Source organism: Equus quagga, unplaced genomic scaffold (assembly GCF_021613505.1).
Source record: "Equus quagga isolate Etosha38 unplaced genomic scaffold, UCLA_HA_Equagga_1.0 HiC_scaffold_32_RagTag, whole genome shotgun sequence".
Taxonomy (NCBI): Eukaryota; Metazoa; Chordata; class Mammalia; order Perissodactyla; family Equidae; genus Equus; species Equus quagga.
In genome coordinates, this window is record NW_025793551.1 from 567,483 (window position 1) to 808,696 (window position 241,214).

At 35.6% G+C, this 241,214-nt stretch overlaps 1 protein-coding gene and 1 pseudogene across 5 annotated transcripts; one reads left to right on the forward strand and one right to left on the reverse strand.

The window, feature by feature from the left end:
- Window positions 1–17,230: 17,230 nt before the first annotated feature.
- On the reverse strand, window positions 17,231–159,410 carry LOC124232198 (probable ubiquitin carboxyl-terminal hydrolase FAF-X). 5 transcript variants are annotated; one of them, XM_046649167.1, is made up of 45 exons: window positions 159,052–159,410; window positions 146,247–146,495; window positions 138,348–138,493; window positions 136,092–136,171; window positions 134,018–134,130; window positions 132,137–132,355; window positions 126,071–126,186; window positions 125,614–125,865; window positions 125,404–125,542; window positions 123,558–123,710; window positions 122,590–122,694; window positions 112,203–112,409; window positions 109,360–109,496; window positions 107,304–107,437; window positions 95,123–95,210; window positions 92,403–92,745; window positions 90,773–90,868; window positions 90,079–90,290; window positions 89,002–89,242; window positions 88,524–88,673; window positions 87,294–87,414; window positions 79,837–79,967; window positions 79,383–79,661; window positions 76,449–76,574; window positions 75,088–75,213; window positions 73,878–74,047; window positions 49,093–49,201; window positions 48,597–48,743; window positions 47,625–47,771; window positions 46,295–46,517; window positions 43,937–44,157; window positions 41,781–41,971; window positions 34,293–34,466; window positions 32,011–32,152; window positions 30,064–30,811; window positions 29,517–29,640; window positions 28,638–28,863; window positions 27,970–28,099; window positions 24,233–24,418; window positions 23,584–23,804; window positions 23,405–23,493; window positions 20,708–20,864; window positions 20,343–20,555; window positions 19,855–19,950; window positions 17,231–18,722 (listed from the first exon to the last, which is right to left on the reverse strand). In XM_046649167.1, exons 2-45 carry the CDS (start codon window positions 146,340–146,342, stop codon window positions 18,585–18,587), a joined length of 7,662 nt encoding a protein of 2,553 aa, XP_046505123.1. In that variant the 5' UTR covers window positions 146,343–146,495; window positions 159,052–159,410; the 3' UTR covers window positions 17,231–18,584. The 5 variants fall into 5 exon arrangements, with proteins under 5 accessions (XP_046505123.1, XP_046505121.1, XP_046505122.1 ...); XM_046649165.1 differs by having other exon boundaries at window positions 20,295–20,555; XM_046649166.1 differs by having other exon boundaries at window positions 107,304–107,452.
- Window positions 159,411–234,036: 74,626 nt separating this feature from the next.
- LOC124232189 (AP-1 complex subunit sigma-2-like) lies at window positions 234,037–238,803 on the forward strand (annotated as a pseudogene).
- Window positions 238,804–241,214: the final 2,411 nt, after the last annotated feature.

Genomic DNA, 241,214 nt, shown 5'->3' on the forward strand with positions numbered 1-241,214 from the left:
TGGCCCAGGGTTTCACCAGTTCGAATCCTGGGCACAGACATGGCACTGCTCATTAGGCCATGCTGAGGTGGCGTCCCACATGCCACAACTAGAAGGACCCACAACTAAACATACTCAACTGTGTACTGGGGCGCTTTGGGGAGAAAAAGGAAAAATACACTCTTAAAAAAAAAAAAAGAGTAAATCTTTACCGTGGACTCAAGAGGCATCGTGAAAACAGGTAGAGAAGGTGCAGCCCCTGTGATCGAGAAGTCACTCCCAAAGATAGCTTAAGAAAGCAAAGACCCTCATTTGTCACCAGCATTAAGAATACTGTTTATGAAAACTTATCTCTGGTCTCCCACCAAAGTGAAACACCATCAGTCACAGGCCAGACAGGCACTACAAGAGAATGCTTCTCTTGTGCATTTTCTGTTTTGGTTCCTAACATGGTGGCTAGTCACCTGACAAGCCACACAACCCCCGCCCCTGACTGGTAGAAACCCGACGATTACAAAGACAAGCTCTAAGGACATAAAATGAGACGTAAGAAGAATCTCATCTGTTTTTTATTTTTATTGGTGATACACGGCAAACTTTGTTGAAACAGACTGGCCCAATGACAACTACAAAGTCACTGATTTGTAAGGCCAAACAACAGGCTTGTTGAATACAGTACAGACTATGCCTGTATTCTACCCTATGATTCTCCTCCTTATGATGAACAATACAAAAGAGAGACAAAGGAAAACAATGTTTATCTCTGGGAGGGCAGGGATCAATTGAAAGCAGAGTATGCAAAATAATAATCAAAAGGGTCACTATACCTGAACAACTAGTGCACACAAACATTTTCTCCTGCTAATCTAAATTTAAGAGAAATAAAGAGAAAGGAAGTGACCAGGAAAAAATCTTATCCCGCTCTTTTGATGGACTTTACAGACAGAATTTCAGAAGGTTAACTTTGATAAGAAATCTTACCTTTACTAAACTTTGTCAATTGTTCCAGGATCTTAACTCCTTCAAAGCAAGAGTGGCAGAGGGGATGTCCCAGGCTTTTATAGTCCCTTTATAGTCTCACAAATCAAAGGCACCTAGAGCTACATGTGTAAATTACAGTTTCCTGGTCCTTATGCAAACTTTATAGACTCAGTCTCCAGGAGTGCCAGAAGCTGGGTATCTTTAAGTACTCCCCAGGTATTCCTCCTTTACATTGTTCAAAACCAACTCTTCAGCCAGCCTTCAAGCATCACAGCCTTACAAAACAGTCATCCTATGTGTGTTTAAAACTTACCTTATATAGTTCCACATAAGACTTTCTGCTTATAAATCTAATTTTTAATATTTAACTTTCTCCAATTATGTCAGTCAAAATTATTTTTATAGTTTATGAAGACAATTCATATTTTTGGTAAGGCTTATGTATATAATTCAAAAGCCCACTAGGCATATTGATATTTATATGAACACTTTTTAAAAGTTTTGAGGTCATAATAATTTATAATATTGTGAAATTTCAGTTGTACTATCCTTTGTCAGTCACCATATAAACGTGCCCCTTCACTGCTTATGTACCTCCCTAACCTACTTACCCCTGGTAACCACTACTCTGTTCTCTTTGTCCATATGTTTATTTATATTCCACATATGTATGAAATCATGTGGTGTTTGTCTTGCTCAGTCTGGCTTATTTTGTTTAACCTAAGTCCCTCCAGGTCCATCCATATTGTTGCAAAAGGGATGATTTTGTCTTTTTTTTTTATAGCTGAGTACTATTCCATTGTATATACATACCAAACCTTCTTTATCCATTCATTGATAGATGGGCACTTGGGTTGCTTCCACATCTTGGCTATTGTGAGTAATGCTGAAGTGAACATGGGCGTGCATAAATATCTTTGATATGTTAATTTCAAGTTCTTTGGATAAATACCCAGTAGTGGGATAGCTGGGTTGTATGATATTGCTATTTTTAATCTTTTTAGAAAATTTCACACTGTTTTTTGTAGTGGCTTCACCAGTTTGCATTGCTACCACCAGTGTATGAAGGTTCCCTTTTCTCCACATTCTCTCCCACATTTGTTGTTTTTTGTCTTGGTAATTAAAGCCATTCTAACAGGTGTAAGGTGATATTTCATTGTGGTTTTGATTTGCATTTCCCTAATGATTAGTGATGTTGAACATCTTTTCATGTGCTGTTAGCCATCTGTACACCTTTTCTACCCTTTTTAATTTTTATTAGGAAGATTGGCCCTGAGCTAACATTTGCTGCCAAACTTCCTGTGTTTTATATGGGATGTCACCACAGTGTGGCTTGACAAGCTGAGCTAGGTCCACACCTGGGATCTGAATCTGCAAACCCCAGGATGCAGAAGTGGAACATGCAATCTTAATCACTACACCACTGGGCCAACCATCTCTTCTGCCTCTTTTTTCATCAAGTTGCTTGTCTTTGAGTTGTTGAGTTCTTCATAGATTTTGGAGATTAACCCTTTGACAGAGATATGATGGGCAAATATCTTTTCCTAATTAGTGGGTTGTCTTTTTATTTTGTTCATGGTTTCGTTTGTCTTACAGAAGCTCTTTAGTCTGATGAAGTCTCACTTGTTTATTTTTTCTTTTGTTTCCCTTGCCCAAGAAGACGTGATATTCAAAAAGATCCTTGGAAGACCTGTGTCAAAGAGTTACTGCCTATATTTTCTTCCAGAAGTTTTATGGTTTCAGGTCTTATCTTCAAGTCTTTGATCCATTTTGAGTCTATTTTTGTGTATGGAGAAAGACAATGATCTTCTTTCATTCTTTTGCATGTGGCCATCCAGTTTTCCCAATACCATTTATTGAAGAAGCTTTCCTTTATCCATTGTGTGTTCTGGGCTCCTTTGTTGAAGATTAGCTGTCTTACATGGATGATTTTTATTTCTGGGCTCTCAGTTCTGTTCCATTGATCTGTTTGTTTGTTCTTGTACCAGTACCATGCTGTTTTGATTACTATAGCCTTGTAGTATATTTTGAAGTCAGGGATTGTGATGCCTCCTGCTTTGCTTTTTTTTCAGGATTAGTTTAGTTATTCAGGGGCTTCTATTGCCCTATATGAATTTTAGGATCCTTCGTTCTATTTCTGTGAAGAATGTCATCCAGATTCTAATTGGGATTGCATTGAATCTGTAGATTGCTTCAAGTAGTATTGACATTTTAACTATATTTATTCTTCCAATACATGTGCATGGAGTATCTTTCCATTTCTTTATACCATTCTCGATTTCTTTCAGTCATGTCTTATTGTTTTTGTTATACAGGTCTATCACCTCCTTGGTTAAATTTATTCCTAGATATTTTATTCTTTTTGTTGCAGTTGTGAATGGGATTGTATTCTTGAGTTCTTGTTCTGTTAGTTTGTTACTAGAGCATAGAAACTGATGAAACTGATCTTTGTAAGTTGACTTTGTATCCTGCAACTTTGCTGTAGTTGTTGATTATTTCTAATAGTTTTCCAGTGGATTCTTTAGGGTTTTCTATATATAAAATCATGTAATCTGCAAACAGCGAGAGTTCCACTTCTTCAGTGCCTATGTGGATTCCTTTTATTTCTTTTTCCTGCCTAAGTGCTCTGGCCAACACCTCCAGTACTACAGTGAATAAGAGGGGTGAGAGTGGGTTCTCCCTGCCTTGTTCCTGTTCTCAGCAGGAGGGCTTTCATTTTTTCCCCAATGAGTATAATGTTGGCAGTGGATTTGTCATATATGGCCTTCATTATGTTGAGGTATTTTCCTTCTATATCCATTTTTATTGAGAGTTTTTATCATGAACGGGTGTTGGATCTTGTCAAAAGTTTTCTCTGCATCCATGGAGATGATCACGTGGTTTTTGTTCTTTTTGTTGGTATGGTGTATCACACTGATTGATTTGCAGATGTGGAACCATTCCTGTGTCCCTGGCATGAATCTCACTTGATCATTGGTTCATGATCTTTTTGATGTATTTCTATATTTGGTTAGCCAATACTTTATGGAGGATTTTTGCATATCTGTTCATCAGTGATATTGGCCTGTAATTTTCCTTCTTTATCTTGTCTTTGTCTGGCATTGGGATCTAGGTGATGTTGGCCTCATAGAATGTGTTAGGAATACTTCTGTCTGCCTCAATTTTTTGAAATAGTTTGAGAAGAGGTAGCAAATTGTCTTTGACTGTTTGGTAGAATTCTCCAGAGAAGCTGTCTGGTCCTGGACTTTTATTTTGGGGAAGGTTTTTTATTAATTTCAGTATCTTTACTTGTGATTCATCTATTCAGATTCTCTATTTCTTCTTCATTCAGTTTTGGGAGGTTGTAAGAGTCTCTGAATTTATCCATTTCTTCTAGACTGTCCAATCTTTTGGTGTATAGTTTTTCATAATATTCTCTTATAATCTTTTGTATTTCTGTGGTATCTGTTGTAATTTCCCCTCTTTCATTTCTAATTTTATTTATTTGAGCCTCCTCTCTTTTTTTCTTAGTGAGTTTGGATGTGAGTTTGGCTAACATTTTGTCAATTTTATCCTCTTAAAGAATCAGCTCCTTGTTTCATTGATCCTTTTTACAGTCTTTTTTGTTTCAATTTCATTTATTTCTGCTCTAATTTTTATTATTTCCCTCCTTCTGCTGAGCTTGGGCTTTGTTTGTTGTTTTTTTCTAATTTTATTAGGTGTAGTTTAAGATTGTTTATTTGAGCTTTTTCTTGCTTGTTCATGTGGCCTGGTATTGCTATTAATTTCCCTCCTAGGACTACTTTTGCTGCATCCTGTAAGAGTTGGTATGGTGTGTTTTTGTTCTTGTCTCTAAATATCTTTTGATTTCTCCCTGTATTTCTTTGATGACCCATTGGTTGTCCAGTAGCATGTTGTTTAGTCTCCACGTATTTGTGACTTTCCCAGCTTTTTTCTTGTAGTTGACACCTAGTGACACAGCATTATGGTTGGAAAATAGAATATGTATGATTTCCTTCTTATTATTATTTATTTATTTATTTTTTGAGGAGGATTAGCCTTGAGTTAACATCTGCTTCCAATCCCCCTCCTTTTGCTGAGGAAGACTGGCTCTAAGCTAACATCCATGCCCATCTTCCTCTACTTTATATGTGGGACACCTGCCACAGCATGGCTTGTCAAGTGGTGCCATGTCCACACCCAGGATCCAAACCAGCGAACCCGGGTCTGCCGAAGCGGAATGTGCGAACTTAACTGCTGTGCCACTGGTCCAGTCCCTCTCTCTGTATATTACGTTCATCTCATCTAGTTTTTTATTTAAGTCTGCTATCTTCTTATTGACTTTTTGTCTAGATGATCTATCCATTGATGTAAGTGGAGTGTTGAGTCCTCTATTCCTGTGTTGTCGTTGATAACTCATTTTATTTGCTTTATGTACTTTGGTGCTCCTGTGTTGAGTGCATACGTGTTTATAAGAGTTATGTCTTCTTGTTGGAGTCCCTTTTATCATTATACATAGTGATATGTCTCTATGTCTATATCTCTCTTTACCAGTTTTATCTTGAAGTCTACTTTGTCTGGATGGAAGTATGATAGCACCTGCTTTCTTTGCTTGCCATTAGCTCTTGTGTCAACTACTATCCCTTCACTCAGAGCCTGTGTTTGTCTTTAGAGCTGACGTGTTTCTTGGCAGTAGCATATTGTTGGGTCTTGTTTTTTAAGGCCCACAAGCCACCCTGTATCTTTTGCTTGGAGAATTCAATCCATTTACACATAGAGGGATTATTGCTATATGAGAGCTTAAGGCTGTCATTTTATCACTTGTTTTCCAGTTGTTCTGTATTTGCCTTGTTTCAGTCCTGTGTCCTTCAGACTAACAATTCAGTTTGGTGGTTCTCCATGATGGTCTTCTTAGTTTTCTCTTTATCATTTGTATCTCTATCCTGATTTTCTTTTGGTGATTACTGTGAAGTTTGTATAAAAGATCTTGTAGATGAGATAGTCCATTTTCTGACAGCTTCTTATTTCCTTAGTTTAAGCAGGTTCCATCCCATTTTCTCCCCCATCTAAGTTATTGTTGTTACCACTTATTCCATTTTGTGTTATGAGTTTGTACTTAAAATGAAGTGATTATAGTTATTCTTGATTTTTCTCCTTCTCTTTATATTTAATTTTATAATTGTTTTCTAACTTTTTCTAATAGAGAGCTACAATTTTCTGATTTTGTCTACCTATTTGTCTCCTTGCTCATGGCTTTGTAAACTCTCTATTTTTACTTTTCAGATAGAAGGGCCTTCTTGATCATATCTTGGTGGGGAAACGTCTTGTGGCAATGAGCTCTCTCAGCTTTGGTTTACCTGTGAAGTTTTATTTCTCTATCATATCTGAGGGATATTTTCACTGGATCAAGTGTTCTTGGCTGAAGGGTTTTGTGTTTCAGAATTTTGAATATGTCGTTCCACTCTCTCCTAGCCTGTAAGGTTTCTGCTGAGAAATGTGCTGAAAGCCTGATAGGGGTCCCTTTATAACTTTTCTTCTGCCTTTCTGCCCTTAATATTTTTTCTTTGTCATTGACTTTTGCCAGTTTTACTATTATATGCCCTGGAGAAGGTCTTTTTACATTAATACAATTAGGAGTTTTACTAGCTTCTTTTATTTGTAATTCCAGCTAGATCTCCAGGTTTTGGAAGTCGTGTTATTATTTCTTTGAACAAGCTCTCTGCTCCTTTCTTCCTCTCCTCTTTCTTGAATACCTATAACCCTTATGTTGCATTTCTTATTTGAGTCAGATATTTCCTGGAGAATTTCTACATTTTTTTTAAGCCTTAGTTCTCTCTCCTCATCCATCTGAAGCATTTCTGTTTCTCCCCTCTAATTCTGTCCTGGATTTTAGCTTTGTTAATTCAAGGACTCCAAATTTTTCTTTATCTCATTCATTGTGTTTTTCATCTTCAACATTTCTGATTGGTTTTTCTGTATAGTTTCAATCTGTTTTGTGAAGAATTTGCTCTGTTCATTAATTTTATTCCTGATCTCACTGGACTGTATTTCTGAGTTTTCTTGTAACTTGAAGTTTTTTTTATGATAGCTATTTTGAATCCTTTCCATTAAGATTATAAATGTCTGTGCTTTCAGGATTGATATCTGAGCTCTTGCCTTTTCCTTCTGGTCTGGAGTATTAATACACCTCTTCATTCTACTTGATGGTGTGGATTTGTGCCTTTGCATGGTATTAGTACCTGGTCACAGATTCCACCTGCTGCCACTGGGGGTGGGGGGCAGAAGCTGTATATTCTGAGCCTTCCATGATCCCTGTCAGCTGTGCCCGTCCAAGCTTGGGCTACTCCTTGGGCCCACAGTGGCACTGTGGGCTCTCCCACTGGATGGGAAAGGGATTATGTAGGGGTTCAAGGCTGCTGCTGGCTGCTTTTGCAGTCCTGTCAGATGTGCTCCCACTTTCTGGGCTGTAGCAGTACCCTGGGCCTTTCTGGTAGCCAGGAAATTTTTCACCTGGGCATGCAGATTTGCCACTGCCTCTTCCTTGGTTGCACCAGCCTTTGTGCTTCGTGGACAGGGGCTCCCCATGGGATCGGAGCATGGACTACTCCTTGAGGCCACGGCTGTACTGTAGGCTCTCCCAGTGGACAGGAAAGCAATCACACAGGAGCTTAGGGCTGCTATCACCATTCCTACAGTCATGTTGTGTTGCTCTCCCACCCTCAGGGCTTCAGCAATACTATGGACACTCCAGCCAGGAGAGCAGTCACACTTGTGCACAGGATTGCCAGGGTGCTGAAGAGTGCTCACCTATCTCCACCACCACCCCAGGGGTAGTCCACCCGCCCTCAGATGAGTAGCTGTGTGGGTCTCTCAGGTTTACTGTTTTGCTGTGTGGATATCCTCCATTGATCAATGAATGCCCATTTAATTGTAGTTCAAAGTGGGAGAGATAAAGGGAACATGATAAAGTAAGCTCACTCCACCATGTTGCTGACATCACTAGTATATGAACACTTCTACACACAGTACCTAGGGACTTTGTTTGACATTACCCCATCTTAGAGCACATAGTGACTAGTCAAAGAAGTGAAACAAAAGATGGTCTCTTTATTATTTTAAATTATTAAAAACTGAAAAATTTAAGAACATCTTTGGCTTTCTTTTAGGCATATTTTATCACCTATTCTCATCATGACAGCTAAGAATAAACTGTATTTACTCTTTCTCTTTAAAAGTAAATATAACTTCTGCACAATGGGCTAGTCTTACAAAGTTATATTCCAAACGAGTATGCCAATGGGATTTGCCACCTTGGGCAGATTTTGTACCAAGCTCAGTGGTACTCATCAGGTATTCCCGTGGTATTTGTAATATCTCAGTGTCATACACATATCAAATAACTAAAATTAAAAAGATTCCTCACTCCATAATATTAAATCTTTTATCCTAGGACCAGTTGAGAATTTCTTTAGTATTGAAAACCTTAGTATAAAAGCAGAGACTTAGACTAGTGATGTGCTCAGTTTATCACTTAAAACTTTGTAGTTTTAAAATTTTTCAGTACTTTCAAGGTCTCCATTTTTGACCAAGACATTTTTTTCCCTCCCCAAAGCCCCAGGGCATGGTTGTATATCCTAGTTTTTCTTCTAGTCCTTCCATGTAAGCTGCCACCACAGCACGGCAACTGACAATAGGTGGTGTAGTTCTGCAACCGGAATAAAAACCAGGGCTGCTAAAGCAGTGACAGCTCTAACTTTTAACCACTAGACCATCAGGACTGGCTCAAGGCAGATTTCTTTCTTCTTTTTTTTTTTTTAAGATTGGCACCTGAAGTAACATCTATTGCTAACTTTTTCTTTCTTCTTCTTCTTCCCAAAGCTCCCCAGTACATAGTTGCATATTCTAGATGTAGGACCTACTGATTATGCTATGTGGGATGATACTTCAGCATGGCCTGATGAGTGCTGCCATGTCTTTGCCCAGGATCTGATTCGGCAAAACCCTGGGCTGCCTAAGCAAAGTGTGTGAACTTAACCACTCAGCCACAGGGCTGGCCCCGCAAGACAGATTTCTTAAGGAAGATATATTCAACACTATCATTGGGAGTCTGCATAAGGCTCATTTAGCTACAAAGCATCCTTATTGTTTAGGATAAAATTCTGAAGATAAGCTGAAAGACCTGTTGTATCTAAAGCACTAGACTTAAGATCCAACCAGACGATGTTTTCTTTTGAATTCCAAATTAAGCCTCCTAATAATCTGATGGATGTGGAGGAACTAGAGGATGACATGATATTAAAGTTAGGCAAATAATTTAAGCAGCACAGCAACTTCTCAAGAATAAAATATTATTCTATTTCTCATGCAAGTCTATGACTTCAAAGTACTCTGAGAGAAATCTTTTCCATGTCAAAAGTACCCATGATAAATAACTTTGACACCTACACTCTTGAAAAGAAATAGGAAAATGAAGTTTTCAAGATTTTCCTGAATGATGCACATCCTCTGTCATAGTTGCTATGCTTTCATTCTACAGAGAAAATGACCTTACAGCCAAAAATGGAGTCTGGGGCAGTTGAACAATTCTAAGTGTAAAGTCTAACACTAACCCAGTAGAAATTGCTTGGTGTTTTAATTACAATGTATATGGTTTTTTTGTTTTATTGGGCTTTTTTCTTGGTGATCATGAGGAAGATGTGCCCTGAGCTAACATCTGTGCCAATCTTCCTCTATTTTCTATATGGAATGCCGTAATATGGCTTGATGAGCAGTGTAGGTCCACACATGGGATCCAAACCCGTGAATCTGGGGCCACTGAAGCAGATGTGCAAACTTAACCACTATGCCACCGAGCTGGCTCCTTAATTAAAATGTTATGAAAAGAAAACTGGGGGCTGGCCTGGTGACGCAGCAGTTAAGTTCACATGTTCCATGTCAACTGCCTGGGGTTTGCCAGTTTGGATCCCGGGTGCGGACCTATGCCCCACTTGTCAAGCCATGCTGTGGTAGATGTCCCACATGTAAAATGAAGGAAGATGGGCATAGATGTTAGCTCAGGGCCAGTCTTTCTCAGGGAAAAAAAGAGGAGGATTGGCGGATGTTAGTTCAGGGCTAATCTACCCCCCCCACCCCCCACCCCCCAAAAAAAAGAAAAGAAAAGAGAAAACTGGATGTCTTGACATAAACATTTCAAGAGTACTTAAATGAAAAACTTCATTGATAATTTGGTAACTCCTTTAACTTTCATATATGTGCTTGAAAACCTCTAAAATGGACAACTTTTAGTTAACAATTAAGTAAAAGCAATGTGTTTTCTATATTTGGCTAAGCTAGGGGAAAGAGAAGCATGATGAAAAAACACAAAGCTTTTAATTTCAAATGTAAAAAGATGACGTGTCAGAACATGAATATTGCTAAAAGGGGGTTTATATTGAGAAAATTTCATGTTTTGAAAGGACTAAAAATTAACCCCTTAAATTTAATATTCCTGAAAGAAAGATGGGTCTTATAATTGGTTGTATATTCTTTAGTAGAAAAAGTTTGTTTTTAGTGGTGTGTCTTGTTCTGATGAAATGGACTATTTTATTTAAAAACAAGGGAGCAGAGTTGGTACACTCTTTTATCAGATGTTGGCTAAAACTATCCATTTTTCATGAGTTTTCTGCATTTAAGGAATGCCGTGACAATTATTGTTTTATGAAGAAAAGTTTCTTAGTGGTTTATTTCCCATTGAAACTTTATACCACTAGACCAAGTTATTAAAATGTAGTATCGTCAAACTAGAGAACAAAATTGGAGAAAGAATTAACCTTATCCAAAGAGAGGCCTGGCTCCCTAGAGATAATTTCTAAATCTTTAATGTACATCTTATCAGGGTCTTTGTTTACCTAGGGACCTTGGGTTAGGCCCTATAGCCTGTGGTAAGAATGCGACTTATGGTGGGATTATACGCCCCATATGACTTATGGGGCAATGTGGTATCAGCTTGATCTCTGGAGAAGCTGGAAATAAAGCTGGCCATGCAAACAGTCAACCATATCTGTATGTTTGAGTCCCAGTAAAAACTCTGGCCAACGAGGTTCAAATGAGCTTCCACGATTATGCAATTCTGTGCGTGTGTACACATTATTTCTGGGAGAAGAGAGTGCTGTCCACAAACCAATCAGAGACAACTGGGAGCTTTCTAACTGTAACTCTCCCAGACTCTGCCTCACATGCTTCTTCCTTTGGCCAATATTAATCCTTATCTTTTAGCTGTAATATACTTTGAGTGTGTAACAGCTTTCAGTGAGTTCTGAGAGCCTTTCTAGGAAATTATTGACTCCTAGGGTTGATCTGGGGACCACTGAACTTTACAGTTGTGGGCAGAAGTGAGATTAGCCAGAACGTCCCTGACTCACTGAAACATATGGTTTGGAAAGAACGATGAGAAGACAGGAGTTGAGGAATCTTTAATTCCTCGGTGACTAGAGAGCCACCCATGGATAGGACTGCTGCTGCCCTGAAATCACTTATGAAAGTAAAAGCGCAATTTAGAAATGGTAGCCCTGAGCTCCAACAACTTGGTTACTTGGTTCACTGGATACTTAAGGAAATGCAAGATAAGAAGCTAAATAGACAATCCCTTGGGAATTTTTTTCTCTAATAGCTAAAATAGGGTGTTTGGGCAGATTCTAGTGCTGGGCCACACAGATTTCAGCCAGTTTGAACTACAGCTAATAGCTAAGGACTGCTGTTGCACAGGTAGGGGTAGGAGGGATCATGCTGGGATAACAGATTAACACTTCTATGACTACTCGTCACCAAGAAGGTAATCCTGACAGCTAGGGCAGAACCAAAAAATTACTCAAGTTACTGGGTATAGGGTGCAAGAGTTGTATAATTTGTGCACTGGTATCGTTAGATTCCTTAAGAACCTTTACTTGGGGCCAGCCCCATGGTTAAGTTTGCACACTCTGCTTCAGGGGCCCAGGGTTTCGCTGGTTTGGATCCTGGGAGCACACATGGCACCGCTTGTCAGGCCATGCTGAGGCGGCGTCCCACGTGCCACAACTAGAAGGACTCAACAACTAGAAGATACAACTATGTACTGCGGGGTGGGGAGGGGGCGTGGTTTGGGGAGAAAAAAGCAGGGGGAAAAAAAAAGCTTGGCAACAGTTGTTGGCTCAGGTGTCAATCTTTAAAAAAAAAAAAGAACCTTTACTAAATAGAGTCATGCGCAGCATAATGTTTTAGTCAATGCCAGACCACATATACAACACTGGTCCCATAAGATTAGAACCATATAGCCTAGCTATGTAGTAGGCCATACTAAGTACATTCTATGATGTTTGCATGATGAAATCACCTAATAAAGCACTTCTCAGAATTTCTATCATTAAGTGACACATGACCATAGGAGCGACACAGGATCATAGCTCACAACTGAAGAATCACAGATGGCCGGATATGATTGAGACACAAGCAGTTATTCCCAAGGTGACAGATAGCTTGGTGGACTGGACAAAAGGCACTGTAAAGTTTCTGTACCCCGAGAAGGGGAAACTGTCCTTCTCCTATAAATCCCAAGTGAAACTCCCCAGATGGAGCACAGCTAATATGCCTGTATATAAGCCAAGGCGCACTGGCTTCATGACTATCTGGATTTCATCCATTGAATAGGTCCCTTATCCAGCCCACAGTAAATGCTATGATTAAAAGGGTCCCTTTTGCATCAGGATCCCCAGCTAGCCTTACTGCTGGCAAAACTGAGCACCAGTCCCGGAAGCCACATTAGATTTGTTGCCTACATTTTCTTTTGGGTTGTGTACTCTAAAAAAATTTAAGTGATTTATAAAAGGGAGGAAGACAAAAGAGAGGGGCACTCATTCCAAAAGGACGGACAATTTTACAGGATTATTAAGAAATGAGATGAATAAAGCAGATATTAACGGGATTAAAAATATCTTAGTGTAGGATTACTGGAGACTGGCTGAATGAATGGGAGCCCCTACTGGCTCTACAACACTAAAGGAGCCTAAACTAACCTACTCTATTTATGCCTATTTGGAGGAACTAAAAAGTCACAAAGAAAAGATGACAGTGAGAATCTTTATACTGAATTGCCTAGGGAGATACCCTGGCAGATGAATCAAGATAAAAGATTGACAGAGAAGGCAAGGTCTTCTGATTTGACCCCTATTGGGGAACAAAGAACTAAGGCCATATAGGTAAGAGTGGGTAAATCGGGCAGGGGATGGAGAAGAGACTTTTCTGGGAATCCTTGACATGGAAGCCCAAGGCACTATGATTCCAAGACCTGTTCACAAAATTTAATGGGGGCTACAGTTGGGAGAGTATGGGGATGCAACAGTTGATGGGATTAAGGGGAAAGTTTGGATGAAAATTGGGGTGGGGAACACTTTTCTAACTAATAAAAAGGAATCACTAGAACTCCTGAGTCCACAAATGTTGTCAATTTGAAACATTATAGGAGAATGTATATAGTAGCACACAGTGTAAACCAGTGTCAGTGCAAACCTGTGAATTAAGACAAGGTAAGGGCTTTGGAACCCAAAGATAACTCAAATCATGGTCAATTGTAATGCCTATCCATAATATTATCTAACATATAGGCAAGAGTTGATTGGGGAAGTCATACCAAATATACCTTTGCAATCCTTACTGATTTGATCTGTAACTGAACTGTACCTTTACTTACACTACAATACTGGTATTGTTGGTAAGACAACTGCTTTATGTGATTACGTCTTATGATAATACTAATGGTGATCAAACGTACTGGGAGATTGAATTCAAGCCTCTTTAGGATGCAAGACCCAGAAAAAATGACTGGGTTGAAGAAGAAATGTATTTAACTCACCATCACCCCACCTTCTATGCTAAATAGTTCTGTACAAGTTTATCATAAGATATAATTAGCAGTAGATCAAGGGAAGAAAAGAGTAATCAAAACAGGACAAAAAAATGAAAATATATGTAATGGCTTTATGGGATACACTGTTTCTCTAAATCCATTCTTATCCTTACTGACTGCTCCCGATGTTGGGCATACCATACCGAACCTGTATTGGTGTAACTGTCATATAAACAAAAGACTAAATGTAGATGCTCAGTCAAATATCATTGTGATGTAAGAAAGGCCAGAAAGTGAGCTCTGTAGTAAACCATTTACTTCACCCAAAGTGAGGTTAACCTCTAAACCTCAGAATGTCCTGCCTGGTAAGATTGTTTTTGTTTATCTGTTGGCCATGGGTCTCAGCAGATAGTTTATTACAACAATGTGATTTACAGTAAGGGCTTTGGGGCCTTGTAGTATGAGTTAGTCATGTCCATGAAACTGAGCCAATAAAAACTCTGGGCATCAAGGCTTGTGTGACATTCCCTGACTGGCAATATACCATGTACAATGTCAACATCACTGGAAAAGTCAGCACAGTCTACAACTTCAGTGGGAGAGGACAACTGAAAGTTTTGCACACTTTTAACTTCTCCCAACTCTTGCCTCTTCGCTGGTTGATTTGAATCTATATCCTTTCCACTATAATAAACCGCAACCAGGCAATCAAAGTTTAACAGCTTTAAGTTCTGGGAGTCTTTCAAATTGAATCATCAAACCAATGAGTAGTCTTGGGGACCCGAATGTTACAAATAGCAAAAACGAAAAGGACAGTTTCTGCTTCAGTTAAAATTCTAAATGCACACAAAATTCAAAATAAAGTAATTCATAAGAGACCATAGTAGGAAAAATACTAATAAATATTAGGAAAAACTATTCTGAATTAGTTATCTGAATCCCTACAGATGGTCGTTTTCATTAAGGATGGCAACTCAAACTGAAATGGCTCTTAATCTGTATTTTTTTAACAAACAATACTACAATTAAATACTATGGTTCTTCTATTTCACTAATAAAAGTTAACCCTGAAGAAACACAAAGCATTTCAGCAATTCCAATTTTTTTAAGTGCTAAAAAGAACATGACTGAAAAATTTATTTATTTATTTTTTAAAGATTGGCATCTGAGCTAACATCTGTTACCAATCTTCTTTTTTTCTTCTTCTCCTTCTTCTTCTCCCCAAAGTCCTCTGGGACATACTTGTATATTTTAGTTGCTAGTGCCTCCAACTGTGCTATGTGGGATGCCACCTCAGCGTTGCTTGAGTGGTGCCATGTATGTGCCCGGGGTCTGAACTAGAGAAACCCTGGGCCACGAAAGCAGAGCGCGTGAACTCAACCACTCGGCCATGGGGGTCAGCACCCTGAAAAATTTAATTCTGATTGAGAAATAAATCAGTAAAAGACAAAACCTTCAAACAATAATTATTAGGTTATAACCTTATACTTTCTGTCTTAAACATGCTGTTCAGGAAAATTTGGTTGCTGGAGAAGTTAAAAAAGAGAAGCAATGTGATTTTTATTGAGACTTGCAATGAAAAAATTAGATCCCACAGGGCAAAACTCTTGTTTAAAGAGACTTTACAACTGAAATATATTCAATATTTACATTACTAGTATCCCACAAGGCAGAATTTCTATAAAGTAATCTTGCCATTTAGAATTCTGGAATATTTCTTTTAATGGAAGATTGCTGATATCTCAATAATAACTTACAGTAGCATATATAGTGCTCAAGAAATCTGGTGAAGAATAATTAAATAATCTTCAGGTAATTTAAAGACTTGAAATTACAATGTGCCATGTGTGTTAGAAAAAGACCTCAAAAATTCCTAGTATGCTGTCCTACATTAAGCATACCTCTAAAAATTCCAACTTGCACATTAACGACTAATAGTTAAATACAGAAAATGATTTGCACGAAAAAAATAATCTTTCAATTAAATTTCTTTCATTGAGATCACGTTCCTCAAATTGAAAGAAAAACTGAGCCTTATCTGGCACAAGGAGGTTCACTAACTTCAAAGCAACCCAGGTTAGAACCTTCGTTTAAGTAGGAAAAAAAGCAAGTTTTTAAAAGTGAAGGATGTCATTAAACTTTTCATAAGGCACAAGAAATACCAAAATCACTTACCAGTTGATGTGTTTAATAACAGTAAATAAGTTCTAATAAAATAAGCTATATATTAGCTTATTGTTTTGGAAGACTGTAATTTTCAATTAAAAATACCAATCTGACTCTCACACTATACAGAATGTTTTTCTCAGGTGAACAAATGCAGATATAATATAATTAGAAGTTAAAAATAGAATCTCTCTGTTTTTAACATTCCTAATGTTACAGAAAACCCAGAGGAGCAGATCGATTTATATAGAGTAGTGGAAATAAGTACCCTCCCTTTAAATCACAATTATATCTCTGCTTTTTTCTGTTCTAATTATAGGCTTTCTGTCAAAAAATTTCCTATCAATTCAATGAAAATACCACCAAACTCATGCTCATTAATTCATACAAATAGTCAACTCTCTTTATTGACAGATTCTGTAGTTACTAATTTCCTTGCTCAGTAAAATTTACTGGTAACATCAAAATCAATACTCACGTGTCCATTCACTGACATGCAGACAGCCCCAAAAATTTTTAGTTGCCTGACACGAATGATCCCAGAGAAGGCTCAATGAGGTGAAAATTTGCTTTTTTATTTCAGCTCTCATACTGTTAAAAAAGGGGTCTTTTTTCAGTCTACTGAGTGCCACATTCCACTTATTTTTTCTGCTTTTTGGTGATAATTTTGCTGTTTAAAATGGACTCAAGCAAAGTGCTTAAGTGCTGTCTAGTGTACTTAAGCATAAGAAGGCTGTGCCATGCCTTTAGAAGAAATTATGTTTTAGATAAGCATCCTTTCTGGGCATGCGTTATAGGGCTATTGGCCTTGAGTTTAACATTAATCAACAATATTTATTAAATAAGATGTCTTTAAACAGAAACACATATAAAACAAGGTTATGTATTGAGAGGTTGATGAAAATGTGATCAGAGTTTTGCAGGATGCTAATCCACGATTTCCCCTAGGAGCAATGGTTCAATATGTTAACTCAGCATTCACAGTGACTTTATATAACTTTTGCAAACAAGAAGAACTGACTATAAAAATGTGGCAGAAGAAGACTGACTAAATTAGGAAAATTAAGTGCAAATACTTAACTGTTTTTCTTTTCTCTAAATCCTTAAGAGCAAAAGGCAAAACAATTTAAATACAAACACTCAATGTGTCTGCAATGCTGACTTCAGTGTCATGCCAGGAATGCTATGTAAAGAATTAATTTTAATGTGTAGTCCTTAAGAACGAAAGATTAACACGAAGCAAAAAACACCACAGGACAAAATTCTTCTTAAATCAAATTCTATTTGTGAATTCAGCAAAATAATTTCTATAAAACAAAACAGCAAAATATTTAAATAGTGTAGAATGGGCTGTATCTGTTTGCAGGGACATTTGGTTTTTAGATAGATTCCAAAATATTACAGACATTCAAAAGTTAACCAATTCTTTTTAAAATATACTATTAACTCATGGGTTTCTTGGAATCCTGAAACAAATGTTTATCCTAAAACATCACTTCAAAATTATTTATTAACTAACCAGAAGTTTACTCTTTTAATCAAACCCCACAACAATAAGAGTTTTGGAATGGAAAGGAAACTGGAACAATTCTTGTTTTCAAGTAAAACTGCAACTGAGAGAAAATCAGCCAAACATCTTGGTACAATGGTACTTCGAAGTACTGTGGGATTCTGATGATGTCCACTTCACTGGGCTCCAGTACAAACAAAATTTTAGAAGCTTCACCAAATAAACTCTATCAAAAAACAAAACAAGTACACCAAATACAGTCTTCTATTTAAGAACCACACATTCTCCCATACCAAATTTTGCATATTTAAAATTTTAAAATTATCAAAACTTGCACATTCTTTATCCCATCAAGAACTGAACTAACAGCAAATATGAAGAATATATGTGTAACTAAAAACTGCCTGTTTGTCACCTTTCTCCTGCTGTTTTACCTTTATTCTAGGTATAAGAAATAAAAGCTCTGGGCAATACAGCTGTCACTTTGGGGAAACTGCTGTCATTCAGGTAATTTTGTCCACAATGGCTACACAAACTTAGTGTGACACCATGCTAAATGTTATAGCATAACTATAGCTTTAAAGTGATTAACCTATTACCAGAATAAAAAGGTAATGAAAAATATCCAGAAACAATGTTACATAACCAATTTTTCCACATCATCCATTTAATTCAAAGGTTACCTACCAGCCTTACATGGCTCCAGTAACTAAGAATCAACAAGAAACTTGTAATTGTTATGGTTGGGCTCCTTATGTGACCTTTGGGGTTTTTTTTGGTAAAGAATTTAACCCAACTGCCATGAAGCAGATAATACTGGTTGTAGAATGTAGCAGTCATAAAAGAAAATAGTTTTTTGTAGATCTTTGACTTTTCATCAAAAAAATTTTCTTGCTTATAATTAACAAACATTAATATACTATATACACCTTTGCCATTTACATATTAGTTATCAGCCATTTATTACAAAACACTATACACTTTCCCCTGCAATTGGCTTATATATTGACAGCAACAGTTTCTCTAGTTTTAAATACTAGCGAGACGCAGAAAAAGTATGGACTGTAAGGCCTGAGTGCATGGTCTTAAAGAAACCAGTTACTTATGGGCATATCACTGATCCTTCATGTGAGATGAGGATACTTCTTCATTGCCTTCATAATTTTCTTGTGCTCGTTGGCCAGTTTTCTGATGACTGTTCAAGTGCTGTGCTGCTGGCCCTGTGTATGCTTGTCCATGCAGATGATTATTCTGAGAGGGTAAAAGAGATCTGTGTATCAAACTTTTCATATATTACAATTAAAAGTCATAGGATAAAGTTTGTCTAAAAGTAGACATGTCTCTTATTTCTAAGAACTTATCTTTTAAAAACACGCATACAGTATTTGTAAAATAATTACAAGTTGATTTCCATATTGTAAGGAAAATAATTACCATATGATAAGCACTTTTTATAGAAAATGCACACACAAATGTGTGAGGTTTTGAAAACATTTGATTTTACCTTCAGAAAGAAAGTGTTTTAAGAGTGTTCAATACTAACTGCTCTGTTAACAGAACTGGGTCTCCAAGTGTTGTCCCTAGGTCAGCACCATCACAATGCCTTGGAAACTTACTAGAAATGCAATAGGTTACCATGGGCAAAAAATACGATAAGCTTGCACACACCCCCACTGCCCCCGACCTCCCCTTTAGTGAATCAAAAATCTTGGGGGTGGCACTCACCAACCTCTGTTGTTTTTTAAAATTATTTTATTGAGGTCATACTGGCTTACAACATTGTTTTTATCAAGTGCCTTTAGGTGATTCTGAGGTACATAAAATTTAAGAACTACTGCCTTAAAAGAAATGAGTCAGTCACGTTTGTGGTTTAAACTCAGGACAATCTTCCCAAAAACTTTCCCCAGAAATTCTTGCTTTTGAATGAAAGTTTCTTCATCTAGATTTTTCATCAGTTATCATTTTTTCCCAGTGAACCATCTATTGAAATCAAATTGTTGATTTTAAAGAACATTTTTACTGCAACTGAATATTGGGGCAAGAGTAACCAAGACACTTTGTTCCTAACAATCCTTCAATAGTTATTAATTTTATGTAAAGGTGAAACATGACACATTTTTACTAACTACAGCTATTAGCATAAGAGGGTTGCCTAGTTGAAAAGGAAAATACCATAAGGGTAGGTCAAAACTTGCTGCCACATGACCCCCTCCATCCACTCCTCTTCTGATCATCTTGACAAAATAATTCTACGTAATCCCTTTATTTACAGTCACAGCTGATGCTATAAAATATTTTTTAAAATACTTAAATACTGTTAAATAAGGCACTAAAATTGGTGTAGGGGGATGAAAATGAAAACCAAACAGAAACTCCCATTTACCTGTTGATATTGAGATCCAGATGAATGAGGATATAACGGGGCATCTTCTGGTGGAGATGACTCATGCTCGTCTGGGGCATCTTGGTCATCTGGCTCCTAATTTTAAATATTTAAAAGGATGATTAGAATTTGATTAAGAAAGTAACTTTAAATTTTTAATCTTTTTTGTGAGAGAAATTTTTTTTAAATGCACAAAGCTGACATCTCATTTTTTCATTTGCAGCACATGAAATAATTTACAAATAGAGGAAAAAAACATAGATTCTCCTAGATAAATGATTTTTAGACAATTTCACAGAAATGTCTCCAAAATAACTAACAAAAGAGTTATAAGCACCTTCGTCTTTAGAACAAACCAATCAACACTAAACATTAAAGCCAACAAAACTACAACACAATTTTTTACACAAGAAACACTGGCCTAGAAAATAAAAAATTACTTTTCTTTCTTCCATTTCTATCTGCTGCCCAGTGGTGTCTTTTTTTACCTCCTCTGGACAGAGTTCACATGCTTTTGCAAGTGTCATCCTAGCACTATGTGATCTTTCCAAGAAATAACCATTGGATGTTTCATTGCTTTGCACAGGAGGAGACCAATTATTATAAGAGTATTGAGGATTGCCAGTGTATGATCTTCTTTCAAGTTCATCTCCAAGCCATTCCACTGCCCAGGTCCACTTTCTTTTAAGATCTCCATTTCCCTTCAAAAGAAAATAAAATTATGTAAAAGAATTTGGAATAATTTCCAATATTAACTTAAAATGCCAACTCTAAATTTTCATGATTCTTCTCATTTAAAGCAGTCCTTAATTATGATTGAGATTATGACAAAATTATAAGAAAAACTTCTCACCTGTAATATTTGGTAAGCAACAGGACAACTGCTAAAGAGAGCTACCATACATTTTATACACTGGTATGCCCTTTTTTGATAGTGATTCTTAGAGCGCTGGATTGTATCAAACAATCCATCTCGATCATCCGGGATTCCTTTAAGCGCATTATGAATTCTAAAAAAAAACCAACCAGATATAAAAAATTGTAAAATCTAATCGCTAACATTTGAAAGCATATTGCACCATTCAATACGTTTTGATGTAATCATCTAATCCACTTAACTCTAGAGTTAATTACCTAAATAGGTAGTGTTAGTTAGCAAATCCAGTTAATAGATGAGAAAACAAGTTCAGAAGTTAAACAAGTGCCTTATGTCATATAGCTAGCAACTATGGGAGCTGGCTAGCCGTCCACATCAAGAAATCTTACCAAATTATCAATCCAAAATGATTTTGCTATACTGTAACTTAAATGCATTACCAAAAGCAAATAAGGATTCCAATACATTATTTTTATTAAACTACAACTCTATCTTTTCTTCATGACTGCTTCAGTTGAGAATAATTTACTTCGAGTCAGATCACTTTTTAAGATTGCATTTCAGAGTGTAAAATAAGGGTCCAGTGACAATGAAAGTGAGATAATTTAACAGTACAAAATTAACTTAAATTCTAATCATTAGAATATACACATGGTGGGTTAAGCAATTTTCACTTGCAAGACTATAACTTGGCTGATTTGCTACTGATCAATGATTTAATTTCAGCTCTAGCCAAATCTCAGCATATTTTGTATAGCCAATTGTTTTCCTCTTCTCCTCAAGAGCCAATTTAATAATTATTCATGGGAAAAAACATGCCTCTTTCTTTTGAATCAATAACTGAACAGAAGGTATCTAGAAAAAATTCTTCTTAACACCATTTATTTACTTAATAGAATATTACTACATTCCAAATCAAAAGCAAGTTTTACTTTGTTTTTCTGTCTTCGTTTTGCAGTATACACATTCGTAACCTAAGTCTTGTTTGGAAACATAATTTCAGTAATTTTTCAAAATCTAATCATTTCAGACAAAAAAAGAATGTGCAGGCACTGTTTATCTTGAAACACTCGTAGTATTGTAGAATACATTCTATTTTTATTCTTCAGTTTTAAATGATCAGGAAGTGATAATATTTCTGCCACATCACTGTTAGTTTCAACTATTTTTAATGCCACTATAATCAATACTGTCTTTGCCTATCTTGTCTGTTGCCTGTAAGAGTGGCTGGGATATAGCAGATACATTGTAAATATCTCAAATACTGTTCATTGAATAAACTAATTGTTCATTATACGAAACATTTCAAGCTTAGGGTCATAATAACAATACCTTACTAATCTGTTCACAAAAGCCTATTATTTTCCACATCAATCCAACATTTAGACCTGTACTATTATCACTTCCTTGGTGAATCAAGAAGGCTACAATGTGATTGATGAATTTGCAAAGTCACATAGTAAACAACACACGCTTAAAAGTTTACTTTTTAAAAAGAGAAAAAAGTAAACATTAGATCCCATTAAAAAACTCCTCAAAAATACAAAATTTTCTCATGATACTGAAACAGATACTGAATAATAAATGACTATAGGTTGGAACTTTTAATTTTCTTTCATGGCAATTAGTTTTTGGTTAGCGCTATTTTGACAACATTAATTGATTTGTTTGAAATCTGTGATGGTGAATTAAGTTACAATTTGGAAACACTAACTCAAGAAGTCTAACATTTCCAGGTCCCCTGACATTCAAGACTGTAATGATTTATCTTAAAGCACTGTGTTTTATAAATTTAATAAAAATTAATTTTATTTTCACGTTTTTCTTTTGCTTATTATAATGACTAATGTGTCACAATACGTGTATATATTTGTTTCCTAAAATAAACTATGATAAAATAATCCCTGTGGGGAGAAAAGCGAGGGTCACCTCACAGAGTTGGGCAACTAATTCGTTATCATCATTCTTAGGCTAAGTGTTATTGCAAAGAATACAAAGGGGAAGTTTGAAGTCCTTTTAGTAGGATAAACTTAGTTCTCAAAAGTCATCATTCTTGACTTCTCATGTACTAATAAAAACATTAACAAGCCAGGGATTATTTTTAGACAACTAAATGTTACTTAATGTAACTAACTGTAAGTATACTAAAAAACAACTATAATGTAATCTTAAAATGCTATTCATGGAACTTAAATACTTATCAAAAGCCTATGCTAGTTTTCTTAACAAAAATAAATAAGGTCAGGGCTGGCCTTGTGGTGTAGTGGTTGGGTTCAGTAGCCTGGGTTCCCAGGTTCAGATCTTGGGCATTGACCTACACCACTTGTCAGCCAATGCTGTGGCAGCAACCCACATGTAAAGTGGAGGAACACTGGCACAGACATTAGCTCAGGGCTAATCTTCCTCAGTGAAAAATAAATAAATAAATAAAATAAGCTGAAAAACATTAAATGAAGGAAAACTTCTAATATTAAGTATGACACTGGACCTTTAAAAGAATAAAAATGAAATAAAATTATGATTGGCGGGAATTTTCATTCATTTTTGTTATTTATTATACTTAAGACATTTACTAGAGCTTCAAGAAGTAAAAATGTACTTGGCTAAGGGCAATTTCAGTTATCTCTAGAACCTACAAAAATGTAATTATTTTGTAGCAAAAAGTATATGCACCTGTGAGTCTGCCAGGAATCTTCAATCAGTAAAATCTGCAAAAGTAGATCCAAATATGGCCGAAGTTCATAGGTGTATGAATAGGCAACCTAAAAATAAGTAAAAGACATGGTTGAATTACTTATTTAAAGGAATAATGAATCAAATTATATAAATATGAATGTTTATTTTCTTTTAACCTGCCAGAGAAGTTCACTGAGGACAGTAGAGGAGAAGTGAGGATTCTCCCAGCAGCAAAACCGAAGCAATTTGATCGTTTCCTCTGAGTTACTGCAGTCTTCGATAATTTTCTTCACATAACTTGTTCTCACAAATAAAATGTCTGCCACATTCTGCTGAATTGGCATTATAGGCTGTGATAAATTTGGGTCACCAAAAGGATTGGGAAGGGGTGGATTACCTAGAACAGATGTGTCATCAATGAAAAGTCAAGAGATTTCTCTGCAAAATTCTAACATTAAATTTTTTATTTCAAAAACTGATAATAAATTGTTTATTAAGTAAGTAAAACATTCTTTAAAATGATCAAATATACCAAGATGGTAAGATGCAAAAACATAAATGCTGACACTGAAGACAAAAACATTTAAAGTGAAAAATTTTAAACTCACCATTTCACAAATAAGGGATTTATTATAATAGGCAGTAAATTAAAAAAAAAGTCTCTTTTAAACATGTAAAGAAGCTAACAGTTTAAAAATATTATATACCAAAAGCATGGACTTTCAGACTCACTTCATTTTTATAAGTCTTCAGAATTCTAATTAAGTCTTATAGAAGGCTAACATTATTTTTAAACTACTGTAAAGAATAAACATTCTACTGTACCATTGATGGAAGACTGCATTCTTGATGCGACATTGCAACATCGGATCAGCTGAGACACTACAGAGTATAACTTGCCTAATTCAGCATACTGATATTTGATTGGAGGACCTGGTCCCTCATCTAAAGACACAAGCATAAAGGTAGCAGGTACATTCAATTTCAGCAGCTGTGACTTTTCTGCCATACCTATAAAAAAAACAGAAAAGAATAATAATACATAGGAAAAACAAATGAAGAAACAATTAGAACAAGTGGTACATTCATACAAAAGTAATTATCTAATAATAGAGCTGCCAAGTGTCTTTATAATTAAAGCTCATCCCCTTTGTTTAGACTGCAGAAAGAGGGAAGGCAAACACAACAGAAATACATTGATTTAGTTAAATTATCATTATAACTGTGAAGTAATGATCACAACTCTGGCATTCTAGGGGCTGGCCCAGTGGCACAGCGGTTAAGTGCACATGTTCCGCTTCGGCAGCCGGGGCTTTGCCGGTTCGGATCCCGGGTGCGGACATGGCACCACTTGGGATGCGATGCTGTGGTAGGCCTCCCACATACAGAGCAGAGGAAGATGGGCATGGATGTTAGCTCAGGGCCAGTCTGCCTCAGCAAAAAGAGGAGGATTGGCAGCAGTTAGCTCAGGGCTAATCTTCCTCAAAAAAACAAAAACCCAACTCTGGCATTCCAATTACACTGAACCCTAAGAGAAATGTACACTTTCTAGGGCCTACAGAAACTAAGGGGAGCCTAGATAGCAACTTTCATCAATTAAGATGACAAAGACAGAAACTAAATTAAGTAAGAAATAAAATTTCTTTTGTAAACTGTCATTCTATTTGCCTCCCTACTGAAACTTTTTAGGGGAAAAAAGTCTGTTTCTACTTTTTGTATTTTCCTGTTACTCATGCCCATTTAGTTTTCATCCCAACCTTCTTGATATGAAGCTAAAAGAAAGTTCTCAAACTTAATACTTTCACATTCTCAAACACTTTTACTTTGGACTCCCCCTCTCTTATTTTCTTTCTACCTCCTTTTTCTGACTACTACTTACTCTTATTTGTGGATTCCTTTTTCTAACTCTTAGAAGCTCGTATATTCCCAAAGTTCCATTGCAGGTTATCTCCTAACACTAAGTCTACAGTAATGGACATATTCATGCAGACGATTCTGAATTTTGGACATGGGTATTTTACTGTTTATTGCATTTTTTCACTTAGGTGTGCAATATACTTTAAAATTTTCATCTGCCCAAAGAGATTCCTCCTCCTAGGTATCCTCTCAGTAAATGGCACCACTATTCTCTCAGTTTCTCAAGTCACACCTTTGACTTAAGTCTTAACATCTCTTCTCTTCTCTGCTCCATTTGCTCAAATTTCCAATCACCCAGTTCTGCTGATTCTATCTTACAAAAAACTCCTTAATTTGTCCATGGATATTATCTTCCTTACTGCCAGCTTCCTAGTATAGCACTATGATCTTTGTCAACAGATCAATAGTTTACAATTTCTAGTCTTGCTCCATTGCAATTCACTCTACACTGTGGCAGCGAGTATGACCTTCCTAATGTAAATTTTATTAATAGTGCTATACTGCCCCTCATGATAAAGTGCAGACTCTCTCACAAGACTTGCCAAAACAGCAGAATTAAGAGCTAATCCCTTCTGCTATCTCATATCTTTCACCAATTCAAGTCACAGAAAGTTTGTATGAACTTTCACAGAAAGTTATTCCATTTAATGAATAACTTTCATATTGTTCAATGAGCCAAGGTATGTTATCCAAAGTCTTTGCATCTACCATTCACTCTGTTTACCAACCAATTCCCATATCACTTTCTCCAGCAAGCCCTTTCTTTTTTTTTTTTTTTTGAGGAAGATTAGCTCTGAGCTAACACCTGCTGCCAATCCTCCTCGTTTTGCTGAGGAAGCATGGCCCTGACCTAACATCCATGCCCATCTTCCTCTACTTTATATGTGGGACGCCTACCACAGCATGGCATGCCAAGTGGTGCCATGTCCGCACCTGGGATCTGAACCTGTGAACCCCGGGCGGCCGAGAAGCGGAACATGTGAACCTGGCCTGAATCAACATTAGATTAAGTTTTCATTTATCTACTACCCACTGCCCCTGGAGTGAATACTCACTATTCATCACAGAAATATTCATGTTTGACTACAGTGCTATTGTATATCTTACTGGGAATGTCAAATAACATGTCACAAATGCACTGATTCACCTTCCTAAAAACCTAAAACTTCTGAAACCTCAAACATATCTATCTGGCTGTAAGGATTTAATATTAAGATTTATCAATTTATACTTACTCATGGCAATAAAATTACTATTGCTACATTATGAATCAAGGGTGAATGAGTTATAAACAAGCAATATCAAAAATGAAAACTGTACAGAACAGGATTTTTATGAGTGCTTAAATTTGGAAATGTTGCATTAAAAAATAGGAATAAAAAAAGGATTTCATTTATTCTTGTGTATGTGATATCCTCTTCCTTCTCAACTACAAGTATCCCAGATCTCAGTTAAAGATAGGCAAGTGAAAGGAAAATAAACTACCAAGACAGTAAGATAAAGGAGAATAAAAGGTAGAATTTTCTTTCTACTAAAAGAATCACGGATTAATAGTTGATTAATAAGTTCATACACATAAACTTTTAAAGAAGAGAAATGCTAGGGTATATAACAATTTTGGATACAAGATACTTGTGATTTTAAAAAACTTATTCAAAACTATTTGATAATTCTCTCAATCAATCCCTAATAAAAATCTAACCAAATATATATTAATAATACAAATCTTTTAACTAGACTACATCACAAAAACTAGTAATTTTGAGCTGTTAGTAGACCAATCCCTGAATCACGGACATTCAGATTTTTTAATTGCAACTGTAACAATTTGCTGTTTTTCTCCTTAATAATAAACAATGACCTAAAACACCGCTGAAAGTACTAGTAAATTTCTTATGTTATTCTTGGCTATCCATCCATTCTTTCAACAAATAGTAACTGAATGCTACTCTGCAAAGGTCTAATTACAAGAATCTGTAGCCTAGCTGGGGAGCAAGACAAAAACCTTAGAAACAATGGGATAAGCATAACAAAATTATTACAGCATAGCTTTTTAGGTAAGCATCCTTGAACCTCTAAGAAGAAATGAATAGTGGCTATGAGAAAAAACAACTATCTTAAAAAGGATATCTTGAAAATGATAGTTGTTAATTGATAGTGATTTCCAAAGCATTTAAGAGAATAATTTAAATACACTATAACTGATTTCAATATATTTTAACAAAAACATATGAAAAGGCCAACTTCTTTGACAAGTGATTTCTAAACCTAACGTACAACCACCTGGAATCCTTTAGAAAATACTGATTTCTTTTCCTATCTCTAGGAATTCTGATTCAGACAGCGTAGGATGTGACCTAAGAATCAATAATTTTTTCAAAACCAGCTATAAGAAATAACATGAGTTGGACACAGTTTCTGGCTGTAACAACTGTCAAGGAAATAAGGGAAAATGCATAAATTACCTTAGAGTACAAGATGAAGTACATTCAGAAGTTATACATAAAATCTGTAAAGGGTTGCAAGAATATAAATATGGAATACTGCTATTTTACAATAGATTAGATCTTATCATTGCATTAAAATGCTCTCCTCATTTAATATGTAAATATGAAATACATTAAAGAGAATTATGAAGTTCTTACCTAAATTGGCATACATTACAAACAGATTAAAATACTGCTGTAAATGACGGCCATGCTCTGAAACTTCCCTTCTCAGGAGATTTAATACTGCTCTTAGTAAGTGATCACTCAAGCTTAAGTTATCACATGCCTGTGAAGGATAAAATACTATTTTATCAGCAATAAGATATAGAACATATACTTTTATTTGCATAAAACAGGTATATATTTATATATCCAGTTGCATTAGGAAGAAATATCAGGAAGGAAATTATTAAATATAATTGCTATCTGAGAGAGGGAGCGAAGTGCTAAGGTAGATTTCATTGTAGATGCTTTGTACCATTGTAACTATAAAAAAAATTCCACATCTACAGTTTTACACTAAAAAGGCTACTCAAGAAAAGATTTAAATTTAGCCATTATAAAAGTAAACCTTAAGTGAGCAAACAGAATTTTAAGACTTACTACACAACTGCAAGAAACTCAGTAAACAAAAGAAACTTTCCTTATTTTTTAAAGTGCCCAATAACCATTATTCATTATTGTGCAATAATTTTAATGAACTCAATCATGTTTGCATACATTCATATATTGTAAAGGGTATGTTAAACACATGCTTACTGATTTGACCTTGCAGGAAATAGAATTTACTCATATTTCATTATTAGAGAAAAGCTTTCAATTACCTGACTAGGAGGTCCTGGAGACGTAAAAGATGACGGACAAGGCCCATCTTGCAAAGAAAAATGTGCAATAAATACTATAAGTTTTGCAAATGCACCCCTCACTTCTGCACTGGGGCACTCCAGCAGGTACTCAGAGAAGCGATTTGAAACATTAAAAAGGACATTATGAGCAAACCAAAAACGTACATTCTTGCTGTGACGGAGAAGAATGCACAGTGCATCATACCTAAAACAGAAAAATATATGAATACCAATTTTTAATCATGTGCTTCTATTTTGATTACTAGAATGAACCAACCGGTTTCTATGAACCAAATAAAGAGGAACGATTTTCTCTAAAATTAATGGTCATGGTCGACTCTTGTACAAATATCAGGTCTGTGACATGATCTAGTCCCATGGTCACAAAATGAATTAAATAAGAAGTTGTGCTGGTGGATGGAAATTTATTATCAAAATATTCCTGATCCAGTGATATCTCCTTAACATCTTCTAATCTGAAAGATGCTGAAAATATTTGTTAGTTTAAGGTACTATAATGTCCTCCATACTTATACAATTGGAAACTTAAAACCATAACCACTTAGAAATTACCTACATTTTTAAACTTTAACTAGAATTCCATGTAGTAAAGATTACGCTTAATTCTTTCATAATGAAACAAAGATTTGAGTTAACAGAAAAAGAGAGTCCATTTTAGAATAATAAAAGACACTTTTAAGTTTAAGCAATCTTAATACGATTTCTCTCACCATTACCACCAAGATTTTTATCCTGATCTGATATTTGAAAGGAAATTCCCATTGTTAGAGAAAAATAAAGCCATATAATAATGAATCAAACCAACTATTAATACGAATAAAATCCAAAGCAATGTACCAGTCACTGGCAGGGCCACGGACTATTTTCTTGGTGTGAAATCCAGTGGTAAAGAGGAACCTAGCTGCAAGTTGAATACTAATCATAGTGATTTCTTCTGCTTCAGGCAACAAGTGATCTTGTCCTTAAATAAAAAGCACATATACAATCAAACACAGTTTTGTTCAAACCTGTTTAAACGAATACTTCACGCTTAAAACAATCCTAGCTAAAAGTAATATTCAAGTGCTTATCTGAGCACTTTACTAAATCATTTTTCAAACTAAAAAATGCTTGGAGTCAAAAAATTGTTGTAAATAAAAGCTCTGCTATGTTTCTAGATATTGACTGTCACTATCCAAATGTACAGGCATCTTAAATATTTGACTTTAAAACAACTAGAACTAAAAATATTGACATATTTAAAATGAAAGGAGGCTAATAATTTTATGGGGGAAAAAAGAAAACTAAAGAAAAATATTAAACACATATTGATGCCCAAAAAGAAATACTATGAATGAAATAAAAATGACTCTTTTTAGTAAGACGCTAACTTCCAGAAACTTACCTGGAGCAGGGTTTAAGTAAATACTGTTACATGTAAGCAGTTTTTTCACAAACTGAAAATATTCTAAACTGTACTGCATCCGGTTATGCATGAACTGCACATTTTGTTTCCGTACACTTCTCTCAATGGCTGGTGACATAATCTGATGGGGTCTTGTGATAGTTAGCTCTGATATACATCTTATCATCTCATCATCTTGGTCTATTACATCCGTTCGTTCATAAAAAAGTATATAAGCATTCCACCATCTTTTCTGCCGCCTATATGACATGCGCTTCATCATATGGTCAAATACTTCTCCCATGTACTCTCCACCAAAACACTGATTTTTCATTTCTTCATCATCATCCATTTTACACTCTGTTACATCTCCATCATCAAATTTATACCAGCGGTTTCTCTCACCATCTTTACCATTCCTTTGAATGATGTAAGAATAATAATGTCCACCACTTGCTTGACCACTGTGTACAAGCACACCCACAAGTCTGTATTTTGTGCTTCCTGCTGTCTCACTTTCAGACTGCTCATTCTGTTGTATCAACTGACTGTCTGGGTTTACATTATCTCCTTCCAGCTTTGCAACACCTCGTACTGTGTAAGGTTCCATATCCAACTCTCGTGGAAATTCAAAATAATCATTGAATTTAATTGCACATTCTCTTTCCCAATCATAGTCAAATCGTTTCAATTGGATAGCAAGAACAGGAGGCAATTTTTTAATTAGCAAGCGCTTTACTGTGTCAACCTACAATAAACAGTAAATATAAATGTATGTCCTTTTGTAATGCAAATAAAACATTTTAATAATATAATTGAAACTTTATGATCTATTTACAAATACATGAATAAATGATAAGGATCATAATTAAAACCATTCTGTCACTACTTTTTCAAAACGTTTCTACCAAGCCTAAAAATAAGTAAATAGTTCCTCAGTTGTTGCAAATTGCAAAAATTAGAGACCTGAAACTGATGGTTACTTGATTTTGTACTGCTACCTGCTGTCTGATCATGTTACTTTTCTGATGTTTACTTTTAACTCTATGAATAGAATCTGCTATAAGCCAACTAAAGAAATTCTATAAGCAACAACAGAAGCTAGTATCAGTAGCACTTAGATGCCAAATAATACGCTAACTGCTATACACACATTAATGCATTTAACCCTCATTACCTTCCAAAAAAGGTACTACACTAAGGTCCTTAAAAGTAAGTGAATTAAGAGAGGCAACACATGTAAGAAGGAACTGCCCCAGAAGAAACTGTCTCAGAGTTGTGGATAGCAGGCAGTATGACTGTAGAGGCCACAATCCAAATGGTGTTTAAAGTCAAAAGAAGGCAGACAATGTGGAGACGAGAGGGTATGGTGTGCCCCTGAAATATTTACTATTTATCATCAAAGACTTGTTATGACTCCATCCCACAAACTGTTTAAGTGGCTAGAGAGAAAATTAGCTGACTGAGTCTAACAATAAGATCTGGTGTTTAAAACTGCAAGTGGTTGTGAAACTCTGATGCAACCAAATAAAATCAGCACACAGTTCTGTTAAAGTTGAAGAGTAACCTGGAGTATAAAAGGGGAAAACTGTTTTCTATTATCAACTTTTCAGGTCTGAGAAGTTCAATGGCTATTTTTAGTATAGAGTTGGAAAGTAACTGTGCAACTTTTAAATAACAAGAAAAAGTGATATTTGAGGTACTGTGACTTCTAAAAGTAATCCCCTAATTGACATGGTTTTTCCTAGTCAACTGGCATTAATTTCTCTCAATATTGTTTCCCTGGCAAATCTTTAAATCAGTAATCATCTGTATTACCTCTCTGATGCTATTATAACAAAGCAGAGAGCAAGCAGAGGTAAATTTTGAGGTTGACTATAATGCTACAACACTTCTACGTCTGTTAAACGTAATAATATTTATTTTTAAATACTGGATAATACATACCTTTTTATCACATTTTTCACAACGATATGCATTTGCTCCTTCCAATAAATCTCCTTTGATATATTGTTCCAAAGAATCAAGAAGGTTTTGGTGATTTCTAATATCTACATTCAGAGTTGTAAAAGATTCTTCACACTCATATCTGAAGACAGCATTTAAGAAATTATCAAATAGATTTATTTATTCCTTTGCTTTCAAAACATTATCTTTAATTTTAAATTTGATGAAAAATACATTTGCATTCTTTATTTTATCATGTCAACTGCATTAGTCTTGTAGTCACACATTATTGCTTATCTTCAACTTCATAAAAAACCTGCTATATATACATATCCATCCCTGTTTCAGAGATAATGAAACTGAGGCAAGGGCAAGAGATGGAGGTGTCAAAGAGATTAATTTAGTCTAGTCAAATAGGCAGAGCAGTGATTTGATGCCAGGATTCCCTGGGCTCACTGCTCAGGTTTTTTTAATTCTCTCATACTGAGACCTGTGTTATATGTTTAAGTAGTAATTCAGGCAAGGTAAAAGTAAGGATTCATTACGTTTAGAAAAAATGCTATTCGTGAACTGAATATTCAAATGTTACTCTGTTTTATAATAGATAATAACAGCTATTATTTATGGCACTTAGATGCCAGGTTCTAACCTAATGCACAAGTTCAAACATCCAACATGCTGTATGCCTCTAGCGTTCTGATCTACTCTGTTCTAGAGTTCTAACAATTAGCAGAAAATATGTTAGTTGAAGTCAGCATCCCAGATTGTGCTAATTTTCTACAAAAGGGACTCAGAAATTTCTCATGACACATAACTAATAAACTCAGAAAATGGGAGGTAGAGAATACATTCTCAACTATTAAATCCATTCAACCAACAAATATATCAAGAGTGCCTATCATGTAAAACACAAGCAGATATTACATTTTAGACAGAGTATTTTCCACTTTGCAACTTGTAATTAAGAGAGAAAACAAAACAGCACACACAAAGACGTATTTCTGAATGGTCTATTAAGACTGTTGCCACTTTTTCGAAATCAGTTCAAAGAGGAGAAAAAAGAAGTCTTCAAGGATAAATGGGAATGACAGTTTCTCCTAAAAAAATAGAACGCTCTAAAAAAAACAATGCTCTGTAATATTAAAAAGACTTGTAAGTCTCACATAATCCTACAATACCTAATTAGTTTAATTGGAATGTGTACTTCATTTGCACTTGAAATATTTTGACTTAGCAGAGTAAAGCAGTAATTTACAAGTAATTTTGACAACTGAGTAAAAAACTGAGGATTAGAGAACAGGTGACAGAGCTTGGGTACTTTTTGTTGTCTACCTCATGTGAAATGTCTTTCACAAGGATCAAAAGTTAGCAAAGCTATAAGTAAATAAATGTCTCCTTCCACCTTTCAGATGAATGGCACTATAACATGATGAAAATTTCTCATTTATATAATATTGCCTTTACCCAAATCATTTCCCTATCTTCAAAAACACCTGCTTTAGCCACTCATCCCCAATTAAGGATTGTAGAATAACAGACTATCTTAAAGACCACATTATCTTATTGTGATTATTTTGGTGAGAAAGGATTTCAAACCAACATTATGTGAACATAATAAGAAGTTGTCCTAAAGTAAAAATTTTCACACAAATGTGTGTCTACTGATGAGCTTTTAGCTTTTAAAACTATTAATACTAAGAATTACTTAATTATTTTCATTAGGGACACAATAAATCAATTTCTCCTCTAATTAACTCCAAAACACACAAGAATAAATCTTGTCAACTTTTGTTAAATGGTTTGATGTGCAAACATACCCAATAACCCAAGAATGACAAGAATCGATGGTAATTTAAAAGTGAGCTTTTACATTTCTACAGGAAATACTGCTCCACACCTACCTAAACTTACTGTAGTTATCTTCTAAACTCACTGTACTTCAGATATTTCAATTATAACATGACAGACAAATATCTTTATACGTAATAACTGCAGATTTATGGAAAACGCCATTTTATGTCCCAGAATATGACAAAACATATAAGAATGTAAGAGAAAGCCGTAACTTATTTAGTAGAATAAAAAGAACCACATAATACTGAAAAAGGTAAAACACACAAATACTGAGGGGTATGATATAGGGATGTAATTCATTCACAGTCCTATGCATTTAGTAATAATTCATATACTCTTTCAAACATAAGTACTAGTGAAAATTTTATTTATACTGTTAAAAAAAGATCAATACAAAGTACATATTAAAAACATTAATTAGCACTTACCTATGTGGGCAGCCTTGGCAAATCTTCTGATCAGCAAAGGAGCCTCCTAGGACTTGACTTAGCATAGCTGGATGTCCTAAAGCTTTTAATGCTTCATCTAAACTATCCACCAAAGAATTAAAAAACTCTAAGGCATCATGTTGTTCGCGAAGATTAACAGGTTCACCCCAAAGCCTAAGAAAAAAATGTTAAGAATAAAGCAAGTACTATTCGACATCCCCAGAACATCCGTATTTTATTTTTCATAACAATGAAATGACATCAGAAACATCAGCTGAGACGACTTTATCCTTCATATAGGAAGCAGAAATAAACCAATATACACCATGTACTGGGTGGCAAAGGTAATGAAAGTGAAGCTCACAGTAAAAATGCTACTCCAGTGGCAAAGAATTAATATCAAACTACTGGTGTGGCTAAGACAGGTAGCAGGTACTAAGAATGGTGTTCTGTTTTATGAACAGCATATTCACGCATTTTGAATTCAAGTAAAGAGACCATTAACATGAGAGGGAAACTCACTCTTACTTGGATATTATAATTATAGTACTGCACTGCATAATGATGTTTCAGTCAACAATGATAGGATGGTGGTCCCATAAGATTAGTATCACATAGCTTAGGTGTGTAGTAGGCTATACCATCTAGATTTGTGTTACTACACCCTCTGATGTTCCCTCAGAACACATCCCTGTCATTAAGCATCACATGAATTGTACTACTTAAATATTTGATTCTGCTTAAATTTTGGTGCCATAGGACAAAGTTCACAGCCATTTATTCCTAACTAAAGTGATTTTTCCAAATAAAAGATAAAGTTTGCCCTGTTCTACAGCTAATGTATTTTCAATAATCTGAATAGATTTAAAACTCAGGCCAACCAATCCTGAGAAAATAAAATACCAACTGTGTGTACATGAAATCAAAAACGTTGCTGCTAAAACCCAGGAAAGTATTAATAACATCTAATTTAAAAATTATAGAATAATATACATAAGGGGATAGAAATATATTAATTTTTAACAAAAGACGTCAAAATTTTGCTAAGGAGGTTGTCTTTTTTGGTGTGGCATGCTTTGATAATTTTAAAAATTGGCTCCTAATTTAAAAAAATTAATCTTAAAGCCTTCTGTACTCAAATCCTTGAAACAAACTTAAAAAAAATTTTTCATTAATTTAATTAATTTTTTTGAGGAAGTTAGCCCTGAACTAACATCCACCATCAAACCTCTTTTTGCTGAGGAACATCGGCCCTGAGCTAACATCTGTGCCCATCTTCCTCTACCTCATATGTGGAATGCCTGCCTCAGCAAGGCCTGATAAACGGTGCATAGGTCTGTGATGGGGATCCAAACCGGCGAACCCCGAACTGCTGAAACAGAGCATGCAAACTTAATCTCTATGTTGCTAGGCTGGCCCTGAAACAAACTTTTTTAAGCTTTACAATGTCCTGTCAAAATATTTTTTTCAAAAATTACTTGAATCTGTTCTCAATTTTCCTTGTACTAGTGATTGCACATTTTAACTTTTTCCCTCATTTGATTTTTCTAAAAAGTTAATTTTACTTTGAGATAATTGTAGAACCACACAGAATTTTAAGAAATACCACAAAGATATCCTGTGTACCTTTTACACAATTTCCCCCAATGGTAATATCTTATAAAACTATAGTACAATATTGTAATTAAGATACTGATACTGGTACAAGCTCCAGTCTTACTCAGATGTCTCCAGGCTTACTTCTACTTAAATCTATGTATATAATTGTATGCAGTTTTATCACTTGCGTATGTCTGTGTATCTATCACTGTGGTCACGATACTCAGTTACATCATGAGGATCTCTCAAATAGTCCTTTTATAGCCACAGCTCATCTATTTGTCACCCCACACCCAACCTCTGGCAAGCACTAATCTGTCTTGCATTTCTAGAACTCTGCCATTTCAAATACGTTATATGAAGAGAATTATACTGTATGTAACCTCTTGGGGTTGGCTTTTTCATTCAGCTTAATGCCGAGGTTCACTTAAGCTGTTGCATGCACCAACAGTTCATTCTTTTTTATCATCTAACACAGGTCTACCAGTTTAACTAGTGACTTGAGGAAGAACATCTTGGTTGTTTCCAGTTGGGGGCTATTATGAATTGAGCTACTATGAATACTTGCGTAAATGTTTTGCTCTTAAAGAAAACCTAAATTTTCTTTGCTCTGGCATTAATGTTCATGGTTGCACTTGCTGACCAAGGGGTAACTGCATGCTCAGTTTTCTAAGAAATTGCCAAACTGCTTTCCAGAGTGGCTGTATTATTTTACACTCAGAACAGCAATAAGTGACCCAGAGTTTCTCTGCCTCGTAGCCAGCATTTGGCATTGTCACTATTTTTTTATTTTAACCAATCTGATACATGTGTAGCGATACTTCATTGTGTGCTTTCATCCTTTAAGCTACAGCACTAAATCTATATTGGGTTTCTTGTAGACTACATATAACTGAGTTCTGTTTTTTATCTGATCTGGCAGTCTGTGTCTTAACTGAACTAATTTACACTGTAATTCACTACTGACATAACTGAATTTAGGTATATCATACTATTATTTTATTGTTTGTAAACCAGGAGTTACTTTCTTTTCTGACCTTTTCTGGATTATTTAAATATTTTAAGTATTATATTTCAACACATCTACTGTCTTTTTGCCTATATACATCTTCGTGATATTTTTTAATGGCTGCTCTATGAATTATTATATATATTCATAACAATACAAAGAGTTTCAAAAATCAAATTTCAAGTTTATCAAGTTATACACAGAGCCTCACAGCCATATAATGGCCTTTACTTTTTCCCTTTATAATTGTCAAATGCAGTACATTAATACATACAGAATGAGCTCTTTACTTGGTGTTATTTTTATTTGCAATATTTATACAAATTTAAAGAAATCAGAGAAAAAAGTGTCATAAATATCCAGTATTTCACATTTCTGTTGCTCTTTATTCTTGAAATTCCAAGTTTGCCCTGGTAAATTTTTCCCTTCCTCCAGAACCTTCTTTGGAATTCCTTTTAGAGCAGGTTTGATTATAATGAAATTCTCTGCAAATTTCCCTTTACTTGAAAATATATTTATTTCTCCTTCACTACTGAAGAAAATTTTCACTGGATATAGAATGCTGGATTCTTTATCTGTTTTTCTGTTGTTTCCTGTGCTTTAGTATCATGCTGAGAAATCACTAGCAAATCCAATGTCATAAAGCTCTCCCCTTTTGTATTTTCCAAGTTTTATTGGTTTTATCTCCCATGTTTAGATGTTTGATCCATTTTGGATAATATTAATAAACAAAGTGTAAAGGTCTAAGGATCAAAGACCGAAATGTTTCCTCCTCTAAGATGAGGAACAAGCCAACGATACCTGCTTTCTTCACTTTTTTTTTTTTTTTAACTTTCCTTACTCTGAGGCAAACCAGCTTTCTTTTTCTTCTAATTTTTTTTTCCTTGTTTATTTGGTGAGGAAGATTGGCCCTGAGCTAACATCTGTTGCCAATTTTCTTTTTGCTCGAGGAAGATTGTTGCTGATCTAACATCTGTGCCAATCTTTCTTTATTTTCTAAGTGGGACACTGCCATTGCGTGGTTCAATGAGTGGCATGTAGGTCCACGCCTAGAATCTGAACCTGGGAACCCCAGGCTGCCAAAGCAGAGCTGGCAAACTTAACCACTATGCAACCAGGCCAGCCCTCCTCACTTCTGTCAACACAGAAATCACTTCTATCAACACAGAAGTTCTGGCCAATGAATCGGGGCAAGGTAAAGACATAAAGACATCCAAACTGGAAATCCTGAAGATTCCACAAAAAGCTATCAGAATTCAGCAACAAATTCAGCAAAGTTGCAGGATACAAAAACAACATGTAAAAATCAGTATGAGGTGTTATTATTAATGTTTATAGAGTTTCAGTTTAGGAAAATGAAAAAAGTTCTGGAGATAGATGGTCGTGCAAAAAATGTGAATATACTTAACGCCACTAACCTGTACACCTAAACATACCTAAAATTGTAAATTTTTATGTTACCTACATTTTATCAAAATTTAAAAAACTAGTGAATTAGAAGAGAAACCTGAAAAATAAAAAATAGGTAAAAAGGACTTCACCACAATTTAAAAATTTTGTGCATCAAAAGACACCACCAAGGCAGTAAAAAGGGAGTCCAGAGAATGGGAGAAAATATCTATAAATCATTTATCTGTAAGGGCTTAGTATGATGAATATACAAACAACCCTTACAACAACAAAAAGACAATGGGAAAGATACTTTAAAAATTATTGAACCAGTAACTGCATGCCTACGTATATGCGAACAGAAAGGAAAATATAAGTCCACATAAGAACTTATACAACATAATGTTCATAGAAGCACTATTCACAGATGAAAACCATCCTAATGTCCATCAACTGATAACTGATCAATAATTAATGAAAATGTGGCATACTCATACAATGGAATATCATTGAGCCATGAAATGAGGTTCTGATGAATGCTATAAAACATGGATGCACCTTGAAAACATTAAGCTTAGTGAAAGAAGCTATACCCAGAAAATCACATATTGTGTGATTAAATTTATATGAAATATTCAAAATAGGCAAATCAATATACAGAAAACACTAATTCTTGTTGCCAGTGTTGGAAGAAGGGGAGACTGGGGAACAACTCTTTAACAGGCATGGATGGGGATTTCCTTTTTGGCTCATGAAAATATTGTGGAAATAACAGTGGTGGTGATAGCACAAACATTTTGAATGTACTAAGTACCAGCGAACTGTAAACTTTTATGTTACAATGGTTACAAAGGAGAATTTTATGATATGTGAACTTTAACAAAATAAAAAACACATTAGGAGCATATTATGTGCCTAGAATGAAGGTAATACAAAAGTGCTAAACAGATTCTGAGTGCCACCATTATATGCAGGGAATAACACTGAAGACAGAAACCATACATATTTTATATTTAAGTACAAACACATTATAATTTAGGATATTTAAATACAAACACATTATAATTCAGGAGCAAAACTATAAATATCTAGGGGATAGCCCCATGGCCTAGTGGTTAAGTTTGATGTGCTCCCCTTTAGCGGCCTGGGTTCATAGGTTCAGATCCCAGGTGTGGACCTGCACCACTCATCAGCTATGCTGTGGTCACAACCCATATATAAAATAGAGGAGGACTGACACAAATGTTAGCTCAGGGTTAGTCTTCCCAAGGAAAAAAAGAGGAAGACTAGCAATTGATGTTAGCTCAGGGCTAATCCTCCTCAGAAAAAAAAAGAAACCCAACAAACGATAGATATCTATATATCGGGCTACATCTATATGAAGATATATAAAGAGATACAGATAGATACATGTATGTATAGTTTTGATAATTATAATTACACATACATGCACACATACAAATAACTGAGTGAAAGATTTTAAGGTAAAAGCTCAAAGTACAGTGTAGTAATTTGGAAGAAGAGGGACAGAAATGTGGACCAGAATACTAAAAAAAGCCTTGAGTCAGAGATAGGATAAGCTAGGGAAAAAAAATAAACAGTCATGAGCTGCATAATGGTGTTTCAGCCAAGGATGGTCGACATATACAACAGTGGTTCCGTAAGATCAGTACCATACGGCCTAGGTGTGTAGTATCATCTAGGTTTTGTGTAAGTATACTGTAGGACGTGTGCACGACAACAAAATCACCTAAGGATGCGTTTCTCAGAATGTGTTCTTGTCATTAAGTGACACATGACCATACTAAAACAGGCAGACAGGACAAAAGGTGTGTGCCAGGTGATGGGACTGAAAGAGGAAGGTATACCTCTAGAAGGAAGCATTATATATGCAAATCACTTCAACGACAGGCTGATACAGTCCAACTTGTGGAATACAAAAACTTATACTGAAAGATAATGGGAGTCACTGTACTATAAGTATGTGATTTTGAAAAGAAATCTAAGTGATATGCTAACACATATATAAGCAGCTCAACCCTGACTGAAACAGAGTGTGTGACAGAAGTCAGATGATCCTTTTGCTCACCCACCTCCAACCTATTTAGGAGGTACTTCGCTGAAAGAATTTTAAATTCCTATGAAGAACTGTAGCTTTTTCTACACCCAAGAGCTGGTGTAGTTGTAGCTGTAGTTGGACATGACATAAAGTAGGCCTTGATAAAATTAATGAAAGAAAAGAAACCAGATGAAGATCTAACTGCATGTTTTAAAACGTAAAGACAGATCAAATTTTCCTGGTCTAGGAAACTGCATGCTAGGAAACTACATGATTACTTTACAACTTACAAAAATAGAGGAAAATAAAACAATTTCTATACTATTTTTCTAACAGATTTGTATTTTTAAGGTTCACTAACCAACTGATGAAAGTGAGCTTCTTTTTACAGACTCAATTTAGTTAATGAATTAACAATCAATGATAACATTTGAATACAGTCATCTTGTAACCATAATGAATTATTAGTCAATGCCACTACATGACTCTCAGTATCACACACAAGACATTTTGTATATCCTCAAGGAAGTAAAATCACCACCAATGTAGTCGTCTTGCCATTGCAAATAGAGAATAAAAGCATACTTGAATCTGATTAAGCCTCTCGATCATAGCTAAGTAAGCTACAGCCCATGGGCCAAATCTGGCCTATTGCCTATGTATCATCTGAAAGGAATAGTTTATATATATTTAAGTGGTTGGAAAAAAATCAAAACAACAGTATTTCATGACAAGTGAAAATAATATGAAATTAAAACTTCAGTGTCCATGAACAAAAGTTTTATTGACACAGTCACACCACATTCATTTACAAATTTTATGGGTGCTTTCTGTGACAAGAACAGAGTTGACTAGTTGTGGCTGACCAGATGACCTGCAAACCTAAAGAATCCAGAGGAAAATAGGAAATATTAAAAAAAGTCACAGGAATGCAATTAGGAACATCTAGACTGTGGGAAACTTTCCAGGGCAAACTACCTGGTTTCTTCACTGATAACTGCAAACAAACCAACACCCGAAATCCCAACTACCAAGTGACCAAAAAAAAAGGGAAAAAGAAGAAAATAAGGAGAAACTTTAAAATAGCCATATAGATAAAAATAATACATCTGTTATTTGTTTTAGATGAGAAGTGCTGAATCCAAGAGATAACTACATTTTAGTATTTTGTTTCTCTATGACTCATAAGTTTTCCATAATTCAAAGTTAATTACATCTTAAGAAACTAAAGAAGACTGTCTCTCTTTACTGTGATAATTTTTACCTCCAACTGGGACAATGATAAAAGAAAAAACTGACTAGGAAGGATAATTAGAAAATTACTATTATTTAAATATTAAATAATTACATATTCTCACATGTATTTTAGAAGTATAAAGTTAGTATAGTGAGATTTTTATAAAGCCAAAATTATCATCCATCCATAATTTACCTGAACTGTTTCCAAAATCCTCTGGGCACATAGTATTGTAGTCGAGAAGCAGCTAAGTGACCAAAGATGACCTGAAGGTGTCTCAGAACACCAATATTATAGTCTTTCCTATCTTCTGTCTTACTCAATGCTGGCTTGTCTTCAAATTGATGAGGATATCCAAATACATCATCTCGGGGATCAACATTACTCTAGAGACCAAAAAAATAAATAAATAACTGATGAGCTAATTTAACTTTAAAAGTATAGTGAAATAACTTCAGCCAAATATAATGAATGAATGGTTTACATTATTTTATATTCCATATATCTAAAGCATACAACTTTCAATTTATAATATGAGTGCTTATCCTCATGATTTCACAGATAAGTTATCATACATAGGTAACTTTGGGGAATTAAGTTACTTTAGCCTTTCTAGAATTCAATTTCTTCTTGTAGAGATAATATATTCTTCATATACTATATGAGATAATTTATGTGACATCATCAGAATTATTAACACAATAAACAAAGCAACTGCAAGTACTTTTGGTAGAAAGAGTAGCATAGATAGAAACTCTAAAGGTCTTAATCACTCTACAAAACAGAATTTAGTTGTTTTACAGAGAAGTAAACATCCTTGTATATTCTTTGCTTGTCTCAGACTTATGATACAGAAGTAAACAATGTCCAGTTCCTGTCCTTGAGAGGATCATAGTCTAGGAAAAGAAACTAATATACAGGCAGACAAACCATACTCTAGTGCTGAGACAACATAAAGCACAGGGTATCAAGCACCAAAGGTGGAACGACTAATTTGAAATTTTTTCTTTTGTCTGCTTTATTTTCTTCTTGTCAATATGAATAGCCATCTCTATCTAACTCTGCACCCTAGCACTAACATGGCCTACAAAACTAACTAGGATTTCAATTTCAATTTTATTTGAAACAGTGGTTCTTAACTAGGTGTTGACATGGGTACCCTAAATGGAGATTCTAAAAAAAGTAAATGTATCCAGACCTTAAGGCTTGGATGCTGTGATTTATCAGATCTGAGAAGAGTGAAGGAAGATGTATGTTTTAGAATCTTCGTAAGTGATGAACCACTACTGGAGAGCCAAACCAGGTTTGGCCACTTAAGGAAAGAAATGCAAGAATGAGGGGAAGAACAATTTACTACAATTAGAATATTCTACCTTCCCTATTAACTCCTATAAATGTGTATAAAGAAAAACGTGGAAGATTTAAAAAAAAAAAAGCAGTTTTGATATACACCTAAAACTAAACCCTCCAAATTTATGTATGTAAGAACCACATCTTAGTTACACATCCTCTGATCTGTCATTAACACCTAAATTTCCTATTGCCTTCTTCTAAGTTGAATACTTTTGGTAAGTAGCATGATTATCTACCATCATTAACTCATGCTGTTAACAAGAATGTGCAGCATTGTTTAAAGTAGTAAACAAGATTGCCTCCTTACCAGAAAAAACGCTATTGAGAAAAACATTGAGTATCCTAAGAACAAGCACAGATTATGAAACTGATAAATAAAAGGCAGAATAAGTTAAACGGAATAACATACTTTAAAAAATTAAAGAAGGGGACCAGCTTCATAGCCTAGTAGTTAAGTTGGCATGTTCTGCTTTAGCAGCCTGGCTTCAGATCTCGGGTGCAGACCTAGCACCACTCATTAACCCACACTGTGGCAGCAACCCACACAAAAAACAGAGTAAGATTAGCACAGATGTTAGTTCAGCGACAGTCTTCCTCAAGCAAAAAGAAGATGACTGGCAAGAGATGTTAGCTCAGGGCCAACATGCTCAGAAAAAAGTTAAAGAATGAAAATATAATTTAGTTATTTAAAAATGAAGATATTTATCACTTTACAAACACCAAATTACACTTACCAACTGGTACAGAACATGGTTACATTAACTGTTGCTTTTAAAAAAACAAACAGAAAAGCTGTAATAAAGATTATTAACTGCAGTTAAAGTCTACTAGATAATGAGCACTATGACATGCCAGAGGTAGTAGCTCAGAGACTCTTGTCCTATAGTTAAATGCAGTTCAAAAAAACCCTATGAGAAATACAACTCTAAGAGAAAAAGAATATTTAGCATCAAGATTATTAATACAAAAAAAATAATTTAATTATTATTAAAATTTACCTCGCTGTCCTGCTTCTCCTCGCCAAACATATCATCATCTGTATCACTATCTGTGCCTTCAATTGCAAGAATACTATTCCTGATGGAGGGAATCATATATAACTGCTGGATCACAGAGTTCATGTAACAAGTAGCACCAGCATTTTTGAGTCCCACAAATCCTTTTGGTGGGCGGGGTCCAACAGGTGGTAGATACTCCCACTCAGTAAGTGCTTCACAAGCTGAGAGAAGAAGAAAAAGAGATTCTCATAGTATGAAAATAATGAATCTGTCCACTGGCAACTCTGTTATGCTGAAAATTACTAGCAGCAGTAATTCCATCAACACTGCAGCCACCTTGAAAGAGTACTCTAAATTTTTATTTCAGCAATGTGCGCCACTACACAGATCTTTACTACAGAACTACTGAGTCCATATTTTTATTGATATTTCTTCTATGACAATCTTCTTAGAAAGTTATATAAGATGGTATAACATTAAATTTAAATATGTTTAAATAAATCAAAGCATTACAGTTTTCTTAGTTTTAATTTTGTATATTTATATACTTATTAAAGTGATTTGAAGTAACTTAGGCTGAAGCCATGGTTCCAGATTACAAAACTGTAACCTTTAAGTGTGCATCGGTTTTCCTTCCTTATAAAATGGTTTAAGAGGAGAAATTACTTTGCCTATATGGACAATTTAACGTTGAGGAGTCACTAAGATAGGGTATTTGAAACGTCCAGAAGAACTATAACTCACTTTACACCCCCCTCTACCTAGCATAAAAACAAAACCAACCTAAACAGAAATCACTAGCTTCGAGGTGGCTTACATAAATTAGAGAATTGCAAATTACATAGCCAATAAACATAATTAGATAGCCTTTTATGCTGACAGATACATTACTAAGTGTAAAACTAAAGTGAAGAACACTGTGCTAATTCTCATTTGTGTTAAAAAGAAAAAACTAAACAAAGAAATATACGTCTGTACAACTTGCATATAGAGACAATGGCTGAACCAGGCATATGTTACGGGTAAGAAGTTAATACTTTTAGTAAAAGTATATCTTTTTTTGAGGAAGATTAGCTCTGAGCTAAGATCTGCTGCCCATCCTCCTCTTTTTGCTGAGGAAGACTGGCCCTGAGCTAACATCCGTGCCCATCTTCCTCTACTTTATATGTGGGACACCTGCAACAGCATGGCTTGATGAGCAGTGCGTAGGTTCATGCCAGGGATCCAAATCAGCAAACTCCAGGGCCACTGAAGCAGAGTATGTGAACTTCACTGCTGTGCCCCTGGGCTAGCCCCTAGGATATATCATTTATACGTGAAAATATAACCATGAAATTCATAAGCTAAGTAAATTAATTTTATGTAATAAACAAAACTCAGTTTTTAAGAATCTCCTTTCTATATATAGATTCCACAGTACAAACAAACAGCGTTAGCTAGAAGCATCTAAAATAAGACTGCAAACTTTTTTATACTCTAAAAGACTGCATAAGAGATAATTTCAGATTTTCTTAAGATTAATATCGAATATTGTACACATTATATTCTCAAGCCTTAATTTTCTCTTAAATTAAACATTTTATTCTTCTTTTCTGTTATTCTATTTACACTCGCCTCCCTTTTGAGTTTCAGTTCTTACAGAAAACTGTCTAAAGACTGAGGGAAAGGGGATAAGGGGAGGTGAAAAGAGGCAAAGGGGCACCTATGTATGCTGACAGATAAAAATTAGACTATTGGTGATGAACACAATGCAGTCTATACAGAAGCTGACATATAATAATATACATCTAAAATTATACAATATTATAAGCCAGTATGACCTCAATAAAATAATTTTTAAAAAAGATCTGAAGACATCCTCCTACTTCATGGGACTGATGTGGGGCATTAACGGGAATATAATAAAATGCACTCAACTGTTACCTTCTTACATTCTAATCTTCACAATTATAACTTTCTTAAAACTCAGATTAAAATAACATTAAGAAACCTCTAAGTGAGGGCTTGGAAATCTTTCCAATGCATAAATTTTAAATTTTAAGTATGAAATCTGTAGCATCAAATCTGTCTTATTACTAGAGTTTGGATTTTATTTCACATAAGAAAGAATACATTTTGCCAGGTTACCTGAACCACTTACAGGAAGGCATTTAAAATACCCATTTGAAAATTTTCCTGCGGAAAAGTTCTGTATTTATAATGGTCTTAATTATATATCTGATTATTAAAATTATTAAACCAGTTATTAGTTGCTAAAGACAAATACAAGTTAAACCTTTTCTAAAAGAAAAAAACCCGAATTTTAAATATGCAAATATTATCAATCAACAAGAACAGCTTTATAAGTAAAATACTTACTGGTTATTGCTGTGCCTATGTAATACATTTCAGTTAAACAGTCTACTATCTGTTTGAGATTCCTTACACAGCCAACAGCTAATGCTACAAGTAGTTCAAAACCAGCATTGATGGTAGCTGGTGAACTACAGACCGGGATAGCCTGCTCAGGGGGCAGGTCTCCATTTCTCATACATTGCAGGTAAACTTTGGAGGCAGGAAAGATGAAATCATCAATTAATTCCTAAAGAGTTGAAAAACAGATCATATTGTTAGCAATAACATATATTTTAGGAAAAAAGTCCCTTGCAAGGAAATATTTTTATCATTTTTGATAGAATTAAACATCTTATTATATCTTGAAAATAATTCTGGATTTTCAAAAAGTAAATAATATTTTACTTTAAGATACTACTTCCGTAATTAATAAACATACTCAATTGTCCAGATATTGTAAGGTATTTAAAAAAAGCTGACGATAACGTAAGACAGAATACATTCTAAATAATACTTCTTAATCAATAAATAAAACTTCTTTAATCAACTATCAACTGAATTAAATTTATTTTAAACAGAAATCAAGTGCATTATGGGGCTGGCCCAGAGGCATAGTGGTTAAGTTTACATTTTCCACTTTGGTGGCCTGAGGGTTCACTGGTTTGGATACTGGGTGAAGATCTACACACCACTCATCAAGCCATGCTGTGGTGGTGTCCCATGTGCAAAATAGAGGAAGACGGGCACAGATGTTAGCTCAGCAACAGTCTTCCTCAAGCAAAAACAGGATGACTGGCCAAAGATGTTTGCTCAGGGCCAATCTTCCTCACCACAAAAACATTAAGTGGATTAAAATGATACCCTCTTCTTTGAATTACAAGACACACTGGAAGAAATTCATCAAACAAATATGATATAAAAAAAGATGATAAAAGAAGTTTTCAGGACCTGCAACTAAGATATACAACTAGGTACCGGGGGGATTTCGGGAGATAAAGCAGGAGGGGAAAAAAAAAGTTTTCCTCATTTAAAATCTGATCAAATAAAAATTTATACTTACTAAACAGTAAGATGAAATAATGCTGCTTATTAACTTTCTAAAACATTTTATCTGAATTTTGATTAACAATTAATTTAAAAATCTCTTCAGTAAAGGGAAGCACACATTTACTTAAAAAACTACTGTCATCTTCATGGAGATAAATGATTTATAAGATAAATAATAAAGAAGAAAGGCTAAGATGATAGCTCAATGACAAAATGTTATAGAACTCAATAATATAGAGCTAATAGATTTGCCAACAAACATTTAAAAGTCACGACAACTAGTTTAGTAACAAAATTGAGAACTCACTTTAATGAGATTAGCACCTCCTTTTTCACAACCAATGTGATACTTCTTCTCAGGGGTCTGAAAGGCCAATAACTCTTTTGTTACCCCAAGGTGGCCTTCCAAGTTTGGCTCTTCAACACCTGTTTCACCTGTGTTTTTAACATTATCCTAACAATATCCAAAGGAAAAATATTATAGGCCTAACTTATAGGAAAGGAGGACCAAAAAAAAAAAATAATCAGAACAGGAGAAAGATAGAAAGGAGTGATACCCCAGATATACTTTCCCACACCTTTCCATTCAAGTAGTTTCTTATTCCTTCTACAGAACTCTCTCAAACAGTAAATGTGACCAATTTTGCCCCAAGATGCCACTGGCAATGTCTGAAGATAACTTACGTTTTCATAACTGAGTAGAAAGGGAAGTTACTAAGCCATCAGTTAGTTAATTAACTTTTAGAGGTCAGGGTGCAGGTCCACATACTACAACAAATAGCACAGCTCCTCAAATCAAGAAGTAATTTAGTCCAAAATGTCAATGGTGCCTAGGCTGAGAAATCCTACGTTCTAGAAGGAGGCTTTAAAAAACCACTAGGAGAATGTTAATCTGAAGGTCCACTGCTACACATTTCAGAAATATATTCTCACAGAACTCTGTATAAGTAAAAGGTAGTTAAATGTAAAGGCTAATCTATCAGATTCGATTTAAACATTTTTCAAGAATCTTCATTAAATATAATTAAAAAAAAAAGGTTAAAATACGAAAAAGGAGGAAGCTGATCAGCACTCCAAGTCTCCAACTAAAATAAAAGAGCTACATAAAACTAATTGTACTTTCTATGAATTATGATTTAATACTTCACCTATGAAAATAACATTTTATTCACTTTTCTTATTCCCAGTTTTTTAATTTAGTATAATACTCAAAACTATAACCTCTCTTTTAATAAGCCAGTTAACAGTGAAGTAATAAGCTGAACATTATAAAACTTACCCTAATCCTTTTGAGCCAATCAATTTCATTGTTGAGAAGAATTTCAGCATTGGGTACATTAATATTGCTGCTATAAGCATAATTAAGAAGGTGCCGCAGAAGAGTGAAATAGTCACCTGAATGTTTACCTCTCTCTCTTGCTGTGTTCTGAAATATAACAATAGAAACAACATGAACTCACAAGTTCATGCTCAGAATTCATATTGTTTTTTTAAAAACCCAGAGAATTGGTAAATGAAGGAGCAAATATCTTATATGAATGACACTAAACAATAAGAGGCTTGATTTCTATTTTTCCAACTTCATGTATTTTTTCTTACGTATTCATAAATAGCAAATAAAAACCAGTCTACAAATAGTATAGAAAATAGTGAAAAATATTATTTTATTTATTAAACACAACTGACCTAATTTTAATCAAAGCTAAATTCTAAGTTTTTGAATGTTCCTCATTTTAAGAATGTCATATTACTAAGTCCATTAAAAAGTGTCTCACCCCCAAAATGGTGAAGAGCAGAGTAATGAAGAAAAGCAGAGGCCTGTGTCCCATGCAACATCTGGTGCACATTAGAAAAAACTGCTCCTGTGCCAACTGACGAACAGTTCTAAAATAAAAACATTAATAAATTATTGAAATACTGGTTTAACATGGAGATAAATTAATAGTAAAAATACAAGGTAGTCCCTCATTAGCACTTAGCAACATAGAAAAGATAAACTTAAGCTGTTTTTCAGGGAGTTAACCTCAAACTGCAACCAACTAAGTTGGGAATTACTGGTTTACAGTTTCCTAATATTTGATTTCTCGAGGTCTTTAATATGCGAGGTCTTTAATATGTGAATCAGGGGTGGGTCTAGATCATGTAATTAGTAAGGATAAACGAATAACATCTAAGTCTTTATCTGCAGGGTATCATTTAAAACCTCTACTGGAACAATCTGGAAATACCCCTACAAAGAGGATACAAGGTGCCATGTAATAAGTTCTACAGATCTTTTTTGGCCTCCCAGACAATTATTTTCAATGAGTTGTGCTTTGAAGCAAACAACTCATGGAAATTCAATATAGATGGCTATCCCTAATATGATATATCAGTGGTTCTCAAAACATGGTTGTCAGACCAGCAGCATCAACATTACCAGGGAACTTGGGAACTTCTGTGAAATATAAATTCTCAGGCTCATTCCATACTCACTGGCTCAGAAACTCAAGGAGAGAGGCTTAACAATATACATTTTAATAAGCGATCACAATGATTCTGATGCACACCAAAGTCTCAGGACCCTTCAAAGATTAGTATAAACTGTTTGAGAACCTTTGGAAAAATCTGTTTCTTATCTCAATTTATCTCTATCTTTTAAAAATGTGGCATTACGGGGGCTGGCCTGGTGGTGTAGCGGTTAAGTTCACATGCTCTGCTTTGGCGGCCCAGGGTCGCAGGCTTGGATGCTAGGCATGGACCTAGGCACCGCTTATCAAGTCATGCTGTGGCAGGCATCCCTTATACAAAACAGAGGAAGATGGGCACAGATGTTAGCTCAGGGCCAATCTTCCTCAGCAGAAACAGGAGGACTGGTGGTGGATGTTAGCTCAGGGCTAATCTTCCTCCCAAAAAAAGCTGTATAATGTATTGATCTCTCTAGATAGATACCTATTTAGTCTGTTGCCATGACTCTGTAGCCTACAACGTAAGAGGAGCTCAACAGTTACCAAGTTGGTAAACATTAGTTGTTTACAAGTTAGAGGACTCTTATCTCCCATTAAAAATGAGAACTTTCAATTTCTCATAAATTTAGGAAAAGACAGCCTTCTGTAGTCATGCTAAAACAAAGCCATCAAAATCAGTTTGAAATCTATTTAATCAATAAAGTAAACCTGCTTCAGTGAAAAAGCTTTTTCAAACATCCCAAACAGCAGAATCCAATAAATACACAAGTCTAGCAACAACCAGTGTCACCTGAATAACCTGGACCTACAAATACAATCACGTGCCACAGAATCGTGTTTCAGTTAACGATGGATCACATATACCATAGTGATTATACCCTAAGATTATAATGGAGCCAATAGTTTCTGAAGAGTGACATATGCTCTAGAAGAGCCTCAGGCAAGTCCTTCAGGAGATATTCCAGAGGAAAGCACTGTTATCATAGGAGACGACAGCTCCATGCAAGTTATTGCCCCTGAGGGCCTTCCAGTGGGACAAAATATGGAGGTAGAAGATGGTAATATTGATGATCCTGACCCTGGGTAGGCCTAGGCTAATGTATGTGTTTGTGTCTTAGTCTTTAAGAAATAAGTTTAAAAAGTAAGAAGAATAAATTTTATTTAAAAATAGAAAAAATTATAGAATAAGGATATAAAGAAAATATTTTTGTACAACTGTACAATGTATTTATGTTTTAAGCTAAGTATTATTATAGAAGACTTAAAAAGTTAAAAAAGTTTAAAAGTTTATAAAGTTAGACTCAGCTAAGGTTAATTTACTATTAAGAAAGAAAAATATATTTTTATAAATTTAGTGTAGCCTAAGTGTACAGTGTTTATAAAGTCTACAGTATTGCACAGTAATGTCCTGGGTCTCTACATTCATTTACCACTCACTCACTGACTTGCCCTAAGCAACTTCCAGTCCTGAAAATTCCATTCATGCTAAGTGCCCTGAACACTTGTACCATTTATCTTTTATATTGTATTTTTACTTTATCTTTTCTATGTTTAGGTACGTTCAGGTACACAAATACCAATATGTAGTAAGTAACATGCTGTAAGGTTTGTAGCCTAGGAGCAATAAGCTGTTTCACATAGCTTAGATGTGTAGTAAGCTATACCACCTGCGTTTCTATAAGGCTACTCTATACTGTTTGCACAACACTGAAACTGCGTAACAACTCATTTCTCAGAACATGTCCACATCACTAAGCATTGCATGGCTCTAATGTCAACTAAATGACACCCGTATAAGTTGGCTGATGCCTCAAACAAAGTGGCTAAAGGGCAGAGCTGTCTCTTACTACTCTAAGTGACAAATTCAATTCTATTTCTTTCAGTGTTGATTAGTGATCTCATTAATCTTTGACAAAATCAAGCTCTTTTAGGCTTTGTTGATGAGAGTGCCTAGCACCAAGAACAAAGCCTCAGACAAGTTATATGCTAAGTGAGCATTATAAATTACATTTTTGTGGATAAACACCAGGTTTCTGTCTTCTTGCTAGCTGCTTAAGCTCTGAAAGAAATTTGTGGTTCAAATGCAAAGGATTTTAGGTTCTGTGTATTAAGCTCCCTCTTAGCTTGATCTTAACTTTTCTACCTTTAATTTTACTCCAAAATTCTCACTCATTTATTTTCATTTTCTTATTGTCCTATATTTATTTTCTTATGCAGCTATTTTTTATCCTTTTGGAACAAGACAGAGCATATGCAAAATAGTGGCCATTTTATAACTTTCTTTTAAATATTTTCTCAAATGGTACAAGTTACTTGACTACTCAGCCTCTTCAAAAATTTAAGAGAAAAAATTCTGCTGACTAGAACCATAACCCTCAAGAAACAGTTTTTCTTTAGGTTGCCTGTTGGAAAATCCTTAGCAACTCTTCTGTACTGGGAGAATTTTCACCTTAGGAGAAACAAATTAAAGTTAAAAGCATGGAAGATGTGGTGTGTGAATGGTGATGTACACTTTCCATTTATAATCCAGATTAATTGTCCAATCACCAAGGATCCAGTTCTCCTGCTCCTCTCCCTTCACTATCCTAGAAATGGAAGCTGTATGAGGTTTCATTCATCTACAACGTTTCACTAAGTATCAATAAGTAACAAAGGAGCAAGGGGAAGAGAAAAAGAAATGGTAGATGGTTCAATGATAGTAAACCCTAGAGAACTGATCAGATGTCAATTTACACAGATTTCCCCAAACATAATCCAGAGGTTTAAAAGTTCCTCTGTTATTTAAAAGCATGGACGGGGTTCTGAAAACCTCCAAAATAGTGTCTAAATTGTTTCACATGTATGCATTTCTTCACAGTTTTCAGCAGAAATGTTCTAATACTCTCACAGATTCTTAAATGTGTTTCAGAGTGCCACACTCAAGTGCATTAGAAAAATGAGTACGCAACTCAAAATTTCTGATACCTGTTGTTTTCTGATAAAGCAGTCTAATAAAATAACTTGAAACATTAAGTCAAGCATATTCCACCTCTACTCAAAACCTGCAATGTTAAGTCAGGGCATAAGAAAAGAGCTCTGTGAATTGTAGATATTTAGCAGCATTCTGGGCCTCAAACCACTGGAGGCCAGTAACAACCTCCCCAATCCCAGCTCCAGTTGTGAACCACTGGCTTAAATGTAAAATCTAAAGTCCTGACAAACCCTACATAATCCGACACGTTGCTAGTTACCTCCCTTACTGCATCTCTAGAACTGTCTCCTTTATTCATTCAGCTCTAGTAACAATAATCTCCTTGCTCGTCCCCTAAGAAGTCAAGAAGTCTTGTGCCTGGAACTTTTACATCTACTGACCATTCTATATTCCATTGTGGTCATTCCCCTTTACACTTCCTTTCAGGTATTTTTTTAAAGGTCACCTATTTACAGTGAGTTATTTCTGTTATACTATACAAAGCCAAATAGTACTGAATTTTATATGGAATGGATAGCATCACTTAACAATAAAACAAACAAGAAACCCACAACACCAACGCCGCCACCAATGCCACCACCACCACGCACAAAAAACCAAACACCTAACATCTGGGAAGCTGTTAGGAGGCTAAGGTCCTATTCAAAATTTTAACCCATATTTTTTTTAATGCTGAAACATAAAATTCTTAAATGAAAACAAATTTTGAAATTAGAAAACAAGTAGCGCTCAAAAACTAATCATTCAGCCAGCTCCAAGCTCTTGTCCTTCCACAGAAACATCAAAAACCAACCAATACTGTCATAATCCTGGAAAACAAGGTTTACATAAACTAAGCAAATAATGAATCAAGAAAATGGCAACTTAAAAAATGACAGTAAACACTTTTGGTGTTGCCCCATTAACTTCCCTGTGTGGTAGAGATCTTGAAGATGACAGGCCACATTCCCAATGTGAGACACTCATCCCTGTTTCTGGATGGAGCAAGGTAGAGCTTATCTGGAAACTACTGTGTTTGTTCTAGTCTATCTCAGGCTTCTATAAGAACTGAGGTACAGAGAGAACACTTAACTCTCTTTCCTCAGAACTCACTCACAGTATAAAATTACAGGCAAGAAATACCCATAGCTGTTAGAAGGAAAGATTACAGTTAAGACATATAATAGACAAAGGAAGGTCAAGAAGCAAAAACTGGACAGTTTTTTTTAGGGTCAGGAAGTGAGGATATTGAAAAGCAGCCAAAAACACTGAAGAATTTAGAAAAATTACATGCTTGCTCTACATAGGACACATGCTAAAAAGTACATAATATGACACTAAGTTTTCACCTCAAACTAATATGTAGGCTCAATACAATCAGGAAGTGAATGCTGAAGTAGAATTTCAAATGTTTGGGCAAAGTGTTACAGGTATGTGCTAACACAGAACCAAAGCAAAACTGAGATCTGTTCTGTATTCAGTCACAACAGTGGTGGAATACAGGGGCTGGCCCAGTGCCGTAGTGGTTGAGTTTGCACACTCCACTTTGGCAGCCCAGGGTTCACAGGTTCAGATCCAGGGTACAGACCTACCACCGCTAGGCAAGCCACGTAGTATGCCACATAAAATAAAGGAAGACTGACACAGATGTAAGCTCAGCAACAATCTTCCTCAAGCAAAAAGAGGAGGATTGGCAACAAACGTTAACTCAGGACCAATCTTCCTCACCCAAAAAAACCACCCAAAAACCTAAAAAACATGGCAGATGACAATCCAACCCTTCAATAATCAAGAGGAAACCCTGAAGACGGGGATGGGACTGATTTCCAGAGTTACCACGTTATAATATTCAAATATATAGTTTGCAACAGGGAAAAAAAAAAGGAAAAACCAGAGGCTGACTCAGTGGCGTTGTGGTTGAGTTTGCGTACGCCAGTTCAGTGGCCCAGGGATCACGGCTTCAGATCCCAGGTGTGGACCTACACACCCTATCAACCCATGCTGTGGTGGAACCCCACATACAAAACAGAGGAAGATGGGCACAGATGTTAGCTCAGCAATACTCTTCTTGACATACAAAAATCACAAAGCATCCCCAGAAACAGGGAAGTATGACCAATTCAAATGGAAAAGAGAGACAAATACTGTCCCTTAGGAAGCCAGACATTAGACTATCTAGATGAAGATTTTTAAACACTCTTATCTGATTGAAGAGCTACAGGACAACAGAAAAACAGTGTGTGAACAAACCGGTAATATTAAAAAAGAGACAAATTATACAAAGACCCAAATAGAGATTCTGAATAGGAGACTAAGTAACTGAAATAAAAAACTCCGTAGAGGCTTTCCACAGCAGATGTAAACAAGCAGAGAAAAATGCAGTACACTTGCAGATACAACAGTTGAAATAACCAAGTATAAAGAGCAAAAAGAAAACTGAAAAAAGCCTAAGTGATGTGTGACACACTATTAAGTGGATCAATATATGTAATATGAAAGTCCAAAGACAAGTAGACAGAAAGAGATAGAAAGAATCTTTGAAGAAATAATGGCCCAGCATTTCCCAAACTTGATGAAAGACAGGACAACGCAGATCCAAAAAGATGTGCAACAAATTCCAACATGGAAAACCTCAGAGAGAACACATCTGACACATATTATAGTCAAACTGTCAAGGGCCAAAGACAAAATTATAAAAGAAGAAAGGAGGAAGCAATTTGTCATAGAAGTTATCTTCAATAAGATTTTAGACGATTTCTCACCAGGGACTGTGAATTAAGAAAGGAGTAGAGTAAGAGCTATAAAGTGACAAAAGAAAAAGATTATCAACTGAGAGTCTATGTAAGGTGCACAAGAAGAATGAAGAAAAATTTCCTAGATAATGAAAAGCTAAGGGAATTTTGTCATTAGACTTGCTCTACAAGGACTGCTAAAAGGGCATCCTTCAAGCTATCAAAGAATATTAGCCAGTAATTTGAAGCTAAATGAAGAAGCAAACAACACTGGTAAAGGTAACAATATAGAAAAATGTAAAAGTTAGTATCACTGTATTTCTGGTGTGAGGTTCCTCTTTTCTTACCATATGATTTAAAAGGGAAATACACAAAAGAGCAAGATCACATATCATTTAGAGATGTAATCTGTAACAATAAAAATGTAAAGGGGAAGAATCCAAATCCACAAAAGAATGGTATTTGTGTATTATTGAAATTAAGTTGATATTATTTAATTAAGTTATTACTCAAACTGCATTTTTTCAGTTTAGGGTATTACTGAAATTCTAAGGGCAATGACTAACAGCCTATAAAAAATATATGCAGAAAAAAGGAGGAAAGGAATCAAAATGGTACACTTTAAAAAATTCCACAAAATTTTTTTAAAAAGCAGTACTAGAGGAACTGAGGAACACCAGTATTTAGGACATACAGAAAATAAATAGCAAAGTATCAGAGTAAGTAATTCCTTACTTTAAATGTAAACGGATTAAGCTCTCCCCTTAAAAAGGAAAGATTGCCAAAATGACTATTAAAAAAAAAAGATTCATCTATATGATGTGTACATGAGACTCACTTTAACTACAAAGACACACAGAGGTTAAAAAGGAAGGGTTATTCTAGAAAGACAGCTGACTAGAGAGTAGCAAGAATCCATCTCTAGGAAAAATTGTCTGATGTAACAACAAGCAAATTTGTTCCAGGAGTAATATTCATCAGCCAGGGAGGTAAGTAAGGACTCCATCCTCCAAATGTCAAGAGATCTGTGTTTCAATCACTGATTGGTGCTTCTGATCATGCAGGTGTAGATACAGAGATCGAAAATCATTGTTCCACTCCCACTCCCATTTGGAAAACAATTCCCCTCTAGCTAAGCAAGTTCCAAGGCATTAATGAGGGCAGGTGATTTTCTCCCCTTCATTTTCCTCAATTTCTCCTTGTAGGTAGCATACGTTTAAGGAGTAAGACATTCAACAGCAAATATATATATGAAGGAATTTAGAAAAGTCACCACATGTGCCTAAAGAAGGGAGTAGGTTCACAAAATACCTGAAAAGATCTTCAGTTTACACCCCAGGTTGATTCCCATAAAAGAGACAACGTAAAATGATAACACTAAAAACAAGCCAAAAAAAGGCCTCAAAAAAATTGTGACAAAGGGGAAAAAAAAAAATCTCATTTTCAGAATTACCACATTATACATTTCAAATGCTCAGTTTTCAACATAGAACATAAAAAGCATAAAAAAGAACTAGAAAATTATGGCTCATTGACAAGAAAAAAAGAGGTCAACAGAAGATGTCTCTGAGAACAACCAGATGAGAGACTTTCCAGACACAGATTTATTTATTTATTTATTTTTGACGAACATTAGCCCTGAGCTAACATCTGCCACCAATCTTCCTCATTTTTGCTGAGGAACACGAGCCCTGAGCTAACATCCATGCCCATCTTCTCTACATTATATGTGGGACACCTGCCACTGCATGGTTTGACAAGTGGTGCATAGGTCTGTGCCTGACACCTGAACCAGCAAACCCCGGGCCGCCGAAGTGGAATGTGCAAACTTAACCACTGCGCCACCAGGCTGGCCTCTCTAGCCAAACATTTTAAAACAACTGTCTTAAAGATGCTTATTGAATGAAAAGAAAATGAGAACATCAGGAAAAAAGATATGAACAAAATAAAAATAGCCATAAAGACACACAACATAGAAAAGAAGCCATAAAAAAATTCTGGAGCAAAAGTACAGTAACTTAAAATAAAAAATTCACTAGAGGAGTTCAGAAGTAAATTTGAGTGGACAGATTAGACAAAGTCAGCAAATATAAAGAAAGGACAACTGTAATGATCATGTGAGGAAGAGAAAAAACAATGTATGAAGTGAACAGAGCCTAAGCAAGCTGTGGGAATCCAACAAGCGGACCTACAAATGTTCAATCATAGTCCCAGAGGAGAGAGAGAGAAAGCAGCAGAGAGATTATTTAAAGAAATAAAGGTAGGAAACTCCCCAAATTTGAGGAATAAAATGGACATACATATCAAAAACTTAAATTAACTCAAATAGATCCACATGAGACAAACTGTATTTAAACTATCAAAAACTAAAGAGAAGAATCTTAAAAGCAGCAACAGAAACAACTCATCAGTACATAGGATTCTCAGTAAGATAATCAAGGGTTTTCTTATCAAGAAGGCAGTGGACTAATAAATGCAAAAGTGTTAAAAGGAAAAAACTATCAACCAGACATCTCACGTCTGACAAAACTATATTTCAAATGTGAGGAAGAAATTAAAGACACTCCCAACTCTCAGATAAACAAAAGGTGAAAGTTTGCAATCTAATCCTGGAAACACAGAACACTTCTGTACCCCAGTTCAATAGGATTCCTGTGTGATAACACGGAATTCAATTGAAAGAACAAAACTTCTTAGATCTCACTTAAGAAGATATCTCTAGAGAAATCTAAAACAACACAGAAAGAAAAACAAGGACACTGAAGGAAATTTTAGCCTCTGACACCAACATCTGCAGCACACACCCAAACTCTTACCCACATAAACATAAAATCTCACATTAAAGGCCCATTTACCTCAGATCCTTTACCTAACACATGAGATTCAGCTTTCAATGAACATTAAGACACATCAAAAAAAAGGAAAACAACAACAACAAAGAGTTGGAAGAGAAAGAGTAAACAACAGGAGCAGACACAGGTATAGCAGAGATGTGAGTTACCAGGTCAAGAATTTAAAATATGTGCAATTTATATATCAATGGCTCTATTGGATAAAATAGTACATAAGAAAAAAGAGGCAATGTAAACAGAGTAATAGAACTTCTAAGAAAGAACCAAGTAAATGCTAGAGATCAAAACAGAAAGGAAGAATGCCTGTGATGGGCTCATCAAAAAACTAGAAAAACGAGGGGCCAGCCTGGCTGTACAGTGGTTAAGTTCATGCTCTGCTTCAGCAGTGTGGTGTTCACTGGTTCAGATCCCAGGCACAGACCTATACACTGCTTACCAAGCCATGCTGTGGCAGGTGACACATTTAAAGAGTGGAAGATGGGCAGAGATGTTAGCTCAGGGCCAATCTTCCTCAGCAAAAAAGAGGAGAATTGGTGGCAGATGGTGGCTCAGGGCTAATCATCCTCAAATAAACCCTGGACATACCTGAAAAAATAACCAACACGCCTGAAGAAACGTCAAGGTAAATTTTGAAAACTGAAACGCAAAGGAAAAAAAAGATGGAACAGAATACCAAGAATTGTAAGACAAAACATGAAAAATATACCTAATGGGAACACCAGAAGGAAAAGAAACAAAGAAACAGTTCAAGCAGTATCAATGGAGAATTGCCCAAAAATAATGACAGACTCCAAATCACAAGACCAAGGAAACTGAGAGAACACCAAGAAGGATAGTTACCAAAAAATACCAAAACGTTCATATTCAAACTGCAGAAAAAACAAAGAAAAAGAGAAAATATTTAAAATATGTGAAAGGTAAAACACCTTACCTATAAAAGGAGCTATAAAAATTACCTTGGCCATCTCTTCAGTAATCACGAAAGCAAGAACAGCATGGAGTGAAATGTGTTGAAAGAAAAAACCCAGTGACTCAGAATTCTACACATGGCAAAACTATCCTTAAAAAGTGAAGGAGAAAAAACACTTTCCCAGGCAAATAAAAACGAAGGAACTAAGCTGCCAGGAGACTTGTCTAGCAAAATATATTAAAAGAAATACTTCAGAAAGAAGGAAGATGACATAAGTCATAAAGAAAGGAAGCACATTAGAACATTATAAATTGAGGAAGAAAATTATTTTTATTTTTAATTGATTAACAGATAATAGTGTGTCCAAAATAATAATAGTACTAGGAACACTGAGTACAGCTTATGGGTAAGTGAAATGAATGATGGCAATGTTAGAAAGAAAAGATGAGGAACTGGGAATTCTAGGTTATAAGGAATTTGCCTTTGAACTGGTGTAGTGTTCTCTGAAAGAGGACTAGGAATAGTTGCATATGTATATTGCAAATTCAAGGACAACTACATTTAAAAATTAATTAAGGAAGTATAACTGATATATCAAGAGGGGAGAAGCAATGGAATCAGATAGAATATTCAATTAAAACCAGAGAAGTGTGGCCCCATCAGTCAGATTTTGGCTAAGAGGTCTCCATGCTTCTCCCTCCAACAAAAACAAGAAAAAAAAAGAAAAACAACTACATATCAAGGAAAATAGCTCTGGGAAATCTCCAAAGGGAACTAAGGAGGCTGCAGCATAAAAATCGTGTGGAGCACAAAACTAAGAATGGCCATATAGAAAAAAGTAGGAATTACTTCCTATACTGTAACATCCCCAAATCAAGCACAGCTCTGTATCAAGAGAGATCCCTTCAGTTGCAGTCTCTCGTCATGAGGGAAAAAGAAAATAAGAGGAACTCAGCAGGCCTTGACACTGCTTTGGACAACTGCAACTTTTGTCACTGAGGACTCTTGCAGTCTTTACCAAGGCCAAGCCCAGCTGAAGAAGCTGCCTGGAATCCACATTGCACTTCTCCTGGAGAGGGAGCCACAGCACCTGTGGAATTCAGAAAGAAGGTGCTGCTGGCACTCCCACTGGTGAAGGAGATGTTGTCACCCACCAGTCTCAGCCAGGCTGAAGCCAGAGCTGCTGCCCCAACAGAGAGAGAAAGAGCTGCTGCCATGATACATGGTTGCCCAGAGTCTTTCCTTCCTTGCTCCTAATACTCAATACCTGCAGCTTTGTCTACTAAGGAACTAAGTTTTCCCCAGTGCTGACCTCAATTCCCAGAAGTCTACACTGCTGCATTCTTCAGGTGGAGCAGGAGCCACCAAATCCCATTAACCCAGCACCCTTGTATGCACCTGTAGGTAAAGATCTTTCCAATTTGTACAGTCTAGAAGAGGTGATTGCTCCCTCAAATGCACACACATTGACACAAGGCCACTGGAAACATGAAAAATCAAGGAAGCCTGACACAATTAAATTAATAAAATAATCTCCTAGTAACTGACCCCACAGAAATGGAGATCTATGAGTTGCCTGACAAAGAACTCAAATTAATTGTTTCAAGAAAGATCAATGAGCTCCAAGACAAGAGAGAGAGACAACTGAATGAACTCAGGAACACAATACATGAACAAAATGAGAAGATTTGAAAAGAGACAGACATATTTAAAAAGAACCAAACAAATTCTGCAGGTGAAGAATACAATCAATGAAACGAAAAATGCAATTAGAGAGTTTTAACAGCAGACTAGATCAAATAGAATAAAGAATATGTGAACTCAAAGAGAGGTTATTTGAAATTGTCCAGTTAGAGGAAGAAAAATAATAAATTGAAAAATATTGAACAATGTTGGGCGTCCCAGAAAAGAAACAAAGGGGCAGAAGCTTATTTAAAGTAATAATGGCTAAAAACCTTGCAAATATTGAGAGGGATACAGATACTAGATTCATGAACACAAAAAAATCACCAAACAGGCAAACATACAAAGACTACATCAAGACATATTAAAATCACAATTATCAAAGACAAACAGGCAATTTTAATAGTAGCAAGAGAAAAGTGAAATCACATAAAGGAACTCCCCTCAACAAAAAAAGATGAGCCAGCAGAACCTAGAAGACCAGAAGAAAACCAGAAGATATATTCAAAGCACCAGAAAGAAAAAACTGTTAACCAAGCATATTATATATATTATATATTATGTTCAGCAAAGGTGTCCTTCAGAAATCAAGAAAATACAAAGACATCCCAAACAAACAAAAGTTGAAAGAGTTCATTGCCACAAGACCTGTCTTACAAGAAATGCTAAAGGTAGTTCTTCATGTTGAATCAAAAAAATGCTAATTAGTAACATAAAAACATATGAAAGTATAAAACTCACTGTTAAAAATATAGAGTCAAATTCAATAAATTCTGATATTCTTATGGTTGTGCATAAATCACTCTTAACTGCAGTATAAAAGTTAAAAAGCAGAAGTTTAAAAAAAAACTATAGCTACAGTGGCTAGCACCATGGCCCACTGGTTAAGTTTAACGCATTCTATTTTAGTGGCCCAGGTTTGGTTTGCAGGAATGGCCCTGTGTACACCTCTTATTGGTGGTGGCCACGCTGTGGCAGCAACCCACACACAAAACAGAGGAAGACAGGCACAGATGTTAGCTCCAGGTGAATCTTTCTCAGCAAAAAAAATTTAAAGAAAAAAGAAAATATACATATATAGTTACAATAATTTGTTAATGGATCTATAATATAAAAAGATGTAAACTGTGACATCAATAACATAAAATGTGTGGGGAGGGAAGAGTAAAAGTGTTCAAAAAACATGAATAGACATGTACACAAAGAAGATGTATGACCTGCCAATCAGCACATGAAAACATGCTCAACATCAGCAGTCATTAGGGAAATGCAAAGGAAAACTACAAGAACATACCACATCACATCAATTACGATGAGTACTATGAAAAAAATCAGAAAACAAAAAGCAATGGCAAAAATGTGGAGAAACTGGAATAAAAAGAGAAGTTTGTATATATGACTGAAGTTAAGATATCAGCTTAAAATATACAGACACAGCTTCTTTTGTTACACTTAGCTTTATTATGCTTTGCAGATAGTGCATTTTCTATAAACCGAAGGTTTGTGGCAACCCTGCATCAAGATGCAAGTCTACTGAACTATTTTTCTAACACCATTTCCTCAGTTCGTGTCTCTCTGTCACATTTTAGTAGTTTTCCAACATTTCAAACTCTTTTATTGTTATCATGTTTGTTATGGTTATCTGTGATCAGTGATCTTTGATGTTACTATTATAATTGTTTTGGGACGCCATGAACTGTGCCCATACAAGACAGCAAACTTCACTGATGAACCTTGGGTGTGTTCTGACAAATCCACTGACCAACTCTTCCCTTTCTCTCCTCCTCTCCTTAGGCTTCTGTATTGCTTGACACAATAATACTGAAATTAGGCCAATTAATAGCATACAATGGCTTCTAAGTGTTCAAGTGAAAATAAGAGTCTCTCACTTTACTCAAAAGCTAGAAATAATTAAGCTTAGTGAAGAAGGTACATCAAAAGCCAAGACAGGCCAAAAGCCAGGCCTCTAGCATGAAATCATCAGCCAAGCTGTGAATGCAAAGGAAAAATTCTTGAAGGAAATTAAATGGGCTCCTCCAGTGAACACAAGAATGATAATAAAGTGAAATAGCATTATTGCTGATGTGGAGAAAGTTTCAGTGGTCTGCACAGAAGATCAAACCAGCCCAGAAGATCAAACCAGCCACCACATTCTCTTAAGCCAAAGTCCAATACAGACCAAGGCCCTAACTCTCTTCATTTTTATGAAGGCTGAGAGAGGAAGGAAGCTGAATAAAAAAACCTTCAAGGTAGCAGACATCAGCTTATGAGGTTTAAATAAAGAAGCCATTTCCATAACAAAAGTGCAAGGTAAAGCAGCAAGTGCTGATGTAGAACCTGTAGCAAGGCAGTTATCCAGAAGATGTACCTAAGATAATTAATGAAGGTGGCTACATTAAACAACAGATTTTTCAACTTAGACAGCCCTTTATTGGAAAAATACGTCATCCAGGATTTTCACAGCCATCAAGGAGAAGTAAATGCCTGGCTTCAAAGCTTCAAAAGATAGGCTGATTCTATTCTTAGGGGCTAATGCAGCTGATTACTTTAAGCTGAAGACAAAGATCATTCACTAACCCAAAAAATCCCACAGCCCTTAATAATTATGTTAAATCTACTCTACCTGTGCTCTCTGTAAATGGAGCAAAGAAGACTGGATGACAGCATGGTTACAACATGGTTTACAGTTTATATTTTAAGGCCACTGTTGAGACCTACTACTGAGAAAAAATAATTCCTTTCAAAATAGTACTACTCATGACAATGCACCAGGAACTCTGATGGAGATGTACAATGAGATTAATGTTGTCTTCATGCCTGCTAACACAACATCCATTCTGCAGGCCATGAGGGAGCAAGCAGTAATTTTGACTTTTAAGTCTTATTATTTAAGAAACACATTTCATAAGTCTATACTATCTATATAATTTCATAAATAGTTATTCTTCGAATGGATTTGGGCAAAGTAAACTGAGAATCTTCTGGAAAGGATGAAAACCATTTGTGATTTATGGGATGAGGTCAAACATCAATATTAACAGAAGTTTGGAAGAAGCTGATTCCAACCCTCATGGATGACTTTGAGAGGTTCAAAACTTTAGTGGAGGAAGTAACTGCAGATGTGGTGGAAATGCCAAGAGAACCAGAGTTAGAAGTGGGGCCTGAAGATAATTGTGGTTGAATTGCTGCAACCTCTTGATAAAACTTAAATGGATGAGGAGTTGCTTGTTATGGATGAGCGAAGAGAGTGGTTTCTTGAGATGTAATCTAATGTCGGTGAAGATGCTATGAAGACTGCCAAAATGATAATAAGGCATTTAGAAAATTACATAAACTTAGTCGGTAAAAGCAGTGGCAGGGTTTGAGAGGACTGACTTCAATCTTGAAAGAAGTTCCACTGTGGGTAAAATGCTATCAAAATGCATCGCATGCTAGGAGAAACTGTTTGTGAAAGGGAGAGTCAATCAATGTAGCAAACTTCACTGTCGTTTTAAGAAATGGCCACAGCGATGCCAACCTGAGGCAACCACAACCCTGATGAGTCAGCAGCCATCAACATCGAGGCAAGACCCTCTACCAACAAAAAGATGGCGACTCACTGAAGGCTGAGATGATGGTTAACATTTTTAAGCAATAAAGCATTTTTAAATTAAGATATGTACATTGTTTTTCTAGAGATATTGTCATTGTATACTTAATAGACTAAAATATAATGCCAAGATAACTTTTACATGCACCAGGAAACAAAAAAAGTTTGTTGGACTTGCTTTATTGCAATATTCACTTTACTGTGGTGGTCTGGAGCTGAACCCACAATAACTCTGAACTATGCCGGTTCTACTATAAGATATTTTACATAAGCTTTATGGTAACGTCAAAGAAAATACGTCTATTAGATACGCAAAAGATAAAGAGAAATGAACCAATGCATACCACTAAAAAAAATCATCAAATTACAAAGGAAGACAGCAAAGAGGAATGAAATAAGGAAGTACAAAACACTGAAATCAATAAAATGGCAAGAGTAAGTGCTTATCTATCAATAATTACTTTAAACGTAAATGGTTAAATGTGCTGCTTATCAAAAGACCGAGTCCCTGAATGGATAAAAAAACAAGATCCCACAATATGCTACCTACAAGAGACTGACTTTAGCTGACAGCAAAGGGAAGAACAGAGGTATTCACACAAATGGTATCCAAAAGAGAGCAGTGCTGGCTCTACTCATTTCAGACAAAATAGCTTGAAGTCAAAACCTGTCCCAAGAAACAAACAGGGCATTATATAAATGATACAAAGGTCCACTAAACAGGAAGATGTAACAATTATAAATATATAACTACTCAAGATCAAAGTAACTAGATAAATATAACTACCATTGACAGATCTGACGGAACAAATAGAAAGCAATAAAATAATAGCAGGAGACTTCAATGCTCTACTCTCTATAATGGATAGATAGATAATCAGACAGAAAAGTGATTAAGAGAACACAAATGAACAACACTATAGACTAAATAGACCTAACAGGCATAAACAGAACTTTCCACTCAGTAGCAAAATAGACATTCTTCTCAAGCGTATAAGGAACATTATCCAGGACAAATCATGTTAGAAACAACTCTTCACAAATTCAAGACACTGAAAATCATTCCAAGTATCTTTTCTGACCACAATGTAATAAAGGTAGAAAGCAAGAAAACTCACAAATACACAAAAATGAAACAACACACCCTTGAGTAACCACTAGGTAAAAGAGAAAATCAAAAGAAAATTTAAAGAAATCTTGAAAAAGTGAAAAAACAATATAACAAAACTTGTGAGATGTAGCAAAAGCAATAATAAGAGGGAAGTTTATATATATAAACACCTAGGGTCCAGCCCCTTGGCCAAGTGGCTAAGTTCATGTGCTCTGCTTCAGTGGCTCAGAGTTTTGCTGGTTTGGATCCTCGCCGTGGACCTACCACTGCTCATCAATCCATGCTGAGGTGGTGTCCCACACAGCAGAGCCAGAAGGACCTACAACTAGAAGATACAACTATGTACTGGGGGCTTTGGGGAGAAGAAGAAAAAAGAAAAGGAAGATTGGCAACAGATGTTAGCTCAGGTGCCAATCTTTAAAAACAAAAAAACCCACCTATATTATTAAAAAACAACCCCTCAAATAAACAACCTAACTTTACACCTTAAGGAACAAGGAAAAAACAAAAAAGGGAAATAATACAGCTTACAAGTAATATAAAACAAAATAATAATGATTAGAGAAGAAATAAATCAAACAGAATAGAAAAAAAAAAATCAACAAGAGCTGGGTTTTTTGGAACAATAAACAAAACTGAGAAATCCCTAGCTAGACTAAGAAAAAGAAGAGTCAAATAAAGAAAATCAGAAATGAAAAAGGAGACATTACATTAGATGCCTCAGGGGTAAAAAGGATGATAAAGAATTATCAACAATTGTTGCAGTATTATAATGTAATCATACCAACAAAAGTGGAGAAGAAATAGACAATTTCCTAGAAACATACAATATACCAAATCTGAATCAATACAGAGAAATTATGAACAGACCAATAACAATTATGGGGAATGACTTAGTAATAAAAAAAAATTCCCAACAAATATGAGGTCAGGATAGATGGCCTCTAAAGAGATAGATACCATCTAAAGAGAGTTAATATCTACCATTTTCAAACTCTTCCAAAAAATAGAATTAAGTGGGTTTATTTCCAAACTCATTTTATGAAGGTAGCATCACCCTGATAACAAAGCCAGACAAAAACACCACAAGAAAAGGAAACTGCAGGCATATCCCCGATGAACACAGATACTAACAAAACAAATTCGACAGCACATTAAAAGCATTATACATCGTGACCAGTGGGAGATATCTTTGGAAAGCAAGCATAATACAGCATAGGCAAATCAGTCAACATGATACATCACATTAACAAAATAAAACAACATGATCATCTTAACAGAAGTTAGAAAAAGCACTGACAAATGCTTTAGTACCCATTCACGATTAAAATGCTAAAAAAAAAAAAAGAAGGAACCTACCTCAACACATTTAAGGCCACATATGCTGAAGCCCACAGTTAACATCGAAGTCAATGGTAAAAAACTGAAAGCTTTCCCTTTAATATTCAGTAAAAGGCAAGAATGCCCACTCTCCCCATTTCCATTCAACACAGCAGAAGTTCTCTCCAAAGCTATTAGACAGCAAATAAAATACATCCAAATAGAAAGGAGGAAGTAAAACTGTTTGGAGATGACATGATCATATACATGTAGAAATCCCTAAAGACTAAACAAAAAAATCTATAAGAAGTAAAGTTTCAGATTCAAAATCTATATACAAAAAACAGTTGCTTTTCTATAGACAAACGACAAACTATCTAAAAATGGTATTAAGAAAAGAATGCCATTAATAGTAAGAAAAAGAATAAAACACTTTGGATAAACTTAAAGAAGAGAAAGGCTTGTATGCTGAAAATTAAAAACAGTGATAAAGGAAATCACAGCTGTGTTCACAGATTAATATGGCTCAAATGTCCATACACCCAAAGTAATCTACTTCAATGCAATCCTTAATAAAATTCCAATGGCATTCTTAAACAAAAATAATCCCAAGTTCATACAGAACCACAAACGACCCAGAATAGCCAAAACAAAACAATTCTGATTAATAACAACTGTGGAGACATCATACTTCTTGACTTCAAACTATCTTTTAAAGCTACAGTAATCAAAATAGTATAGTACTTGCATAAAAAGAGACATTTATGTCAATGGAACTAGAACAAAGAGCTCAGAAGTAAAACCATGTACTTACGGGCTATTGATTTTTGAAAGTGTGCCATAAATACACAATGGGGAAAGAATTTTGTCTTCAATAAATGATGTTGAAGAAATTGGGAATCCACATGCATAACAATGAGAAGGATCTTATCCCACATCATACACTAAAGTCAATTCAAAATGAATTAACGTCTTAAACCTAAGACTTAAAATCATAAAACCATTGAAAGAAATGAGAAAAAGCTTTTTGCTATTGTTCTGGTGAACCAGGTTTTTGGATATGATGACAAAAGCAGAGGGAATCAATAAAATGGATAAATGAGATTGCATCAGACTAAACGGCTTCTGCACAGCAAAGGAAACAACAGAGTGAAAAGGTAACTCACATAATGAGGGGATATATTTGCAAACCATACATCCGATAAGAAGTTTATATTCAAAACATAAGAAACTCATAAACTGAATAGCAATAAACCAAATAACACCCCCTGCCCCCAACTGGGCAAGGGACCCAAATATACATTTTTCCAAGAAGACATATGAATGGCTAATAAGTATATGAAAAGATGAACAACATGACTAATCATCAGGTAAATACAAATCCAAACCAAAATGAGATATCTGTTAGGATGGCTATTTTAAAAAAGTCAAGAGATAACTGTTAGCGAGCTTGTGGATAAAAGAGAAGCTTTGTGCACTATCAGTGGGAATGTAAATTTGTACATCTATTATGGAAAACACTACGTATGTTCCTTAAAAAGACTAAAAATAGAACTAACATATATCCAGCAATCTCACTTCCTGGTATATACACAATGGAATGAAATCAATATCTTGAAGAGATATTGACATTCCCATGATCATTACAGCATTATTCACAACAGCCATGACATGGAAACAATCTAAATGTCTGTCACTGCAGGGGTTGATGGATAAAAGAAATATGATATACATATACAATAGAGTATTAATCAGTAGTAAAAAAAAAAAAAGAGTCCTGCCATTTGTGATATCATGGACAATTCTGGAGGAAATTATGCTAAGTGAAATAAGCGAGACTCAGAAAGACAATTACTGCATAATTTCACTTATATGTGGAATCTAAAGAAGTCATAGTCATAAAAATAGAGGGTAGAAAGGTGGTGGCCAGGGAATGAGGGATGGGGAAATGAGGAGATGTTTGTCAAATGGTACAAAGTTCCTATTAGGCAGAAAATGTATTTTTGTACTTGAAATTTGCTAAGAGAATTGATCTCAGGTTTTCTCACCTCACATACAAAAAAAATCGTAACTGTGAGGTGAGGGATCTATTAATTAGCTTGATTTTAGTAATCATTTCAAAACATATACATATATCAAAAAATCATATTACAGGGGCCAGCCCTGTGGTGGAGTGGTTAAGTTCACATGCTCTACTTTAGTGGCCCAGGGTTTCACCAGTTAAATGGACCTAGGGCATGGACATGGCACCACTCATCAAGCCATGCTGTGGTAGTGTCCTACAGAGCACAACCAGAAAGACCTACAACTAGAATATACAACAGTGTACTGGGGAGCTTTGGGGAGAAGAAAGGAAGGAAAAAAAGAAAAAGTCGGCAACAGATCTTAGCTCAGGTGCCAATCTTCAGGGGAAAAAATCATATTTGTACACCTTAAATATATCCACCTTTTATTTGCCAAGTATACCTCAACAAAGCAAGGGGGAGATAAATGAAAATAAAATAGATCAAATATAATACTAAAGATTCTGTATTTGCTTTCTCAAAAAGAATTTTGTTACAAAATACAACGCACCAAAGAAGCTTAGTCCAAGATGCTTTCAACAGTGATAATTTTAGCTCTTCTGACCCATTTGCAAACTCTGGAAAAAAATCACTGGTATAGGTAAGCTGCATATGAGAAATCTAATAATAAATTACATGGTTATATATATTTAAGAGAAAAAGAAAAGGTAAAGAAAGAATTAAGGAAAAAGAATCAATAACATAGAAAATGAATAGAAAGCAGTAACAAATATGGTAGGCATTAATCCAAAGATGTCAATAATCACTTTAAAACTCAAAGGTCTAAATACAGCAAACAAAAGATAGAGATTGTCAGTGTTTAAAAAATACTACTCAACTAAATATTGCTATAAGAAACCCATTTTAAAGACACATTAAAATTAAAATGCTAGTCAAAAGAAAGCTGGAACAGTCAAATTTCACACAAAATAACTTCAGACAGCATGAACTACAGAGCAAGGAAAGTTATCAGGAATGAAGAGGTGCACTGAATAATGATACATAACAATCTTCATTGTTTATGCACCTAAGAACAGTGTCAAACTTACATGATGCAAAAACTAATAAGAATTCAAGGAGACACAGATGAATTTAATTTACTATCACAGGGGGACACTTTCAACACCTTTTATCAGTAATTGATAGATCCAGCAGGCAGAAAGTGAATAAGGACACAGTTCAACCGAAGAGCACGATCAATCAATGTGATACAATCTACCAAGAGACTATTTTGTCTAATGACAGCAGAATATACATTCTTCTTAGGTTGACATTGAACATAAAGTAAAACCAATTTCTGGCACATAAAACACACTTTAACAAATTTAAAAGAATAGAAATCACATAAAGTATGTTCTCAGATCTCAGTGGAATAAAACTAAAAATCACTAACAGAGCGATGGCTGACAAACCCCAAAATACACTTAAGGGAGAGATTAAACTACATAATTCTAAATAACACCTAGGTCAAAGAAGTCTCAAAAAATTTAAAAATCTTGCCAAGAAAATGAAATTGAAAATATACCTTATCAAATTGTAGGGTACAGCAAAAGCAGTACTGAGAAATTTATAATACCAAACACATAAATACGAAGAAAGATCTACAATGATTAATCTAAGCTTTCACCTGAGAAAAGTAGTAAAAGAACAGAAAATTAAATTCAAGGTAAGCAGGAGATATTTTAAAAATTAGATCAGAAACCAACGAATAGATGTGTAACAAGGAGATTGAATCAGTCCTCAGAAACATTCCCCAACAAAGAAAAGCCTAAGAGTGGAAAAGGTTCACTGATAAATTCTACCAAACAAGGAAGAATTAAAAAAAATCATTTATTTTTTGTAAAAAATTTACAGGAAGGGAATACTTATTCTATAATGACATCATCCCAATGATAAAGCCAGACAAAGAGACCATGAAACAGATGGATACCCCTTAAAAATATAAATTCATATATCCTCCAAAAGCTCAACAACCATGTAAAAGGAGCTCAACATCAGTAACCCGAGAGAAACGCAAATCAAAACCACACAGATATCACTTCAGAAACCTATGAGCATTACCACTATCAAAATAATAGACATAATCAAAGACGTGGAGAAATCAGACCCTCTGTACACTTGGTGAGAAGCACAGTCACTACAGAAAGCAGTACGGAGGTTCCCCAAAAAGTTAAAACTAAAACTACCCTATGATTCAGCAATCCCATTTCAGGGTATATATCCAAAAGAATTCAAAGCAGGCTCTGGCTCTTAAAGAGATATCTGCACACCTATATTCATTGCAGAATTATTCACAATAGTCAAGAGAGAAGCCAGCCCAAAAGTCTATCACCCAATGAATGGATAAAGAACATGTGGTATATACATACAATGGAATGTTATGCAGCTTAAAAAAGAGGGAAATCCTGTCACACGCTACAAAATGGAAATACCTTGAGCACATTTTGCTAAGCAAAATAACCCAGTCAGAAGGACAAATACTACATGATTCCAATAATATGAACTATCTAAAGTAGTCAAAATCTTACAAACTAAAAGTAGAAAGGTATCTGTCAAGGGGGAGGTAGTAGGGGAGTAGTGATAGTGAGGTGGGTGGGAGAATTAGTGTACAGTAGGTATAGAGCTTCAGTTGTGCAGGATGAAAATTTTCTAGAGCTCTATTGCACACTCATGTAAATTTATTTAATATTACTTGCTGTAGACTTTAAAATGGTAAATCTAACATTCTGCATTTTTACCATAATAAAATAAATTTACAATTCTCAACAAAATATTAGCAACCGAATTTAGAATATATTAAAGATATTATATACTATGACTAAGTAAGACACCGCAAGAATGCAAGAGTGGTTCCACAGATAAATCAATATTTTTAATACATCACATAAATACAGCAAGGGAAAAAAACCACAACCATCTCAACTGACTTAGAAAGAACACCCGAACAAATTCCCAACTTTCATGATATAAACACTTAATAAAGTAGGAAAAGATAGGAATTTTCGCAACAGGATAAAGGCTATATATGGAAAAACTTAGAGCTAACATCATACTCAATGATGAAAGATTCAAAGCTTTCCCTCTACATCAAGGAAAGAAATGAAGATGTCTGATATCACTTCTATTCAACAGAGCAGATCAGTTAAGCAAAGAAAAGGCAAATGAAACACAGCCAACTTGGAAAGGCAGAAGTAAAATTACTTGTATTTGCAAATGGCATCATCTGATACTGAGAAAACCCTAAGGAATCCAAAAAGAAACCTAATTCAGCAAAACTGTAAAATATGAAATCAATACACAAAAATCACTTGTATTTCTATGCATTACAAATGCATAACGCAAAAAGGAAATTAAGAAAATTTCACGTACAACAGCAGCAAAAAAATAAAATATTTAAGAATAAATAATACTTAAGAATAAATAAACCTAAGAAGCAGCAACAGTGTTGAAGGAAATGAAAGAAGACCTAAATAAATGAAAACACAACCTGTGTTCATGTATTGAAAAACTTAATACTGTTAACATGTCAATACTACCCAAGTGATCTATAGATTTAATGCAATCTCTGAAAATTCCAATGGTGTTTATTGCTGAAACGGAGAAACCTATCCTACTTTTTTTTGAGGAAGATTAGCCCTGAGCTAACATCTGCTGCCAATCTTTCTCGTTTTGCTGAGGAAGACTGGCCCTGCGCTAACATCCGTGCTCATCTTCCTCTACTTTATATGTGAGATGCCTGCCACAGCATGGCTTGACAAGCAGTGCCATGTGTACACCCGGGATCTGAACCAGTGAACCCTGGGCTGCCAAAGGGGAATGTGTGAACTTAACAGCTGCACCACTGGGCCAGCCCCTATCCTAAAACCCATATAAACAACCTATTTAAAAATGGGTTTGAACAGACATTTCTCTACAGAAGACAGACACAAGCACATGAAAAAATGCTCAATATCATGAACGATTTAGGAAATAAAAATCAAACTACCATGAGATATCACCTCACACGCATTAGGATGGCAATGATTTAAAAAAAAATGAGAAAACAACAGATATGGGAAAGGATATGGAGAAACTGGAACCCTTGTCCATTGTTGATGGGAGTATAAAATGGTGAAGCCACTTGTGTAACTCAGTTTGGTGGATCTTCAAAAAATTAAAAACACAGAATTACCATGTGACCGAGTGCACCCACTCCAAGGATCATACTCAAAAGAACTGAAAACGATGACTCAAACAGATATCTCTGTTCATAGCAATGATCATAGCAAAACTACTCACAACAGCCAAAAGTGGAAACAATCCAAGTGTTCATCAACAGATACACGTATAAACAAAAATGTGATATATACATATAATGGAGTATAACTCAGCCTTAAAAATGAAGGAAAATTCTGAAACATGAGACAACATGGATGAACCTTGAAAACATTACTCTAAGCGAAACAATCCAAACACAAAAGGATAATATTGTGTGATTCCATTTATGTGAGTTACTAACAATAAGCAAATTCAGAGACAGAATGAAGTTAGAGGTAACCAGGGGCTGGAAAGTTTGGGAAATGGGAATTATTGCTTAACATTGTAAACATTCTTAAAGCTACTGAACTGTCCACTTAAAAGCTGTTACCATGTCAAATTTTTTATTACAAATCGTTATATATTTTACCACAAGAAAACACTACTAAAAGGGAAAAAAAAAATCAACATTGGCATTCTGCCAAAATGAAAACAAATTTAGGTTAAGTGAAACAGGTTAAATAAAAGTTTCATAAACATTAAAGTGCTATGTAGACCAAAAAAAGGTTTCCTTAATTGACTTCTCAGATAGATTTTTATCAAAATGGATTCATTTCTGCTTAAAGAAAAAGGTTAGCCTTCTTCGAAATTTAAAAAAGTCACTTACTTGCTGGGACAGTGCAATAACAAGTCAATGATAAATGTCTGCCAGGTTTTTTCTTTACTAAGTGTATCTAAGGCTGTTGGAATTAGAGCAAAACACAATGTCATCACTTCCAATGCTTCACAGCAAACCTGTTCATCTTCCACATCTGGCTCACTGCTTGCACCGGAGCTCTGTAAAATTATAATTAGGAGTAAATCATCCAGGGACACATTTAAGAAAAAATTCACAAACCTTCTAGTTAGCATTTAAAATTTATCTACTCATTAAAGACCTTCGTCTTCAGTCTCTTCACCTGCAGCTTCTGAGACCCTTTGAACTATATCCCAAAGGGGATTAAAGGAGCATGCTCACTAAAAGCTAAGTATCATTTCCTTGTTCTTTTAGGTGTGAAGGTGTATTTCTTCATCAACTATGATTCTTTTCTAAAGAATCACATTTGCACTGTAGTTTGGGTCTTTGATTAGTTTTAGCTTATCTAAAATGTCATTTTATTAAAAAAGCAATTGTCTTAGACAAATGTTCAGAAAGGCTATGGAAAACTTCTGCAACCTAAAGTACACTCAAGTAAGTAGTTAATATCTGCCTTTACTCATCATAAAATCAGTATAGTATATGTATGGACCACAACACTCATTCAAGTATTCCAAAGAGAAGCTGTACAATGCTATTACCCACTTTCCTTTTTTCACTGTACAGAAGTGATTATCTAGGACAAGTAAACATGAAAGGATATCAAAGAGCTAAACAAGGCCTCATTTCTGCAAACAATTCACTTAATCCAAGCAAGGCTAGGGATAATACCTAAATGGTGAAGATCTTTCCTGCTTTTGAGTGCTCTCAAAGAACCAACTAAAATGCTTAAATGTCATGTTTCCACAACAGTTACTAAGATTTACACAGGACAAAAGTTGAAGGAAAAAAAATAAAGGGAATTAAGAAAATCTAATTCTTTATGGCACGACTATTTTCACTGCAATGAGAAGTTAAAAAAGAAAGGTGTTAGGAAAAAACTACATTAGAGAGAAATCCTGAAGTGTCTTATTTTCAACCTAAAATCGTGTATGTTCTCATCTTAACTATAGCTGTAAGTTTATTTTAAACCATTATATACAAGTGAAAGGGTCTTTAAGATGGCAGACATGATAAAACTTTAGTCACAGGCACACTTAACATTTACATAAAAGCAACATATTTCTGTCATAATTCTTACCACGGCATAAACTTTAGTGATTTCTTCATTTGGGCTAAATACTAGCTCTAATGACCCACATCCTGATGCCCAGATGATTTTTTGTAAAGCTCTAATTACACAAGTATCAGGCATATATCTTGAAGCCTGAAAGAAAAAGTAATTAAAAGTGCTGACATAAAGTGAAATAATCAGGAAAAAAAAAGTTTCTCTTTGTGAAAGTAGCAGTAGAAATGGCTGTAAATAAAATGAATACGCTTTACATTGCGCCTTTAAGGTTCAAAGAAGCCTTGGTCGCATTTTTTTATATCTTTACAATATATGTGGATGAAGCAAAAACGTATTTATCAGCCACAGCCAAAGTATGCGTCAGGTTAAGATCTAATTTGGCTCAATAATATTTTTCATAGAGTTTTCAAGACAGGAAAACCAAATTATCCAACCATCTCACTCCTGTCTGTTTGCCCAGAGTTAAGAAAACATCTGCTGACAGAAGAACCACTTGTGCCTTGTTGATAACTTTTCAAAACAGCTGTACTCCAAAATGTCAAAAACTAGGAATAATCCAAATGTCCACCAAGAGAAAATGTAGGATGATTATGAAATGTAATATTGTTCAACTATAAATTTCAAAATCAAGATGACTGAAATAACTCAGACAGGGGCTGGTCCTGTGGCCAAGTGGTTAAGTTTGCATGCTCTCCTTCAGTGGCCCAGGATTCTGCTGGTTCGGATCCTGGGTACGGACATGGCACCACTCATCAGGCCACGTTGAGGTGGTGTCCCACATGTCACAACCAGAAGGACGCACAACTAAAATATACAACTATGTATTGGAGGGGGGATATGGGGAGAAAAAGCACAAAGAAAAAAAAAAGAAGATTGGCAACAGTTGTTAGCCCAGGTGCCAATCTTTAAAAAAAAAAAAGAAAGAACCCAGACACAAATATGATTCCATCACTGTAAAATTTAAGAAAATAAAAAGTACTCTACAGTGAAAAGCAGCAGAGCAGAGTTGGCCTGCAGCCAAGGACACAAAACTTTCAGGGCTTGTGGAAATGTTCTGTTTCTTGAGTATAGTGTTAGCTTAAACATCTGTCAAAACCCTCTGTATGCTTTTTTGATCGAGTTTATGCAATATAAATTATACCACAAAAATCTATTTAAAAGTTTTTAAAGTACTTTCTAAAGTACCAATATTAACAGATAACATTAAATACTATAATTATATGAAAAAGTAGCTGAAATAAGAGACTAAAAAGTGATACAGTCTCAGAATATTTAACTTCAAATTGTGATAATCTTTATTAGTTATAAGTAGAGATTGTATCAAGAGTAATAAAACATCCAAGTTTCCAAAGCTTTCAAACTTTAATACCAACCTCATCAGATATTTGCTGAGCAAGACGTATCGATACATTTCTAAGCATGCACTCGGATGACGGATTAGGAATGCTCTGAAGGGCATTTTGTAGCACTACTGCTTGATCGTGAGTAACTTGGTTAATCTGAAAAAAGTTAACCTTTTTACTTGGAGTAAAAACTTGTATATAACTAAATTTCAAAAGTTCGAACACAACAAAAACCTAACCATTTTCTCCTCATCCATCACCACTTTCTTAAGATGTCATCCTTCTCCAGACCCACTGCAGAACTTTGGGGGATCTGCATGAAAAGCATTTTAGATTGCGAACCTGGCAGACTTCTTCTCTTAGTGGCCTTTTGGAGTGACAATACTCCTCCACAAGCTGCAATTTCAGATCAATCAACATCATATGTACAACTCGGTTCACTTTCACTTGTGTGAGATAAATAACACAGCTTTGAACAACCTTTTTGTCTCTAGGTAAATCCTTTTCCCAGCCCTTCTTTTCAGATAACTACACCTGCTATGATAGGACTGAGAAAACTGAGGATACCAGATGAAGACTTTCATTTCTTATCCTCTCATCTTCAAATTTATACCACTCATTTCCTTCCTTTTCAGCCTTTAAGATGTTCCTTTCTTTGTTCAAAGGTACTTTTGCTATCTGTGCTCTAAGGTTCATCCTAAAAATATGCTTAAGTCTCCACAGCTTAACCCCGTCATCATCTATAATTACCTTTCCTTCACAGTCAAGTTTTGTTAAGAAAGTCTTTTTACAAACAAGGTATTTTAAGAAACTGAAGAGTTGGCGGAGGTGTTCCTGCAGCTACCAAGTGGGCAAAGTAGAAGACCTGACTAGGTATAACGATTTCAGCTCTTCTCTCTAACCTCTAATAAAAGAAGTGTATATTTTATTCTATTTATTATCTATTGTTATATACATATTAATTATTTTGATCCTTCAACAAATATTTGAGAGTCTCTTTGCCTGGTACTACTACATAAGATTCCAAAGAAAGAGCTAATGTAGGAAAAGTGGTAAAAATATAGTATCAGAGTCAGCCTGCTTCTTCACTGAAGAACTCTCAGGTCATTTTTATTACTTGGGTCAAGAATTTTCATCTCCTTCAATCTTAATCTTCATGTTGAATAGGAAGTAATGAGTGACCAATTAAATACAGCTAATAACAATAATTAAATGAGATAAAGTACAGAGATTAGCATAGAATAGCTCAATATATTTTGACCATTATTATTTTCTAGTAAATAAACTTGCACACAGGAATCATGCAGGCTTTTGTTAACACTTCATCTCTAATATGTGTCACATAACAGATGCACAATAGATTGTTTGTTGAATGACTAAAAAGTTACATTTTTAAAACTGCTAATTCATTTTACTAATTAGGGTTTATTTTTTAAATCAGCAAACTCTTGGGGCACTTTTCTTAAACTGAAACTGTCCTTATTAAGGTCTCACCATTGAATATTAATTTCCAATTCAACTCCAATAAACTGAGAGGAAGATTAGGTACACTCTACAGGGTAAAAATAACTCTCTCTCTTCAATATGGTACTGGCAGAACTGAATACTTTCTATTCAAGAAAACAAGACCTCAAACTCTTTATAAAAAAAAGTATAAAGTTGAAGAAATGTGCAAAAGGGATCACAAAATTTTATTTAGTATAAATTCTTAAATCCATGAAGAAAAATACCTAGGATTAATTTTATTCAATAGTTACTCTATTTCTCCCTGTTCTATATATTGCAGACAGTTCTATAATAAACATTTTTAAATACTAATTTTGCATTTAGCTCCCTTTTACAAAGTGCACAACTTGAAATTAGACACTATTATGTACCTTGTATTCTTAATGGCACATTTCCTAAATAATAAATATTAGGGACAAGGTATAAAGAGGTACGTAAAATTGCCTTCCATGTACTTTACTAAGCTTTTATGGGAAGCATCATGACAAGAACTTACCTGTTTTTATGTAAATATGCACAGATCCCACAACATAAAGTAATAAAACTTAAGAGTGAAGACAGAGCATTGTAAATTTCTTTTCTAAACTTGTGTGTATAAAAACCACTATTTTTCTTTTCACCTTTTTTAAACGGAAAGTTTCAAAATTGTAGAAAAGTAGAGAAAAGAAGAGAAATAACCCTTGAGTACTCATCATCCAGTTTCAACAATTATCAACAAAAGACCAAAATTGTTTCACTGAAACTCCCACTAACTTCCTCACATCAACGCTGAATTATTCTGGAGAAACTCCAAGACATGTATCTTACTTGAAATGCCTTACAAAATCACAATCTAACCTAAAATAAATGATAATTCTAAATTATCAAATATCTAGTCATTATACAAATTTTCCTGATTAAGAACTAACCCATTTCTAAAGGAAAAAAAATCTGTATCCCTAAATCATTTTATCTTCAGCCAATAATTTAACAAAACCATCACTTATAATGTATAAAAATGAACCCAATTTTAGTGAGAGATGAAAGCCACATTCAACCTTTCTATCAGATCTCAACATATCTTGAGAATATTTGGTGATGTGCATCAAGGATGATAAGACGGGAAAGAGAGAGTGTATGTGAGTCTTGGTGGCAATGTTGTTCATGGTGGGAGAAGACTAGGGGAACACGTCAATTGAATCTCGTCTTTTCTAACCACCTGTCTTTATATAACTTTCAGGTATGAATTAACGAAAGACTCCAGTGAAATTTTTATGAAACAAACAATTACAACTCAAAAGGGACACTAAAAGGGGAATGAGGGAGCCTCTGATATTACTGTAATTAGCACAGAATACTTACATTTCAATACAGGTGAAATGAACTTGCATTCTCTACTTAAGAGTCACTGAGAAGGTTAACTCTAAAATTTAACGCTAACCACAAAACTTATTTTAAAGATTTTAAAAAATTTATTACCGGTGTTATGGGATCTGCACCATCTACAACCGGCTGACAAGCTTCTGCTACAGCCCGAACATGGCCATAGCCTACGGCAGTTAATAACAGTTTGGCTATTTTAAGACCATTGAAGTAAGCACCCCTTCGAGTTTCTGTATCTGTATTTGGCAGGAAGTTATTTCTTGTTAGCATACGAAGTACAAGGGGTAAGCCACCACTTTTCAAGAAGTGAAATTGAAAGTCAGAGGAATCATCCGCCAAAGGTGCACCGGCAGGCATTAACAAGGCATAAACTACCTGAAAAAAAAGAGGGAAAACTATATTAAAAAGTGTTAAAAAAAATTTGTAACTTTCATTTCCCTTACCATCATTAAGAAATTCTTAACTAATTCAAAAGATTACCATGTTATACATGTTCTTCATGTTACCATAAGATGTAAAAATTATAGTTTTGAAAAGGAAAAAAAGCAACCTCTGTTAGGTATAGCACTCGGGAGGCAGAAGGACCAAAGAAGAGTGCATCAAGAGATGGTCCAAGGTTATTTTCTCCAAGTTTTCCATGGTCCAAACAAATAGCTCTTAATTTTTCTATTGTTGTGCTATCTGCAAAGAAAACAGACACAGCCTAAAGTAACATATAATTCATATGTTAATATTTCACATGCGACATACTAAAAAGTATAAATTCTTAAATATGAAACATCATCAATAAAGATCAATTAAGCTGAACTACAAGATCAAATGATACAAGACATAACCAGACCTGGACTGGTTAATGATCAACCAAGGCTCTTTAATCATCAAATCAAAATATGAAGGGAACAGTTCCCTATCCAGAGATCTCAAATCAACAAGTCCTCCTCCATCCACTGGAGACAAGCAGAAAAATACACAACATGGATACAGAATTCATTCTTTTTGAAGCACAAACAACACCTTCCACCAAGTTCTCAATTATTTGCCTCACATGACATTACACAAGAACTGTTCTTGCTTGATTGAAAGAAAACTGAGTTTCAAGAGATGATACACCTTAAAAAGAAAAGACCAAAAGAAACAGCTATTTCCAAATGCCTATCTAAAAGTAAGAAACGCTCTGCATTTTCCTTTTGTCATATTATAAAGACACAAGGCTTAAAAAAAAAAAAAAAAAAAAAAACGAAACACTAAAAAGATGATCCCCTCTTAGAAGAAAACATAACAGTAAATCTTGATGATCTTCGATTAGGCAATGATTTCTTACATATGATGCCAAAAGCACAAGTGACAAGGAAAAATGGATAAATTGGACTGCATCAAAATTAAAATTAAAATCTTGTGTGCGTCAAAAGACACTATTTAGAGAGTGAAAAGAGAACTCACAGAATGGGAGGAAATATTTGTAAGTTACATATTTGAAACCTGTACCTGAATAAATCAAGAAGATTTATAATTCAATAATAAAAAGACAACCCAATTAAATAATAAACAAACCCTGTGAAGAAACATTTCTCCAATGATATACAAATGTCTGATAAGCACATGATAAGCGTAAGCACATCAGCCATCAGGGAAGAGCAAATCAAAACCACACTGAGATACCACTCAACACAACTAGAATGAGATAATCAAATCAAAAAACAATAACAGATGTTGGTGAAAATGTGCAGGAACTGGAACCCTCATACCTTCCTTGTGGGAAGAGAAAATGGTGCACCCACTTTGGAAGATAGTTTGGCAGTTCAAGAGAAACTGAAGGTAGAATGGTGGTTGCCAGGGCCTGGGGTGATAAATGGTGAGTTGTTTAATGGGTAGAGAGTTTCAGTTTTGCAAGATGGAAAAGTTACAGAGATTGGTTGTGCAACAATATAAGTACACTTAACACCATTTAACACATTAAGATGGTGTATTTTACATATTTTACCACAATTTTTTAAAAAGTGAAGTAAGTGATTATAATGAGAATGCATACAAAGCCAAATTTGAGGGATAGTGTACAAAAACCTGGTCTGTACATTCCAAAAACGTCAAGCATCAAAGATCTTAGTTTGCTGATTTGAATACAACTTTCTGTGGTTATGTAATAGAATGGTCTTACTCTTAGGAAACATATATTGAGATGTTTCCATAAAAAGGTATAGGTGTCCATAACTTTCTTTCAGAAACTTAGAAAAATTATATAAAGAATGATACAGCAAATGTGCTAAAATGTTAACAATTACCGAATATGGCAAGGACTTTTGGAAGTTCTCTGTATTATTCTATGTAACTTTAAAATTACAACAACATAGAAGGTTGGTTTTGTAACAATAGGGAAAAAAGTTTCAGTGGATACAAGCAACAGGGTAGGAAACAGAAAAAAACAAGCAAAAAGCCCCACGAATAACAGAGTAAGAAAGATAAGTATAGCCTGTCCCACAATGTTTCTGTAACACCAATTAGCTCGTATTTAATTGGCAAATAGGGGAATAATGGCAGTATAATACGGAAGCTAATCTGCTTCACAAAGGATCTCCCCTAGACTAGGGGAGCCAAAACAGCGGAACAGACGCATAACATTCAAGAGAAAGAAAGCACGCCGTTAGCTTCACAGCTGCACGTGTAGAAGCTCTTTCAGTTCTCCCATGAGAAAATTAAAAGTGAACACCTATTCCCAGCCTTAAAATGCTCTTGGCCCACAACAAGCTCCACTTCCTCAAAAGTATGTCTACTTTTTTGTGGTCCCCATTGTTTCAGAGCTCTACTGTCATCCAACTGCCTTATCTCAAAGCTATGAAGGGATTAATTCTTCCTTTTTGTTTCTTGAATATTTACTATATATCAGTACATATACCATACAGATATACAGCCATGTATTGCTTAATGATAGGGATACATTCTGAGAAATGTGTTTGCATGAGATTTTGTTGTTGTGCAAACATCACCAACTGCACTTACGTGAAGCTAGATGGTACACATCTGGGCTATATGGTACTAATCTCATGGACCACCACTATATACGCAGTCCATCATTGAGTGAAATGTCACTACATCATTAAGACTGTAGCAGGATCTAGTACACTAAGATACCAGAAAGAGCTGTCCAGGTTATCTCTAAAGATATCAATTATTGTTTTTGAGAGTGCTCCGCATAAATTTTATATGGAAGGGGAGAGTGGCCTCAGGAACTTGACCCTAGGATAAGTGAAAGCAAAGAATATGAAAAAGGTTGGCAGTGAAGACCAGGGACTGGTTAGTTACAGCACTGATCAAATAAGTAAAAATATGAAAAGATAATGTGGAGAAAGGTTTGTCATTGTCTAAAAAAGTATGTTTCAAATAAGAGAAGACAGAAAACAAAGGCAGCTTGTAGAACTGGACTGGAGTTGGCTATTTATACACTACCCCTCAAATTGTAACTGTTGTGACCTCATGATTTTTGTGTAGATATACAGATTTCTACAGATATAATAGGGAAGGAAATAAATATATATATTTACACAAAACAATACATGTATATAAAGTACACAGGCCTAAAATTTCTATGTATATTTATGAATAATAAAAATATGTGTAAATACATACAATTTCTGCTTCTGTTTACTAAAGGAGCACTTGGCGCCCATATTTTGGCTTCTAAGTACCATTTTACAATAAAAAGAATCAAGGCTCAGGGAAACAACTGAATCCAGAGCCAGAGCAGGGAAACTGATTCATTTGTTTACTAAGAAAAGCTATTTAACTCTGGTGAGGGTTAATAAATCATGCTTGATAGCAGCAGCTGAAGAAAAGCATCCAGAGAAAATAAATTTCTTTAAGACTGCTAGCATTTTGGCAAGAAAAACTCCTTGAGAGTTTAGAGTTTTCCAATAAACATGACAGTCAACTGAAAAAACAGGGAATTGGAAATCACAGTGATAGTAACAGAATAGTACAACACTGTGCCTGTAATTAATGCTGCTAATTTATACACTTAGAAATGGCTATAATGGCAAATACTACATTACATATATTTTACCACAATAAGAAAGCAAAAACAAAAGGAAGGCAAAAGATTTTGAGTGACTTTTCTTGGCCCACGATGAGTTGATAGATATTAATAATGCTGCTCAGTAGCTGTTTAGGCCGAGTCAATGTCAAGTTTTCAGTGACTAAAGAACTGCCCTCTAACATATACAAGGAAAACTATAGATGAAAATATTCTCAAAGAAGGTAAGAAAACACAAATTTAGGACAACCTGAGTAGAATCTACTAAAGTGTGCTACAACTGATCATGATAATGGTATGTGTGGAGCAGAAAAAGATGTAGGAAGAAATATTTACAAAGCTTATCAAAATCTAAGGTAAGGTTTAATGTTACGGTCATTCATTTATTGCATTATTCACTAGGAAATACTCTGTGGAAAACATCTCAATCTATCAATTGAAACATATCAATCTATCATTGAACAAGCAGTGTCAATGGTGAATTTTGGTCACTTTCATGAACTTAATCCTCATTTTTTTTTTCTTGAGGAAGACTAGCCCTGAGCTGACATTTGTTGCCAATCTTCCTGTTTTTATTCTGTTTTGCTTGTGGAAGATGAGTCATGAGCTAACATCTGTGCCAATCTTCCTCCACTTTTTTTATATATATATATAGGTCGCTGCTACAGCATGGCTGACAAGTGGTGTAGTTCTGCATTCAAGATCTGAACCCTCAAACTCAGGCCACTGAAGTGGAGTGCGCAGAACTTAATCACTACACTACAGGGTTGGCCCCAATTATCTTTTGTTTCATAAATTACTGTTGTAAATGTAACCTGGGTATTTTGACTTGCCCTACTACAGAGTAGTTCAACAGGTTAGCAGCAGTAAAAGTTTGTGAATTTTTAAGCATAAGGTAGAGAGTGAAATATTTTTTGAACCAGAAGAAAGGTTCTCAACCACTGCTACCAAACACTGAATGGCTTAGAAATTAGCCTTGCTGCAGATTTAATGTTTCCTAATAAATTCAACATATAATCACAAGGCCAAACAGAGCTTTACGTGAAAACTGTTGCAGTAAGGTCATTCAGATGCCAACTAATGCTGTATGATTCACAAGTAACATCAAGCTATATACATTTCCAATTGCTGTCAAAGGTAAACAAAATGTGAGATATCCATTTGTCTCAAACTTGTCAAAGTTAAAACACATTTATAGCAGATCTATTTCCCAAACTCAAAATAGTTTCTGCATCATTTTTCCAATCTTGACATAAGTGCAAAGGAAATCTCCATATTTCAAAAGGCATCTAACTGTGCAAGTGAGGAACTTCCACCCAGCCTAAAATTCAATATGATTAATCTGCAATGTAACAACACACTAAAGTCCAAGAGTGAGAGAAGAACCAAGATAACTCTAGAAATGCCTTTCATGCAGTGCTCATGGCACAATAACCACCTGTTCCTATAAAATCATGTCAAAGATGAAACACAAAATTTTTATTCTAGAGATCAGCAAATGAATATTTGCAACTGATTTATGATAGGGAACAAAAACTTTGAACTCCAAACAAAATAAAACATCTCCCTACTAAACAAAAATTCATAACTCTCATTAATAGACCCATATTACAAAAAATTGTGCTCTATTACCATTTTTATAGTTCAAATGTAGCTAATAATATATTGGAGGAAATTTTTCTCTCTCGTTATGTAAGTACCTATGTAATATCCTTGCTTTGGACTCATGGCCCAGAGAGCCTAAAATATTTACTGTCCTCTGCCGCAGAAAAAGTTTTCCAATCTCTATGCTAAAGAACATTACCAGAGTAACTGGTGAAATCTGAATATGGGTGAAACTTGAATGGGGTCAGTCAATTAGATGAAAGAATTATGTCAATGTTAGTTTTCTGATTTAGATGTTTAAATTGTTACACAAGGAGAACGTCCTTGTTTGAAGGAAATGCATATTACCATTTTGGAGATGACAGGACATCAAATCAACAAACCACTCTCACATAATTTAAGGAAGAAAAAAAGTTCTTTGGATTGTACTTACTACTTTTCCGTAATTTTGTGATCTCCACTAACAATAATACATGCATGGTTTCGCAGAACATGAACTTTAGGGGAACACAAATATGGATACCATAAAATGTTCATAAAATAAAAACAGAACTATATGAAGAAGTAACAAAAAAGAGATCATGAAAATGTTACATTAAGAAAACTAAAAAGTCAACTGGAGAGTGATAACATAATCTTAAAGAAAAACTAGAATAGAATGAATAAGAGAGGCAAAGTGGTAAGCAAAATGGATTTAGTGAATCCAACAGCACATTCTAAAGCACAAAAAATGTGCAAAGGCACAAATAAAGCAATGATAAAAATATGAGCAAAACACTTCCCAGAAATGTCTCACGTCTGAAACAATTATCTTTTGATTGACAAGGTCCATTGTCACCCCACACCAAAAAAACGCTCCAAAAATCCACTCCAAGCTACGTTATTAGAAGATTTCAGAACTCAGTGTTTAAAAAAAAAAAAACCAAACTTTGGGCAGAAAGAAAGTTAACACAGAAACAGCTTGTCTTTCTACCAGCCAACACTGCTATGGAACTATAATGGAACAAGTTTTCAATCTTCAACTATATGTTCAAATCACTGCAAGTAAACAAAAAAACATATGACACAAGTGAGAGTGCAGTTGCATTGATAAGTTACCTTTAAAAAACAAGTCTGCTTTCTAGGTACACTTTTATGGGACGTCGTGCTTAAGCAAAACAAGGACCAACGCAAGGAAGACCCAAAACCAAGGATCACCAGAGGATCCAACACATGAAAGTTGTATAAAGAAGTTCCTGAACGATAACAGTATCATAGAACAACAGACTGGAGCAAAAGGAGGAACCACGCAAGAAAACATGATATAACACATCTAACCATGTGGAAAAATGTTTTAAGAAATTATTGGAGGGAATGTGGGAAATTTAGTAATAAACACTATAAAAAACTAAGCAAATGGGGGAGTATTTTAAAATCTAGTATAAACAGGTGTGAGTAAGCTCTAAGATTAAAATATTTTCACATACACTCTTTGTTTAATGTTAATAACATATTTTATTAAGTACATCTCCATAATACTTACATAGTATCAAAAATATGAATAATCAATATAGAGTTAAGCAAAACTTGTGAGATGACCAGAAAAGGATGCTTGTGTAAGAAATGTAATTTCATCTACACTAACATAAGACAGTATTTAATATCTAAACTTGGCATACAAAGTAACAGAGTAAACATATTATTTAGAGATTAATTGGGATATGTAATCATAAAAGGTAAAAGTTGAAAATTAATGCTTCTTTGAAACAGAAATGGAGGATGAGGATGCATGAGGTAGCAGATTATTTCTCTTCAGTATAGCCTTTAAAGAACCTTGACTTTCTGAATTGTGTGCATTAGCATATATACTTTTTGGAATTTTTTTTTTAGTATATACAAATATATATAGTATAAATAATATATATGATATACAATATGAATGTAATATAAATACATATATATATTATATGGTGAGGAAGATGGGCCCTGACTGAACGTCTGTTGCCACGCTTCCTTTTGCTTGACAGAGATTCGTCCTGAGCTAACAACTGTGCCAGTCTTCCTCTATTTTCTATGTGGGATACCACTGCAGTATGGCCTGAGGAGCGATGTGTACGTCTGCATCTTTGACAGGAACCTGCAAACCCCATGCTGCCAAAGCAGAACATGTGAACTTAACCACTATGCCACTGGCCGGCCCCTAAAAATATTTTTTAAACTATATGCTCCTAAAGCTTCTGTAACCACTGATGAAAATTTCTCAATAGCAGTGGTATGGATGACACATGACCCGTATTATAGACTGCACCATAAAGTATACCTCATGGGAAAGAGAATACATCCGTCATGTACCCATCAACATTTGGGAGGAAGGAGGGTAAGCAAGGCAATTTTCTCACCTGGTGGCATAAGTTTCATAAGTACTCTTGCTCCATCTCTAAGAGATGGCATATTCAGACTACTACCTAAGTCTGCAACTTGCCAAAGGAAAGAGATGTATCTAGGATGCAGTGACATTATCTGGAATAGAGAACACAAAAAATATTTATGTACAAATCACGTCAAAAAATGGTTTTTGTTATTCAAAATTAATCTATTCACTATATCCAAATAAGTTTCTGCTTGTCAATCACATCTTTTGCATATGCTACCCTTTACTAACAAATTATCTGCCTTTTCCATCTTTTTGCTTATACAAATCCATTGATCATTCATGATACAAACAAGCATTTATCAAGTTTCCTAAGCTATGTTGAATGACTTCATTATGACAGGTGTTCTACTGTTTTGTAAACTATGGATTTCATATAGCACTCAGATGCTGTTTGTACAAAAGGTACTACTTCATTCCCTCAAGGGGAGCTCTTGCCAACTAAATTCCTATTCCAATTGTTGCAAGGACCCCAATCCCCCTGATATCAGAAGGGCTGTTGTTATTGGAGCTATAACAATTCTGAAGACCAAGAAGGGAGAAGAAAGAGTAAGAAAAGGGAGGAGCTGTTGTTTCTTGAGATATGAGAAATATTATTAAGAATCTGAGAAAGATAGCAGATCATATGTTTCTTTAAAAACAATTCCAAAGACAAGACTGGTAATATACTATTATTTTCTTTCCTCCTTTTTTTTTGAGGAAGATTAGGCCTGAGCTAACTGCCACCAATCCTCCTCTTTTTTGCTGAGGAAGACCAGCCCTCAGCTAACATCCATGCCCATCTTCCTCTACTTTATATGTGAGACGCCTACCACAGCATGGCGTGCCAAGCGGTGCCATGTCCGCACCAGGGATCTGAACGGGCGAAACCCGGGCCACCAAAGTGGAATGTGTGCACGTAACTGCTGTGCCACTGGGCCAGCCCCAGTATTATTTTCTAAAAGTATATATGTAGTAGTATTATAGTTCAACAGTAACAAATTAACTTGATGCAAACATAATACTATATTTATGGGGAAACTTTATTTTAAATTCTAACAATTTACACATCCATCCAGAAGTTAATAGTTATCTGTACATTTATTTGACATTTGCCCCATGTACAAAATTTGTAAACTCCTCAGAAAAAGAATCATTCTACACATTTCTTCGTATTCTCAAAGAAGAGGGTAATCCCTTCCACACAGTAGCTACTCACCACTCCAGGCAAACAACTTTCCACTTCTGGATTGGGACCATCACTATAGTGATTACAATGGTTTCCAGGAGATCCAGTTGAGGAATCAGAAGAACTATCAGGGCTTGAAGGTGTATTGGAACTTATTTGTGTAAGTTTGGCTGTAATTACCTGAAAATGACAGTATATATTACTAGCAAACACAAGAGAAAATACTTCCACAAAATACAGAAACTAGGTGTACTGAAAGGCTAAAAATTATTTCGTTTTAATTTTAGAAATGCACATAAAAAGTACTGTCCAACATACCCATTTAATAGTTTATTTCCTCCACTATACTAGTGTCAGATGTATCTATCTTACTCAGGGTTAGAACCCAAACAACTAACACAGAAGACTGCACGGAACAGTTAAACACTCAATAAACTTTTACTGAATAAATGAAAGACACCCTTAAAGTTTAGTATTTTGGGAATACCTGAAAATTATATTTACTTACCGATCTGTCTTTTAAGTTTAATTGTCCAATTAGCTTTCTGTCATCTTCAGAATCTATTAGCTCACCACCCACAAAGAGTTCAATTTTTGTATGGTTTACATTTGCTTTAACACGATTGAGGATACATCGTCGTACTGAACCAACTGTATCATTTGTATGAGACCATATGTCTAAGTCATCAACCTGTCTGCCATGGTTTGGAAATCGAACTATAAGAGAGAGGTGTTTGCCGCGGAATGCTCTGAAAGAAATGTGGAATTGATCAGCTTCAGCTTAAAAGTATAATAAAATGTTAAAAACACGTTTCTACTGAAAACCCATAAAAATTCTTAAAAACAAAACTCACCCCAAACATATTTATCTTGGTATATTCTCTTCTCACAGCTAAGTTACACAATAAAAATCATATTCAAGAAGCAATTTTACATTTAAAAAATGATCACAATTTTTAAAAATCTGATGGTACTGATTCTATAAACTTTTCCAAAAACTGGAAATGCCATTTAAACTATTATTAAATAATTTAGTTTGTTCTTTACTTAATTTATGATTATATGTTTATATCACATAATATAGATTTAATATAATTTATGTTTATAACTAAAATAGGATGTAGTAAATTATTTATTGTAGTTTCCGAATTTAAAGAATTTTAGCAAAGATCATTTGAAAATATCCTTTGTAATATCTGCTGAACAAGCAGCATTTAAGAATTTTAATATTAACAGTGTAAATGAATACCATCAAAATAAAAACGCATTAACCGCAAATTATCAATGCCACATGAAATGGGTGATAATAGGTTTTAACAATAAAAGAAAAATTACTTAATGAGCAAGAATGCCTCATCCAACTATAAGCCCAAACTTCACTTTGGGAAAAAAGTTATCTGTAAGATGCAAACAATGTTTTTAAAAGGGAGGAATTTGAAATCCAGTAGTAAAACATTTCTTTATTGTATTTTTAACCTATAAGTAATTACTTAACATGCCATTACTTAAATCAGCCGTTAATTAACTGGCTAAGAAAATAATAAATAACTGCAAATTAACATTAGTAGATCAATTTCTTACAAACCTCGACATTGGTAAAATTGTTCTCTCCTCATGATAATCACTGTCACATTCATTGATGTATTCCCTTAAAACAGTTAATACTCGAACCATTCGAACAGCTTCCTGTATTGCACAATTCATACTGTCTTTGTCACCATCCAAAACACACAATGTATCATATGAGGCTTTCAAACGATCAAAGCAAGATTGAATGAAGTCTTCATGGATAACCACCTAGAAATGGGCCAAATAAAAACAGCTCAAGTTGCTTTGAGATTTAAAAATCAAATATGACATTAATCCAATTAAAGACACAGAGATTTCAACTTACAGGTAACTCTCAATCATTCCAAATTTAACCAATAATAAAATACAAAGAAAACTGGTAATAGGAAAACAAGCAAGTATAAACCAATCACTTAAAAACAAACAAAAGCCTTCTGGACTGAATGTCAAATTAAGTCAAATTTCTGGCTGTCTCAATATACAATGATAAACAATTATATTCAAAATAATCCTAACCACTTAAAGATAATTATCAAAGCAACATACATTGAGTTAACATTTTGTAAGAGACAAATGTGAATTAAATATTTAAAATTCTTTGACAAGTTAAAAAAACTTATTTTAAAATTAATTCTAAGTTTAAAAATATTAAACATAAGATTACTTTCAATCTAATTGCAGTGGAAGTTTTTATGCACTTCAATCCTCACCTGATTGACCCGTAATCTGGGACCAAGGTTTGTGTATATCTCTTTAAGGAGATCTATAGCTCTGCTGGCAATATCATCATTACTTTGAATTACAACCTAGATCCAAAAATTATAGTTTAGTAATATTCAAGATATATTTTAATTTGGCATTTAAATTCAAATCATATCTTCAATTATTTTTAATATAATATTCAGTATTTACAGCTAAATTGATTTTGATATTCAAATTAAGTAAAATTAAGCAACAAAAAATTGAGTAAACCCGAAATTTAAAGCTTCATATATGTAAAACACAAGTTTTCTCAACAGAGCAATTTGCTTAGGATCAAATGTACTTTAATCAGTATTATTTAATGCTGCAATGTGGTAGCCAGCTGTCAAGTTTTCAAATAGTAATTCAAATAAGCTAAAAAATTTATATGAAAAACCATGTAACACAAACAGGAATCCTGTCAACTCGAGCAATTGCTGCACAGCTTTATCAATTATCTACTTAAATCAGTAGTTTTGAAACCATGTTTAGAATCCTAGAGGTTTGAGATGGTTTCAGGGTCGACCCACTCTAAGATGTCTGGGGAGGGAAAAGAAAGGGAATAAGAGAAAACTGAGCAGGAAAAAGCAGGCTTTCATTTTTTACATCAACAAGCATTACACAATTTTTTAAAGTGTAGGGGTTACTGCGGTTTAAAAATGTGTGAAAACTACTGACTCGTGTGCTTGTGTGTGTATGTGTGAGCAAGACTGTCCTTGAGTTAACATCTGTCACCAATCTTCCTCTTTGTGCTTGAGGAAGATTTTTGCTGAGTAAACATCTGTGTCAATTTTCCTCCATTTTATATGTGGGACACTGTCAGAGCATGACTTAATAAGCGGTGGGTAGGTCTGTGCCTAGGATATAAACCTGCAAATCCTGGGCCACTGAAGTGGAGTGCATGAACTTATCCACTATGCCTCCTGGCTGGCCTGTGAAAACCACTGATTTTAATTAAAGACCATAGCAAACATGTTAGTCTACTACAGTTTGCAGACAAAACAAAAACCCATATCCAAAAGACAATATAATAAGATGAAATATAACAAAATAATCAGTTAGATTTTTAAAGATGGAAACATAATTTACTTACACTATAAAAATGGAAACGTTAGTCTTAAATATAAAATAGCACTTCCCTCTCCAGGTACTTAAATATACACAAATTAAACAGTGTCAATAAAGGTATTAATTCATAACTCCTTCCAAATAAAAGTCCTCTCTTCTATCATTCATTCTGGCAGGAAATGTAAAATAAATCCCAAGATCTAATTTATAAGTAGGGGAAGCCATAACTTTCATGAAGGGACAGTGAAAGGAATGTAGGTAGACAATGCTAAGAGTGCTTGTATAAATCTGAAAAGATTCTAAGTACAACAGGAATAACAGTGGCAGATGGTAAAAGAAAAAAGTTAGGAAAAGTACCAAAGCCACTGGCAAATAGAAGTGACACAACAAGAAGTGAAGATGAACAATTACTACCCCCAGACACATAGGACAAGCAGGATAAATACACAAAACTTACAAAATTATGATTTCCTAACTATTTTTTATAAAACCAGTTCAGTTTGCAAACAAGACTTCCTGCTTCTCACTTACCCTCCAAAGGTAGTCTAATCCTATTAGTTCCAAATCATCCATCATATAGGCTCTTCTTTTTGCTACTAGTTTCCCTTCTCGACAATTAACAGCTTTGAAGAATCGTTCAAAACATTTCATTCCATTTTCAGTTAACAAGGAAGGATCAAGCTGAAGCACATTACTTTCAAAGAAGTCCTTATTAATATCAGGATCTAAGTCTGGTTCATCCCCCATTAACTTGGAATACCACTTAAAACAGGCTTCACGATCACAAAGGTAAACTGCATTCTCTGCTAAGCATTTCCATATTTGTTTTGCCTGAGGAGCACAGAGCCACAGTTGGCCATCCTTCAATAAAAATCTTGGAAAAATTTAAGAAATCAATAATTAGGTGTGTATAATTTTATCCTCAAACACAATTTATTTTGAGATGCCTGAAATAATACGTTTATCACAATGACATCTTAATCCCAGCTAAAAAGGTACTCCGAAATAACATTTCTTAACCATATTTCTGGCAGCAAAAACAATTCTACATATTAATTCAGTTATTTAACAAGCATATATTTATGGGGCAAGTGCAAAGCGCCAGCAATTCCACTAAGGGATCTGACCTAAACATTAAAGCTTTTCCTTGCTTTCAAGAAGCTCAGCATTTGAAACCAGATACTGATTTAGCTCCTTGTGTGGACAATGAAGTTTTACACTAAGTTACTTTCAGAAATAATTAAATGCTGTCATAAAATAAAACTGCTTAAAATTTATAAATTTCTGAAGATATTACATTCAATGCCTGGCTACAATGAACAAAATAACCTAGCATAATTTAAGCTTATTTCTATGTCAACAAACATTAGTATACTTCAATATTCAATGAAGTCCTCTAGGGCTTTTGAATTGGGTGACTATTTTTGTTCATTAAAATAAGACTATAATGCAGTCAATGATTCTGCTTCAAGTAGTGTCTTCCCTCAGTTAGATTCTAGTTTCATCTAGCACTTGTCTACCTACTCTGTCTGCTGTTTCTATGAATGACAGTGAAAGAAAACAAAAGCTAATTTTAGCCTGAATAATAATTTTGCATTAATTCTTACTTAGTAAAATGATGGCAGCTTCATGAACAATAGAGTATGATGTATTTATTTAACTTTAGTGAGTTTCTTCTTTTGGGACTTAATTGTAAATCACCAATATCTCCATAATTCTAAGTCTGAGCAGGAAAGGGCCTTCTAGCTTTCCAACTTACCTAATCCCTCCCACCCTCATTTATAAATGAGCAAAATGAGGATCAGAACAAAATGCAACAGCTTTCAAATAAGGCTCAAAGATAAATTCAAAAAATTACTGGTGTCATAGAGCAGAGATTTTAAAGTGAAACACACTACATGAGTAGTTCAGTTCATTTCATGTTGGTTTGTGATTTCAAATAAGTTACTTTCCCCAAATTAAATCTTACTTTTCTTATTTCAAATTGGAATAACAGTTGCCTCATAGGGTTGCTATGAAGATTAAAGCAATTAGCACAAAGCCAAATACTACAGCAAGCATTAACTCTTGGTTCCTTTTCCTTTCAATAAATTGCACTGCTGGTTATATAGAGAGGACAAACAATAAAAGGTTTTCTGATTCTAAACTTAATAGAGGAGATAAGTTCTAAAACATTTTTCTATTCCAGTAAACCTAAGGGATACTGTGCACACCCAACAATGACAACTGCTCACTATGGGAGAGAATCTCAAGATGGAGAGAAAAGTCCTTTTCGCAGGTGGTTAAAAATAAGAGTCCTTTTAAATAAATGCCTTAAAACTTAATGACTAGAATTTTTCTCAAATTGAAATGATATAAAACACTTGTATCTGAAGAAACCAGATCAACCTGGCAGATTATAAAATTCTTAAACGCAGCTAAGAATTGACTTAGAAGACAGGCTATATGTCAATCTGAATGTTTTTCCATAAATTATTACACGGCTCAGTATCAGAAATACAGTATACACACACTCTAAAGAGAAAATTCCCAAGAAATATATATAAAAATAATAAATGCAATAGATTTTATGAAAAACTGATGGTCTTGGCATTTTTTCTTAGCATAATGCTTCAAATATGCATCTTTTGATAAGATATAGTTAATTGAATTCCTAACACACTTCTCATTATTTAAGCTACGTATCATATCTATATACACATATATGTCATTAAAAGTTAAACATTACTGATTAAATTCAGCTTATGACTTTATTTATCTTCGGCTTAAAAGAAAGGTAAATTTTCTTTATCCCCATTTGAAGTAACAGTATGTGTTAAATACTGCTTTAAATCACCTTTCTCAACCACTGTTAGAATAAACAAAGCACCAAAGCATAGTGTTTGGTATGCTTACTGCTCCTCACTGTCCAGGGCAGAATTAACGAAAAATGTAGTTTACGTCCTACAATTCCAAGTACGAAAATGTGTAATCAATAAATTTCTATTTCTAACATAAACTCCATTCTGAAATTAACACTGTATTTTATTCAAAGTTCAAAAAAAAGAAGAAAGTTAAAGATTAGCCAATATTTAAGAAGTATTTAATAATGAATACATAGGAAATGTTAAAATTTACTTTTGGCTGTGGCTCTTATGTGGGAAAATACGCCGCAGGGTGAAATGGCCACCTATCAAAGACTCAGCTTAAAGAATATTAACACTGCATTCCTTATGTGTGCCTTAAAGAAAACAGTACTCTGTAAAACCAACCTAAGGAAGTTAAGCCGTTCTTGAACTTCTTGAACATGACTATATCTACTTCCACGCCTCACAGTTTGTGGGTCATAGTCTTCGTGGTCTGCAAATTAACAAAAATTATGCATTATACACTTGTATATCCACATTACTTCTGACTTCAACCAAAAGAAATTTAGAAGTGAATAATCATTTATCATTAATAAGCAAACTGTAACAGGGGTATTTACACATATCCAGTTTTCCCTAAAAAAAATTCACTTACTTTTATATAATCAGAAGGAAAATATCTGCTGAATGTGCTATCAAAAATAATTTTTCAGCTTAAACCCCTCCTCATTCCTCAAATAAACTGAAGCAACTTGTGCAGTCTGATATTTTCCCCCATTATTTTTCCCTCTGTTATACTAAAAGTTATTACTGTAGGGAAAAATATTTTAACAAATACTAACATAAAGAGCATTCACAGAAAGTATTTTAGTAAAAAAGAACAGGGCCATTCATAAGAAAATTAGGGTGACAGAAGATGCTATTGAATTTGAGAAATGCATATAATATCAACCACCATACTATGTCTATAACAGTCTCAAATATAAAATTAGTAAGTACTTTAAACTAACTTTATTAACATCATATGATGAGTGAAAAATTCTCAATGTCTATCCACGAGAATGCAAAGGAAAAAATTAAAAGAATATTTTGTCCTAAAAATACTATGCATATGTTTTATGTGAGATGCTTCATTTAAAAAGGTGAAATTCAACTAAAAGAGGGATTAACAACATGAAAGACTTGTCTTAAAAAATTTCTCATAAGGTTATCTCAATATCAACAAAAATGAAAGTCATAAAAGAATTAGAAGGATTAGACAAACCCTTCTGCCTGGAAATGACCAAATGGCCTTTGGGTGAAACAGAAGATAATGGAAACAAATGCCTCCAACAAGTGCTGTCAACCCCTCAGGAATTTCAAAATTTCTAAACAAGTAATGGAGGATGTATAATTTTACAATTCCTCTTCAGCAATAAACACTGATATCCCAGTTATACATCTCTTGAAACTTGTATTATGTCAGTAATGACGTCAAAGAATTCTAATTGTATGAGCTTCTTTTGGAATGGGTAAAGGCAACCCCAGAGTTGAAAATGGCAAGACTTTTTCGTATCAGAAAAACTTCAATTTGAAGTAAAATCCTTGCTGACTGAGGTGGAAGAGGCAGAAATTCTTTTCTGGAGAGAAAAAAGCCACCTTCTAGCCATGGTGCTTCACAGCCAGGCTAGAGCAATTTTAAGACAGAAAGCTTTTCCTACAGGAAAGAGGGATCTGAGAGGGAGAGCTTTAGCACAATACGCAGCTTTTGGACTCAGCACAACTAGGACAAGTATCTTAGTAACTGGCTTTGCCGGTTATTAACAACAACAGGAAATACCCCCGGAAAAGTTATCAAATCTAAGGGGGAAAAAAGCCTGCTCTTCAAGGGCCCATGCACAAATCCACCTGTTTTGGAAATCAACCTAAAATCACCAAAAAGAAAGGTGCACAGTCCTCTGCTGAAAAGAGACTCACTTGATAGGCTCTAGGTACATATCAGAGACAAGGGAGACCCCCACAGGCTGGGACCACCCACCAGAAAATGAGACACTGGCAGCAGCCATTATTGCTGACAAGTACAGGTGTGCTGACACAGACACTGCAGATGCCAGTGGAGTTCTTCCACTGGCTTGTTAGCCCAGGGTATGCCCCACCCACTAGAGCCAGCTCAGACAGGGAAGGCAGCCTGCCCTAGGGACTGGCCCCACCTAAAAGAAAACCTCAGGCACTTGTGGGCCCACATAGGCAGCGTACATGAGACTTCTGCAAGGGAGTGAGTGGGTCCTGCTCTGTGGGGCAGAGCATGTGCAAGAGTATGTATATGCCTGCACTGGTAGAGTGGGTGTGGCCTCTGCAGCTGGGCCAGTGGGTCTGCTTCAGTGGGTCAGGGCACATGTACAAGGCAGGACTGTGCTAATGGGCTGTGTGGGCCTTTGGGTGGTGGGGCTTGTCAGCTGAGCAGGTTTGTACTTCTCAAATAGCCACATAGGAGGCCTGAAACAAGTGTGTGCTCCCAAGACCGGAGGCAGCTCCAACCAGCTACACTATTGAGAGCTAACAACAGCCTCACAGGCCAGAGACCTACAGCAATTGTAAGACCCTGAGTCTAGCAACCAGCTATCCTGGGGCCCTACTCACTTTACTGACAAATTACAAGAGGAACGTGCTATTAGACCTTGCAGCCAACTGTGCTGGGGCTCACTATGCCCGATACAGTGACTAAAAGGTCCACAGAAGCCACACACAGCTGAGCATTACAACCAGGCAGCAAGGGGGACACCCTATTCTCCCTGGGCAACTGCAGCAAGAGCAACCCTGTCACAACAGAAGGACACATGTAGCCCTCAGAGGTAACACTCCTGGAACATTTGGAACTGGTGATGAGAGGGAAGCACACTGCTGGGCCTCATTAGGCATCTTGTAAATAAGAGCTCCTCTCCAAGATTGGAGACATAGCTGATCCACCCAGTACCTAGACATAAGCACAGAGAAAGAGGCAAAATGAGGAGGCAAAGGAATACACTCCCAATAAGGGAACAGGACAAATCCTCAGAAAAAGAACTAAAGGAAACAAAGATAAACAATCTACCAGAAGAAGAGTACAAACTAATAGTCAGAAGGATGCTCACTGATCTTGTGAGAAGAATGGATGGAGTCAATGAGAACGTCAACAAAGAACTGGAAAATATAAAAAAGAACGAAGCAGAAATGAAGAATACAATAATGGAAATGAAAAATTCTCTAGAGGGACTCAGTAGCAGACTACATGATAGCGAAGAACAGATCAGTGGGCTCGATGAAAAGGTAGAGGAAATCACCCACTGAACAGATAAAATAAAAAAGAATTTAAAAGAATGAGGACAGTCCAAGGGAACTCTGGGACAACATCTAGTGCACAAACATCCATATCATAGGTGTCCCAGAAGGCGAAGAGAGAGACAAAGGGGTAGAAAACTTCTTTGAAAAAAATAATAGATGAAAACTTTCCTAACCTAAGGAAGAAAACAGACACTCAGGTACAGGAAGCCCAGAGAGCAGCAAACAAAAAGAACCCAAAGAAGCACGCACCAAGGCATATCACAACTGAAACGTCAACAATTAAAGAAAAAGAATCCTAAATGCTTCAAGAGAAAAGCAACAAGTTACACAAAAGTAAACCCCAAAAGGCTATCAGCTGACTTCTCAGAAGAAACCTTATGCGCTGGAAGGAGAGTGGCAAGATATATATAAAGTGCTGAAAGGATAAAACTACAGCCAAGAATACTCTACCTTGCAAGGTTATCATTCAGAATGGAAGAATAGATAAAGAGTTTCCCAGACATGCAAAAATTAAAGGAGCTTATCACTAAAACAAACAGCATTTTTAAGTGGAAAAGAAGAGACCACAAATAGGAATAAGAAAGTTATCAACAACAAAAAAGAAACAAACAAAAAAATCACTGGTAAAAGTAAATACACAGTAAAGGTAGTAGATCAACCACTTATGAAGCTAATACAAATGTGAAAAGACAAGAGCCCTAAAATTGTCTATTTTTATGATAAGAGGGTAATGGATATACACACACAAAAAAGAGGTTAGATATGATATCAAAAACATAAAATATGTGAGAAGTGGAGTAAAAGAGTAGAGCCTTTAGCAAGAGGTCAAACTTAAGAGACTACCAACTTAATACAGATTGCTATATATGTAGATTATTATATATGAAACTCATGGTAATCACAAACCAGAAACCTATAATAAATACATAAATAATTAACAGAAAGGAACCCAAACATAATAGTAAAGAGAGACATCAAACCACAAGAGCAGAGAGCAAGAGAATAAGAAAGGAAAAGAGGACTACTAAAATACCCAGAAAAAAAGTAACAAAATGGCAATGAGTACATTCTTATCAATAGCTACTATAAATGTCAATGGACTAAACGCGCCAATCAAAAGGCATAGGGTGCCTGACCGGATAAAAAAACAAGACCTAAATATACGCTACATACAAGACACACACTTCAGACCTAAAGACATTCACAAACTGAAAGTAAAAGGATGGAAAAGGATACTTCATGCAAAGGGAAAAGAAAAGAAAGATGGGGTAGCAAGACTTATATCAGACAAAATAGACTTCAATACAAAAACTGTAACGAGAGACAAAGGGCACTACATAATGATAAAGAGAACAATCCAACAAGAGGATGTAACACTTGTAAGTATCTACGCACCCGACATGTGAGCACCAAAATATACAAAGTAATTATTAACAGACATAAAAGGAGAACTAGACAGTGACACAATAATAGTAGGGGATTTTAACAATCCACTTACACCAATGGATAGGTCATCCAAACAGAAGATCAATAAGGAAATATTGGCCTTAAACAAAACATCAGACTAAATGGACTCAATAGATGTATATATAGAACATTACATCCAAAACCAAAGAATACACTTTCTTTTCGAATGCATGGAATATTATCCAGGATAGATTATCTATTAGGCCACAAAACAAGTCTCAATAAATTTAAGAAGACTGAAATGATGCAAAGCATCTTTTATGAGCACAAAGGTATGAAACTAGAAAGCCAACTACATGAAGAAAACTGGAAAGCCACAAATATGTGGAGACTAAACAAAATGCTAGTGAACAGCCACCAGTCAATAAATAAATCAAAGGAGAAATAAAAAATACCTGGAGATAAATGAAAATATGACATGCCAAAATTTATGGGATACAGCAAAAGCGGTTTTAAGACGGAAGTTTATCGTAATAGAGGTCCACATCAACCAATAATAAAAATCTCAAATAATCTTACAGTACACCTAAACAAAGCGGAAAAAGAACAAAGCCCAAAATCATTAGAAGAGAGGAAATAATAAAAATCAGAGAAGAAATAACTGAAATAGGGACTTAAAAGAAACAGAAAAAAATCAACGAAACCAAGAGCTGGTTCTATGAAAAGAGAGACAAAACTGACAAACCTTTACCTAGACTCACCAAGAAAAAAAAAATAAAGCGGCTTAAATCAATTAAATCAGAAATCAAAGAGGAGGAATTACAACAGACATACACAAGATTATAAGAGAATACTATGAAGAGCTATATGCCAAAAAACTGGATAAACTAGAAGAAATGGATAAATTCTTATAATCCGAAAACCTTCCAAAACTGAATCAAGAAGAAACAGAGAATGTGAATAAACCAATCACCAATAAGGAAATCAAAACAGTAATCAAAAACCTCAAAAAAAAATAAAAGTCCAGGACTAGACAGCTTCCCTGGTGAATTCTACCAAACATTCAAAGAAGACTTAATACCTACCCTTCTGAAACTCTTCCAAAAAACTGAAGAGGAGGAGAAACTTCCTAACTCATTGTACGAAGCCAACGTTACCCTGATATCAAAACCACACAAGGACAACACAAAAAAAGAAAATTACCAGCCAATATCACCAACGAACATCGATGCAAAGACCCTCCACAAAACACTAACAAATTGAATACAACAATACCCTAAAATGATCATACACCATGATCAAGTGGGATTTATTCCACAGATGCAGGGAGGGTTCAACATCTGCAAATCAATCAATATGATACATTACATTAACAAAATGAAGAATAAAAATCACATGATCATCTCACCAGATGCAGAGAGAGCATTTGATGAAACAGAGCATCCACTTATGATAAAAACTCTGAACAAAATACAGAAGGAAAGTACCTGAACATAATAAAGACCATATATGACAAACCAAGAGCCAACATCATATTCAACCGGGAAAAACTGAAAGCTATCCCTCTAAGCACAGGAATTACATTAACACACCCACTTTCGCCACTCTTAACAGGGTACTGGAAGTCCTAGCCACAGCAACTAGAAGAAAAATAAAAGGGATCCAAATTGGAATGAAAGAAGTGAAACTCTATTTGCAGAGGACATGATTTCATATGTAAAAAACCCTAAAGCATCCACCTAAAAAGCATTCTAAGATGCTTTTAGAAGTAATAAATGAATACAGTAAAGTTGCACGACACAAAAATCAGTTATGTTTCTATATAACAACCACCAAGCAACAGAAAGAGAAATTAAGGATACAATCCCATTCACAACTGGAACAAAAATAATAAAATACCTAGGAATAAATTTAACCAAAGGGGTGAAAAACCTCTACAATGAAAACTATAGAACACTGCTGAAAGAAATTAAAGACGACACAAAGAAATGGAAAGATATTCCGTGCTCTTGGATTGGAAGAATCAACACAGCTAAAACGTCTATATGTCCTAAAGCAATCTACAGATTCAATGCAATCCCTATCAAAGTTCCAATGACATTTTTCACAGAAATAGAAGATAGAACCCTAAAATTTATATGGAACAACAAAAGACCATGAACTGCCAAAGCAATCCTGAGAAAAAAGAACAAGGCTGGAGGCATCACACTTCCTGATTTCAAAATATACTATAAAGCCATAGTAATCCAAACATGGTACTAGCAGAAAAAATGACACACAGCTCAATTCAAAAGACTTGAGAGCCCAGAAATAAACCTACACATCTATGGACAGCTAATTTTTGACTAAGGAACCAAGAACATACAACGGAGAGAGGAAAGTCTCTTCAATAAATGGTGTTGGGAAAACTGGATAGCCACATGCAAAGTAGACCACTATCTTAACCATACACAAAAATTAATTCAAAGTGGATTAAGGACTTGGCTGTAAGACCTGAAAAGATAAAACTTCTAGAAGAAAATATAGGCAACACAGTCTACGACACCACTGTCCACAGCATATTTTCAAGTAACATTGTCTGACCTGGCAAGGGAAACAATTAAAAAATAAACAGGACTACATCAAACTAAAAAGCTTCTGCATAGCAAAGGAGACCATCCACAAAAAGACAACCTAACAACTGGGAGAAGATATTGGCAAACCATGTATCTGATAAGGGGTTAACATCCATAATATATAAATAACTCATACATCCTAACAACAAAAAACAAACAACCCAATTAAAAAATGGGCAAAAGAGCTCAACAAACATTTTTCCAAAGAAGATACACAGGTGGTCAACAGGCACATGAAAAGATGTTCAACATCAATAACTATGAGGGAATTGCATATTAAAACTACAATAAGATATCACCTCATGCCCACCCAAATGGCTATAACTAACAAGGGGAGAAATCACAAGTTTTGGAGAAGATATGGAGAAAAGGCGACTCTCATACACTGCTAGCAGGAGAGCAAACTGGTGCAGCCACTATCGACAACAGTATGGAGATTCTCAAAAAATTAAGTATAAAACTACCAAACTATCCAGCTATTCCATTGGTGGGTATCCATCTTAAAAACATGAAACAAGAATGCATAAAGACATATGCACTCCTATCTTCACTGACGCATTACCGACATCAGCTAAGCCTTGGAAGCAACCTAGGTGCCCATCAAGGGATGAATGGATAAAAAAGACGTGGTATATATACACAATAGACTACTACTCAGCCATTAACAAAAGGTGAAATCTTACCATTTGTGACAACATGGATGGACTTTATATTATGCTAAGCAAAATATATCACAGAAGAAAGTCAAATACCATATGATCTCACTAATTAATGGAAGATAAAAACAACAATAAACAAACACAAAGAGACACAGATTGGACTAATGGTTACCATAGGGGGAAGAAGCAAGGCGGGACGGCGAACACTTAGGCACATGTGTCCAGTGATGGATCACAACTAGTCTTTGGGTGGTAAGGATGATATAATCTACACAGAAATTAAATTATAATGATGTATATCTGAAATTTATATATTATAAACCAATGCTATCTCAATCAAAAAAAGAAAAGCACTAACCATAAAAAGACAAAACTGATAGATTTAAGAACTACTATTGGTCAAAAGAATTGTTTAAAAAAAAAAATCCTGACTTGCTACAAACAGAATACAGAGAATGTTTAGCTATGTGGGGGTTTGGATTTGGTAAAGAAAGGAGGTCCCACATATGACACCTTCTTACTTTCACATGTGGGAGAATCTGCCAGCAGTCCTACAATCTTATTACTTACTTCCTTGAGTCTTCAACTGCACCAAAGCTCAGGCCTCTAAATTGTAGGAAATTATTTTCCACTACATACAAATTTTCTAGTTTTTCAGAGTACTGATCTTGAAGGATCTGACTAATCTTTGGACTGCCACTTTAGCTGCTTTTTAATCCCTTAAAGTCTTGTCTAATAACCTGTGTGTGTGTGCTTACTTAGCAGGATTTTTCTTTTTTGCTAGAGAGTCGGGGGGTAGCACAGTCTAACTTTCAGCTTGATATAATTTCAAAGTTATACATAAAGTGCAAAAATAATACAAGAAATTACCCTTTACCAGATACACCAATTGTTTCAGTTCTGCCCATCTGTTTTATAAGTATCTCCATTAATACACATTTATATAATTTTTGTGACGCATTTGAAGGTAAACTGGGTTCATGTCACTTTACTCCTTAAAACTAGGTTTATTTCCTAATAACGAAAACACAACCATAGTATATTTACCTGATTTTAAGATTAAAAGACTATTATTTGATCTTGTATTCAAGTTTCACTAAATGTCCCAAATAATGTCCTTTATGCTTTCCTTTTTCCCAGTCCAGAATCAAATTCTAGGATCACAAACATGGCACGTAGTTGTTTTCTTTAACACAGTCCTTAGTTCTTTTCTGTGTTTCTTACCTAGACCATTTTAAAGACTAAAGCTACTTGTCTAATCCAACTCAATTTGGGTTTGCTTCCTGTTTTCTCTAATTAGATTCAGGTTATGCATTTTTGGCAAGACATACCACAAAATACTGCTATACGCTTCCCATACACTGTTACCAGAAACCATGATGCCAGTTTGTTCCAATATTAATAATGTTAACTTAGACCATTTAGTTACAGTGTTTCCACTAAAAGTGTCTCCAGTAAAGAGTTACTATTTTTCTCTTTTTAGTTCATATTTTGTGGGAGTATACTTCAATACTATGACAGTATTCTCTGGTCCTCATCAAACTTTCAATTACTGGGTTTGTCATCATTTTTTCATATATTTTTAGTTGGCATTTTCCTTCACTTATTTATTATTCTCAAGCAGCCACATACTCAAAAGGTTATGATCCATAGTGGCATTCTTTTGATGCTCAAACTGTCACAAAACTTGGGTAGTGAGAGCTGACATATATTTTTTTGATATGCCAATGCTTCTCTAAAAACACTTTCTTAAACTTCCAGATACAATAATGTTTGAGCCTCATCCTGTACTTTCCTGCTATAGGCCTATAAAGTTATTTCTCCCAAGAGCTATTTGTTTAATGAAATGAATAATACCAGTTAAAATTATCTTTTAGGGGCCAGCCCCATGGCATAATGCACTTTGTTAGCTCAGGTTCATAGGTTCAAATCCCAAGCATGGACCTACAGCACTTGTCAGCCATGCTGTGGTGGCAACCCACATATAAAGCGGAGGAAGATTTGCAGTGATGTTAGCTCAGGACTTATCTTCCTTATAAAAAACTATATCTCTATATATATATCTTTAATTACAGGAATCCACAAATATTTAACAGTACTTCATGGTTGACACGTGGAAATGAAGTAGAACTACTAAATGAACCAACCTCAGGATGCGCATTCTAACTTAGAACTGTTATTTAATGTATACTCGTAAAGAGACCTTATTTTGTTGGTACATGGTCCTGAAATAGTCAAGTGTCAAAATGAAACCAAGGAGAACAAGAAGAGGTAATGCAAAGTGGTAATGCTTAGAAAACATAGGTTTAAATGGATTGAAATGCGTCCTATAATTAGTGTAAGTCCTAGAGATTTTAACCAGAAATCAAAGAAAATGTCACACAGAACTCTCGTTAAATGCATATCAGTGCCAATGGTCTTTTGCACTAATAAACTAAACTGAAGTGTCTTTTACTTTGATGATACTACCAAAAAGAGTTTAAAAAACGTGATTCCAGATGTACTGATGCATAAATTCACTAAGAAGGAGTCAATAGAACTCATTTTTACTATGGGAAAAGATGGATTTTAATAAGTTACTGTGTTATCCAAGATAATAAGAAAGCAAAGGCAGGATTAGCTGACTATGACCTTGAGGAAATAATTTTTCCAAAACCAAAGATGCCGAGGAGAAATGGTATACAGTCATGGCAAAGGCATAATACTGATGATATGAAATTGAGGAAACATCAGTGAACTGCAAAAACCTCTGTTATCTTGTTGCATATTCTGCCATATGCTTGACGAGATCCATGCAATCAATATGCTTCTTATAAAGATGCAATCATAGTTTGTGTTTGTATTAGTTCTATAGCACAAAAGTAATTTAATGTGAAAAGTTTTAGTAGAAAAATTTATTTTATCATTATATTTAAAATCAATTGATTTAGCAGCATTAGTCAGAAATGAAAAATACTGTACTAAGGAGGAAAAGGTTACCTAAGGGAAACAGATGGTATGAAACCAGTGAATTCAAAGCAACTCATTAATACAAGAAAAACGCAAGTGCAGCTATGTGCCAGGCATCATTCTAACAAGTATTAGGTCCCTCCTAACAAGTATTAACTCACCTATGAAGTAGATACACACTACTATTATCCTCATTTTAGAGATCTAGTAAATCTCAACCATAGAGGCTTAAGTAATTTGCAAGTTATACAGCTATTAAGTACTGGAGCCTGGCTTTAAATCTAGGCAGTTTAACTATAGAGCCTCCACTTATATCTATAACTTTTCAGAGAAGCAATATAAAGATGATAATGAAGAATGCTGACATTCTTGTAATCATGAAAGTGAGATACATCAAGAACACAAGTACAATTTTACTAACAGAAACAGAGGATCCTAGTGAGGCTGAAATGTACATGTAGCTCACCTGTTTTGACAATTAGGTCTTGAGTTATTGACAGACATTAAGATAACAGATGAAATCACACAAAAGTAAAGTCAATAAAAATTGTCATCAGAGTTAAATATCTAGCTGAGCCTACTTTGGGGAAACATCTTAATTGGCACATAGGAGAGCCCTGTAGCCATGAAGAAAATCTGAGATCATAAAAAACCTTGAGGGAACAGCAAACATCCAGTTTCTCACACTGATTTTAGCTGTTTTGTCTAGAAAAAATAATCACTAAGTTTCACGCCGATAGCACCTTACCATTTTGCTAAGAAGAAACCGTGGAACCTAATCAACAGAATTGTAATGACACCAACTATAGCACCTGACTAGAGTAGACAGAATGGGTAAAATATGAGAGGAACAGAAAGTCAGTGCACTCATTAGGGGTATCTGAAGAGTCACTTCATCTTCCCATTATGTTTAGGTAACTTTTATATGAGTGAGTATCTATCAACAGAACTTAGGGATTGTTACAAGCACCTCATTACTTTTACAAGCACCTTATTACCAATACACCACAACCATTAAAGATGCAAGCACATGCACAGAGTCTACTATTCTAGTCAAGTAAAGAGTATTACAAATATCCACATTTTAAACACATATGACTGCATTCTACATATCTTAATATACTATGTCAACTGAGCAATATTTTCAGTTCAACATTATGCTCAATTCTGTTTTCAACACTGACCATACAAACTGTTTATTCTCCATATTCAAATATATAAAACTGGGCCTACAGGGTGGCTGGGTTTTTTGTTTGTCCTATGAATTTGGTGTAATAAAAAGGCATACAAACGACACCTTGTGCTCCAGCATACACAGATCCTGATAAAACTGTCAAAGGATAAATAACATTGGAACTGATCCTTGAAGCACTAACATGAAAGTCCCACATACGGCAAATATTAAAAAGGTGCTGTGGAAACTTTATGCCAATATGTTCAAGCAATCTCATATTCCAAGAACACGGTCATCACTAATCTATTAAATTTTTAAGAAGTTCTTTGAATACTGGATAAAATTAATTCAGGGTTATTAAAAACAACTGTAATATATGCAAGAACAGACAGGTAAAATTAACAACAAAGGAATTATTAATCAAGTTTTTTTGAAAAGTAATTAAAAGTTAAAAATAGTAAATTTTAGCTTTTAATACATACCTCTAGCATACGGTCGCATGCTATTCATGTAAGCTGCAAGGTTTTCTGCTACCAAAGTAACTAAGGCGTGATTGTGCTGAAGCTGATTGATTAAATCATGACGATAAAAAACATGGGGACTTCGCTGAGTTTGACTAAAACGAGAAGAACTTAAAAGAGTATAATCAGGCAAATGAACACTTCTGTAACTAAGAGTTTTACAGAAACTAAATTCTTTAAAGGTTTAAAATGTTTTACATTCTTAATAAAATTTGGTCACTATCTTCCTTTTAATAATAAAATATCAAGTACTTTGAAAAGAATAAACAATGCCACAAAACATAAATATTTATTTCAATATTCTTATTTTACAGTACACCTATCAGTATTCTCCACCTTCACACATGATTCTAATCTTACACAATACTAGTATCAAACTATATGTGCATGTTTACATGATCAAGGATATTAGCCATTAAAGGTTCATTCTGGAACACTGAGTTTGCAACCAGTTTTGCCCATGGATGTGACCAGAAAGATACCTAGTTCACTTTCTATTTTGCCATTTTCAGTGAAACCAAGCAACTCCCACACCATTATTAATCTACTAGTGATCAAGTCACCGGCCTTGGAACAGTATATTTGTATGTAAAGCAGCCAAAAAATGGATATCTTTCATAGGAGACAAAAGGCATGTATCGTGGTTCAAACATAATTCAAAATATGTCCCTCAAAGGCCCAGCCTGGTGGCACAGTGGTTAAGTTCCCATGCTCTACTTAGGGGCCCGGGGTTTGCTGGTTCAGATCCCAGGGACAGACTTATACATCTCTTATCAAGCAATTGTGTGGCAGGCATCCACATATAAAATAAAGGAAACGGGAACACATTAGTTCAAGGCCAGTCTTCCTCAGCAAGAAGAGGAGGATTGGCAGCAGATGTTAAACGCAGAGCTAATCTTCCTCAAAAAAAAGTCTTTCAAAATAAACACTAACAAACTATTTCAGCATTTCCTCCAGAAATCTTCTCCACAAAATTTCCAACTTTCAAGTAATTTTCCAGCATTAGAAAAAAAGAATCAAAATTCAACTTGAAAAATAGAGAAACAAAAGTGGCATAATATAATTTTAAACAGGAATGCTGTTTACACTCAGAATTATATAATCCAAAGCAGTAAAGGATCTAGGCAATTGTGTAATTGTCTTATAAGAAGAGTGTTTCTAAAGTGGTAGAGAAGCATTCTAAGACTATATCTAGTTAGACAAAACTGGTGGTCACTATCAGGAATCCTAACTGCATTGTGAATATCCTGGCCATTGAACTAGCTTTCTCCATGTTATTTTTTCTCTTCACATTATTAATTCCAAATATATCACAAGAAATAAAAGGATAAATTATTCCAATAACAATTTAACATTAAGACCAAACACATAAAATTAACTAAGAGAAACCTGGCTAAAATAAATTAAGAGTAAAAAATATTTTTAACTAGTCTTGTCATCTTTCATAATTTAAATTGCTTGTAGTCTTATCTTTGAAAATTAACTTTTAAATCCAAGAAAAGGTAACCCTCCTCCCTTGGAAAGTACTATTCCCGAGTATAAAATTTAAAGTGAACAAAAAATATTGAGAATACATTAGAGCAGACCAGTCTAGAAAATACTAAGGACTGTATGAAACACTATCAAATGGGACTAAGAACAAATATTGGGCCAAGGAGAGAAAACTGGTAGAAAGGTTAAAACAAAATGAGAAGTGAGATTAATACAACCCATGCCAATAACTTCTGGTATAGCTGCTAGAGGTTTGGGACGATTCTGAACGAAGAGCCTCTGGCAATATCTTGACTCATACTTACTGTTATGTAACATTGGATAAATAACTTCTTGGTCAGAAAATATAAAGAAGATTAATACAATCAAGGATTCTTATGTTGTTCCAAACCCTTTATTCAGCTTCCTGTTTTCCCAGTCTATTTTTCTTTCTTTAAAATTTACTTTTACTGATGTGCTGTCTGATATATGTTTTCAACATAATATATAAATCAAAATGAGAACATATCCTATATTAAAAGCTTACCTCAAATTTTGAGGTGCTTCCCCAAACAAACTACAAATTTCTCTTATTTGTTTCAGTGCAGGAATGACCCACTTCTCATTTGTGCGAAGTTCTTCTATAAAGCGATCTATCCACTGGACCTTTTGTGTGTCTCGATCCTTATACACACATACAAAAAAAGTGATGGTTATATGGATCAGTATTCAATGTAATTCTGCCTTCAAAATAATTTGAGAATTATAAACTAAGCATCACAAAACTGAAGATGTAATTATAGTAGTTTAATCAAATAAAATGCTTTAACTATGCTCTTATTTTGAAATTACAACCAAAACTCCACAATATAAAGCACTATTATATATACAGAGGGTTCCATGAGTTAGATATACCTGAACCATGATATAAATTCCAAGTTTAGGTGCATTCACAGGAAATTTGATTTTACAACATATGCTTAGACGTGGGTAATGCATCTTACTCTGTGTTTTATAAGGTTCTCTGTACTATAAAACTTGGCAAAAACATACAATCCCAAGTATTAACATGTATGGATGTGATGTCACCATATTTTTCTAAAAAGAGCAAGAAACACTGAAAGAATACCTTATTAAGAAAATAACAGTATGATAATTCCATGAGTAAAAAATAGTCATTAAAATAAAAATAATAAATTAATATACAAATAGAGAATGTTACAGAAAACAAGTATAAGCATTCACCTAAAGGGAAATTAAGAATGTTCTAAGGATAAGTTTATTTCCAATATTGTGCCAGGATTTAATTGCTTCAGTCCTTTTATCTAAGAGCACAGGTAATCAGAAGTTCAGGTTTGAGTACCTAACAAATTTTTAATTGGAATGATTCTATTTCTGTGTATATATGAAGAAGAAAAGCGATTCTGTATATTTGTTTGGCATCTCATTTAGGTGGATATTTTTACAAGCAAACACACATCTAAGAAACAAAACAGGATCCATACTTTAAGTGTCTTCATTAAACACTATGGACATCTATCCAAGGCAACAGTCATTTTAATAGCTGCATAATATACTACAGAGTGTAGTCATGAATTTAAGCTGTTTCCATTTTTCACTGTATAAACAATAAAGAACATCTTAGTCTGTAAATATCACACTGTTTTCACATCATTTCCTAGGAAAAATTTTCTAGAAGTGAAATTACTGGACTAAACTCTGTGCACATCTTTAAGAATTTACAAATATTCGCACATAAATGTTAAATATCATGGCTCTTAAAATCACTATGAGTTAGAGGGCAAAGAAAGTGATCTTATTTACTAGTTTTCCATAACTATAACATACGAAGGTTGAACTTGAAAAAGGCAACACGTTTACTAAATTGCATAAGATCCAATCCCTATTTATGTGACAATGTATAAGACACCGTGCTAGGCAATCATATGAATAAATAAAGGAGGAAGTAACAGTTGAGCTAGTAAGTGTACTGCTTTGATTCTCTATTACACTTCTCTACTTAAGAAACTATAATTTAAAATCTAGGCTCTCACAAACATTTTCTTTCTTTTCTCTTTTTTTTTGGATGAGGAAGACTGTTGCTGAGCTAACATGAGGTAAGATGGTGCCCGTGTTACCCTATTTTGTATGTGGGACACTGCCAGAGCATGGCTAGATGAGTGGTGTGTAGGTCTGTGCCCAGGATCAGAACCTGTGAATCCCGGGGCACCAAAGAGGAGTACACAAACTTAACCACTAGGCCTCTGGGCTGGTCTCCTAACAACCATTTGAGATGCTGAACAAACAATTAAAAGCCAGAATGCAGTACAGGTTAACAATCTGATCAAATAACAGAGCTGAGTCTTTTTTGCCTTTGATAAATCTAAAGCCCTAAATACATTATTGCAAATCCAATATATTACTGACCAAGGCAATTATAAAAAGCTCCCCATTTTTAATCTATTTGTAAAGCACATTAGAATAAATTTTAATTTATATTTCCTTCCAAATTGAAAAAAACTCAGGTTTATACAGAAAGTTAGGACTAACTAATCCACAGACTATGAAAGACATCTTCACTTAAGTATCCCAGGTAAAGAATGTTCTCCTCTGAATTTTATTGCCCTAGCTATACGTGTGTGTGTGTGTGTGTGTGTGTGTATGTATATGTGACAATACTTGTTTTAATTAAGGTAATCAGTTCAGCAAATGAACCTTCACAACTGTATAGTTTTCAAAATACAAGAGGATCACCTTGACCATGCTTAACCTGCTTAAATTCAAGCTCAACAGAAAGGAGAGAATACATGCCCTCAAGTAACTAAGAACACTGCCCAGTCCTCCTTTTTAAGGCAATACACTATCTTTGTTAAATTCTTTAACCAAACCAACAGAAGGATGGCAAACTACTGCTGACAAAATCCAGAAACACATCCAAGAATATAAGTAAAATTAGTACAAAAATGCATACTTAAAATGAGTGGGCATAAACGACATTTGCTCATAAGGAACTCTATTTAGAAAATTCTGCTAATTTTACTAACGTTTTTTGAACACAAATACCTAACCTTGCCTGCAAAGTAACTATCACTTTTAATAATTTACATCTATTTCATCACCATACATTTAACTACGGTATTGCCATAAGAAATTGTTTTAGATTTACAAATCTTTCTCACAAGGAGGTTAAATAACTAGTGAATGATACGAAAATTTGTCAAGAAAACAGGAGGAAGCCAGGCTTATATGACAAATGTAAGCCAATTCTTCAAAATTACTTTACAAACAAAAATAATGGCATTATCCTATAACTACACTGTAAGCCATCCTAACAGTGAAAGAAAAAAGTAAAAAAGAAAAAAAAAAAAGAGCAAAGAAGCAGTCCCCTACCTGGGAACAACTATAATCTAGTATTTTTATGTGGGCACTGAGAGCTAGGTCCATGATGTCTACAGGCACATCATCACTATGGGCAAGATTCCAAAGGAGGTTCAACACTTTGTGTGCCATCACACCATCTTTATCATCTTCTGCAAGACGACGTATCAGTTCAAGTAGCTTTTCACGTTGCTTTTTACTTGCATTTGTCCAACTTGCCTAGAAAAAACATTTAAATTACATAAATATTACAATTTATACATGTATTTTATACTAGGTCATCCTTGCTTTACATTACATGGTTTGGGATAAACTACATTTAACTCATCACACCCACAGAATTACTCGGCACTTCATTACCCAAGTCTCATTCAAGAATATTCATGGGACAGAGTAATCAAAATTTCAGAAAAATCATCTGTTTTTACAACTTAGACTCTATCATACTGACTATAAAATTACATAACAAAAGATCATAAAGAATACCTGATACAAAATATGTTAAGAAGTCCTAAAACTCAACAACTGAAAACACAAAAAAAAATCCAAAAATGGGCAACGGATTTGAACAGACACTTCAAATCAAAGCTACAATGAGATACTCTCTCACACACATCAGCATAACAACTATCAAAAAAACAGAAAATAATTGTTGGCAAGGATGTAAAAAAAACAAACTTCTGTGCATTTGCACCATCAGCAGAAATGTAAAATGGTACAGCTGCTACAGAAAATAGTATCGTGGCTCCTCAGAAAATTAAAAATAGAAAGCCCCATATGATCCAGCAAGTTCACTTGTGGATATATAACCAAAAGAATTGAAAGCAGGGACAAAAACAGACATCTGTACACCTACATTCACAGCATCATTTTTAGCCACAATAGCTAAAATGTGGAAGGAATCCAAGTGTCAATCAATGGAAGAATGGATTACGCAAAATGTGCCATATTCATACAACGTAACATTATTCACTTTTAAAAAAAAGGAATTCTATCATATCTACAACATGGATGAACCTTCAAGACATTAGGTCAAGTGAATAAGCCAGTCACTAAAAGACAAATACTGTATGATTCCATTTATATGACGTACTTAGAGCAGTCAAAATCATAGTGACAGAAAGTGGAATGGTGATTGCCAGGGGCTGGAGAAAGTGGGAATGGAGTGTTACTGTTTAATGGATATAGAATATCAGTTTTACAAGATGAAGAAAGCTATGGAGATGTACGGTGGTAATGACTGCACAATATCATGGAACGTATTTAATACTAAACTTGAAAATGGTAAAGACAATAAATTTTACATCACATGTATTTTACAACACTAAAAAACACTGCCAAAAAAAGTCATGAGAGAATACAGCTGACCATAAAATAATGGACATCTTTTTAAGAAAGCAAAAATACACAAAGAAGAAAGTTTGACAAATTCTAAATTATCAACTACGAAAAATTTTTCAAAATCTCCACTTACAAACTTAGAATGAGATGACAGACTCATTTAAAAATAAAAACTAATACAGGTGATGCCAGCAACATGGCAGAGTGAGTTGTTCCCTTTGTCTCTCCTCCTTTCAACTACAACTAAATGAACATTCATTGATCAGCGAAGGATACCCACACAGCACATCAGGACGCATAAGAAACCCACACAGCTGTACATCTGAAGGAGCATGGACCACCCACAAGGAGGTAGTGGACAGGTGAGCAGTCTCTGGCCCCCAGGCAGCAACTGCTCTCCCAGCTAACTGCTCATAGCACTGCTGGGCCCCGAATGGTGGGCATGCACGTTGGTGAGACAGTGGAAACAAGTGATGGCAGTCCTGAGGCCCTGCATGATCACATCCCTGTCCAATGGGAGAGTCCAAAAGGCAGCACATGGCACAGCGAGCGGCTCAGGCTTGGACCCAGTGGGGAGGCCAGCCCCAGCAAGCACAAAGGTAGCTGCAACCTTGGAGCAAACATCAGCACAGCCAGAAGCCTGGGCAAACAAGGCGCTGGCTACCTTGAACAGAATATCTGACTCAATTAGGAAAAACAACATAAGGATTATAGGTATTCCAAAGGGAGAAGAGAAGAATGCAGCAGAAATCTTGTTCAAAGAACTAACAGCTGAGAACTTCCAACACCTGGTAAGAAGCAGAAAATATATGTGACACAAACTAATAGCTCTCCAAACTATATCAGTGTAAAAAGACCTTCTCCAAGGAATATAGTAGTAAAGCTGGCAAATGTCAATGACACAGAAAAAATAATAAGGTCAGCAAGCCAGAAGCAAACAACTTATAAATGAACCCTGATCAGGCTTTCCAGTGACTTTCTCACCAGAACCTTACAGGTTAGGAGAGAGTAGAATGATATACTCAAAATTCTGAAAGAAAAAACTTTCAGCCAAAAATACTCTATCCAGCAAAAACTCTCCTGGATAAACAAAAGCTAAGGGAATTCATTGCCACAAGACCCAGCCAACCCAGCCCACAAGAAATCCTCAAGAAGGGCTTGAGACCCAGGGGGGAAAAGAAAAAGAAGAAAGGGGTTACAAAACCCTGAGGAGGGGAGACAGACAGACAGACAAAATCAGAAAACTGCAGCCCTATAGAATAGGTTAGCAAACAATTATAACATTAAAGATAAAGGGAAGGAAAACACCAAAAGTAAATATAATATTGTCGTTTTAACAACAAACTCACAACACAAGTTGGAATGAGATGTAACAATAACAACTTAGACAGGACAGAGGCAGCAGATGCAATCAGCCTAGTCTAAGGAAATACAAGACTGTGAGAAAATGGGTTATCTCACCTACAAGATTTTATACATAAACTTCAGGGTAATCAACAAACAAACCATTAGAACACAGACATGAATGATAAATAAGGAGAAAACTAAGAGAAGCAGCATAAAAAACTAGGTAACTGAACTGGTAGTCTACTATACATGGCATGAGAAACAAAAGAAATGCAGAACCAGAAAGTGAGCCATAAAAGGGCAGAATTCAGCCCTCAGATATCAATAATCACTCTAAATGCAAATGGATTGAATTCTCCAATCAAAACACATGGAGCGGTGGGATGAATTAAAAAAGAAGACCCAACAATATACTTCTGCCAGGAAACACAGCTCAGCTCCAAAGACAAACACAAACTCAGAGTGAAGGGATGGAAGATGACACTCCAAGCTAACAGCAAACAAAAGAAAGCAGGTGTCACCATACTTATATCAGACAAAGTAGACTTTAAGATAAGACAGGTAAACAGAGACAAACAGGGGCAGGATATAATGATCAAACAAAGAAGACATAACACTTATAAATGTTTATGCACCCAACACAGGAGCACCAAAGTACATAAAGTGAGTATTAACAAATCTAAAAGGAAATATTAACACCACCACAAAAAGTAGGGGAACTCAACATCCCACTTAGACCAATAAATAGATCATCCAAACAGAAAGTCAACAAAGCAATTGTGAAATTAAAAAAGGAGACCAGATGGACTTAATAGATATATGTAAAACACTGCAACAAAAAAAAAAAGATTACACATTCTTCTCAAGTGCACAGGGAACATTCTCAATGATGGACCACATGCTCGGAAACTAGGCAAGACAATAAATTTACGAAGACTGAAATTATGTTAAGCATCTTTTCTGACCATAATGCTATGAAACTAGAAATCAACTACAAGAAAAAAGCTGGGAAAGGAACAAGATGTGGAGACTTAACCAACATGTTACTGAACAGCTAATCTATCACTGAGGAAATTAAAGGAGAAATCAAAAAATATCTGGAAACAAAAACACACTATACCAATTCATATGGGATGCAGCAAAAGTGGTGCCAAGAGAGAAATTCATTGCAATACAGTCTCACCTTAATAAACAAGAAAAGTCTCTAATAAGAAATCTTTTTTTTCCTCCCCAAAGCCCCCCAGTACATTGTTGTATAGTTTAGCTGTGGGTCCTTCTGTTTTTGGTATGTGGGACACAGCATCAACATTGCCTGATGAGTAGTGCCATGTCCGCACCCAGGATCCTAAACAGTGAAACCCTGGACTGCCAAAGTGGAGCACACAAACTTAAGCACTCCACCACAGGGTGGACCCCTCTAATAAGCAATCTTAAACTACATCTAACAGAATTAGAGAAAGAAGAAGAAAGAAAGTCCAAAATGAGCAGGAGGATGGAAATAATAAAAATTAGGGCAAAAATAGATGAAATTGAAACACAAAGGACAGTAGAAAAGATCAATGAAACTAAGAGCTGGTTCTTGAGAAGGTAAGCAAAATTGACAAATCCTTAGCTAAACTCACTAGGAAAAAAAGAGAGAAGGTTCAAAGGTTCGAATAAATAAAGTTAGAAATTAAAGAGAAATTACAAGACATACCGTGAAAATACAAAACATTATGAGAGAATACTACAAAAAACTATATCCCAATATATTGGACAATCTAGAAGAAATGAATAAATTCTGAGATTCTTACAACCTCCGAAAACTGAATCAGGAAAAATAGAGAATCTGAACAGACAAGTCACAACTAAAAACATTGAAACAGTAATCAAAAATCTTTGAAAAAATAAAAGACCAGGACCAGATCACTACACTGGAGAATTCTCCCAAAAAATCAAAGATTTATTATCTATCCTTCTCAAACTTACCAAAAATTGAGTAAGACAGGAGACTTTCTAACACATTCTATGTGGCTAGCATTACCCTGATATCAAAGCCAGACAAGACCACCACAAAGAAAGAAAATTACAGGCCAATATCTCTGATAAAAATAAATGCAAAAATCCTCAATGAAATATTGGCAAACCAAAACCAACAATACATTCAAAGGATCTTACACCATGATCACATGAGATTTATTACCAGGGACACAGGGATGGTTCACCATCCACAAATCAATCAATGTGATACACCACATTAGGAAAATGATGAACAAAAACCACATGATCACCTCAACAGACCAAAAAAAACCATGTGACAAGCTCTAACATCCATTTATGATAAAAAGTCTCAATCAAATGTGTATAGAAGGGAAGTACCTCAACATAATGAAGCCCATAAATGACAAACCCACAACCAACATCTTTCTCAAAGGGGAAAAACTGACAGCCATCCCTCTGAGAACAGGAACAAAACAAAGATGTCCACTCTCGCCACTCTTATTCAACATAGTACTGGAGGTTTGGGCCAGAGCAATTAAGCAAGAAAAAGAAATAAAAAGAATTCAAAGAGGGAATGAAGAAGTAAAACTCTCGTTGTCTGTAGACAACATGATTTTATATACAGAAATCCCTAAAGAATCCATGGGAAAACTAGGAGAAATGATCAACAATTACAGAAAGCTGCAGGGCACAAAATCAAGCTACAAAACTCAGGTGCATTTACATACTTGAATAACGAACTAAGAGAAACAGAACTCAGGTACAGGATCCCATTTACAATCACAACAAAAAGAATAAAATAAATATCTTGGAATAAATTTAACCAGGGAGGTGAAAGATCTATATACTGAAAACTATAAGACAGTATTGAAAGAAACTGATGATGACATAAAGAAATGGAAAGTCACCCCACGCACATGGATTGGAAGAATAAACATAGCTAAAATGTCCGTACTACCTAAAGCAATCTACAGATTCAATGCAAGCCCAATCAGAATCACAAGGATATAGAGAAAACAATCCTAAAATTCATATGGGGCAAAAAAAACCCCAAATAGCTAAAGCAATCCTGAGAAAAAAAGAACAAAGCTGCGGGCATCACAATCCTTGACTTCAAAATATACTACAAAGCTATAGTAATCAAAACAGCATGGTATTAATACACAACAGACACAAAGCTCAACAGAAGAGAACTGAAAGCTCAGAAATAAAATCACATTTACGGACAGCTAATCAACAAAGGAACTAAAGGGCAGTCTCTTCAATAAACGGTGTTGGGAAAACTGGACAACCACATGCAAAAGAATCAAAGTAGACCATTATCTTTCACCATACACAAAAATAAACTCAAAATGAATCAAAGACTTGAAGGTAAGACCTTAAACCATAAAACTTCATGAAGAAAATTAGGCAGTATACTCTGTGATACTAGTCTTAAAAGGATCTTTTCAAATGACATGTATACTCAGACAAGAGAAACAAAAGAAAAAGTAAGGAAGTGGGACTTTATCAGGACAAAAAAAAGAAGATTGACAATAGATGTTAGCTCAGGTGCCAATCTTTAAAAGAAAAAAAAAACAGGCACTGGCTTGGTGGCACAGCATATAAGTTCACATGCACTGCTTCGGTGGCCCAGGGTTTGCCTGTTTGGATCACAGGTGGGGACCTACTCACCACTCGTCAAATCATGCTGCGGCAGGTGTCCCACATATAAACTACAGGAAGATGGGCACAATGTTACCTCAGGGTCATTCTTTTCAGCACCAAAAAACCCCAAACAAAAACAAAAGTCCAGGACCAGATCGCTTCTCTGGTGGGTTCACCAAATATTCAAACAAGGTTTAACACTTGTTCTTCTCAAGCTCTTCCTTAAAATTGAAGAGGACAAGATACTTCCTAACTCATTTTAGCGTTGTACCAAAACGAGACAAGGGCAACACAAACAAAAGAAAATTACATGCCAATTACCACTGATGAATGCAGATGCAAAAATCCTCAACAAAATATTAACAAATCCTCAACAGGGATGCAAGGTTGGTTCAAGACAACAAATCAATGTGATACATCACATTACCAAAATGAAGAATAAAAGCCACATGATGATCTCAAGAGTTGCAGAGAAAGCATCTGACAAGATTCAACATCCATTTATAATAAAAACACCAAACAAAAAGAGTATGGAAGGAAAATATCTCAACATAATAAAGGACATATATGACAAACCCTCAGTCAATATCATACTCTATGGTGGGAACCTGGAAGCTAGTCCTCTAAGAATAGAAACAAGACAAGAATGACCACTGTTACCTCTCTTATTCAAACAGTATGGGAAGTCCTAGCCAAGCAACTAAGCAAGAGAAAGAAATAAAAGGGATCCATATTGGAAAGGAAGAAGTAAAAGTGTCACTATTTGCCGATGACATGATTTTATATATAGAAAATACAAACAAATCCACTAAAAAACTAACAGAAATAATTAAATGCAGGAAAGTTGCAGGGTCCAAAATCAACATACAAAATCTATTGTGCTATTACACACTAATAATGAACTAGCAAAAAGAGTAATTAAGAACACAATCCTGGGGCCAGCCCCGTGGCTGAGTGGTTAAGTCGGTGCACTCCACTGCGGCCGCCCAGGGTTTCATTGGTTCAGATCCTGGACACTGACATGGCACTGCTTATCAGGTCACGTTGAGGTGGCGTCCCAGACGCCACAACTAGAAGGACCTGCAACTGAGATATACATTTGGGAAGACAAAGCAGGAAAAAAAAGAAAAAAAAAAAAGAAGAGATTGGCCACAGTTGTTGGTTCAGGTGCCAATCTTTAGAAAAAAAGAAGAATATAATCCTATTTACAATCTCAATGAAAATAATAAAATACCCAGGAACAAATTTAGCCAAGGAGGTGAAAGACCTGTACACTGAAAACTACACACTATTGGAAGAAATGGCAGACATAAAGGAATGAAAAGATACAGAATGCTCATGGATGGGAAGAATTAACATAGCTAAAGAATGTCAATATTACTTAAAGCAAGCTATAGATTCAATGCAATCCCTATTAGAATCCCAATTACGCTTTTTATTAATTAAAGTTTTGTATTTTGAGATAATTGCAGATTCACAGGTAGAAGACATGCCATGTACTGTTCTCCCAGGTTTCCCTAGTGCTAACATTTTGCAAAACTAAGAGTACAATAACACAAGCAGGATACTGACATTGATAAAATACACTAAACTTACTTAGACTTTCCTTGTACCCAATGACATTTTTCACAGAAATAGAACAAAGAATCCTAAAATTCATATGGAACAACAACAGACCCCAAATAACCAAAGCAATCCTAACAAAAAACTATAAACCCGTAGGTAGCATATTCCCTGATTTCAAACTATACTAAAAAGCTACAGCAACCAAAACACCATGGTACTGGCACAAAAACAGACACACAGATCAATGGAACAGATTCGAGAGCCCAGAAATAAACCTACACGTATATGGACAGCTCATTTTTGACATGGGAACCAAGAACAGACAACGGAGAAAGGAAAGACTCTTCAACAAACAGTGTTGGCAAAACTGGATAGCCAAATGCAAAAGAATCAAAGGAGACCATTATTCTCACACAATACACAAAAATTAACTCAAAATGGATTAAAGACTTGAATATAAGACCTGGAACCACTAAACTTCTAGAAGAACACCTAAGCAGTATGCTCTTCGACATGGGTCTTAGCAGCATATTTTCAAGTACCACGTCTGATGGGGCAAGGGAAACAGAAAAAATAAACAAGTGGGACTATATCAAACTAAAAAGCTTCTGCAAAGCAAGGTAAACCAGCAACAAGATGAAAAGACAACCTATAAATTGGGAGAAGATATTTGCAAACCATCTATCTGATAAGAAGTTAACATCCAAAATATACAAAGAACTCGTACATCTTAACAACAAAAAAAACTAACAATCCAATTAAAACATGGGCAGAAGACTTAAAAGACATTTCTCCAAGGAAGGTATACAGATGGCCAACAGGCACATGAAAAGATGTTCAACATCATTAACTATCAGGGAAATGGAAATCGAAACTACAATGAGGTATCACCTCACTCCCATCAGAATGGCTATAATTAACACCACAGGAAACAAGAGGTGTTAGAGAAGATGTGGAGAAAAGGGAGCCTTCATACACTCCTAGTGGGAGTGCAAACTGGGGAAGCTACTATGGAGAACAGTGGGGACATTCCTCAAAAAATTAAGAATACCATACGATCTAGCTATTCCACTGCTGAGTATTTATCCAAAGAGCCTGAAAACACAAATGCACAAACATACATGCACCCCTATGTTCACTGCAGCATTATTCACAATAGCCAAGACTTGGAACCTACCTAGCTGCCCATCAAGGGACAAACGGATAAAGATGATGTGGTATATATACACAACAGAATACTACTCAGTGATAAGAAATTATGAAATCCAGCCATTTGTGACAATACGACAGACCTAGAAGGTATGCTATGTGAAATGTCAGAGGGAGAAAGTAAAATATCACATGATCTCACCACAAGTAGAAGATAAAAACGGTGACAAACACACACAAACAGAGATTGGATTGGTGGTCACGAGAAGGGAAGCAGGGAGGGAGGATGGTGAAAGGGGTGATTAGGAATGTGTGTGGTGATGCCTGGAATGAGTCTTTGGATGGTGAACATGATGTAATCTACACAGATATCGAAATATATAATGATGTACGCCTGAAATTTATGTTACAAGCCAATGTTACCACAATTAAAAAAAAAAAGAGGGCCAGCCCCGTGGCCAAGTGGTTAAGTTCGTATGCTCTGCTTCGACGGCCCAGGGTTTCGCAGGTTCAGATCCCGGGCGCAGACGTGGCACCACTTGTCAGGCTACGTTGAGGCGGCGTCCCACATGACACTACTAGGAGGACCCACAACTGAAAAAATAAACAACTATGTGCTGGAGGGATTTGGGGAGAAAAAAGCAGGAAAAAAAAAAAGAAAGAAGTACAACAGTTGGCTTACAAAACACAAGAAACTGTATATTAAGAGAGAACGCCAAACTGTTTTCTCATGTATCAACAAAAGTTGCCACCAGCAATGCAATAGTTATTTTCAACAAGAAATCTTGAGATTCTACTGCTTCTGGTCACTGGAATATTTGTTCATGAACAAAGACATATTATTTTATGTTTTTGAAATTCTCCAAACGACCTTAACACCTAAAAGACTTTTAAAAATAACTGCCTAATTTTATCAACGCAGGTACAATATTAAAGACCCTCGGACTTCCTTCTGAATCTCATTTGTATATGCCTGTGTACATGACTCCAGATAACCCCTTGTGTTTTAGTGGTTTTTTGTCTCCTGTATTTGTTACCATGTCACACATTCCATTATAACAAATAACATTTCCCTTCATTTCTACAGTTTATTTTGACCTAAAGCCAAAGCAAACACTTGCCAGAGGAAACTAAATAACCTGAAATAACCTAAATGAAAAATAGCATGATTCTTTATTCGTGATGGAAATTATTACTAGAATGAAACTAATGTTAAGTTCTGATTGGAACACATATCAACCACCAATTCTTCTTCAGGAGCGATTCTTTGATAAAATTTGTTAGTAATTATATTGGCTAGACACAAAGGTATCTAACTAATTCTACTCAAAATGAAATGGTACTACTTTACTATTTCAACTAATACCACCTTAAAGCAATCAAAAAGATGATCAAGTTGTTCAGGAGAAAAATCCCACGCCAACTTTGCCAGCAGATCATGTACATTCTTCACAATAGCTTCATGTTTCCCTGCCTATTGAAAAAACAAAAATGACATAAAAGCAAACAAGAGAATCATAGCATGTTTAAATTTGAATAAAGATAGGAACTAAGTAGATCTACTGTATCATCCTCCATTAACTAATAAAATATTGCCACCTGCTTCATCTGAGGTTATAACAGAGTTCCTAGTATTTTAAATGTTTTAGAGTTTTCATTTATACTTAGGTTATACTCAATTCTTGGTATAAATGGTAACGCAGTTAGGAATTCATATGAAAGTTTATTACATAATATTTTTTTATACAACCAAGAGATAAAAGGCAAATAATGAACTCTTTCAAAACTGAAAATCTAAGTGCGCAGTGACAGCAAGACCGAATATTTTGTTGGTTTCCCCAAAAGAAAAAAAATCTTTGTAATCTAGAACTTATTATTTCTCAACTGATTCATAAAAAGAATCTGCCCTTAAGATAACTAAAGAAATTAGGCATTAATACTTCTGAAACCAAAAAGGTTATTAACCCTTATGAAAAGTTAAAATCTTTCATAATAATCTTAAGTTTCCACAAGTAACAATGTAATGTTACTGTTTTGACATTTGTTTCTTCATGTAATTCACAGTAAAAACCACCTAATTTATAACTGCTATTCATCTACATATAATTGTTATATAACATCATTTACACCCTGTAGTTTTGGATGTCACAATGCGGGAAATGTTATTTAATTTTAAAAATATTCTTGGCAGGATTTCTCTATATATTAAGTGTTTAAACTTTACTCAAAGTCAAGTAATACAAACTCACATGCCATTACATAATAACTACCAGAAGATACTTAAGTTTTAGCATGTTTCTTATAAAAATAAAATAACCATCATCTTAAATTCCTTACCTGTGCTGCCCAGATATTATCAAGATCCTGTAATGTAAGAGCTTTCTCTTTAATCACAAAACGAAGAATCTTCTCTAGCTTTTCTACATACTGAGGCTGATGAAGACTATCTCGCAAGACTATTGATAAGATATTATTCTGCTGTATCCATTCCTAAATGTAATAAAAAATTTATTTCAAAGCAGAAACTAAAGAGAAGGTTTTTTAAAAAAATTAAGTGTAGAGATTGGACAAAAGTGGTCAAAATGTACAACTTCCCAGTTGTGACATAAATAACTAACGTACAACATGGGATGTAATGTACAACAGGATAACTATATTAAAAATTGCTGTACGTTATATCTGAAAGTTGTTAAGACAGTAGATCCTAAGAGTTCTCAAACACAAGGCAAAAAACGTACTGTTGCTTTTGTATCTATATGACATGATGGATGTTAACCAAACTTATTGCGGTAATTTTTAATCATTTCATAAGTCAAGTCATTATGCTGAACACCATAAACTTATAAAGTGGTGCATGCAATTATATCTCAATAAAGCTAGAAAAATAAAAAATAAAAACATGGTTCAGACTTCTCCTAAACAACATTAACGAGAATTCAAAACCCCAAATCATGTTTATGTTCACAAATTATAACACACTAGTATGTTTTTATGTGTTGTTTTAATGCAAAATTATCAATAGTACAATTACACAGAATCCAATTTTGCACACAAAATGATCCCACAGATATGCTAAATTTACAAATTTATAACCCCCTAATGTAATATGCTTATTGTTCTTAATGTAAAATCATTACACATAACAATGAATAGTTGCACACAGTTTAATTTTCATATACAGCAATGTTTTCAGTAATATGCCACTATAGTACCTTCTTAAACTATCTGTGGAAAATAAGCAATGTTATAGCCCCAATCTGTCTGAGACACACTCTTTTGTAAAAAAACAATAAAAATGCCACAGCAATGACAAACTGCTTCAAGTTTCTGAAGACTCTCATTTTCTTTATCTATCAAAGACTGGTAACAATTCAAGGACTAGTGGACAACATTCTGACTAGTTCTGTAACATTCCATAAAGCAGAGAAACTGCATACATGAAACCTGATGCCCAACACTGAAGAAGCCTGAATTTGGTTACATACCATTTTCTCAACATCAACCCAGTGTGCTCAAATATCTTTTACCACACTTTGATCATTTCTACTATTAAACTGAAGACTTCTTTAAAGTAGACATTCTTCTTCACAGATATATTCCCAGCACTGGCATACAACAGACACTCAAAAAATATTACCGAATAACTTATGTGGCCTACTGTACGCTATTCATTTCAATTTATGTATATATATATGTCTATATTATCATAAACAGTTTTCTTTGAAAGTCAAAATGTATAGATATAAGCAACTTAAAAATTAAGTTTGTAAAATCATGATGGAACAACTCATGGAGATTTTATTTCTTGAATTACAATCCTGGTTTTAAAACTTCTAAACTGAATTGGCAAACCATCTCCATGTCAATTCATTCACTAGATTCTAGATCTACCCATTCCCTCTAAAGATCACCATTACTTGATTTCATCAAAACCACCAAACCATAACTGCGTCATGAACACCTATATTCAAATAATGATAAATTCACCAAACCACAATGGTACCCCTATTAGTTTCAAACAAATTATTTGTTATTATTATAAAGAATGTTTCAAGATTTAATAGTCATGAATCAATCTCCCAATTTCACAGTTAGTTTTTGTTATGGTTGCTTCTAATATAAACTGGTGTTCATTTTCCTTAAGCAGATTCTCATTCATAAAAGAAGAATCAAAGGGGCTTACTGCCATTCTCTCAGCTGTCAGCCAGTCTTCCTCTTCAGGATTACCATGCCGATGAGTATAATACGATACACTAGATATCACCTTGTTAATTTCATTCAGTGCATTCATCTTTCCATTAAAAGAAGAAATTTGCAATAATCTGTAAGAGAAATTTGGATTAAGTATCATGGTAGGAAGTGAAGCAAAAAATTAAAGAGGGAAATATCTTACCTGAGTATCATTTTCAACCTAAAAATTTCTAAATTTTTTACAGTTTCTTCTTGTCCAGGAATCCTTGAAGCTAAATTCTTCAGAGATTTAATAATCATTGAAAGGGCATCATTTTTAGTTTCATTCTTTGCTTCTTTTTTCAGTTCTTCATCGGTTAAATTTTCTAAAAACCGTGGAACTATTTCTATAACTGGAATGAAGTATTTTTTCACTGTATGTTGACTGAGAAACTCATAGCATTGTCCAAAAGGTCTGAAATAAGAAAAATAAAATTTCTGTAATATGCAATATTTTTTCCGAGAGTGAACTCCCACACAAGTTCTAATATTTAAAAAATAATTCAAGTCACCAGTTTAATAAAGAGAAAAAAGTAGACTAGAAAATTGAAATTCTATGATTTTCAGGGCAAAAAATGTTTCTATAATACACTGAATATTTACTTTATAATATAACTTACTTAATAAGAGCTGCAATTATTTGAACATTTAATGCTGATCCATTAATAAAACGATCAAGCAAAATCTGGAACCCATTTAATGTGCCAAATTTATTGATGAGATCCACTAGCCAACCCTGCAATACAGTTAATGATGAGAGTTAATTATTTCAAGAAAAATAACAAAAACTTACTATCTGAAATATATTTATATGGAATAAGTCAGAAATACAAAGTTAAATTACACAATCACATAAAATAGTTAAATTAAAAATATAAAATATTTATATGGTCGTACATATATTTATGGAGATTTAAAACACTTCCTATTGTATTTTGTTCTATGTATCCCTTCAGCAAAAGCAGCACAAGTTGCAATTACAGAGTAGCTCGTAGAGGTACAGCTGGTTTCTGCTCACATCCCATATATCTGGTGAATAGGAATTAGGGAAGAGTTGTGTAACTAAAAACATTTCTATATGTAAAATGAATTTCAAGTTCTGTAAATAGAAAAATCAAAGCATAACTACACATGAAAGATCTTTCAATCTTATCTTCCAAGATGCCAAGTTTTAGGAGAAAATAAAGAAAAACCACACACAGAAAAATAGGAAACAGAGGCCTTTTCAATAACAATCTTAAGCAGAAATAATTTCTACATCTAAAAACAGAACAAATTATTCAAGACAGATGAAAAATGCTAAATAATAGGAAACTGTTCTAAGAAAACATCCGTATATTATAATTCTGGGTTTGATTTAATGGAAATGTAAATAAATTTTAAAATCTACAGTAAATCAATTATTTTATTTCTGAATGAATTCACTACAGTATTTTTAAACCTTTTTATTTAGTTTTAAAAGGTTAATACAGGGAGTAACATCAACAAGACGCCAAATTAGGAAGCTCAAAAGCCTTGTTCTTGTTAAATATCTTTATAAGAGCTTTGGAAATCAGCACCAAATTTATAGCAACCAAGGAAACGTTCAATCAAGAAAAAGTCACATTCAAAAAGGTTACACAATTTCACTGCGTTTTTACTTATCCATGCCTACACCCCCACAGCAGCGGAATTTAGGGAAGGAATGGTCTCATCCCATACATGAACTGAAGAGAGCAGAGAGGACTAAATTTGAAACATTGTAACCTGTCTGTGGGCTACCTGAGAGAGCGGTCTGTGTCACCTAAGCTGGAGCTCAGACAACCATAAGAGGCTTGGAACAAAGGCTAGGGAAAGCCATGGGAAGTAGCAGGCATAGTTCATGAAAACTTCAAAGAGACTACAGATACACAAGACTCTTGAGGCAAAGTACTGATTGAGGAATAAAACAGAACTGCTAAAGCTCCAAGAAACAGCAGGGGTGAGACACTTAGGTGAGTTATGGCTTTTAAAAGAAATCTATAAAGAGGAACTAAAGGAGGAGAAGCAGCACAGAAGAAGGCTTAACAAAGACACATGCCTGGAAAAGACCTTAGAACATTTTAAACCTTCACAGTGGGCTCATTAATGAAGATCTTTTCCTGCAAGAGGTCTATCTGCAAAGCCTGGAAGAAGCAGGCGCTCTTTCAAATGCCCAATTTTCAACAAAAGATCAGAGACATACAAAGAAGCAGGGAACCATGATCCCTAAAAAGGAACCAAAGAAATTTCTAGAAACCATTCCTAGAGAAAGGGACATGAGACTTACTTGAAAAAGACTTTAAAATTCCTCAATATGATCAAAGTGCAAAGGAAAACAAAAAGAAACAAGGAATATAAATATGAACAAAATGAAAATACCAAAAAGAGATAGAAATTATAAAAAAGAACCAAAGGGACATTCTGGAGATGAAAATACAATATTGAGCTGAAAAATTCACTGGCGAGGCTCAATAGTGAATTCCAACAGACAGAAAAAAAGAAACTGAACTCGAAGTCATTTGAAATTATCAATTCAGAGGAGTAAAAAAAAAACTGAAGAAAAGTAACAGAGCGTAAGGGACTTATGGGATACCATCAAATGCTAAACTATACACCTTATGGGAATCGCAAAAGTGTAAAAGAAAAATGGCAAAGAGTTTATAAAGAAATAATGGCCCCAAACTTCCCATCTGAGGAAACAGAAGAAACTAAATGAACTCTAAGGATGATAAACCCAAAGAGACCGATACCAAGATACATTATAATCAAACTGTCTAAAAAAGTCAAAGGAGATAATCTTAAAATCAGCAAGAGAAATGACTCATGCACAAGAGATCCTCAGTAATACTGTCAGCTGACTTTTCAGGAGAAATTCCACAGACCAGAAGAACAATATATTTTAAAGTGCTGGAAAAAAGCTGTCAAATGAGAATTCTATATCCAGCAAGCAAAACAGTCCTTCAAAATGAGGAGGAACTTAAGACATTCCCAGATAAAACCAGAGGAAGTCTATTACCACTAGACCTGCCCATATTAAATGCTAAATGGTGTCTCTCAAGTTAAAATGTAAGGAAACTTGACAGTAACTCAATGGTATACAAAAACCTAAAAAAAAGATCTATGGTAAATATACAGACAAATATAAAAATCAGCATTATTGTGATTTTTGGCACATAACTCTGCTTTTTATTCTTCTATGAGATTTAAAAGGCAAAAGTAGGAATACAAATTAAGAATCTGTTAATGGTTAAAAATATATAAAGATGTAATTCCTGACATCAATGACATAAAGTAGTGGTTATGAAGCTGTAAAGGAGCAGTTTCTGCAGGTAACTGAATTTAAGCTGGTATTCGCTTACTACAGATTGTTATAACTGTAGGATATTATATTTAATTCCCATGGTAACCAGAGAGAACACATGTATAGCATATACAGAAAAGAAAATAAAAATGTGTCAGTACAAAGAAATCAACTGAACCAATGGAAGTCAGTAAGGGAGGAATGATACACAAAAATTTTAAGATATATGGAAAACAAGTAACAAAATTGCAACAGTAAATCCGTTCTTAGCAGTAATAACACTGAATGTAAAGGAATTAAACTCTCCAACCAAAAGACACAGATCAGCAGAATGGATAAGAAACTAAGATCCAATGATAGGCTGTCCATAAGAAAGTCACTTTAGACCTAAGGATTTGGATAGCTTAAAGTGAAAGGATGGAAAAATATATCCTATGCAGATGGTAACTAAAACAGAAAAGGAAGTGCTGTAGTAATATCACAAAGATAGACTTTAAGTCAAAAACTGTCAAGAGACAAAGGAGGACATTACGTAATGACAGAAAGGGTCAATTCACCAGGAAGACAGAACAACTATAAAAATCTACGCACCAAACTTCAGAGCTCCCAAATATAGAAAGCAACTATTGAAATACTGGAGAAACAGTTCTACAATACTAGTCAGAGACCTCCAAAACTGCATTTTCAATAAGGGACAGGACAACCAAACAGAAGGTATAAAGAAAAGGCACACAACACCATAAAACTGAACCTTTCAGACATATTCAAAACACTATATCCAACAAGAGCAAAATACACGTTCTTCTTAAGTGCACATGGGACATTCTACAGGAACAAGTCTTTTCAAAAAACAAAATCACAGAAAGCATTTTTTTCAGATTACAATGGAATGAAACTAGACATCAATAATAGAAGAAAAACTGGAAAATTCATAGACATGTAGAAATAAAACACCACACTCTTAAATAACCAATTGATCAAGGAATAAACCAGTGCTAAGAGGGAAATTTATAGTTTTAAAAACACTTTTTTTAAAAAAAGAAACATCTTAAGTCAACAACCTGACGTTACACCTTAAAGATCTAGAAAACGAACATCCAACTAAATCGATAACTAGTAGAAGGAAGGAATATGTTAGATCAGAAGTAAACAAAATAGAGAACAGAAAAACAATGCAGAAAAAAAATCAGCAAAATCACAAGTTTTCTTGAAAAAGATGAATTGACAAGTTTTTAGCTAGATTAACTATCTAAAGAAAAAAAGAAAGAAGACTCAAATAACCAAAACCAGAAATCAGAGTGAGGACACTTACTACAGACTTCACAGAAATAAAAAAGTTATTAGAAAGTACTATAAATAATTGTATGGCAACAAATCAGATAACCGAGATGAAAAGCACGCATGAACACATCACCTGTACCACAACTGAGGGAAGAAGAAATAGAAAATCTGAGTAGGTCTATAACTAGTAACCTTATTGAATCAGCATCAAAAACCTCCAACAAAGAAAAATCAATGACCAAACACCACCATTGGAGAACTCTATCAAACATTTAAAGAAGAATTAACACAAATCTCCTCTAACATTTCCAAAAAACTGAAAAGGATAGAACACACCCAGCATATGAGACCAGCATTATTCTGATACCAAACCAGAGAAAGACTCTAAAAGGAAATTACACACTAATATCCCTGATGAATACTGATGCAAAACCCCTCAACAACAACTAGCAACCAAATTTATCAGCATATTAAACACATGAACGAACGGGATGTTTTCCCCTGGAATGTAAGGCTATTTTAATATACAAAAATAAATCAATGTAATACACCACATTAAAAGAATGAAGAAAACCCCACATGATCATCTCAATTGACGTAGGCAAAGGATTAGACAAAATTCAACAACCTGTCATGATAAAAACACTCAACAAATTAAGAAGAGAAGGAAACTATCTCAACATAAAAAAGGCCACATAGGAAAGATCTACAATGAACATCAAACTCAAGGGTGAAATACTGACAGCTTTTCCTCCAAGATGAGGAAGAAGACAAGGATATTTATTTCTGCAAAATCTACTCAACATAGTACTCAAGTCCTAGCCCTGGACATTAGCCAAGAAAAAGAATGAGAAGCATCCAAATAGGTAAGCAAGAAAACAGCAAAATTACCTCTATATGCAGACATTTCATATTACTTAATAGGGATTCTATTTCACTTTGTGTTATCTTTTGGATTCTGTGTGTGTGTGCATGTGCACACGCACTAAAGCTGTGTTCTGCTTTCTAGTGCTGATAAGTTTTTTCCATATGTTTAAATATTAACTAAAACAAATATACTCAAATAGGCTTTGAGACATTAAAAAGCTATTAAATTTAGACCTAAGCCACTGAGACATTAGAATATTAGAATGAACGTATACAAAACCGGGAGTTTTCTTGGGGACATCCCAGTGGTGTAGTGGTCAGGTTTGCGCGCTCCGCTTTGGCAGCAGGTTCACTAATCAGGATCCTGGCGCAGACATGTGCACCACACATCAAGCCACGCTGTGAGAGGCGTCCCACATATAAAGTAGAGGAAGATGGGCATGGGTGTTAGCTCAGAGCCAATCTTCTTCAGCAAAAAAGAGGAGGACTGGGAGCAGATGTTAGCTCAGGTCTAATCTTCCTCAAAACAAAAAAAAAAAAAACTGGGAGCCTTCTCCATAAGACAGATCTGCTAGTTCAGTGCTTTTGGCTGTTTTTCTTAGCTCTGTATGTATAATTAGTTCCAGTTTTTTTCTGCCCGGCTTCCTTGAAGTTAGTTTTAATTTGGGCTAATATAAAGCAGACCATATTTCATCTATGAAATAAGGACAGATCGAAAGATTATTTACTTGACCCAAGATTCAGACGCTGATCAACTCTAAGGTTTTCACCTAAGAAATCAAATACATTTAATGCCTAAAAATACGTCAGGAATGCAACATAGTCAAATTAAAAAAAATCTGTTTACATGGTCTGTATATAAATTTAAGTTTTCTGCTATTAAATATATACATTATTTTGCTCATTATTTACATTAATTATACTCTCTAAAGTCACTTTCAATACTGAAGTAGCAGATACCAAGTCACTGCTACTAAGGTAATTACAGACTTAGGTGCCAATAAGCATATTCACCAACCAAAGTTTTGTTCAGGAATGAGGTATAGTGCTACTGGCCATGAGTTCAATGTTAACAAATCAACAATACATATTAAATAATGTGTCTTTAAACCAAAACCCACATAAAAAAAGGTTATGTACTGATCATTATGTTCAAGGGAAGTTCATGGCACTAAAATTTCACAACACACACAAAATTTTTTTAACATTCAATTTTGAAAATAACAAACCAACACACTTTTGGTGATCGAGGATCTGAGGAACGAGCAAAGAGTTCATCTTCAGGCAACTGAGCACTTGTAGAAATTGATTCACATGGACGTGTACCATTGTAGATATGAAATTTGCAATGAGGATTTAAGGCCATAGCGAGAAGCTCTAGAAGTGGAAACCAGTCTTGGGACAACTTGGCCACACAAAGTTCTATTAGGCGATGAGTATTGTTAATTATACACCTCTGTTATATGAGTAGAAAGAGGAAGGAAGTTGATTTAGAAACAGAAAACACTGCAATTTCAAACACAAAAACATTCTAATCTTAATAATTATCTTCCTCCATTTTTGTATATGGGACATCTGAATTCTGCTTAACTTCACAAACACTGTAATCAAACTGATATATCACTAAAAACAAATTAATATTCATTTAAATTGTAATTGCATTTGTACCCAATCCCAAAAGCTATTTGAGAAGAGTTACAAACGAAGTGGGCACCATATGTTGTCTATTTCTGCTCTATGCCCAGAGGATACACACAAACTACCATTTTCTTTCTTTCAAATTTGTACTCTAAAGGGAGTAAATTCAAAATCTAAACATTTCAAGTCATGACAATTATCCAAAATGAGCAGATCTGTAGTCTAAGTCTCAATTCAAATGTCTCAGGTTGTTGCCACAGTATCTATTCGTACAACTAAAAAGTTACATGTCAAATCAGAAAACGTTAGGATTTGTATGCTAGAGTCATTTGCAAGAATGTCCAAGTTATACTGTCTGGGTTGAAGTCCACAAAGAAATTATGTTTGCTTCATAACTTGATTAATTCCATTTTATGAATAAGGATAAAAGGTTTGGAGTAATTATAACAGTTCAATGATTATAAGATGCATATTTTCTCATTTTCAAAATGTCTGAAACACACTGTCTTAGAATCAATGGTGTATTCCATTACTTTTGTCCCAGATAGAAGCTTTTTCCTGAGAGTACTTGATTCCTGTTGCCAGTCACTTGAAGATACTACTAACCGAAAAACAAGTTAAATTCTGTTTGACATTTTCAATTCTTAAAACTATAGTTCAAATTCACATCACAAACTCTGGGAATACTGGTTTGTGGTTTAAACTTCAAGGGAAGATTTTCTTTTTTTTTTTTAAGGTAAGGTTGTTTTTTGGTTTTTTCATTTTCGGTTTTTTTGTGTGTGTGTGTGAGGAAGATTTGCTCTGAGGAAACATCTGTTGCCAATCTTCCTCTTTTTCTTTTTCTCCCCAAAGCCCCAGTACATAGCTGTATATCCCAGTTGACAGTCATTCTAGTTCTGCTATGTGGAATGCTGCCACAGCATGACTTGCCGAGCAGTGTTTAGGTCCATGCCCAGGAGACAAACCGATGAACCCTAGCCCTCCAAAGCAGAGAGCGCAAAGTTAACCAGTTGGCCACGGGCTGGCCCCAACATTTCTTTTTCTCTCTTTACCAGTTGCCCAAGTTAAAGTTTGCAAGATTCTTTGCTTCCTGATCTGCATGGTGAGTTTACTAGTTATATTTGCAGTGAAATTCTACCCTTTGGCATCTCGACTATATTGGGAATATCCTATTATATACTCCCATCTTGGGTATTTTTCTTTCTTAATCGTACATAAAATAGTGGACTCTAACAATCAACAATATGATACATTTGATGAAATAAAGCATCTTGCATAACCTCAAAGGCTCCTTGGATTCCAGGTGACAGATTAAACCAAGGTTTCATAATTCAAAATCTCAAGATCATTCTAAAAGACCTTCAATTATGTCAAATGTATCAGCACACTTTATACAATATTCACAGTAATGTTTTCCAGAGACAAATCCACAAAGATCACCAAACAAATCCGGGTCTCCAAAATAAATTATAAGACTCACATGAATTTCAAACTTCCAGCCACTCACAGCCTCATCCATAAGGATTTTAGTAAAAGATATTGTTAGCCCATCTCGAAAAAAACGCTGACACGCTTCACTTTTAATATCAAGACCTAACAAAAAATGAAAAAATTACAGACAATAAATTGTTAGAAAATTGATAGAGTTTCCAACTCACAAATAGTATTGTAACTTTTAAAACAAGACACAGCATTATTATAGAAGGTTAAAAGCTAACTTATTTACACTGAAAACGTGGAATTCAGAAGAATGAAATAGTCAATGAATTTCGGAAAGTGAGCTGTATAAAACTACATAAAATCAAGTGATATGATGACTAACAAAGTGCTTCAAAATATGATACCAGATAGTGATAAAGAATGGTTACATAGGGAATCAAATCCTTTCACAGCCTTTTATTCACAGAAAATACAGTTCAAAACTTTTAAAAAGTGACTTTTAAAATTTCATTTGGCTGTAAATTATCCGTTTATCAGTAAGTTTAAAAGATGAATCCTGTCTTGTCTTCCTAATTTTGTCCTTTCACACTCTTTGGCATCTAAGCATCTTTACTTCTTTTTAATTTCATCTGATTTGAGAAATGCAATGGACTCCTATGTCTTCATCTGAAAAGAAAACTTGTAACTCTTCATAAAAACTCAGAAACATTAAATTGGTAAAGTATATTTTCGTCTTGCTTATAGAACACTTATTAGTATCTTACTTAAAACCAGGAGCTTCCTTAAACTTAAACTTTGCCTCACAGTAACCATGATCTCAGAAAAAGTGAACAGGGAAAAGCCCCGGCAAATGATATACAACCGTGTAATGGAAATGCTATTAAACAAAGTAGCATTTTCAGTTTTTATTCGCCTTGTGCTGTTAGGATCTGTGACAGGCCTAGTGTATAAGTCATTCAATTAATGAATAAATGCACAAACTAACAAAAGAAGTTTGAGTGTTGAGAAACACTTGTTATCTGAAACAGTATTTTCATGAGTCACTAGATTATGTTAGGACTAAAATGAAAACATAATGCAACATTCTTTACAGGAAACATTTTTTAATCCTTCCCCTGACAGACTTGGCAACACATTTCACAACAGATCAAAGATGTTAAAAATCTGCCTAACGACACTGATAATAACACCACCTGTGGCTACTGCATTTCAAGTCCTTGTTGAATGACCCAGAGAATAAAATGCTATTGCTCTTTCTCTTAGCCTTCAAGCCCTTAACTGAATAGAGAATATTACAAAATTAGTCATTTGCTACAAGAATTCAATTACACCTAATATTAGAACAAACTCATCAAAGGTGAGCAATTCCAACATAAAATTTTTACTTCTGGGCAACAGTGAAAATGCTAGATTTTCTTTACTGCTTGCTTATTAAAAAACATAAGAACTCATTTTTCAAGATTTGTTTTTGTTTTCAGAAAAAACCTTTCTGTATGTTTAAAAAAAATGCAATCTTGACAGTCTATTACAAAAACTATCAGTGAAACACCAATTTTCATCAGAAAAATAACAGATGGGGCTTCATCAAGTTTTCAGTAAGTCACTCAAAGGGCAAGTTCAAATAATTTTTACAGAAATTAGTTACAAATTAACATATTTCTCAATTACAAATGGCTTAATGGAAAAATGTCAACAAACATCTCAAGTCATACAGCCACATAGTATTTTTAAATTGTAAAATATGCTTTAATGTATACTATTTCACATAACAGATTTTTAAAATCTATCATATTCTAGAAAATATTTTTAATTTTTGAGTTAACAACCCCTCTTAATACATGATAAAACAACAGATCTTATCCTTAGAAATATAAATATACATATAAAATTCTGCATAAAAATTTTAAAGAATTTAGATGTGATTAAAGGCCATCCAAAGGTTTCTATGAACTTTTGCTCCAGGTATGTATAAGCCTTACCAGAAAGTTTAGAGAGAGAGCGTAGTCTAGGAACATACAATAACTTTATAATAGAGAAAAACAAAGCCTTCGAGAACAATATGTAAGTAACAGAGAGAGTGTACTTCAGAGAAAATATAGTAACATATAACTCACCTTTTTTACTAAGATCAATAGCAGCTTCTAAAAGCACTTCCAATTCCCCTTTTGGCAAAACTGGAACCACCCATCGAGGCCTAAGAGTTATTACAAAATTAAAAGACGCTGCATTGGTTGAGAACAAACGAAATACTATAAATAACGTAACCTACTATAATTACTTTTACTATGGAAAAGTAAGTGAAAACCTCTTGTTATAATATATATTCACCATAAAATTAAAAAGATTGGCAAATTATCTGCTTTGTGAAACGCAGAGGTATCTTTTGTATCTGTACATACGATTTTTTAGAGCACTGTCAAACTAGAGACACAGCAATGAAGGAGAAATTCATTTAATAACTTTCAAAGACCACTAAAACTAAAAATAATCAATTATCAATAAATGCATATCTGTTATTAAAGTTAGTAGGAAACAAAGTATTCTTTCAAGGTTCAGATTTGTTACTAGGAAGAAACAGTATGAACCACATTTTGCTTTTGACCTTCTTCACAAACACAAGGAATGAGGAACAAATGGCTGATTTCCCACTCAATTCACCTCAAAAGAACATTTACCAACTTTTCCCAAAGATTATGAGTTGTAGACTCTCCAAGCATTTATACCATCATAAGCACACTCCTACAACAAAAAGCAATGCAGAGGTCATTATATTCAGATAACATTTTCCCTAGTATCATGATAAGCTCAGTCATCTAGAACTATATCAACTGACTAATCAACTACTTTCCAGAAAGAACTTTCTTTTTATCTGTCCCTTATGCTTTACTAAAAGCCACTAAAATTCCTAAGTACTTCTATTTTGATTAAAAAATACCTTATTACAAATAACCTGATACTATCTTTCTTCTTGTTTTTAGTTAAACAGCATCTTTGTTTGCTTTTAGTGAGGAAGATTGGCCCTGAGCTAACGTCTGTTGTCAATCTTCCTCTTTTTGCTTGAGGAAGACTGTTGCTGAGCTAACATCTGTGCCAATCTGCCCCTATTTTCTATGTGGAACACTGCCACAACATCGCTTGATGAGCAATATGTAGGGCCACACACAGGATCCAAACCCACGAATCCCAGGCCACTGAACAGAGCAGATGAACTCAGCCACTATGCCACTGGTCTGGCCCCAAGGTATCTTTTCAATTTCCCTGCTAAGGGTGTACTACTACTCAGTCCAAATTAGAGGTACAGTCTAAGAAAAATCAACAACCACCAGACAAAATAAAATACGCAACAACACTGTCTTTTGGAATAATGCCTCTGCTACAAAAAATGAGTGTCCTAGAAATAAGAAAAGTCATCTAAGAACTCGAGCAGTCAACATACCAAGGAGAAAGGAACTTGAGAAACAAGTCAAAAGGAAATCCTTACCTATATACTTCTAAGCCAAAATACACCAACTTGGGTCACAGGGCATCATTAATTTGAAATCTTTATTCATGTCTGTACAGAGTTCAATGACCTCCTCGCCATCCAAGGACACTGGGCCTGGGCCCTACGTGAAGGAATGTGTCTGGGCTTGGGGCCAAAGATGGCCACTTCAGCCCTGAATTTAAAGCACAAGTTACAAAGAATATGTCCTACGTCATGTTCCTTGTCTGGGCTAACCACCCCGAGGGGCACCTTGCTGGACTTTAGAAACATCCCATCTGTGGAAACAAAATGACAAAAGCACCCCATCCACGGGAACAAGAAGAAGTAACTCAAAGTATCCAAATGTCTAAAACCCTGAGTCAGAACCTAGAGAAACCTTAGGATAAAAGGAAGTCACAGGCATAAAACAATTGGCAGTCTCACTTAGGAGAGGACGCCTCGTCTCAGACTCAGACAACTGGCACTCTTGCCCACTGTACAAACTATTGGGACTTCCCCTGCTGATTGTGGTGTGGATGTTCTCAGCACCAATTTGTTGTTCCCCTTTATCCCTGCTCCTCGTTCTGTTTCCCTTTATCAACAAAATTTGATTGCTTAAACAACCAAGTAGACCTGGTGGTACCTGTCATTCCTTGCCCTTTGCAGCTGTGGACAACGATGTCATTATCTTTTAAATTTAAAAATCCATACCAATGTGTTTTAGAACCGTAAGTAATAAAGTACATGGCAGGGACTGAAACATTAAGATGATTAAGAAGACAGTACGATTATTGTGACACTTCAGCCCACTCTTTTTTCTCATTTACTATCAGTTGCAATGCTGATAAAGTAGTCTGCTTTTCCAGTTTATTACCTCCATTGACAAAACAAATCAAAACAAACTTACCTGGTGATCATATCATCCAACTTTGCCAGGTCAGTATGTGGAAATGCAGGTTCTTCACCTTCGTGCTGTGGTGGAGCATCACCCTGACCTTGCTCATCAGAAGGAGCTGCTGGAGAATTCTCATCGGAGGAATCAGGTGATAAGATCTTAAAAATTGAATATTCCAGTCTTAAATTTCTATAACATGTGCACAACATTTAGCAATTCAGATGCCAACACAGATTACACAGAAATACTATATATTTTTAATTGTCCACATATATCTACAAATATTTAATATAATTAGGATGATATAGTATTTTTTTCTTTTTTTTTTTTGTGGTTAACCTGAGTATTTTTCCACATGATTAAGAATCTTTTAAAAATTAATGAATGGCTACATAGTACTGTAGGAATTAACCAGGCTAAAATTAGACATAAGTTTTTGCAATCTTTATTGCTAATAAAATATAGTAGTAATGACCCTTCTTAATTACAAACAATTATGCAAAACTGTAGAAAAGACAGTCTAATTTCTAAGTAGATCAGAAAGGTCATCATAACTACTACTTCTCTCTTACAGCAATCTTTCTGAGAGAAGTTAAGCGCTATGTCTTGAGGACACTTAAGCAACCCTATGCAAGACGCCCACGTGTGAGAAACTAAGGCCTCCAGCCAACAACCATGTGAGTAAACCAATGTGGAAATGGATTCTCAAATCCCAATCAAGCCTTCAGGTAACTATAACCCTAGCTGACACACTGACCACAACCAAAAAAAAGATCCTAAATCAAAACCACTCAGCTAAGCCACCCCTAAATCCTTAATGCACGGAAACTTTCAGATAATAATATATGTATATATTTTAAGTTACAAAAAAAATCAGTAAGTATTATCAGCCCTAAGGTAATAAATAAAAGCATTTTGAAATGCATAACTAAGAAGTACAACGGGAAGGAGAAAATCAAATAAGAAATCTGAATAATCCAAAAGAGGGCAAAAAAAATAAAAAGCAAGCAGACAAAATCCCAAATGTGACAGAATTTACATTAAAAGAAAAATATTAAAAATACCAACTAAAGGAACAAAACAAAAACAGAACATGGCCATAGGCTACATAAAATACAGAAGCTTAAATAAAAGGACATAAAAGAACAAAAGTAAAAGAATAGGAAGGGACTTCCGTTTTCTGGTCCCGTATAGTAAGAAACTCCTTTCTAACAAGTAAAAAGTTGAATAAACTGAAAATACAACTCTTCTCAGATCTGACGGAGAATTAAGATGAAAAGGCAAGCAGTGACCCCAAAATCAGAAGCAAGTTAGGAGGACAAAGACAATCAAAAATTATCAGGGGCCAGCCCCATGGCATAGCGGCTAAATTCACACACTCCATTTTATTGGCCTGGGGTTCATTGGTTATATCCTGGGCATGGACCTACACACCACTCATCAAGCCATGCTTTGGAGGCGTCTCATAGAAGAATTAGAAGGACCTATAATTAGGATATATAACCATGTACTGGGGCTTTGGGAAGAAAAAAACGAAAAAGAGGAAGATTGGCAACAAATGTTAGCTTAGGGCCAGTCTTCCTAAAAAAAAATTTGTGGGGAAAAAAGATCCCTAACTTAAAAAAAAAATTACCAGAGCAGGGCCTGGCCCCATGGCCAAGCAGTTCAAGTTCCGTGCACTCCGCTTCAGTGGCCCAGGTTCACAGGTTCAGATCCTGGCGCAGAGCTGCTCAACTCACCAACCATACTATGGAGGTGTCCCACATGCAAAAAATTGGAGGAAGACTGGCAGAGATGTTAGCTTGTGGTGAAGCTTCCTCAGCCAAAAAAACCAAACTACCATGGCAGAAATCTCTGTGGGAACCAGTATTGAGATCAGAAAACTAAACTCTGATGAACTGCTACAAGTTGAGTGTAGAAAGTCTGAGAGTTAAAAACTCTAGGGGGTCAAGATATAAGGAAATCCCCAAACATTTGTGAGTTTTACCTTCAGAAATTGTAGCAAGTTCTCAGAGTGAAGAAACCCCCTTCCTGTTTCTAGGAGGAAGAGGTGCAAAGTAGCCATTTTGAAAAATGCCAGAGCATTCTGTCCTTAACAGGGCCTCCCCTCAGGAAAGACTGTTTTAGCAGAGCCTAATCTACTAGGTTTTTATCAGATCTTAACCAATCTAAGAGAAGGGAACTACCAAACTCTAGCATGCTGTAGCCTTCCAATTCCGGTCCTCTCTAGCCATTCTGATCCTCCTTACTACTATAATACTAAAGGTCTGTTTACAACAGTTCCTTTAATCCAGTGCATTATGCCCATGTTTCAACAAAAAAATTGCAAGGCATACTAAAAGATAATCAACATAGTTAAAGAGAGAGAGCAAGGATCGGACTCAGATATGGCAGGGATGTTTGCATTATCAGACCAAAATTTAAAACAACTACAACTAATACGCTAAAAGCGCTAATGGGAAAAGCAGATGAAAGAGCAATATGAGCAGAGAGACGAAATTCTAACAACAAAAAGCTAGAGATCAAAAACACTAACAGTAATGAAAATGCCTTTAATGAGCTCATTAGTAGACTAGACACAGCTAAGGCAAGAATCTCTGAGGTTAAACATATGTCAAGAGAAACTGCCAAAACTGCAAAGCAAAGAGAAAAAAAGCCTGAAAAAAACCTAATACTCAAGCATTGTAGGATGACTACAAAGGTGTAACATACGCACAGGAATATCAGAATGCAAAGAAAGAAAGAAAATGAAGTATTTGAAACATCACTGAGAATTTCCCCCAAATTAACATCAGACAGGAAAGCACAGATCCAGAAAGCTCAGAGAACACCAAGCAGGTTAAATGTCAAAAAAATGGACACCTTGGCGGATCATAATCAAACTGCAAAAAATAAACAGCAACGAAAAATCTTGAAAGAAGCCATAGGGAAAAAACATCTTACCTAGAGAGAAGCAAGGATAAACGTTACATTGAACCTTTCCTCAGAAACCATGCAAGTAACAACAGCAAGAGAAACAAAAAAGTAGAGCACGATATTTAAAGAGTCTAGAGAAAACCACCACCATTGTAGAATTTTCTATCCTAGAAAATTATACTTCAAAGTGAACAAGAAATTTGTCAGACAAAACTTGAGGGAATTTATTGCCAATAGATCTGCCTTGCAAGAAATGCTATGTTGTTCAGAGAAGGAAAGTAACACAGGTCAGAAACTTGGACCTACATAAAGAAAGGAAAAGCATTAGAGAAGGAGTAAGTGAAGGTAAAATAAACTGTTATTTTCCTTATTCTTACTTAAAATAACATTTAACAATTTGTTCAAAATAACATAAGCAAGAATATACTCAATGATTATAGCTTATGGATAAATTAAATAAATGACAGCAATGATAACAAAAGGACCATAAGCAGGAATCAGGAATAATTTTTTATTATAAGAAATTTACACTACCCATGAAGCTATACACAGTCACACACTACACAACATTCCAGTCAACAATAAACTATAAATACGAGGGTGGTCCTATAAACCACAGTTTATAAACCTTAGTATATAAACCTTAGTATCATATAGCTGTATAGAAAGCTATACCATCTAGGTTTGTGTAAGCACATTGAAAGATGTTCCACAACCATGAAATTGCCTAAGATTGCATTTCTCAGAATGCAACATGTGACAGAAGTATTATTTGAAAGTGGACACAGATTAGTTTTAAATGTATATGCAAAGTCTAAAGTAACCACTATAAAAAATTGTATGATTGATATGATAACCAAGCAGAGAAAAAAGAACCATATAAAATGCTCGATTAAAACCAAAAATGTGGACACAAAGTGGAAGACAAAAACAGGAATCAACAACAAGGACAATGAAGAGAAAACAGTAACAAATATGGAAAATATTAATCTAACTATTTCAATAATCACTTTAAATATCAAAGTTAAATACACCAAATAAAAGACAAAGACTGAGTAAATCAAAGAGCAAAACCCAACTTCATGTTGCAGTTGTCAAAAAGTTTGTCTAAAAGTTTATCCAAAAGGCATGATCCAATATAGAAAGAATTGTAAGGTGAACTTCACTAAAATTATTTTTGCTCTGTAAAAGCTACTGTCCAATGAATGAGAAGACAAGCTACAGACTGGGAGAAAATACTTGCAAAATAAAGGACTGTTATCCAAAATATTCAAGGAACTCTTAAAACCCAACAATAAGAACCTGAGTGAAAAATGGGAAAACATCTGAAAAGACAGCTCACCAAAGAAGATATACAGATGGTAAATATGCATATGAAAAATGTTCAACATCATATGTCTTTATGAAACTGCAAATTAAAACAAAATGAGATATCACTATACATCTATTAGAAAGGCCAAAATCCAAAACCCTGAAACCCTCAAATGTCGGTGAGGATGTGGAACAACAGGAACTCTCATACACTGCTGTTCTAAATGCAAAATTGTACAGCCACTACAGAAGACAGTTTGGCAGTTTCTTACAAGACTAAACTTATTCATCATACAATCCAGCAATCACACTCCTTGATATATTCAAATGAGCTGAAAACTTATGTCATAATAACTTACACATGGATGGATGTTTATTAACTACTTTATTGATAACTGCCAAAACCTGGAAGCAACCAAGACATTCTTCAGTAGGTCAATGGACAAACTGCAGTGCATGCAGAAGAAAATTATTCAGCAGTAAAAAGAAATGAGCTATCAAGCCATGAAAATTCACAGAGGATCCTTAAATGCATACTAAGTAAAAGAAGCCAATCTGAAAGGGCTACATACTATACGACAGTCCAGAAGAGGCAGTACAGAGGCAAGTTAAAGATCAGTAGTTGCCAGGCATTAAAGTAAGAAAGGACTGAATAGTCAGAGCAGATTTTAGGGCAGTGAAACTATTCCATTATACTATTATAGTTTATCTATGTAATTAAACACTTCTCAAAACACAGAGAATATACAAAAGACCAAGAGACCTGTAATGTAAACTATGGAGTTTGAGTGATAAGGATGTATTAGTGTTATCAATTTTAACAAACATTCCATGCTGGGGGAGGTGAACCTAAAAAGCCTATCAAAAAAAGAAAAAAGTACTAGAGAGGACAATTTAAATCAGAGGGTTCAGGAAAATTAATGAAAGACAACAATAAAAATGAATGCTTAAGACAAAGGACGGGGCATGCCCAGGCCAGTGGTGTGGTGGCAAAGTTCACATGCTCCACTTCAGCAGCCCCAGGTTTGCAGGTTTGGATCCTGGGTGTGGACCTAGGCACTGCTTGTCAGGCCATGCTGTGGCAGGAGTCTCACATATAAAGTAGAGAAAATGGGAACAGATGTTACCTCAGGGACTATCCTCCTCAGCAAAATGAGGAGTACTGGTGCCGGATGTTAGCTTAGGGCTAACTTTCCTCACCAAAAAAAGAAAAGGATGGGAGGGGCCAGCCTAGAGGCATAGTGGTTAATTTGCACACTTGGCAGCCTGGGGTTCGCAGGTGTGGATCCCAGGTATGGACCTGCACACACATCAAGCCATGCTGTGGCAGTGTCCCATATACAAAACAGAATGGAAGAAGACTAGCACAGATGTTAGTTCAGGGACTATCTTGTTCAAGCCAAAAAAAAAAAAAGAGGAAGACTGGCAACAGATGTTAGCTCAGGGCCAACCGTCCTCACATACACAGAAAAAAGGAAAGGAAAATACATCATTTATAACAATAATCCTCCTCCTTCCCCAAAAAACTAATACAGTTTTACTAATATGTGAAAGGTAGACTTTAAGGTAGGAAAAATTACTGGAGATTAAAGAGACTTCTACATAAAGATTAATGGTTCAATCCCCTCACAAAAAAAATCACTTCTGTAGACATCTTATAAATTTAAAATACATCTAGATAAAATTAATGGAACAAAAAAGTGAAATGGGCAAGTCTACAATCCCAGGAAGAGATTAACAGACCTCTCAATCAGTAATAAAACCATCAGATTTAAAATAAAACAAGGCTATAGAGACCATCTAAAAAATGTTAACAAGCAAACGGGAAATAACTGACGTGTATAACGAATGCTACAGCATGATACATAGCTTTCTTTAAGGTATTCATGGAATCAAAATTGACCAAATGCTAGGCAACCCACCAAGATTCAAAAATCCCCAAGTAGTGACATCATTGAGAATACATTCTCTATCCACAGAGGAACTAAGCTACAAACCAATGACAAAAAGTTAACTAGAAAATCTTCAAGTGCTTAAAAACGAAGGACTATGTTTCGAAGAAATTCTTACACCAAAGAAGAATCATCGTACAAATTTTAAGATATGTAACTGAATAACGGTAACACATTAAAAGCCAAGAGACGTAGTCTGGCAAATTTTAGTCTAAAAACTGCATGGTTTAGAAAACAGAAAACTGAACACTTTATCCAAATTTCCATATCAAGAAACTAGAAAGTGAGGGGCTGGCCTAGTGGCACAGTAGTTAAATTTGTGGGTTCCGCTTCGGCAACCCAGGGTTCACAGGTTTGAATCCTGGGCACAGAACTACACATTACTCGTCAAGCCATGCTGTGTCAGCATCCTACATATAAAAGAGAGGAAGATTTGAACAGATGTTAGCTCAGGGCCAATCTTCCTCCCCAAAATAAAAAAAAAAAGAACTAGAAAGTGAACAGCAAACCAAACCCTACGAAAGCAAAAGGAATGAATTAACAATGAAGAAGAAAGACTAACATATAAATGGGGGGGAAAAAATCAATGCCAATATTTTGCAAAGCTTAATGAAATTGATTAAACTCTCTACAAAAACTGAGCAAGAGGGGCCAGCCTGGTTAGGCAGTGGTTAAGTCTGCACATTCCACTTCAGGGGCCCAGGGTTCACCAGTTTGGATCCCAGGTGTGGACCTATGCACTGCTTGTCAAGCCATGCTGCAGCAGTCGTCACACATATAAAATAGAGGAAGATGGGCATGGATGTTAGCTCAGGGCCACTCTTCCTCAGCAAAAAGAGGAGGATTGGTGGCAGAGGTTAGCTCAGGGCTAATCTTCCTCAAAAATAAAAGTTCAGCAAACAAAAGTAAATACAAATTACCAAGATCAGAAATGAAAAGGGATTAATGTTAAGGCTTTTACAAATATTTTTCTATTTATCATATACAATTCTTACAGAGAACAGAAAAAAGAATTATTCCCACATACGACAGAACAAAAGTATGATACAAAAATCTATGTCAAGTCCCTCACATATATTATGTTGTTTACCTTCATTTTAAAGATATAAAAACTGAGGTTTAGGGGCCAGCTCTGTAGCTGAGTGGTTAAGTTCACATGCTCTACTTCAGCAGCCCAGGGTTTTGCTCATTTGGACCCTAGGCATGGACATGGCACTACTCGTCAGGCCATGCTGAGACAGCATCCCACACACAACTAGAAGGACCCACAGCTAAAATGTACAACTATGTACTGGGGGGATCTGGGGAGAAAAAGCGGGGAGGAGCAAGGAGGAAGAATGGCAACAGTTGTTAGCTCAGGTGCCAATCTTTAAAAAAAAAAAAAACCTGAGGTTTAGAGATTACATTACTTAAAATCATTAGGTTACTGTGGTACAAAGATGGGATCTGAACATAAACAGCTGACTCGAATCTTTGCTTATAACTAAAAGTTACAATGACCAATTTAATGCTTTTGCCCTCAGATTTGCACAGGACCTACTATACAAAAAAAGTAGAGGTACATTCTCAAGCATGTACAGAAGGTTTCCTGATACTAAGAGCCTCAGTGACTTTTCCTAAGTGTAACTTACAATGACAATAGGTTCTCTGATTATTTTACAAATCATTCAGAAAATGCAGCATCATTCAGTGTTCCATAGCACCCAAATCAACAAAAGTCTTAATGTCCTACCTGATTCTGCTGAAACAGGGGCTGAGTCTGTCCATCAGGAGTCTGGCCTTGGCTGTCATTCCCTCCTACTGGAGAGCCACGAGTAGTGGCTGTCATACTCGACACAGAATTGATTTTTGCTATTTTGTCTGTTTATGTAAATGTTGGAAGAGATGAAATTATAGTCCACTTAGATGAGGTACCAGAATACGTCAGCCTTAAAAATCTCCAATTCAAAGACATACCATCTCGCAGAGACCATTTCATAACCTAAAAATAAAAGGAAATAAGTATACTTGTTTTAACTATTAAAAAGATGAATAATGAACTGTTCCAATTTTAATGTGTATGGTAACAGACAGCTGCAAAAATCAGAGAAGTGAAAAAGGAAAATTTTATGTTACTCAACTTAATAAATTCATACTGTTGTACCAGTAGTTACTAAAAGACAACATAAAAAGTACTATCTTACTATAGATAACATTCCAGAAAAAATTCAAGGTTCTTAGTTGACATTTTTGACTTACAAAAGAATCTATAAAATGCCCATCGACTGCTACCTTAAAATACACTGTGAAAATATAAATACTCAAAGGTCAGATGCAGACTGCTCTTTAATAAATAAAATGAAACAATAAAGGGAACTTGGTGGTGAAAGGGGTAGGATATAGGAACTATGTATTTTTTGTGTAATTTTTCTGCAAACATAAAACTTCTCTAAAAATAGTCTGTTAAAAAATATAAAATGGGCTACCCTGTGGCACAGTGGTTAAGTTCATGTGCTCTGCTTTGGCAGCCCAGGGTTTGCAGGTTTGGATCCCAGGGGCAGACCTATACACTGCCCATCAAGCCATGCTGTGGTGGCATCCCACAAGCAAAATAGCGGAAAATCAGGACAGATGTTAGGGCCAATTTTCCTCACTAAGGGTAAAAAAAGGTAAAACAATTTTTTACTTGGAAAACAGTTAGCTTTCACAAAAATATCTGTTAAAATGTAATTGGTTTTGTACTTCCAATGAAAGAGTAAATTTAAATCTATAAAGCTTAATTTATAATATGGTAAATATCAAGACAATACACATAAACTAAAGCTTCATGAGATTCTCAAAACTTTTTATAGTGTAAAGAAGCTTAAAACCAAAAAGTCTGAGAAGTGCTAGCCTCTTAAGAAATGTAACATACATACATAACTTCCTTTTGCTAATTATGTTACTGTGATGAAAAACAAAGAATCAACATAAAATTTTAACTGGAACCACCTACACGAAACTTTAACCACTGCCTATCTCCATTCTTCATACGAGAAAAAACTAAAATTCCTCATATTATTATTTACCCCAGTAGGCTACAAACATTTTTAGCAGCATTAACATTCATAAAGCTTAACAAGTGTATGCTCAACCTGGCAGCTAACACTTGCCCCAAAACACTGAAAGAGCACTACAGAGATAACCAGACGGTAAGAAATGGTGTCATGTGAATGAGTCATCATCACAGCCATGGATACTTCAGCCTGAGTCAAGCCTTCAGATGGATGACTGCTACCCAGAGCTGGCATCCTGAGTACAATTTCCAGAAAGACCCTGAACCAGAACCATCAGGTATACCACTCCCTGATTCTTGACATCAGAACCTAAAATATAATGTTTATCATTTTAAGTTACCAAATTTTGTGATATTTTGTCACACCTTGCCTCTTAGCTCAGTATTCCACTCAGTGAAAGAAAAGTCAGTCACATTAATAGCACCTCTGCAAGACCACAGCAGCCTCAAGAATCTCAATGTTTAATTCCATTCCTTAAACATTTCTCTCAACATCTTTCACACAGACTGCTAAAACAGTTTGTTTTTGAGCTACCAGTTTCACCTCCAACTTTCCCTCCACATAACCACCAGAATTATCTCCCAACCTCTTTACAAAACAAAAAACAGATTTCATCACATTTCCTTTCCCCACGGGAACACTTACTGTTTAAAAGTAAAATATATAACTGCCTTAACATGGCAATTGAAATCCCTTATAAACTAATCTCAATTAAATTAGCATTCCAGTCTCATCCCATAATTTCCTCCTCTTAATATTCAGTGTTCCTTCCACATTCTACAACTAGTCTTTCTCTAAATAAACAACACACTTCTATTCCTCAATCTCAAATGTTCATTTTGCCTAGAAACCCCTGACCTAACTGATGGAGCTCCTAAAATCTCAAAGCTTTAAAGACCAGAGAACAGTATACAATCTCAAACTGGAATAATTTTCTTCATTTCTTCTCCTATTCCACTTTTACACCTTTATTTTAATACAGCACCTATAATACATTACTATCTGGCCCATTGCACCTACAGTCTCAAAAGTGGAGATTAGTTACGCATCTCCCTGTGACTATCACGGTATTAAACGAATGAATATAATTCAACAGTGACAGTAAGATAAGAGAGCAATCCTAGTCCAAGACTCTCATTTTATACCTTCAACGGCTAAGTCTCATTACTGACATCACAATAACCACCACATTCCCGCAACCAGTCATATACACTAATCACTCAAAAAAGATTGCTTCACTTCGAACCCCAACAATTTACTCAGGACATCCCAGAAAAATCCTTGAATAGCATATATAATAGCACTGTTTCTTTACATTCTGTAATATTTAATAACAATAAAATTATTATTAAAAATGTGACAAAATAATTGATTCTGTAATAATTCTCTAGATTCTATGTATTCATTTCCCAAGTAAACTCAACTATTCAACAGTAAAAAAGAGACCACGCTAGTAGACATACACTTAAATCCTGGCAGAAAAGACAAAAACACAAAAGACAAACAAAAACAAATAGAAAAGGTTAAGTTCATGAAAAACTGCTACTGGAGTTAAAAGAAAGTGGAAGCCATTACCAACCTGAGAGAAAGACTGCATAACAACTTGGTGGTGTAGATCATCAGATATAATAATGAAGAAGCATACTCCAGGTAAACATAACAACAAGAATAAAACAGTACAAAGGAATACAAAATGTCAGAGCATTGTCATCAACTATGGAATAGTTTAACTAAATGAATATACCAAATAACTATGGAAAGGGAGACTGGGAACTGTCTAAACTTCATTCCAGAGGAATTAGCATGGGAAGAGTTTTGAACAATATTTGGGAGGAGAAGCAGGAAGAGAAAAGGAGATGCACTTGAGGAACCTGCTTATTGTGACCATGTGTGGCTGAAGGGAAGCCAAAAAAACCTCCCATGATACTCTTTTCACTAATTAAATCCCTGCACTCAGCCTGTACTGAGGATTACTGAAATAACCTTCCAATAAGAGCAATTCAGACATATACGTTTGATATTTATGTGGCTCAGATAACAATACCCTCCCACAACAGACAAGGAATATATTTGTGGACACTCCTATTTTATAGTTTTCTCCTCTAACACTCAGTACCTCTCCCTCCAGCTCACCAGGTACAAGCCAACAACTCTAATAATCCTCACGCTATGGGGCACAAGACTGAAAAGAGACTTGTAACATAAACAAATAAACAACAATAACCTTGTAGACCAGACAGCTCAACCTTGGCAATAAAAATATTTTGGACCAGCTAATTCTGTTGGGGGAGCAGGGATTTGTTCTGTGCACTGCAAGATGTTCAGCACCATCTCTGTTCTCTAACTACTGGAAACCAACTAGTGCATACCAATTCCACTCCCCCCAAATCCTGACAACTATAAAAGTCTCCAGATATTGCTGAATGGCCCATGAGAAGGAAAATAAGCCCAAGTTGAGAACTACTGTTGTAAATCCTGATACTGAATTACATGAAACATTTGATCATTCACTCTTTGTTAATCTGCTTAACTGATTCATATAAATGCTATAATAAACACACTGGTTAAATACAATTACATGAAAATATCTTTAATTCTATTAAGGTCTGGGCAACTACTTCAAATAAAGACAGTATCCTACAATCAAACATAATACATCTCTTTTCCCAGTATAGAGCAGATTAAAAAGAAGAGGGAAGCTAAACCTGCCATAAGAACAAATGTCTGCCAGAAAAATGAGAAAGACAGCTTTTTGAAAACTTCATCTGAAAGAGCCTGAGGCCCTCTTAGTTATTTGTGAACCATCCTGTAAACCTCAGCCAGTGAAGATGAAAAGTAACTGGCACTAACAAAGAAAAGGAAAATCCACATAAAAGAAACTAATAGAAGAAAGCTGCAAAGCTGAAAGCCTAGGGTATGCATGGAGAATCCACAAAAACAGAGTAAAGGGAAGATAGGAGAGAGAGTTTTTGGTTATATGTGTGATTTATGAGGCAGGAAATAATGTTAGAAAATTACATTAAAATTAAATTCATGATGGGAGTTTTGAGCTGTACTGGGGGAAGGTGGGAGCAGTACCTGACACTGGAAATAAGGACCAAACAGAGGCAAAGTTAATGAGAAAGAAAACCTTATCTATTAAATTGAAATACTGCACCTAATGAAAATTTTGATTCAACATAACATTCAAATATTCATCAGCACAAAAATGTTTATCACAGCATAGTCATAACAAAAATTGTTAACAATCTAAAAAGCGCACCAAGGGAAAGATTAACTAATTACGACACATTTATAGAATAAAGCATTATAAGGTCTGAAAAATCCCACTGATGGAAAACTTTTTAAATGATCAAAAAAAGTGGAAAAAAAGAAACTAATACAGCAATTTCACCTAATCTTCAAAAATGAACACAACAAAAGTGAAAAAAAACCTAATAATACGATTGCTCCTACATGGTGGTATCATGGGAGATAAAATGTTTGTGTATGGGTATTTTGTTTGTCATTTCTCTTCTATGGTCTCCAAACTTTTTCCCCACAACAGTCTGTATAACCTTCATATACAGAAATACACACATACACACATATAAACATACACATGTGCACAAGTGCTTGTATACTCACAAACCCAGAGAAAGGAACATAACATGAAAAGTTCTCCATCAAATGATCAACTACAACTTAAAAGTTTATTTTGTAACTTACATAAGTTATATAAAAATTTGGTTTTCTGAAAAACTCATTTATACAAAATGTTCAATTATGTCAAATTATTTAATGCTACTGTATTTGACTATGCACTTTTCCATTTTAGTCTCCCTTTAACATGAATGTTCTACATCATGTGATGTCCTGCTTTGAAAACGGTGCTGTAAGTCTCACAGACTCTGAGATTTAAAGGGTTTGTGGGAATTAATTTGTAAACTCATTCTAAACCAACAGTTGACTGGTGCAATTCTGTTTTATTTAGATTGTTTTCTCCCTGCATGCTATACTACCTAGTATACATTAGTGCCTATGATAACACTCGTATCTGATATATGCCTTATACTCATATTCAATATGCTTGTCGAAATTACAATTTAAAAGTATAAGTGAAAATGCAGCTTTAGGACAGAATTAGAGAAATTTAATGTTTAATCTGAAAGAAAGGTATGCTACACTGGAAATAAATCCTAACCCAATGATTTTCCAAGCCTCTGAAGACCAGCAGCTTCAGTATCACCTGAGAGTTTACCAGAAACGCAAATTCTCAGGGTTCCACTCCAGGCTTAGATAATCTAAAAGTCTGAGAACAGAACCCAACAAGCTGTGTTTTTCACTTGCCCTCCAGGTAAATTTTTCTAAATGTTCCAGATCTGGGGATCACTACTCCTAGTTCTTAAGGCACGACTAAAGAACAATCAAATTTCTCAAAGACAAACATTCTCTTTAAGTAGAACATGGGTCTAATACCACAATTTCTGATGATCAAGAATAAAATAAACATTTAGAAGTTCAGAGAAATAGCGATTTAAGGAGAAAGACAAGAAAAGAGTAAGGTGATCAGTAACTTTACAAGCCTCAACGGCCATTTAAATCTGCAGAAATGAAATGTGCATAAGAAATGGAAAAGAGAAAGCTTTTCTCTTTTTTTTCTTAAATGATCTTCCCATTCCACTTTAAATCCTCTAATCTTCAAATTACCAGCTCAAAAATTCATCAGAGCATAACAATTTCTTTAACTTGTCTTCCAATAAGTTTAATACTCCTGTGATTCATCAACTACAAAAAGGATAAACTGTGAAGCACCATCAAATAATGTATAAACTCTGCACAAGTGGTTCCAGGTTTTGCAAATCAAGTCAAATATTCCCCCAGTTTCTTTCAGTTACTAGGCATAGCATTATTACAGATGTTCTGTAAAACACGTAAATACAAGAAAGAATTCCTGACCTTGCCAAGTTTATTATCCAGTAGTAGGGAGAGAATTAACAAATATGAAGTAACTCAACATTAAGTGAGAATTTTATGAGGAAAAAAGAGGCATTAGAATTCAGAAAAGTTAACAATCAATGAGACTTGTTAGTCATGTCAGTTATCACCACAACTTTATGGAGAAGGTAATGCCATGACTACTGTTTTGGTCAAGCTACTTCACCTCTTTCAGTTTTTTCATGTGAAAAATAAGGAATTTATTTAAATCTAAAGATCCCTTCCTACACAACTCATCTTAAAATGATTAACAGGTGAAGTCACACTACTCTAAGTAACGAAGACTTTTACCAAAACCACAAAAATAGAAAGGAGAAGTCGTGTAGAGAATGGTCAACTGACGACTCTTCAACAAATAGTGACCACCTAAATGCCAGACACCTTCCAGTGCTAGGACTTTATCAGTGACTTAGAATCTTAATTCTGACCACATGGATGCCATTAATCTAAAAGAATCTGAAAGAAGACACTAATCAAAAGATCTGAACAAAAAAAAAATCAAAACAAAGTCAGAAAACACATACGTACCATGAAGAGAACTGAAGGACTACAGATCCAAAAAAGGAAAAACAGGAGAATAGGAATCATGCCAGAAGTATAAGCTATTCAAAAATGTGAAAGCTTTACCAAAGTCAACTACTCCTAAAGCCAATATAGGAAAGGAATCCTGCTCTACTATACTATTTTACACTCAAATTGCACTGGGGAAGACAAGTTCAGAATGAATCACTATTTTTTAATTGATATAAACTGAAAAGTCTCAGGAAAATACTACTGGTTTAATATACAATATATAACTTTATTCACAGCACCTTTACTGACGCAGAATAAAAGAATGAGATAATCAGAGCTAGGAAAATTAGCTGGTCCTACCCCTCACTCATTTCAAACAGCATAAGGTCCCACAGAAAAGCAGTCTTCTGTCTATTCTGTACACCAACATGACATGCACCTAGGCTAGTACCTGGTACACTGTAAATGCCCAACAAACATTCGTTGTTAAGAGTGAAAAGGAAACTTATGCCTTAAGAGGTGGAAATAGTATTAGAGCTGAAACTATAAGTGATAAGAAAGAAATATTATCAAACCATGGCTCTAAATCACACCCCAGTTCCTCACTTACTGTGCTATCCTTTCCACTTTGTATCTGTGCATTTGGTGTGAGATTTTTGACTGCGCTACAATGACACTAAATACTCAAAAGAGAATACTGCTGCCTAATGGTAGAATACCAAGACTCTCAAAGGGTCTCAGGTACCCCCTTTCCCTAAACTGGACTGTTTAACCTAGCTGCACATCAAGATCACCTGTTAAGCTTCCTTATTTTTTTCTTTAATATCTACGTCCCAGCTCAGAACCACTCAATTAGCATCGTCTAGAATCTATTCTAACAGTGAGACCTAGCTAATTACATTTTTCAATAAGTTCCACAGGTAATTCTAAGATACCGCTGAGGTAAAAAAAACCATAATCATCGAATGAAATTGAGGATAAAATAAGAAAAAGGATTTGCTCTCAAACAAATGTATAATACATAGGTATACATTTAATAAAGCACAGAACTAGCACACACCTATCTAAAGAGTAAACTCAGACAAGACTTCTCAGTAAAATACAATACTTTTTCATTTCTTACTCCTTAAAAGTATAATTATAATGACAATTGAAAGATAAATAAAAATAGAAAATTTATGATATGATAAATTCAAGCCACAATAAACAGAATGTGCTCTAAGTTTCACGTAGTCTTTTTTCTCCCTTATAACACTTACGATACAAATAGACCTTAATTCACACAGTAGCCCTATTTTCCGTATTTTTACCAAACAGATCTATGAAGAGTCTCATGCCACGTTAAGAACCTTCAACTGATTCTATAGTACTTCAGGCCTTTCTTCCTCTCTAAATAGAGAATTTAGCACATCAGACTACAGGCGGGGAAAAGCAAGAAACCTCAAATGAATATTATTTCTATCTCAATAATTCCATAAATACTGTAAACTCACACATACAACCACAAAAGCTAACTTAATTCTGAAAAACTTTTGTGGAAAACAAACTAATTGCAATCACTAAATGAACCTTCAAACTCTTAAATTGAGATAATACAATTTCACAACAAACCAGGCTTTTATGGATCACTTAAGTAAATGACAGAAAGACACATGCCTCAATTTTGAATTTTTTAGGAATATTATGTTAATCAAACATTTTTAAAGAATAAACTCATCAATTAAAATGTCCTGTATATATCAGGAAGCAAATGAAAGGAAAACTTTATTCAACGCAGTTTAACATCTCTGTAGCTAATCAGATCACTTATCAAATAACTAATATTTTAATAATCTTTAAAACAAAATTACAAACAAATTTTTAATCAAAAGTACACAACAAGTCAAGTCTCACTATTTAAAAATGCAAAAGCATACAAACCAGCAATTTATTATAGCGCATAATGGTAGTAATTGGTACAGTGGTTAGAATCAACACTAGTTAAGCCCACCCACCAGAAGTCAATTTTCGTGTCTATGAAAATAAGAGTATCTACATGAGATAATGTGTAAAAAATGCTTAACACAGTGCTAGCTTAATTAAAACTCAAATAACTTTGCTATTAATAAAAAAGTATCCATTAAAAATCATATTCTTATTTATTTCTCTAAAAGATTTGTAACTGCAGACCTAGAAAGAATAATCAGGTAATTTTTATCCACAATGCTTTTAAAGATCACCTTGTGAAGGCTTCATATTATAAAAATTAAATTGAGGAGCAGGGGTGAAAGTATGACAGACAAGTATCAGTACTATTTTAAAAACACCCCACACGGTTCTAATATGGTAGCAGGGTTTAAAAAAAAAATCTACATTAACCCTCCGCAGACACTATGTTCAACTAAGACTAATAATGATGATGGCTTTCAATGCCATAGCTCCTAAAAGAACAAAATGGAAGTTAAAAATCTATTCCTCAAGGAGTGAATAAACAAAAATACATCAATATTCAGGAGATGTAAGGCAAGGGTAAAAATGCAATGAACGTTAACATAAAAGTGTTACTGTCATCATGGTTGGATAACAATGTGTACTTAACACTGAACTACACAGTTTAAAGTAAAGATGGCAAATTTTATGTGTATTTTATCACGATTTTAAAAAATTTTTGTATTACTCTCACTTAGAATAAAAATTAACTTGCTCATTGCTGGTACAAAGACAGACATTATAGATCAACAGCACAGAAATGACAGTCTACAAATAAGCCCTTCAACATGTCAAATGATTTTCAACAAGTGTTCCAAAGGGAAAAAAATTCTTCTCAATAAACCGTATTGAAATAAGTGTCTATCCACCTGCAAAAGATAAATTTGAATCCCAAACTCACTATTACACAAAAGTTAACCCAAAATGGACTACAGACCAAAATTAAGCATATTAAATATAAAATCCTTAGAGAAAAATAGTAAATCTCTGTGACCTTCAGTAAAGCAAAGCTTTGTTAGATAGGACATGAAAAGCACAAGCAATAAAAGAAAAAGAGAAACTGGATTTCATCGAAACTAAAAACTTTTACACTTCAAAAGATGCCATTAAGAAAACAAAACAAAACACAGACTAGGAGAAAATACTGCAAATCATATATCAGATAAAAAAATCTAAACAGAGAACAATTTTTTTAAATTAATTTTAAAAATGCACCGAGTCTGGATAGACATTTCTCCAAAGAGTTACAAAACAGCTAACAAGCACACGAGACCATACTCAGCATTATTAGTTATTAGGAAACTGCAAACTAAAATCACAAGGTAACCAAGGCATACCTACAAGAATGGGTATAACTAAAAAGTCAGAATGTACAGTAACTGGAAACCTCATAAACTGCTGATGGGAATGTAAAACAGTGCACTCACTTTGGAAACAATCTGACAGTTTCCTAAGTTAAATATAAATCTACAATCCAATCCAACAATTTTGCTCCTAGGTATCTACCCAACACAAATAAAAACATATTGTTCACACAACAAAACATGTAAATTAGTACTTCTAACAGCTTTATTTGAAATCCATATTGCACAGACCCATATTACAGTATGAATGAACCTGAAAAATATTAAGCAAAAGAAGCCAGATACAAAGACTACATATTGTATGATTCCATGTATGTGACATGACAGGCAAATCTAGAGAGACAGCAAGCAGATTAAAAATTGCCTGGAGTTAGAGAAGAACAGGAGAGGGAATGACTTCAAATGAGAAGCAACTGGTGTGACGGAAATACTCAAAAACCAGACTGGGGGGGTGTTTGTACAACTTTGTAAATTTACTAAAAACTGCTTAATTGTGTATATAAAAGGAGTGAATTTTATGGTATGTAAAAATTATGCCTCAATAAAGCAATTAAAAAATCAACTTACCTGATAACCAAAAGGTACAACTGTTTTTCCAGTTTATAAGTAAAATCCTTTCATGCACACACATTAAAAAAACCCTAATTTGAAACAATTATTTTTAATTCAGTTTAAACAATGGATAGTTTCCATACTAAAATGCTGAAACAAGTGTAAAAACGTTAACAAGCTAAAAAAAAGTGTCCATTTGTCCAGCTAAACAATAATGCTAAAATTACACGACAAACATCCAATCTCAAAAACTTTAAGCTGCATTATAAATACCTAATCAAAGAAAATCATTAGGAAACATCCATGAAAAGTGTCTTCTCTTACAGCGATAGTGAAAACGCATTTTAAGATCCTATAAGAAAAAATATACACAGTACATCCTACTCGCCAATTTCTGTCCAATAATATGGTTTAAGGTAAAATCTCCTCTTAAAAATTACTCATTTAGAACTCAAATTCTCAAATGTAATGTTTTGCTGTTAATTTAGTCGCTACAGAAATTTCCTCAAAGTTTAGAAGAAATACACGTTATCAAGGCAAACCAACAAAAGGAGGTCACAACACTAAAACATCAAGATATGTTAAACATTCATGTAAAAACCCTAAGGGAAAAGGTAAGAAGAAATCTTATATTGAATCTTATATTTAAATGAGGGAATTAAAACATTCTCATGTGATCCTTGAATCACTAACTTGCAAATACTTCAGGCTTTCATTCTTCCCAAACACCAGAACAACGAAGTTTAAAACGTGAACATTAAAATCACATGCATGAGGATTCAACTAGAAAAACAAATGCTGACCCTGTAAAGTTGTTGAAAAACAAATTTTTCAACACATGCCGCATTTCTGGAGGCCAAAATGGTAGTTCATTAAATTAGCAGACCACGGAAAATGTGGGAGTTTACAGTCTACTCTAAGCTAAAAAATACAGCCACCCTAGCTCAGTGTTAACTACTTCTGACTCACAACACAATTCCTTGTGGTAAGCCCCAAGAAAATATTTATCAAAGTTTCCTGATCAAATTCTTTTTTAAAAACGGAAGTATACAAATACTACGCAGATTTAGAGGATGTGTTTCCTGATAATAAAATGCCACAAAGCATCCCCCTTAAAAAACAGCATGAATATTTAATCCACAACTACCACTAGCTAAGCTAAGTTCAAACAACTATCAACAAATTATTCAAACACCTGTAGAACAAAGTGCAGAGTGGAAAATTCAAGAAACGTTATAAAGAATTCCATAAAATAACATTAATGCTCTCATTTTTAAAATCCCTATAGAAATTCTAGTTTCCACAGAATTCCATGCAACATAAAATATCTATTCCCTAACTAAATTACTATTTTATAACAATGTAAAAACACATATATCAAACATAACGCCTTACATCACCAGAATGAGGTTTTACTACTAAAAAACTCAAACACGCTAAGATTTCTGTAGAAACAGAAAAACAGGTAAAAGCTGGTGCGGAATCGATTTCTTCATTAAAATATCTTTCACCGTCCTTTGGCCCTCCGCACATTTGGGAGCGTAACGTTGACAGAAAACAGTTTAGACTCAGGCTATCACGCGAGGTGGACAAACGTCGACCTGATAGCCAGGCGTAACTGGGGCCTTCAATCATTCTACCTCAGCGATGACATTTGGTGTATAGTGTAACGAGGAGGCCCACCTATAGGGTCCTCTGAGGGCTGTGCCGCAAGGCCCGTAACCTAGAGCAGTTAGCCCTCAGGCAGATATAAGAAAGTCTGGGAAGAGAGAGAGAAACAGAGCCGTCAGCCATTTTCCGTTACTGTACAAAACATACACGTTCTAGGGATCGGGGGCCTATCAGCCCCTCGTCCTACTAGAGAAGGTAAAAAATAGTCACAAAACCGTAGTCCTCCTACCCTCTCTTAGATCTAGCTGTTGGCCCCGGACAGGAGCGGGCGGTACTCACTGCACCGCACAAGTGTCTTTACCCCAAAACCAGAGTACGCAAAGGTGGGAGGCAGCGGCAAAGCTCAGTCTTAAGTCTGGCCAGAAAAAACCTGCAACGGCCAAGCTAGGGACTATGGGCGTGAAGAAAAAGGCACGGCGCCCACTCCGTTCTACTCGGCACCCGGAGGCCCTCTTACCTCTATTTTTTTTCTCTGGCTGGGGCTCTCGCTGAGCTTAGATGGGCCTCAGGTGATACGTTTCTCCTGCGTCACCTCCTCTGAGTCCTCCCGCAGCAGCGGTTTCTCCTTTCCTTGATTGCCGTTAGGGGCCTGGTCTCCTCGCTGCTACTCACTCCTATCTTCCAACGCCTAAGCCAACAACAGGCGCTTGAGAAAGAGGCAGCAGCGGAGACGAGCTCCGGAAAAGCCTGGTAGCTGGGTGAGACTGAAAGGGGTTGAGCTCAACAGAGCCCGTAAAGGGCGGGGTGCGAGGAGGTGGGAGCTCAGGCAGTTGCCTAGGCCGGTCCCCTTCAACATGGCGGATTCGGCAAACCGAAAAAAAACCGCCCGGCAAGCGGCGACGGCGGCGACGCAGACTCCCACCAACCCTAGCGCCGCCCCGAGCCTTGACGACCCCTCCCCCCAAAGTCCCGCCCCTCGGCCCGCCCCCTTCTGTCCAGCCTCCCTCCTCCTATCCTGCACGTCCTCACTCCACCGGAAATGGGAAGAAGTTTGTGCTGAAAGCCGGAAGCCGAGCTTTTACTGAGGAACCTTGTTTCCGAAGGATTGGTATTACGGCGAGGAACGATAAAGACAGCCCACGGAAGCATTGTTTGTCACTCGAGCACTTCCAGGGCCTGCGACCGTGTTTATGTATGTGACCGTCTTCGTTCATGGAGCTGGTTAGGGAAAGAGCTGGATCGAGGACAGGCCAGAGTAGGGAAAAAGGTGGATATTGAGCCTCGGAAACTGCTGAGAGTTTTGTAGCCTGGACAGTGTCTCATCGCCAGATGAGAACTATTTCGAGGAAGGGAGTAAATTGCGTGTGGTGGCGCAGCACCATCGCTTTGACAGTTTCACTTAATTCGCTAGGGTTTGTTACACTGTGACTCTCCACCCTGCAGGCGAACCCGGATGAAAGCATCACCGACTCTCAACTTTGTCCCAAATGCGGAGAGAGAGCAGGTACACCTGGATGAAGAGATGCTGAGACTGCGCGCTGGCTTACTGCGGTGTCTGAGGGATCTCCGTGGCGCAACTCTGGGCATCACGTCCTCCTGCCTCTGTACCTTGGAGAACCGCCAGTCCCGTCTAGAGACCCTTGCCTTGCACGCTGGCTGAGACGGGAGGAAGTTGCCACTGTGCAGGATTTATTGGGTCAAGCCACATGTCTGTCCCAATAAAAAGAAAGCCTATTGGTTATCTCCTGCAAGATGTACTGGGCTGACCATATGGGTTTTGTTCTTTAATCTGTTAATATGGTAGGTTTCCTTAGATTTGCATATGTTAAAACCCCTTGTTTTGCTAGGGTAAGTCCCATGTCGTCATGGTGTACAATATTTTTTACTTATTGCTGGATTCCTTTTTTTTAGTATTATTTGTTAATCTTTTGTGTCCACCTACCAGCGTCCATCGATATATAATTGCAGGTTTCCTAATTATGGGGATGTTATTAATACTTATTACCCCATGAAGACTTCAAGATAAAGATTGTCATCCTTGATTACCTGCAAAGAAAATATTTAGAAAGGATAAATCAATTGCCCAAGATTACCAGATAGGATCAGTAAGTGAGAAATGGACATTTAATCTCTACCAAAGTGCACACTGTTCTTCACATCTGCCCTGCTTGTAATTATCATAAGAAAAAGATTCTCTGGACCTTATATTTTCCTTCTGCTTCTTGCTTTCCCTTCTCCGTGGAAGAGTCTTCATAGGTTATATTCAGACATAAGCCCTTTTTTATATAGAACAGTTAGATTTTGGATTTGATTTTACCTTACTTATAAACTAGTAGATTAGCTTGTTACTATTTAGTGGATCCTAATAGAAGAAGTGAGATTTAGGGGCAAAGACCAAGGACTTTATCACTCACAGCAGAGCATGCAGATAAGCCTCATGTTTCCGGGGTCCCCTTGCCTCCTACATCCCACAGAAGAGATGTAAAGAGGTACATATGGCTGCCACACATGAAGTATTTGCATCACAGCTGAGGAACAGTGAACTTGGGAATTCCAATACTTTTATACTAAGTCAAAAGCAAGCTTGCTCTTTATGTGTTGGGGGTGGGGATGGACATTAGTTTGTCTCTCCTGGTTACTGAGAAGCGACTCAGGTAAAAAACACAGGTAAGGGGCCAGCCTCGTGGTGAAGCAGTTAAGTTTAAACACTCTGCTGAAGTGGACTGGGTTGGCGATTGGATCCCAGGCCGGGACCTATGCACCTCTTATCCGGCCATGCTGTGGCAGGCATCCCTTATATAAAGTAGAGGAAGATGGGTATGGATGTTAGCTTAAGGTCAGTCTTCCTCAAGAAAAAAAAAAAAAAAAGACAGGTAAATGACATGGATGAGGGCATTGCACTGTTGGCATGCCCAGGAAGGCAAATAAGGAGTGCAAGTCCTGTGGAGGACTGCCTCCCCCCCAAATACTATCAATACCTCAAAAACTTACCTTTTCTAGTCATTGTCCATCCTCAACACCTTGAGGTAACTACTATTCTGATTTCTATCAGAATAGATTAATTTACCTGATCTAGAACATACAGAAATGGAATCATACAGCATGTACACTTACTGCTGTTTTCGGCTTCTTTAGTCAGCATTATGTCTGAGAGCTTTATTTATGTAGCAACAATATTTCATTATATAAATGTGCTGAAGGTGTCTATCTAATTACCACTGATGTACATTTGAGTCATTTCCAGATAGGAACTTTTATGAATAAACTTGCTATGAAAAAATAACTTATTCAATGTCTTTGAGGAGACATATGTCATCATTTTTTTTAGGCGTAAGCCTACGAGTAAGTGGAATTCCTGTTTTTTTTTCAGTATGTGTATGTTTATCTTTAATAAATAGTGCCAAATTTCCCAAAGTGGCTGTGTTTATTCAAGTCGCAAATTTTTGTATGTCAAAAGCAGCCAAGCATTGACAATTTCACATGGTTTAGTCAATAAGTTATACACCCAGTGGCAGGTCCAGATAGCCTTATTAAATAAAGTTGAATGCACAGGCAACTTTCTTCTTCCTATGCTCCAGGGAGCTACCCAGTGACCACCTTGACTCCAGCATGGGCCTGGAATATACAGCTTGCCAATTTTGACGAATTCTACTCAGTTTGTCATAGGAAAAGAATAGTTCTGAATTAAAATAATAAATTAAATGTCATCAATTAAAGTTCATAAATCCATACCACCTTCTCATTTCCCTTGTTTTGCTTTCTGTTCAATAACTCCTGCCTTTAGCATGAATAGTATTGTCTTACTTCCTGGTTCTGTCTTATTAGGGCAAATTGTTGTTACATTTGCAATCAGAATTTCCCATTGCAGTCTTTCCAGAACAGCTTATTAAGTATACCTATGAAACTAATCTTACAAAATAGGTAGAAGGAAGCACTTTCAGAATCATAGCATGAGGAATTCCACAGTCCCTCTCCCCAGCAAATCAACCATACTTGTGAAAATTTGAAAGTTTCTTTGGAAAGTCGTGAGAAGTTACTCAACCATTGCGTTTTGTACTTTATTGAAAAAGATTGCAATTTAACTGTCTTCCATCTTCTCTATCTTTAAGTGAAGTAATCCATGTGAATCTGTTAACACTTCAAAGTTAGCTTGATACAAATTCTACTTTGTCCTTATTTCCACCCCATTCCAGAGATCAAATTCTAAATCTTCCAGGGACTTTCTATTGTCACAATAACAAAATTTAAACTTCTTAAGGAGGCCTACAATGGCTTAGATCATCTAGCCCCTTATTTAAGATCATTCTACCATTCTCTGAAGTTGTAGCAACCTTTACTTCTTCTGAATTCCGTGAAGGTTCTAAGTTGTCCTATTTCAGGGCTTCTAATCTTACCTACGTGAGATACTTCCCACCAATATTCCCATTTGTGGTTGGGTCCTCATTATAACTGAAATGTCAGCACAATTATCACTTTTTCAAAGAAGACTTTCCCTGACCATCATATCAAAAGTGTCCCATAATCATTCTCTTCTATTATGATTTTTTTTAAATCCCTTTTACCATCTGCAGTGAACTGAATGATTTCTTTATCTCCTGTTTATTATTTGTACCATACCATCACTACCTGCTACTACTAAAATGTAAGCTCCACGAGAGTAGAAACCTTGTAGTATTGGATTTATTGTGAAGAACTGTGAAGAGTTAAATTTTACTCTCCCTGCAACCTAGGAAATTAGCTTATTGCTGCTTTATGTATGCTAGCTGAAGAGATGTGACTTCTGGGTCAAAGAAGAAGTACTTTAATGTGGAGCAGTTTTAACTGTGGAACAATCCTAGGTGATTGTTGTGCCAAGAGAAGGTTTAACTCACATCAGAGGAACCTCAAGTTTAGGAAGCCTAAATCATATAAAAGACTGTGCACCTCAATACAATAAAAATTAATTATTTTTAGAAACTAAGTTGTCATTACAGTAGTTCCTCCTTAGCCATGGTTTCACTTTCTGTGATTTCAGCTACCTGAGATCAACTGCAGTTCAGAATATTAAATAGACAATTACAGAAATAAACAATTCATAAGTTTTAAATTGCTGCCATTCTGAGTAGTGTGATGAAATCTCTAGCAGACCTGCCCCGTGCTGCTTGGGATGTGAATCATTCCTTTGTCCAGCAATCCACACTGTATACCTACCCAATTCTTAGTCCCTTAGTAGCCATCTTGGTTATCAAATGGACTATCATTGTATCACAGTGCTTGTGTTCAAGTCACCCTTATTTCACTTCATAATGGCCCAAAAGTGCAAGAGTTGTGATGCTGGCAATTTGAATATGCCAAAGAGAAGCCCTTAAGTGATTCCTTTAAGAGAAAAGGTGAAAGTTGTTAACTTAATGAGAAAAGAACGAAATCATAATCTGAAGTTGCTAAGATCTACAGTTACTTTTACTTCAGTATATTGCTTTAACTTCTATTTTATTATTAGTTATTTTTAATCTCTTCCTGTGCCTAATTTATAAATAAAACTTTACCATAGGTATGTATGAATAGGAAAAAATATAGTATATTCAGGATTTGATACTATCCAGTGGTTTCAGACATCCCCACTCGGATAAGGGGGGATTATTGTAACCAGTCCCAGGATATTACTGATCAGTTCACTTGTTTCTTAGTCTCCTTGCCCCCATTGTTTGTTAGTCATTGGGTGAGGAATTTTATCGAATTCTTGCATTGAGCTATAAATGAGTAGTCTGGGGCCATTTTGAATGGCAGCTGTAGATTGCTAGACCTGTATGACTGAGCACAATACAGTTATACCATTATTAAATACAACTGTTCAAGGTAAGAAGCTTTAAGAAAATATAAGATGAACAGTAAAATCAAAAAAGCCAAAGAAAGCGGAAACCAGGGATTAACAAATAATGTGATGAAAGAAAAAATTAAAGACTCACTCTTTTAAAACCTTCTTGTTATATGAATGTATGTAGATTGTTAAACTATAATTAGCCAAGGAACAGTAAGAAGAAGCCCATAGTCTAAAAAATAAATCAGATTTATTGTCCTGAGGTAGTGAGGATGAGCACTCCAGAGGAACTATGAAATGCTTTTCACCACAGGAAGGACAGAAGCATCTCTTGTAATATTTGGATTCTCACTGAAGAAGTCTGAGGAAAGTCCAAGGGAAGTAGCAATCATTTATGGATTGGTTATTATTTCTGAAATGAGATTAAAGGGGAATTAACTAGGGAATAGGAGCTATTATGAGATGAGGGTGGGTTAGTAATTGGTAATCTCCAGTAATAATAGACCCTGACTGACACAGTTATTTCAACAAAAAAGGTAGTGGACATCATTTGGAAGAAAACAGCAACATTCAAATAGAGGCTCTTTTTGGCATTTTGATAGCTGTTGCATGACCTTGGGAGAAACAATCTTTTCTGTTAATTTTGCAGTTGGCTGTAACTGTGGCTGTTCTCCTAGCATAATTGATAGTATAGTTGCATTTTATCTTTTCAGTTTGATTTTTACTCTCCTCGTCCTGCCTACATTTTGACTTAGTCTTGCCTTCAGGTGAAGGTCAGATGAAGTCAATCCATTGGACTTTATTCTAGAAGTCTAGATTTTCACCATTGTCTGGGTTCTGTTCATCTAAAGGCAATCCAGAGACTATAGTGTGTAGAGGAACAAAAGTCAATCCTTCATATTTCTTGTGTTGCAGCCTAAGCTATTGCATCATATGATGAGACAATGGTTAATCAGTAGCATTTAAGACTCTGGAGATCACACAGCTGAAGACTACGACACAGATAAATACTAGTAGAACTATTATGAGTAGAATTTTTAGTCTATTTCTAAGCTGAGAACCAAGGTTATCCAAATTAAAAAGAATATCTCCCATCTGAAAGCCTACAGAATCACAAATAGATAAATTACTCAATCTTCTGGTTTTCTTGTTTCTTGGAGCTTTTAAAACTAATGTTAAAGATTATAGACATCAGTGGAAATGTAAGTATGTCATCATTCTCCTAAAATGGTACATATTTTCTGAACTTCCAGCTGTGTGATATCATGAATCTCCTAGGTAAGGAGTTCTATGACATGAGTGACAACATCAACTTCCTGCTGTTCTCTGAACCAAGTCACTTGGGATTTTTCCACCTTGGGGCCTCTTATAAAGCAAAGACTGAAGAAGCTTGGGGGCATTAGAAAGGAGTTACAATTTCCTTTGAGTAGTTGTGTTTTTTTTTTCTTTAACTCAATGTAGGTCAGTTTTTGCTCTTTCTCAGATGATCTAAAGATCAATTTTTCTGAAAAGGGAACTTGATGAAAACAAATAGACCTTGATGGTATTAATTTACCAACAGATCCTGTCCACAAATTGGAAGCAAATCATAAAGAGTCAGCAGTGAACTGTTGGAGCCCATCCTGTGATGTAGTGCTAATTTCAGCACACTCTGGATCTGCTGCCTGGGTTCTCAAGTTTAGCTTCCAGGCAGGGACCTATACCACTCATCAGCCATGCTGTGGCAGAGACCCACATATAAAGTGGAGGGAGATTGACAGAGATATTAGCTCAGGTAAATCTTCCTCAAACAAAAAAAGAGAAAGATTGGCAACAGATGTTAGCTCAGGGCTACTCTTCCTCAGCAAAAAATGAAAAAAGAAACAAAAACAAGAAAAAAGAGGTATCAGTGAACTGTCTTTTTGCCTAAGACTCCCATTGGATTGTCAAATACGATTGTAATGTTTCACATCATTTATCAAGAGTAGTCTAGCACTAAACAGCAAAATTTTTAGTGTAAGAGTTCTAAACCAAAAGAACTTTGGACAGGATCACAATCTATTTACAGTATTTCTCTCATGTTATTCCAGTGAAAGTTCTGTTCCAAAAGTTACACTCATGCAGGGTCCTCAGGTTGTTTTACTACAGACAGAAACCTCTTTCTTTGGTAAGATATGATAAGGGTTTTAGATTTCTGGTTGCTGTCCTATTGTCGTTGAAGGAGTTCAGGATGTGCCATACCAAAATATGCTACTATGGCAGATTGACTATTTTGAGTTAAAGATACTTGAAAAACAGAAAATACAAGAAAAACACTCTGACCTTCTTTCCTTTTTCTTAAATTCATTTGGGTCTTCATTGCTTATGAAGTCTCTTCTGTCATATAAAACTTGTATTAAATAAATTTGTGTGCTTTCCTCCTGTTGATATGTCTTAAGTCAAATAAATTCTCAGGGCCAGTCAAAAAGAACCCTAAGAGGGTAAATGTCAAAATTTTCCTTCCCTACTTGCTGTTACTGAAAGTATTTTAACGTTTGATTCTATTTATGTAGGAAGCAAATTGATACACTGCATGGACTTGGGAGCAAAGGAAATTGGATGGCATTCAAAAGAAAGAGAGTACACATTTATTAATGAGTTCGATTTACACGTTTTAACCAAATGTGAACAATTGTAGCCAAATATAGAATGCATTTCAAGAAGTAGTTAAAGATGTAAATAGAAATAATAAGGACAGGGACAAGAAGTAACAAGTATCTGTTAATACATAACCTAAGCTAGCAAAGGGGAAATAAAATAGAAAAATAAGAATTGTTTAAATCAGTATTAACTCATTCCATTTGTCCAAAGATCAATCTGTTTATCAGTAACAATTTGCCTCTTTAAAAAAACAGAATTTATATTTGCATTCACTAAATTTTAAAGACTTTTTCTATCAAATTTGAAAGTTTTTATCTTGGAAATAAGATGTTTTCTTATTTTGTTATAGTTAAGAAGTTAATAAGATGATTATTTAAATTTGCTTATCTACATTTTTGGGGCATTGGGGACGGTTAGGAAGATTGGCCCTGAGATAACATCTGTGCCCATCTTCCTCTATTTTGTATATGAGTTGCCACCACAGTATGGCTTGATGAGCAGTGTAGGTCTGCACCCAGGATCCACACCCACAAACCTGGGCCACCAAAGCAGAGTATGCCAAATTTAACCACTATGCCAGAGGCTGGCCCCATACTTATCTACCTTTTTAACACAAATATGTTTACTTACTCTCTCTTAGATAATTTGACTATTTCCCTGGACAAGACATTCTAGAGTATATAATAATAATTAATTACTATCTGATCAATTCATCTTTAAATTTAAAAGAAAAAAAGAGGTAAGAAGGAAGTGTCTTCTAGCAAATACAAAATTGTCACTGCAGGAGACTAATCTCCCCTTTGCAAGGACAGCAGAGAAATCTTAAATGGAGAAAAACCTGTTTTCAGAGATGTCTTCCTACTAAGTAGGTGGTGTTGTATCCTATAAGACAAGTGAGTGCTAGCTTGTCAGAAGTCTATATATTACAGTCACCAACTGAGTCAAAGAGTTGGTGGACAATTAGAAATATGTACCATTCCTCTTTTGCGTCCAAGGGAAATGGAGTCAAGGAATGGTGGTAGGGTATAATTGACAGTCTAGCACCTGTATCCACCAGAAAAGTTTTGTCCCCTCCATTGCTGGTTTTCCTAATTGGTTTAAGGGGTCCTGGAGATTAGGTTCTTCTGTCTCCCCAGGAGCCCTTTCATAATTCCTCAGAGAAAATCCCCCCCGACACACACACACTTTCTTTTGATTAAGCCAAACTAAAATACTTGATTTTCCCAGAGTCTCTCTTTATAATCTGTGAAAGTGTCTCTTTTAACAGTGGATTTTCTATTGTACCTTGAAACTGAAGGGGGCATATCTAATTGCTGTGTCCAAACAGCCATTGATCTAGTCCGTTTTTCGTTTTCAAGTTCCTGCTTATTGGCCTTTTCAAGCCAGATCTTTACATCTCCAGGTTCCACAAAGAGAGGAACTAATCTAGGTCTGGAATCCCCAGAGAAACATGATAGAATAAATTTGAGTTCATCTATGATTTTTCTTCTTTTTAAAATCAGGAAAGACTTAAAATAGGATGAGGATCTATTCTCTCGAGTCTGGCTTTTATATTTTTGTAAAAATGATGTTGCCCACAATGCCTGGCCCATGGGGGAGAAGCTCAGCCAAATCTGATGAACATTCAAGTTGTTAAAGTCTAGTTATCCAAAGGCCACCAATGATAAGCCTGCAGTCTGATAAGATCAAACATCATCTTATGCAGGAAAGGAGGGCTCACCAGAAGAACTGTGAAATGCAGCTGGACAAGAGGGAAGAGGGAATCATCTTTTGTAATATTTGAGTTCCTGCTGATTTGTAAAATTTGATTTTCTGAATGGTTCTGAGAGGGGCCCAAAGAAGTGGGGATCAGTTCTGGATTGGTTGCTGGGTTCTAAAGCAGAATTATAAAAATGGAAAATCAAGTGGATATTGAGTGCTATCAGGAGGCAAAGGTAGTTTAGCAATTGGGCCTTCCTACTAATTCGTGGATGAAGCAATGCAGGGTTAGGTCTATCTTGGTAAGAAAGTAGAAGTTAGTTAAAGAGGGGGTCATGTTATGGCTGGTACGTAGCCTTTGGGGAAACAATGTTTTAATTTTGCAACTGGGTTCATTTGTTTTTTGCTCCTAGCTGTTCATCATCATATTCGACCTTTTATTTTCTTTCAGTCTGAGCTGATTTCATGTTTTCAGTGTAGATTATATAAATAAAAACAATGGAAATGGGAGAAAATGTCAATTCAAAAGAAAAATAGGAAAACTACTAAAGAACTTTAGTATCAACTAAAGATACATAGCAAATGAAATATGAGAACAAAAATTACTTCAAATATACTAATAATCACAGTAAATAAAAATGATGAAATCTCTTATTAAAACAGTTTCAGAACGTAAAAAAAGCTCTACGAATTTTTCATTTACCAGTGAGACCTACCACAAAATGGCACTGAAAAGGGACAATAAAAAGAAGATTGAGCGAAATTATTAATGAACAACCTAGAATCCAAAGTAAACTGTGGTATATGAGACATATTGGAAATAATCAATCAAAAAGATTCAAGAATTATAAGCTTCTGTGGACTAAACAACATAGTTGCATACCAAATAAAATAAACCTATAGAAATATAAAGAGAAGTTGACAAATCTATAACCATGCTAAACATTTCCTCAATAAGAAAGTGACAGATCAAGCAGGACAAAGTATGTGAGGATCCAAAGGTTTGGGAGAAAAAAAATTGACCTAAATATATTAAAGTTCAGTGATCTGGTGCTAAGTGGCTCTCCAAATGAAAAAACAAAAATCTTGATCTTGTAGCCCATTTATCTATTTCTGATTTATTTCAAACTACCACCAAATGCAGCTCACATTATATGAATTTCCAACATAAAGATACAATAAATGTAAACAGTCTCAAAAGCACAGTTAACAGTAAAATAAATAGCAAGTAAAGAGTCTTGAGTATTTATTTACTTTGCATTTAATACAGTTTATATAATAAGAAGTTATAATTCAGTTTTGAATAGTGGTGTGTTTTCGCAACTGGCTCACAACATTCCTAAAAATTTAATAATCAGCTCTCATGAGGTATTAAAGGACAGCTCCAGCACAGCAATGTTTTTCATATTTGACCTAATTTACAATGCTTTTTAACACCTATTGTTAATAGAAGAACAAATTGTTTTAATATTTTAGGAGTGCAGTTTGAGCAATCTTTTAAAATTAAACAGGTTTATATACTTATAGCCCATAAATCTGCTCTTAGGAATTTTTCCCAAAAAATAAGTTATGTGAAATTAATGTCCATAATATTTTATTGTGGCATTGTTTGAATTAGTAAAACATAGAATGTAAACTAAATGCCCATTATTAATTCCAGTATTGGAAACTGATGAACTAAATTGAGGTACATCTGTATATCAAGCCAGAGAGCTTCAATGAGAGGCAGAGAAGTTTGAGAAGTTGCTTAAAGGTCAGACCTTAGCTATCCCATTTGTAAAATACAGAAAGAGTGAGTGGATACAAGATTAATTTAATGATAGCCAAAGGGCATTATCTGAAAGAAGGAAGAGACACTAAATATTGATTTTATGACAACTTAGAAAGAACATTAAAGGAGAGGGGCTGGCCCAGTGGCATAGTGGTTAAGTTCACATGCTCTGCTTCATCAGCCTGGAGTTCATAGGTCCCAATCCTGGGTACCACTCATCAGGCCACACTGTGGTGGTGTCCCACATACAACAAATAGAGGAAGATTGACACAGATATTAGCTCAGGGCTAATTTTTAAAAAATTTGAACTAAATGAAAATAAAAATATAACACACAAGGATTTACGGAACGCAGTTAAACAGTGCATAGATGAACATTTATGGCATTAAATTCACACAGTAGAAAGTATGATTGTAATCAGTAACTTAAGCTTCTATCTTAGACAACCAGAGAAAGAAGTGCAAATTAAACCTGAAAATTGGAACAGAGAGCAATGAAGTTGAAAACAGGAAAACAAGAGGAAAAAAGTAAAACTGAGAGTTGGTTCTTTGAAAATACCAGTAAAATCAGTCAATTTCCAGCTACGCTAAAAGAGAAAAAAGCACAAATTATCAATATCAGGTATAAAAGAAGTATTATCAATACTAACCTCAATTTCATTAAAACATATAAGTGACTTACTATGGACAACTCTATGCCTATAAATTTGATAAACTTTGTTGAAATGGACCAATTCCTTAAAAGACACTAACGAAGCTCACTGAAAGGGAAATAGATAATATGAATATTCCTGTAACTATCAAGGAAATTAAATTAGTAGTTAAAATCTTCCCTAAAAGAAATCATCATACCTAGATGGTTTTCCTTAGGAATTCCACCAAATATTTCAGGAAGAAATTTTACCAAGTCTATACAATCTCTTCCAGAGTTGTAAAAAGATAGAGAAATCTTGAACAAAATATTAGTGAATTGAATCTAGAATACACAAAAATGTTACATAATATATTGTGACCAAATAACATTCATGCCAGGAATGCAAAGTTCTTTCAACATCAGAAAACCAACCAATTTATTTTACCATCTTGCAGACTAAGTAAATAAGGAAAACCATATGGTCTTTTCACTAGATGTAGAAAAATCATGACAAAATTTAATGCTCATCCATGATAAGACCCCCAAAACACAATAAAGGGAAAATTCCTTAACACAATAAAGGGTAATATAAATAACCTACAGTTAACATCAAACTTAGGGGTGAGAGTCCAGATGTTTTCCTTCTACATAGCAAAATGAAGGTAAGGATTGTCTTCTCTCAACATTCCTATTCAATATTGTATTGGAAGCCCTACCTAGTACAATAAGAAAAGAGAAATAGGAGGCATATAGAATGGTTATGGAGTATAAAGTGGTCTTTATTCATATATGACCATCTGGAATTAATAAATGAGTTTAGCAAGGTCACAGGATACAATCAACATACTCAAGTCAATTGCTTTTCTACATACCAGTAATGAGTACCTGGAAAGTGAAATAAAAAAAATGTATTTGTTCACACAAGAAAGACGCCCTTAGGTATAAATGTACCAAAATATGTATAGAATCTACATGTGGAAAACTACAAAACATTGATGAAAGATATCAAAAATTTATATAAATGGAGAGAGATAGCATGTTCATAAATTGGAAGACTCAATATTTACATGTAAATTCTTACCAGTTTGAGGTATCAGATCAGTATACTCCTAATCAATATCCCAACTAGCATTTTGTAGGTTTCAATTTGTTACCTCTAAAATTTGTAAGGAAAGGCAGAGGGAGTAGGCAAAACATTTCTGAAAAAGTGAAACAAAGGCAGAGGTCTCACATGATCTGATTTCAAGACTTATTGTAAAGTTACATTAAGAATGACAGCGTAGTATTGGTGAAAGGATATACCCATAAATCAGTAAAACACAATAGAGAGCCCAACAATAGACTCACATCAATCTACACAACTGATTTTTTGACAAAGGCACAAAGGCAATTCAATGACAACAGCAGTATTTTTGACAAAGTTTGCCGAAATAACTGGTTGTACTTATGCAAACATAAAAGAGAGCAAACCAAAAAAATGATGATAAAACCTCATACCTTACACCAAAGTTAGTTCAGAATGAACCACAGTTCTAAATGTAAAACACAGAAGTACAAAATTTTTAGAATAAAAATAGAAGAAGATCTATATAAATTTGGGTGTGGTGATGAAGTTTTAGATACTAGCAACAGTGTGATCCATGAGGAAAAAAAGATAAATGGGGACTTTATCAAAATTAAAATCTTTTGCTCTGCAAAAGAAAATGTTAAGAGAATGAAAAATCAAGTCAAAGACTGGGAGAAAATCTCTGCAAATCTGATGAAAGACTGGTTAAGTAGAATACATTTCTATAAATCTGTACTACCCATCTCTCTGCATATTGTTAAAGCTCAATGACAAGAAACTTAATGACAAAAAAATGGACAAAAAATCTGAAGATATTTCAAATAAGATTGTGAATGGCAAAGAAAAATATAAAAAGATGCTCAACATCAAGTATTGACAAGGAAATGCAATTAAATTGAGATGAGATACACAAGATCCCACCACAGAACTATTAAAACAGCTAAAATGCAAGAAATTAAATTCTTAGTGCTGGCAAGGATCCAGGGCGACAGGAACTCTTATCCATTGCAGATGGGAGTGCAAAATGGTGCAAGACCTTCAAAAACAGTTTCATAGTTTCCTACAAAGCTAAACATAGGCTTACCACAAGATCTGTCAATCACACTTTTAATATTTACTTAAATGAATTAAAAACTCAAATTCTTACAAAAACCTCATAGCAAATTTATTCACAATCTCCAAAAACTGGAAGAAAACAAGACTATTATAGACTTTCAATTAATAACAGCCTTGATAGCGGTTCTGCTACATTAAATGCAGTACATATGGGGTTAAAACCAAAAGCCTTCGTCCCCTTTCCCTGCTTCTTTAGTTACACTCATATGTAAATATCTGTTTCTTTAGCCTTTGACTCACTGACCTTTACAACCAAACAGAAGTTACAAATTGTCAAAGCCCAGGTGGCTTCATGCTGCACTCACACTAAAGTTTTGGCTAATCACAGGTCCTTTAAGTTTATTACATGGAAACTGATACCTAGAGAATGTCAAGAAACTGAAGCTTCCCAGGCTTCAACTTCTCTGCTTCTTAGCACCAGAATCCACCACGGAGTCAGACAACCAAGGACACCCACCTGCAGATTCCCTCATCTCACCAACCCCCTCTCAAAAAGCAGCCTCATCAGGCCTAACGTAGTCTAATGGGAAAGTGCCAATCAGCAAGGCCATATACTCTCCCTCCCTACAAGCAGCCTCATTGTTTACATCATTTAAAACCCTTTACCCCCTTCTTAACAAGCCAGCAGTTCTTGAGATGATAGCCTGCTGCATCCTCCCTTTGCCTTGCAGAGAAAATAAAAAGCTGATTTTCCTTTTCACCCAAAACTCTATTCTTATTATTTGGATTGTGACTGAGTTCAGAGACTGATCTTTCAGTAACAAGATGTATTTCAAGTGTATCCATTCACATTCAGTAGATGTAGGTGATATATCTTACTTTAGAATATTATTCAGCTATTAATTCAAAGAACAATATAGATTAATCTCAAATGTATTAAGTGAAAGAAGTCAGATGGAAAAGTCTGAATATTGTATAATCCCACTCATATAACATTCTGAATAAAACAAAACTGTAGGGATGGAAATTGCTTAGTTGTTGCTGTGAGTTTAGGTAGGGAAGAATGATTACAAAGGAAACTCAGAGAATATTTAGGATTATGGCACTATTCTGTATGATACTAGAATGATAAATACATGATTCTATACTTGTCAAACCTATAGAAACTTATGGCACAAAGATTGCATTTTGATGTATGTAAAACAAAACAAAATCAAATCAACCAGGAGGTTGGTTATACAGGCTATAATTCAAGTGATCTTGTGATCAGGGAACCAGGCAAAGAAGGGGTTAATGATGATCTGAGCAACAATTAACATCGTCCATCAAATGTTTTTCAGACAGGAAGAAACTATGTGTTATATTCTATTTTATTTTCTTTTTTGGAAGATTAGCCCTGAGCTAACATCTGCCACCAATCCTTATCTTTTTGCTGAAGAAGACTGGCCTTGAGCTAAAATCTGTGCCCGTCTTCCTCTACTTTACATGTAGGATGCCTACCACAGCATGGCTTCACAAGCGGTGCATAGGTCCACACCTGGGATCCAAACGAGCGAACCCCGGGCCGCCAAAGTGGGACATGATAACATAAACACTGTGCTACCAGGTCAGCCCCGAAACTGTTTTGTTTTGCAGAAACTGATGTTCCTGTTTTGCAGATTTTGCTATCTTGCAGAGAAACTTGTTTGCAGCAAGACCCCTGCAAAATATTCCAACTCCAAGTGTACCAACTAGGTAGCATCTTAAATTTTCAGTAGTATGTTAATTCAGTAGCATCTTAAATTCTCCTCTGCTAGGAGAGTCCAAGCAGCCATTTTCAGATCATCTGATGTACTGTTGTAGCATATTTACTGCTACGCACGTGCCCTGAATGAGCTCAGTTGTTACACAGTTATTACAAATAAGCCTGTTATCCTCTGCTGTGTTGTGTATAATCTCCACCAGCGCTGAGGTGGGAGAAACACTGCTCTTGAAGAGACACTGCATTGGGAGGTATCCCCAGTGTTCTCTACTGCTTATGCAACCAATACAACTTTTATTCACCTCTTTCTGCCTTGGTTGTGCTTTTCAGTTCCGCACTCACCAAGAGATGAGCCCATTGAGTTCAGTTACAATCTTACCTGAAAAGTCTGGCTTACTCACACATGGATATTTCAAAATATGAACATAAGATGATTGCCTGGGCCCCTGTCTACTTTTCTCATTGAACATACTTGTAACCAGAGGACCACAGACCAACTTCTGTGAGGCCAAGCATATGAATATATACATTTTTCTTAAAAGAAATGTATTAATTCTATCCCTGTTATGAAATAACGTTTCCTTGGAAAATATGAAACGTCCAGGAAGCAAAGGCTTTGGGACATTTGATGTTTAATCATCTTGTTCTTTTAAAATAATCACATTCTATGTGCCTGTTCTCTGTGGTGACCTGGGAGCCAATTTTGAACTAGGAGGAGGAGTTCAACAGGGTGTGTTTATGTGTGTGTGTACTCTGTCTGAGCCTGGAGCAAGGAAAGAGGGCAGAGTTAGTGCAGCAGAGTCATGTGGTCAGCACAGAAGATATACACGCAGAAAGTCCTCTAATACCCGCATTCATCAGTCCCTAATGACAAGATTAGGATGGGAAGTAGCCGTCAATAGGAATACAAAAATGTTTACTAACTTAGGACTCCATTCAATCATCCCTCACACCTGAACGCTAGATTCTGTTGCTAGCAGTCCTACTACACAGGGCAGACTTGAGGGAAAGCAATTTCAAATTGAAAATGCCAATCCTGCAAAACACGTGTCTTTTATGAAGTCAAAGAAAGTAATACTGGAGAACTACAAAGGTGCAAACAAGGAGGATCTGACTGTTATGGCAGCTTCAAATGAAGGAAACACATAAGGCTGATGATCTAGAAAGTGCTACAATTTTAAAACCAAAGTGTTGATTAAGTCAAGCCCTTAGGAAAATGAATGCTGTCTTGGAATACTTCGGTAAAAACAATTCCTTTTACTATTATGCTACAAAAAGCAAATTTAAGAAACATCTTATCTGTACCAATTGTTGGAAAAATTTTGAGCACACATGGACTATACACACATGGACACGTGCATTTGCACAAAGTTTATTCTCTAGTTCATTCTATTAGTGAATTATAATCCTGTCAGCAATTATATTCCAAATTTTGTTAATTATAACATAAATACATTTTCCTAATTTTTACAGTAACATTAGGGCACTTGCCTTTGTAGCTTTCCAGTGTCACTTTCTTTGACTTCATGAAAGACACATGTTTTGCAGGATTGACATTTTTGTTCTGAAATTCCTGTCCCTCAAGACTGCTTTGTGTTGTAGGACTGGTAGTGATAGAATCTAGCGTTAAGGTGTGAGGGATGATTGAATGGAGTCCTGAGTTAGCAAGCATTTTTGTGTTCCTGTTGGTTCCTACTCCCCTCTAGAGGGAAAAGACTCCCCTCCAGATATTTTTTCTAACACTACCATGGGTTTTTCAAAAGTCTATTCACAGTGGATAGCCTCTCCTAGTACTACTTATCTTCAGATAATGGGGTCCTCTTAAGGCCAAAGCTGATTTCTCTGCTGGTATCTCCTGGTTTCTCTGAAACTGGCTCTTCTAGAGTGACCAATAACCTCACAGTTGTTCAACCTCATGGAGAGATCTTAGTTATTTTCTCTCCATGTCAGTTTCTTTATCTGGAAAATGGAAATAACAGTAAGTACTTTATAGAGTTACAGTGACAATTAAGCAAACAAACACATGTGGAAAATTTACACAGTGTGTTTCCTCTTGGTTGTTGTAAATGCACCTCTCTGCCATATCTGACATGACCGGCCTCACTTTCCTTGAAATTTTCCCCTCTCTGGGTTTCCATTGCTTCTCTCTCCTAGCTTTCTTCTCTGAGTTGTCTTCTGTCTTGGGAAAAATGAGTGCTGATTTTGAAGAAGGCAGATTTCAGTTTCAGCATTTAGCAGCTGGATGAACTTCAGCAAATTACATAACCTTGCTGACTGTACTTTCTTCCTTTTATTAAATGAAATGTTACATATAATTTGTTTGCCACTTAGTAAGCACTCAGTAACTATTAATTTCTTTCATTCCTCCCCTCCTCTAAACACTGTAGATTTCTGCTCAGTTCTTTCTATACTTGACACACTTTTCATTGACAAGCACACATACCCTCATGGTTTCTAAATGACTAATAATCTGTAACAGTAGATGGAATTCTTCTCCATGTTTCAAATAGACACAAACTGCTGCAGGACTGCATTCATTTAATTTTGAGCAGCTCTGACCAATAGAAATTTCTGCATGATGAAGATGTTCTATATCTGTACTGTCCAATATCAGAGGCACTTGCCACATGTGGCTACCTCACACTTTAAATTTGGCTAGTGCGACTAAGGAATGGAATTTAAATTTTACTGTATTTAAATTTAAGTAGCTACATGTGGCTAGTGGGTTATTGTACTGGGCTGTGCAGATTCAGAAGTATATCCAAAAGTGTGCATTGTTATGCAATCTGCATTCCCTTTCCTGCCTTTGTACATATTCCTCTCACCTGGGTGTCTTAATTGGCACCTCAAATATGAAATGATTCTGACCCTAATAGTTGTTACAGTTCCTATATCAGAGGCAGCAGCTACTATATCTCCCAAGCCAGAATCAATTTTAATGCTTCTTATTAATCACAAAATTGTGCTAATTTTCTATGCCTTATTAGTCCAAAAGAGCTTCGTTAAATTTTTTAGTTTACCTAGGCACAGAAATGACTGACAGGAACTCACCACAGGGCTAACTGTAGTTCTTTCTGAATTTGTAGCACAGTTCAAACTGGTTGAATTAATTTATACTACTTTTGCCAAATTGACAGATATGATCTAGTTTTGTGTTTGAGCATCACCAAATGATAAAATTAGTCATTTTGAGGTCTTACAAATACAAATGTTTAAAAAAGCATTTGTCAGTAAGGAAATACATGGAAAAGGTTCCCCAAATTGCCCAAATCTTTTCATCCCTTTTTGTCACTTCAAGTGCTGGTCACCCCTCTTGGAAGCTCTTCGGTTTTTCCTCTTGAAGAAAATGGCAAGGAAGCTAAATATGCTAAGTTCCTATTACGTATATATTGAGGTCACACTGGTTTATAATATTATATAAATTTCAGGTGTACGTAATTATTTTTATCTTCTATATAGACTACATTATGTTCACTACAAAAAGTTTGGTTGCCATCCATCAATGTATAAATGTCCTGTTTACCCTTTTCACCCTTTCCCCTACTCCTTGTCCTCTGGTAATCACCAATCTGTTCTCTGTAGCTGTATGTTTATCTTCCACATATGAATGAAATCACATGGTATTTTCTTTCTCTGTCTGACATTTTGCTTAACATAATACCTCTAGGTCCATCCATGTTGTCCAAAATCATGAGATTTCAGCTTTTTTATGGCTGAGTAGTGATCCACTGTTTAAATAAACCATGTCTTCTTCATCCAATCATCCATTGATGGGCACTCAGGTTGTTTCCAAATCTTGGCTAGTGTGAATACACTGCAATGAACATAAGGGTACATTCATCTTTTTGAATTAGTGTTTTATATTCTCGGATAAATACTCAAAAGTGGAATAGCTGGGTCATATGGTAATTTTAGTTTTAATTTTTTGAGGAAATTCCATACTATTTTCCACAGTAACTACACCAATTTACAATCCCCCTAGTAGTGTTTAAGGATTCCTTTTTTTCCACATCTTCTGCAATGCTTGTTATTTCTTGTCCTTTTCTTTCTTTCTTTTTTTTTTTTTGAGGAAGATTAGCCCTGATCTAACTACTGCCAATCTTCCTCTTTTTCCTGAGGAAGACCGGCCCTGAGCTAACATCCATGCCCACCTTCCTCTATTTTGTACGTGAGATACCTACCACAGCAAGGCTTTTGCCCAGCAGTGCCATGTCTGCAATGGGATCCAAACCAGCAAACCCTTGGCTGCCAAGAAGTGGAACCTGCGAACTTAACCCTGCCACTGGGCTGGCCCCTCTTGTCCTTTTAATAATAGCTATTCTGACAAATGTGAGGTGATATCTTACAGTGATTTTTGCTTATATTTCCCTAATAATTGGTGATGTTCAACATCTTTCACAAGCCTGTTGTCTATTGGTATATCGTCTTTGGAAAAATGTCCATTCATATCATCTGCCGATTTTTTAGTTGGGTTGTTTGGTTTTTGTTGTTAAGTTGTGTAAGATCTTCATATAGTTTGGATATTAACACTTTATTGTATATATGACTTGCAAATATCTTCTCCTACTTGACAGGTAGTCCTTTCATTTTGTTGATGGTTTCCCTTGCCATGCATAAACTTTTAGTTTCCTGTAGTCCCCCTTGTTAATTTTTTCCTTTGTTTCCCTTGCCTCAGGGGAGATAATATTCAAAAAGACACAGCTAAGATTAATGTCAAAAAGTGTACTGCCTATGCTTTTTTTCTAGGAGTTTTATGATTTCAGGTCTTATATTCAAGTCTTTAGCCCATTTTTAATTAATTTTTGGGTATGGTGCAAGGTATTCATCTATTTTCATTTGTTTGCATTTGGCTGTCCAGTTTTCCCAACACCATGAAGAAAATTTCCTTTCTCCATTGTATGTTCTTGACTCTTTTCTTGAAAATTAGCTGTCCCTAGATGTGTGGGTTTATTTCTGGGCTCTCACTTCTTTTCCAGTGATCTGTGTGTCTGTTTTTCTGCCAATACCATGATGTTTTGGTTACTATAGCTTTGTAGTACATTTTGCATTCAGGCACTGTGATGCCTCCAGCTTTGTTCTTTTTTCTCAAGATTGCTTTGGCTATTTGGAGTCTTTGTTATTCTATAGACATTTTAGGATTCCTTTTGTTCTATTTCTGTGAAAAATGTCATTGGGATTCTGATTGGGATTGCATTGAATGTGTGGATTGCCTTAGGTAATATGGACATTTTACTATGTTAATTCATCCAATCCATGAGTGTGAAATATCTTTCCATTTATTTGTGGCATATTCGATTTCTTTCAATGATGTCTTAGAGTTTTCAGCGTACAGGTCTTTTACCTCCTGGGTTCATTTAGTCCTAAGTATTTTGTTCTTTTTGTTTTGACCATAAATGGGATGTATTCTTGATTTCTCTTTCTTCTATTTCATGTTAATATATAGAAATACAACAGATTTTTCTAGGTTGATTTTGTACGTTGCAACTTTCCCATGTTTGTTAACTATTTCTAATAGTTTTTTGGTGGATTCTTTAGGGTTTTCTATACATAAAATCATTTCGTCTGCAAGTAGTGATGGTTTTACTTCTTCCTTTCCAATTTGGATGCTTTTTATTTCTTTTCCTTGCCTAATTGCTCTGGTTAGGACTTCTAAACCTGTCAAATAAGAGTGGCAAGAGTGGGCTTCCGTGTCTTGTTTATGTTCTTAGAGGGATAGCTTTCAGTTTTTCTCTATTGAGTATGATATTAACTGGGAGTTTGTCACATATGGTCTTTATTATTTTCAGGTAATTTCCTTCTATACCCATTTCATTCAGAGTTTTTATCATAAATTGATGCTGAATCCCCTCAAAAGCTTTCTCTGCACCTATTGAGATGGTCATGTGACTTTTATTCCTTACTTTAGAAATGTGGTGGGTCACATTGATCTGTGTATGTTGAACCATGCTTGCATACCTGAATAAATCTCACTTGATCATGGTGTATGATACTTTCAATGTATTGTTGTTTTTGATTTATAATATTTTGTTAAGGATGCTTTCATCTATGTTCATCAGCTATACTGGTCTATAATTTTCCCTTTTGTGTTTTCCTTGTCTGGTTTTGGTATCAAGGTAATATCCACCTAATAAAATAAATTAGGAAGCTTCCCTTCATCTTTAATTTTTTTGACAAGTTTGAGAAAAAGAGGTGTTAAATATCCTTTGAATATTTGGTTGAATTCACCAGAGATGCTATCTAGGTCCAGAATTTCCTTTTTCTGGGAGGCTTTTGATTACTGTTTCAATCTCTTTACTTGTGATTGGCCTATTCAAATTCTCTACTTCTTCGCAGTTCAGTTTTGGGAGATTGAACAATTCCAAGAATGTATCCCTTTCTTCTAGGTTATCCAGCTTGTTGGCATATAGTTATTCACAGTATTCTCTTATAATTTTTCATATTTCTGAGGTATCTATTGTAATTTCTTCTCTTTCATTTATGATTTTATTTCTTTCTTTCTTTATTTAATTTCTCTGAGATTATCTCTACTTTTCTTAGTGAGTCTAGCTCTTTAGTCAGTCAACTTTGTCTTTTCAAAGAATCAACTCTTAGTTTCATTGATTTTTTTCTAGTCTTTTAGTCTATTTTCCATTTATTTCTGCTTTGATTTTTATTATTCCCTTCTTTCTACTGATTTTGGGCTTACATTTTTTTCTTCTTTTTATATTTCTCTTAGATGTGGTTTAGATTGTTTATTTGAGATTTTTCTTGTTTCTTCAAGTACACCTGTGTTGCCATGTCATTCTCTTTTAGTAGTGCTTTTGCTACATCCCATAAATTTTGATATATTGTGTTTTCATTTTCATTTGTCTCCATGTATTTATTTTCCTTTGATTTTTTTATTGATCCAATAGTTTTTCAGGAGCACATTCTTTAGACTCTACATGTTTCTGAGTTTTCCAATTTTCTTTTAGTTGATTTCTAGTTTCATATCATTATGGTTGAAAAGATGCTTGATATGATTTCATCTTAAATTTATTAAGACTAGTTTTGCTTCTTGACATGGGTTCTATCTTTAACAATGTTCCATGTGCACTTGAGAAGATTGTGTATTCTGCTGCTTTTGGATAGAACATTCTGTATATATCCATTAAGTCCATCTTGCCTAGTGTTTCATTTAAAACTACTGCTTCCATTTTGACTGTGTCAGATGATCAATGTCCATCCGTTGATGTTAGTGGGGTATTAAAGTCCCCTATTATTATTGTGTTGCTGTCAATTCCTCCCTTTCGTTATGTTGATACTTGCTTTATGTTCTTTGATGCTCCTATGTCAGGTGAATATATATTAACTGTTATGTCTTCTTGGTAGAATGTCCCTTTTATCATTACATACTGTCCACCTTTGTCTTCTGTGGTTTTTTATCTTGAAGTCTATTTTGTCTGATATAAGTATGCCTATGCCCACTTTCTTTTGGTTGCCATTTGCTTAGAGTATCATCTTCCATCCCTTCACTCTGAGCCTACGTTTGTCCTTAGAGGCGAGATGTGTTTCCTGGAGGCAGCATAGTGTTGGGTCTTGTTCTTTAATCCATTCAGCCACTCTTCGTCTTTTGATTGGTGAATTAAATCTATTAACGTTTATGGTGATTATTGATATATGAAGGCTTAAAATTGCCATTTTATCTTTTGTTTTCTGTTTGTTCTGTATTTCCATTGCTTCTTTTCCCTTTTATTTCTGTCTGCCTTTTCAGTTTGATGGTTCTTTATGATGTGTTTCCCAATTCCTCTTTTTTTATGTTTCATGACTCTGCTCTGAATTTTTGATTTGTGGTTACCATGAGGTTTGTATAATAGACCTCATAGATGAGATAGTCCTTTTTCTGCTGATAGAATCTGATCTTCCTTTGCCTACATAGGTTTCATCCTTTTTTTTGTTCCCCTTCTACGCTTTTGTTGAGAAAATTTTCTGTTTTGGATTCTGAGTTTGTTACAAAACTGAAGTTGTTATGGTTATTTTTAATGCTTTTTCCCCCTGAAAGCCTTATAATTGTGTAATAACCTATTCTGATATAGAGTTGCAATTTTCTTATTCTATTTATCACTTTGCTTAGAACTTTGTACACCTTCGCCTTTTTGTTTCAGGTAGGAGAGCTCTTTTCAAGATTTCTTGTAAGGCAGGTCTGGTGGCCGTGAACTTCCTCAGCATCGATTGTCTGGAAAGTCTTCATTTCTCATTCATATTTGAAAGACTACTTTGCTAGATAGAGTATTCCTGAATGATAGTTTTTATCTTTCAATATTCTGAATATATCATTCCACTCTTTCCTGGCCTGTAGTTTCTGCTCAGAAATTTGCTAATAGCCCAGTGGGGATCTCTTTCTAGATTATCGGGTTTTTTTCTCTCTCTGGCCACCATTTATATTCTTTTTTTTTTAATTGACTTTTGAAAGTTTTAATATAATGTGGCTTAGAGAAGGTCTTTTTGTGTTGAGATAATCAGGTGTTCTATTAGCTTCATGTACTTGTACATCCAGTTTCTTCCACAGGGTTGTGAAGTTCTCAGCTACTATTTCTGTAAATAAGCAGTTTGCTCCCTTCTCCTTCTGGGATACTCATTAACTTTATGTTGCTTTTCCTGATTGATCTGGATAATTCTCATAGAATTTGTCCTTTTAAAAAAATCCTAATTCTCTCTCTTCTTCCACCTGAATCATTTCTAGATTTCTACCACTGAGCTTGCTAATTCTCTCTTCCATATGGTCTGCTCTATTTCCTATGTTTTTACTATATTCTTCACCTCATTTATTGAGCATGTCACTGCCATAATTTATTTTTTCTTAGAATTCTGTTTCTGTTCACTAGTTTTATTACTGAGCTTGTTGAACTGTCTTTCTGAGTTTTTTTTGTAGCTCATTGAATTTGTTCATCATAGCTGCATTGAATGCTCTATCATTTAGGTCACAATCTTCTGTGACTTCAAGCTTGGCTTTTCGAGAACTATCATCTTCTTTTTGTGATATTACATTACTGTATTCTTTCATTGTGCTTGATGAGTTGTTCCTCTGCTGGTGCAGTTGTGGTACAAAGAGTTTTCTTATTTGGGTAAGGCTTTGCTTTGATTCTAAGCTGCTTCTGATTGTCTTTGAGAATCTGTGCTTTCCTCCCTCCACTGCCTCTGCAAGAGGTGTTGTCATTACTCTTATTGTGCTGCTGTGCTTCTGAAGTTGCTGGTGGCTTGCTGCTTATGGTATCACTGAAGTTGTGGACATTGCCACTAGGGTCACCAGGCTGATGAGCACCCCTGCTGCTTCCACTGCTTGTGGGGTTCCCTGGATTGTGAGTTCCCCCACCCGGGGCAGTGGGAGGAAGAGGGTGGGGCAGGAGCTGGGATTATGGGCACCTCTGCCATGTGCAGGTTTGTTGGTTCTGCAGGCACTGCACGTGGTGGGTTGCAGGGCCAAAGTTGTGGGTGCTGCTGTACCTTGGGAGGACTGGGGTTATGGGCTCTGCTGTTGCTGTTATCAGGCTTTCTGTGGATTCGGGCAATGCTACTATGTGTGCTATTAGAGCTGCACCTCCCATGTATTCAGAGGGTCCTGCCACTGCTGCTGCCAGGGGTATGGGGTTTGTGGGTGTCATCTCTGTTGCTGGGTGGGCCAGGGTCTTGGGCATGACCATCATCACCATGGGGAGAGGGGTACCTTTGTCATGGGTGCTGCTGTGTTTCCTGGAACCTCAGGTCACAAGCACCAATGCTGGTGTCAGGACACCAGGGTCTTAGATGCAGCTCTTGCTACTGTGAAAGCCAGGTTTGGAGGTGCTACTCTGGGGAGCGGAGAGGATAGAGTGTTGTGTGTGCTGCCATGGTTCTTGAAGCCTCTGGTCTCAAGCATCGGCACGATTCCTGGAACCTCAGGCAATGCTGCTGATACTGGGGCTGTACGGTCATCAAGGCAGCCCCAACTGCTAGGAGGGCTGGGGTTGCACGTGCCACTACGGGGGGAAGGGACTGGGTTGTGAATGCTGCCCTGGTTCCTGGGACTTCAGGTAATGGGCACTATTATCACTGTCAGAGATATTGGGGTCTTGGCAGCCACCCTTACTGCTGGGAGAGCTGAGGTTGGAGGCACTACTGCTTGGGAAGGGAGAGGGGACTGGATTACAGGCACTGCCTAAGTTCCTGGAGCCTCCAGGAGTATGGGTTACCTCAGTTCCTGGGCAGTGATTTACAGGCATCACCATAGTTCCTGGAGCCTCTCATCTGGGGAGCTGCTGTCACTGCTCCCCTGGTTCCACGACCTCTACAAGGTCTGGTCCATCCACCTCCAGGTGTATAGATATATGGATCTCTCAGGCATTCTGATGTGCTGTGCAGAGAATCATTTGTTGGTCTATGGATGCCCTACTGGTTGTAACTTAATGGGGAGAGACAAAGTGAGTAACTCCCTCATGGTGAGTGATACTGACATCACTCACACTATTGGTTAGAAACAGCTCCTTAGGTGAAACAATTTACTTACTTCCTTTAAACCACAAAGGTTTATGAGCTTGCCTCCCCAACTAGTCTGTGCTACCCACGAAATGGGACCAGTTTCTTAAACACTGTTGCATGCATTAGAACCTTAGTGCCTGGCATGTAAAAGATACTCAACAAAATCTGGCAGGCTGAATAAGGAATATAAAATAACCCTCAAGCATACCTGACAGGATGAAAGGGTAGAGGATGAGGAAAATTTGATTGCTGGTGGCCACGTGCTGAAATCAATTACTAAAGGTAAAATTTACTAGTGAAATTTAAAGATGAATTCAACTCCCATGGGGTTGGTTCATTGGATGCATAAGGAAATACAGATTAATAAGAAAAAGGCAAAATTTTCATTCCTGTGGTTATTGTCTCCTGTAACAGCTAAAGTAAAAGTAACAGGGAATGTTGGTTTGGACCATGATGCTGGACCAAACTCAAGAGTTCAGTCAGTCTGAGCTCTAGACACTAGTCTCAAAGCTTCCACTCTGGCCCCTAAGCAAAAAATTATACAGGGAGAACAGAATGTAACTCTACGACCTCTGGTCACCAAGAAGTTAGTCAATGTGGGGAAGTAGAAAAATCAAGAACATATTCATAACAGGGGGTGTAGTGTGAAGGAATTTCATTTTGTGGATTGGAGTCATTAGCTTCCTGAGGAAGCTTTTGTAAAATGGATTGTGAGAGTGACTACTTTGAGAGCTGTGTATTTTCTTTTTGAAGCTGCAGAGTAGAAGTGCATATTTGGGTTGATACAGGACCCACAGCTCATTGTGGAAGAATCACAGAAGTCTATATGCGATCCAGACACACAAGAAGTAGGTGCTGAGGGAATAGCCAGATTGGAGGACTGTATAAAAGGCACTATAATATCTGTTTACCCTGAGGAGGAAGATTGTCACTCACTTGCTTTTGAATGCCAAGAGTAATACCCCAGATGAATCAGCTACCATGCTTCATATGCAGCCATGTGGGATAGCCTTGATGAAGATCAGAACAGTTACCCACTCAGCATGCCTGTTTCCCTAGTTATGGTAAATCTGTGGTTAAGGGGTCCTCTTACACATGGGTATGCTATATAACTATTGTTGTGAAACTGAAAAACTATTTGGGAAGCATTGTCAAACTTACTGTCTTAGCTTTCCCTCATGGTTTTACTGATGCTAATAAAAACATTGGGTTAACTAATAACGGAAGAATTTGTATGTTTGAAAAGACTTTATAATAAAGACTTTGTAATCAGTAATCTAGTAATCTAGTAAGTAATCCAGTAAACCAGTAATCTAGTAAGTAAATGATTCTCTGAGTCCTGTGAAACCCTCTAGCAAATTAATCATACCAAAGGAGGGGATCATTGCAATCTCCAATCTATATCCAATCTATATCCAGTCAGTACAGGTGATAATCTGAATTATGATTGGCATCTGAAGAGTGTGTGGGGGGATAGGGGTCGGTCTTGTAGGACTGAGACCATAACCGGTGGAGTCTGATTCTATCTCTGGGTAGATAAAATTGTCAGAATTTAGTTGAATTGTAGGACACCGACTGGTGTCACAGAATTGCTTGTTGGTGAGAGGGGAAAGCCCACCACTTATCAGAATTGGTATCAGAATTTTCACTGACAATTCTGCACATTGCTCCTAAATAAATTTTTCTGTTCCTTCTGAAAATATCCTACATTCATCTTTTGAAAAACACATAAACAGAGTGACATCAGGGAAAATGGCTCAGTGGAATCACTAGTAAACTGTCTTCCCACATAGACAACTACACTAGCAAAATCTGTCTATTGCAACAACTTGGATATTTTGGAGTCTATTAAAAGGTTGCAGCCACCAAAGTACGGTTTGGATAATTAATTTTATAAGTTTCAGCTCTTAGGACAATAATGCATATCTATCCCCTGCTCCACAGCTCCATGGCAAGCAGCCATGTACACTGCTTGCAGGAAACAGGGTGTGCAAAAAGAACCTTATCCTCTCTATTTTGGTTATGATGGTAATTTTGTGTGTCAACTTAACAGGGCTATGAGTGCCAAGATATTTAGTTATATATTGTTTCTGGGTTGTGTGTGTGAGGGTATTTCCAGATGAGGTTAGCATCTGAATTGAAAAGTGAGTAAAGCAGATTGTTCTCCCCGGTGTATGTATCATGCAATTAGTTGAGGGCCTGAAAGAATAAAAATGCAGAAGAAGGGAAATTTTGCTCTCTTTTCCGACTTTTGGAGCTGGAATATCAGTCTCCATTTACCTTGCACTAGGAATTACACCAACAGCTTACCTGCTTCTCAGGCCATCACACTCAGACTGGAATTAAACTCCCAGATTTCCTGGGTTTCCAGCTTGCAAATGGCAGATAGTGGGACTTTTCAGCCTCCACAATTGCTAATTCCTTACGTAAATCTCCACATATGTATGTTTATTCTATTGGTTCTATTTCTTCAGAGACATTTACTAATAGAGTGGGTATCTGTGCTCTGAACATTGATCGCTACTTCTGATCACATGGACAGAAGACACAACAGACTCAGAGCAGAGGCAGTCTTCCATTGTTGCAACCCCTCCAGCTGAAGCAGCTTTCAGGATATTCAAAGGTCCAGTGTTTATTTTCCTTACTCCTCAATCAGCTGCAAGACATTCAGATACTAAGATATCCAGAAGCAGCTATATATACAGGAAAACTTAGAAAGTCATCATGCATGCTCAGGAAAAAGTGAAGTCTCAGAAATAAGACCTGATAAAACCTTAAGTTTATACCACAGTCTAATCCATGGCAGACACTGTACAACAATCAAAAGCAAAGAAACAAAACACAAAATAACAAACTAAAAAATCCCCAAGGAAATATTGGGGAAAGAAGAGAATCTGATCTCTATAGTTCCAAGTTTATAAGATTCAAATGTCACTTTTAAACAAAAAGTCACAAGACATTGCAAAGAAACAAGAAATTATGGCTCATTGAAAAGAAAAAAATAAATCTATAGAAACCATCCCTGAGAAAGACCAGATGGCAAAGTTACTAAGCAATTGTTTTAAAGACATTTAAAAAGCTAAAAGAAGATGTGGATAAAGTTTAAAAAAAGAACTATGAACAAAATGGAAATATAAAAAATAGACAGAAAACATAAAAAGTAACCAAAAATAATCTTAACTGAGCAGTAGAATAACAAAAATGAAAAATTCACTAGAGGGTTTCAAATCAAATTTTAAGCAGACAAAAGAGAGAATCAGTGAACCTGAAGACAAGGCAGTGAAAATAATTGAGTCTGAGGAGGAAAAAAGACTGAATAAAAGTGAATAGAGCCTAAAGGACCTATGAGACACCAGTAAGAGGACCGACTTGCATTATGTGAGTCCCAGAAGGAGACGAGAGAGAAAGGGGCAGAGAGAATATTTGAAGAAGTAATCACAGAAAACTTCCCAAATCTGATGAAAGACATGAATATAAAAATCCAAGAAACTCAATAAAGTCCAAGCAGCAACCCACACTGGGGCACATTATAATCAAACTCTTGAAAGACAAAGACAAATAGGAAACCTATAAAGCAGCAAAAGAAGTGACTCATCACCTACAAGGAATCTTCTTAATATTATCAGATTTCTGATGAGAAACCTTGGTGGTCAGAAGGCCACAGGCTGATATAGTCAAAGAACTGAAAGAAAAAAATTGTCAACAAAGAATCCTATATCTATAAAGCAGTCCTTCAAAGTGAGAAAGAAATTAAGACGTTACCAGAAAAACAAAAGCTGAAAGATTCTGTCACACTAGACTTGTTCTACAAGAAATGCTAAAAAGAGTCTTTCAGGTTGAAATTAAACTAAAATAGACAGTAATATGAGCTTCATGATGAAATGAAGATCTGTGGTAAAGGTCAACATGGGCAATTCTAAAAGCTAGTATTATTCTAACTTTGGTTGGTAACTCCATTTATTGTATTCTACATGATATAACAGACTAATGCATAAAAAATTATTCATCTGTTTTTGGACACAATGCATACAGATGTAATTTTGAGACATCAGTAACTAAAAGGTGGCAGACAGAACAGTAAAAGAGTTTTAGTACGCTGTTGAGGTTAAATTGGTATAAATTCAAATTAGAGTATTATAACTTTGGTATTTAAAGGTAATCTGCATGGTAACCACAAAGAAAATAGCCAAAGAAGGGAATTAAAACATCAACTAAATGCAAAAGAGGACATTAATTCAGATAATGAGAGTCAAAACATATAAGATGATTACAAAACCAATAGAAAAACTGCAGAAGTCCATCCTTTATCACTAATTGATTTAATGTAAATAGATTAGACTCTAATCAAAAGATGGAGATTGGTAGAATCGATTAAATCACATGATCCAACTATATGCTGTCCACAAAAGATTCAGCTGAGATCCAAAGACACAAACACATTCAGAGTGAAGGAAAGAAAAAATGTATTCCATGAAAATAATAACCAAAAGAGACAAAAGGTGGCTATACTTATATCCGATAAAACAGACTGTAAACAAAAAAAGTTTACAAGAGACAAAGAAGGAATTATATATTAATAAAATGTTTAATACAGAGAAGTTCGGAACATTTATGTATCTTATGACAGGCCAGAAAAATAAGAAACAAAAACTGACAGAATTTAAGGGAAAAATAGTTCAACAATAATAGCTGAAGACTCCAATATCCCAGTCACAATAATAGACAGAACAATCAGACAAAAGATAAGTAAGAAAATAGAAGACTTAAACAACGTAATAAGCCAACTAGACCTCAGAGATACATACAGAACACTCTACCCAAAAGCAACAAAATTCTTCTCAAGTGCACATGGGACATTTTCTATGATAGACCATAGGCTGGACCACAAATTAAATTTCATAAATTTTAAAAAGATGGATATCATGCAAAGCATCTTCTCTAACTACAACTGGACAGGGTTAGACATAAATAACAGAACGAAAACTGAAAAATTCACAAATTTATGGAAATTAAAGAAGAATTTTGAAACAACCAATGAATTAAACAATAAAATAAGGGAAATCAGAAAATACTTAGAGGAGAATAAAAATGGAAGCACAGCATACCAAAACTTAAAAGATGCAGCAAAAGCAATGTTAAAGGGGAAATTTATAGCTATAAATACATAAACAAAATCACAAATCAACAAGTGAATTTTATACTTTGGAAACTAGAAAAGTAACAAACTAAAAACAAAGCTAGCAGAGCAAGGAAAAAAAGATTTGAGCAGAGTCAAGCAAAACACAGAATAGAATAACAGAAAAATAAATAAAACAAAAAGCTGGTTCTCTAAAAAGATCAAAAAAATTGATAAATCTTTAGCTAGATGGACCAAGAAAGAAAGAGAGAAGACTCAAACTAAAATCTGAAATGAAAATAGGGACATTGCTACCAAATTTATAGAAATAAGAAGGCTTATAAGAGGGTACTCTGAACTACTGTACACCAATGCAATGGATAAGATAGATGAAATGGACAAATTCCTGGAAACAGAAAACCTACTAAGACTAAAGCACAAAGAAATAGAAAATCTGAATAGACCTTAACTAGTGAGGAGATTGAATCAATAATCAATAATCTCCCAACAAATAAAAGCCCTGAACCCATTGGTTTCACTGGTGAATTATACCAAACATTTAAAGAATATGTAAGACCAATCCTCAAACTTTTCCAGGAAATTGAAAGGAGAGGAACACTTCCTAACTGATTGTATGAGGCCAGCATTATCCTGATAACAAAGCCAGATAAAGACACTACATGAAGAAAACAGGCCAATATCTCTTATGAACACTGATGTAAAAATTCAAAAAAAAAAGGCAACAAAATTCAGCAGCATATTACAAAGATTAGACACTACAAGTGGGATTTATTCCTGGAATACAAGAATGGTTGGACATATAAAAAATCAATCAATGTAATATATCACACCAACAAAAGGAAGGGAAAAAATAATCACCTCGATGCAGAAAAAGCATCTGACAAAATTCAATACACTTTCACGATGAACCACACCCAATAAACTGGGAATAGAAAGAAACTAATTCAACATAATAAAAGCCATATATGAAATACCCACGATAAACATTATACTCAATGGTGAAAGACTGACAGCATTTCTTCTAAGATCAGAAACTAGGCAAGAATGGCTTCTTGCATTACTTTCATTCAACATAGTACTGGAAGTTTTAACTAGGCATTAAGTAGGAAAGAGAAATAAAAGACAACCAACTGGAAAGAAAGTAAAATAATTGCTTTTTGCAGATGATATCATCTTATAAGCCCTAAAAAGTCTATGAAGAAATTGTTAAACTAATAAGTGAATTCAGCAAAGTAGCAGGATACACACTACACACAACAAAAATAATTTCCTTTATCGGCATTAACAATGAACAATCTAAAGAGGAAATTATATAAACAATTTCATTTAAATAGCATCAAAAAGAAAATAGGAATTAAACAAGGAGATGCAAGGCTTGTACACTGAAAACTACAAAACATTGTTGAAAGAAATAGAAGAAGATAAAAGTGAAAGGAAGCACACCTCACATTCACGTAACCAGAAGACTTAAAAGTGATAAATGTCAATTTTACAAAGTGATACAGATTCAATTTAATCGCTGTCAAAATCCCACTGACAATTTTTGCAGGACTAGAAAAACGTATCCTAAAATTCATCTTACTCAAGGGACCCCAAAAAGCAAAACAATCTTGAATAAGAAGGACACTGGAGAACAATTCTGACATCTTTTTATTTCAAACTTACTACAAAGCTACAGTAATCAAATCAGTCTGGGGCTGGCAGAAGGATAGACATATAGACCAATGCAACAGAACAAAGAGCTCAGAAATAAACCCTTGCATATATGGTCAACTGGTTTTTGGCAATAGTGCCAATACCATTGGTAGGGAAAAGACATACCTTCAACAAATGGTGCTGGGAAAACTGGCTATAGACACACCAAAAAGAAAAAAAACTTTTGGGTCCTTATTAAACAGTATGTGCAAAAATTAGCCAAAATGGATAAAAGACCTAAGTGGAATGCCTAAAACAATAAAAAATTCTAGAGGAAAACATAAGACAAAAGCTTTCCAACACTGGTTTTGGCAATGACTTTTTTGGATATGACACCAAAGGTACAGGTAACAAAAAAAGTTGGTAAATTGCGCTTCATGAAAATTTTAAATTTTGTTCATCAAAAGACCCGATTAACAGAGTAAAAAGGCAACCCTCAGCATGGGAGAAAATATTTGCAAATCATAAATCTGATACAGGATTAATATCCAAAACACAGAAAGAACTCCTAAAACTAAAAAATAAGAAATAACAATTAAAAAGCAGGCAATAGAGGGGCCGGCCCTGTGGCAGAGTGGTTAAGTTTCCATACACTGTTTCAGCAGCCCAGGGTTTGCCAGTTCAGATCCCAGGCACAGACATGGCACTGCTCAGCAAGCCATGCTGTGGCAGGTGTTCCACATTTAAAGTGAAGGAAGATGGGCATGGATGTCAGCTCATGGTTAGTCTTCCTCAGCAAAAAGAGGAGGATTGGCTAATGTTAGCTCAGGGTTAATCCTCCACACACACACACACACACACACACACACATACACACACACACAAAGCAGGCAATAGACTTGAATAGATGTTTCTCTAAAGATGATAAACAAATGTCCAGTAAGCACATGAAAAGATGCTCAGCATCATTGGGGAAATGGAAATCAACATGAGATACTACCTCACACTCATTAGGATGGCTATTACAAACAAAACAAAACAAAACAAAACCGAGAAAACAAGTGCTGGCAAGGATATGGAGAAATTGGAACTCTTCGACACTGTTGGTGGGATGTGAAATAGTACAGTGTTGGTGCAAACAGTGTGAAGGTTCCTCAAGAGATTAACAATTGAATTGCCTTTGATCCAGTAATTCTACTTCTGGGTATATACCCCGCAAAGTTGAAAGCAGGGTCTCAAATAAATATTTGTATATCCATGTTCATAGCAGCATCATTCACAATAGCTAAAACATGCAATCAATCCAAGTGTCCATTGAAAGATTAATGGATAACCAAAATGTAGTATAAATATACAATGGAATATTAGCCTTAAAAAAGGAAGAAAATTCTGCAATTTGCTATAACATGATAAACTTTGAGGATAGTAAGCTAAGTGAAATAAGCCAGTCACAAAAAGACAAACACTGTATAATTCCACTTATAGTACACTCACATGAGGTATACACATACCTTCTTTATTGTGCTTCAGTTTATTGAGCTTTGCAGATAATGCGGTTTTTTTACAAGACCCTCTGCCATGAAAAGTTTACAACTTACTGAAGGCTAAGATGATGGTTAGCATTTTTAAACAATCATGTATTTTGTGTGTGTGTGAGGAACATTGGTCCTGAGATAACATCTCTTGCCAACCTTCCTCTTTTTGCTTGAGGAAGGTTGTCCTTGCACTAACATCTATGCCAAACTTCTTCCATTTTATGTGGGGTGCTGCCACAGCATGGCTTGACTATTGGTGCTAGGGCCATGCCCAGGATCAGAACCTGCGAACTCTGGGCCACTGAAGTGAAGCACATTAACCTTAAACCCTAGGCCATTGGACCAACCCCAATAAAGTATTTTTTAAATTGAGGTATGTACATTGTTTTTTAGACATAATGTTATTGTACACTTAGGCTACAGTACAGTGTAAACATAATTTCTACATGCACTGGGAAACAAAAAATTTGTGTGACTCACTTTTTTGCAGTATTTGCTTTACTGTGGTGGCCTGGAACCAAGCCCCCAATATCTCCAAGGTATGTCTGTACCAAAACTAATCAAAATTCTAGAGACAGAAAATAAAATGGTGGTTGCTAGCAGGGGAGGGGATAATGGGTGTTATTTTTTAATGGGTATAGAGCTTCAGTTTTACAGATGAAAAGAGTTATGGGAATGGATGGATGGCTGCACAACATTGTGAATATATTTAATATGACTGGAAGATACACTTAAAAATGGTTAGAATGGTAAATTTTATCTTATATGTATTTTACCACAATAAAAAATACAATAGATTAAAAAGAAGAAAGCTATATTGTCAACAACTTAACAATTTAAGGAACTAGAAAAAGAAAAACCAAAACCAAAGCTAGAGATAGAAGGAATAGTAAAGATTAGAGCAGACGTAAATGAAATAGAGAATAGGAAAACAATAGAGAAAATCAGCAAAACCAAAAATTGGTTCTCTGACAAGATTTAACAAATTGACAAACTTTTAGCTAGACTAAGAAAAAAGAGAGGACTCAAATTTTTAAAATCAGATATGAAAGTGTTTATTAGTGTTTATATAGAAATAATAATTGTAAAAGAGAAATATGCATAACTGTACACCAACTAATTGGATAATCTAGATGAAATGGACAAATTTCCAGAAACACAAAACCTACCCAGACTGAATAACTATTAAGGAGACTGGATCAGTACTCAGAAACCTCCAAAGAAAACTCCTGGAAACGATGGCTTTGCCAATAAACTCTGCCACACATTTTAAGAACTAAAACCAATCGTTCTCAAACAGTTCCAAAAAACTAAATACAAGGGAATACTTCCTAACTCATTCCATGAGGCCACCCTCACACCAAAGCCAGTTAAAGATACTACAAGAAAATGGCACATCAATATCCCTTATAAACATTTGTGTAAAAATTATCGACAAAATATCCCTTAATTTAATTCAGAAGCACTTAAAAAGATTATACACTATGACCACGCGGTATTTATTTCTGAAGTGCAAGGATGTTTCAACAAATAAGAATTGATCGCTCTAATACATCATGTTAACAGAATAAAGGGAAAAAATGTTTATCTCAACTGATGCAGAAAAGCCAATTGACAAAATTAAAAGGACAAAATTTATGATAAAAACAAACTAGTAATAAAAGGAAATTACCTCATATAATACAAAGCATACAAGGAAACCCACAGCAAACATCATACTCAATGGTGGAAGACTGAAAGCTTTTATTCTAAAATCAGGAATGGGTTAAGGATGGTGTCTTTTTTACTTCCATTTGGCATGATATTGGAAGCTCTGGCTAGAGCAATTAGGCTAGGAAAAGAAATAAAGCAGCCAAAGTAAAAAGGAAGAAGTAAAGTAATCTCTGTACACAGAAGACATGATCTTACGTAGAGAAAACCATAAATATTTCACATGAAAACTACTAGAACTAATAAACTGACTCAGACAAGTAGGTTACAAAATCAACACACAAAACTCAATAAACAAACTGAAAAAATTACAAAAACAATTCCATTTATAATAGCATCAAAAAGAATAAAATGCTAGAGTGACATTAGCAACATGGCATGTTCCCTTTATCTCTCTCCTTTTTAACTACAACTAAATGGACATTCATTGATCAATGGAGGAAGCTCACATTCTACAACACAGGACCTGAGAGACACATGCAGCTATACACCTGAGAGTGGATGGACTGGCCCTCAAGGAAGTGGTGGAAACAGGTGGGAATTCCCTGCCCTCCCCTGGCAGCCCTATGCATGTGCACAAACACTTTCCAGCCCACAGCAAATGCCCTGAAAGTGGGAATGTGCCTGGGGCAACTCTAAGAAGAGGCGGTGGCAGCCCTCAGCCTTCTCATGACCACTTTCCCAGCAGGGGTGGGGGGAGCCCAACATACCTCTGTGCCCCAAGGAGAGGCCCTGGGTCTGTCCCCACAAGAAAGCCCTGTCCACCCACCAGAGCAGCCTGCAGGACTTCAAATGGAGACTGAGGCAGATCTACATGATGGGGCAAGCACACTCCAGGCCCACAATAGTGCCCATAGTACCAGTGAACCCCCAAACAGGGAATGTGCCCTGGAGCTACTGCAGGAAGATGCACTAGCCCTTAGCCTGCTAGTGTTGCTTTCCCAGTGCAACCCTAATGAGAGGCTCTGGCTTAGTCCCAGCAAGGAAGCCCAGCCCACCAAGCACAGTATACACAAGCACCTGAATGCTCTGCAGGCTGGTGCAAGTGCCCAAAAGTACTCCCACAACTTCCAGCAGAGGGGATGGGGCCAGAAACTCTGCTCCTGCTTCCCCCTAGTGGTAGCAGGTAGAATTTGCAACCTAATACTACCACAAACGCCCCAACAAAAGATTAGTTCATCAAACACCATGAGAAAATGCAGCAACAATTCAGAACAGAAGAAAAATGACAATTCTCCAGAAACCAAATCTGAAGGCATAGAAATTTACAATGTAAATGACAGAGAATTCAAAGTAGCTGTCATAAGGAGACTTAATGAGTTACAAGAGAACACAGAAAGACAATTTAATGAGTTCAGGAATAAAATGAATCTCTTCACCAAAGAGACCAAAACAATTTAAAAAATCAAGCAGAAAAAACCCCACAATTAATGAGATAAAAAATAATCTACAATCGTTAAAGAATAGAGATGATGTTAGGGAGGAAAGACTTGGTGATTTAGAGGATAAAAACATAGAAATGCTACAGGCAGAGGATGAGACAGAACTAATATTTTTTTAAAAAGGTGGAATTCCTCAAGAAATATCTGACTCAATTAGGAAAAGCAACATAAAGATTGTAGGCATTCCAGAGGGAGAGGAGATGGAGAAACGAGTAGAGAGCTTGTTCAAAGAAGTAATAGCTGAGAACTTCTCAAACCTGGGGAAAAAATGATTTATAAATACACACAGCTAACAGAACACCTAATTACATCAATGCTAAAAGACCTCCTCCAAGACATATAATAGAAAAACTAGCAAAAGTCAATGACAAAGAAAACATATTTAGGGCAGTAAGGCAGAAGGAAATAAACTGCTAAGGAACCCCTAACAGGCTTTCAGTGGGTTTCTTGGCAGAAACCCTGCAGCCTAGCAGAGAATGAAATGATATATACAAAATACTGAAAGACAAAAACTTTCAGCCAAGAATACTCTATCCAGTGAAACTTTCCTTCAGATATAACAGAGAAATAAAAGCTTTCCCAGAAAAACAAACTCTGAGGCAGTTCCTTTCCACTAGCCCTCCCCTATAAGAAATAATTTAAATATGCTCTCACAGTGGAAACAAAAATGCAAAGATCTACAAAGCTTTGAGCTTTCTACAAAAAAATCACTGTACAAAACTGATTTTGTACTTCTCACTCAAAACAAAGAATCAAATATTCAGTTATAACTTAAAAGATTAATGGAAAGAAAGCAGCAAAAGTAACTATAAAAAATTCAACTTAGTTACAAACTCACAACATTAAAAACAATAATTTGTAAAACCATAACTCAGAAGGGGAAGAGAGTGGAGATGTAACCTGCTTAGGTTAATGGAAATAAGAGTCTATGATAAAATGGACTATTTCATCTGTAAGATCTTTTATACAAATCTCATGGCAACCACTAAAAAAAATCAGAGCAGAGCCTCAATTCTAAAAAAGGAAGGATAGTTTAGAAAACCTCCACAGAAAGGCACTTAAATGAAATGGCAGTCAGAAATACAGAGGAAGGGAAACATTGGAAACAGAAAAACCAGGAAACAAGAGATGAGATGGCAATATTAAGCCCTCAATACCAATAATCACTCTAATGTAAATGGATTGAATTCATGAATCAAAAGACACAGTATCTGGATGGATTAAAAACAAGATCCAAGAATATGCTGCCCCCAGGAAACACACATCAGCTCTAAAGACAAACATAGGCTCAGAATGAAGGGATGTAAGATGATGCTCCGAGCTAATGACAAACAAAACAAAACAGATGTTGCCATACTTGTATCAGACAAAGCAGAATTCAAGCTATAAAAAGACAATGAGAAACAGAGAGGGGTAGCATATAATGATAAAAGGGACATTCCAGCAAGAGGACATCACATATTAATATATATGCACCTAACACAGGGGCACCAAAGTACATAACTCAGCTAAAGGGAGAAATCACCAGCAACATGATAATAGTAGGGGACATCAAGACCACACTTACGTCAATAGACAGAGCATCTAGACAAAAATTCAAGAAGGAAATAGTGAATTTAAATGAAAGACTTGATCAGATAGACTTAATGGATATATAGATATCATTCCAACCAAAACAGAAGAATATGCATTCTCCTCAAGTGTACATGGAATATTCTCAAAGATAGACCATATGTTGGGAAACAAGGCAAGCTGCAATAAATTTAAGAGGATTGAAATCACCTGAAGCATCTTTTCCAACCATCATGGCATGAAACTAGAAATCAACTATAAGAAAGAAAATGGAGAAAGTTAGAAATACGTGGAGACTAAACAACTTGCTACTGAACAACCATTGGATCAATGAAGAATCAAAGGAGAAGCTGAAAAATACTGGAAGATAAATGTAAATGTAAATACAACATACCAACTTCAATGGGATGCAGAAAAAGTGGTCTTAAGAGGTAAATTCATAGCAATACTGGCCAACATCAATAAACAAGAAAAATCTCAAATAAGTAGTATTAAACTGCACCTAACACAAGTAGAAAAAGAAGAATAAACACAGCCCAAAAGTGAGCAGAAGGAAAGAAATAATAAAAATCAGAATGGAAATAAATAGAGACTAAAAAAACAGTAGAAAGGATTAATGAAACTAAGAGCTGTTCTTTGAGCAGATAAATAAAACTGACAAACCCTTAGCCAGATTCACCAAGAAAAAAGAGAGAAGGCTCAAATAAATAAAATGAGAGATGAAAGAGGAAAAATTACAATGGATACCACAGAAATATAAAGGATTATAAGAGAATACTATGAAAAACTATATGCCCACAAATTGAATAACACAGAATAAATGGATAAATTATTAGACTTATATACTCTCCCAAAACTGAATCAAGAAGAAATAGATCCACAACTAGAAGGACCCACAACTGAAATATATAACTATGTACTGGGGGATTTTGGGGGAAAAAGCAGGAAAAAAAAAAAAAGAAGAAATAGAGAATCTGAATAGACAAATCATAAGTAAAGACATTGAAAAAGCAATCTAAAACCTCTCAAAAAACAAAAGTCCAGGATCTGACAGCTATTCTGGAGAATTCCACCAATATTCAAAGACGATTTAACACCTGTCCTTCTCAAACTATTCTCAAAAACTAGAAGACAGAATGCTTCCTAACTCATTCTGTGAGGTCAACATTATGCTGATACCAAAACCAGACAAAGACCACACAAAGAAGGAAAAGTACAGGCCAATATTGCTGGTCAACATGGATGCAAAACTCCTCACCAAATACTGGCAAACCGAATACAGCAATACATTAAAAGGATCATACACTTATCAGGTGGCATTTATTCCAGGGATGGTTCAACATCCACAAACTAATCAATTTGATACACCACATGAGCAAAATGAGAAATAAGAATCACATGATCATCTTGATAGATAGAAAGCATTTGACAAGATCCAACATCTATTTAGGATAAAACCTCTCAATAAAATTGGTATAGAAGGAAAGTGCCTCAACATAAAAAAAGCCATATATGCCATAGCCACAGCCAACATCATAGTTAATGGTGAAAACTGAAAGGCATCCCTTTGAGAACAGTAACCAGATATGGGTGTCCACTCCTGCTACTCCTATTCAACACAGTACTGGAAGTTTTGGCCAAAGCAATTAGGCAATAAAAAGAAAGAAAAGGAGCGCAAATTAGAAAGGAAGAAGTGAAACCCTCACTGTTTGCAGATGACATGATTCTACACATAGAAAACCCTAAAGAATGCAACAGAAAACTATTGGAAATAATCAACAACTACAGCAAAGTTGCAGGGTACAAAATCAACTTACAAAAATGAGTTGCATTTTTACACACTAACAATGAACTACGGAAAGAGAAATCAAGAATACAATCCCATTTACAATTGCAACAAAAAGATTAAAATACCCAGGACTGCATTTAACCAAAGAGGTGAAAGACGTATACACTGAAAACTACAAGACATTATCGAAAGAAATTGAAGACTAAAGAAATGGAAAGATAGCTTCATAAGAATCAACATAGTTAAATTGTCCATACTACCTAAAGCAATCTACAGATTCAGGGCAATCCTAACCAGAATTCCAATGACATTCTTCATGGAAATAGAACAAAGAATCCTAAAATAATATAGAAGAGCAAAAGACCCCGAAATAGCTAAAGAAATCCTGAGAAAAAAGAACAAAGCTGGGGACATCACACTCCCTGACTTCAAAATATACTACAAAGCTATAATGATCAAAAGAGCATGGTACTGGCAGAAAAACAGACACACAGATCAATGGAATGGAACTGAAAACCCAGAAATAAAACCACACATCTATGGACAGCTAATCTTTGACAAAGGAGCAAAAGACACACAATGGAGAAAGGAAATTCTGTTCAATGAATGGTGTTAGGAAAACTGGCAGCCACATGCAAATGAATCAAAGTAGACCATTATCTTATACCATATGCAAAAATTAACTCAAAATGGATTAAAGACTTGAATGTACGACCTGACGCCATAAAATTCCTAGAAGAAAATATACGCTGTACACAATTGGTTTTAGCAGCGTCTTGTCAAATACTACGTCTACTTGGGCAAGGGAAACAAAAGAAAAGGTTAACAAATGAGACTACATAAAAATAAGAAGCTTCTGCAAAGCAAAGGAAATCATCAATAAAAGAAAAAGATGGGCCAGCCCTTTGGCCGAGGGATTAAGTCTGCATGCTTTTTCTCAGCTGCTGAGGGTTTCGATGGATTAGATCCTGGGCAAGGACATGGCACCATTCATCAGACCATGCTGAGGCAGTGTCCCACATAGCACAACCATAAGGACCTACAACTAGAATACACAACTAGGTATTGGACACCTTTGGGGAGAAGGGAAACAAAAGATTGGCAACAGATGTTGACTCAAGTGCCAATCTTTAAAAAAAAAAAAAGAACAGACAATCCACCATTTAGGAGAAAATATTTGTAAACCATTTATCTGACAAGGAACCCCTTTATCTCCAAAATATATAAAGAACTTGCACAACTCAAAAAGAAGAAAACAAACAACCCTATCAAAAGATGGGTAGCAGATAAGAACAGATATTTTTCCAAAGAAGATATAGAGATGGCCAACAAACACATAAAATGATGTTTATGGTCACTAATTATTAGAAAATGCAAATCAAAACTACAATGAGATATCACCTTACACCTGTCAGAATGGATATAATTACCAAGACAAAAAACAACAAATGTTGGAGTGGTTGTGGACAAAAGGGAAGCCTTATCTACTGCTTGTGGGAATGCAAACTCGTGCAGCCACTGTCAAAAAAACAGTATACAGATTTCTCAAAAAATTAAAAATAGAAATACCATATGACCAGCTATCTCACTACTGGGTATTTACCTAAAGGACTTGAAATCAATAATTCAAAGAGACTTATGCACCCCTATGTTCAATGCAGCATTATTCACAATAGCCAAGATGTGGAAGCTCATTGACAGATGACTGGATAAAGAAGATGTGGTATATATATATATATACAATGGAATACTACCCAGCCATAAAAAGAGATGAAATCATCCCATTCACAACCACATGGATGAACCTTGAGGGCATGATGTTAAGTGAAATAAGACACACAGAGAAAGACAAACACCATGTGATTTCACTCTTAGGTGGAACATAAACAAACTTATAGACAAAGAGAATCAATTGGTGGTTACCAGGGTACGGAGGGAGGAGGGTTGGAACAATGGATGAAGGGGCACATGTATATGGTGTATGATAAACAGCAATATACAACCGAAAGCTCACTATGTTATAAGCTATTATGACTCCAATAAAAAAAATTACAAATGTTGGAGAAGTTGCGGAAAAAAGGGAACGCTCATACATTGCTGGTGGGAATGCACTGGTGCAGCCACTATGGAAAACAGTATGCAGATTTCTCAAAAAATTAAAAATAGAAACACCATGTGATCCAGCTATCCCACTAATGGGTATTTACCCAAAGGACTCGAAATCACTGAACCAAGGAGATTTATGCACCTCTATGTTCATTGGAGAATTATTCACAATAGCGAAGATGTGGAAGCAACCTAAGTGCCCTTTTATGGATGATTGGTTAATAAGATATGGTATGCATACATATGGAATACTTCTCAGTCATTAAAAATGACAAAATTATCCCATTTGTAACAACATGGATGGAACTTGAGGTTATGATGTTAAGCGAAATAAGCTACAGAAAGACAAATACTGCATGATTTTACTCATACGTGGAAGATAATAAATAGATGGATAAAGAGAACAGATTGGTGGTTACAGAGGAGAAGGGGGTTGGGAGGTGAAAAAGGGGTAAAGGGACACATATGTATAAACAGTGATGGACAAAAAATAGAATCCTGGTAGTAAGCACAATGACATATATTCAGAAACTGATATAGTAATGTACACCGCAAATTATACAATGTTAAAACTATTATGATCTCAATAAAATTACTGGAAAAAAAGAATAAAACACTTAGGTATTAACTAGTAAGATGAAAGAATTGTACACTAAGAGGCTGGCCTGGTGGCAGAGCCCGCTTGCTATGTTTGCACATTCTGCTTCAAGGGCCGGGGGCTTGCTGGTTCAGATCTCGGGTGCAGACCTATGCACTGCTTAACAAGTCATGCTGTGGCAGGCAACCCACATAGAAAGTAGAGGAAGATGGGAATGGATGTTACCTCAGGGCCATTCCTCCTCAGCAAAAAAGGAGGAAGACTGGCAGCAGATGTTAGCTCAGGGCTAATCTTCTTGTTCTTCAAAACAAGAGTTTACACTAAAAACTACAAAACATTGCTACAAGGAATTAGAAAACAAACAATTAAATGAAAACACATCTAAGGTTGATGGATTAGAAGACAATATTATTAGGATATAAATTCCACTCAAAGCAATCTACAGATTTAATGCAATCCCCATTGAAATCTCACTGGCTTTTTTTTTTTTGCAAAAATAGAAAACCTATCTGAAATTTCATATGGAATCTCAATAGACCCCTAATAGCCAAAATAATCTTGAAAAATAAGAAGAAACCTGGAGGACTCACACTTCCTGGTTTCAAAATTTACTACAAAGTTGTCAATGCAATTAACCAATAATCAATCTATATATCAAAATTGGGGTGAGTTTATTATATGAGATAATCTTGAGGACTATAGCCCAGGAGAAGTAACCTCCACCAAGAAAGAAAGCATTCTGGAGAAGTGAGGTGTAGAACCTTGTTATGTACATGGTTATATACCAACAAGGAACATACATCAAATGTGACAGGAATACCTTCTGTTTCTCCTTTTATAACAGTCACAAGACGTATTGTTATGCACAGCAGGTGAGTGGTCATAAGATGTACATAGCAGGTCAATTTTACCCTGGTTTCTGGGAAGAAATGCTTATTTTTAAAGAAATGCTTGTAGGGGGAAGCATTCATCCCTGTATTTAAAGGGAGGATTCTTTGCTTTGGGATACTGTAAATGGTTAAAACAGATGTACAACACATGCTTGACAGGCTACAACAGGCCATTCTGGAAAAACATGCTCACGCCAAATTAGTTTTAAAGCAAATGTCTTCCTGATACACTCCAATATATATAAACTTTTCTTATTGCTTTTCATTTATTCCATCTAAGGTGTGGCATCAAAGCAGTGTGGTATTGGCATAAAGACATGCAGACCAATGGAGTAGAGTAGAAAGCCCAGAAATAAACCCTTGCATATATGGTCAAGTGATATTTGAGAAGGGTGCCAACACCATTCCATGGAGAAGGGGCAGTCTCTTCAATAAACGGTGTCAGGAAAATGAAACACTCTTAGCAAAAAGAATGACGCTGGACACTTAATACCATATACAAAAACTAACTAAAAATGGATCAAAGAGCTAAGTGTACAAGCTATATCTATAAATCTCCTAGAGAAAAACATAGGGGGAAATCTTCCTAATAATGGATTTATTAAAGAATTCTAAATATGATAAAAGCACAGGCAATAAAAGAAAAAGTAGAAAATTGGACTTCATCAAAATTAAAATTTTTTCTTCATCAAAGGACACTATCAACAGAATGAAAAGGCAACCCACAGAATGAGAAAAAATATTTGCAAATCACATGTTTGATAAGGGATTAATATCTAGAATATACAACTCAACAACAAAAATATAGAAACTACTCAACTCAAAAATGAAGAAAATTGGGGCTGGCCCCATGGTTGGGTGGTTAAGTTCACATGCTCCGACTTTGGCGGCCCAGGGTTTCACTGGTTCGGATCCTGGGCGCTGACATGGTACCAGTCATCAGGCCACGTTGAGGTGGTGTCCCACATGCCACAACTAGGAGGACCCACAACTAAAAATATACAACTACGTACTGGGGAGATCGGGGGAGAAAAAGCAGGGCGGGGGGGAAAGAAGATTGGCAACAGTTGTTAGCTCAGGTGCCAATCTTGAAAAACAACTGAAGAAAAGAATTGAATACACATTTCTTTCTCCAAAGAAGAAATAAAAATTGCAAATACCTGATAAGATACTTAATATCACTAATCATTAAGAAAATGAAAATGAAAACCTTAATGAAATTACCCCTTCATACTCAATAGGATGGCTATTATAAAAAAAAAAGAAAAATAAGTTTTGGGAAGCGTGATATGGTAATTTATAAGAAGTTTGCGTGTTTGGTCATTCAAATGACATAATACATTTCTCAGATATATTTAGTCTTCATCCACAGTTGCTGGCTCACAGCTTCCAAAACTCTTGAAATATCCTGAGTGATAAGAACAATGGGAGCATCGTTTGTTATATTTCATCTCGTCCTGAAAATGCTTTCAGGCTGTGAGGTTGAAATGGGTGTTTTGTTTATGTTAATGAAAGCGACATTTAGACTCCACCCAAGGATGGGGGCTGGTTGTTAGTTAGCAGGAGAACCAGCCATGTGATCAGAAGATTGGAACTTTCAGTCCCATCCCTTGAGTTTTGGGGAGGGAAGGCGGGCTCGAGGATCAATCAGTTGTCAATGGCCAATGACTTAGTCAATCATGATTATGCAGTAATGCCCCCATTAAAAACCCAAGGCAGCTTGTTAGGCTTTTTGTGAGAGCTTCTATGTTGGAGAATCAGAATGCTTCCATGTGCCATTGTGCCAGGCCCTAAGTTCCACAAGGACATAAGCTCCTTTGTTTGGGACTTCACCTTATATATCTCTGCATCAGGCTGCTGATTCGTAACCTTTAATACCCTCATAATAAATCAGTAGTCTAGTAAAAGAATGGGCTTTCTTGAGTTCTGTGAACAATTACAGCAAATTAATAGAGCCCATGGAAATCATGGGAACATCTGATTTACAGCCAGTTTGCCAGAAGTACAAATAACGACCTAGTCTTGCAACAGGCAACCTGAGTTGGAGGGGTGTCATTGGAATCTTCAGTCTGTAGCCAGCTGGTTAGAAGAACAGGTAATGACTTGGGTTTGCAGCTGGCATCTGAGGTAAGGGATGATCCTGCGGGACTGAGCCCTTTATCCGCAGAATCTGATTCTATTTTTAGGAAGACAGTGTCGGAATTGAGTAGAATTCTTGGAAACCCTGCTGGCATATGATAACTGCTTGTTGGTGTGGGGAAGCCTAAACACACACACACACACACACACACACACACTAGAATTGGGTCCAGGGACCTCTTTGCAGCAAGATGTGAAGAAAGTGAAACTCCGATGCATTTCTGGTAAGACCATAAAATGGTGCAATCACTTTGGAAAACAGTATGGCAGTCCCGCAAACATAGACTTACCATTTGATTCAGAAATTCTATTTCTAATTATATAAACAGAAGTAAAAGCAAAAATCAAATTGATTACTTGCACATAAATATTCATTACAGCATTATTCTTAATAGACAAAAGGTCTAAATAATCCAATGTCCATCAATAGATGAATGGATTAAAAAAAATGTATCATAGACAGAGAAAGACACATACTGTATGATTTTACCCATACGTAGAAGATAAACAGACACAGGGACAAAGAGAATAGTTCAGTGGTTACCATGGGTAAGGGGGTTGAGGGGTGGGTACAAAGGGTGAAGGGGCTTACTTACGTGGTGACTGACAAACAATAATGTACAAGTGAAATTTCACAAAGTTGTAATCTACTATGACCTCAATAAAAAAAATGTGGCATATACACAATGGGATATTATTCAGCCTTAACAAGGAATGAAATTCTGAGGCATTATGCTAAGTGCAATAAGACAGAGACAAATTAACCAGATATTGTACAGTTCCACTTATATAAGGTACATAGACATCATATTCACTAAGACAGAAAGAGCCCCCCCTAGAGATTGGGGGAAGGAAAGAACGGTGAATAACAGTCTAACGAGCACAGAGTTTCAGTGCAGGATGACGAAAAAATTATGAGATGAATAGTGATGATGGTTGCATAACATCATGAATGTACTTAATGACAGTTAATTGTACAACTAAGAATAAACTCTTGCTATTAGAAGTCTATTTGATTCAATTAGCTAATTTTCTTTGAATAAAAAGCCAAAAAAGTGATACTTCTTTAATATAGATGGAATCATATTGCTTTGAAAAGTTTACTAATATTCAATTTTATGTATAAACCACATTGCTATAGGAAATATCATCATCTTAATAATACAGAGTCTTCTTTTAATCTATAAACATGGAGTATTTTTGTATTTATCTATGTCTTCTCTAATTTCTTTTAGTGATGTTTTGTAGTTTTGCATACACAAGTCTTACTTAAATTTATTCCTAAGTATTTTTATTTTTTGATGCTACTGTAAAATGGAAATGTCTTCTCAATCCTTTTTGATTTTTTCCATTAAGCTAGGTTAATTCCTTAATCAGTTATCTAAACAGTATACTTCAATCAATTCTAACCTTTAAAAAACTTTTTCTTGAAATTATTGCCTTTAAGATCAGTTCTTCTCCATGTAAAACAAAGATTTGATTCATTATAAATTTTTCTGTATCCAATTTTTCTGATTATAACTTCTTTTCAAAGAAATTGTTTCTCTATTTTAAAAATTTAGGTAAAATTTATGTACATTATATTATTTTCAGGTGTACAACATAATGATTCAATATTTATATATATTGTGAAGTGATCACCACAATAAGTCTAGTTAACATCCATCACCATACACATTTAGATTTTTTCTTGTGATGAGGACTTTTAAGATTTACTCTCTTAACAACTTTCAAATATACAATGCGGAATAAGTATCTATAGTTGCCATGCTGTACATTACATGACCTTGACTTATTTTGTAATTGAAATTTTATGCCTTTGATTCCCTTCACTCATTTTGCATACCTCCTAACCCCCATCTTTGGCAACCTCACCAGTCTGTTCTCTGTATCTACGAGGTTTTTGTTTTTAAAGATTCCACAAATACAGTATTTGTCTTTCTCTGACTTTTTTCACTTTAGCATAATGTACTCAAGGTCCACCCATGTTGTCACATATGCAAGATTTCACTTTTTTATGGCTAATACTCCATTTTGTGTGTGTATATATATGTATAAATACATATTTTATTTATATTTAAATATGTGTGTATATAGTTATAATCAGTAAAATTGGAGACAAAAATTTGTGATGGATCAAACCTTTGTTGGACATGTAGAACTGATCTTAAAAGCAATAATTTCAAGAAAAACTTTTTTGAAAAGTTCAGAGATGATTTAAGTTTACTGTTTAGATAATTGATTAAGGGATTAAACTAGCTTAACGGGAAATATACATATTCACATTTTCTTTCCCCATGAATGAACACTTAGGTTGTTTGAATATCTTAGCTATTGTAAGTTATGTGGCATTGAACGTGGATGCATGTCTTTTTGAGTTAGTGTTTTAGTTTTCTTCAAATAAATACACAGACGAGGAATTGCTGGATCATATGGTAGTTCTATTTTTAATTTTTTGAGGAACATCCATTCTGTTTTCCATGGTGGCTGCACCAATTTACAGTCTGACCCAAAGTACACAAGGGTTCTCTTTTTTCCACATCTTCACCAACATTTATTTCTTGTCTTTTTCGTAATAGCTGTTCAGATAGGTGACAAGTAATATCTCATTGTGGTTTGGATTTGTATTTCCCTGATGATTAGTGATGTTGAGCATTTTTTTCACATACCTGCTGACCATTTGAATGTCTTCTTTGAAATAATGTCTATTTAGTTCCTCTCACTACTTTTTAATTGCTTTGCTTGTTTTTTGTTTGTTTGTTTTTGCTATTAAGTTGTGTGAGTTCTTTATATATTTTGGATATAAACTACTTATCAGATACAGGATATTTTGTCCCATAATTTTTAAAATATTTTCCTCTTTCATTAGGTTGCCTTTTCATTTTGTTGATGGCTTCCTTTGCTATGCTGCTTTTTGGTTTGATGTAATGCCACTTGTTTATTTTTGCTTTTGTTGCCTTTGCTTTCAGAGTCAAATTCAAAATATTATCTTCAAAACCAATGTCAAGGAGCTTACTGCCTATCTGTTCTTCTAGGCTTTTTATGGTTTCAGGTCTTACATTTAAGTCTTTAATCCATTTTGAGTCTATTTGTGTGTATGGTGTAAGATAATCGTCTATTTTCATTGTTTTGCAGGTGGCTGTCTAGTTTTGCCAACATCACTTATTGAAGACTGTCCTTTCTCCATTACATATATTCTGGGTGACCGTTGTAAATTTATTGACCATTTATTTGTGGGCTTATTGTGGGCTCTCTATTCTGTTCCATTGATCTATGTGTCTGTTTTTATGCTAATGCCATATTGTTTTGATTACTCTAGCTTGGTAATATAGTTTGAAACCAGAGTGTGTGATGCCTCCAGCTTTGTTCTTTTTTGATTGCTTTGGCTATTCAAGGTCTTTTGGATTCCATGGAAATTTTAGTATTGTTCATTTCTGTAAAAAATGCCCTTGGAATTTTGATAGACATTGCATTGAATCTGTACATTATTTTGAATAGTATGGGCATTTTGACAATATTAATTCTTCTAATCCATGAGCATGAGATATTTTTCCGTTTGTGTTTTCAATTTCTTTGATCAATGTATTACAGTTTAAGTGTACTGGGTTTTATCTTCTTGGTTAAATTTATCTCTACGTATTATGTTCTATTTTGATACAATTATAAATGGGACTGTTTTCCTAATTTCTCCTTTTGATAGTTTGTTATTAGTTTATAGTTTATAGAAATGCAACAGATTTCTGTATACAGGCTTTGCTTTGTTTCCCTTCACAGATACCTCATTTTTTACAAGACCCTTCACCAGGAGAAATATGACAACTTACCAAAGGCTCAGATGATGACTAGCATTTTGTATAATATGATATTCTACTTGGCTTAATAATGTTCATAAAAAGAACAGAAGATTAACTGCTAATAATTGTCACAAGTACTTTCCCAAAAGACATTTAAAGATTCCTGAATGATGTTATTTTCTCTCCTTTCACTGATTTATCCTTTGGGCTGTCTTAGCAATAAAGTAACTTTTTTTTGTATAGCAGTAATTGCAAAGTAAAATACATAATCTGTAAGGGTTGTCTATTAGTAAAACAGACTATCTGCAAAGTCTGATAGTTAAACAGATGATCTGTAAAGAATAAAAAATTGTTTCTATTCAAGTACAGTGGTTACTGCATTTATTATTTTAGTTTTTCCCTTACAGAGATCTTCTAAGAATCCTAATATTATAGGACTTAGTCTTTTATTTATTGTGAATTAGAACTTGAGACAAGGAATGAGTCAGTGATAGTAATCCACTTTCTTGATAGATTGGCAATCCACACTGGTCCTTTATTTAATCTCTTTCAACTACTATCAGTATACTCCCCCAGGAGCTGTTTCAAACTTTAATTGCTCCTCACTACCTAGTTCTAATTTATCTCAGAAAATAATCCCTCCTTCTACTTTACAAATAAGATTAAGGCTCCATTATACTTTTATTCCTTTCAGTCCTCAAGTATCCCATTTTTATTTTCTCCTACTTTTCTCCTGTTCAAAGAAAAAAGGACTTAAGCTCTTACCATCTCAAATACTCTTTTGGTTTGAAACAATTTTATCTGCCTTCTCTTTACCTATCTGTTACAATTCCTCTAGATCTCTGCTTAAAATATTACTTCTCAGGGAAATGTTCACTATCATCTTGCTAGAGTAGTTGTCCCTGCAATGTGTTCTCTCAGCAGTTTGTCTTGTCTGATCAACAGTATCCATGACTCGATCACTTTGTCAATGTTTGTCTATCTGCTACACTAAAGGTGTAGCCCTATCAAGGCTAAGATGGAGACTGTCTGATTCAACATATTATCATTAGCGGGTGATCGATAAGCGCTCGTTGAATAAATGAATGTGGATGACATAAATGCTAAGCTTTAGAGAAATCACTTATTTCCCTTCCATTATGACTAGACTATTTGCTCAGAAATAAAAGTATTCTTTGCAGATAGGCAACAAAATATAACTTTAAAAAAATATAGCTGCCTGTATTAAGATTTTCTCAGGAACACATTATAGAATAATCTTTTTTATTCTGAAAGAGGACTACCATTTAAAAAATGGTATTTTAGCATAATCTTAATTATCAGATTTTACATGCTCTATAGGTGGAAAACACTAATAGTTAGAGAAAGCAGTTCTAGATCTCAGGGAATATTAATTTCTAACCAAAGAAATAAAAGAATCTGGGACTGGACCCACGGCCGAGTGGTTAAATTCATGTGCTTCACTTCGGCGGCCCAGAGAGTTGCTGGTTTGGATCCTGGGTGTGGACATGGCACTGCTCACAGGACATGCTAAGAGGTGGCATCCCACATGCCACAACTAGAAGGACCTACAACTAGAATATACATCTATGTCAAGGTTCTCGGGGAGAGGAGTGGGGATGAGAAGGAGGAGAAGAAGAAGAAAAGAAGACTGTCAACAGATATGTGCTAACCTTAAAAATATATATAAAAATAAATAAAAGAATCTTAGAACAAGAGGAGCAAGATTATTCATAAAACAGAGGAGGTGACACCTAATGAAGGATGGGAAAACCGTCTTCCAAGAGTAATTGGGCAGTGGCTTAGATTCTGAAGTTGGAGGGAGTGAGAAGCAGGAAAGAATAACAAGACATTTTCAGGTAAGTAGCTCATAAAGATAAATGGCTTATTAATTTTGCAAAGAGATCAACTGACATCAAGTTAAAGACAGTTTTTATTAAGTGGTTAGGAAAAAATTGAGACAAAAAAGAAATCCCTAACAACAGGAGATAATAGGTGTACAATATCCAGGAATTTAAGCACCAATAAAGGATCTAAAATAAAGTAGAACCCAAAGGAGAAAATTAAGTCAAATTAACATTTTTGAGAATGAGTATGCCTTAGCAACCCTATAGAAGGAGAGGACATCCAGCTAATATTTAAAATAGTCATTTTACTTTAATTATATTCTCATAACTTTCCCATGAAGAATAGTTATAATCTGCCAAGTCTAAAGATAAGTACTGAGACTTAGAGAAGATAACTTGTCCAATATGATAGGGGCAGACCCTATTGACCCTAGGTTACCCAATAGCTCCTCCTCCTCCTCCTGGCAAAAACGACGCCAATGTTGGTGGGTGCCCATGTGGCCAGCCCTAGAGAATAAATCCTGCTAGGTCCACACCAATCAAGGTAATGGGCACTGTCCCTGCCAAGATCTCTGCCAGAGACTTGCTTTCTGAGAGTCCTCTACAGCCTAGAAAGCACATGTGACAGCTCTGGCCAAAGAGACTTACGGGACACCCGCAAGGTGGTATCTGGGAAAGATTTTCTTTTCTAATAAAAAGGGAGATATAGGGAGAGTCCCCTTCCTCCCTTTCTGCTCCAGTTGCTGTCTTCTGAGACTGAGTATAGAAACCAATTCATTGTGAATGAAAAGAGAAGAAACATGGCAAGAGGCTAGTTCCTTGATGACATTGAGCCATGGAATCAACCAATCCTTAGACTTCTTGCAAACAACAGAGGAAAGTTAACTTAGCATCCCTGAGACTATGATAGTTGGCTATTGCCTAGAGTCAGGCAACTGAGATTTTTGAGAGGATGCTCCCTAACTAGTAAGAATGACTCACTGTACCTAAATGGTTTGTACAATCCCAGTGTGTGATAAAGTCTTGCAGAACTGAATAGAATGAGAATGATACAAAGGTTCACAAAGTCCACAATAAGTATAATTGTCAGGGTAAACAGAGATAAAGCTAGAGTTTAATCCTGCTAGTAGAATAGGAAAATAATACAAATGTAAGGGTAAAGCCTTAGTAAATGAATATTCCTATAAAGTGGCGAGTTAATTTTCAGATACTATATTTCATACAATTTTAGAATCTTAATATTCAAAGAGGCCTTAGAGGTTATCAAATTCAAAGACCTACGTATATAGCCCCTCTTCTAGGGATAGAGAGCACGTGACTTTGAAGGGTAGACAGTTGTTACTGTTATCCATCTCTGATTAGAAAAGTCTTTTCACCTTTTTTTATCATTTCTACCTTTTTGTCTTAGGTCTGTACTCTTGAGATATATAAAATGATTCTGTTCTACAAAAAAAAAAAAAAGTGCAGACTTCTGAGCAACATCCATAAATTTCTTCATCTTTATTATGCTAGTATTCCAACTTAAGTATTGTTTATAAGCTATGGGATCCAACGCTACACTATCCATACTGTGCATTTTGTGGTAAAGCTTAATTTGTTAATGGCCCTGAACTGTGGCCATCAGAATTCAGTGGGGTATTTCACTTTATACCAGCCTATACGTTAAATTTTGGAGCCCTCTTATTTCACAAGTTAGGCATGTTAAACTTGAAATTCACTTTTCCTACAGAAAAAAAGGAGGCTATCCCAATTAACAAGGTTCTACTGCAATAGTAATGGTACTCTTCAAAGAAGGAAGAGGAGGTTTGTCTCCTCCTCTATTCTTGGCCACGTCTGGTCTTAGGGAGTTCTGAAATCACCAAAACTCACTTTGGCCACCCTTTCATAGATTTAAACCCACTGAGTGTAAATGACGCAGATATTTTATGCTCTCAGAAGTACCGGTATTTTCTTTTTAAAGAAAGAATAAAATAATCTAATTTAGTGGATTAAAACATAAACACACACAAAACCAAACAAACCAATTTTTGCTGAATAAGAAAAGTTAATTTGGGGTAGCTGGTCTTCAAAGAGGGAGAAGCTCTTGAGTTTTCCTATAAACTATTCTATCTTTCTGAAGCAGATGATCATCAGAGACCATAGTATTAGGAGGGAGGACAAAAGAACAGAATGATGATTTTGGGTAGAGCGAGTGAAATATAGGCCTCGGTACTCCATTGGTAACTGGGAAGTTACCTAAATTTATTAATAGGTCACCATGAATCAGGAAGTGTTTAGGGTCCAAGCTGGAAGGTAGGTACTAAATAAATACTTGCAGAATAAATGGAGCTCCCAAGAGATTCCACGTAACTTTTAAAAGACTAAACTAACCTACCAAGTGGGAGTCAGGCTGAGATATTTGAATTTCAAAATATAGATGGGTCATTTAAAGATATTTTTTGTGATGGTATATCTTATAAATGAGTATTTTTAAAGATAATATGCCTCTTAAAATCAATACATAGACCTAAAAATCCTTGGCTCCCTCTCTCGTCTCTCTGAAAATTAGTATATAAACTAGAAGCTTTATGTCTTTCTAAAATAACAAATTTCAGAATCATAAAAGCTCTTGTGGTTTAATTGAACAATTTTGTCCACAATGAGATGTGTGTGTGTGTGTATGTGTGTGTGTCTATGTCTGTAGGTGTGATGTCCATCGAACCTTAGTCTCCCCTAACATCAGAAGAGAGTCTGGTGAAGAAAGAGAGATAGCAGCGTTCCAGAGACACACCAGAAGTGAATTAGCTTCAAAGAAGAAAGATATATCAAAAACACATAAAAAATATTCAGGCCTTTGTTACTAAGTACTAATATGAGGCTTAAAATCGACAATAAGGTCCTTACTAAGTTTTAGAGAGCCATTTTTGATATTTCCCTGCTGATAAACGAAAATGGTTATTTTCTATAAAATTGAGTGAACACCCATATTGATCCCACTTTCATCTGTCCAGACTATATAATAGTCTCTCTGCTCCTATCAAATTCATCTCCTCCTCATCTCCCAATACTCCAAGCTCATTCTTTCCCAGTTTTCTTTCTGGAAATAGTCATTTCCTCCTTAACAATTTTATTGCAGAACTTAATTCTGCAAAACTAAGGACTTAGTTTTTATGTCTATTTGGAGACTACAGGCTGAAATTGTACGCTGTCATAACCTGAGATAACATCAGTCTTCCCTGCCCCCTGGTTTTCACAGTGAGATTTTTCTAAGGTTAGGGACTTTCTTATTCAAGTAAGTATTTATCCACTCAGATTCCACTTTTCTCTGCCTTTCCCTGTCTCCCCCAGTGCTCTTGCTTTTGAGTAGATTCTTAAAAACATCTGCAAATTTAATATCTACTTTTGCTGAAGCTGCCCTGCTTGTAGCGCTGTCTGCTTCTCAAAGACGCTTTCATGACTCCTTAAATCCACTGAGGTCTCTCCAAAATCAGAATCTCTACAGTATGTGTTTATTCTTCATATCTGTTACTCCCCTCCTCCACCAAACTCCATGCTTCTCCCTCTTAGCTAGACCATACGTTTGGAAAGAGGAGGGGATTTGAATTAGACCTAGGTTCAAATTCCACTTCTACTGCTTACTATCAGTATAACTTTGAGCAAGTTAACCCTAGACTTGTTCCCTTCTCATTGCGGTTTTTAATAGATGAGTAAGACATTGTTTATATAACATCTAGTATTACAGTTGGGACATAGCACACAATAAATTGTACCTCCAATCTCACTTTCAAAACTTGAGAAAAAAGGTCCCATTGTATCTAAGAAGAAGACAAGCTGAATAAAGGCATTCAGTAACTATGTGTCAATTTACTGCCCACAGAACTCTGCTCTGAGGGCAAAAAGGCACTTTGCAAAATCTCAAGCTCCCTGACAGAGCTTGGGAGGGAGCGGAGGGAGGGGGAGGGGGAGGGGGATAAGGGAGGGGTAGGGGGAAGAGGAGGACGGGGGCCGGAGTGGGGAGCGGGGAGTACAGCAGTTCCTGGAATTGTTTTCCCTTTGAAGTCTTCAACTTTAACATCACCCTCTCTGGTGACAACTTGCCAGTTCCCGCCTCCATGGCTACTGTGCCGGCCCACGCGCTTGCGTCACTTCGGGCAGGAAAGTGCAGACCTCGCTTGCTTTGGATTTTGATAAATTTGTCGTTCGCGTAAAAGGCAACAAGCCGTCCTCGGCACCATTTTTGTTTTCTCTCTAGCTTTGGGAGACACTGACCTAGGTATGTCTTTGTCAGACACTCACCCAGTCTTATTTTATAACTGCCACTAAGCAGCTTGGAGGTGACATAGCTTTGACATTTTGTGTCTTGCTGAAATGGATGTGTATGGCGTCCTCTTGATCTCCAGGATCCTAGCTCTCAGTGCCAATTTACAAGGAGGAATGTGTTAAATAACACCCTGAGTGAATCCTCTGTTTTCCAAGAAGTTGACATTAGACTCTCTAGATCTTTAATGCTTCTTCCACAACACTGCTCTTCCTTGTCCTTGGTGGGGAAAGCTCGTTTGTTTTCAAATTAATTTTGTTATACACCCTTTACCCTTCCTTGTTGTCATAGTAGCTTTGGTCATTCCCACTCATTCAAGACTTGGTTCTTTGCCTTCAATTTAATCCTCTAACTCCCACCATCCTCCTGAAGCTCTCAATAGGAAACATACTGGCCTCATCAGTGGTAGACCAGCATTACAGACAAAGGGTTCATTGGAGAAACTGACGGTTCAATGCACAGTGGCTTTTCCTTGACTGAGTTGTGAAGGTTTCTCATTGGCAGAGCTGCTTTGGCAGTCAAGAAGGGGAAGTCTTTCTTCCTTCTGTTTGGCTCTGCCAGCTCCCCCTTCTGGCCTAACAACTCCGTTTTAAATGAAGTTTCTGTTTATTAATTCTCACGTCTTTTTACTCTTCTCTTTTCTTTTTCCCAATCTCTTAGTTCCTTGTTAGTTTCAGTTTCTTTCCTCTACAGACTGGGCCACTTATCCATTAATCTTTTCTGTACCCTCAATTTAATTAACCCATTGTTCTATTCTACTTAAATAGCAAATCCCAGATTTATCATAAATATCTATTTTTATACAAGTATCTATAGATTTCTCACAAAATTATAGCCAGGCATCATAATTAGGATTTCTGAATTTGACTAGCTCTTCACTAGCTTGACTGTAGTGTCTCATGCTGATTATTAGAAACTTTCATCATTTTCCAAAACCTTCCAACTCACCCCAGACTCTTCTGTTGTCTATAGATGGCTCTGATGCCTACACTACAGAGAATAGAAGTTTTTGGTGGGTTAAACTACCCCCCTTCCCATCTTTATGCTTACACATTTTCTGCATTTGTACCCCGCCTTACTTCTTTGTCTTCAGACAGTGCTGGTCAAGCTCAAAGCTGATCACATCCATCTGTGCTCTGTATCTATTTCTTGAGACACTCATCTTCAGTCACTGCACTTTCTCTTCAATCTTCAAAGTCTTACTTTTTCTCTTCAGTTTAATACATTTTATAACAGTTTATACACTGTTAAAATTTACTAACCTTAAAATAATCCTTTCCTTGGTCCAACCATTGGCTTTATCTGTTACCCTTTTCTACTTCTTCTTTCCACTTAGGCTTTGAAAAGGGCGCTCTTGACTTTCCATCCATTTTCCTTTCTCCAATTCATGGGCAATATGATTTCTGACCCCATTGCATGGCTAAAAGAGTCCCCATGAAGATGCTAGATGTTCTTTCATCTCTTTTTGGTCCTTACATCCTTGTGTTCTGTGAGACATCCAGCCGTGCAGAGCTTACAGCCTTCTGAAACATAATACTATTTCCCTCTTCTGTTTGTGACTGTTCCTCCTCAGTTGCTTTTACTGGTTCATCTTAGATAAGGACAGTGTCTTTCTTTGAGATCACAGGAAACCAAATAGAGATACATAATCATTTAGATTTGTGGCCTTAACAGCCTATGTTTTTAAAATTCTCCCTTAGATGTTAGTAGTTCTCAGCCTTCTTTTATTTCTCTACATTGTTTCTTTGCATAAGTTTAACAAACCTATGGCTTCTGTTACATGTTACTTCCATACATTGGTTCCTGTCTAGTATCTTCTGGACTCCAACCCCAAAGCCTGAAAGCCTAACATACTCTCTCTTTGCTGGCTTATAAGTACCTTAGACAAGTTCAAAGTTTAGTGAGTACTCTGTGGATCAATCTCATTTTTTCCTCCTGCAGTCTAGTTTGGTAGGGAAGCCACTATCCCTCTTTGCCTTATCATCTTCTACTTGCCCACTCCAATGAAAGTCAAGCCTTTTAAAGTTTTGTCTTGAATTTAGTTTCTAGGATATGTATTTTTGTTTTCAGGAGGTAGGAAGGTATAGTGTTGACAGTAAGGACTTCAAAGGGAGAGAGGCCTGAGCTATTAGCTGTGTAATTCAACTCCGGCAAATTACTTAACATGTTTAAGGCCAAATTTGCTTATTTAAAAGAGGGTAACAATGCAAATGAGAAAACCTTTTTAGGGGAGTTATTATCTAGCATGTACTCACTATTTGATCACCCCTTTTCAGTGGTTTTCTTCTGTTCTTCTCATCCTCTTAAAAGCCTCTGTGTCCCTTTCCAACAGAAACCATCTCCAGCTACTTAATGTCCCAATGTGAAGTCTTATTTTTTTCCCCCAACCTTACTGAACCATACTGATTCCAATAGACTTGCAGATCTCACACTAGCTTCTGAGTCACTCAAAGGCAGAAATCCCATTTTATTTTTGTCCTCTCCTGAGCTCTCCTGTGGTTTCTGGTGCAACTGCAATTCCTGGTGCATAGTAGATCAACAAACCTGTATGACAAAAGGAAGCTCTTCCTAATGGTGAGATCAGAAGAGAATGACCCTGAGGGGTTTGGGCTCATTAGGAACTATGGAGTTCTCTTGCACACCTGAAATTACTATGTAAAGCAAGCTATGGCAAGTGAGGAGCAATTCTGGGACTAAAGAGGCCTGGGGTCAAGGGAGTCTAGGGCGGAGGGAGACAGGAAGCCGTCTTTGCTGGAAGAGTGACTTTTTTTGAAGAAGATTGGACCTGAGCTAACATCTGTGCCTGTCTCCCTCCACTTTGAATGTAGGACACCACCACAGCATGGCCCGACTAGTGGTGCACAAGTCAGCACCTGGGATCTGAACCACAAACCCTGGGCTGCTGAAACAGAGCTGGCAAACCCAACCACTATGCCACCAGGCCGGACCCTGGAAGAATAACATTTTAGACACTTGTTTGGGAGCATTTTAGAAACACAGGTGTAAAACCCACACTCACCAGCATGAGTCAGTGTGGTGGGCAGGAGGAGAGAGAAAGGTGGGGGAAGAGGGCACCGTATACCTGGAGTCCCACGTAGGCTGCAGGAAGGACTGAGTGGTGACTCAGGACACCCTGAGTGGCCCCCTTTCCAGCCTGACAAGTTAGCATGGCTGGCAGTGGGGCAGAGCCTGGCATCCCCACTGCCACCCTCCTGGCACCACGATCACTGTGCAGGTGACCACTCTTTTTGGCCCCCTTGCCCTGCTCAGGCCCCCCTGAGGCTTCCCTCAGACCTCAAAGGGACATCAAGGGCCTCCAGGCTGGGGAAACCTACAGCCCTAGGGTGTGGGTTGCAGGGGCCAGGGCTATCTTGCCCATGCCCTGTTGCCATCAGAGCTCACCTTTTGATAGCAAATGGTCTGGAGTGTCATGTCCCCAGGATGTACTTCTCCCAAGATTCCACCTCCAAATGGCCTTCTGCCAGCATGCAAAGCCAGCCACACCCCCGACCCCATTTCTCCTGTACCTTGGAAGCCCAGAGAGCCCTGAGAGCCTTAAGATAACATTTGCAGAAGTGAAGCCCGGTGTGGAGTGAAATGACCTTGCTCCCCTACATCAGTGCACAAGTTAGACAATGATACTCTGTGCTGTGCTACAAAATAGCTTTTTTCTTTGACATCAGTTTTAATACATTGATGTGTAATTTACACACAATAAAATGCATACAATAAAATGCAGATGGAGATTTAACACATTTTACTTCCATGTAATCACTACCTCATTGTAGACCTAGACCACTTTCCATCATCTCAGAATGTTCCCTGATGCCTCTTTCCAGGCCATCTTTTTCCTCCTTTCAATTCTGACTTCTGTCATAGCTTTCTCTCTTTTGAAATTCCTAAGAATGGAATCATTCAACCGCTTTTATGTCTGAATAAAAGTACTTTTCAAATGTCCTTTGTTGAGAACTTTTGTCTCAGTGTTTCTGGTGCTTGTAGTTACTCTAGGCCGGAGCTGATCTACATGGTAGCTACTATGAACAAGTGACTATTGAGCACTAGAAATAAGGCAAGTCTGAATTTAGATTTGCTGTATACAAAGCTGGACTCTAGAGTGGTATGGACAGATTTTAACCAGTAATATAGAATTGCAATAGAGAATAGGGTTCAGCTTGATCTGAATTCAACCTAGATTTGTACAGTTGTGACTTGGCAATTTAAAAGGGGAAATATGAGAAAGGGTGGTGATGGCAAGGGCTTGAGCAAAGTTGGGAAGTGGAAATAACAAAGAACCAGTAAGGGGTCCATGTGAAACCCGTCTGGGTTTTACTAACTGGTGCTTATGGAAATTAGGTGCTACTCTCCCACAGAGACTGGTAGCTAAGAGACCCTATGTCCAGATGTTGGCTGGAGCCCATAGTAAATCCTTTTGGCAGGCTTGAGTTTTCAAGGAAGGTACTTTAAGGGGTAGAGGAGTAGGAACATCCTAGGGATGCAGCTTTGAACTGTTAGAAAGTATATTTTTGTCTTATTCAAGTCTCTCTAGGCAAGGATTGAGACCCAGTCAAGAAGAGGGCACGGAGGAGTCTAGCTAGAGTTTGTTCAAGGAAGGAATCTTTGTCAATACATGATTTTAAAACACTTAATACAAAATAAGAATATGAAATATGTTATTAATGAATATTTATATTGATTACATTATAATATTTTAAATCTATTGCGTAAAATAAAATACATTACTAAATTTAGCATTACCTGTTTCTTTTTTACTTTTTGGTGTGGCTACTAGAAAGTATAAAATTATTCAAGTGCCTTTCATATTTTTATTGGACAGTGCAGCTTTGTATTATCCTATTTTACATAAACTTGCTTCTGCTCACTGCATGTAAGAGAAATTAAAACTTCAGTCTGCACTAGGGAAAACCATTCGTATTTCCCGGAAGTGATCTAAAACAGAGCCTACCTTTTTTGACATTTTAAAATTTTATTTCAGATATGCTTGCTTAAAAGAAGTAGAAAGGATTAGATGTCTCTTGTTATATTTTCAAGGGCTTCCTAAAGTCCTAAAATATCTTTCTAAAATATCTAAAGTGCTTTTAAAAAAGTATCATATGCCTTGCAACAAAAGGAATAAAATATCTTGGTATAAACTTAATCAGGGAAGTGAAAGACCTATACAATGAAAACTACAAGACTGTCCTGAAAGAAATTGGTGACAACGTAAAAGCTGGAAAGACATTCCATGCACACAGATTGGAAGAATAAATATGGTTAAAATGTCCGTACTACCTAAACCAATCTACAGGTTCCTTGCAATCCCAATCAGAATCCCAAGGACATTTTTCACAGAAATAGAAAGATGAATCCTAAAATTCAGATGGGGCAACAAAAGACTCCTGATTGCTAAAGCAATCCTGAGAAAAAAGAAGAAAACTGGAGGCATCACAATCCATGACTTAAAAATGTACTACAAAGCCATAGTAATCAAAACAGCATGGTATGGGTACAAAAAGAAGCACACAGATCAATATAACAGAATTGAAAGCCCAGAAATAAAACTGCACATCTATAGACAGCTAATCCTTGACAAAGGAGCTGAGAATATACAATAGAAAAAGAAAGTCTCTTCAACCAATGTTGTTGGGAAAACTGGACAGCCACATGTAAAAGAATGAAAACAGACCATTCTCTTATACCATTCACAAAAATAAACTCAAAATGGATCAAAGAGTTAAAGGTAAGACCTGAAACCATAAAACATCTTGCAGAAAATATAGGCAGTACACTCTTTGACATCAGGCTGAAAAGGATCTTTTCAGACATCATGTCTTCTCTGACAAGGGAAACAAGAGAAAGAAAAAATAAGTGGGACTTCATTAGACTAAAGAGCTTTCACAAGGCAAGGGAAAACAGGATCGAAATGAAAAGACAATGTACCAACTGGGAAAAAATATTTGCAAATCATATATCTGACAAACGGTTATTCTCCATAATATATGAACTCACACAATTCAACAACAAAAAAATCAAGCAACCCAATCAAAAAATGGGCAGGAGGTATGAGCAGACGTTTCTCCAAAGAAGATATATGGATGGCCAATAGGCACATGAAAAGATGCTCATCATCACTGATCATCAGGGAAATGCAAATCAAAACTACACTAAGATACCACCTTACACCCATTAGAATGGATGTAACAAGACAAAAAATTACAAATGTTTGAGAGATTTTGGAGAAAAAGGAACTGTCAGACACTGCTGGTGGACAGCAAACTGGTGCAGCCATTATGGGAAACAGTATGGAGATGTCTCAAAAAATTGAAAATAGAAATACCATATGACCCAGTAACCCCACTACTGGGTATCTATTCAAAGAACCTGAAATCAGCAATTCAAAGAAACTTATGCACCCCATGTTGATTGGAGCATTATTCACAATAGCCAAGATGTGGAACCAACCTAAGTGCCCATAGACTGATGACTAGATAAAGAAAAAGTGGTGTGTGTGTATATATATACACACATAATGGAATACTACTCAGCCATAAAAAATGACAAAACAGTCCCATTCACAACAACATGGATGGACTTCAACGGTATTGTGTTAAGCAAAATAAGCCAGATAGACAAAGACAAACTGTGTATGATTCTACTCATATGTGGAAGATAAATAAACAAATGGTTAAAGAGAACAGATTAGTGGTTACCAAGGGGAAGAGGGAGTTGGGGGACCCAAAGGGTGAAGGGGTACACCCATAAGATGACTGACAAATAATAATGTACAACTGGAATTTCACAATGTTGTAAACTGTCATAACAACAACAAAAATGTATAATGTGTGAGTGATGTCAGCATCATGGTGGAGTGGGCTCTTCCCTTAGACTCTCCCCAGTAAGATACAATGAAAAGGACATTCATAAACCAACAGAGGGCATTCACACAACAGAAAAGATATGAGCAAGATCCATGTAGACATACATCTAAAGGTGGAGATGCTGGGAGCCCCTGGAGGAAGCATAAGGAAGTGGGGGATCTCTTTTCCCTCTTATATGGCTATGACCCAGGGTTTGGAACCATGCACAGCTCTGAGGAAAGAGGGGGGAAGGGCAGCTTTCCAGGGGAACACCTTCACTGTCCAAATTCACTCACAGCCTGCAGGAAAGCTCTATAGAAGTGGCTAAGCTGTACTGGGTGTGTCTTCATCAAGCAGCACCCCAGAAGAGGAGATAGCAGGGACAGAACAAGAACACCCCTGGAAGTACTCAGGTGAAAGAAAGTGTCTCTCCCCCTGCCTGGTGCTCTAGTTCAGCTGGTGAGCCAGAACATCCATGCATAGGTTAGAAAAGCAGCAGCTGTGAGCAGATATGTAGCAAACATAGATGCTACCTGCCAGCATAGACTCCAACAGACAGGGACAGATGCCAGAGGTTGCAGTGGGCTCAGAATACACAGCTCTTGACACGCCCCTCCCCCCTGCCCAGTGTCAGCAGGTAGAAACTGTGATCAAATACTATCACTGTGTGAAGGAACAAATCCATGCCATCAAATAGTATGAAGAAATACATTAATACTCCAGAAGAGAAACTAAACAAAAAGCACCAAGAAATCAACCCTGAAGGCACAAAAATTTATAATCTAAATGACAGAGAATTCAAAACAGGTATCATAGAAAAGAACTAAATGACTTACAAGAAAATACAGATAGACAATTCAATGAAATCAGGAACAAAATTAAAGAACAGAGATCTTCTTCACAAAAGATGTTGAAACTATAAAGAAAAACCAATCAGAAGAGTTGGAGATGAAAAACACAATGGATAAGATAAAGAAAAATCTAGACTTGCTGAATAAAACAGCTGAAAATATAGTGGACAGAATTAGCACTCTGGAGGACAGTAATATAGAAATGCTTCAGATGGAGGAGGAGAGAGAACTAAGACTAAAAAGAAATGAAGAAATTCTCTGAGAAACATCCAACTCAATCAGGAAATGCAACATAAGTATTATATGTATTCTAGAGGGAGAAGAGAAGGAGAATGAAGTGGAAAGTTTGTTCAAAGAAATAATAGCTGAGAACTTAGCAAAACTGGGGAAGGAGCTGGAAATACAAGTAAAAGAAGTTAATATAACTCCTAATTATATCAGTGTAAAAACACTCTCAAATCACAGACTAGTAAAACTTGCAAAAGTCAGTGAGAAAGGAAAAATATTAAGGGCAGCAAGCTTGAAGAAAATAACTTACAAATGAACCCAAATCAGGCTTTCAGTGGATTTCTCAGCAGAAACCTTACAAGATAGGAGAGAGTGCAATGATATATTCAAAATGCTGAAAGACAAAAACTTTCAGCAAAGAATACTCTATCCAGCAAAAATATCCCTCAGTTATGAGGGAGAAATAAAAGCTTTTCCAGATAAACAAATCTAAGGGATTCATTGCCACAAGACCTTCACCGTAAGAAATGTTCAACAAGGACCTGATACCCGGAAAAAAAAAAAAAGAGAAAGAGAGAGAGAAAGCCTTTACACAGAATTGAGCAAGGAGGTAAATAGGCAGACAATATCAGAAAATTGCAGCTCTTTAACAGTACAGGTTAGCAAATACTTAATTAGAACTCTAAATATAAAGGGAAGCAAAACATAAAAAATAAATATAATCTTGTACTTTTACCACAAATTCACAACACAAGGTGGAATAAATTGTGACAACCATAACTTAGAAGATGAAGAGGAAAGGAATGGAATCAGCTTAGTCTAAGGAAACAAGAGGCTATTAGAAAATGAACTATCTCATCAATGAGAGTATTTTTTATACAAACCTCATGGCATAAACAAATAATCAGAACAGAGACATAAGTGATAAATAAAGAGACAATGGAGAAAACCATCACAGAGAACTGCCAAACTGAATTGGTATTCTGAAATACAGGGGATGAGAAACAAGGCAAATACAGAACAAGTGGAAAATGAGTAGTAAATCAGCAGCATTAAACCCTCATATATCGTTAATCACTCTAAATGTAAATGGATTGAACTGCCCAATCAAAAAACACAGAGTGGTAGGATGGATTAACAAGACCCAACAGTACTCTGCTGCCAGGAAACACATCTCAGCTCCAAAGACAAACACAGTCTTAGATTGAAGGGATGGAAGACAATACTCCAAGTTAATAGCAAACAAAAGAAAGCAGGTGTTGCCATAGTTATATCAGACAAGGTAGACTTCAAGATGAAACAGGCATTGAGAGACAAAGAGGGGCAGTATATAATCATAAAAGGGACACTCCACCAAGAGGACATTACACATAAACATATATGCACACAACACAGGAGCACCAAAGTACATAAAGCAACTGTTAACAAATCTAAAAGGAGATATTAATAACAACCCAATATTAGTAGGAGACCTTAATAGCCCACTCTCATCAATGGAGATACATCATCCAGACAGAAATTCAACAAGGAGATAGTATAATTAAATGAAAAACTAGACCAGCTGGACTTAATCAATATATATAGAACACTCCACCCGAAAAAACCAGAATACACATTCTTCTCAACTGCACGTGGAACGTTCTCAAAGATAGACCATATGTTGGGAAACAGGGTGCACCTCAATAAATTTTAGAAGATTGAAATTATATCAAGAATCTTTCTGACCACAATGCTATGAAACCGGATATCAACTATAAGAAGAAAGCTAGGAAAGGAATGAAGATGTGGAGACTAAACAACATGCTATTGAACAACCAATGGGCCATTGAAGAAATTAAAGAGAAATAAAAAAATATCTGGAGACAAATGAAAATGAAAACACACAACACCAACTCATGTGGGATGCAGCAAAAATGGTCCTAAGAGGGAAAGTCATAGCAATACTGGCATACCTTAATACACAAGAAAAATTTCAAATAAGAAATCTTAAACTACACCTAACAGAATTAGAAAAAGAAGAACAAAGCCCAAAGTCATCAGAAGGAGGGAAATAATAAACATTAGAGCAGAAATAAATGAAATTGAAACAAATAAAAAACAGTAGAAAGGATCAAGGACACAAAGAGCTGTTTCTTTGAGAAGATAAACAAAATGGACAAGCTGTTAGCCAGATCCACTCAGAAAAAGAGAGAGAAGACTCAAGTAAACAAAATTAGAAATGAAAGAAGAGAAATTACAATGGATACCACAGAAATCCAAATGATTATGAGAATACTAGGAAAAACTAAAATGCCAACAAATTGGACAACCTAGAAGAAATGGATAAATTCTTAGACTCCTATAACCTCCCAAAATTTAATCAAGAAGAAATAGAGAATCTTAGTACATCAATCACAAGTAAAGAGAATGAAAGAGTAATCAAAAGCATCCCCAAAAGTAAAAGTCCAGGACCAGATGGCTGCTCTGGAGAATTCTACCAAACATTCAAAGAAGATTTAATGTGTATTCTTCTCAAATCTTTCCAAGCATTTGAAGAAGACAGAACACTTTCTAATACGTGTTACAAGGCTAACATCACCCTGATTCCAAAGCCAGACAAGGACAACACAAAGAAGGAAAATTACATGCCAGTTTCACTGATGAACATAAGTGAAAAATTCTTCAACAACATATTGGCAAACTGAGTACAGTGATAATTAAAAAGATCATACACCATGATCAAGTGGGATTTATTCCAGGGATGGAGGGATGGTCCAATATCTGCAAATCAATGAATGTGATACACCACATTAACAAAATGAGGAATAAAAACCACATGATCATCTCAATAGATGCAGAGAAAGCATTTGACAACATCCAACATCCATTTATGATAAAAACTCTCAATAAAATGGGTATAGAAGGAAAATACATCAACATAATAAAGGATTTACATGAAAAACCCACACCCAATTTCAAACTCAATGGAGAAAAACTGAGAGCCATGCCCCTGAGAATAGGAACAAGACAAAGGTGACCAATCTCACCAGTCTTATTCAACACGATACTGGAGGTTTTGGCCAGAACAATTAGGCAATAAAAAGAAATAAAAGGTATCAAATTGGCAAAGAAGAAGTGAACCTCTCACTGTTTGCAGATGATATGATTTTATGCATAGAAAACGCTAAAGAATCCATTGAAATTATTAGAAAACTATTAGGAAAAATCATCAAATACAGGTAAGTTGCTGGGTACCAAATCAACTTAAAAAAAGCAGCTGCATTTCTGTACTCTAATAGCAAACTAACAGAAAGAGAACTCAAGAATACAATCGCATTCAAAATGGCAACAAAAAATAATAAAATATCTAGGAATAAATTTAGTCAAGGAGTTGAAAGACCTATTCAATGAACTGTAACATTATTGAAGGAAATTGACCATGACATAAAGAAATGAAAAGCTATTCCATGCACATGGACTGGAAAATAAGCGTAGTTAAAATGCCTCTATCCCCACAGCAAACTACAGATTCAATGCACTCTGAATCAGAATCCCAGTGATGTTCTTCATGGAAACAGGACAAAGAATCCTAAAATTTATTTGGAACAACAAAAGACCCCAAATAGCTAAATCAATTCTGAGAAAAAGGAATCACAATCCATGATGTCAAAAGTTACAGTAATCGAAACAGCATGTAGTTGTACAAAAACAGGCACACAGATAAACGGAATAGAACTGAAAGCCCAGAAATAAAACCACACATCTATGGATAGGTAATCATCAATAAAGGAGCTAAAACCATACAACGGAGAAAGGAAAGTCTCTTCAGTAAATGTTGTTGGGATAACAAGACAACCATATGCAAAAGAATGAAAGACCATTATCTCATGCCACACACACAAATTAACTCAAAATGAATGAAAGAGTTGGAGGTAAGACCTGAAAACATAAAACTCCTAGAAGAAAATATAGACTGTACACTCTTTGACATCGGTCTTATAAGAATCTTTTTGAATACTATGTCTACTCAGACAAGGGAACCAAAAGAAAAAATAAATAACTAGGACTTCATTAGACTAAAGAGCTTCTGCCAGGCAAAAGAAACAAGGATCAAAACAAAGAGACAACCCACCAAGTGGGAGAGAATATTTGCAAATTGTATAGCTGACAAGGGGTTAATCTCCGTAATATATAAAGAACTCACACAACTCAACTACAAAAAAACAGATACCCTGGGGCTGGCCCTGTGGCCGAGTGGTTAAGTCTGTGTGCTCCGCTGCAGGTGGCCCAGTGTTTCATTGGTTCGAATCCTGGGCATGGACATGGCACTGCTCATCAAACGACGCTGAGGCAGTGTCCCACATGCTACAACTAGAAGGACCCACAACGAAGAATATACAACTATGTACTGGGGGACTTTGGGGAGAAAAAGGAAAAAATAAAATCTTACAAAAAAACCAAAAAAACAAAAACAGATACCCTGATCAAAAAATCAGCGGAGGATATAAACAGACATTTTTACAAAGAGGACACACCGATGGCCAATAGGCCCCTGAAAAGTTGTTCAACATCACTAATCATGAGGGAAATCAAATAAAAACTACCTAAGATATCACCTACATCTGTTAGAATGGCTATAATCACCAAGACAAAAAAAACACAGATGTTGGACAGGTTGTAGAGAAAAAGGAACCCTTATACACTCACGGTGGGAATGCAATCTGGTGCAGCCACTATGGAAAACATATGGAGATTCATCAAAAAATTAAAAATAAAGATACCATATGACCCAGCTATCCCATCACTGGGTAGTTATCCAAAGAACTTGAAACCAATAATTCAAAGAGACTTATGCACCCCTATGTTCATTGCAGCATAATACACAATAGCCAAGATGTGAGAGCAACGCTAGTGGCCACTGACTGACGACTGGATAAAGAAGATGTGGTATATACACAATGGAATAATACTTAGCCACAAAAAGTGACAAAATCATCCCATTCACAACATGAATGGACCTTGAGGGTAGTATGTTAAGTGAAATAAGCCAGACAGGAAAAAACACTGTAGGTTCTCACTCATATAGAACATAAACACATGGACAAAGAAAACAGTTTAGTGGTTACCCGGGGGAAGGGGATTAGGGGGTGGGTACCAGGGCTAAAGGGCATTTATATGAGGACTCACAAATAATAATGTACAACTGAAATTTCACAATGTTATAAGCTATTTCGACCTTAATAAAATAAATTCTCAACAAAGTGGGTATAGAAGTAACATATTGCAACATAACAAAAGTCCTATAGGACACACTCTGTTGTTAACATCATACTCAACAGTGAAAGTTTGGCAGCTTTTCCTTTAAGTTCAGGAACAAACACGGGTGCCCATTATTATTGCTTTGATTCAACATGGTGCTAGAAGTCCCAGACAGAACAAGTAGACAAGAAAAAGAAGTAAAAGGCATGAGAATCAGAAAGGAAGAAGTAAAATTGTCACTATTTATGGGTGACATAATCTTTTACATAGAAAATCCTAAATGTTACACCAAAAAGTGTTTAGAACTAGTAAGCAAATTCAGTAATTACATGATACAAAATCAACATACCAAATTCACTTGTTTTCCTATACACTAACAACGAGCTATCTGAAAAAGAAATAAAGAAAATGATGCTATTTACAAGAGCATTAAAAACAACAAAATACCTATGAATAAATTTTACTGAGAAAGCTAAAGACCTGTACACCAAAAACTATAAGACATTGATGAAAGAAATGGAGAATGACACAAATAAATGAAGAGATGTACTGTGCTCATTGACTGGAAAAGTTATTATTGTTAAAATGTCCATATTACCCAATCCCACTCACAGATTTTGGTACAATCCGTATCAAAATTCCAGTGGCATTTTTCATACAACTACAAAAAACAATCTTAAAATTTTTAGGGAACCACAAAAAACCCTAATAAGTAGCTAGTTATTTTGAGAAAGAAGAAAACTCCAGAGGCAACACATTTCCAGGTTTCAAAGTATATTACAAAGCTTTGGTAATCAAAACAATGTGGTATTGATATAAAAACAGGCATATATATCTATGGAACAGAATAGAAAGTCTAGAAATATACCCACACATATATCGTGAACAAGTATTTGACAAGGGGTCCAAGAATACACAAAAGGATAGTCTCAATAAATTGTGTTGGGAAAAGTGGATATTCACACGCAAAGAATGAAACTGGACTCCTGTCTTACACCACTCACAAAAGTTAACTTGAAATCCAGTATGGTCTTAAGCATAAGGCCTGAAATCGTGAAAGTCCTAGAAGAAAATGCAGGGAAAACCTCTTTGATATTTGGTTTTCAGATACTAAATCAAAGACAAAGGCAACAAAAGTGAAAAGACACAAGTGGGACTACATCAAACTAAAAAGCTCCTGCACAGCAAAGGAAATAATGAAATGAAAATATAACTTATGGAATGGCAGAAAATATTTGCACATCATATACCTGACAGGGGTTAATATCCACAATATACGAGGAACTCGTACAACTAAATAGCAGAAAGAAAAAAAAAAGAAAATCTGAATAAAAAACGATCTGAATTGTCAGTTTTCTAAAAAAGACATACAAATGAGCCATCAGGTACATGAAAAGGTGGTCAAATCAGTAATCATCAGGGAAATGTGAATCAAAACCACAAAGAGATAAAATTTCACATCTGTTAGAATGGTTTTTATCAAAAAGCCAAGAGATAACAGAAGATGATGGAGAAAAGCGAACCTCCTTCCTTTTTAGTAGGAATGCAAACTGGTGCAGCCACAATGGAAAACAGTAGGGAGTAATTTTCCTCAAAAAATTAAAAATAGGACTACCATAGGATTTAGCAATCCTACTTTTGGAGACTTACAAGAAGAAAATAAAATCACTATCTCAGAGAGATTTCTGCACCCCATGTTCCTTGCAGGATTATTCAGTATAGTAAAAACATGGAAACAAAGGCCCGCCTGGTGGCATAGTGATTAAGTTCACATCCTGCAGTGCAGTGGCCTGGGGGTTCACAATTTGAATCCTGGGCATGGACCTACACATTGCTCAAGAGGTCATGCTGTGGCAGTATCCCACATACAAAACAGAGGAAGATTGGCAACAGATGCCAGCTCTGGGCCAATCTTCCTGATCAAAAAAACAAAAACAACCCCCCCAAAACATGGAAATAATCTAAATGCCCATTGAAAATGAGTGGGTAAATAAAACGTGGTGTATATATATACATCACATTTTTGTGTATATATATGTATATATATATATTATGTATATATGTATATACGTATATACTACGTATATCTAGATATGTGTGTATATATACGTATATATACACACCATATGTGGGCATTGGATCACAATTAAAAATGCCATAAATTCAAATTTAGAAAAATTTGTGGTAAAATATAAATATCAAATTTACCTCTTAACCACTTTTAAATGTATAGTTCAGTGGCATTAAGTACATTCATATCGTTGTGTAACCATCATCTCCATCTATCTCCAGAATTCCTTTCATCTTGCAAAACTTAAACTCTCTATCAATTAAACAGTAATTCCATATTCTCTCTTCCTCTCCCTCTGTAACCACTATTCTACTTTCTGTCTCTAGGAATTTGACTATTCTAGGTACCTCAAGTAATCAGAATCATGTAGTATTTGTCTTTTTGTGACTAGCTTATTTCATTAAGAATAATGTCCTCAAGGATTATCTCTATTGTAACATGTCAGAATTTCTTTCCTTTTTATGGCTGAATACATTCTATTGCATATCTATATATAACATATTTTGTTCATTGATCCATTGATGGACAGTTGGGTCACTTCCACCTTTTTGCTACTGTGAATAATGCTATAAACATGGATATACAAACATCTCTTTGAGAGGCTGCCTTCAATTCTTTTGTTTGTATATTCAGAAGTGGAATTGCTGAATAATATGGTAATTCTATTCTTAATTTTTTGGGAAACCACTACACTATTTTCCCTAGCAATGCACCATTTTACATTCCCACCAATAGTGCACAAGGGTCCCACTTTCTCCACATGCTCACCAACACTTGTTTCCCGTTTTTTTGGTAGCAGCCATCCCAAGGGGTGTGAAGTGTTATCCCACTGTATAGTTTTGCATTACCTAATGATTAGTGATGTTGAGTATCTTTTCATGTGGTTATTGGACATTATTTATCTTCTTTGGGGAAATATCTATTCAAACTATTTGCCTAGTTTTAAACTGAGTCATTTCTTTTTGCATTGTTGAGTTGTAGGACATAAGTTTTAAAAGTTAATTAATTTTTTGGTATATGGCAGTGGTTTTCAAAGTTGGTGCAGGCCAGCAGGCATAGAATTGCCTAAAACTTGTTAGAAATGAATTCTAGAAATGTCCCTCAGACTTACTGAATCAGAAACTGGGGAGATGAGGCTCAAGAAGCTGTATTTAAACAAGCTGCCCGGGCTCGGTCCGTGATGGAGTGCGGCCCCGTGGGGTGGCGGGGAGGCAGCGGAGACTGCTGGACCGAGGAACGCTGGCCCCAAGCCCGCCTCAAAATCAAAGCATTGGTTTTTGACTAGAGGGAAGGAATAGTTGTGACTTGCAACGAATACTTTCCCATTTTACCAGAAAATACACAGTAAAGAGAGTAAATTATTCTTATATAGTGGAGAGCCGGGGGTGAATACAGAACTCTGTTAACAGTCCTGGGACCCTTCTTATCCCTTTCGCAGGCAGATCTCCACCCCGCGTCGCTCTCAGTATGTCGGGTCACTGGGTACGTTCCTTTCTGAATCTTGGTAACCAGTTTGCATTACGTGTTGTGTAGTGATGTTTATTTGCTGTTCCTTTCAAAATCCGTTATGTATAGGACTTAACTGAGAGGCACTTTAGTATCTACGAAAGTTTTGTATATTTTCTGCCAATGAGTCATTTTAAGTGAGAAAAAATTACTGTGGATCGTTAAGTCAATTTCAATTTTCGTAAGGATAAATTTGGTAAATTACCAAATATCTTGTTAATGTTTTGTTGGATTAATATAAAATGTGACAATTTCCTAGCGACTTTTCAGATTTACTATTGATTTTTTTCTATTCTGGTTGTGTAAATTCTCCTTCTCATTAGTCAAATTCAAGATGATGTGGTGAATATTAATATCAAGCTTGAATTTTACGTGCAGTAACACTAGTAAATGAACTTTCATAATTAAGAGAAACTTCAATAAGTAAAAGAAAAAAGAATATCTGCTTAAATCCACCTTTAAATTATCTTTTTGAAACTGTACTTAGTGTGTTTGTGGTTGAGATGGCCAGTTGAATTACAAGAAGCTTTCGGTAAAAGTTAAACATGAGGACTAATCAACAGATTGACTTACAGATTCCAAGTAAATATAAACAAAATAGTTTAAATATAATTAAGTTAATAATATGTTAAATATTCAGCACCCACTTTACCTGTAGATGCTGTTTATTATTGTTTTGAATAAAGAATTTTGTGTAATTTATCTGAACTTACTCTTTTTGGCTTTTAAAGGCTTATATTGTCTTATATTGTCTTTCATGATATTACATTAGTTCAGTTCTTGTGTGTGTATTTGTGGATTTTTAGAAAAAATACTTAAAAGTTAGATTTTTATTAAGAAAAATCAGTATTTATGGGATACTGTTTTTCATTAATATTTTTGATTTTTTAAGTTTGCTTAAAATATGCTAGCATAAACTGAAGAAAGCATTCCAAGTGATAGTCTACCCATAATTCAGCCTGGAACTAGAGGTGAAAAGATATCTCTTGCAACTTGAGAGATCTTTTCTTTCAAATATATCTAAACTAGTTGATGTATACACTTCTCCTTTGTTGCATAAAGGGAGTATGCTATGTACAGAATAAGTAGAAAATAGTTTCTCAAGTTGCAAGAGATATCTTTTTCTTTGAGATGTTGGTTGTAACAGATAATAGTTTTCTTTTGTTTCCTATGTTCACTTCTTTCCAAACTCACATGATTCACAGTGGGGTGGAGAGATTTGCATGCAGTAAGAAGATTTTTCTACAAGAATTTCCTGCTAGTTTCAACAACATATGAATATTGATAGTTTAATCATATGTCAATTAAATGCCTCCTGAAGTCTTCTCTTTTATTCTTTTTGATCTTTAATCTTCATTTTATTAGATGAAAGCATTGTATCTAATTTTGGTTTTATTTATCTTAACAGATGCAGTTTATGTTGCTTTATAGTTGTCAGGAAAAACTTTGACTGCAGAAATGGTGTGTCTCACTGTCAGAAAAATAAGAAAAAAAATCAGAAGGGAACTTGTTCAAACCATTTTAGTATGTAAATTTAAGATGTGCAGCTTTATTGAATGGTGAGATCTCAGGATTGTTTACAAAAGGTCTAATTTTTTAATAAGAAATTTGGAAATAGCATAATCAAATGCCATTTACAATGTGCAAATTGCAGACTTTTGAGAGATAACATTTATAAATAATGTGAATAAAGATTTTGACGAAATAGTTTTAGAGGTGAAGCTTTGTATTTTTAAAACAACTGGTCTTTTGATTGATTACCCAGGTTAAACTATTAAAAACAAGGAAATAGTTTTAAACTAATTTTATAAGTAATAAATGTTCATGATTAATCATCTTTTAGAAAAATTTAGTGAACTCATTTCTTTGAATGGGTAAATCGGGTCAGCATTTTAAATTGTGTCAGTAATTCCTCTAATTTAGACAAGAAGAAGTAAGAGAATGTAATAATTCATTCTCCCTCCAAGCCACCCCTCCCTACAAATCCATTTGTTGTTATTTGATTCCAACTCCTAGTCACCCTGTGTACAGCAGAGTGAAACCGTGCCTGGTCTTTTTGTGCCAACATCACTAATCATTAGGTAATGCAAATCTATACAGTGGGATAACACTTCACACCCTTTGGGATGGCTGCTACGAAAAAAACAGAAAACAACAAGTGTTGGTGAGCATGTGAAGAAAGTGGGACCCTTGTGCACTATTGGTGGGAATGTAAAATGGTGCATTGCTAGGGAAAATAGTATGGTGAGAGCACTGAATCTTAACCTCTAGACCAGTAAGGCTGACTATAATATGTGTTACTTGACATGGCTTTTATCTGAATTTTTCCTGTCTCTGTGGGTTTACCTCTTCTGCTATTTCAAGTAAATGGAATCATATAACATGTTGCCTTTGTGTATAACTTCTTTGACTTAGCGTAATGTTTTCAAGATTTGTCCATGTCGTAGCATGTATCAATACTTTCCTTTTTATGATTGGATAATATTTTATAGTATGGATTTACCACATTGTTTATCTGTGTCTTTTGATGGACATTTTGATTGTTTCTACCTTTTGGTTATTGTAAACCATGCTGCTATGAACATTCCTATATATGTATTTTTTTGACTACCTATTTTCAATTCCTTCGCTATATAGATAGGAGTAGAATTGCTAAGTCATAAGGTAATTTTGTATTTATCTTTTTGAAGTTCTGCCAAACTCTTTCTGTGGTAGCTGCAACACTTTACATTTCTACTAGCAAAGGAACAAGAGTCCCAGTTTCTCCATATTCTGTCCAAAACTTGCTTTTTTCCTCTTAATGTAGCCATCCTAGTCAGTGTGAGGTGATATTGCATTGTGGTTTCATTTTTTTTTTTAATGACAATTGATGTTGAGGATCTTCTTGTGGTTTTTGGCAATATGTTTACCTTCTGTGGAGAAATGTGTAGAAATGTCTTTTCAAGTCCTTTGCCTGTTTTTTATCATGAAAGTGTGTCAGATTTTGGGTGCTTTTTTCTATCAACTGAGATGATCATGTGGTTTTATCCTTCATTCTTTTAATGTAGTGTATTGTACTGGTTGATTTTTTTTTAATGTTGAACCATCCTTGAATTCCTTGAAGTCCTACCTGATCATGATCTATAATTCTTTTAATGTGCTTATGGATCTTGTTTGTTATGCTTTTTTTCTTTTTCTTTTTTTTTTAAAATTTGGTTCCTCGATAACACTCTTTTTTTTTTTTTTTTTTAAAGATTGGCATGTGAGCTAACATCTGTTGCCAATCTTCTTTTTTTTTCTTTCTTCTTCTCCTTAAGCCCCCCAGTACATAGTTGTATATTCTAGTTGTAGGTCCTTCTAGCTCTGCTATATGGGACACTGCCTCAGCATGGCTTGATGAGCAGTGCTAGATCCATGCTCAGGATCCGAACTGGTGAAACCCCAGGTTGCCAAAATAGAGTGTGCGAACTTAACCAATTGGCCAGGGGCCAGCCCCAGTTTGTTATTCTTTTGTTGAGGAATTTTGTGTCAAATTTACAAAGAATATTGGGCTATAGTTTTCTCGTGATGCTTTTTCTGGCCTTGGTATCATGGTAATGCTGACCTCCCAGAGTAAGTTGTGTTTCCTCCTCTTCTATTTTTTTTAGAAGAGTTTGAGGATTGGTGTTAGTTGTTCTGTAAATATTTGGTAGAATTCATTATTGAAGTAATCTGCTCATGGACTTTTTATTGTTGGGAGATTTTGCTTACCAATTCAGTCTCTTTACTTGTTCAAGTCTATTCAGATTTTCTCTTTATTCTTGAGTAATTTGTGGCACTTTATGCATTCCTAAGAAGTTGTCATTTTGTCTAGATTATCTAATTTGTGTACAAATTGTTTGTTATTCTGTTATGCTCCTTTTTATTTCTGAAGGCCAGTAGTAATGACCCCACTTCCATTTCAGATTTGAGTAATTTGGGTTCTCTATTTTTCTTCGTTGGCAATTTTTTTTCTTTTAGCACTTTAAATATGTAACACCACTGCCTTCTGGCTTTCATGGTTTCTGAAGAGCAATCAATTATTAATATTATTGAGGATCTCAGGTACTTGATGAGTTTCTTCTCTCTTGCTGCTTTCGATGTTCTCTCTTTCTTTTTGGCAGTTTGAATATAATTGGTCTCAGTGTGGATCTCTTTGAATTTTTTTGCTTGAATTTCCTTGAGCTTATCAAATGTGTACATTTACCAAATTTGGGAATGTTTTGGCCAATTCTTCAAATATTCTTTGGGGCCGTGTCTGGTCTTTTCTGAACATGCATCCAGCCGTGGGCTCATGTCTGGTGTTCTTAATTCCCTGGTGTTCTAGGGAATTTTAAAAGCCCTCTTTTCCCCACATCTCTCCTTTCCCAATGTCTTCTGTCACAAGCTTTTTGGGATATGGTATTGCTTCCCTCAATTATTATCTCCTGCCCCTGGTTGCTGTGGCTGATAGTTTTGTCATTAAGCACTTTGGGCAAAAGTTCCCCGTGAAATCATCCCAACCCTGTGAATGCTTGGAGTTAAGAGAAATAAAGACAAATCCTTCCACTACCTTCCCAACTTGGAGGGAGGCACCAGACTTGTGGTAACATATACCACAGTTCTTGAATAAGGTTCGTATTGCCCCCTCTGACACTAGCAACCTGCAGTAGGAATGTAGGCTGTCATCCTCAAGGCAGCCTCTACCAACCTGGGGAATGGGCATAGTAAGCAGAAGAGTTAAGACCTCATAGTGCTCTCTTGTAATGCAGCAACTTCTTTCTTCCTTTAGTATTTTGTATAAAACTTGTGATCTGGAGTAAACTCTTTGTAGTATTACTTATATTGGGCTGTTTCTTAACTAAGCCATATTCTGTATACAAAGAGTTATTGTGATGATTTGATTGACATCTTCAATAACTCTTGTATTTTCTTCTTTGCATACTTATAGTTTGAATTAATCATGCAATCTATTTTGTTTTAATTAAGTAAACCTAGGTAAAATATTGTAAAATACTTGTAGAAAGGAACCTGAAAGGAAGAATAGCAAAATAAATTACTCTTTCTAGGTTGTGGAAGTGAATGAATTTTTTTCTTTTTACTTCCCTGCACTTTTCAAAATTTCTCTTTGAAACATTTATTACTTTTGTAGTCTAGGAGAAAAATTATCTGCACTATAGTAAAAGAAGGAATAAAATGTATAAGTCTGGGGATTTTCACAATAGTGTATAAAATATATTTATAAAACAATAATTATATATTATAAAATATAATTATAAAACAATATAAAATTGTATTCCACATTTATATTTTGTTACAGATATGCTAGTTTGAATTTTTGCTGTGCTATTGAGGATCAGGAAAATGAACTGAATGCTCTGGAAATAATTCATACTTACATGCAATTACTTGGCAAGTATTTTGGCAGTGTGATTAGTATTGTAAGAAACTAAATGCTGTAGTAATTTTCCTTTTACTTTTCCTGTAATAAGGTTATTATTTGATTGTTTTATGGATTCTATTTAAATGTTACTGTGTGAGATGTAAGGAGTGATCCTATTTCTTATATGTACGTCTAGTTATTAAAATTGCTTGTCCCTAGAGACCTATTCATTGTGTTGAGAATGAGATTTAAAATACTGAAAAAGAAAGGAGTTCACCTGCAAATATTTTAATGTTCTGAAAAAGGTTAGTATGGAATTTAGATTTGAGTATCAGTTACATTCATGTTACCCAGTAAATAAATATGACAGTATTAGTTTGGGGGATAGAAAATTCTTAAATTTCCCATGCTGGGAGCATGCAAAAATCTGGTTTTATTTAGCTTGCAGGCATTGTGTTTTCAGGTGCTTGAGATGTGAAAATTAAGTCAATGAAGCAAAGTTAGTTTGATTGCTATTTTTGTAGAAATTTAAGATTGATTTACCCTTGTTAGATTTTATTTAGCAACTGATAGTCGATAAGCTTCGTTCAGTTTAACATTATTATTATAATTTTTGCTTTTCAGGTGTGTGAACTTGATATAATCTTTAATTTTGAGCAGGCTTATTTTTATTTTGGATAAGTTTCTTTTGCAGGGAAAGTTCAGAAAACATCCAAGAAAAATGTTTTAAAAGCTGTTGTGCAGGCAGAGCTACTGCAGGAGGTAAGCTTACTGTGAGTTTTCTTTACTAGGGCATACATGTTTTGCTCTTGTTAGAGAAGTCTTAGTCATCATTATTGTTGCAGAGGTTATTGTAATATGTGTTCAGTCACATCAACTCAGTTATCTGTGGATAGATTATTCAATTTGAAAATGGTCTATCAGTATGACTCTATTCTTTGCCTGTTTTATATATAGACTAAATTTTTACTAAGCAGACCTCTTTAAGAAGGGAAAAAAATTCCTTAAAGGTCACTCTAAGTATTTCAAGAACTCTATCCATTGTTTTAAGTTACTTAAAAAAGTCTTCTTTTTTATTAATGTGAATAATCAAGACTATGACTGTGGGCTTATGGCATTTCATTCCAAATTGGTTCATATTTTCACTTTATGTGTGATAAGTATAACTGTAGCAAAGCAGATTAGAGTTTCTTTTTTCCTTAGGGAAATGTGTTTATTTTCCTTATATGAAAATAATTCTAGAATTATTCTTAGAATTCATAAAATTTTAAGAATTGTTCGGATTTAGTAAATTAGGTACACTGTCCATGTATTTTTAAAAATTTATATTACTTTTTATTGTTTAAATATATATAAAATGAAATTTACCATTTTCTCTATTTTGAAGTACATAGTTCAGTTTGATTAAGTACATTCTCAGTGTTGTGCAACCATCATCACTGTCCATGTCCAGAACTTTCTCATCATGCCATACTGAAACACTCAACCATTAATATTCTACTCTCCTTCCCACTCTTCACCAGTTTCTGGTCAACTTTCTGTCTTTATGCGTTTGCCTGTTGTACTTCATATTGTTCTTTTTGTTTCTGGCATATTTCACCTAGCATAATGTTCTCAAGCTTCATTCATATTGTACTATGTATCAGAATTTTCTTCTTTTTTATGGCTTAATAATATTCCATTGCATTTATATATACCATTTTTTCCATTCATTCGTTGATGAACACTTGGGTGACTTCCACCTTTTGGCCATTGTGAATTATGCTGCTGTGATCATGGGTATAGAAGTGTCTGTCAGGTCCCTGCTTTTAATTCTATTGAGCATATACTTCCAAGTAGAATTGCTGGGTAATACGGTAATTCTATGTTTAACTTTTTGAGAAATAGCCAAATTGTTTTTTACAATGGTAGCTCCATTTGTACATTTCCAATGTCAAAATATGAGGGTTCCAATTTGTCCTCGTCCATGCCAACACTTTTTTTTTGCTGTTTTTTTTTTTTTAATTATACTCATCCTGGTAGGTGTGAAGTAGTATCTTATGGTTTTGATTTGCATTCTCTCATGACTAGTGATGTTGAGCATCTTTTCATGTACTTTTTGGACATTTTTATATCTTCTTTGGAGATATGTCTTTTCGAGTTCTTTGTCACTTTGAATTGGGTTTTCTTTTTGTGGTTGAATTATAGGAATTTTTTATGTATTGTGAATATTAAATGGATATCAGATATGTGATTTCTAAATATTTTTGCCCATTCTGTATGTTAGCTTTTCATTTTTTAGTAATCTCTTTGTGGCACAGAAGTTTTAATATTGGTGAAGTCCAATTAATTTTTTATTTTGTTACACATGGTTTTGGTGTTTTACCTTTGGATCTTTGGCAAGCTTGTCAAAAATCAGTTGGCCAAATGGGTACATGAAAAGATGCTCAGCATCACTAGTCATTAGGAAAATGCAAATCAAAACCACAGTGAGATACTACCTCATGCCTGTTAGAATGGACATCTTCGAAAAGACAAGAGATAACAAATGCTGGCAAGGATATGGAGAAAAGGAAACCCTTGTGCACTGTTTGTGGCATTATAATTGGTACAGCCACAATGGAAAACAGTATGGGGGATTTCAAAAAATTAAACATAGAACTATCATATGATCCAGCAATTCCACTTTTGGGACTATATCCAAAGGAAACTCAAACACTCACCAGAAAAGATATCTGCACACCTTTGTTCATAGAAGCATTATTCACAGTAGTCAAGACATGGAAACAACCCTAAGTGCCCATTGATGGATGAATGGATAAAGAAGTGTGGTAAATATGTATATATTATGGAATATCATTCAGCCATAAAAAACATTTACTACAGCAGAGATGGACCTTGAGGATGTTATGCTAAGTGAAATAGGTCAGACAGAGAGAAAGACAAATACTTTATGACTTCACTTATATGTGGAAACTAAGGGGAAAAAATGACCAAACTCACAGAAGAAGAGAGAAAATTTGTGGTTATCAGAGGTGGGAAGTGGGAGAATTGGAGGAAGGTGGTCAAAAGGTACAAACTTTCAGTTAGAAGATGAGTAAATACTAAAGATGTAAGGTGTAACATCATGTCTGTAGTTACCACTGCTGTATGAAATACATGAAAGTTGTTAAGAGAGTTATTACATTATAAGAAGAATTTTTTCCATATATTTGTGGATTTTCCTAATTTCCTTCTACTTTGATTTC

Bases quoted from the DNA above. Each gene is read 5' to 3' on its own strand.
- LOC124232198 (XM_046649163.1), bottom strand. From the start codon at position 146,342: ATGACAGCCACTACTCGTGGCTCTCCAGTAGGAGGGAATGACAGCCAA. The intron at 87,415-88,523 runs GTGAGTAGCTAC...TCTCTATTCCAG, and splicing joins AAAGTTGTTTGCCTGGAGTG to ATAATGTCACTGCATCCTAG. The intron at 41,972-43,936 runs GTAAATTTTAAT...TTTGGTCTCTAG, and splicing joins AGGAGAAGCAGGACAGCGAG to AGTAATGTTGATCCCCGAGA.